Source organism: Prinia subflava, chromosome 11 (genome assembly GCF_021018805.1).
Source record: "Prinia subflava isolate CZ2003 ecotype Zambia chromosome 11, Cam_Psub_1.2, whole genome shotgun sequence".
Taxonomy (NCBI): Eukaryota; Metazoa; Chordata; class Aves; order Passeriformes; family Cisticolidae; genus Prinia; species Prinia subflava.
Window position 1 is genome coordinate 9,120,285 of NC_086257.1, and position 263,786 is coordinate 9,384,070.

At 41.6% G+C, this 263,786-nt stretch overlaps 1 protein-coding gene across 6 annotated transcripts; it reads right to left on the reverse strand.

The window, feature by feature from the left end:
• Positions 1-8,336: 8,336 nt before the first annotated feature.
• DOCK10 (dedicator of cytokinesis 10) lies at positions 8,337-155,484 on the reverse strand. Of its 6 annotated transcripts, none has more exons than XM_063408200.1 (56): positions 128,811-129,037; positions 97,202-97,321; positions 89,489-89,578; positions 82,699-82,781; positions 78,819-78,891; positions 78,375-78,506; positions 77,978-78,112; positions 73,372-73,555; positions 71,658-71,743; positions 68,958-69,041; positions 67,913-68,068; positions 66,183-66,404; positions 65,357-65,479; positions 64,655-64,737; positions 59,111-59,233; positions 57,750-57,829; positions 56,483-56,670; positions 55,804-55,869; positions 54,861-54,953; positions 52,893-53,016; positions 52,620-52,741; positions 51,878-51,964; positions 51,217-51,309; positions 49,124-49,242; positions 46,314-46,383; positions 43,207-43,320; positions 42,055-42,126; positions 41,511-41,657; positions 40,390-40,473; positions 37,635-37,731; positions 37,041-37,085; positions 36,390-36,565; positions 36,146-36,262; positions 35,084-35,195; positions 34,247-34,341; positions 34,047-34,161; positions 33,814-33,880; positions 33,027-33,074; positions 32,268-32,369; positions 31,286-31,410; positions 30,793-30,905; positions 29,936-30,073; positions 28,229-28,411; positions 27,565-27,675; positions 25,956-26,171; positions 25,223-25,280; positions 24,797-24,895; positions 23,085-23,191; positions 22,550-22,672; positions 21,499-21,612; positions 17,702-17,848; positions 17,135-17,345; positions 14,144-14,334; positions 13,401-13,501; positions 12,911-13,049; positions 8,337-9,548 (listed from the first exon to the last, which is right to left on the reverse strand). In XM_063408200.1, exons 1-56 carry the CDS (start codon positions 128,973-128,975, stop codon positions 9,429-9,431), a joined length of 6,588 nt encoding a protein of 2,195 aa, XP_063264270.1. In that variant the 5' UTR covers positions 128,976-129,037; the 3' UTR covers positions 8,337-9,428. The 6 variants fall into 6 exon arrangements, with proteins under 6 accessions (XP_063264270.1, XP_063264269.1, XP_063264272.1 ...); XM_063408199.1 differs by having other exon boundaries at positions 34,247-34,353; XM_063408202.1 differs by lacking the exon at positions 128,811-129,037 and adding an exon at positions 155,326-155,484 and having other exon boundaries at positions 8,338-9,548; positions 34,247-34,368; positions 97,202-97,318.
• Between the last annotated feature and the right edge of the window lie 108,302 nt (positions 155,485-263,786).

Below are 263,786 nucleotides of genomic sequence, written 5' to 3' on the forward strand. Positions count from 1 at the left end.
GATCCTGCAGGTGCCAGGTTTGGCTGGGCAGGGGACACTTACCAGCTCAGCAATTAGCTTACCCCAGCTGTAGCTGAAGACGTCTGCTCCTCTCATCCCATGCCTGCTGCTCCTCTGGAACCAGACTCGTGCAGGCATAGACCTTGTGATGCACCAGAAACACCTGAGGAAATGACTTGTGTCTTGTAACCTTGTACAGCTGCCCCTGCTAAAAGGGCCAGATGACTCAGGAGTTTTGGACAATGAAAACCTGGCAAATCTGCCTTTGCCACTGGGCTGACCAGTGTGCTCCCTGAAAGCAGAAAGAGCTCCATGCACCCAGCCTTGTTTGTACATTCAGTGGGGTCCAAGCCCCGTGCTTACCCTGCCAGCTCCTGTGTGCTGCTGCTCTGTGTGCCATGAGTGGGAACATGTGGGTGCCTCAGCCATGACACCCTTGCAGGCTGCAGGTTTGGTGAGTGCACCTTCAGTGTGCCCCCCTGAGCCTAGTGCAGACACCTGTAACTGTGTGGGTTTTGCTATAAAACACTTCAAGTCTTTTAACAGAAAGGGCAATTTCTCACACCTGAGATGCTTTGGCAAGTTGTCCTTGGTAGGATATGGACCCAGATAAAATTGTTTTCAGCCACAGTCAGACCCGAAGCTCTCTGCTAGGAGGCCCATAGCAATATCTCTGTGTGGATGTGCTCCATCTCAGTGGACTCTACGAATAGTACTGCAGCAGAAAACCTGCAAACAGGACACAGAAACCTTGTGGAGCATCTTCATCCCAACCCAGGGGAGCTCAGCTCTTCACTCTGCCCGTGCCCAGCACGGTGACAGCAGCAGCTGTGTGTGCAGGGCTGCTGCAGGGGCTCCCTGGGGAAGGGACAGTGAAAACTGCCACCAGCAGGGAACAGCACCTGCACAGCCACCACCACTGCTGAACAGCTTTTGTAGCTGTCTCACTTGCCAAATCCCTCTTGCTCCCCTGAGGTTAGAGAGAGAAAAAGTCAAAAAGGAGTCATTGCTACTCTAGCATGATGACTTTTTTTGCAAATCAACATTTAGTTCTGGAAAATCTGTGAGCAGCAGGTGTGTGAATGTTTTCTGTGGCATGCTGCAGCTGGAGGTGTGTCCTGCCTCCCAGTGGCTCAGGAGTCCCTGTGCAAAAAGACAGAGCCTCCCTTTTCTGGGGCTAAACCCGAGCAACAGAGCACAAGTACTGGCACTGCATCTCCAGCCTCGCTGGGACAGGGTGGGGAGAAGCACAGCAGCCTGGCAGCCCCAGCTGGAGGTCTTGGGGAATAGAACAGCTCACAGCTCCATCATCCCAGCAGCAAACCTGAGGCCCAGATCTCTGTCAGGGCTGCAGTCTCTGGGAAGGTTGGCTGTTAATCAGCCTTGAGTGTCTGCAGCACTGGGTGTGTGCACCCTATAAAACATCACCAGGCAAAAGCATAACAGCAGCTCTGGTCAGGGCCAATGCCAAACCCTTCCAATTCAAAGAACACGGCTGTGCCCTGAGTGCTTGCTGGATTTCTGACTTTGACATGTTTTATGCTTCACTGTGGTGCAAAAGAGCCTGATTCTCTTCTGAAAACACTCCCTGTTAAGCAGGGCTGAGAGGGCACTTGTTCACAGCGGGTCCAGCGAGGAGCTGTGGGGGGTGAGCTCCACAACCTCCCAGAAACAAGGCAAGATGGCAAAACCCAGGTATACATGGAAAGCATTCTCAGGTTGCAGCATTTCATTAGGTAATGATGGCACAGAGTTATCTGATTAGTCTGTTAAAAGGTAATCGTTTAACTTATTAATGTCTGTTAAGCATCCTTTTCCTTTTGCAAGGACCATTTGCCTGGCTGTGCCTTAACTCCCACTTGTATGCAGAAAATCCCACATGATCCATATTAAAAGAAGCTTTGATTCTGAGCCTTCAAGGTTTCTGGAAGGGGTCTGAATTCCAGCAGGGGATGCTCAATACTTCTGAAAAACAAGGCTTAACCTGAAAATGTGAAATAGAAACACTGAGATACACGAGTCACAGGTGAAAACCTCAGCTATGATTTTGGACTGGGCTGGCATGAAGTTTGGCTCCAGAAACATTTCAAACTTCTAAGAGGGCACTTCAGGTCTCCGTGTTGAATTTCCAAGGCTCTAGATCTCTGTCCCTTTAAATGGACGCTCAAGTTTGTGTGGAATAATCAGAATGAGTCTCTTTTATGGCAGCCCCCTGCAAGCACAACATATGCTACAGAGTACAAACCCATGCCTCATGCAAGAGAATCTTTATGCTCAGCTGGAGATTTTCATAATGAGGAGCTCGCAACTGGGCCCAAAGTTGCCTGCACAGAGCTTGTGATAGCTTTCAAATTAAAACAAGCCCTCACTCATGAGAGAGAGCATCATGGTTACAGTGCAGCCCCAAGCACAAAATACATCCTAAAATTATTATTATCAATAATATAATTAAAAAAAGATAATAATAATAATAATAATTATTTCTTACTCCACTTTCTTTTCTCAAGCAAAACACCCCTTATAAAACATGGGTATATTTGAAACCCTGTAGCTATAAGGGATCTCACCATAGGCAATCTGTGACGATAATGACATGTAAACCATCACTCAGAACTACAGGGAACATCACATGGCATTTGCAGGTCACAAAAATGTATCACAGCATAAGTGACACCCTGACAGTTGTCCCTAAGAAGAAGTGAGTGACTGTAGGTAACTGAAGCAGCACATGGGGAACACAGCTTAAAAAGCACACTGAAAATGCAGCTTCTGTAAGATGGGGTGGAGTTAACAGGAAAAAAGGAAACGTGCTGCTGTTCACAATGACATGCTTACACTGGGAACTTCAAGATGCTCTGGTGAATTATGAAAAACCTCAACCTGGACAGAGATGTCAGTAATTATGATTGCACTTTTGAATTACTGAGAATTTTCTAAAAATACCTGTACGTTGTCAGCACAATGAAACATTACAAACCATGCACATTTCTTGTGTAGGCTATGACTCCCAGCTTAAAGGGCACTCATTACTCTGACTGTGCCTCAGAGATGCTCTTGAAGGCACGGGACATGCCCAGGGCTGATCCCAAACCTCTGCTGGGTACAGAGAGGGCCAGCAGCACCTCCTCCCACAGTGCCATGAGCCAGAACTGCTTGGGTGTCAGTGTTTTTGCATCTTGAGGCTAGAGTGTGAAATACACACACCACTCACTGGCTGGAAGGTTCTCCCAGATGAGTTCTTTACCATTCTGCCTTAAAACTACTCAATGCTCTCTTGGCCTGATAACCTACATGCTGTGGCAACTTTCCCCTAACCCTGCTGGTTTCACTGTACTTTTACTTTTTCCTATCTCCAAACGCTCCAACACATGCCTGGAAGGTAGGAAAGTTACTTGATATTTTCCATAGCTAATATTTCACCAAGGAACTGTGCTGGACTTTTCTTGAGAAGAATAATAATGTTCTCATTTCCTCCCCCAGCTGCCCAGTGAGCTGCTGGCTGCCCAGAGCTGCTCTCTGTGGACTGCAAACAAAAACAGGCTGGAAGGGCCCGTGCAGGGAGAGCTGTGGGCACCCAGGCTGGGTCTGCATGTTCTGCCAGGGGCCATGAGCCCACCCTGGGCTGCCAGGGCTGGCTCAGCCCCAGTGGCAGCTGGTGTGGAGGGCACAGCCAGAGGGACCAGCCTTGTTTGGAACAAACTCTGCACGTCCCTGATAAGTAATTTTGAAACAAAAGCATCAATTGGCATTTCCCAAAATTTCCCTTGCTGTTCCCAACTCCTGTTCACTTTTAATTAGCAAGCAATTTCAGTTGTGTTTCCCAGTAAGAAGGATTCTGTGTTTGAAGCACAGGGGAAATCACCTGGAGGAGGCAGTGGAGCAGAGCAGTGTGAATGGCCCTGCACAGGGTCTGTAACGAGGCAGGGATGACAGTCCTGAGGCCCTGTGACCACAGTGTCCCTGCCTTTGGACACTGCACTGCTCCAGCACCTCTGGTCCTGGGGAAATTCCAACCCACTGTCCCCAGCTCTGTGTTCACACTTTGATCTCCCATGAGCCGTGTTCTGCTGTGGGGCAGAGCTGCTGTCCCCATCACAGCTCACCTGAGCAGGAGTGACTGTCCCCATCACACCTCACCTGAGCAGGAGTGGCTGTCCCCATCACAGCTCACCTGAGCAGGAGTGACTGTCCCCATCACAGCTCACCTGAGCAGGCAGTGACTGTCCCCATCACAGCTCACCTGAGCAGGAGTGACTGTTCCATCACAGCTCACCTGAGCAGGAGTGGCTGTTCCATCACAGCTCACCTGAGCAGGAGTGACTGTCCCCATCACAGCTCACCTGAGCAGGAGTGGCTGTTCCATCACAGCTCACCTGAGCAGGAGTGGCTGTTCCATCACAGCTCACCTGAGCAGGAGTGACTGTCCCCATCACAGCTCACCTGAGCAGGAGTGACTGTTCCATCACAGCTCACCTGAACAGGAGTGACTGTTCCATCACAGCTCACCTGAGCAGGAGTGACTGTTCCATCACAGCTCACCTGAGCAGGAGTGACTGTTCCATCACAGCTCACCTGAGCAGGAGTGACTGTTCCATCATAGCTCACCTGAGCAGGAGTGACTGTCCCCATCACAGCTCACCTGAGAAGGAGTGACTGTTCCATCACAGCTCACCTGAGCAGGAGTGACTGTCCCCATCACAGCTCACCTGAGCAGGAGTGGCTGCTCCATCACAGCTCACCTGAGCAGGAGTGACTGTCCCCATCACAGCTCACCTGAACAGGCAGTGACTGTCCCCATCACAGCTCACCTGAGCAGGAGTGACTGTCCCCATCACAGCCTCACCTGAGCAGGAGTGACTGTCCCCATCACAGCTCACCTGAGCAGGAGTGACTGTTCCCATCACAGCTCACCTGAACAGGAGTGACTGTCCCCATCACAGCTCACCTGAGCAGGAGTGGCTGTTCCATCACAGCTCACCTGAACAGGAGTGACTGTTCCATCACAGCTCACCTGAGCAGGAGTGACTGTTCCATCACAGCTCACCTGAGCAGGAGTGACTGTTCCCATCACACCTCACCTGAGAAGGAGTGACTGTTCCATCACAGCTCACCTGAGCAGGAGTGACTGTTCCATCACAGCTCACCTGAGCAGGAGTGGCTGTCCCCATCACAGCTCACCTGGGAGCCCAAGCCAAGCAGGTTCTCTCCTGTGGGGAGCTGGCCCTTGGCAGCCCAGAAGAGCCTGGGGAGGTTTTCTCTCCACAGCTGCACAGTCTGTGCTCACCAGAACAGGACCCTGCCCTTCCTTGCCAGGATGTGTGCACATGGGGCCACTGCAAAAGCAAAAGAACCTCAAACAAAATAACAAAAATCCCCTTCCCACTCCATGCTGTGGCTTCCAGACAGCAAAGTGATGGCAGAAGGAGCAGAAAACCGGTGTGGGGCTGGGTGGTTTGTGCCAAGTGTTCCTGTCCAAGCAGCTGCTGTGAAAGCAGAGAGGATGCAGCAGTGATGAAGCTGAAGGTCCTTCCTGGCCATGGTTGTAGTTCTACATGGACTTGGCTGTTCTTTGCCTTTTGGATTAGTTTTTATTTATCTCAAAGCAATTCTCTTAAATGAGAAATGCACTCTAGTTTGTTTGGGGTTTAATTTTTTTTCCTTTTTCTACAGATTTGAATGCTTTCCTCCAAATCCCATTTCTTTATCCTCATTTGATATTTAAGCATCCTTTGATTTTAACTGTCTAGGTTCAGAGCTCACTATATGGTTTTAATTTGTAGTGACTGTGAACACTGATTATTTTTGTGATAATCTAAATATTAAGAAAAAAAATTTTGCATGCATACCAAACTTGTTAAAAATTGGTAAACACATTCAAGTCCATAGCAGATATCCTTGATAGATCATCTGTCTTGAAGATTCATCATCCCATGTTACTCACAGTTGAAATATTGAGTAGGCAGTTACCAGTTTAAAAAAATGTTCAAAGTGATGTAAAGGTACTTGCAGCCTGGGGTTTCTCAGCACATATGGGACAACAGTTTTCATGCTGAGATCAAAAAAGCCACATTTAAAGCTATGTTTGGATGCAATTTCACTTTTTGCCAGATCCAGGCCCGTGGATGGCCAGCACAGGGGCGGTGTGTCTGGAGTATGAATGGTATATATCCCTTCCATTTCTCATTTGGATATTATCCAAAAATAAAATTAAAAAAAAAAAGATTCCTCTTCAGATCAATATTACTTTGCCAAGATAACATCTCTCCAGTTAAGATATAATTACCCTGTAAGGAATGATTCCTTTTAAACATTTAATACACCTCCCTCTAATTGAAATTTAAGCCTTTGGTTGTGGTTGGGTGTCACTGAAGATGTGATTAAACATAAAATATGTATAACACTTAACTCCTTTTGGGGTGTTGAGATAGCTTCCACTAAGTAACAAACATGAATAATTTCTTTTGCGCTCTGTAAAGTTTTTAAAGAAGCTCGAGTTGAGTCTTGCTGGCACAGATCTCCTTCCTCAGATGAAAGGGAATCTTTCACCAGCTTCGCCTACAGCACCAGGGGGATGAGCCTCCTCCAGCTGGAGGAAAAGGTATAAGAATAGATTGTGAAATAATTTACTGGAGAAATCCTCAGCTCCAAGAACAGCCAATCATGATCTTATGGCTGCCCTAGACAAAAGGAGTCTCAAAGGAGAGCTTCTGCTAGGAAAAAACAAATGGTGCAGAGCTCATGTAATCCTATGAGTTTCAAAAGCAGCAATTGTGTGAAGAGCCTTTTCCTCCAGCACCACCGACAGGGTGGGTGTGGGATTCCGTGCTACATCTGACTTCTGCAGTCTGGGTTGCTGAATTTTATCACGGGAAAGGGCCAAACCCCGTCCCTGTAATCATCCCACAGCCTCACATGCCTCCTGCATTTCTTTCATTCTCTCCCCTCAAACACTAGGACTATCCATGATTTAATGCTTTGTTTTCTCTCCCTGCTGCAGCCTCGGTTCAAAGCTAATGTTTGTGCTAATTGCTTTCACCGACTAAGTTTAAAGTGTGTGAACACAGCAGGAAGGAAAGAGCCATCTGGAGCAAGGACCCAGCTACACTCCAGCCTGAGCACCTCCAACACCAGCAACAAGGCAGCCCCACAACATGGGCTGGTTCTCAAGCCCCGGAGGAGGCTGCAGAGTTGGCTGCTTAAAATAAACCAAATCCCACAGCCCCTTCCCTATGCATGAAACTTATTTTGTGTGCAAGCTATTGAGAAAACAATCCAGGGATTTCTTTACCTCTGCTTTACAGACCAGAGCTTGGCTTCAGCCCAGCCTGCTGCATTCCCTCGGTGCAAACCATGCTTTTACAATCCAGTTATTCCCAAAGACAGCCACCAACAGATGTAGCTGCTCATTTCTTGTGAACATTAATTAGAAAGTCTGTCTCCAAATCACCTTGATGGCTTCTGAAGTACCCATCCACAAACCATCATAAACAAAATGAGTGCAGTGAGAGCAACAAACCAAGGGACAAGAGGACTCGGGGCTCACTCACCTCTGTATGGCACAGTCCTGCTGCCACCACTGATGACATATACATACACATTATATATGGGCTTTCCTCCCATATATACATATAAACAGCAGGTGTAACTTCACCCACCACTAGATATACAGCACAAAGTAAGTTAAAATTTGGGCCAGACATCCTTCCTTTCAGCAGACTATTGGTTTTGCGGTTTTGCAGAGCGCAGTGTCCGAGGAGCAGAGCTGGGCCTGTGGAGGTGAGGATGAGGAGGGCTCAGCTCCTGCCCCACTGTGTGGTTGATGCTGCTGTGCAGGGCCAGGTGAGAACTTGGGCTCTTTCCAAGCCCCAGGTGAGGGTCACGCTGTTGCTGCAGTGATGCTGGAGCAGGGCTGTGCCAAAGATGTGCCTGTCCCAAGCACTCCCCTCCTTCCCCAGCAGGCAAGGACACTGGTGGGGTTTGCAAACCTTAGCCAAGGATTCTGGAGAACTCCTGATCTGCTGAGTGAGACAGCAGCGGGTGCTGGCAGCACCTGCAAGCAGGCAGAGGCTGGGACACAGCACCTGGCAGACAGAGATGGGGTGAATTCAGAGCCCACCCCTGACTCTGGCCTGCAGGGCTGAGCTGAGACGCACCAGTTGTGAACTTGGGGTGTTAAGAGGAGAGACAGGAGGACAGAATGAAGCAAAACACTGGAAAATTCCTCCTGGGACCCCCAGGGAGAAAGACACAGCACTGGCCTGTGCCCTGAACAAACCTGTGGAGGCCTCAAGGGAATCACCAGAGTTTCTCCAGGGAAAATGAGTGAAACAGAAAAAACCAGCTTAGCAGAATTGTGGGGACTGTGTGCACAGGAAAGAAGAGTTCTAGCACACAGGTACCATGAGCAGGGGCTGCAGCCAGCAGGGATTTTCTATGAATGAATATGAGGGAGTGTGGGAACTCCTGAGGTTAAAGGGAACTCCTAAGAACCGGCACAATCACTCCCCCTTATCCCCACACGATGCAGAAACTGAAACAAACATCTCACTAAAGGCACGTGGTTTCCCAATGCGCCCAGGGCAAAATCTGGGACTATGAACTTCAAAGGCCAATCGGAGTTTTCTTGGCCTCAAGCAGAACACCACCAAGCCTTCTTCCCAGGGTGATTTCAGTCTGGGGCCACGGAGAGAACCCAAAATCAATTCTGCAGATGGTATAAGTGTCTCTATCAGCACCCACAACACCACGGAGAGCTGGGATGCAGGAGGCACCCTGATCCCCACCACCCTGGGGAGTGCTGCCACAGGAATGAACCAATGCACAGCCCTTCAAAGAGAAAATCTGATGGACGCTGTTATACACATACACAAATATTTTAATATCATGGTAACTGAAATGTTATCCATATCCTTAGTACTGTCATAATTAACTAAAAAGATATTTTTTAAAATTTTGTAAAAATGACATATTTTACACATCTTCTATTTACAATTGCAATATGCTTAAATGTTATAAAACATCCACTCTGACCTTTAAAATATATGTATACTAGACATAGTATTAGATATATTATAATTTATAGCAAACTTAGGGTTTGCTGTGTACCTATCTCTTCAATGGGAATTTTGTAATCAGCCTGGCTTAATAAAGGCTGCTCAAAACCAAAAATTGACCAAAAAAAAAAAAAAAAAAGGAATGTGCAAATATTGGGGCAGGCAAAAAAATTCTCAAGCTTGCATTTTTAAAAACAACACTGTGAAGACTTCCAATAAATTAAAATCTTAACCCTCAAATCCTTTTCCTGGTATTGTCCAACAACTTAATTTTCAGTACTATTAACCTAAAAGGAAAAACTACCCCAAACAATAAAGAACAAACCCCACCCCAGACACCAGGTCTTCCTGAGGCCGTGTGTTCGCAGGCTGCAGTCAGGCATCAGGATTTGCTGGAGTGGCTGCTGCTGGCACAGAGGAGCTGGCCCTGTGGATGACTCGAGAGTACGTGCGCTCCATCCCTGGATGCTTTGCTGAGTCCTCCTTGTATGCAATCTTTTCAGGGGAAAAGAAAAAGCAACAGTAAGAGAGAGCTGAATAATTTGGTGTCTGAAGTGTCCACTGTCTAACCAAGGATTTCTCATTTTTTAATTGTTACACAATGATGCCAAGAATCTGACAGAGGAAAAGGACCTTTCCCTGGTATATGGAGGCTGCAGGGACAGGGATGAGATCCTCTGAGTCAGGGGTAAAATGGGGCTGGGCTGGCTTCTGCCAAGCTCCATGGGATTCCCTGAACTGCACCACTCTCACAGAAGCCCCCTGCACTTTGCAAACTCAGGGACACCCACGTTAGCACCTCCTGACCGTGGCACAGACAGGCCCAGCTCTGCCCACGCTGTCGTTTGGGGATGCAGCAGCCCCACAGAGCTGCACCCAGCGGGCAGCAGGGCTGGGACCGAGGGCCAGGGGACTGAGTGCTAGGGCTGGGACCAAGGATCAGGGCTGGGAATGAGGGCCAGGGCTGGGACCAAGGGCCAGGGTACTGAGTGCCAGGGCTGGGACCGAGGGCCAGGGCTGGGACCGAAGGCCAGGGGACTGAGTGCTAGGGCTGGGACCAAGGATCAGGGCTGGGAATGAGGGCCAGGGCTGGGACCGAGGGCCAGGGCAGGGACCGAGGGCCAGGCTGAGCCTGTGGGCACAGCTGCACTCGAGCAGCAGGGGCAAAAGCTCTGCCCTGTCCTATGGGTAGGCTTTAGCAAGAAGGAAGATCCTTTTCCTGAAGCAGCTCTTCTAGCCTTGGTAATAGCTCCTTTTTCCTACTTACTTCTCTAAATGCAGTCTGAAAACCTGTCTTCCTCCATGGGTGCTTTTTTGAAGTGTTCACAGCAGGGACAGGGCAATCCCCACTGACCACAGCACCAGCAGTGGAAGAGAAACCTCTGCCCTTGAGAAAGCTGCAGGTGGAACCCAACCCCACAAACCCCAGGTGTCCCTGGGCAGGGCTGCAGGGCAGGCACAGCTCAGCTGGCACTGGGGCAGACGGGAGCACGGGCAGCTTCAGCACCTGAGCCAGCAGCTCGGGCAGCTCTGGGAGGGAGCTGCTCTCACACCATGGGCTGCAGGAAGGGCACTGGGACTTGGGCACACCCTGGCAGCCACTTTTGCTACTATTGGCACTTGCTTCTGCATTAGGGGGCTCCTGTCGAGCTGCCTCACTGGCTCCCCACAGTTCACCCTAAAGAACAGGCTTCTCAAGACTGCTCATGGACAACACATCACACATACACCATGGATCCTTTTTTTTAAACTCCCTGACAAGGGAGTCATTAGAGATGAGATTAAACAAACATACTGAGCAGAAAAACCAGCAAGTGAGGGAAGTCTATGACATTAAAAGAAAAAAAAATAGATGTAAGAAAAATGAACATACCACTTTTGGCTATAGTATTGAGGGAAATGTTAGACAGGGAAGAAGAGAAGCTGTATAAGCAAGGACCATGACAGAGCTGTCAGAAAAGAAAAACAAAAAAGAGAAAAACAAAAAAGAGAAAAAGATATGGTGATGAAAAAGTCACTGTCAGTAGGTGAGAAACAAAACTCCGTTGAATACAACAATGGGAAAAATGGCAAATTCTACTGCTGTAAAGCACACAGCACAGATGCAAGAGAGCCTCAAGCTTTCCAACTGTGAGATAAATAATTCAGCCACAGTTTATGGCATGTGATTTCTCTGAGGAAATTATTCTGCTCAGAAGCAGGGAGTTCACAAGTTCACTGCAAGAGGAGTAGAGTTTTCTCAAAACCCCACACTGCCTGGAAAATGGGCCTGTCACTTTTTAGGCTTCCCCAAAGGATTGCAAGTGGGATTGCAATGGTTTTCAGGGCAGACTTTAAAATTCAGATGATTTTGGTAAAAGAGGTGACAATTTTGACTTTTGGTGGATGAACCCTTTACACGTTAGCATTGCTCTGTCAGAGTAATTTTGTATTATTTAGAATGAAGGAAACTCAGAGCTCACAGATATAAATACAGGTATGAGCAGTCAACAGAACTCTCTGAATGTTTTATGAATGCTGAAGCTCATGGGCTGCTCATGCCTCGTTTGAGCTAACCATCCACTTTCCATTCTTGTGGCTCACACAAGACATATGGTGCTGCCTAACTGACTAGATGGCCAAAATAACTTCCATGTGAGATGCATGAATATTGATTAACAAATAATACCGGTAACACATACTTAACAAAACTGATAAATAGTAGCTATGATAAAATCACTGGAATGCTTGAGGTTCACAAATCTTTATACAGATCCTGAACAGGAGAGGAACACAACTCCCAGAACTGCAGCCACCCCTGAGCTCAAGCCCCACCTGGCAGGCACCAGGCCTCCAAGCAATTAGGACTTTACATCCAAGGAAAAACTCAGTCAATTCCACAGTAAGCACAACAATGGGCAAAAAATCCAGGTCAATCCTTATTCTCCTCATATGTGAAGATGAATAATACAGCATGGGTAATGGAGAGCCAGTTAGGCACTTCTGTGAGATGCCACCACTGACACCAGTGGTTGAACCAAGTAACTCTACACCAACAGTGCTTTTGGATGCTACAGGCACCTGGAAATGCAGCACAACTGCTAGAGAGGAACCATTTATCAGATGCAATCTAAGGTAGCCTGCCCATGAGCATGCAGATATATAATTAAACATGGTTTAATTAGCACTTCAGTATGCAAATCGCTCAATACTTAATTGAAACAGAAAACATATATATATTAAAAACCTGCCTGGACACAGCAGTAGAACAGCTGCAAGTGTGCACTGGAGTGCAATTCAGAATTTTGGGATGCAGTATAATGTACCATGCATGCTCATCCTTCTGAAGCTGCTAAAATACATGGCATCTATTCTGACAGTGTACTCAAGTGTAAAAAAAAATTGGAAAATAACTTTCTCTGAAAGCTGAATATAAATAGAAACAATAAAGATACCTCCTGTGGTTATAAGCTCCATCGTGATAGCAATTTACTGTTTTAATTAAATACATCACAGCTATAGGACAAAGCAAGCAAAGCATAAAGCACTAGTTTAGACTGACTATCTTTCTGTGCCTCTAAACCCCAGTCAGCCGTCAGCCTTCAGCCTCACAAACATTCAGCTTTTCAATATGTAGCAAGGCAGGCAGAAAACAGATCTTTGTTGATCAAATTTGCTATATAGAATATGCTTCTATTAAAAAAAAAGAGGAGAAGAAGCAAAACCCAAAACCACAAAAACATGGAACTATTTTCTCAGTCACTATTACACTGCAAAGTTTTACTTCTAGTATTTTGCTCTACAGCTTCATTTGTTGCTAGAGGACACAATTAGCCACCCTCATTGAGCCCAACTAGCACCAAAATAGATGTTCTGACCTGTTCATTCATAACTACAGAGAGCTCACTGAGCATATCCTTGTAATGAGACTTCATCTCTCCCTGATACTCAATTTGGTCCTCCTTGATAAGGCGTTCGTTGACATCGAGGGCATGTCCACAGGCTTCAGCAAATTGTCTGCAGGCATGGAAACACAAAAGAACAGTGACACAAGTTCTGCAGTAATGAAAAAACCTATCTGTGTACATATACACCCACAATGCTGTACATCTTCTCCCCCTTGCAAATTGCACCTTGTTAGAAATGAATTTTAGAACTCATTCTCAGATCAAAATACCTAGAAGGTATTCTACTAGGGCAGCCCAGAACTCCAGTAAATGTTTCTTAGGAGTGACTTAAAACACAGGGTAAATGCAGATGTAAATTAGGCTGGTGCAAATCAGCCTGATTTTGTGTCTCCCCTGCCTGTGCTATGCAGAGTGTCCTACGTGCTATGTGGGGGGTGAAAAGCCTAACATTAATGTTTACCTGAAGATTTCCTTCAGAAGCTTCACTTGATTATCAGGGTATCTCTTAGCATTTGTCTCTTCAAGAAAAGCTCGAGCATAGGCCATTGGTCCAGCGTTCACCTGGGTGAAAAATACACAGCTTAGGTACAGAGAACAAGCCATGCATTGTGGTTTCTTTTGTGTTCCAAGGCTTGGAGACTGGCCTCAGGTGACCTAGGCTGCGAGAAGAACTCCCCTCACTCCTTCTGTCACCAGGATAGAAGCTGAGGAGTTTTACTGAGGAGCTGCTCAACCTCGTACAAGCTGCAGATCTGTGCTGGCCTTTCCAAGTCCCCAGCTGACCACCCAGACAGTGACATGTTTTTTGAAGACATTTCCATGAGAACACCAGGAATACACATGCCTGTCACAATCCCAGTTTTCCTAAATAGGAAATGACAAAGCCAATCCTAGCAAAACTCCCTTTAAAGAATCCACCTGCTTGCGATGGGCCATATTCTCAAGTGATACATGACAGTCTTGTTGGAAAATTCTTAATTGTTATTTAGAGTAGACTTGAACAAAATAATTAGCATATAAAATCAGTAGTCATCAATGCCAGTGGAAAACCTTCCATTCCTTAGTGTGTTAAGAGTGGGATCTAACAGCAGTATAAGACAAGATATGCCAAAGACAAAAAATATCTGGAATGATGAAAAACAGAATAAAAATTTGGGTAGATGCATTGAAAAAAAGAGAAAAAAGGCAGCAAACTGTCATTACCTTGACACTGACACTTCCTTGGAGCTTGAGCTGCAGTCGGATCATGTCCACCTCTTCCATTGTGCAAAGCTGATTGAGCTCTGAGACCTTTTTGGACATCTCATCAATGGCCACCTCGATGGGGTTCAGCTCCGTGCTGGTCTGGCTTATCACCTGAATCCTCTTCTTCACGTAGGGAAACAAGTGACTGGCTGCTCGAGAGAGAGAAATGGATCAGAGAGATCACCCAACAAGAGAGTGCTTAGGAAAGCAAAACAATTGAGTCAAAGTATTAACTTTTGACTTCATCAATCTCTTTATTAATCCAGAAAAACTAAGTTTTAATCACTGAATTAGTAGAAGTGACACAGCAGGTCCAAACTGAATTCTTATGTACCTGGCACAGGAAGAGCATTTCCTTTTGAACTCATCAGTGTTTGCTACCAAGCTCTGCCCCATGCAGGTGGCAAAAAGCTCTCAGTGCTCAGATTTTAGAATCCACAAATTTCTTCTTCTGAGTTAAGCCACCAAATTATAAGTCCACACTGAAGTTCAGATAGCTCAAACCACCACATCAAACATTCCATGTTACAGGCAGAAGCCTCTAGCTTAGCTGAATTGGGACTCCCTCACTGTGCTGGTGTTGGCTGGGACAGAGTCAGTTTTCCTCACAGTGGCTGGTGCAGGGCTGTGCTCTGGATTTGTGCTGGAACAGTGCTGATAGCACAGGGATGTTTTGGTGATTCCTGGGCAGGGCTTACACAGCATCAAGGCCTTTTCTCCTCCTCACCCCACACACAGAGAGGAGGCTGGGGGTGCACAAGGATCTGGGAGGGGACACAGCCAGGACAGCCGACCCCAGCTGACCCCAGGGGTTTTCCAGACCATATGGTGTCATGCTCAGCATGTAGAGCTGGGGGAAGGAGGAGGAAGGGGGAGGGACACTCAGAGTGTAGTGTTTGTCTTCCCAAGACACTGTTACGTGTGATGGAGCTCTGCTTTCTTGGAGCTACCTTTATCTGCCTTCCCAGGGGAGCAGTGAATGAACCCCTGGTTTTGGTCTGCCTGTGTGTGCAGCTTTTGCTTTGCTTATTAAACTGTGTTTATCTCAATCCCCGAGTTTTTTCACATTTACACTGCTGATTTTTCCCATCCCACCAGAGGACACTCAGGGAGTGAGGGGCTCATGGGCTTAGCTACCAGCTGAGGTCAAAGCAGGACACTCACCTGCAGATAAACCCACTATTAAAATATCATTCTTATAGCAGTGAAGGGGTACTTTTAACATTCAACCTTAATACTGCTATGAGAGCTGACAGAGGAATTATTCACCTTTAAAACTCTTTACTTCCAGTCAAGGCCTTTCATGGATCTCAGGGAGTTTGGCAAAGGTACTGTTCTGGTGCATTAATCTGATCTGAGCTAACACTTTTCTGATTGCCCTACATGCTTCAGAAGGTCTCTCAAACTCCATGCATGACTTTCTCCACTAAGCATCTGCCTGCAGTTGGCTCAGACCTAAATAAGCTCCAGTTTACAGCATGTCTGTCTCACTGGAGAGCAGGAAACCCAGGACTCCCAGAGCTGGAAGCACAAGGCAGGCATGGCAGAGAGCCAGTGAACCAAGGACTGCAGCCAGACTGCACCTGCCCTTTGCCCAGCAGGCTCTGGAGCAGAAATGCAGTGCAGGAGCCACTCCATTGGCTTCACCACTCCTCCAGACACAGCAGAAGCTTTGCTTTCTTCTCAAACTAAAAGTGCTTAAGCTTACACAGGAAACAAGTGAAAACACATGACTTTATCAAACAGGAGTGGAAGAAAATTAAAAAATAGAGAAGAAGAGAATGTTTTCTTTAGCGAAAAGCATTGAGGTGAGGTAGGTGCCAAAGGGAAAAGCAGGGGGGGAAGAGGAGGTAACCAAATTGCCACCTAATGCCAAAGATGGAGCAGGGCTGAGAGCTGTGGTAGCTGATGACAGCATGTAATAATCCAGGGAAAATATTCTGCCAGAAGAACAACCCTCTCTGTTTTTGCCAGACAGACCATAACAGCTGCACTTTCAAGTCAGTGAAACTACCTGCTTCAATACAGATCTCAAAACACCTACTGCTGCCCCAGCACTTAAATAAATCACACACAAGCTATTCCTGTCTTCTTCTTAGAAGCAAAGCTGTGTCATGTAACAAGACAACCTCAGACATGACTTCCTCTTTCCTGACTTGTCAGAACAAAACTTTTAGGTGGCTATGCTTGCACTGTAAGCAGTTTTTTCACTTTGTCCTTTGGGGGAAGCAGAGGTACTGAAGTTGGTAAGGAACTGGGTTTTCTGTCACTTGGGAGCCTTTGCTGTGAACATCAGCCTCTCTGCCCACGGCTGCCCATGAGAACAACAACTCCATCTCAGACAGCTTCTCACACATCAAAATCCAGACACGTCAGGTTTCAGCAGTAGTCTCACAAAGGAGGCTTTTTAAAGAGAGATTTCAATCATGATAAGGAGCTAAAAACTTCAGTTTAATGTGACTCATTAAGAGAAGACATATCTAGTGCTCCTGACATTCCTGCCTTAAAACACTGATTGAAATCTTACCTCTAGCTTAAAAAAATTCTGTATAATGTAGCTTACTCCCATTTTGAATGAAAATTTCTGTCTGCAAGTTTTACTCCTAGCAGAACAGACTTGGCTACTACCAAGATCCTACTTGGCTTTTTCTTTGAATTGTTTACTGTTAAAAGAAAATGGTTCCGAGTGCTAAGCTGCCTCCGAGCAGAACCACTCCCAAGTTACATCATTGTTCCAGGAACAGTTAACATGTTGATTATAAGGAAAAAATAAAGCAGCTGAATGAAAATAACTATCCCTAGGATGGCCAGTAGGTCTGTAAGGAAGCACATGGCCAACACACAGTGAAAAGATGAGTTATCAGCTGACTGCTGGACACCTGGCACCTGCCCTGCCCTTCTGGGCTGGCTGGGAGGGCAGGGTGTGAGCAGGGAGCGGGGCACACGCACTGGTGAGGATGGTGCGCCTCTTGCACTGCTCCTCCACCCCGCCGTGCTTCTTCCCCGACAGCGTGAAGGGCGTCTCGAACACGAAGCGGTTGATGTTGTGGTGCATCTCAAAGTCAGTCCTTCGCTCCTCCGCCTCCTTCTCCTCAAAGAAGGGCGTCACGTAGGTCACTTGGATGTAGGCGTATTTGGGGTCCAGGTCTTTGGGGTTCACCTGTGGAACGGGGCAAACACAATAAAATTGGGTTAAGTGTGATGAGCTTCCAAGGCATCCATTACATTTTTTATGTGTTTATTTATTTATAGCCATACTGATGAAAACTGAGACTTCCAAATGTCAGCATTTCATGGATCATGGATGATCACGATGATCATGGATGGATACAGAAGTATTTTACAGAGAGTTCCCTAAGAAGAGTGGGACATTTGACTACAGCCATTGGCAAAAATGGATGAAAGCTAAATGAGACAGAAAACAACCTGCTTCTGCACTGCAGCAAACATCTGCCTGCTCATCTTGCACCATGCATTCAGTTCTCTCCCTTGTGCAGAACCATCTGTCTTTCATACCTTGTTGGAATCCTGGATGATCTTCACGTTATCTATTCCAAACTTGTCTGCATAAAGTTTCATCAGTCTTTGAGAGATCTCAGACAAGCCAGTTAATTTGGGCTCTTTATAGATATACTCTTTACCCTCCTCTTCTTCAAAAAAGCCCTGTTTGGAAAGAAACAAAAGGATACAGTGAACATAACAGGCAGGGCAAAACGTAAATGAGGTGCTTACATCAGGAATCAAGGTTGCCTGTATACCCACCAGAGCATCCAGTAGGCCACTTGCAGCACCTAAGTTAAAAGCTTACCTCTGTCCACTCCTAGCAGAGCCTAGAGGTCAGTGTTTATTTGGGACTGTAATGTCCAAAGTTACCCAGGAAAAGATCCCTACACATTTATTCACTTAAGAGACTGCAACAGCAGATTACCTGGCAACATCTTCTTCAGTCTCACAGTGACCTTCTAACATTGCATGATTTTTAACAACATTATCAATTAAATTCCATAAGCATATGAAGAACTTCATAGGTAATTAGAGAAAAAATCTAGAGCTCCAAAGTTGACATCCTGTAAACATCTGTTGAGCTGGGCAGGCAATTGACTTCCTATTGATTACACTGAGAAATATCTACAGGATCATAATCTGGTTTCTGATCTTGTTTCCACTGAGGCAAAACTGCTTTATGTGGGAAAACCTCATTAGTTTGATGCAATCATACTTGAACATACTACTCTGGACTGTTTCTGTCAAAAGACATCTGCTTTCTGTTATTATTCAGTGTTTTCAACAAATCTCCTCATGTTTTCCAAAGCAATCACATAGCGAGCTAGAATACAGTTTATGCTCTTAAACCCTGATTCTGTCTATGTTTGCATGCTGGAACACAGTGTTTATATGTAAGTGCCAAATCTCTGCTGATGCTGCATGGCACACTGAGATGATATCTCTGTTAATCATTTTACTTTAAAAAAAAATACCTGAAAACAACTAACAGATTTAGTCTTACCTCTAATGCAAGAGACACCATTTAAGTACATATTCCCTACAGTATTTCAGCTGAGAAGTGACAAGCAGAAGCTAACTGTGAGCTATAAATAATCATGTCTGCCATATGCTATACGTCTGGCAAAGACTATTAAAAGTAAGATTAAATACTTTTCAGAAGCCAAATATCCTCCAATTTCAGGATTTTAAAATATTAAGCAGCCAAGGTTACATTATCGATGCATATCCCTGGATTATTTTCATCCTGGCTGGTTTGGTCCTGCAAGAACAACACAGCCTCACAGATGAAAATGATTACAGGGAGCAGCTGATGGTGAAGGAAGGCAGATGACCTCCTGAACAGCAGGTTATTGATTTCCTCTGAGCTCTGATGTTCTGAGAGACCAGTTGTGACGGAGGCCTATCGGTGTGGGAGCTCTGATAAGGCCCTTCCTCATCCTCACTCACCTCCAGACACAGCCTTGGAGCTCACAGTACATCAGAGCCTTCTCTGCCCTTTGTTGAAAGGTGCTGAGGTAAAGCCTTCTGCTCCACCTGCCAGGAACTGGCATCTAATGGTTCTTTCTCTGTCTCCTCCCAGAGTGAGTGACTGTGATCACTGTGAAATGCTGCCCTCCAACTTCTCCAGCTTCTTGTACACACAGGAGAACAAATCCTTAGTTCTACCTTTACCTGGCACTGCTTTGAAAAACAGGTCTTGAATGTCTTTGCTTATCAGCACAATATGAGTCTCCAGCTATTCAACGTACTTAACAGGATTTTTTTTTTTGTCTCTTAATTCAAGAAAGATACTGACTTCTCAAACACTCATCTATGAGTGAATGCATATGCACTGGCTAGTGTGGTCACTTGGGGGTGCAATGAGATGTTGTCACCAAAAGCCCTTAACAGAATGTGTGGTCTAAAACAGCAGCTGCCATGAGATCCAGCTCCCTGAGCTGGCAAATAAATCCTGCTGGTGAAAACAGATGACTGTGTCCTCCCTGAGGATCACATTAATTCAAACCACCCTTGCACAGGGTCCCTGCAGCAACGCAGCAACCAAGCACTGTCTCTGCCTTTGCATGAAGAACAGTTTTCAGGTGCAGCTGCAGATCCTTTCTCCACTAAGAACCCCCAAAATTCTCCCTCCCAGTATTAACATTATTCTTTTGTTCTTTAATCTGCCTTCTTGTTTCAGTTCAGGAACAGCAGCCACATCACACCTCTCCTGCAAAGGGCAAGGAGAAAGCAGTGCTCGTTGCATTTAGAGCCCAGTGACTGGGGGGAACAAACAGAGGAGGACACAGCTATGACAAAGTCATACCCTTCAGAGCACTAAAGCTGTTTAAATGAAGCTGCCCTTGTGGCACTGGCACCTGGAAAGTCACTGCACTGTTACAGAGATGCCAACCCAGAGCAGCAGAAGTGCTGCAGCTAAATGATCCAGTGGGAGAGCCGCTGGCTCTGGGACAGTGCTGGCCAGTGGCTGCAAGTATGAGAGCCCTGTTTTGCCCTGTGCTGCTCCCATTTTGAGGAAGGCCAGGCATAAGGAAAACTGTCCCTCCTCACGTGCAGCTCCCTTCCTCCTTGCATTTGGCAAGTTCAGCTTTGCTAATCTGTCCAGAGAACCAGGACCTGCCATTTCCCTCTGAATTCCCTTTTGCTTCTCCTGCCAGGGCCTGCCAGGACCACGGCCATGGCCACAGCCTGCCCAGAGTGCTGCAGTGCCCACTGCCATGGAGCTCAGAGTGACAGCACAGCCCTCCACCTGGGAGCTGCTGTGCAGGCCAGGAAAGCAGGCTTGCATTCAAACAGCATTAATGCTACCCCAAGACTTTCCACAGAGGAAGAGGGGGTCCAATCCCACTCCCAGTGAAGCTGGGAGGAACTTCCACCGAGATGAGATGAAGCAGCATTGGGCCCCACAGTGCACACACAACATGATGACAGATACAGCTCAGTAATTCAGGTAACTGAACAAACAAAAGTTAGTTTGCAGGATGCAACAATGAATGCAGCAACGTTATTTCATCTGCCACGAACCAAAAGAATCGAGAGCACAGGAAAATTAATGTTAAGTAACAGTAGAGGGAAGGATGAAGGATGTGTGAGGAGAATTAAACAAAACATGCAACAGAACTAGACTTACCACAGCCTTGAATAAGATCAAAAGGAGAAAAGAGCAAATTTCTGCATTAAAATCTAATTAGCAAACAGAATGATTCACATCAATCTGTTGTTTACACACTTTATATTTTAAAGCACAGGAAATTTTATGCTTGCCAAAACCAGGACTAAAAGGAACATGCTGGATTGCTACACTGGTTTGTGTGGAAGAAAGCACAAAATAATGCTTCAAGGGTGCTGAAGCACAGCAGAGGAATAATGCTATTCTACAGTACATTGCACAGAATCAGAGGTGGCCTGGAAGCAGAAGGCAGAGTCAGTGAAAAACACAACAAAGCATCCACTGCATACTGCTCTGCTTTAAGATCTATTAGAGGAGAGCACCACATATCAAAGATGCCTTATCTGGTTCTATTTATGTTGCAGTTTGAAAAAAACCTACCCTGCCTCAGTCTCAGCTTTGCTTTATGAAGTCAAGAACTGAAGCTGACACAGAAGTCTGTTCTCTAACGCACCACTAAATCCACAGCAGGGGTTTACACAGAGTGCTCTGTCCTGACTGAAATCCTGCTGGGAGTCTGACCCAGGAGGCAGCATTCACCCTGTGATTCACTGCCAAGGGCATCCCTGAACTGGGTGAGGAGCAGTTCTGAGATCAATCTCTGGCTGTGGGGACAGAAGAGGCCAGACTCACTCACCTGCCCATAGAAGGCCACGCGGTAGTACCGCCCGAAGAGGCGCTTCTCGGAGTTCACCACCTCTGCAACCTTCAGGTACGAGCGGTGGATGTCGTAGTACAGGTCAGACAGCCTCTGCAAGGGCAAAAGGGCACAGGAGGGGAGGTGAGGCCATGCCAGCACCCTGGGCAGTGCCACCACAGCTCTGCACAACCGTGCCTTGCCTTAACTGGGTTCCCAAGCCTTAGCAAAGAGGGCTGTAGGTGCTAAGGGAATACTTGAACCTTGTTAGCAGTCACTAAAGAGTCATCGCAAGGTTTCTGGCATCTTCTGAGTTTTGTGGCAGTGGAGCCTTTGTGGACAGGGTCACAGACAACCATCCCACCACCAGGCAGCTGCTGCCCTAGTAAGGGGTCAGAGAACCCATGAGTTGTTTGTGCGGGTGAGAACAAGGTGCCAACAACCCCAGTCAGCTCCCGACCACACAAAGATGTGCTTTCCACTAAACAGCACTTTCTCAAGATAGTGAACCAAAATTTCAGCCAAGTTCAAATGTGAGGACCTGCTTCCTTACTTAGTATAGAGCTTATTTTGTGTCTACCAAAATAAGCTACCACTTTGTGTCTCCTTCAATTTAAACCCAGAAAAATCAGTAAATGAGATTATCATCTGGCCATCCCTTATGTATTGAAATTGCCAAGTAAATAAGAAACTAAGAAACCCTGATATTGTGAAGAAATCACACAATATCAGCATTGTCTAAACTTAAATGCAATGCAAATGTGCTTTTGGTTTAAAACCTGTGTTAAAAAATCATATCCACTGGCTAAGACAAGAGGTTTCTCTGAAATCTTTTTTATATTTATTGTTGCATTGATACTGAAAAGAGGCAGGGAAGACACTAAAGTTTTTTATTTTCTCACAGCACAAAACATTAAAAGGAGAAATCACAGTCAGGAAGAAGAAAGAAAACATTCCTTTTAAAGAAAACACAGGGTTTTTTCCCTAAAAATTTTGTTCTTTACTGTTGCCTTAGGATAATTAAAAAGACCCAAACCAAACACCCACTTACTTTAAAGTCCCTCTGCTTTTCAAAAACAGCAATGATAGGCTTGTTAACCTCAGCAATAAGCTCGTATCTCTCAGACTTCCAGAGGTACTCAACACACAACTCCAGCTGTTCCACAAGAATGTTCTGCAATTTCACAAATGCAAATAGTTCAGTGACTTGACAGCTGGTGGCATTTAATTAATAGCAATGCAGCAAAAGCACATACCCACTACTTCATTTTTATTCTGGAACTTCTATATGAAGGTTTATTGCAATTACACAATAAAATTACACAATTTACATGTGAAAATACTTGAATAGTTGACACCTCATGCAGAAGAATGGGTTTGCTTCATGGGCTTCCCCCTGCCCTGGCTTTCAGCTCTGGTACTTTATATTCTCCTTAGCTAACAGCTGTGACATTTCCCTCAAAAGCTGAGTGCCTATTAACACTGCCTGAGTACACTCACTATAATTTGTTGTGACATGCACAGGATTCCACTAGAAATAACACTTTTAATACAAGAACAGGTATGTAAATGTTAATGTTGCTGACCTCATTATAGGGAGTATCTTGCATCCCAGAGTCTTCCTTCATAGCACCTTCTTCTTTAATGTTGGGGGTAATGCTCAGAAAAGCAGGCCACCCCATGGAAAATAAGCCTTGAAGTGAAGTCATAAGAAAGGCTATTAATGACTGAATGACCAGATACTTGAAGAAGTTATTAGGTGCCATTAAAACAGAACTGATGAGTTCATTTCTTTCACAGCCCAAGTAATGAGAAGCACAAACAGAGCTGATTGAATTTATGAGACTATTACACATTTCCTCAATGATATAAATAACTTCTCCAGGCAAAGGGGAACGATTGCATTTTCCTGATGCAGTGTTATTCCTCTCTTTGGTGTTTTGGTTCCTGAGCTGTAAGTGCTGGCAGCCCCTGCAAAGCTTCATGTGCAACACTGCTTTGTGCACAGGAATGACCCTTGCAGGCTGAGGTGACACAATTCACACCTGGGGACCCTACAGGTGTCCCACCTGCCAGGTGTCCCAGGGACACAGCCCCCAGCAGTGCCACAGCCCAGGGTTGGTGGCTCCAGGGCTGTCCCTGTGCTGGGCTCGAGGCCACGCTGCCAGTGGCTTTCCTGTCCTGCCCTGGGTCAGCGGTGCTGCCAGGGCCCAGCCAAGGGACTCCCGTGCAGAAAGCTCTGGCTGGGGGCAGCAGCTGTGCATGGGAAGGCTCATAAGGAACAAAACTGAGCTTAAATTGAGTATTTGCTAAACCGAGGCCTTAGTGCTGTGGTTGCAGCAGAAACAACTTGTACGGGCATCATACTTTATAGATCAGGAAGGGTTTTACTACTGTTCTGGAGTGGAGAAGGTAAAGCTGACACGGGAGGTGACAAACTCCTGGCAAGGCCCATGTTTAATTTAAAAGTAGGGAAATGCTACTATGGCTCAATTTAAAAAGCTAATCCATACACGAGTTGGGGGCTTCCATTCTCTCTCAAGTTTTGATAACTGTTTAGGTACAGGTTTAAAACCACCAAAGTTCTTCACTCCAGCTAATATAATCTTTATTCAGGCAGTCTTTTACCACTACTGAATGATCTCACAACAATTGCTCTTCACAGAAAGCTTCCTTCTAAAAGGATGCATTTTTTCTTGTCCACAGACACTTCCAAATGTATTGAAGGACTATAGTCTTTCCAAAACTGTTTTCACTCCCCCAGATATTTGCCCCTGACCCTGGAAATTACTCGTTGTAGAAATTGCTAACATATCTCATGCTGAGAATTACTAGGAAATACAGATTTCCTAAACTAAATAATCATTGGCATAGAAGCATTAAAAATATAAGCCTGCACTTTATTTTTTAAATAAGTATCGTAGATTAAAAAAAACCCTTTATCTATACTAAGTTACATATGGATAACCAGATATTAATTCCCTCCCCCTGCCCTCCCAGCTTTGGATAGCCAAGGAATTGGACATGGATTTGCATGCTAAACACCAATTGACCCAAGAGGGATTTTCCTGCTGTAAAAGCCCAAACCAGAGACATTCTGAGCAATCCATCAAACCAGCCAACGAGCATCAGGAAAGGAACTCATGACATTTCCAACATTGCCTTCTATGACAGCCTTCAACATGCACTAGAAACAGTTTGGATTTGGCTGGTATTTTTCCAGCTCAGTTGGAAAACAGTAGTTTGATCTCCTAATCAGGTTATTTGACCCACAAACAGGCATGGTTAGAGCACTCACTTCCTCCATTGTGAGTTGTTAGTAACACATTACTATCAGAGACTTGAGCATCTTCCAGGAGCATACGTGAGGTACAAATCTTTTCCATTTTCCAGTAACCTATGATATTGTAAGATGGTATTAGTATTCTGCTACTGGTATGTGTTAATACATGCATATTTAATAACAACAGACTAACAAGTGAAGCATTCTCTATTAGCACTAGCTTGCTAAACATTTAATTAAACCTCTTTACACAAAATACAGTTTTACTGTTCCAGTCCAAGACTAGCATTTATGATATATTTTAAAAAGAAAAGATCTGGGAAGAATTCAAGCTGCTTTAAGAATACTTTACATATAAGAAAAGAAAGTGGAATAGCCAAAAATGATTTTAAACAATAATATTTATAGATACACAGTTGGTTTTGAACATGTTGATCTTACCTTTTCTCTTCAGGTACTCTGCAATGAGAGCAGCAATATGAATATAGCACATAGCAGCCTGTAACGAGAGACACAGATATGTTAAAGTATCCTGAATTCCAGCATACATGTGATAAGGAGCATGTACTTTCAGCACTGCCAAATCATGAGGCAGAAAAGGGAAGACAAAAGTAATCTAAGAAAATAAAGGACTAACTGATGAAATCCTCCTCAAGTGTAAATTTCACGAGGTGTCTTACGAAAATGCATAGATTTTCTCAAGAAAACCATGCAGATGACTTCATAAATAAGGTATCCCTGGGTTATGCAGTGGAATTTTGAATCACCCCTTTTGGCTTTGATGAAAATGACAGCACATTAAAAACAAAGCTCCTCTCCTAGGCCGTAGTGGGGGAGAATAAAATCCTTTATGTGAGTTGCTCACTGCTCATAATCCTCTACACCACAGCTACTGTGCCTGTTGGGGGTAGGCAGCAGAGGTGCCCTGCCCTCAGCTTCCCTGGCAGACAGTTTCAAGCCTTGCTTCAGCATGTATCAAATACTGATGATCAGGCAAGCTGGGATGAGCATATCACATTTCCAGGTGTTTTCAAACCTTCACTCCTCTGATTTCAAATATATGAGACTCTATGTTTCTCTTAACTCACTACTGTTGTTGGTCTTCCAAAGCCCATTTCATCAGAGCAGCTCAGCCTTAAGACAAATGGATTTCCTGTTCATTTATTTCTATTACCTCGGATAAATCTCCATTTCTTGCGTGAATCTTGGCCATGCTTTCGAGCCATGTCCTGCGTAACTCAGGTGTGCTGGCATAGGAATTTGCTAGGCTGTACTGCAGATCCACCAGCATCTCAGGGTCCTTCTCATGCTCCTTCATCTGAGCTGTGGCCATCAAAACTGTCCTGATGCGCTTGGTGAGATCCTTCACCTCTGCTGGGAAATTAACGTTCTTTGGGAAAGATAAGCAATGCATCACTGAAACCATCCAAAGAGCCACATGCTGCCCCCCAGAACAAGGTAAAGGTCTGCTTACAGGGGACCTCCATCCCCTTCCCTGGCTGGGCAGGCTTTGGAGCAGTCACAGTTGCAGAGCATGCACACACTGCACACAAACCCTGGGTGGTTTTTCTGATGTGTCAAAGCACCACAAGATGGCCCAAGTCAGTCGCCTGTTCCACTGCCCATGTCCAACAGCCCTGCTAAGGCAGGGAGCTGGAACAGGCGCTCCTCAATTGCTCACTGGGTCCAGAACTGGATCCTTGCACACTTTCCTCTGAGCAACAGCACCGTGTGCTATAGATAGTCCTGATTAACTACACTCCCAGCATGTCCCACCATGGGAATAAAGCACAAGTCTGGCTCCTGACCTTCTCACACTGTGCTACATTAAAAGAGAGTCCTTATATTACTCCCACCAGCTGTTCTCAACATATTCAGCTCAGCAGTTCAGTTTTTCAGATAAGCAGTGAAATATATTTCTTTTCAGACTTATTTCCATCCTTTGCTTTGTTTAAAAGCAAAACATTCAGAAAAAGTAAATGAAAATAAATACTCCCTCCTCTATGTCACACAGAGATGAGCAAGTCACAGAAGCAGTGTGACTGATTGCAGTGCTGTGAAATCAAAGCTGGACTTCAAAAACAAGTAGAATCGTAATGACATCTTATTAGATAACACATCAAATTGCTCCTGCTAACTGTCTATCAATTTGCTTATGCTAACTTTATTATTAATCTCAATGGAGACTTCCACTGAGATTAATCCCAAAGTCACCTTCAGAGAAGGACACCACCTTCAACGTATAAAACTGAAAATGCACATTGACACAGATTTGGACAAGAACTGTAAACATTAAAAACCAGAACCCTTTTCCAATAATTTTAGTGTAGACAATAATAGCAGTGGTAACTCGTCTAAGAGCTAAGCATACCTTCAGTGAGTTTGCAAGGTCTTACAAAATCCAACTGTTGTGCCTGCTTTTGCTACCCATTTACTGAACAGAGGAAAGGGAGCAATTGTAGACTAAAAATGGTTTAACTGCAATTGTGTTCCACTAGTCCCCATGCATGACCTCTGACATGAGGCAAATGAAGAAAATAAGCAGTAAAAAACAAATAACACAATTTTCAAATAATAATACTTTTTGTTTAAAAATTGTTTTCAGCTGTTAAGTTTCTGAGTCACAAACACCTTCATGAACTTCAGATTCCCTGAGAAAGGCACACTATGAACACATAAATCATTGGCTAATAGAGCCAGCAATTTAATTTACTGAAACACTTGCTCCTGTGAAATTGTTGACCTTTTGCAAGAGGCAGTGATTGACAAAAAATGTTTCTTACTTTCATCTGCTTGTCTCCATTAGCAAAATTATTTATAATTGCGAGTGAATGTTGAAATCGAGATCCGCCAATCCCCGCATCCGCTATCAGCTGGCTCACTGCCTTGATGAGCTGCACAGGGGGAGCAAACACAGGATGCAATTAGCAAAGAAATCAGACTTTCAGAAGAGTTTTTAACCCCTATTTTAGAATAACTTGATGGAGCAGGTTAGTGGAATTTCATAGCTGTCATATGAAGGTGTACATACATGTACAAAGGCAAGGACTGTCAGTAACCTTTCAGAATTTTGTAACTGCTCACATTTTGCAGTGTAAATATGTCATTACTGGACTTTACATGTCTGTTCCTGTACTGTCAGGTTCTGTTTAGTTCCTTCATCAGCTGTGCTCCAACTGCTGTAAATGCCACGTGAGTCAGGAATAGCCATTAATCTGGCAAAGCAGATACTCTCACAGCTGTTGTCTCTCCCTGGAACAGAGCTGAGCAGTCCAAGAACAGCAGAGAATCCAGTCCAACTTCAGACTTGGCAGGAAAATCAAGCTGCCACAGAGAATTGCCTGTCTGAGGACTGCCAAAGGATTGCCTTGCTTCAATGCATAAAAATAATAATAATAAAAACTAATGCACAGCAATTAAATATTGATGATGTCACACTTCACTTACCTGTAGATGGGATCTGACTATTGATTTCTGCTTGTTAAATTCAAAATTCTTCCTCATGAAAAAATAAAGAAGAGCAGATGCTTCTGTCTGAGTTGAACGTGACCTATGGTTACAGCACTTCAGGATTTCATAGCAGAGGGAACCACAGAGATCTGCTTGTCCTTGGAAGAATGCTGATGGGAACTATTGAAAAAAACGTGTGAATATGTTCAGTACTACTCTCAGGTCTTGGTGCAGACATTCTGAGTTTACAATTTTTTCTTAACCTTTCAATAACTCTCCCACAGTTATTCATACCAGGGTTTAAACGAAACATAATCCCACACGCAATTTAAGATTAATTAAGAACTATACTCAGATTTTCAAACACTGTATGCCATCAGACTGGCCTCTAGGAAGCCCAGACAGCAGCTGGCACCCAGCAAGCCCAGCAGCAAGGAGTCTGCAAGGAATGCACGATGGCTAACCAGGAAAAGCAGGGGCAGTTCTGCATGGTTAGAAAAGCTGCTCAGCAGAAGGAAAGTATTTGGGTAGCAAGGTGAGTGAACTTCCAGAGGTCAAGGGTTTGAAGAGCAGGAGGCAGAAGAGAAGGGCTCTCCAAACCATACCCACTGTTACCAGCAGGGTGAATCTAACACAAGACTGAGGGAGGAGAGGTGGAAATGTACACATGAGCCATAGATCTTAATTACTGCCTGAGGGGTTCTGCTGCAGGAACCACAACAGATCCCTGCTTCCTCAGAACCATGAAGGGAGAATGCAATCCCAAAAGCTACTGGATAAATGAGAAGGGCAATTCTGGATATTTATTGATTGTCCCCATTGCATAGCATTCTTCCACTCCCAGCTGTCTGGTATGTCATTTAAAGCCATCTGTGGATGGTTTACTTCATATTTCCCCCATGTCCTCAAGCTGCACTACTGGGACAAGCATGATTTCCTCCTCCTTTCCCCTGAGACAACAACCAGAGGGAGGCCACATGCTGCAAACTCAGCTATACTCTTGTGTTTCATAGAAACATTCAGGAACCAGGGCCAGCCTTGCTTATTCTCACTTCCCTGGAGTAATTGTTATGTGAGTCCAACATAGTGGTTGATTTTCAGAGGATCTCATCCAAGTCTGTGACTTGGAAATTGAGCAGCTTTTGCAGCTGGCACCAAGTGCCTAATTGCCCATGACAATTTACACAAGTGCAATGCAAGCAAAGAAACAGTTTGACACATAACCATATTATTTCCTATGTTTAAAACCAGTATTTGTAAAACTGTAGTAGTGTGGATGAACTTTTGGTGAAGTGTGTGGAATGTTCTCCTGCTGGTTCCTCTGGGGACAGCAGTAATCATTCACTGCTGGATTCTGCAAGCCAGGTATCTGCCATGAAGACCATGGACCTCTAGGGTTTCAAGCTTCCTTTCATAGGTGCTAAAAGCAGGAAAGTCAATGGATACACCACAGAGCTGGACATCACTTATCTACTTACATTAAAACCTTCTCCTTCTTAGTAAATTTTTCAGTTTCAAAACAGAACTGTTTTTTCAGACATTGTGAACGTCTTACTTTCAGTCAGCAATAAATTAGACCATCTTTATCAGGAATAAGTATTAATAAAGTAACTTCAGAACTCTTGCCAAGTGTCCAATTGTGCCCAAGCTGTACTTGCTGTAACATATTTCCAGGCATGACTAACAGAATGAACCCAGAGTTACCTTGCCTACAAACAGCCGTAGAGCTGCAAAGACGTGTTTGAGAGCTGCTGCTGACTGGTTGATTTGCAAAAAGAGCATGTGCGTGTCAAAGACTTTCTTCATCAACACATTCTGGCAATCAGACTGTTGGAGCTGCCTCTGGAAAGTTCACAGACAAGACAGGACATTGTGGTTATTGAAGTGAATAAACAGGAGAAGGATCTGCAGGACATTACCTCGGAGTGCTCCTAGAGAGATGCTTTTTTCAATGTAACATTTCTGCAGGTGATGCTTTCCCAACTTGCTGCAGATTCTTGCAGTTTTTCAAGAAAAGCACTTTGCTATGCCTGTAGTACTCATGGATTGTATACACTACATTTAAGGGTTAGGGTGACAGAGAAGGAGCACTAAAGTGCAAAAGGAGCTGCTTGCTGTGCTTGCTTTGAGACCTTCAGCAAGGCACCTGGGCTTGCTGAAGCAACCTGAGCAGTTTTCAGAGAGGCAGAGGATCCACCTGCTGACTTGCAGAGACAGAAATAATAAGCAGTTTGGAAATCTGTGGTGACAATCTCTGAAATCTAGTGGGTTAAGCATGATTTAGAAAAACTGATGTAATACTAGATGCAAGACACTTCCAAGCAGAGCAGGGTTGTACACAGCCCTGGATATGCAAGATGTTCTTCTTCCACCTCCTTCTATTCAGTTTGGGTACTATGAACCAATTCCCTTCTACAAGACCTTCACTGAGGACTTGCACATCTTATTTCCTATCCTGCAGTCTTGGACAATTCAAGTTTTCTGTGTGCCTGCTGCCCCAGGCCTTCCTGTCACCCCAGATCCCACCAGTTCAAGCAGAAAAGAAAACCAGCAAAACATACCTGGTGATTCAGAGTGTAAAGACACAACAGGTCAAGGATTGTGAGAGAAACTTCTGTAGCAATGTTTGCCTCTGTGTCTACATACTGTACAATGTCTGTTTCATTGGAGGTGCCTGCAGAATAAAAAAAGAAAGATGAAAAACAATCCCCAGAGTGTCATTAAAGATGATTTAATTCTGCAATCTGGTCCTTAAGTCTCATCACAGCAGAGATGGGGTCCTAACTGCACTTCTAATCAAAGTAGTATTTTGAAGAAAACTGCTCACAGGAGATGAAAAGGGAAGAATTTGAGTCAACTCTCCCCAACTGCACCAGTGATGTGAGTACATCCCTTCACTGTTTCATCCTCAAAGAAGGAAAGAAACTTAATTGGGAAATGGGATAGATGACCCAAATCTCATAATTTTAAGAGCCTCCTGTCGAGAAAGGTTCTGTACAGAGCCTGATCTAAATCCCAGAATTCCAGAGGGAAGTAAATAATTTCTGTACTTGCCTGCAGTGCTACTGTCTATCATCTGCAAGAGTTTGGGGTTAGAAAGTGCATTTTTGCCCCGGATTATTGGTAATGTTTGAGATCTGTGGTGCTTGTGGCCATCGTGACTTGAAGTAGAATGCATCCTGCAATTGAAAAGTACCATTAAGAATACAAAAACAGAATAAATTACTGTGCCTGCTCAGAATGTTCCATGTCAGTTACTAAAGTACTTCTCAATGGCTGAATTAAACAAAATGATGCAAAATTCTTCAGAGAAACAAAGATGAAGGAAGTCAGTGAAGTGGACAAAACAATCATGTACTGTGATTTCTTGAAATCACAGGGGACAAAACTTCCATTACGCACTGAAAAAAAAGCATCAGCTTAAATAACTGGCTGATGTTTAGAAAACTGTCTTTGGGTGAAGATAAACTGAGGTAAGTTCTGTTAGTTCAGAATATAAGAAAAATATATCCTAGTTAAGAAGGAAATAATGCAGTTTCTATGAAAGAAATGATGACAAACTGACAATGACAATAAAAATATATGTGTGCATATTCATGTATTCTTTTAATCCTCTTTGATGTTGACATATATATCATTAATTTATAATGAGAAGCTTAGAACTAAAATACTGATGATTATTACAATTTTTGAAAGGATTTTATATTTGTAACTAGTGTAGAATTCAAGAAGACTTAACATCTCAAAATTCAGGTAACTTTTTGAAATACATTTCCTGTTTATTTCTTTTAAATATGTAATTTCATAAATTTACATGATTAAAATTATTCTAGGACAGAATTGCTCCCTGAACATAACACTCTAACCAACAGCTTGTAAGTCAAGATGAAGAGGCTCAACCTCTTAAAGCTCTGGGGCCTCAGAAATTTGTTACATATTTTGTCAACCTCTTTTTGGTGCTGTGACAGAGCAGGAGGGAGCAGGGTGAGGACCCAGGCTGAGGGTTTATAGAGTTAGGAGTTCACTGTGCCATTACCATTGTGAGAGCAGCCCGGACGTCTGGCCAGAGGAGTTCGAACCTTTAAGTGTTCCATTATTCTGGGTGGCCTGGACAAACTTAAAAGCAGCTGCAATTTTCCTGTTAGAGAAAGAGAAAATAAGTGTTGATTTGTTGTGAAATGTGACACTGATTTTGCCACGTCCCTGAAGAGTAAATGCAGGCCTGACAAAATCTGCCAGGGAGCAAGAACTGGTTTAACTGGTGAACTTTAATTTTGACACTGCATGACATATAGACCAGTTCACAGCAGTAATATAAAATTAAAAATGAAACATCAGCTGAGACAAAGTGTGCATTCCCCATTTCACAGCTGAACATGACCTCACATTTTTTCAGGGAGACAGAAGATATTTTTTTTATTGCTGTGAAACAATTACCCTTGCTCATTAAAACTATTCTTTCCACAACATGGATGGAAATAGAGTGTTCAAAGTTCCCTTGTTTGGCATATGTACAGAAATGTGGTCAAGAATGGCCCCAGTATTTTGGATTATAAATGTAATAATGGTTATCACATCATGCTATTCATCCTTTATAGCAGATATGTACTCAGATATGCAGAACATCACAATAACATCATTTGCATACAAGAAAATTGAATCAGAAATTGGCTTCAGTTCCACACAAAGATCCTTTCAAGAGAAAATGGATGGATACACTGTTAATCTCATTTAATTTTAATAAATGCTGTAATATTTAAATACTGCAACACAGAGTCCATAACTACAGAATTACCTGACAATATTGCGTTTTCCTAGATATCTGAAATTTTGCAGACAAACCCTGGAAGATAAAACAACACAATTTATATTTATTAATGGCTTTGTACTTATGAAAAAAATGCTGAATCTTAGTGCCTCAATCAGACCCATGGATATGTACCTGCTAGTAGGCAAAAAAAATAGAATGCAGTAGTTCCCAGCCTTGGGACACATGAGGTGTGGCAGCATTTTGCACAATCATGTTCTCTTTCTCCACAGTTAAAGATTCCTGCCAGTGAGATGGCAAAGGCAAGACCTGGCTGCAAAAGCACTGCTTCTTCACCAGCTGAAGGTAAATAACTCACATTTCAACTACAAGATGGTGAGGAAATTCCCAAATGCTGCTGGATTCTGCAGTCATGCATAGATTGGACTGAGCAAACCACCCTGGGGATGTGAAAAGGAGGTCATCCTACATTAAGTGACTTTTCTTGTGGCTGGGAAGGTTTGAGGAGCTAAATATTTTTTGTCAAGGGAAGAGGAGAATCTCAACACCAAATAGGAAACTAATATCTAATCACTTTTAGGAGGAATACCCAAAACATTATGACCCTTGTTCATGGACATTACAACATCTTGGAGGCTATGTATCTTATTAATAATGTCTCATTATGACTTTGGAAGACTATAGCAAAATAATTTAAGATACAAGAGTTATCTCAGACTATTCCAATAGGTGGACAAACCCAAAGAGGAATTGCTTGCAGCAAGCACTTCAGCATATTCAACACAAAAATCAAACAACCACAAAGTAAACTTACTCTAAAATGCTGAAAAAGTCTGTTATTTCTGAGAAGGGTGCTCGCAACCAGTAGGAAATCAGTGCATCTAAGGGGAGACATTAAAATATATTATGTATCCATTACAGGGAATTAAAGTTAGCCCAAAGCCCATAAAATACACTGCTAATTATTCTAATTTAATGCTTACTTGGATTCAGCATTCACAGTATTTTACAGCAACATAAATTAAGCAGTGAGTGCACAGTTTTTACCTTCCGAGATGGTTTTCATGATGTGAAGGAAGCACATAAGAAGGCTTCTGGTTTCAGCTTGATCCAGCTTGTCAAAACGAAGGGTGGACCCAATCAAAGACAAGGGTCTCATGATCTGTTGAGGTGACAGCAAAGGGCCTCGTTAAGCACAGTGCTGGACTCCCACCTCTAGCAAGCGTTTTCAACATTTGCACATGTACCTTTTCACACGTGTCAGTTCTCTCACTGTTTTTTTCATTGGTACTTGGGTTAGATTCAAGACTTGCTAAGGAAGCTCTGGAGTCAGCATGGTTTGCTGCAGAGATAGCTATTGATGAAAAGGCTGTAAATGAAAGTCATAGCAAACATGCTAAACTAAAACATTTATGGATACAAAAACTAACAAAAAAAATGGAGAACTTAAAATGCGTCACATGCTGGATTGAGACAAGTGCTTTGAACTTTCAATAGCAAAGCTATTGATGGGTATGTTTAGTACTGAAAACATGCAACAAGTTGAAGTACAATGATTCAGTTTGCCATTTTTCATGGCATTAAAATGGCCTGTTGCATTCTGTAAGAACTGACCTAAAAACACAAAAATCAGTGGAAAGATGCCTGAATTCATTTCCCTGAATTTTGAAATGGGGTTTGGAAGTAGTGAACTAAGTAAGTTGTGTTGCTTCTCTTCCATTAAGCCTGGGAATACTAAGAATATTTGCCTCCATGAGACATCAGGAGTTTTCAGGAGAAACCTCGGAACTATTTTTAAGTCAGGCAGAGTCTACAAGAATGAACCCAGGCAAAGGGATTTCTTAGAGCCTGAATACTGGCATCATTCCAAAGCAGGAGAGTAAGTGAAGCAGTGGAAGTAGAACAGCTTCACAAGAGAAAGTCAATCCAAAGACACCCAAAAGGAAGAGAAACATTGCATACCATGTTTCCCTGGATATGTATAAAAAAGTTAATGATATCCTCTATGAATTCTAAGCAGAAAGCACAATGGATTGAGAAACACACAAATCTGTCTATGTGGCTGTTCAATCTGTCATTTGTACCTGCAATAGAGTTCAGAACATCTTTGGAAAAGGAGGTGTCCACAGAGTTTGCATGTTTCATTGCAGTCTGGCTCTGAAACCCTCCAGCTGTGCTCAGGTCATCCCTGGATCCCTGTATTTGAGAGAAACAGAACCAGCTCCTGTAGGTAGCATCACTCTTAGCTTGGATAATGACAGCACACCCAGGAGCCTTTTCTAAGACTCCAAGCTTGAGAACCTACTTGCAGTTGTTTGGATATGACAGCCTTAAAGGATTCAAGGCTTTCCATAATATACTGAAAAGTTACCTACAATATGAGACTCTCTGACAGTGGAAGCTCTAAAGGACTGGTCAGTTCTAACTAGTGCTTGTTTCTGAAACATTAACACAGCACTGGGAAAGGAACATTAATTGCCATTAGCAATGCTCAAAAGAAATGAGCTCATTTGCTGGAAGGACTGAAAGACACAACACCCCTGCAGAAATCTGCTTCTAGTTTTTAAAGCAGTATGGTTATAAGGTATCTTTTATGAAACAAACATATTCCTCCAGATGTTCACTTTATACAGGCATTTTCTGTGGCACTAAAGCTGTTTTATGATGTTTCTGTACCCCTTCCCTCCTTCAGTTACTTGTATGCATTCCCTCTGCCTCCTGGTATAGCCTATGGTCCCTCAGTTGTACCATCTTTGGGTACACAAAGTAATCCTGCACAGACTCTGTGGGCAGTGGGAGGTTTTCTTTACACCAGTGTGTCCCAGCCTCTTGCCTGAGGATACGTCCTCAGAGGCCAGCCCATGGCACAGGTACTGGACACATTGTCTGGGGCTCCAAATCTCTAACTCTGAATTTCCAGCCCTGGGACAGCAGCATCCTGTTCCAGACCCCTTTTTCCTTGACAGTACAGACTCTGTACGTGTTCTGCAAATTGAAACCATCAAAATTAAAGTTTGCAGATGCAAATGTACCAGCAATTTCAGAACTGCATTCTGCTACTTAATTGGTGACCACATAAACTTGGACCTCTTCCCACTGGGTCAGACTTTGATAATTTCAGTGCTCCAAAAAATCACATGAATTACCTGATTGGAAGTATTGATATTGAAGAGGAACATATCTTTCATGTAAATCCTTGGCATATTGTCCAAAAGCATTCCATAGAGTGGCATATACAGGTTTGCTATTTGTGCTTGTTTTGCCTAAAAAGAAAAGATACAACAAAATCCTCAAGAAACTAATAAATGCAAACCAGTGGCTAAGGAAGTTCCATGTATGTTCAGGCACTGAAGGAACAAGCAAATGGAAAAGAACAAAGAGTTTCCTTACTGGCTCTGCGTATCGATCATCAAACGAATGCTTGGCCATCAAGTTTTTCAGCACAGCCAAAGCCAAGTGCCTGATATCCTGGTCCTCTTGCAAGGCAAAGCCAACCTCCCTCAGCAGGACTCCAATTAGGAAATGCTTACGGCAAAATTCATTAGTCAGCGTGTACTCTGGAATGTCTTGGAACAGAAGAATGGACAAGAATGTTTAAATTAATATATAGGTTGCATTCATCTCCCCTTCCTCCCCCCTTTCATTTTCCAAGTGTTCAATCCATTGTTCACTCTTGATTTCCTGGTCTGACTGCCTCATTCTCCTCCTTCAATTCTCAGAATTAATTAATCTTATATTATTAACTCTTGAAATCATGACATTTTTACTATTTAATAATAAAAGATGATTTATATACACATTTCCACATGAGACTCTCAACACTTTGCTCATTAGACTATTGACCTTTTGGAGGCACGAAGTCCAAATTGTTGTTCCCATATCCTAAGCTAGAAGAGTTCTAAAACACAGAGGTCAAGAGCAATTCCACTTCTGAAAATGATAAATAACTTCTGTCTAAGATTTACCACAACGCATTGCATGCCAAAAGTGGCAGTGGTCAAAGTCAAATTCTGCTCCCTTATGCAGTCATATTGCTCATACCTGATGTTCGATACTCCTGTGCTGATTCTGAAGGCGTCACAGTGTCTTCATTTTTCATAAGCACAAGAAAATGGGCAAAAATAATGCACTTTTTAATTATTTGTAAAAAACCATTTGCTCGCTTTTCAATAAATTTGACTCATATATGAACTAAACAGCTTCTACTGTTAAGAGCCCTGAGTGTCAAAACTGAACTAATTTTTTTATGCTGAAAACTGAGGTAAAAAGGAGACAAGAGCCCATTGATTGAGCTTCTCCCCCTTCCTGCTGTACCTATTGAAATCCTTTCCTAGTTCACCACCTCCCAAGCTACTCCAGTAGCCTTAATGATTTAGTAAATCAGTCATCACAAAACTTCCAGTGAGAAGCTTCCACCTCCCACCCCCTCAGTGAGCTGCCAGAGGTTGCATTTATTTACAGGCACACTGAAATGATGTTATTTTTATCACACTGCTTAAGTACCACACCTGAAAAGCTGTTTGGGGCTTCTGAGCCTGACGTACAGACAGGGCTCTTGAGAGTTATTTATTGTCTGCTCTGTGACCCTCTCAACAATTCACTGTTGTACAGAAATCCTCCTGAGGGTGCCCTTACCAGGAATGTTTGAAGACCTTATGGGGAGGCATAGAGGGATAAAGTGCTCATGGTGACAGACTTCTTGGAGAAAGTCAAATTTGAACTGGTGTAAAGTCTGAAAATCACAACAGGCAATGGTTCAGTTCACATTAAAACAGGGCACATGGTGAGACAGAGCTCCACTACTACTAATCTCTACCTCAAACTTCACACTCACACTGAACAACGAAACCCTGGAGCTTGTTATGCCAAGCAGCACAAACAATAAACACGAGGTTTTCATCTCTGTCATCAGAAGAATTTGCCACAGACAAGCAAGCTTTTTGAATTTTTAAACTACAATTATTCATTGAAGATGTACTGATAAGCCTAAGCTTGATCCAAACTAAATATTTAAGGTATCCTCAAAGCTACACTGGGTCTTCTGATGACATATACTACAGCACTGCATCATAGGGAAGTTTCTTCTCCAGTCCACAGAAATTTTGAACCATCATAGTTATTATGACTTTTTTTTTTTTTAATAAAGTTTCAGCTGCACAGGTCACACCTAGAGCTTACTGACAGTAGTAAAAACTTCCTCTGTTGATGCCAATGAGTTCCACCTCCAAATGATTTGGTAATATATAGTTTTGTTATTATTTCTTTAATATCTCCCTTGAAAGAAGCCATACAGATCATTTTTGGAGCCTTGCACCTACCTCAAGAGTTTATCATTCCTTCTGTAATGATGGGACATTGAGATATAAAGGTAATACACCATTTCCAGCAGCACATTTTTATTTCCATCATCTCATCTCATTGTTCTCAGTGGCCAAAGCAGTGATTCTCAGTCATTCAGCAGCAGGGTTACTCTGAATGCCCTGACACTAGAAAGCACTTGTAGAAGTATTTCAATTTGCACTAAAATTGAATTGGAACATTTCTGCTGCCACCACCACGCTGGGATACCTGGAACATGCACTTTTCTGAGTCTACCAAGGAGGGGATGGTAAGGAATTTTCCCCTAAAATTTTTTTTTGCACTGTAGTAGCTCTTCAGGAATACAGCACGTTAGCTGGACATGCTAATGGCAAATGAAAAAGTGAAGCATCTGAAATGTGTTTCCCAAGAGGAACTGTGACATTTTGAGGGAGCACAGCAATGAACTGATTTCTAATGAGGTATTTCAACTTTTGAATAAATGTTTCTCAAAACTATATTTAAATGTCAAAATATGGAATACCATAAGGCATATTTCTGTGGAACAGAAATTATGTTGCTTCATCCAGAATTACAATAAATTCAAACTGCACTGCTACAGACTGATACACCACAAAATATTCAGAAAACAATATACTCTGTTAATTTTTCTGAAAAGACAGGTCAGACTGCAGTATCTTTTTTTTTGATACACAAATAATCCAGTTAAAGAGGCAAAAAAACACACAAAAAAGAAATCTTGCAGCACATTAAGAGGATCGACCCTTGCTTAGGCATTGGACTGAAATGAAAATGAAGCAAGGCCTCCCTCTCCTTGAGGTTAGAAATCTCTGATTTTACTTTGTGACTATTGTTTCCAAGTGCCACAAAGCCTGCTCCAGCTGCACATCTGTCACAGCTCCACCGTGAATCCGCTCCCACACACGCTGGCGGATGGATCTGGAGGGATGCTGGCAATGTTCACACACTCACTGCCAAGAAGGTGCTAAGTACTGCTCTGCACACTGATTAATCTCAGGCTTTTCCACTGACCATTAATGGGCTTTTTAAATCAACATCTGTTTCTGTGGTTGGATGTATTTAAAGAAGTTTGAAGTATGGAAACAGTTTTTGGATTGCATAATATTATTTACAGAATTACAGACTTCAGGCTATGACATTAATAACTGAGGGACTCCATTCTACAGCTGTTCCAGAGATGAAGTGAAAGACCTGAGTTCAGAATGGAGGTGGTTTTAGCAAAAAGCAAAGCAGACCTGGAATAATCTCATTCTTCAGCTACAAATGCACATATTACCAGTAAAGAATTATATAAAGGTAATGGACAAAAGCTTTGTGAGCTTTTTGGGGAAAGATGAATCATTCAAAGTGCGTATCTTGACTACATTGTGTTACTATATATGCTCACAAACTCTGGCATGGAAGACAAAAAGCCTGTGACTCATCCTGATGGACGAAGAGAAAAGGAGTCACGCTGAATAATTTGGGTACCTCTTGCTGTTTGAAATTTATTGTTCAAACCATACCAGTGACTATTGCAGGTATTATAGAAAAAAAAAGGCAGCATGGAATTTTCCTCATAGCCAGCACAAAATAATTTGGAGCAGATTTTCCCTCTTGCATCATCAGTGAGGTAAGGGCATGGCATCCACACAAAGTAAAGATGTTACAGTCTCACTTGAGTTTACACAATGATGATTTTCATATGCTCTTACTTTATTCTCCTCAAAGAAAATTACTGCCAACTGCTGATATTTATAGATGAGTGTACTTTCAAAGAATTAACGTTTAAGTTCAGTCTTTTGCATTATTTGGTCTGAATAGTCTGTGCAGAGTCTGTTCTTGCAGGTCTCACTGAGTAGTTGTTTGAACATGGCTATTTACTCCCAGAGAAGGGGGCACATGGATTAAACCCGGGAGGTTTTCATCCATATTTACTCTAAATGTTTTCACTAACTTGAGTTCTGAGCATGGTGAAGTCATGGAATCATAAATAGTTTCAATATAAAAATATTCTGCTAGTCAGTCCCTTTAGAAAAAACAGACACAAATAAATAAATCAGAGCCATACCTTGCTGTCTCCAGCTCCAAACATACTTATATAGTTGTTGACCATCCTGAACACAAATCCACGATCCATAAATGTAAAACAGCGCTAAGAAAGGGAGAAAAAAGAACTGCTATTTTATAGAAAAAAACCCAATACATGGCCTCAGCTACCTGGCTGATCACTTTATGTCACCTGTACACTGGAATCAAGTGCACAGATGAGGTAAGTCTTAGGCAGGTCAAGGAACATCAGGGACTTGGTGACTCTCCCTTGATTTTTATATTTATTTTCAGTAATAATGAATTAATCACACTTTTAATTTTCACTGCATCTGCAGCCTAAAGTCACCACCTCAGTGTGCAGTGCACTTGAGAAAGCTTCTCTAACAGCAGTCCCTCCTGCCTGGCAGCCCTGCATCCATCACTGGAGGGGGCAGTGATGGGGGTGAGCTGAGCACCTTCCTCAGGACAGGGACTGGAGAGGAACCAGTACAGCCACAATGCTCCCTGTCTGTGCTCTCTCTGGGACAGTGTGACACTGCATTGCTTTGTGATGAGGACACAGCTCCTCCTGACTGCTGGGGCTAAACATTGACAGAAGGTGTAAAAGTCTTCAGGGCCTTGGTTCTGCAGTTACTGACATGTTTTCCTTGCAGAGTCACCCTACAGGGTAGAGAATGCAACCTTGAATTCCCTTCTTCTCTGCAGTTCCTGACTCTGCAAAACTAGCAAAGCCTTCTGCTACACACATTCAGACATGATTCTTTGTTAATCCACCCACAGTCATTCAGAACTACAGCATTTAAAAGAAGAGTATCAGCTCAAGTCTAACTGAAGTCACATTCCTTATCAAATGTTTACCCATTTGAATATAATGTAAGAATCTGCAAAACTTGAAAACTTTGACTCTTTAAGAGCAAAGACAGAAATAATTAAAATTGCTTTAGAGCAGATTTACATGAAGCCTTTGCATCCTCAAAGACCAAAGGTCATAAAAAACTGAACAGTCACCACTGAACTTGGAAATTGAGCCATCATCCACTCAGAATTGGTTTTACTCCCTTTGACTAGACTCGACTAGTCTGGAGTTTGTATTAAATATGGGGAAATAAGTGCATGTGCTGTAATGACAGAACACCTCACCTTGAGAAATTTGGCAGTGCTGTAGTTTGCATTTCTGGTTTCCTCAAGAGCATCTTTGTACTTCCAAACAACATGGTCTGCTAAAATCATCACGAGTGTGTCCAGCTCAGTTTGAAATGATTCTGGAAACCTCCGAGTTCGAGAAACCTAAGCAGGGAATAGACCATCAGTTAAGAGTGCTGATATTGTACATCAAACCTTTAGGCCAAGAATAAAGAACAAACCACAGGCCATTCAACACAGAAGAAAAATATTCCTAGAGTTCCATGGATCCATTCTGAACACAAACCCCAAACAGAAGAATCTGGCCCATAAAAAAGTGGGAAATATGTCCTCAACCTATCATCAATCTATCTTTGTACAATCAAGAACAGGTTTGAGCCTAGTAGGTAATATAATGTTTTTGTAGGTCAACCAAATATTTTACCGAGTACAGGATTTATTTTATTGGCCAGTCAAGCAGTAAAGTTCAAGTATATTCAAGTGTATTTTCCAGGACTCTGCATTTTATATTTTCCCCAAGAGATTTTGTATAAAAACTTACCTTTATTTTATTTGTATCAACCAAGTGCTGAGCCATTGATTTTAAGATGACTGCAAAGAAGAACCAGGAATGCTGTTCAAAAGAAGGAAAAGAGTGAATGAATCATGATTACCTGATAAACACCTTGTGATGCATTCCCATTCCTTCCAGATGGACATCATGTAATGCACAGTGTTAAACACTGTGTGACAAATCAACTGAAAAATCTAAGTGCCATGCATCTGGATCATGTCTTTAAGAGAGGTGAAGCCATCCCAGGCATTTTGTCACTGTGGCTTTTTGCCACAAGGAGCCCCCAGGCACCATTCCTACAAACTTCCCTTTCCTACTGAGCACTGTCTTCATGGTTTGCTTGCAGGGAACTGGCAGAGAGGTGTGATGCAGAGAACCTCTGCCAGTTCCCTGATGCCTTGTGAGTTCCACCAGATGGGTAATTGGCACAGAATAAGATGGTACTTGAACAGAGTGGTTCTTCAAATACCATTTGAAATAGTGAACAGGTGCAATACAGATTAATATCTCAGGATATATGTGAAATAAATACACTCCAAAAGCTTATACATTGAAAAAAAAAAACCCAAACAGCCCCACAACAAACCCAACCACAAACACTTTTTTGTGGCCCAAGATTTCTGCAGGTTTTCTGCTTTTTTTCAGACTATTTTTTGCTAATAGCTCAATAAAGAAAATCAGAACTGGTTCATTTTAAACAGGTGGACACATTTTTGCCTCTGGGAGATCCTGGGCTGGAGTGGGTAGCTCTTGTACCATAACCCAGACGGTCAGAGACAGACCTTACAGATGTATGAATTTCATACAGATCAATATTTTCCCTGCATCTTCCAAGTTAAAAATTAAAACAAAGTCTCCTAAAAGTAATTGCCCACACCATACTGTGTAAGAATTAGGTCTCAGGTTCTGACTGAGCTGTAATCGACAGGAGGAATTTTATTATGCAAACCACAGCACCTTGAGACACATGTTATGCTGAGAACCTGCAGCAGCTCTGCTAAATCTGACTGTTGAATCGCTGCAGGATGCCATTTGCACAAATGTCACACAGGGAAAAGGAAGAGGAGAAAGAGATAAGTGAAATTCAGGCAGAAAATCAGTAGTAAAACTACAAATGTGCTAATTCAAGCTATCATTCACCTTTAAAACCTGTTTCACAGTCACTTGTTCATTTGACTTCAGCAGACCAGTCACATTCCTGGACAGCTCCTCGTGGACAGTTCTTTCATCAAATGATTTGGTTCTGAACACGTACTGAAGAAGAAAGACAAAATGAAAATTTTCAAAATGTGCATTGAAACAAACACAAAAAAGCCTCAGTAGGAGATGATAAATTATTTGTGTGCTGCTAACAGCTGACAATCTTTCTGCCAAAAGATCTTGACTGAACAATCCATTCACATTAAGTTTAATTTCCAGTAATGGCACAACACTGCTCCCCTACAAAACCTCAGTTTTAAACACAGCTTCCTGTTGATTTTAGTTTAATGTGAATCAAGAGGAAATTCTGCTTCAAGTCAGCACTATGATTTACTTTTCAATAGCTGATAGGATCCTGCCACCTCCAAACTGCCTTTCAGGCCATTTCACCTGGGAAGAAAAAAAAAAGCAGGCAGAGGAAGTGTGGAGGGTTTTCTGCCCACCTAGTCCAGGTCACCTTTCACCTGCTCCTTCCTTCCAGTGACAACAGCTATCCATTCTTCATCCTGAAAGGTATAGAGCACCCACTGCAGCTGACTGATGGGCAAAACTCTACCCCTTGTACAAACTGAGCCCTCAGGGGGGCAATTTACCTACCAAGCTGCTAGGAACTCATAAACCTACCATGAGTATTCAGCAATTTAAGGTAATAATTTGGTACCACTGCACCTTCACTAAAGCAAGAGCTCTGACAGGGCATCAGTTGGGATCAAAAAGCTTTTCAATAGAACCAGGTTGGTAAAAGAAACAAATATCTCTTGAAAACACGTTATTAATAGTCAGCTTTGTTTCCACAGCAGATGCCATAAGCTGCAGTTTGGCACTTCTGGGTCCAGTTATTTAAGTCAGTGTAATTTCATACTATTGCTGCATTGTGAGTCACAATTCTCAACTTACTTATTCCCAAAACAGCATTTCTAAAGTAGGTATTTGTTTCCTTACAGCTGGAAAACAAAGAGATTACCAGTTACTGGGTTTTGACTGGTGCTGGAAATGAGAAAACAGACCAAGTGGATTTATGGCGTGACTTAATGATCACTGGTAGTTTCAAAGATTATTAGCTGGTCATGTTGTAGATATCTACTGCATTTCTTAGAAATTATTGAGTAGAAGAGGTTTTAATAGCCATTTAATTACCTACATTTACATGTTACATAGGTTATTTATTTTGGAGCCTGCAGAGCCCTGCTGGACCTCAGCAGAACTCTTCTGTGCTTAAATTGGGGTACTTGAGACTAAAATGGAACTACTCAGAGGCTGAGGTGCATGACCTGTAAACACATACATTCATAAAGTAGGAAAGTAAATCCATGCCATGCAGATATCAATCAGCAGTTGTCAACACTGAAATTAATATGTTTTCCCATTTAGCAGCCTAACTCCTGTCATGTTTTCATATCTCTACCCATGCACATGCTAAAGGCTCCAGTTCATTGGGAATAGATTTGCTTTCATTTTATTTCCAAAGCGAAACACCTCCCTCAGGCTTATGTCACAAGTACTACTCATCATCCACAAATGAAATGTACTTTATAAGAGCCACTTGTTGCAGAGTGAAGCAGGATGTCATTACAGACAGCACTCCACACAATTGCTTGTCTCTCATAGTTTCTTTCCATGACTGTGGGGGATCTCTCATCGCTAACATGATCTCCATTAGTTCTGTCACCACTGACCAGAGCAAGGCAAGAGACAAAGTGATGGCAATATCTCCTTCAACTCTTTGAATACCCTTCAATTCTCCTCTATTCTGCTCTTCGAAATACACAGATAAGGCAGCAAACATAACACTCAACGGTATTACAATTCTCCCTCTCCACTGCAATTAAAAGAGAGGGAAAACAACAAAGGCAAGGGAAGGGAATAATAAGTGTAACACCCTTAATGGGGTTCACTTGTCTGTGGATTTTTCTGTCCATGTCACTGACTGCAGTGAATTTGTGCTTCTGCTTAAAAACACTGCTTCATAGAACTCTCAGCTTATAAAGCTGTTAGCTGACTGTATTGAAGATGAGATAGTTGCTGGCCAACAGCATTATTCATATTCATTTAATGGATGTCCAGCTGATAGAGATGACAAGGAGATCATCTTTAAAGAGGTCACTCCTTTGTTTCTTTAAGTAATACTACAGATTGTCCAGAAGCAAACTCCATACACAGTACCTACCCACATATATTCCAGTCTTCAAACAATAAAGGATTAAAAAAGGCTGAAGAAATAGCAAAAAGTCACAGAATCTGAATTCCACAGATAAGAAAAGAATTTATGTAGAACAGCACATGCAAAAACAAGGGATCTTGAGACTAAAATAATGATTTTATAATCAGAGGTTTAGTTACAAAGCTATAGCTTCCTAAGAGACATGAAGCCATCTGGCAACCATGAAGAGCACCCAGAAATACCTTGTTCATAAGAATTGCTACTTGTGGATCCTTTTCAAGGGACTGAAAGGAAAGGGATTCAAAGGGATTCCCTTGCCTGTACCTGTATAACAAAGATGGGCAGATATTTTGCAGTGATAAATCTCATCACAGTCAAGGGGAGTGCTGCAGACTGCAAGCAGCATCAGATGTCCCTCACTGGTATCTATCCAGCTGGAGTTTCATGACCTTTCATGTTATGTCCCCCTTCCCTTCTCTCAAACCCTACACAGTGGGAAATTCTTGGTTTAGCATCATTTCACAGACTGACCCTAGCCCTACCCTCCTAAAAGCTCTGTGGTAGTACATTTTGCACCAGGTTTTTGGTTCTAAAATAAGTTCTAGTTATCAGCTGAATGCACTGCAGCTTCTCCCTCCTGTGCTTGCTCAGCTTGGTGTTGTATGGATAAAAAAGCTGCAGCAGCACAGACCTGAGCAGCTGCTTGTTCTCAACAGAAGAGTTTTAAACTTTTGTAACCAGAGTCTCTCAGTGGCAGAAAGTTATGATGCAAATGCAGAAAAAGCTACAAACAAGTACAACTAAGAGTAAACAGGAAAAACCCCACAAAACCACCAAACTCAAGCCATCTTTCCACAAAATATCAACATTCCAGCAGTGGCCATACCGTCACGTAAGAATTGATGCAGTTGTCTAGTTGTTCTTCATGGCACTTGGCAACAATGTTGGTAAGAACTCTGTAAGATAAAAGAAGAACAAAAATTATTTTGTGTCTTAAGGCAGAGAAAGTCTACCTGATAGTCACTCTGCCTTGTTCTGTGAGCTCACGTAAAACAGAGCATGAGGGATGTGATCCAAATGATGAATAATGTGCATTATCTGTCCACTGGGAAAAGCCAGTCATTTCTTGGGCTTTCCACGTGCTTGGATTGTGCTGTTATATATGCATTTGTTTAACATTGCACCCAGTGTCAAGGATAGTAACTGTACTGTCACCACAACAAGAGAAAATATTAACTAATTGAACTTCGGGCAGGCCTTGGATACTTAGGGATAACAAAAATCAGAATACTTTCATGAAACAGAGAGGCAAAAGCACTTTTCTCCAGGAATGCTACTTGCTAAGGTCTCTCAGGTCTTTGTAATTGTGCAAATGCCCTGATGCTTTGGTTAGGCTGGCACAGCTCCTCCAAGACCAGCACAAGGCTGGGCTGCAGCCCGAGCAGGTCCCTGTGCAGCACTGCCTGCTCACGCCCTTGGGCTCAGCCCCTGCACGGTGCCCACAGTGCTGCACAGAAGAGACAGCCTGGACTCTTGGACAGACCTCAGACAAGCTTGGGGATCAGCAACAGGGGAGAAAATTGCCTGGATCACACCAGCACTCACTCTCAAAACCTGAGCTCTTACAAACAGCAGGAAACTGAGAATTTAACTATGTGAAACTCAGAATTGCAGCAAAGTTTGCTCTTCGATTTGTTCGTGGATCATCTTTGTTTGAGATCATCCTGTTCCAGAAAACACAAATCTAGGCAAGAAGGCTTCAACTTGACCATATTCTTTCCTTTTGATTGTTAGGAGCTCATTTTTCCAGGATACCTAATATAGAAAAGACTCTGCAATTTTATAATCTTATTTTTACATTAAAGAATTCAGGGATAGGGATAGTAACAGTATGACTAAAATAGATTAATAATATGCCTGACTGTGGTCCACATGCAAGTACTCTTTTTGACTAGCTTGGTGATTTGAGTGACTTCTGCCAATTCCTATTGTTGGATCCAAAAGCTTTTTAAGTCCCTTAAGTATTTTTGATATATCTCATTTCTTGCTGTTAGTAGGAGAATTAAAACTTGTAGCAAAACACAAAAGATAGGACAGAATTAGTTGTGCCCATTCTTATCTTTTAACCTTCATTCTGATTTGAGACTGAAATGAGTTCTGGCAAAAATGTGACAGAGAAATGATGACACGACTGGGCCCCCAGACAAGTAAATAACCATGAGTATAAAAGGAATAATGTTTTCTCCACAACACATGAGCCAATCCATGCTCTCATTCTGTTGTTGCTTTTAGTGAGTTCAACACAAGCTGCTTCAAGCTATTCAGAACAAAACACAGTGTGTATATATAGGACATGTCAATGAATGACACACACACATCAGACATGCATATTCCCATTGGCAGCAGTTCTGCCAGCACAAAAGACAAGACATCACACATGCAAGAAAAACACTGAGAATCCTTCTTTTTGTCCTTTTTTTTTTTCCTGGTTAGGTGTGTGTATAGTTAAAATTTGAAGCATGGAAAAAAATGACATCCTTCCATTTTTCCATCTAATCACTAAAACTGTATTTTTACCAGCTGAATCTTCTACAGCCTTTTTCCAGTCAGTTAACTGATGCTGAAATTCTACCCTGGGATCCAATTCATCATATTCTCTAGGCTTAACATCAGTTGATTTGCTGGCCACAAAGATGTCCCCAACAAATTCTGCTGGCCTCTCCTCCTTTAAAAACAGTGGGCAGTGATGAAATCACACATACTTAGGAGGAAAGCATCTTTTAATCCTAGTGCCTAGCTGTGGTAAAACTGGACTTGGCCCTGAAAAATGCCATGATCCTTTGATAAAGCATATTGAAATTCTAGCTTTGGAGGGCTAAAATGGGGAACTCTGCTTCCAGGTTCCTTTAAGTTTCCCTAAATAATTCTTCTTCAGGAACGAATTCTGAAGCACAATCTCTGCAAGGAAAGAAAGAATACTGACAGCAGATCAGTCTAACAGGGTTAGAGAGGACAGTTGTAATTTTTTCCTACTAGCAGTATTGTAGTCCCCATGTTTAGCTGCTGGAGGAGGTACAACAAAAACACCACTATGGCCACAAGTAAATGCAACACAACTTTCTGCCCTCCTGCAGAGACCAACAATAATAATCTCGCCAGTATTTTTTTTGTGCTGCTCTGATTAACAGCATCAATAAAGACAATTTCATTATGTGAGGGGTGAGAGACTCAGCAAATCATTGCAGTTGTTTGCCTGCTCTCTGGAAAATGCTTCTATTGCTTTTCAGTTATTGCTGATATATTCTAATTAAAAATGCCCCTGAACGGTGTGACCTGGTTGTTTCACTCTGCACTGGATGCAGCAAGATGCTGATCTCTTCCTGTGCTGAACTCCACATCCTCAGAACCAAACATAAAAGCTGAAACCCAGCTTTGTCAGGAAGCTCTCAGCTGCTCAGGAATGAGACCTTCCCTAGGATTGCCTCAGGGCAGGCAGACATGTCCCCCATGGTCCATGATTCCCAGCCACATGATACCAACACTCTTCCAGGTGTTATTTGCAGAGCCCAGTGCTAAGGGGAAGCAGCATTCTCACCTGCTGAAGTCTAAATGTCACAGAGCAGCTATAAGAGGACTGACATCTGCATTTGTGCTCCTGAGTGAATTCTGCACATCACACAGGAGTTATCCAGGTACCTGGTCACAGCTGTTGTAACTTCATCATCACTGTTTTGCACCAGAACCCTGAAGAGCTGGTTCAGGACTACAGGAAGAAAATTCATAATCACATGGATCTTCTCAATCCTCAACAAATTCTGTGAAGGAGGTAAGAAAGAAAGAGAGACTTTCAATACAAGCAATGAAAGCTGACAGGTGCCATGCTTTTGCTGCTTCAGCAGTTAAAATGCAGTGCAGCCACTGGTGTAGCAGCAGGAGGAAAACAGGTCAGCTAAGTAGAGAACTGGTTCCCCTTGAAGCCTGTTTTAAATATCACCATCAGCACAACTATAGGTATTGCCCAAATTTCAGAATTCCAGTATTTTGTGCTACACTGACTTAAGGGCCAAAAAAAGGGAGAGAAACCCAAACCAATTTCACTAAAGATACTATCTAAGGGCAATAAAATAAGTCAATTATTTTCAAAATATGCATTTTCTAGTATTTTTAGGAAAACTTTTTTTTTAATGCAGAGATCTGATAAACTCAGCTTGTTGTGGCTAAAAGATTTTTATTAAAAGCACAATGATAAAAATTCCTATTAACACACTAACCTGACATTTTATTATTGTCTCTAATCAAGAAAGGTATTGAGCTTTTAATAAAAAACAAACTCCTTTCAGTTTCTCCTAAGTTTTTTATTTCAGGTTTTTCCAAATCATTCCAGAACTTCTAACAAAGGTAATAGCAATTTATAAATAAAAGCAAAATACCTTGGGGAGGATTACTTAAGTCTCTGGTTATAATGCATAGTTGATTCCTTGTTGCATACAACATTGTCTCTGTTTTTTAATAAATTCACTGGAATATTTTTAAAAGGTAAACTACAAACAGCAGATAAAGAATGGTGCAATTCTGGTGGTTTAGACAACCAGCTTACTGTCTAGAAAGTTGTAAAAGCTTTTATGGATTCCTAAACTTTGCCCACTATGCCCAATGGTTTTCCAAAAATTAATTAAGGACTTCATTCTGTAGAGGTATGACCTCTAAATAACACTGATGTTTTGATTTGTGAACACATACATTAATAATTTCTTTAAATCAAGACAGTACTTGAAAACAAAGCCACTCTTTTCAGGTCTGCATGTAGACCTACATCTGCAGACAAAAGTAGTGGCCATCCTTATGGATTTGTCCAGAGAAGTCCCATGATTTATTGGAACTTATTTTTTGCTTATTAAACATAAAATCTCTTCCTAATTAGCTTGTACCTGATTAAGGTAAACTCATGCAGGAAAATATTACCAGTGAAGGAAAGGGTGAAAGCACCTACATGGTGGTAACATCTAAACCCCCAAATATCTGCTGGATTTTACAGAGTGCTAAAAGGAAATATAATAAATATCTTATGTTTGATCTTTCAGTCAGTTCAGAAATGGAACAGAGTCACATCTGCCTTCAGCATTCTTGCTTATCTGTCAATGTTCCACAAGCACAGTACACAGCAAGAACTCTGGATTTCAGCACTCTTGAACAGATAAAGAATTAGGGCCTTACGTTTACCTGCTGCTCCTCTAATTTGCTTGTCATACTCCTCACAGTTTTTGACCTCTGCAGGCACATTTAATGCAGCCCTTGCTTCATCTTTGCAGATGTTCTTCCTGGTTTCAGAACTTGACAAGCATCAAGCCCCCTTGATTTATACACACCAAATACCCTGAGCAGTCCTTTGAATAGCATCCAGGTTTTAGGAGGAGGTAAGGATAGAAGTTATTTAAGGCAAGAGAGGATTATCAGGAATACTGCAGCTCTACAGGCTGCAGCTCCCTTCCCCAGACATTACTGGAGCAACATTCCTTATCCCCTAAGGGGATCTGAGCTTGGGCACAGGCTGGATTAGCAGAGCTGCTGGGGCAGATGCAGCCCTGCCCTAGATGAGGAGGGATGGGAGGCAGCTGCTGACCAGCAGTGCATCTGTCACACGCAGTCCCTCTGACTGGAGCTGTCACAGCCCCTCTGCCTCCTGGCAAACCTGAGCCATGGCTGGAGCTCTGCAGTGGGGCAGGAGCTGAGAGAAAGCCCTAAGAACTGCTGTGTAGGACAATTTGTGTTACTTTAGCAGGTTACTTTACCTTACAGGAATTGATAAAGTCTGAGGTAGGAGTCTGAGACAGATCCTTTTCCCTTTCCTGGCACTGATGGAAAAAGTTATTCAGGTATGGATCCTAAAACAGGAAACAGTCTCATTAATGTATATTATAGATGATTGGAATTTAGTGCCAGAAACTGGTTACAGCAGTGACCCGTGACACCCATGAACACACTTGGTCCTCACCATCTTATACTGGAGTCACAGAAAGAAAATCAATTTATTGAGTCCAACCCACTGGCCAGCACAGCTTGCTAAATTCCAGGTGCCTTGACAAATCCTTTTTCACTGTTGTGTGATTAATTTTTTCCTCACAACCTAAGGGGTTTCAAAGGCCAGATTCTCTTTTCTTCCTGATACTTATAATTTATTTTCTTGCTGTTTAAACTGATACTCCAATTTTCCTATTGGTATAATCCAATTATACCAATTTTCCTATTGGTATAATCTTAAACAATTTTTTTCCTTGAATTGTGTATTCTTAAAGTATGTATTCCATCATTCCATACTTGCCCTTCTGAGCTGAAATAATCTTTAAATGTTATAGAAACAAATTCATGCATGCTATTAAAACCCCTTTCAGACATTCCCTGACCCTTTCTGTGTGTAAGCAGGTCCCAGAGCTAAGAGCAATGTTGGCTTACCTGAGTATTTACTGTTGATACAACGAAAGTAGAGACTTTGAAAAGTGGTTTCCCACTGTCTACCCATTTTATATCACTGCCGAACTGCTGTTAAAAACAAAACAAAACAAAATTTCCACCTTTTTCGTACTTATTCAAGTTTGCATCAGATTTTAAGTGCACAGCTTTGCACATGAGTGTGCATGAACTGCACTGGCTGCTGTGCTTTCACAAACACCATGACTGCAACACAAACCCACTTTCAGCATGAGACCACTGCCACCATTCAAGGGACCGGATCCTGCCCCACCCTGTCCTCATGACAATAGCAAAACAAACACAAGGAGGCAGAAATAATCCAAGCTGGACTGCATCAGCAGGAAAATATGATCTCACATCACAAAACTGGAGAATGAATCATGACTGGATCACATCAGCTGGAGAATGAATGTCATATGGCCTGAGTTTGTGAAAATAGTTCTTTTTGACCACTGATTCACATTTTGAAGAGCTACAACACTGTAGAATACATAAAATACAATTTTTCCACATACACCTGTGAATCAGCGATGTGGGACACTCAGTTCAGTGCTGCATGTATTAATTCCTACAATCAGTGATATAGAAATAAATATTCTAAACCAGGAACCCCATTTACCATCTGCACTCCCCAGCAAACACAAATGGCAATGTGACCTCCTGGGAAACACCTGCAGGTGAATTCCCAGTGCCACCTGAGCAGCACGGAGGGGTGGGTGAGTACCTTGGTGCTGGCTGGCTCCTGCAGGCTCAGGTAGTTGGGGGGCAGGCTGCTGGCCACGGGCACCTGGTGCTCCTGGGAAGCCAACTGGGCATCCTTCAACAAAGGCAGCCAGGCAAAGCCCACTGTGCACAAGAACAAATAAATGGGACCCTTGGGAAAAACAAGCTTCTAAAGTTTAAAGGAAGACAATAACATCCAGCCAAAAACTTTGAAATCCTTATTTGAATGAACAAAATGTATATTTATAATCGAAAGTAATTCTACTACAGGTACCTGGTGTTTCCAGAGCCTCTTTCTTTTTGGCATTAGCTTTTGCATTTATGTCACAGGTGACATGATAAAATGAAAACAGAATGTGGTGTTTCTTATGGAGTTGAGTGGGAAGTTCAATTTTCACCTGAAATGTAAAATGTTACACCTCACTTTAGTTTAAAAATCAATTAAACCAGGCATCAGAGATGGGCTAAATGAGTGACATCTCTCTACACAGAGGTCTAAGTACAGGCTGCCTTTACTGCGTAATGTTTGCCCCATGGCAAGAAATGCTCTCTTAAGGAAATTGTTTATGATGGTCATCTCTCACTTTTACTTAAAACAGCTTTTTTCCACTTTGTCTTGTGGGGGAATATTTTCATTAATGATGAAAGAGCATAAAATGAAAGAGGACAGAACTAAAGAGTGGTGGACTCTGCTTAGAAGTGATCACCTGCACTTTAGCAGCCATAAATAGCCAGCCCCATGCTCATATTTTCAGGATGACCAAACTAAAATGACATCTCTGCTACTGCTTCATCATCATTTAATGACAAAGACCAAGTAATAAAGGCTGACAGGAAAATTAACTTTTATTTATAATTTCTGCTCAGTCTTAAATCCCATATCATGCCACCCATGAAAGCTTACGTACTGGTTTTCAGATGATATTAACCTATTGCAATAAAAATACAAACTAATCAGAACATGTTATCATAAGAACTATAGAAATGACCCTTTGCTCTTGTGAGCTGTGATGAAATTTATCCAAGCTAATCCTGTGCTAAAGGAAGGGTTAGAAATCATTGATAAATACTTCCAGTGTTAAATCAGCTTATGGGTAAGAACCTAATTCCATAAACACAGATATAAAATGGGCACCCAGAGACAGAGATTAAGACAACTTTCTTCTTAACATCCTACATTCTTTTAAATTCTGTATCTGCTTTACTAGGGACATTTAGGACAGGGCACACCTCTTCCAGCCAAATTGGCTATTCACATCTGAATTCAGCTCCTCATTTAGGTTGAAAGCAATTTCCCCAAACCAAGTGGCTCACTAGCATCACATGAAGGACACTTTCAGATGTGTTAAACCCCAAAACACATCTTGTAAAGGATTAGCAAGGAGTTCAAAATCTCTGAAAATGTAATTCTTTAAGTTCCACCTCAGCTCCTAAACAGGAATCTTAAAATGGATACTTCACATGTAGTTGTACATTATCTGCTGATCTTGCCTCAGCAATTTTATCACAGTAAATTTTGACTGGAAAAAAGAAATTTTACTAACTATAACTCTATGCCAGTTTGCCAGTCTAATCAGCACACATAAAGCAGTAGTGGAAAATCTAGAAAGGACACTTGACATTCACAGGCCATCAAACACACCACTCACTGACAGGGTGAAATAAGTTCACCTGCAGGAAGCCTGGGGGAACCAACCCTTGGTGTTGGTGAAACAAAGATGCACATGTGAGTAACACTTGGCAAAGGCCCCCATTTGAACTACTCTGTAGCTGCATCCTCAAAAGCAGCAGCTAAAGGACTTGCTGCAGCCACCACACGTCACTGTACATTCTGTTCAGACCCCTGGATCAACAAAATGCCCCAATGCAGATCTTATATGTCAGAGAGGGATTTGTTCTGACACTTGGCTCCACACTTCATCATCATGTTTACTGTTTCCATAAAATTCAGAGATGCAGCTGGACCCTTAATGCAATCCAGACGTGCATTTTAGAGAGCTGCACTGTTCCTAATTAATTCTACAGCATCTTAACTGTACTCAGAACATCTTACAAAAGGAACAATCCACCGAGTGATTTAAGAAGAGAAAACAAAACGTGAGACAGCATGTCAGTCTACACAGCACAGCCCTTCCAGATACACCAGCAATGGCAACAGAAGCATTCTGTACAGATATTTTTCTGTCTCACTGGCAAATGTGTGGGATTGGCAGACATTTAATGAAAGAAAAAGCAGACTGACCTCATCATAGAAATCAGGATTCTGGGAATGATGCAGCACAGCAGTGTAGGCTGAGGTTGTAAATAAGGGTCCACCTGGCTTCCCATAAATACACTGAATAAAAGTAACATGTTTTCATTACACTGGGAAATTCTGCTGAAGATATTAGTATTGGTATATCTAATATGTATGTACATTTAAAACAATTAGCATGAAAAATTGATCATTACTTTATCAAATATTAAAAGAAATGTTTTAAGTGCTCAAACCTGGATTTTTTTTATACACACTTCCAGTAAAAGTCCATTGATTCTATGAAAATTACCCTATGCTCAATTAAGCAATGCAGACTCCTTAGACTTCTTCCTTGCTGTTATCACTTTCAGAGTTTTCTGCAAAAAGCTTTACAAAATCTATTTCACTTTTATGCAGTTCAATGCACAATACAGTGCTTTTACTGACTTTCCAATGTTACAAAAGCTATCCCTGTTAACAATCACTTCTCTGGCAGGGTCCTGTCTGGACACCCTTGATTACTGAGTAATGGCAGTTTTATTTATTGCTGGGAAAACTAGACCACAACTGGATATGCAACAGCCCTTGGGCAATAGCAAAGTTTCAGCTCCTTCTAATTTTGTGCCTCACTCTTTTCAATCAAGTCTGCTGAGCTCAGTTGGAAATGTAGGATAAGTGATAAATTCTAGAAAAAGCAAGCTGCACTATAAGAAATGGCTCTGTTCTCTCACATTATCTCCTTTCCCCTCCACCAGACAGAAGGCTGGCACTGCAAAATGGAATCAGTATGACCAGCTGGGATCTAACAGAACCACAGTGCAAAATTAGAGGGATGTATGACAACATCCACTCTTGAACTGCTCAGGTTCAGTATCACCCTTATTCCTGGATTTTATAAGCAATGTCCTCAGAAACAGCACCCTCTGAATGTGCTCCTCTTGCAGCTCACCTTGAGTGGCTTTGCTCCTTCCTCATCAGAGCTTTTGAACTCAATGCACACTGTTATATTCCGTGCCTGCAGAGACAGGAGCATATTAAAGCTGAGATCAGAGATGGGGTACCCAGAAAAACGCAGGTAAACTACAGAGCTGGAATAAAGCTTTTTCAGAATCCAAGAGAAACATGCAGATGGTGTAGCAATGTTTATAAATACCTGTAAGTCTCAGTGATATCACTAGATATAAAATTTCCATGAAAAAAGCAAAATGCAAGCCAGTGATTGTGTAGAAGCAGACTATTAAGTGACCAGGACTTACCTGTGTCTTGTCCTTAATTAGTTTCATCACCATGGAAACACAAATGGTACCAGGTTTCATTTCATAACTTCAAACATTATCTAGATTAATTTTATCTGCACACATTATGTCATTACTATAAAACCCTTCTGAAAATTGTGAAGAAGGTATTACCACATTATCTCTCTTTGAATCACTGTTACAACTTAAAATTAACCCACAGATTCATTAAAATTGTAACGGTGTTTTAGGATTGCAAAAGCTGAAAAAGATGAAGAGCTAACTCAGTGACATCACCATTTTCCTCTCCTTTATAAGTTGTTCTTTATTCCTAAAAGAGCTCATGCAGGCCACTGCTAGCCCATGTTGGCCTGAACCAGCCACATACTGTACCTTGTTGAAGTGTTTTTGGCTGTCATACTTGAGGTGTTTTGGATAGATGTAGATTTGGTTCTTGTACACCCTGTAAGGTCGAGAATATTTTGTTGATTCCTGCACAAACTCCTCAACTTCCACTGTAGGTTGATTCTCCTTTACATTATGGAATGGCTTGATTGGAATAAAGGATGAAGTTACACAGTCTTCAAAAGAAAAGAAAAGAGTCCCATCACAAATTGTGTTTGTTTTTACTGTCTTATTACTAAGAAAAAGTAATATTGAGATGGAACATAAAAAATCCTGCCTTAACTTATGAAAATTGTCTAATGCTGAGATGCCTTAAATTTACACATTACCTCAGAACAGTGGCAACATACCATCCTTAAATGATTTCTCTCACTTGAATTATACTGGACAGCACTGGTAACCTCTTTTGACACCCACAGTATTTGGTGACATTTGATGGTGTAACAGCCTCATTGGTATATGGACAATTTCTTCAGAATGTACTGAGGGATGCTGCTACTAATCAATTTTACAGCTCAAGAGCTCATTTAAGTTTTTCTATTATCTAGTAACATAATAAATAAAATGAAGAAATGAGCAGTGCAGCACTAGATCAAATATATGATGCAATTGGGATAACTGAAATCAGATCACAAAACAGAAGATGAAAATAAGCCCTCTGTGACGGAGGCTGGGAGAGATTAAAACTGGCCAGAGGATCCTTTCTCTTCCTAAAAGCAGTGAGACATTTCACTTCATGGGGAACTCAAGTTGAGAGGGGCCAGCAACTCAGGGATGTCCAGAGCAACCAGAATTATTTCTGGAAAAAGCCATTGGACAGACCCTGCCTACAAATTCCTTCCTCAAATCATAGAATAATCCCCAGGAAAAGTCTACCAACATGTTGTGAGGAAGGTGAAAGAAGCTTGTGATCCCTCACATACACCACACCAAATTTGACTTCCTTCTAACCTAGCACAAGAGGAAATTCCAGGTTTCAGAATTTCAGGCAGGCTGGGGAGAAGTGGCTCTAGGCCAGCTGCAGCTGTGAGGTTCCTTTCTTCCCTTTCCCAGACACTGAAAACTGGGCTGTATCTGGCCAGGTACAGGATGAAACAAAGAGTGGTGCAATTAAAGGACAGCAAATCAAAACCAATCCCCTGCATACACTTTCCTACACAGTGGACACTTGTCAGAACTGTCTCGAGGTGCAATTACAGATGGAAAGCCCAGGACAATGTCCTATTTAATTAGAATAATTAAAGTGGAATCATACTTGGATGTTCCAAAGGAACGCAATCAACTGCAATGTCCAAACAGCCAGGTATAGTCTGTATTTTGCTAATCTTTTCTGCTCTGCAATGAGATAAATGAAAACATTTTAGAAAATTAAAACAACAGAGATCATAACATCACAGGAATTAATGGACAATGAAAAACAGACCCTTATTTAAGATATTTAAGATACGTTAAACACATTTAACATATACCTATTGGCTATTAAACTCTAATCAAATGTAACAGCAGAAATAAATTATGATTTGGTTTGGGGTTTCTTTTTTTTTCCTTAGTCTCACTCCTGCTTTCTCTTTGCAAGCAGTATTATTTTGTAAAAAAGGAAAGAAGTGATGAAGCAAAACTTATGAGAATTAACTTATCTACTTTTACTTTCTATAATCTGCACAAAATATTCCTCAAAAGAAATTCAATGAGCACTGGGATGAGAGGAGTTCACAGCATTGTGGCTTCTGCAAGTGCCATCCTGAAAAGGGACCAAGATATATTCCTTGTGCCTGAGCAATCTGAGCAGTGCCAAACCACGATGCTAAAGCTCTTTGGTCTGGGAGATGTTTTAGGGACATAAAAACAGCAGTGGTGCCACTAATGAATAGTCAGTGGAGTGTCCTAAGTAACAGGAAGGTGACACAAGAAGTTAAGGGCCTAATCCAAGCCCTGTAGCTGATATTCAATCCTTCTATGATCTCTTTTTATATAAATGGAACAGAAGTTATTTAGATTAATTCATTTTTAGGGCCATTTAGAGTAGAAGAGACAAGGAGAAATACATGGTTCAATTCTCATGTCACTTATCCAGTATAAACACATACCCTGCTCTAGGATTAACCTGATTTATACCTGTATGGAAACCACCCAGCCAAACCTCTGTTCAGAAATTTACAGGCTGTGAAACACTTGGAGAAGGTTTTTACTTTTGATGCCTATTCTTGACTTTGCCATGGAGACTCAAACAAACAAAAGCAAAGAGCTGGGAAACTCACAAAGAATGATTTTGTATCTCTGTCACTCTTTTTTTCTTTTTGTGGGTTTTTTTTTTTCCCCTGAGATAATGTTGGGTGCTTCACCTGCATCTCCCCTGATAAAAGCTGATTTAAGCAATCACTATTTTTAGGTTATAATAACATTTATTTTAATGTGTCAAATGATGTTTCAATTTTCCTGGAAAGTCCAACCTCAAGCACTCTTTGGCAGGTAATAACCTAATGTGAAAAACACAAATGTAATATAACTTAATATGGCCACTTTGGCACCCTGTGTTAAATGAAGAATAAAAAACACAGCTACAATTATTCTGCATGGCTTTATAAGCTTCAAAGCAAATGAGAACCTTTTCCTTACCTTCTGTATTCTGCTATTAGTTTAATCAAATCTTCCATGGAAATCTTATTGCTTTCTTGCCTGAATAAGGGTGAGAATCGGGAGTCTCTATCAACATTTCCCTGATTATCTTTAAACACTGGCCTATAAAGAAAGAAAAATGACATATTTATAAACACTCATCCATATATATGTATGTATGTATATATATATTTGAGCATTTGAAATTGTCATGTAATCTTTTAACAAGGTTGTGATATGAATTCTTATCAAGATTGTGATATGAATTCTTAACAAGGTTGTGATAGGAATTAATGCCTCTCTGCAGATTTTCACCCAAGAGAGCCCTGCCAAGCTTCATCCTTGCCAGACAAAGGCAATTTCAGTTTTTTCCATGCAAAGACCTCAGACTTGGTTTGAGCAAGAGCCTCTCACCCATCATGGATATGACTCCTCACTTCAACAAAGAGACTGATTCCTTACTTCAGGGAATCAATTTGAAGCATTCAGTGCATCAGGAGGTAGTTTCATCCATAGCTAATTTCATCCAAGAAGTTATTAGCCAAGGAAAATCATCATAATTTTGAATAATGAAAATCATAGCTAGCTGTTAAAGCTCAGCCACTGCCTCCTACCACATCAAGAAACACATGCTTTTACAGAACCATGTTAGAGACCTCAATGAATGTTCCTGTGCATTGAATCTGTCCTGTACCTTCCAGGAGCATGACACCAACTCACTGTGGGTTAGAATTCCTTCAAAAAAAAACAGTTTGTGGAACACCAACTAAATTTTTGATGAAGCAGATACAAGTGCCCAATGAACTGGAAAAGAAGGATAACCATCTATAGCTGAGAACAATAAATATCAGCTGTTGTGTGCACAGGAAAACATTTCAGATATTTCCATCCCTGCTCATTGACACTTGCAGGATTTAATTAAGACATTCCAGTGCCCTTTGTATATCCTCAAGGGTCACACATGCTGGCTGGACAGGATAATGTAACAGCTATCCAAATTAATGAACCTTGGATTCAACTGCAGTATGAAAAAACATTGCTTAACAAAAGTAAAATGTTCTTGACATTAAGTGCTGTTCTGTGAATCATTTGGCCAATCTTGCTTCCTTAATTTACTTCTCTGTTCCACTGCCAGTGAGAAGAAGAATTGATGCCAGGACAAATTGTTGCCAGATGCAAAATAACAGAGCAAACCTTTGGAAGAGGATCCCAAAAATAAGTATAAATGCACCGTATCTTAACTTAATTAACTGAGAGAAGCATCCCTATCTCGTTTCTTTGCAACTGTCAAAAATGATCAGCTCTCTTCTACCAGATTTTTACCTCCAGCTCTTGGGGGGAGTAAGGCCCATACCAACACACCGTGTCAAAAAGCTTACTAGGGAGAAACCAGACCCCATTTTTGGCAGCCACCACTTACTCTACAAATCCCATTAAACTGCTGTCTGAAAAAAAGAAAAAGGAAAGAAAAAAGATTTGATAATGATTACAGTGTTGGTGACATTATGATATTTCTTGGACTCGGCACTGCTTCCTCCTCCAGACTAACGGAGAGGAGCAAAGCACTGGGTGAGTGATTTCTGCTGTGCCACTGGGCTCTGCAATGGGATGCTGAGCAAACCCAGGCTCTGCTGGAAACTATCAACTGAGTCCAGAGCAGGCCCTGACACCCAGCAAAGCCCTGCTCAGTGCAGGGGCAGGGGCACTCACCAAGGAGGGCTGCAGCTCACCCTGGGTCAGTGGTACTGAGCACTGCCTTCCAGGAGGCTCAGGGACACAGCCTCATTATCCTCACGGTATCTTCCAACCCAACAGATTGCCCACGCCTCCCCTCTGCTTTGGAGTCAGAAGGGCTTTATAAAGTCATCCTGCCTACAACCACTGCTCCAGAGCATCACTGCTCCCTGGCTATCATATGCTCTGCCTCTGGGACTGGTGCAGCAGCACATCCCTGCCTAAATAATGCACCCAGGACAAAATTAAAGGCATGAAACCATTACAAAGCAGGGGACTATTTTTATCTCTCCAGCTTACACACAGTACTCCATTTAGATAAAGTTCTTATGACCACATGAGTAGTTTAGATGTCCATTGGAAACAAGATAACCCTTCTTAAAAAGGTATGTTTTATGCACTGGTCAAATTGTACTGGTATCTCCACCCTCCAGTTCATTGAAGGTGAAGAATTGCCAGAGCAGCAAGCACTGAATGTGTTACAGCAGCAGTTAAGTAACTGCAATCCCATGTTTTGCTATATCCTTGCAGGTGGAACAAGAGTGCTCCTTGTCACAGGGAATATCTGAAGGCATTTGAGAATGACAACTGTCACATCAAAACAGGGAAATACTTTGAAAACTTCTACAGTCCAGGAGTTCAGTGTTTGTCTAACACACCAGCAATGGGCCTTAGTGCTGGGTACCTATTTACTGAGATAATTTAATAAGAAAAAATTCACTGAACTCCTGGAGAGATTCTAAAAGTGGTAATTTAGGAGAAAGCAAGTTAATAGATCACACTAAAAAAACTGAAACGTCATCTCAGTACTTAAGTGTTTATATGATTCTGCCCTTCTGACATAGTTGATTGTCCACAAGCCTAGAAACTCATGGAGCACAGAAAACCTAAACATTGTTCGTCATTTAACTGTGAAAAAGGTTACTTCTGAAGTAGTGGGTTATGATTTGTGGGAAAATTGCTCACCTGCAGGGTTAGACAGTCAGTGGAAGATCTGCAGCTACTGGAAATCAGTGCAGTCTCACTGCCTTCAGCTACCTCAACCTAGGGCAGCTGAGCAGAGTCAGCAGCTGCACAAGCTGCTGAAGGAGTCAAAAATTAGCCTCTAAAACATGTTTATGAGGGTGAAGGTTTGAAGGAGTAAGAGTGTAAAAACTAATCTCTGTGAATAAAGCTTCCCCCCACATCTACAATATGGAGCTGAGGCAGATATTTGCAAACTTTGGCAGTTCTGGCAGAAATATGAGACTGACACACTGTAATTCTAACACATACAGTAATTATACCTGCGAGAGCACACAGGCACCAGATTTCCCAGCAGGAACTCAGGGAAGAACCCTGAGTCATGCTTTTGAGCAATGCTAACAAACTGGTGCCACAGGAGCTAATTAAGAGTTTCAGTCATGTGCAATACTCAACTGTCAAGAGTTTGGCTTGCTGAATGCATACGTAAAAATCGCACTGTGGCCATCTGTAACTGCTTTAAGGAGGGAAAATTTCCACACAAAAACAGGAGTGTAGTTAATGCCAGAATGAACTAACTGGAAAACACATTTCCAAACCCAGGGTTTTGCTATTTATCATAGCCAAACCACTTCTTTCCCCCTGTAGTGCGATAGCGTCATGTGGAAACTTCTATTTTCAAGCTGTGAAAACAGAAATAGATTTTATACTTTCTTTTACCAAAGTCAGACCTGAGCAATGGTAAAACACAAGCAGACGTAAATGAGTGTGGAATGTGAATTTCTCAATGCACCCTAGCTTGACAGGTATTCAGGGGGCTCTCTGCCTCATAGGGATAGTAGCAAAACTTCCCTCTTGTCTGTGAAGACCTCACTGAGGCAGAGCAAGCGCAGAGCTGCAGCCACAACTGCATCCACACCAGGGCATGCACTGGGGCAGCACAGCTGGGGCAGCACAGCTGGGGCAGCACAGCCCAGCAGCTGAGAACCAGAGGAGAGGGGCACAGCCCAAATCCTGCTCCTGCCCATCCTCATCACGAGGAAACAAGGGATTAACACTTGGAGGATCCTATGAAAAGAAAATACACTTCTTTCAGAATGAGAAGACAACTTTTCTGTATTTTATTTCTGGCAGGATTTGCTCAAGCTGTGGAAGAACGTTCTGGCCTTCTTTATACCCATGAGTGACTGGCTAGACCCTGAACCAGTTAAAATCATGAGGCCACCTAAAGATAGCTACTACAGCAAGGGTTGAGTTGCAGAACAAATCACTGATGCTATTGCCACAGAGCACAGGCAGGCAGAGTTAATAGCAAGCTTCAGGTCAGTCTGTGCCAAGCCTGCACCTCCTGCCATTGCACAGTCTGTTACATGGTAAAAGTCTCTCTATCAACCCATCAGTATGATTTTGGTGAATGGTCCTCTGGCTACACAGAAGTAGCAAATATTTATGAGTATCCTTGAGTTAGCAAAGACAGATCAAAGCACATTACCTGCCCTTCTCTTGAGCACTCATCTCTCCTGTTCTTACTGGATATTGACAAAAATATATGTAAATAAAATATAAATGAACCCTTCAAATGGCCATGCCTCACTGCGTGTTTCCTTCTTTGCCATCTAAGCACCATATTCTAAACCCAGAAGTTTTTCCCCTGCAGGTGTCATGGGAAACTGTGAACATGGGAACTGTGCTTGTGCTCCACACCAGACTCACACACAGGGATCTCTCTCATAACCACAGGCAATGCCACAACACAACTTTTTCACCCAGCACTTGCTCTTCCTTTCTCCCTGCTGAGAGCTTCAGGCAGCTCTCCACCTGGCCTGCTGCTGTGAGAACAGAAGCCACAGAAGAGGAGGAACGTTTTCACTTGGCAATTGACAGCTTTCCTTCTTATAGGAACTATGAAAATTTATATTCCTTGCCCTATGCATGGCAGAAAGAAGAGAAAGCTGTTGCAGGGACACACAGGAGGGTCTCTGTCAGGGAGCTCTCTCATCCCAGGGCAGCAGTAAGTTGAAGAAATTACAAAAGACAGAGAAAGAAAAAAGGGAGAGGACAGAGAAAGGAATTACATCAAAACTTGAAGGGAAAACAAACAGAAGAAAAGCCGTATTTGGTGAAAGGGGATCAAAATGCACAGGGGTGCCTCAGTCTTGAGGTGAGACCAGCAAAAAATTATACAGGAGGAGAGAGAGAAAGAATAAAAATCCATTACTGCCACAGCACTGAGCTGCAATAAAACCCAGCTGACCTGCCAAATGAGAAAACAGAAATTCTCCATCATCTACTGACCACAAAAAATGCAACAGTACCTGAACCATAATCCTTCAATATGAATCCAAACCATTTCAAGTCCTTGGTTAGGTTTTGGTTAAAACTTGACAGGCATCAAAACAAGAACAGAGTCTCAGGAACAAGTACCTATGCACCTACTTTCTAGGTAGCCACTGCAACTCTATTTCAGACTACAATTATCTTTGCAGGAAATTCTTATGAGAACTGTGACTTTGAAATCTCTTTGGTAATTTTTAGTGCCCAGTGAATGGTGGAGCTCATGATAAATTGATATTCTGTCAGCTACCTTTGCTGCTCCCTGGAAACCTCACTACATACCTGAAGAAAAGATTCCACCACAGTAACATTTAATGAGCAAGAAACTGACATTTAGCTGTGAGAAAAATGGGGCAAGGAAACAAAAAGCCTGCAGGATATTCTGGGGTCCTGGACCAGAGAGAAAGCTTTGCTTAGCTTCAGGCAGAAAAAGTGGGAAAGAATAAAAGGATAGAAGTCCAAGGGAATAAGCTATAAGATGCTTATAAAATCATGAAAAGAATAAATACATACCTCACTGACCAAGCAAATGGCATACGGTATTTCCCCAGCTTGCTGCAGAATTGTTTATTGGATTTTAACACTTTCTGTGCACACTACAAAAAAGGAAAAGTGAATTATTTCATCAGTATCATTCTAACACCTTAAATGCTGCGCAAAGTACATCCAAGCTGAAGAGGCAACAGTGTCCCTACAATAATTTGGCCTGATACTGTTCACAACAAAAGATTCTGGGGTGGACAGCAGAGACATCACAAGATGAGTATGATTCTGCTGCTGACAAATTAAACCCTGTCACCACTCCTTTATTCAGAACTGCATTAAAGTTGTTATTCCAGTTTTCTGTAAACACCCAATGCAGGTGCAATGCCTGCTCTCAGATACAGAGAGGTGCCCACCCCAGCTTTGCTCCAGTACAAAGTTCTGTAGCTCATCATTTCTAAAACATTGCTGAAAGAGGACATCCCTGTACTAAGGCATAACCAGCATAGGAGTGCACCACGGATGGATTTGCAAGCTGCAGACAAAACGGGGCTTCATTCATTCATCCAGCCAGTGGGACTTGGACATTGCCTTCTGAAGCATGGGGCTCCTGGGGGCTTGTCCTGTTCAGCATCCACAGCCTGCTGAGGTTTGTCAGCAGGATTTGCAGTGCCTTCAGCTTCCAGAAGGCTGAAGCTCCCACAGCAGGAAATGATGCTCCTGTTACATTACCTTAAAAGAATCAGGATTCTTAATGTAAGGTTCGGCACTGCTGGCAATGTTTCCCGTGAGCACCTTTTCTATTTTTGCCACCAGTACAATCTCAGAGTGAGGATTGCTTATGGAGAAAAGAGCCTGTGGATAAAAGGGAGAACAGGTCAAAAGCATACAGCAATGCTGGAGAAAGGAAATACTGCCAGTGCTCTCCGTTGATGGAAACAGCAACAAACCAAATCCAGAAAGGATCATTAAGGATTATTATCTCTATTTATTCAACACAGCCAGATGGAAAAGAAAATCTTTGTGCTAGTGCTGAAGTCAGCTTGTGCACATGCAGCACCTTGCAAACGGACTGACTCCAGCCCAAAAGCAGTGTGACCATGACAGTATAGCCTTACCTTCCTCTTGGGCAGCACCTAAAAGCTGGCCTGAGTCAGTGACTCCTCAGGGGAATGAAAGGAGGGGAAAAGGTAACACATGTTGTTTCAGCCCACAGCTTATGAATAGCAGGAATGTGGAAGCACTGAGATTATTGCAGCATCTAGGTGTTGAGTTGTGATTTTGTTTGGCTGGTTGGGAGAGGTCAGCAAATGGACCCAAAGGGCACAGGAAATATGAGTGCTTTATCTTAAAAAAGAGACACTAACTTTTATCACTTTTGATTGTAAATGGTGTGTACAGGGAGTTCAGAGAGCAAGTGGCTCTACACCACTGACACACAAAAGAGAAATTTCTCAAAACCAAGAACATAGCATGCAAAAGTTCTCCAGTGAAAAAGAATACCAAACCAAAAGAACTCACACAAGTCACTAAGCCATGAAAGTCACACATGGAATACCTGTTTGGGGTATCTCAGCCACTCTTCTGGGAATCCTTTGACCTGTGGTTCTTCCATTTCATTTGAGTCAATATTTTCAACTGCACCATTTTCTAATGGACTCGAGGAGCCTGAAATCATCTGTCTAACCAGAGTGTGGTTCAAATCCACATGAAAATCAGCAGAGATCTTCCTGCCATCCCTGACGTCATACAGTGCCACGCTCACGAAGAAAGGCTCTACCTGGAGAAAATACCAGAAATACAGTGATAACTGAGAGGATGGGAGTGAAGTCTATCTTTTAATGGGTTTCTGCGACCAAAAAAAAAAAAAAAAAAAAAAAAAAAAAAAAAAAAAAAAAAAAAGAAAGAAAGTAAGCAAGTATTATTTACAAATTATGAGATACATTTAAAACACATGTTTCTAACCATGTGATTTTAGGGGCTTTTAAAGAAAGCTTGTTAACAGGGTGCCAGAAGAGGAATTGACAGCTTAGAAACTCACAGAATGAAAACCAAATAGAAAACTAATTATTAGAGTAAATGAATAGAGCCCCAGAAAACACACTGCAGGATTTTTCAAATGCAGATTGAGGGTCATTATGAAAGAGGGAAGAGCGAGTGTGGGCTTTCCAGGGATCGTCAGAAATGCAACACAGAGATGACAAATGTAAGGGCATAGAAAATGTTTACTGGGACAAACACAAAAGCGTGGGTGTATTATTCTGTGGGAAACACATGTTCCATTCTGCTGGGAAACCAAGAGCATTCAAACCCCTCTGACAGTGCCCACTTATCCTATGGCAGAGTACCAGGGAATTCATTCCTGTGACTGAAAGTAACCTCCAAAGAGCATCCATAGTTCTGACAGAATAAATCAGCCTCAGAATACACCACCTGAGCTGCCCAGAAACCAGAACCTTAAAACTGTGGAGATAAAGAGCAGTGCATAGCAGCTACAACGTCCTTTGCTTTTGCAGCCTCTGCAGCAAATATTGTGTGCCCTTGGTGCAGTTATCATGACTTTATTTAAACAGTTATTCCAGTCTGCCAAAAAAAGATATTGATTACATCATGCTGAATTTGCACTCACTGTAGAGGTCATCTTCAAATGAAAAACAAACAAATCAACAAACAAATCAATGCCTCATATGTAATATATGAAAGTGGAGTTGCTGGGACACTGATGTCTCGTAACTTTCCTGCTTCAGAGGAGAACTAACTAAAAGCTATAGACTGACATCTACATCTCAATTTTCCTGGCTCTTTTTTTTTTACAGTAAGAGTAAGCAGAATTTTCTGGTTTGTCCTGGTTTTAGCTGGATTTTTCCACTAGATGAAACATCCTGTCCTTTATATTTTGCCTTCTCTCCTGTAATTTTATCTTCTTGGTTCCTTGTCTCTCCCTGAAAAACAACAAAACCCCCCAGGTCACCAGCAACTGATATTTCATTGCCTCCTACATAGGTCTTGGCAGTTTAAACTTGTTCTTCTCATAGCAATTCCCAACGATTGTAACATTTTTAATCCTCCTCTGAACTGTAGCTAAAAATCTGCCATATAAATCAGCTTCAAAATATCTATTGAAAAGTTAATCAGTTTTTTTATTCAGTCCACAGGGAGCAGTATGCATGGGCAATGCAGCTGTCCTTTCACTTCTCTTTCCAAACTAACACAAGTAAGAAAGGAAAAAAAACCCAACCAACAAACCAACCAAAAAAAAAAAATCACAGAGAAATAAGAAAAGCTTACATTGGTTGAGGGATCATTTTCATTTTCAGTAACACAGGCCTGGAGATTCAAACTGAGGGATTTGCAGGTAATCAGGATCCTCTTTGCAGGCTTTTCTTCAAATGGCTTTATCACTGAATTTGTCCCTGGAAACTCCTTTTTCTGAGGATTCAATGCCTGAAATAAGTAGGACAATTTGTTATACATAGGAAAAAGCATCATATTCCAAAACTAAGTAAGCTTTTTAAAGGTCTTTGCAACCACTGAAACACCTGAAAACCTCAAAAGTCACTGTTGGTATCTTCATATTTCTATAGTTAATGAGCATTATTCCTAATTTATAGATTAGGAAGTAAACCAAAAAGACAGCCTGAGAACATATATAATGTCAGAGGCAGAATTAGGGATTTGAATTAAGTTTCCTATAATTTTAGAACATACTTTTTTTTTTGTTTACTTACTGTTTCTAAAACTTTAGCTTTTAATTTCCTCATATAGATTAAAACTCTCACATTTTCAGACTATTAACAGCACATTTTAGAATGAGATTCCAGGCATTTCCCTCTTTTCCAATTACTTATATACAACATCACTGCTTCAATTTGCTTAATACTTTGAATAAAGGTCTTACAGTTGATTGACATCAGGCTCAAGTTTAAATATACACTGATCCCAGTGTTACTTAAGCCTTCTTTTTAACTAAAATAAAATTTCCATTTAAATCACATTCAGTGCAAGTAATAACTTTCTTTGGATCCTGACATTACGTGCTAAACTTTGCTTTAATGCTTGTTTTAAACTAATTCAGAGCTTAGCTCGGCTGGGCAGGATGACCTCCAGAGGTCACTGCCATCCTCAGCCATTCTGCAGTCAGGGTGTAGAGTCTGAACAGAATTCTCTCTGGACTGCAGACACCTCCCCTCCCTCTGCCCTGCTGAAGCCCTGGATATACCCAGGTGCTTGCTGAAGTGCAACCCACTCTGCTGGCTCAGCTACCCCACGAGCTAGTTTGTGTCACCTGTATTTTAAAACCTCTAAGAATAAAAAAAAATGAAATATTGCTTACTGCTATATCAGGATCCAAAGAGAACAGGTTTAGTCGCTCTGTATTTCGAGAGGCTTTCACTGTTTCTTCTGTTTCTGTGATGTACTGTGGTGACAGATAATAAATTAGTTTTCTGAGCAAGAAAGAAATCCATAGAGTTGTTAGACTTCTAAATGAGTGATCAACGTTTCACTCATAACATTTCCCATTTCTGCAGTAGGTATCCTCAAGCATCTCCAAGCACTCTCTGCTCGTGAAACAGGGATTTTCAAGCCATGCCATACTTTTAAGGAATCCCAAAATAGATCAGTTAGGTAATTCAAGTTTTTGTATCTTCACATATGCTATCCATTGAGGAAGATGTCAGATCTCAGCACCAAAATCAGTTTGGAGATTCCCAAGCTGAGGGAAATAAACCCCCAACAAACCAGTCCCACAGAAAACCCCTGTGCCAGGGGAGGGCAGAAAGGGGAGCAGCAAATGCCACTGAGCCTCAGAGGCTGAGCAGACACACAGACTGCAGTGTCACCCACCCACCCTCTGCCACAGGGAGGATCAGACATACCCATTTCCTTTCTAAAGACACGTGCTTTAGTTAATAGCAAAACTGACAACACCAACTTCACCTTCTAAAGCCACCTGGTGCCTTCCTACCCTACCTTCTAAAGGTTTATCCTTATGTCTAACTGCAAAAACCTTTTCCCTCACTAGTTAAGCTCATTTATCCAATATGTAAAGTAAACCCTACACATTCCCCTCCCCTTAAAGATCCTTTGGGATATTTCAATTGTCCAGTCTTTCTTTGCACTTCTATTTTCTCTTTTTTTGTTTTAATTTTTTTAAATCTCTGAAATATTAACAAGAGTGTCCATCTTTCCTGGTTGCCTAGGACTGAGTACAACCCTTAGCTGACATAGCACAGGATATTCTCTTGTTCAGTCCCATTCAGTGTTTCATGCCTCCCACAACATCATGGTATTGCCAGTGCACATGAAGTAACAAACAACAACCCAGCAAGACCAAGGGCTCTGTGTTCACTTCCTAACATGCACTGCCCACAGCCTGAGCTGCAGCAGCAGGTCCTGATGTGGCTCTGGCAGACTAGTTGAGATAGAGATGGGATCAGGATGTTTATCTGCCATGGGCTGGGGAAAGGCCACAGAACACTGCTGCAGCCAGACTGTAGAGCCAGGGTGGGGTGTGCAGCCGTGAGGCCTGGTAGGCCTCTCTGGCGGGCAGTCCCCTAAGGGCAGAAATGCCCAGTCATGGAGACTAGGCCAAAACAACCCTTCTCCTGCGCTCGGACCCTCTCTTATCTCCCTGTAAGACAATAGGTCACTTTCTACCCCAACTCATACTACTAGACCACTTCTCAAAACCTCGGTACCCTATAAAAACCCCACTTTTCCCCCAGCTCAGCAGAAGAGCTGTCCCTGAAACCCTTCACAGAAGATGCTAATAAAGGATCGTCTGTGAAACTTCATATGGCGCTTCTCCTCTCTCTCCCTGCGTCTGCCAAGGCACCTTAGCAAGCTTATGAGCTGAGAATCACTGCAAAAGAGCTGATCACTGCTAAGAGCTGAATATCACTGTAACTAAGCTTGCTAAGTGTTGCCTGTGCCTAAGAGCTTTGCCGGAGTTGCTTGGGCAGGGGATTATGTAGGTGCACCCTTATCCAGGAACAACCAAGGCAGCCAAGACTGACTGAAGCTACCGGGAGAAAAACAAAAGTGGGGGAACAGGGATTATCCATATAAAGGGCAAAAAGAGCATCACAAAACAAACTGACCATCTCCTATAGCCTTGCAGGCACCAGTGGTCTTTGAGATATCTGCAAGATGCCTCTGAGATATCTGTATCAACTAAACCATTAGAAAGAATCTATCCACAGACAAGGCTGTCTGACACTTCTGCTGCCCTTAACACATAAACTCAGATCCATTTTATTTGGTTGGCCATTTGGTTTTTATTTTGCTTGGTGATTTGACTCTTTTTGCTTTTTTTGCATTCTAGGTGATCACTTCCCATATATGAATATGACCTACAGTATAATTCTGTCCTCAGCTGCACAGACAGCTTTCAGTTCAAATCTGTGTAACATCCACAAACAGCATTTGGCTCTGCAGACAGACAGCATCTACGGCAGCTCACTGGCAGAAGGCTATGAACAGATTCATTTAAGAGAAAGCAGTGAAGCATTTCCAATCTAGCTTTTCATTAAAAAGCTTCTTAGCACCATGCACAATTATCTCATCCACATGAAGCAGTTTATGAGCTCCAGAGGACAAAATGCCTCCCCTGGTAGCACATGTATCTTTCAAGGAAGTTACAGAAGGCAATGAGCAGTTCAGAGCTCACTTCTTTGCCAGTCACACAGGAAATTTTGGCTCTCCAAGGGCCAAATTCTACTGAAATGCAGTTCAGACGAGCAAATACTTCACACATAACTGAGGGGCCGGACCCTTACTGACTTCACAGGTCTAAATCAAAATACTCAGTGGAGCACCTACTCTTTTTGCATCTGGTGGAGATTTTCTCATTTAAACAAAAGGATGAGTTGTTCAGAAGGAAGATTATTCCTGTCACTTGTTATGACAATTGTAATAGACTGTGCTATATTTTTCAGCCTCTCAGAATATTATTGATCAGGTATTGGCAGGCATTTTTCACCTAGGACATTCTTTCCACTAGACATGTAAAGAAAAATGTAACATCCATTACTTTGGCGAAGTCTGGGTGCAAGGTGTTCTCTGAAGAATCTGCCTCCTCCTGAGAGCAATCATAATTCACCGCAACTTCTGCAGGGTCTTGAAGAGAAGGAAAAAAACCCACAAAATGGTTTTATTATTCTCGCTATAACCACAAGTTTAAAAGACAAATATTTCCATGTTATTTCTTTTTATTCCCTTCAGACTCATCATCTCTCCAAATGGAAGCAATGCTCACGTAAAGCTCTGTCCTCCTCAACCTCATCTCTCACTGCTGCTCACTGTATCTCAGTCTACATTTAGGCTTCCAAACAACAGGCCTAGCTACTCACTGAAACACCCAACACAGTCACCCATGACAAATATTCATGCCCACGACAAAGACACCTTCTTGTCTCAGTCCCTTCTGATGCAACACCAAGGGTTTACGTCAACCAAGGATTTTGGGTTCCCAGTAAAGGGAGCCCTCAGCAGGGCAGGCAGGACCTTACCTGCTCTTTGGGAGAGGGAGGGATGCAGGCTGGACTCTCTGAGGTGCAAACCAATGAACCCAGAGAATCCAGAGCACTGAACACAAGCCCTGTGCTTCACTCAGCTCACCAGGAGTGCTCTGTTCTCACGGGGTAATTCAGCCCCATGTGAAAGAAGTCATTACAGTCACTTAGGGCTCTTCTTGCCAAGAAAGCCTCATGTCTTTTGACAAGCTAACCCTACAGCACATTCCTGTTGCTTGTTATCAGCTTTTTTACCAGTAGAGACTTCTGTTTTTTGTTAGCCTGTGTTTTTGACCTTTCATGCAGACATTTCTTCCTGTTTCATTAATATCATTTATGGGTGGGATTTTCAAAAGTACTCCTCTGATTCTGAAGTGCAAATCTCTTGTGCCTCCAAGTTCTAAAATCATCCTTGTCTATATGAAGAGTATCCTGTCCTTCCAAATTGAACTTATTATAAACATCAGGCTAAAGAGTTCAATTAGCTCTGAACATCCCTAAGATTCAGATGCACATGGATTCAAAGCTTTGACTCAGCTCAGAGCACATGCATTTTACATCTGTATACAGGTTTCAAGCGTTTTCAGCCTTAGAATTTCAGCTGGAGTTCATCCAAACTGTATGTGGATTTATTATGTGGAGGAATGAGTTACTGCCACATGCGGTGTAACAGAGCATCCAATTCTTTCTTCCACAGTGAGAGCATAATATGCAAGCTCAAAAAAGCAAGAAGTAAAAGTCAACAAGCTTTAAGAGAAAGAGCCATACACCACAGCTGGTGTTTTTTTTTTTTTTTAATTATTAGCTCCAGATTTGTAAAGAAAGCAAAATGTTGGAAAAAGAACCAACCAAACCCCTCTCCAGCACAAAACTTTTTTAGACCTTCAGAGTTCCAGGACAGTAAAACACAAAGTACCAGCAAGATCACTGACAGAGAAGACTAAATTTAAAAAAGAGCTGCATATGCAAAGTGGAGGCACATTGCTCCTGCTGACTTTGTGGGAACAGTTTTCCCTCCCCTCCAGCCATTTGAAAATGATCTGAGGGGAGTTAGCTGACATTGTGCAGGGATTGCCAGGACTGGTGCTGCTTCGTCAGAAATCAATAGGCACAGAATCCATTACAGACTCGGGCAGTTAGAATGATTAAATACTGATATTTAAATACTGAAGGTTCCACTTCTTTCACTTGTTTAAAAAAAACCCAGTAATACAAGAGATTTTTCACTCTTACCAAGCCTCAGATCAGTGAGATCTGCACTCTTCCTCTCCTGAATGGTTCCCTCTGGATTTATTTGCAGGATTTTGTTGAGCGTAAAAATCCAGTCATCCATATCCTGCTCATTTTCAGCTGCCAGCACAAAGTATGTGAGGTCATTCATTTTCAATTCAAAGGCATGTTTCCTAAGCCTGTTATTCTGTTGGAACAGAAAGAAAATAAAAATAAGCACTAGAACTAATACAAAAAGGTACTGAAAAAGGCATCCATAAGATGAAACTGTATATGGTCACTCCTTAAAAATTACATTTAAGCAAACTCCAGTGGCTTTGAAGAAAATTCAAATAGTGTGATATTAACACAAATTTCTGTCAATTTTTGCATTTAAGAGCTTCTGTGGCCAAACATATGTCCTATATTTAGCCACAGAAATCTAAGATGGCCAATAGTTCAGAAGGGAATACCTCCCATGTGGAACAATAAAAGACCTCTGGTCACAAAGTGCATCACTGCTACACAAGTTGGAGTGGTCTGGAGAGAACAGCTCTAAAAACCAAGCCTCTTACACTTTACCAGCACACCAGACACCTGAAAAGATAAATCACAGTATTGCTAAGTCATATAAATATTTAAGGGAGAGTGGGAACAGGACTTCCCAGAAGATTGCAACAGGACAAATTCCAGCAGTAACTATTATAGTGGGGACTTCCCACATCTACTTTTGTCTTACAAGGATTTTAAAAACAACTTAGGGGATTTCAACAATTTTTCACAAAAGGCAAATGTGGGGTATAGTGCTGGTCAGTCATTGCAACGCTATCCTTTTCAAAGTAACACATGCCCCAGTATATTGGGAATAGATTGAGTTCTGAGAGCTGTTCTCTGACACCAGATTTTACCTGCAGGAGATAAGTCTATCAATTTCTGTCATAAGAATTGACAGGTACTTAGCTACTGAAACTAAGCTCAATAAAATTAAACAAAGTGATGGGATCTAACACAATGTAATTAATTTCTCAAATTTACCCAATTAGTGAGGCACATATCTCTTAGCCTTAAGGAAGCAGTTGTTTCAATCTTCTCTCCTCCTTGCTTACATCTGAGAGAACAGTAATGCATTCTATCCCTTATCCTTTTACTGAAGTTTTAAAGCTGAATGATTGTGGACATCAGTGCCACCATTTTGATTTCAATATTCCAGAAGATTGCCATTACTTTGTTGACAAATTTAACCTTGGACTGATGCTGACAAATAAAAAAAAAACAAACCAAACCCAAACCATCCACCCCATAACTGCTCACTTCACTCCATTTTTTCTTCCTTAACAGTCTCAAATGACGTCACAGCGGTCTCCTGTAGTTCTGCATAGTGTAAGTATTTTTCTGCACAGTTCTACATGAACAAGTTATTAAGAGGTTTCTAAGCCAGATGGTGAGATGATAGTGACCCTTTTATTTAAAAGGAACAGAGGCAAAATCTGCTACTGATTAGCAGAGGAGGATGAGAACCCAGGACACTGAGAAGCAAGTTCCATGAATATTTTTTTCCAGCAGCAGAGATGATTTAGAAGATTCCTACCCAATCTGTTGCTAATCACTTGCTCCAGTTCTTGTATTACATGTCATGACCCAGATCAGGAATCACTTAAGACTGAACTACTTCTTCTCTAGCTACTTGGGTCCATAGGGTCAGACAAATCTTGGCTTTTCAAGCTGACTTGGGGGTGTCTGTGTGTATATGTGTGCACGTGTGCTATTTTTTAGTTCTGCTACCGGAAATTCTCTTGATAAGAAATAATTTTCCTCTCAAGTGCTTTATGGTTATAAATTCTAGTTCATCAAATGCAGAGTAAGAATAGGCTTGGGTTTTGTAGCAGTTGGTTCTTGGGCGTTCAGTATTTATCCTGATCCTGAAATCACTCCTTTCCTCCAATCATACATTCAAACTAATGTAAAACAAGGACTGAAACTTCACTAAAACATGTTACATATATATAAAATTATATAAGGGCTTGACCAAAAGCTAGAAGTTGAACAAAACTATGCCAAGAATCTTAGGTAGTGGCCATTTAAAACTTTTAAAGCCATATTATTTATGAAATGGATTATGTACACCAGTTTATGCACAATCTATAAAGAAGAATGCTATGTTTCACTTTTACTTCAGATAAGACAAAAGCATTTAAAATTAAGGGATTCATTTTCTATTTTATATGTTTCCCCTTATGACATGACCAAGATCTTTAAATCAGGTACTGAAACACAAGATGAATGCATTTATTGTCTATATTATGTACTTCCCCTTACAGACATGGCCAAGATCTTTAAATCAGGTACTGAAAGACCATCAGACATTATCTAATACAGCAATATATCTTGCATGCTGAGCCTTAAAAACATCAGACAGGGCAGGAAACTTCAATATCCACTTTTCCATCTGCCCTTCAGACTTCTGGCAAGCAGATGAGATCTACAGCAAAGGCTTGGTTTCAAATCTAAGGCCAACTATTTTACCTTCCTGATCAGTTAACAAGAAAATAAACCCAAAGTACCATTTCTCAGTTTGCTCCTCCATAAAACTCCTTCCATATGGTATATGGACCTTGACTTCTAATCTTCAACACTTAATTTCAAGTCCAAAAATTTCTTCCAGAAAAAAATAATACAAGATTCAAAAAAGAGACTATGAATGAGCTATAAATGAAACATCAGGCTGAGTCTAATGCCTGCAGGGTCATTCTTCCAAACTAACAGAATTGTTTTGGAAGCATTTTGTATTTTATCTGGAAATGATTTCTCTGGGATATTTACTACAATTTTGATATTCTATCTGTATCAAACAGGAGCTCAAAGTCATTCATAGAGATTTAAAGAATTTATAGGGGTATTAAAACTCATTAAATCACAATGTACACATCATATTTATTCACTAAAAATTCAGTTTTACCCAACTCTTTCTCCACATTCTCTGGTCTCCCTGTTTATGTCAAGTTTAACCCAGGTTTTATTTTTCAGCCCATGATTCCAAGTCCATCACAGACTGACAGCTGATGGTATTCACCCTAGTACACCTTTGGCTAAGATTCTAACTTCTTGCCAGTGAAGATAGCTTAAATTTGTGAGTCCCATACTAAATGCCAACCAAAAACCATCACAGAAACTTGTATCTGGGGGCAGGCAAGAGGAGAACCCACTGTTCAACCAGTGAGGGACAACCTGGAGGAACACTGTAGATTTAGAAAGCAGTTGTCAAAGGTTCAGGGGGAGGAGGATTTCAAAGGTTTCTTGAGGGTTTTTTTTGTCAGAAGTTAGTAAAAAACAGCAGAAATCTTGCAGTTAAGACATTCCGGCTATCCTGGTGTATCATGAGAAACAACACAGCAGAAGGGGCACCCTCTGGGGTAGCATTAAATATGTATATAACAACACCCTAGAGGGCTGGACTGGAGCTCTGGCTGAGACCCAGCTGACAAGAAAGCCCTTGCTGCCAGCAGGCAGGAGCAAAAGCAGCAATTTCTAACCAGGATTTCTCTACAAGAATCTGCTCCATGGCTTCTGCTACACTTCCAAGCTACCTGTGAGGGTGTCCCAAGCCTATGGATTGACACTGGCAAACATCATTGTCCTACATGCTCATCTCCATCCTCTTCTACCCCTGTTTGGAAAAAGAAACACTTTTCTGAACAGCACTGGGTAATGGCCATTGCCCACAGAGCTGGGACTGTCAGCAGACTCTTGTTCCCAGGGTGAATCACTGGGAAATGATCATTTTTCTTGCTCCAAAGGGTAAAGAAGGGACATCACAACCAAGAAAACTTCCTGTTTATCAGGGGTCTTCCCCTGAGTTACCTGAAAGATTTCTTTCAAAGCAATCCTCAAATCAGCCTGCCTAGCACTGTTACCAATCTTTACTGGTAAAGTAGTAAAGTATGGATTAAATAAAAGGCATTTCCTTATTCAGTGACACATTGGGCCAGATCAGTCAACAGTCACATACCATTCAAGGCAACATCTTGTTTAGAATGAAATAAAAGAAAAAAGAGAAATATATTATTAGAATGAGAGGAAAGGAAGAACAAGATGGGAGAAAAAATCTAAGAAGACAATCTAAGTGTAACAATAGGAAAAAAAGCTTTAAACGTTGCTGGCAAACAAACAATAAGGTTCTGTCCTACCTGATGCCATTAAGACTCTCTATCATCTCCAAAAGTGATGACCTTCAAGGAGGCTCAGGATACAAGATTAATTTCACACTTGTCCAACAGGCAATGCTTTGTAACCTGAGTCTCTTTACCCCACATCAAGCAAGCACGTGATAAAATCTGACATCTCAGAAAATAATTTCAGTGAAATCCCTCCCGAACATTTCACAATATTTTTGTATCATGTTTGCCATGGACAAAGAGTGTGTGCAAGGTCTGCTACCATAATTCCACTGTGGTTTTTTTTGTAACTTGTCAGTCTGAGCATCTGCACCAAATTAAAGAGCAAAACCATTGATGTTGTCATTTTCTGAAGCTCCTAATGAGCCCATTATTCTGTTCATGAATGTGTTCTTGCATTTGCCTTTTTACATGCATCCTGCACCTAAAACACTACAATGAAATCAACTGGAACTTACCTGTACGACTCCTGTACAAGAATCCAAAAAAATACATCCCTTTGGCTCCTTTGATATTTTTTCATCTTTGTAAAAGTTCATAATATACGAGTTATCCGACAACTGTGTCAGCTGGAAGTAGCGCTTTTTGAACGACTGAAGTGGTGGGAAAGAAGAAACATGAAAATTGTGGTATTACAGATTATTTTCTCTGATACTTTATTCACAGGGTTTAAATAACAGGTAAGTCCTGACTGCATTTCAATCACTATTTTGCAGACAAATTAAATATTACTTTATTATCATTTAAAGCAATGTAATCAAAGCTGAGATATAAGCTAAGTGACAATGGCAAAATGAGTGCCTCTGTGGGGAAAATAAATCCAAATGGAATAAAGAAAGAATGATGTTTCCTTACCCGAACTGTAATGCTATTGTTTACAGTGCTGTTGAAATTCCCTTTATAAAGCCATCCAGACTTGTAAACTCCTGCTGCTAATCCTCCTCCTCCACCACCACCACCTTTAGAAGATGAGTGGGATGTTGTGTCCTATATGGAAGACAAGGTTAAAATTGCACAGACTTGTTTTCTGAATTCCAAGACAAAAACTGTTAATGTGTGAGTATCTGCTTGATAACAAATAAGCACCCTTTCATTCCTTTAAAAATAAGACAGTATTAATAGCCCTCCCATATATGGGATGACATGAGACAAAGCTGTTCCACTAATTTCAGAGCTATTTAAAATATGAAATATTTTATAGGAGATAATGAACCTCCATTATCATTCTTTATTTGATATTAAAGCAATAAATAACCTCCCCAGAAAAAAAACAACCCACATCAAGACCAGAATACATACTTCATCCTTATCCACATCTTCATGATCGATTTCAAAGGAATGTGATGGCAGTTTCTCTGGTCTGCATTCACTTCTGGAAGGGGGGGAAAATGTATTTATTTATTAAACACAAATCATGTACCTGCTGTTTCAGGGAGGTAGCCATACTGAGCCCCCATGGTAATGTCATGCTTTGTATTGCTTTGGTAATGTAATTACCAAATAATGTAATTACATGGTAATGTATTGCTTTGATCCTACTGTCTCCTTTAAAACCACTACACTTTTAAAAATGCTTTTGTCCTAAGCCACATGTATCTTTTTTCCCCCAAGACTCTGAAGCTGTAACCGTTCTATACAAATGATAAAATACCAATTCTTTGTATCTTTGCTGCTCTTCCACCACAATGGGCAACAAACCCCAAACAATTTCCAGAGAGATATTTCACTCAAGGCTGTCAAAGGAAGCAGACTGACTCTTCAAAAGATTTCTTAACCAAGAACATCAGAACTTTAATCTTAAAGCTTCTTCATCACTTTATGATTTCAAGATTTTTTTTTATTCAATATGATGAGCACAGCCTTCAAGCAATTTTTCAAATTACGCAGATGTCTTTTTGAGATGATGCCATTTAAGTTCTTTATACTGTATACTCAAACTCACAACTGAACATGAAAAAACAGAGCACTTAAACATTTGCTTAATTTTAAGCACATAAATAACTGTACTTAGGCTCAGAGTACTTCTCATACTGTAGAATTAAACAGCAAGTAACAGTAAATACACACAACAAAAATTCAAGGGTATTTTTAAATGCAAAAAAAAGATTTTTCAGTGCCCTGAAAAATTCCAGTAGTGTTTTCAAATTCCTAAAGATTATAAATCTCACTTGAAAATCATTAGTCATGATATGAAAACTTTAAAAGTTTTCATGCTAAAAGCTATTATTTATTAGGAAGACTAACTTTTCCAGAATAAAAAAAAAAATAGAAAGATAATTCAGATGGATTTTCATTTTTATTCATTCATACATAAATTACAGATAAGGAAGATCAGAGTAATGAGCATTACCTATCTCCTCTCATTTTCCCCATTTCAAAACCAGTGTTCCCATGATGTGCCCATGCCTCCACAAGTGCAGAGAGAACATGAGAGTGTTTCATTCCCACTTTGGTTTGTTCCAGTTCTGCAGTTTATTTACTGCAAACAACTGATTAATGTTTTGAATAAAAGAAACATTTACAATCTACTGGCATTTTTTGACATCTGTAAAGCTTTAGTAGTCAGAATATGTGTGATGGAAAGTCACTGCAGGTTTTCCAATGCAACCAAGGGCAGCTGTTAAAAATCCTTACACAAACATTCCCACCTGAAAGGGCTCCAAACCAAAAATCTGAAGCCAAATCCCACCTTTTACAGAAAAGAGGCACCAGACCTGAAATATTTACCAAGTGTTCCAGGTTTCCTATAAACACCAGCAAAAATTTTGCTAGTGACTCATTCTGCTCCCAGTCAGCACAGCACACACTAAGCAGCCCCTAATCTTTTCCCACTTGCCCAAGAAGCGAGGACACACCAGCACAAAGCAGGAAACATGGCATAAAAGAGGTAGTGAGAGCTCAGAGAGGAATTTAAAGGGTTAGAAGGAGCTGAGAAAAACCTCCAAGGAGGAACACACTCAGAGAAAAACCAAAGCAATTGCTAAGTATTTTGATCCTGCCACGCACGTGGCGCTGAGCTCTGCCCTGGTGCCGCAGCAGGACTGCAGTGGATGTGCTGAGTACTCACTGCCTGCCCCAGAGCTCAGCATCACTCAGCAGCTGCTTTCCAGTCAGAAGGGCTCAGCATCCAGAAAGAGTTTCTGAGAAAGACACTCTGACAAAAATCTGCTACACCGTGCAGCCATTACTTGAAGTGTTGTGTGACTGTGTGACCCAGCAGAGCACGGCCCCAAGCACACCCAAGAATGGAGTCCCTCAGCACTGCTGAAAGCTGCTGAGTCCCACTATGCTTGTTTCTACATGGAAAAGCCCACAGGGAAGTTCAGCACACCCTCAGTGAATGGAACTACTTTAGCCACAGTTAGATCTGGTATTGTAAATGATATTCCTTTCCCACGGTGCAAAACTAAACACTTTACACTCATCCAGTGTTTGCCAATACAGTGACTTCCTGTAAAGGAATTGATACAAGAATATGTTCAGATTTCTGGAAGTATGACAGCAGGTTTCTTCAAATCAAACAAAAACTGGTAAAAAGGGGGCATCCAGAGCTATCAGCTCTGAGATACAGTATAATGACCAGGACATATCGAGCCTCTTTATTTTTCTTGAGGCAATTTAGTTTAAAACACCAAACTTTGTAACATGCACATGCAAATCAAGGTTGAAGAGACTGGAAACAACATGAAATGAGGTGGCTCTCAAACCAGATCTGTTAAAGGTATGTTAAGCTCAAAAACCAGGGCAGTTTCCAGCAAACTTGGTGTCTGAAGTATCAACAAGTGTGGCACCCAAACTTTCCCTAAGAGATACAAGACACCAGATCTCATGTCAGTATAATCCTCATTACAATGTATGCGTCAGGAGGGGTGAAAAGTAAGATGCAAAACACCCTGGTACCCCTGGAGCATAACCCATGAAAGCAAATCCCATTAAGCACTGCACTAAAAATATCTTTTGCAGAAGAGGATGTGTGTAATCAGCTAAAACGTACTTTTATGCATAGTAATGCACCCACATCTGTCCAATGCATATTTCATAAGAGTGAAGACATTTAAGGTTAAATGGAAAACAGCTGTGCTACAACCATTTTTCTTGAGCACTAATGCATTAATTTTCTAAACCAATCAGCAGGCTGGGTACTTAAGAAAGGGTGTGTTGATAATCTCTGATTAGCAAAACTGCTCTTAATGGCTTTTTGTACTACCATGTATGCTGCTCATAAAAAAAAAAAAAAAAACAACTCAAGAGCAAGTGCAGGTCTAAAGGAAGGTTTGTAGTGCAAAATGCTCTGAACACAGCATCTATCTGGGCCATAAGACTCATTTTATGAGTTTTATCAGTTCCTGAAGCAATGAAGTTACTACTAGTTTCCATCCAACCCAAGCTTGGGGCACTCATTCATCCCTGTCTTATGTGCAAGTAAAAACCTTTTTCATCCAGTATTGTAATCTTAATGACTCAAACTCCAGGAAAGGAGGCAGTAACACAGCTCATTCTGGCACTTGGTGATTTTGGTAACTACTCTCTAAAACCTTCCTTAGAGGCAGGACACAAAACATTCCAGAAACAAGAGTATGGATAGAAACTCATGCATGTAGGAATGAACACCAGATTCCTTATTTCTTTCCACTCAAGTCAAGGAATTTGTTCCAGTTCTTTCTGGCACTTTTACAGTGATTTTCGTGTTCATGTGCCTCCAAGCACAGGAGAGATGCCCCTTACCCTGACACTGGCACAGCTCCACAGCCTTGTACCATCAGTGCACCCAGTTCTCCTGTACAATGCAGCCGTAGAGTTCTGAAATCCTACTCTCTGCCCCAGAGGGTGACTAAAAGGAGAATGAATCCCAGGGAAAGGTGAGTGACATTTATGCATTATTAAGGAAAACGAAAAGCCACCTCTCCTGTATCAGCTGTGCTTTGAAAACGTAAATACTCTTGTAAGGATTTGAATCAGCACTAATGGAGTTTGTTGATACCAATGAATTCTGCAGAGCCTTGAACTTTTCTGAAGGACCTTTGCTTCCCCTTTTTAAAAATGCAAGGCACTTAAAATACGGTAAAACAAGCACAGCGTAGAAGACAAAGGAAAGTGCAAATATGGACAAAGCTTAGCAAATAACACAAGCCTAAAGGGAAAGAAATAAAAAAAAAAGGGAACTTATGTGAGTTCTTACTGTGGTAAGTGTCGAAAGTCTTCTGAATAGGATTCATATTTGTAGTTCACAACATGCCAGTGGGAACTGTAGTATTTACAAGCCTAAACAGAAGAAACACGAACAACAATAGAATTACTACAAGGGTATAGACTCAAGAAAGCTAGAGAACTGATAAAGTTCTGAGGCAGCCCATGTGCTAGAGAACATATTCTTCTCTTTTAGAGATGGGTGCTCAGTTCTTAAAGGAAAACCAAAGTCATGTGTTTCCATATTTTGAAGCACAATTTCTCTTTAAAATCAAATGCACTGAATCACACAAGATGGAGGAGGGAGCTGATAGAATTTTAACATGCTTTGCTGATTCTCATCTGCTTTCTAGGAAGCATCATTAAATTATACAGTTACTGCCTCAAAAGACATGATCTAGTTTAAGCCTGACTTCCTCCATGGACATTGATTACACATTTTTCGTTTGCATCCTGTTTCATTACCTAAGCCTTCCATTGGAAATACATTTGCCTTACTCTTTTTACTCCCCCTTGTTGCAGCACAAGCTCTCTACTTCTTATTCTGCCCTTAAGGATTGATCTTGAACCTCTTAACATTCAGGAATATGTTAATAGGACTATAATTTTTCACCAGTCTCATTTTTCTTTCCACACTGAATTTGCTGAGTCATGTCACCATGTAGTTTTTGCTGTCTAAAAATACTGTCTTGCTGATTTTGCATTCGCCTTTGGAAATTGTTCTTAGTACATCAATCTCCTTTAAATAAGGAAGCCAAACCTGAACTTAACAGAAGGGCTTGGCTGTGCTGTCAAATAGACCAGAATATCTGTGCAATTTATTTGATGCTGAACTTTTATCAGTGCAGTTAAACACAACATGACATTTTGAAAGGCAACAAGATGCATGAAATATGTACAGTTATTGCTAAAGTGCACATCTACAAGAAAAATGTCACAATGCCAGAATTTGCAGTGATTCTTCATACAGAGTGTAAATTGCAAACTGGTATTTGTACAGTATGTTGAAGACTCTACCCCAGAATTGTATTATTTTCTCCACACACTCCACCTGAAAATTTGTGCCAGCCCACCTGAGATGGAAAGGAAAAAAGAGAGGGATCAAGCCTAGAACCCAACAGTAGAACTTGCTGCCCAAGACCATAGGGAAAAGGAGGCACATCAGGAAGGAAAATGGTGGAGATCTACAGTAGAGAAAGCAGTAGGACTGAAAGGAATCAGAGGTGGGAACAGTAAAGACAATCTCATAGAAAGGCATGAGACTCCAGGAGTCAAACAGAATGGAATAATGGACACATCCAAGGAGTCTAAATACCAAAAGCTGTGCAGAGAAAGTAGAAGGGAAGGGAATAAAAGGACAATTATAAATTAATATAAAAAGGTTGACTGCTTCAACTGAGAGTATTCCCTCTCTTCATTCCCAGCTTCTTCTGAAGTGCCCATGGGAGTCACTGCTTGCACAGGGTCTGCCTCAGAGGGACAGAGATGGGATTATCAGGCTGCTGGAGCAAGCCTGAGATGGGCTAAATTACTCAGCACTGGCTTAACAGATCACTTTTTAAAAATCTTGTGCAAAACATGCAGAGTATGTAGCCACAAATAATTTTAGGAAGTCATCTTCTTTGCATTCAGAGTCTTCTGTGACAGCTTTATTTGGTTTAGAGTGTGGAAAAGGTGGCAAGGAAGTGTGTGCACATTTATAGACACTTCTCCTGGCAGTTCAGCACAACCAAAGGCAGTAAACACATTCCATGTGGATCCAGTATTTACCTTCTTGTCTGACACAAGACCTCGTTATTTTACAGGATGCAGAATAAAGTGGGACCACTTTATATATAATCACATATTCTCCAAGAATGAAGATAATACTATAGCATTATAACTGACTCTCTCTGCACTTGCTAGGGTCAGGTTCAAAGCTACCCCTGAAAACCACTCCAGCACTGTTTGCACTTGGCCTATGAATGTAGAAATAATAATAATTAAAAAAAAATTCACACCAAACTTTGTTTTATGATTCTTCATAAACCGACTTGGTCACTCTTGTATTTGTGTTAAATGTATGTGACAGTCACCTAGGCTATAAGAATACTCTTACAAGAGTACCAAATACTCTGTTCTACACATGCCAATGAAAAGCTCACAGAGCATTGTGAGCCCAGAATCTCCAATTCACACATCACTCCCCTTCTCCTTGGCAAATGTAAACCAAGTGAACCTTCTACAGAAAGGATCACTTTTCCCCTGTGGTACTTTCATTACTAAGTATTTTATTTAACAGATGCAATTAAAGCCCACAGAGAACTCTCAATGAGGGCTTTTATTGCAAACATTATAGGCTGGTGTGTTCAAAAAAACAGTTGTGAATATAGAGCAGGCCACAGTATTTTAGCTTGTAACTATAAAGGTTTATTGTGCTCCTCTAAGAAAAAGCCAATCAAAATAAAAATCAAAGGGGACAAAGCAGCACATTCAAGTATCACTCAGTAAATTCACAAAAGACAAGCCAAGCCAGTGCAACAGCTACCTCTGTTCTTGAACTAGCTTCTGTGGGGAAACCAGAGCTAACTTAGAAAGTAACAGCAAAAAAGGGTGCAGATTTTCTCTTCAGAATATCCCAACTAAAAATTAAATACTTCTGCTAACCTTACTGACTCAGAATGATTTTTTTTAAATTGGAAATTATTACCAGAAATTAAGTTTTAGCAATGAGGAGCAACCTGCAAACCTGATTTGAGGAGCAAGTAAAACCTTCTAGAGGCAGAGATTTCATGCAGAGGCTAGAGCTGGATACCACTGTTCCTGGCAAAGAACAGAGGCACCAATGCAGGGGCTGTTGAGCTCAAGTGAACTGTGGGGGAGGAAAAATATAGACAGAGAAATGGAAGTTTTAGGATGTGGGAGGGTTGGCACATGTTTGCATGAACTTTCTACTGCTCTGTTAACCAGGCAGGCAGCACAGCCCATTCCCAGGGGCCCTATCAAACTAAGGTCTTTCCTTATTTTTCTTTTTTTTTTTTCTTTTTTGTTTTTATCCAGATGGCCTAATTTTTCCTTACAGGGACAGACAATCCTGCAGATTTCTTCCACATGTATCTTCTTATCTCTGGCTCTGGTGATGACAGCATGATGGCTACCACAGTGAAAAAGACACTTAAGAAAGATTTACCCAGCAGTGGAAAGGAACCTTTTGGAGGGAAAGAAAAACAAAACAACCAACTCACAACAAAACCCACAAAAAAAGAGAAACCCACAAACAAACAAACAGGAAAAAAAAGGGAGAAATGAGGGAAACACAAAGGAAACAATTTCCCTGCTTATATCCTCTCTAAGACAGCATTAGTACGTGGTCTTCAGAAACAGAGATACACGTAGAATAAAAGTCATTAATGGAACAAGTGGGCTCCTTGCAGAGGAACTGCATGCACAGAGAAACTCTGCCCCTCACCCTGGCAGAGTGGCTGTTCCTGAGGTGGAACTGGGCAGGGCAAGCATATGCAGGAGCTTGGAAACAGAAAGCAAAGATGTTCCAGAGCTGGATGTGGCCTCAGTGCTGGGGAGGAAGCCGCAGAGGTGGCTCTGTGCTCTGCCCATGACGTGCACAGCCCTGCTCAGAGCCTCCCCTCTCTCCTCTGACCTCAGCAACAACCAAAGGAAGGAGGCGTGCAGGGATCTGGGGAGGTGCTGTGATCACCCTGGGTGGAAATCCAGCCCTCCACCCAGGCCTGCCCCAGACTCCTCACACCCACAATGAGCATGGCAGCATCTCCAGTGGCTGCTGCTAACTGGGACCTTCATTTTGGGGTGCTCAAAACTGGTCCCAAAATAACAGTTCAACGTATAGTAAAGTTCAGTGACACAGCCCAGTAACAACCAAAACATTGAAACACACTATTATTTTAAAGTGTCAAACATTTAACAAGTATTTATCTTCTGTGGTATCAAAAGACTCACTATCCTTTACCTATGTCTAGCCCTGACACTACAGCTCTTTCCCACACTAAAAAAACTTAGATTTTGAAGATGGGGAAATTTACACTGTGATGAGCAACACCAAAACTTTCAGAGTGTCGTTGTCAACAGGAGTTCCCATTTTAGTCTGATTTTGAAACGGGTAAGGACAATGCAGATTAGCCTGCAAATCAAAAAGCCTCAGAAATCAACACTACGGGCCCACCACCACTTTCAGAAGTTATACAGAAGAGCTTTTTTACATTGTGATTAATAAAATTCATGCTTCATAATTACTTACAGATCCTGTGCCTCTAATACTGCTTATGGTTGCTTGAGGAAGGGAAATATGATCAAATTCCCAAGCTGCTTTTGTATGGATTTTGGTAAGGGCTGGGGAAAAAAACCCTCATCCTTGAAGAGCTATAGCAATGAAAGGGCTAGAGGTGAAGGAAAAGCTTTCCTGCTGTCACCAGTGGGAAACACAAAGCCAGGAAGGAACAGACAGGAGGTTAAGGCATTATCACAGACTTCTGACAACCCTTCACAAATGACCTTGTCTTGTAGACAAGAACATCTGAACACCACCAGGCACCCAGAAGAATGAGACAAGAGATCATAGATCTGAGGTCTTGAAACAGTTTTAGTATCATGTCCTCACTCTGCAGCATACAGAGGAAATCAGTTTCCCCTCCAAGATCAGACCCTTCTTTTGCAGCTCACCAACTTGCTCCATGTCTTTGTCTCCACTTGCTGAAGGGCTGAGACAGTGAGCAGTCAGAGACAGCAGATACCAAAATGGCTTCAGCATATGGAGCTGTACATTCCCCAGAGTCTCATCAGGAATTAGGGGTTTGATCCTGGGTTGCCACAAGTCCAGGTGACCAACAGTCTGTCAGGTGTGCACAAGGTGGGCACCTTCACTGTTCATGATATCATGCTATATTTGAAGAAAGACTCCTTCAGGGAGTGAAGTGTTGGCTTTTCCACAGTTCCAAGAGAGAAGTGAAGGCCACCAGCTCCACTCCTGTACATCTATCCCGAAGTGCTGAACACCTGCCTTGAACACAACAGGCTGCTGCTAGGGCAGCACACACCTCTGCAATTGCTGCAGAGGACTACAATCATAGATCTGCACAGAACACCATGCTTAGTTTTGCCTGATTCTGCCTGATTCCATCCTCTCCATGGAGTTTAATTTATTGTGTATATACATATATATATATATATATATACCTTTGGGGTTTGTGGCAAATTGGAACATACAGATTACTACTTTAAACAGGGTCTTTACCCTGCTACTCTTCCATGCATAGGCTTAGTCCTGTAGTGCTGCTTTCTTCCACTGCTTTGCTCCTCTCTGCCCCTCCCCTTGGCTCGCTGGTACTGCAGAGAAAGCTAACAGAGGCAGTCAATATGTGTTTTACCAGGCTGCCATTAGCATCCCCTTGGTGTACTCAGCTGTAACGATCCCCAGGCACCGTGCACCGTGTTCCATTTTTAGATCCACCACTGTCTCTGTAAAGCCATGAGCTCAGAGCTGGCCTTGCAACTTGTGGAACCTTAAAATAAAAAGCAGACCCCAAAGTGCTGAGAGGGCACTGAGGCTTCTGGGAGGGTAGATAACTCCACAAGCTATATTATCTTTTAACGCTGCTGCCAGATTAACAAAGATGGCAAAGTTCAGGCAATCTGAGCTGGCAGTAAAATTATTATTGCTGTTTTTAGACATGCTGAAAAGAAATAGGGCCAGTCTGTAAAATGTCCCAGTGCATAAAATTCAACAGGTACATTTCTGCCTAATTTTGGACTTTGTGATTTCTAATCCCCGTGTTTGTCTGCGACTGACTTTTCCTCCAGTTTCCTCTTGCAATTATAGTGCATATGAAATACTTTTTCAGACCAGAAGCAAGGTGTGAAAAATCCCATTTTGTGAAAAAAACACTGAGAAACATCACATTATGGGCTAATTATAAGTGCTCAGAATTAAACTCCTTCTAGAAGTTGGCTGAAAATTTGGTTTCATAAACCTGTTTTGTTAATGCAGATGGTGAGCTATATTGCACACCTATGAAAGAGGGGAATGTTCAGGGGCCCATCTAAACTAAATTCCTTTGAACAGTGCAACCAGCTCATCTGAAGTCCTTCAAAATGATAAAATCAGTAAGAACACAAAATATTCCTGAGCCAGCAGCAAGATGAGAAATCTTCTCCTACAATCTGAGATTAGGTATGGAAACAATACAACCATGGGGGGGGTTAAATGTAGAGCAATTATTCATTCCTGGTGGGCCTCTTAGTGTCATGAAAGAACTTGTTGAACTTTCTAGTATGGTAAAACAGACTCTAAATACTGACAATAAAAATAAACCCCTATGCACCCTTCACAGCGCACCTACTCCTCACATGTACAACTCTAAATGAGATACATGCCTTGTAATAACACCCACGAGTCTAAACCAGTGCCAATTGGTTATCTATTTTTGGAAAGATATCAATATTTTCAAAGCACAAAGCACATGCAGATCACCAATCATTAGCAGTGATGTAAAAATACCAACATCAATATCAATAGACTGGTGGTGACAGGAAATGCAGCTGGAAAACAGTACAATGGCAGGCTAATTCAGTGCATTCACAATTTATCTAGATACAAACATCTCACAATAGGCAACCGCAGACATGCTGTTAACCCTCCCCCCTCCTACTAGCCTTCAAAATTCAAACCTGATTCAAATCACCTAAAACATAATAAAAGAAAAAAAAATGTTCATTATAAACATAGCAAACCTGCCCCAAACTCTTAGTTTGATTTAAAATGAGATACTCACCTCTCTAACAAATAAATTTTCTGCTTTTTGTTCTGCATCTTCAGGTACAGAAGGATACAGTGTCCTGATTTCCAGTGAAATTGTGTCTATCTGACAATAAACAAAAAATATGTAATTTAGTCAAAGCCAAACAGAACAGCAGTTTTGTCTCAGGAAGAGGTTAAGAACCTTGTTATCATGGCTTGCATTTTTCACTTTGTCATGCAGCCAACATGCATGCATACCAACAACTGCAACCCAGCTCCTGCCCACACACACTATTCAATACTATCAGCTAAGGCATTAATTACAAGCAAGAACAGTGTTCAAGTAGATTTCTGGGAAAAAAACTGTTCCAAGCAAATTTCCTCCAGTCTCTGAGGTTTCTGATAAAAAAAGTCAAGTCTTCCTTACATCCTCTCCCAGAAATACATGCCAAATCCAACAGTGATACTTGCTTCCTCCAATTCCCTTCGCCACCTCGTGCCTTTTTGGCCAGGAGTGTGGAGACAGAACTAAAAGCTTTGACTCTTTTGAAAGGAGGTGAGAGGAGCAGAGTCACCCCAAGAAGCTGCAAAGGCAGTGCCACAGGACAGCTCAGTGGCTGGAGAAGAGGAGAACCAGGCAGCAGCTTCTTGGAGGGACATTCCCACCTGTGAGCACAGGCAGAAGGACAGGGCTGGCAAGGGACTCCTGGCACTGCCTGCAGCCTCTTCCAGCCTCAACAGCCTGCACAAATTAAACCCTTTTTTCTGAAAGCAGCTGCTGGCTGAGCTTTTGTCAGGCCTCAGAGCAGGAAACCACAGAGAGAAGTGGATCTCCTGAAGTTCTCCACAAGGAGCCAAGCTTCTCTTGGTTCCCAGCAGGCCAGCAAGAGGCCAGGGCCACCAGCCATGCCTGTGTGACCCAGGGCCCTGGGCTGGGGCTGGCCAGGGCAGCCACTTCGCAGAAGGCTCACAAGAGGAAGCTTTGGGGTATTTTCAATTAACCTACAGATCTGTCCCACTCATCTTCTCTGCCATAACAGAAGAAAGCAACCAAAATCAATGCCCTGCAGCCCAGATTATGCTCTCAGTTACAATGGAATAACTCTGTCATTCAAGATAGCAAAGGACCGACAGGCAGACAAATCTGGCCTCCCAAACACATTTTCTCTTCCGTTACTGAAAGACCTGTGATTTCCAAAGGAAGGCCTGTGGCAGACAACTGTTTTAGTATGAAGAATCCCTACATACTAATACCATGAAGCAGCTTCAGTACCTACTGCATCCCTGGAGGCTCTCCTCCACAGCCTCACCCTCAGACTAAAAGGTGATATTTTCTCGCTATAAATTGAAGCATCCAAACTCATATTATTGACTGTATTTTTCCTTAGAGTTTACAGGAACCACTCTGATTTCCCCCCATCACCTTCCACATGAGTAGTTATGAAAGAAAGGCACCTATCACTCAGGCAGAGACACCATGGGATTCCCCAGACTTGCTGTTTCATCTGCAGAGCTCATGATAAAATATGATTAAACCATGGCTCACACAAAAAATGGTGGCCTCATAGACACCAGAAAGTGAAAAAAAAACCCATTGTCCTGACAAACTGAGCAGTTTCCTAAATGTGGGTTCCTGGGCTCTACCCAGTGGTGTTACCAACGCCTGCATGAAGTGATTTACACAATCTTTGAGCCAATGCGTAAAAGAGACAGAAGACAGAGAAGTATGAATTTTCAGGCCATGCTTAGTAATAGATGTCTGAATTCTTGGTTGGTTAGGGACTTCCCAGCAGTACCCACAGTCTGTGAAATGCACCTTATTCCTTTTACTTCATACATACATAACATTTCAAGTGCTAAGACAGTAACTTTTTTCAGGCAGTCATAAGAAGACACAATCCCTGAGCACAGCTGGGAAGCCTGGGGTGCCCCTGTGGCCCACGATAGGGAGCTTTTCCCAGGGCTGGGCCCTGCAGCCATGGAGCAGCATCCTCCCAGCACACACAGCACTGCTGAAGATCCACTGCTGCTCCCAGAGTGAGGCAGCGGGGGAGGCCACAGGAGAGGAGATCTAATGCACCCTGTACCTCCCACTGACCCTGGCATGATGGTGAATAAGCTTCAGAGTGACCTGTTTTGCTTGCCCACAGCAAAACTTGCCTGCTCCACGTATTGCACAGAATCTGCAAAGTTTCCAGTATCTTTTTTATAGGTAAGACATGCAGCAAGTCAATTTTTTTACCTAATACAACACTTCTTGTCAATTGATATGAACACACTGACTGAGCTAATATTTGTCTTAGTGGGGCCATTGTTCCTCCCTCTCCTACACAGCCTGTTAAAAATACTGTAGCTGAACAAGAGAGGTAACCCAAGCCCACTGTTCTACCCATTGTACATTCCCCCACTGTCCTTCCCAACAAGACTGCACTTGAAAGAAAGAAACACAGCCCTGCAAACCTGAGAAATCAGGTAACATGGGGCTTGTGGCCTTTGTAGACTTTGACAAAGAATATCGCAGGTTTATTTACAAAGAATTGGGACGTGGAAAATGTTGCATATTGTTATATTTAAACTTGTGTTAAAAACTCAAAGCACTTCCCTTCTGAGAACTGGTTATGTTTAACCACTTAGCTGCAAAAGCTTGGCCACAAAGGCTCTTCCTGTTCATAGTTGATTACTTCCAAAGTTGAATGCTCTTAAAGGCTGATCAGGCATGGCATTATTCACCAAAACTGCTTAATTTAGAAAAGAACTAAATTTCAACAACAGAATATATGCTTCTGAAACAGTCATCCAAAAAATCAGAGATTTTATTTAGAGAATTCAGTATTTGTAAATGTGCTGTGAATTCAGCCTAATTTTCTAATGTTTAGGCAATCATGGCAATTGTTTGCTTAATCCAGAGACCAATTACCCTCTCATCTATGCATGCAAACTGTGGTAATCAAATAATGCAGGTACCAGCCTAAAGCATTCAAGTCTATAATTCTTCTGTATTATTTTTATTTTATATAAATATCCTATATCTAAACATGATTTCTAGCACTGCCAGGCGGTCTCATTTGCATAAGCTGGTGGCCCCAGGTGTTGAATGAGTTATAAGGTGCAATTTCACTTTGCACCTTCTCTTGCCACATTCACCTTCTACAGTGAAACACAGAAGTTCATACTGCTCCTTCTCAAGCACTGATTAGGAATAACATTTTCAGGCAGTGATGACTTCCCAGTGCCATGGTGAATTAAGCATTTGAAAACGGAGCTCAAACTCCATTAGCCATTTCAAACATTTTCAGTCTAAATCTATTCCGAGCAGCTTTTAGTCGGAAGGCACGTTAGCAGTGGTTAAATCTTTGGAGGGATGCATCAACAACAGTGATATTTACTTCCTGCAAAGGCCGCCCTGAGAGGCCTAACCACACTCGGGCTGACACATTCCTCCCTGCTAACGCTCCAGTTCAAGCTCTCTAAGGAAAAGCTGCTCAGCCCCACGTTCATCCAAGCAAACAGATCTGCCTAATGCTACAAAACATGCGATGACACAGTCCATCAAAATAAAAGAGAAGGCCAAGATGCAACTGTGCTGCAGCAATGTTGTGGTGCAGAGGCTGCTGTGGTACTGACAGGCTGCAGGCACAGACCTCACCACCTGCGTGGGGCAAACAGAAAGGAAAGCAGGAGCAGAGCACATTTAAAGGACAGATTTTGCCTCATCACTCCCGGAATCACATGCAGTGTGAGCAGCTGTGCTGTGCCCACAGCTTGCTTTGCTGACTGTATTAGCTCTCTCTAGTTAAACAGTTTGGAGTGCCTCCCCAGGAGCCCAGGTACCCCTCACTGTGCTGCCCTGCCAGCCCACACAAACCTGAGAACCACAACCCCATTAATCAAGAGAGTGATGGGCTCAATTTCTGCTCCTCTGAGAATGAGCAGATACTCACGAGGAAAGGGGGAGCTAAATCTTGCGCTATTTGAAATAACTCACAATTTCACCACTGTAACTCTTCTGATCTTAGAAATTAGTCAGGTTTCCAGGGGTTTTTCCAAGGAGGCTCCAAAGCCCACACTTCCAGCTGCCCCTATGGCACACACGTTTCATGTTAAGAGGCCATGCCCTTGATGGCTCTTGCTGCCTCCCCTTGCAGATGCATGTGGTTCTGTTATAAACTTCTGTATGCAAATGAACAACTTTTGTCCCTGCACAGTGTCTAGAAAGCGGAGGTTTCACAACTTGAAAAACAGGGAGATTTTGGCTTTTGTTCAGAGCTAAAATAAAGAAGCTGAGAAGCCTGGAAATAATCACGCCTGCAGTGATGGCAAGCACAGCAATTTCACAACTCAGCCCCTCTTTTTCTAAGGCCTCCGTGATGCTTGGAGGGAACAGAGCTCCCAGGTGGGCTACCAGAAGCCCAAAGAGTCATGAGCACACCAGAGTGAACTTCAATAGCTTTTGCATTATTGCAGTCAAGTTTTGCCATCTTACACCTGTCCTAAATTTAGGCAATGAGTTCTTGTTTCTATTGCAGGTTGAAAACTAGGCATTCAACCATATTTATACAAATAGTTTAAAAAAGTCTGAGTTCTGCTTTTCAAACAGATTTAGGAAACTCATGCATGAGAAGGAGGAACAAATTTTCATGACCCAGAGAGTTTAACATGCTTTTATACTATATAAATATAAGTGACTATTAAATACTTTCATCTACCTTTTAAAAACAATTAACTTATATTTACCAACATATCATTAACATATTTAGTTACTAAACCTCCACACAAGAAAAGCCATTAACAAAGGAGTGCTGAGCCTGTTGCCACTCAGGAAGAGCAGCAGTGATTTTAAGCAGGACTTCAGATGCTGGAGATTTGAAGAGAGACAGCTGGGTGTTTGCTAAATTTCCAGAGGATGGAAGAAAAGATAAAAAATACCTAAGAAAGGATACAGCAAGTATTTTGTCTGGATATATGACAATGCTTAGGAGCAGAAGTACAGATGTATGACAACAAATTCAGGTAACACTAAGATGTCAGAAGTTAAAGGTGGGAGTGAGACCAACTTGAAGGAAGGTGTAACACTTCCTGCATGGCTTCCTTCATGGCAAACACACAGCAGAAAAGTGAGAAACAGGAATCTCAGACAGCAGCAGTTCCAGGTGTCAAGGAGAGTGCAGCCAGGTTGGGGAACAGAGGGTGAAGGAAGCACAGAAACCCAACGGTGGGGATCAAAACTACCAGGATCATCACCAAGCTTTTACAAGTACAACAGAAAGCCCATCAGCTCCCTCTCACTACCACTAAGAAGTACAATATAAACTCTGTACTGATGTACAGAGTGTACTGATGGCTGCAGAAATTTCCACTGGCCATTATTTCACAGCACAGCAACCAAAGGGAAATTTGTTCATGGGACCCAGGAACAGGTGAAAAATGAAGCTGAGCTGACATGCTTTTTCTGAAATGGAAAATGGACCTTGGGCAGGCAAATGAATTATAAGGAAGGAATAGCTAGGAAAACAAGAAAGGGAACTGATGTGAATCAACTCCTTTTTTTTATTATTTTTATAAGGGATTAATAAGCATGGTTACAAAAGAAGTGAAATATCTTTTCCATTACTGGAATAAAACCAGAGAAGGCATCTGTAATGTATACATCTTGTACTCTTCTGTGGAGATGCAGGAAATGGAGGAATATGGTCTATCAGGCTCAAATTGGTATAAAGAATTCTCTGCTGCTCCACAGACTTCACATAAGATGTTGGAAAGGACCAACAGAAGTCTTGTGAGAATAACAGCATTCTCTTTGAATGCAAATCAAAAAGAGATATAAGTCTGCGATTAAAAACCAGCTACATTAATTAACCCATAACTAACACACGTGGTGAACACGATAGATCCAAAAATAGGAAATCATTATTAGAAGAGAATTTTCTCCTGTTTTCACTACTTCAGGCAATGCTTTTGGTTGGAGTTTCACTCTGAAGAGACTTTTGCCCATAGGATGTGCTCGCCCACAGGCCCAAACTGGGGCTGTATCAACACTGACACACAAAATCTGCAGCAAGTGTAATCATTGGGAGTTAAACAGAGCTGGCCACCATTTCCTCAGACATTATCACATTAAATCCCACTCAGAGCCAGCCTGGGCACCTCCTAATTCAGTCAGCCATGGATCTCTTTCTACTCAAATGGCTGACCCAGACTTTTGTGCTCAGGTAATATTTCAGCAGGAGGGAGCAGGACTGTAAATAGATACTCTGCAACTGGAAAATCTGCCTGGGTCGAAATCCCTGCAGCCCTGTCTGGTGATATAGGCTCTTGCCACTGACACTGACTTCAACAGGAGATAACAAAGATGAGAGAGGTTCATTGCAAGGATGTGGACCCTGCCTACCATGGCCTTTGCTCTTCTGTGAGTACAGACCACCTCTACCATGCAACTACCTCTCTTATCTGTCTTAATCTATTTTTTCTTATTATTTTTCAATTCAAATAGATTATACCAAATAGTTGCAAAGCATAACATAGAGGAAACAAAATAGAACTAGATACTAAAATCCAGACAACGACTGCTTGAAATAAAATGAAAATAAGGGTATGAAAATGTGTTTGACAGCCAGAGGCCTTCAGCAGTAGGACAAGATTCTTCTTTCACTGAAAGGATTTGCTCCATGGACTTGAGCTCAGTTGCTCTAAATCAAAGGGCTCAAGGGCCTTGTGACAGCACACAGTATGCGTAGTCAGCTTTGTAATGCTAAGTTTCAATTTCATAAATTGACAAATGTGCAAAACGGATAAAGGAATTAACCATAATGAGGAAATCTATTCTGTTTAGCTTCTCTCAATCCCATGAGCACATTAACTCAGTTAATGCCACCAAGGAAATAGAGCCATTTAGTAAAACAAAGCAGTCAATTAGATTAAGCTGCCCTCCTAGGACAGTAGCAGTGCCATGAGCTGATGGGAAAGGCCCTCACAGAGCAGTTACAACTGGTCACAAATTGAAATGTCTTTCCATTAGAGAATGCCTGTTCATCAAAACCTAAATGTTATACAAAGATAGGGTGATTTGCAGAAGTTGTTGTTTAATGTAGGCAGTCTGCCCATGCACTTGCCTGGCCCAACACCTCCCCAGCCCCTCTTCTGAGCACCCCAGCACTGGCACTGGGGAGCTGCCCTGGCCTCCAGGCCCTCAGGGGCTTTGCAGTTTGCCAGGACAAGCACAGGGGAACCAGCATGAGGTCAGGCAGCTGCATGGCTGTGGGCTCAGGGATCCACTGCTCCTCAGTGCTCCACCAGGAGAGCTTTCCACAGCACCAGAGACTGTCTAGTGGCCAAACACATCAAACAGAACACAGAACAGAACAGGATCAGAAGTCACAGATTAAATTAGACTGTAACAGTAAGGAGAGATTCTAGGACTGGCCAAACTAATACTGTGCTGAGCAAACAGACAAGTGTACATTATAGCATACCATGTTTAGTGAGTTCCTGAAATGTATCTGGGAACAACCAGGGCTTCAAGATTTATCTAATACTGAGCAGTAAAGTCATGAATATATAAATGTCAGAAGAAAAAAACCCTCAAAAGCTAAGTGAATTTGGTGAGAGGGAAGTATGGCATTATGCATGAGTTAAGAAAATCTTAGAGAGCCCTTGGACAACTTCTGGCTCTCTCTTTAGCAATGGAGATTAAATCAATGAACAGAACAAACCTAAGCAAAGGAATAACACGTATTTGCCTTGTACTTACTGAAAAGTCATCATCAGGGAATAATATCAGATCCTTAAACTGGCTGTCCCCAATATTTTTTTCGATTTCTGTGATAACAGCTTCATAATCCAAAGGCTCCAAGAGTTTGGGTTTTTCCTGCTGTGGAAAGAAAGAAAAGATCAGGTATCTCTCTACACACAAATTTGCTTTCCTCCCCCTTCATAAACTGAGATCTGTGGCATTTTTGCTTTCATACATCAAGGCAGGAAAAACTTCTCCTTTCATTCCATTCTGCTCAGCTTGTTGCATCTGAGCTCATGGATGAGAGTAAGTGAGGAAGTTGGGCCACTTGTAACAGCCACTCTCCATCTCAAAACTCCACAGCAATCTGTCAGCTCATTAGAAAGACTGAAATCACCACATTAATTTACCTGGAAGTCTCAGGAATTCTCTCTCTCTTTCTCCATAAATACATCAAGAAATTTGATGGACAAAGTTTGAACTGAACATAGACAGGACTTTGAGCTAATATGTTTCAGAGTAAGACACCTACTTATTTCTTCACTGTCTTACACAATTCACCTTTTGAACTGCTGGCAGCTTGTGAAAGCAACCATATTGTTTTACTTGGTAATAATCCAAGGTCATTCTCCTGGGATAAACTACCTGGCATCCACCCCTTGGCTTCTCTTGTCAGAAAGCAGGACTAGTATCATCATAGCAATACCAATATTGCCCAAAACAGCAGTGAATTAAGAAAGCACCACAGGAAAAAGTAAAGTAAAAGAGAAGCCTGCCCAACATGCTAGAATACATTAAACAAATGAAGGGTCATGTGCTAGAGTGAGAACATTTGCTCAATTCAAAGATGGAAGCATCAGGAAGAGTGAATGAGAAAGGGCAAGAATTGCCAGAAGGGATGGAAAAGAAAGAGATGACAGAGAACAAGGACACTAGTGGAAAGCAAATGCAGAAACATTTACTCTCTTAGTCTGATTCAAAAGTGGATGGACATAGACAAGTAGTATTTTATCCATTGTTCTTTCACTGGGCTATTCAGAATTACATAAAATTTCCCTCTGTCTTCCCCAAATCTAAACCAAGGTGTATTGAAAAAGAAAGCTTTGACATCTCCATAAAAAAAAAATTCCCCAATGAGATTGTCCATCATATATGATTTTACTTATCTCATTCATGTGTGGTCCATTATATCTATAATGATTCAAATGTGATAGTCCCCCTCCCTTTTGACTTTGCCCTAGAAAGTTCTTGTTTATTCTGTAATCACAGTCATCTCAACATTTCCTATGAACATTTTTTCCGTTCTATATTGAATCCAAGATTCCCCTTGGCATCAAATGCATCTATGAAAAGTTTAATTAAGTATCAATAACACAGCCACACAGATTAAAACACAGGAATATACATGTTCTTGGAAAATTATTCAATTGCTGAACAGCTGATGCAAGAATCAAAATAACTCAGGACTTCTGCAGGTCGTTACTTCAGCTCCCTGCTTAAAGCATCAAAGCCTCACCAAAGTCTGGGAAGGCAATTAAAAAAGTTAGAACTGCTCCTTCAGCACTTCAATCTATTGCCTCTCTTCTTGATCTATTAACTCTCACACTCTCATTTGCACACTCAAGAGCAATAAACTTTCAAAAATCATTACTACTTAGCATTCACAGGCCACAAACCCTATCTACTGATGCTGAGACATTAAAGGATTGTAAAAGACAAGCAAGAACAACACCTAACAGTAACAAATTGAAGAAAACCACTTTAATGTTTGATTTAGATTCTGCAGCAGGACTGGATCCTGGTTTTGTGGTATCCAGTTTAGACAAGGAGCCCTACTAGGACCTAAGACTTCATATGAACCCAGCCACATCACCTTAAGCTGTCCCAAGGCAGTACTCAGCCCTGGCCTGCCCCAGCTGACACAAGGATCCAGTCCTGCTCAAGGAGCTCTTGGGCTGAGTATCAGCCATATCCCTTAGTGAGGTCTCTCTGTCGTTTGCTGACAGGGTTCCCCACAGGGACTTAATGGGGTTACTTGGCCACATCACCATACACAGCTTGCTCTCATTCCCTTCCAAACTGTGTTAAGTCACTGCAGTATCTTTTTGACAGGAGTTTCAGACTTTCTGTCATTAAATCTGCCTTGCATCTATTTATTAAATATTACTATATAAACATATATTTCAAGGAGTTAAAACCACAAAGAGAAAACACCAGTGCACACTGAATGTACCATCTATGCTGTTCAACTGATTCTGGTAATGATACCTAGGCCTGAACCAAGTTCACTCAGTTCAAGTGCAGCAGAAAGCAAACTTGTAGTAGTGGAAGTACTGTTATCTTCAGTAGGAAACCTTAGAGCAACATTTATCAGAAAACTCAAAGTAAAAGTGAAAGAAATACATGCACGGCCATTTGGAAGGTACCAGTGCTTCACACAGGCATTTTTCCTGTGTAGTGGTTTCACTAAAACATGAACATTTTCTGAAGAAAACTTGTGACATTGACTACACCCATAGCCCTCCCTTCCCTGAGCTCATACTGGCAGGCTAATGATTCTGCAACAGTCTCAACCCTTAGTAAGACATACGCCACTGAAATCATAAAATGTCTGCTCTTGAAAACAAGACATGTGTCAACACAATCTTAATCTTGGTCAGATGATCCTTGGAAACATCATGAATGTCAGTTATCAAAATCTCCTTAAACATTAAGCAAACAAATGACATGAGTAGTCACCTTCCTATTGAGGTTGTAGACAAGGGAAGGGCTGGGAAACCCCAGAAATCTTGGGACTTCTCTTAATATATGGGGAAATCCCATAAAAATGTGTAGCATTTGCAGGTTTTCTACGCCTGTAGAAACTGCCCTTTTTGCTGGTGCTGGTAGAAGGAAGAGGTATTCCTTCTTCCCCCTGGAAATCCCAGTAAGGTTGGGGTGAACGCAGCTACATCCCCTTCAAAATTAATATTCTGCAGATGTTGGGGTGCAAGTGGAGGCAGGGTAAACTACATCACATTGCCCTCTCTTTGCTCTTCAGAGATTGGCAATGCTCAGAAAGCCACTGCTGAAAGCTGCTCAAGCACTCCAGGGGAAAACTTCTCCTTGGCAGCTGAAGGTCGTTTACATGAGACAAAAATACAACTCGAGAAAACCCCCAAGCAGAGGAACACAGCAAGGGTATGAACATGACAGTTCCCACAGCACTAATTCTCCTGCTCTCAGTGCTGCAAAGGGCAGGATCTGATGGAAGCATTTTAACAGATGTTAACAGAGAAATCTTTGGAGAAACATTACACATCTGAACTAAATACAAGTAGATATGACGTTATCAAACCTACTGCAAAACTTTTCAGTCAAGCATTTCAATATTTATGGTGATGTTTTCTACTGATGCAATAAAAATTACATTCTTCCTTCCATGTCAGTACAGCAAAATCCTGTGTAAAATGCACTACTGTATTATGCCAGCTCCCATAAATCAGAGATGCAAGTAATAGCTTATCCTTGTCAATACACTGGCTGCAGAGATAATGTAGTCCATTCCTGCCAGCATCAAGCATGATACTATAATAAAAGTGATGCCTCTCTTCATCAATTCTGCATGTTCTTACAGACATAAGACCCTGCTCTGTGTTCACTGACTCCCTCCTTTGCAGAGCCAGGGCTCTGGACTTGGCCAGGCTCAGCAGTGCAGTGCTCGTGCTGCAGTTGTGATGGGAAGTGGCAGCTGGTTAGTTAGCAGCTTATCTCTGCTGCTGTGGGCTGGCTGCTCGGGTCTCCCTCCCAAGCAGACAGAAGCAGTGATGTTGGGATTAGCAAATTTCTCCCTGCAAGCACTAGCAGAGATCTGTAAATGAGTGGGGCTGATTTAAAGCTAATTTAATAACCACAGCACTGCCTCTTCTCAATTTAACTTGTCTGTTCTTTTTGGAAACAGGCCAACCTGGCAAGCTGTGCCAAAATTGAATTATGCTGGCTTGGATTTCTGTAATGCTTTTTATATTCTCCATCTCAAGTGAGTAATGAATTTAGTTGTGCTGAAATGGTTGTGAATACATCTAGTAAAAAGGCACTCTCCAACTCCTCACCTGCTACAACATTCTCAGCAGTACCATTTACTTCACACCCTGACAGTGTAGTGTAGCTTTGTATGCTGCTGAGCCAGCTTTTCCACGCTCTTTTTTGGAACACTGAAGAGATTTTAAATCAGAGCCAACACCATAGGAGGACAATATCGTTTCACAGGGGTGAAACTGCCCAGATTCCACCAGTGATACATGACTTCATTGCCACCATCTTCTGGACTAGGTAAAAAAGGATTATATTTCCCAGCAGTAATTAGCCCAAATATCCACATAAATGATATTACAGAATCAAATATGGCACTTGACTTGCCTCCAGATGCACAGACATTGTGCACTGATGCTAGTACCCATCTTTTCTTCATAATTATATCTCATCCTCCTAAAGCTGTGTTTCTGTGAACACTCCCTGAAGGATGAAATGATGTAACAGGCCAATAATCTCTGAACATTCATCCCAAGAACTTCTCCATTCTAAAAATAACCTAGACTAACTGCTATGGTTCTCTAATGCTTTAATGTCACATTATTCTGACACCAAGTCATGAATATCTAAAATTTATTGAATTTAATAGAGATTGTTTAAATTACTTTCTTCTCTTCCACACACCAGGATGAAAAAAAAATAAGGAAACAGATAAACAGAAAGAAGTTAAGTTGATGGACTTCAGTTACCCCAACCCTATCTCTGTGACAGGAGGATCCATGTTCATAAAGAGAGTCAAAACTATTGTGATGGCCAGACTGGTCTAGATCAAGCAAGACTCAGATTTTAGACTTCATCCAAGCTATGGCTTGTCAAAAATGACAATTCATCCTAGTATACATTTGAAACACTGAAACGGTCACTTCAAAGACAAAGGGCCACTCACAACAGCATCATCTTCCATCATTTTTTAGACTTCTTAATGATATTATAAACCAAACCCTATTCCACCAAAACTCACAACAGCAAATTAAACTGCTTTCTAGGATGACACCAATGTGAAGTGTTTCTCACACTCCTTTGTTCTTCTTTTTCTTTCCCCAGTTAAACACTGTGTCTCTGACACCTCTTTCTATGTTTTCATATGGTTAATACACATAGTTAATTATATTCCACCAGGGCAGGCCAACTTCAGCTGAACATTTCTTTGCCAAGCCTGCCCAAACTGAAGCTAAAGAACAGCCAGGACTCCATGACTTTTGGAGAAAATGTAGCATAGAGGCTTTTTAAAGAATTTAACCCTGTCTCAGATATGCCAATGATCCAGCATGCCCAGCAGTTCTGAGATATGCTGCCTGCAGCTGCCTGAACCCTCAAGAAGCTGAAGCTATAAAACAATTTGGGTTTCACTGAGTCACCAAAACTTTTCCACTTCTGTAGGGCCGATGTATATCTCTGTTAACAGGGCAGGAGATCAGTTTGGTGCCCGGGGTTAATTCCATGTGCAGGATATCTCCATTGGGTGCCTCTTTTCCCCCAGCAGGTCATGGGTGAGCAGCCCAAGACCCCGTGTGCTCCTGGCAGGGTCCCAGGGCACTGTTTGTATCCAGGAGCACAGACAGCCACTCTGGCACTGAGGTGTCCCCAGCACCCCCGAGCTGGCAGGGACAGGAATCACCCACTCAAAATGCTTCCCCCTGCTCCCAGCACACTCTGCATCATCTTAGAGATTTCCTCCAAGGAAAATAAGGTTTGTATTTCGAGCACAGGGCAGGCAATTCAAGGTCTGCAAAAGGTCTCTGGGGTATGGATTGGGGAGCACAGCCAGAACCAGCAGGCAGACGGTCCCTCCTTTTGATTCAGATCTCCTCCTCTTTATGACTGCTTGGCCTGTTCTGTATATATTTACAGTCAACAAACTCTCTGGCCACATTATAAAGGCTTCTTTTGGCTCAGTATGTGATCCACAGTCAACAAATTTATTAAAATTAGTGGTACAAAGAAAATTTTCTTTGACACACCCCCCTCCCACCTTAAAATACATTAACTTGTCAGGTCCAAAATGTTTAATTTGTCATGACTTTCAGTAAACCTCAGAGAAGTGCACTTGGAAAGAATCCACTCAGGGCTCCACAGCACAACTAATATACTCTTCAGTGTCAGCACTGAAGCCAACGTGCCAATAAATTTCATTAAGGGGATTGCCAGTTCCCACACGATTCTGCTACAGAGAAAATCACAGAGAATTACAAAGAATCTAACCCCCAATTCCTAGTGACTCAGAAATTACTTGCCAAAATGCTATAGAACCCATCAGCTCAAACAGAGCAAAAGAAAGTAAATCTGTTGAAGATCCTTCTGGGAACAATAAAAGTGAAAATTTTCATTCTTCAAAACCTCTTTATTTAAAGAAAATTCTCATTAATACCAATAAGTGACCTGCTTGACTAAATGAGACTTACTTTGCATAAATACAGCTGGGATAGGATGAATCCTAACTGCTTACACTACCATTGTTTCGTGGATCACAATCTCTGTAAGTCTACTTTGTATGATGTTCCAGCTTTAAAAATTACTCTAAGAGAATTCAGCATGTCTTGAAAAACAGAAATGCTTCTCACGTGGAGGAGCTAACTCAAAACTTTCATGTGAACTGATGGTGCAGCTGGAGCCCTCAGTGGCACGGGGAGCTGCTCCAGCACGGCGACCGACCAGCGGCCAGGGCTGCTCAAACCACAGAGCTCTGTTCTCAGGCAACTGGGCGTGACCCACCCCTAATGCCTCTTGTTTCTCAAGACAGAATTTGTCATCCCTTTCATTATGAATTTTGAGAGCTCCAGCCCTCATAAAACGTCCTCCCTCATGGTTAAACTGTGGAAGCCACACAGGGCAATGGGTCCAGCAAAGCGTCCAGCTTGGGGGGGAGAGGAGATGCTTTGTGCAGTGTTCGACTTAGTCATACACATTTCCTGAATTCTGTTTCCCAACCATTGTGCACCTGGCATTGCAGCCTTGTGCAGTGCCTTCAGCTCTGGAATGTCAGTACATGGGCATGTCCATCTTCATGGACTAGCACTTGTCCTTTTAGACAGTTGAGAAAATTATCAGTACAATCTGCAAAAAACATTCAGGGTAACAAGGCAACAACTTACTCGTCCTCTCTGCTGAAACTCTTGAAACTTTCTCTCTTGAAACTCTCCTTAGGAAGGAGATTGAAAAATTTCATTTAATCATATAAGTACTAAAATCAGCCACTGACAAGAAAGTGCCAAGTTTTAAATTTGGATTTAACTGGTTAGCTTTTCAAAATGTCAAGAATAACAGCTTCTAAATAGTGAGGAATTCTGAAGCCTAAACTAAATATTTGCCCATAGGTCACCTCAGGGGAAAAACAAGAAAGTTTTGTAAAGCATCGTAAAGTTTTTTTTTTTTTTTAATAATTTACACAGACCTCTAACGTAGCAACACTCAGCCACTTTCTCTCTCCTTACCTGACCTAAGCCTGGAAAAAAACCCCTGCAGTTTTAGCAACAAAAGGCTTTCTTTGAATCTATCACACAGAATCTATTCATGAAGAAAGCAAGCAAAAGCCAAAGACACAATTCACTCCTCTTCATGCAGACATCTGAAGAGACAGGTAGGATGTGGTGGAAGGGGACTGGGCAGAGGGATGGGAACTGTGGGGGAGCAGAGAGGAGCTGCCAGCAGAGCTGGACTGTTCTGCTCAGGCACTTGCCTCGTTAGTGATTACGGCAGTCTAGGGTAGGAAAAGGGCATTGTCCTGTCCTGTGCACCACTAAGGGGACGCTGAAGTGAGTCTGGCTCAGATATGCTTCATGTCTGCTTCTTCTAGCACAGTCTCAGGTGGGCAGAGCCACGGCCCCAAGCAGAAACATTAACAAAACCAGCCTGCAAGCTTGCACACAGTGGATTTGACCAAAGCTCGTCAGCTTCCAGGATAAAGTTTATGTAAACAGCACTCCTGAATCTGTCGGTGCATGCGTGCACAAACACACACTTATGTATGTATAACTTCACACAGACAGGAAAATAGGCTCAGGAAAATCTACATTTAAAGAAAAGATGTGCCCAATTTTTGCCCTTAAGCAGCACTCCTAGCAGAGGTAGAAGTGCAGCTCTGACACCAATATCACCTACACAGCTATAATAGAAGTGGATGGAGCAATGGGCAAATTGATCCCCTCTGTGCAAACTGGATGAATTATGGAGACAGAGGGATCTACCCATGGTTATCTGTGTACAGGTTCAGAGGAAGAACAAAAAGAGGGATGTGCCAGGTGTTCCTACCTCAGCCACCCCTCCACCAAGTTCATCCAGCACAAGCCTGCTGCTAAAATGGGGTAGATTTTACATAACATTACATGCAGCACAGGTTGTCTTTAAAAGTTTTATTTACTTTGAAACTGAAGATTTCTTTTTAGCAGACTTTGGTTTTAGAGTACATAGAAGAGTTTGTTTTTCAAGGGCTGAAGGGAAAGCTCTCATGCCTGCTCATTAGATCACACTCTGATGCTAAAAACTTTGATCACTATAGTATATCTGATGAAGTTACAATGCAGTGCAAAGGCAAACACTCATTCTTCATTTTCTAATAAAACCTTAAATTTGGATGTATGAAGACTTAGACCTGTCGACTGAACAAACAGCTGTTTTGAAAAGGGCTCAACCACTTCAGAAACAAAAACAACTAACAAAAATGTTTGCATTAGCTCTAAATAAACTTTTCAAAGCTATCATTTAACTTCCAGAGTACTGAATAATAAGTCACTGTCCCATGGGGAAAATCTCATGTATGGTGTTCTGCTTCATTTTGCTCAGTGAATAACCCTCTTTCTCTACCTGCACTATGGTTACTCATCTCTTCACAAGTAATAGGTATTTCTCATGCTACATAGCTGAGTAAATGATTGTCAGTATTTCCACAGAGGCTCTATCTGTAAAAATAACATCATCAGAACATGACCACCATAAACTCAGCTCTCACAATGACGTGAAACTTGTAATTGTTTCCTTGACATCAACTCCCCTCCCAGTCAATTAGCTGGCTATCAATGCATTTACACACACAGGATGTAAATGAGAGCAAAATCTGGTCAACCACACTGAGCTCAATCATCAACCGACCGTCAATTAAAGCTAATCAGAGAATGATCAGTCTTACAAAAAGAGGAGCTTCCAGCAAATAATGGGAGTCCATCTACAGAAAACACAGGTCTAAGAATAGTATATGAAGAACTCACTCTTGGAGTAAGGTCCCCATACATAAAAACCTTTACAGCTGCAGTGAGCTGACATCACTTTGAAATCTGTGTGGAGGTGCAGAGGGCTGATGCATGAAGGAGAGATTGGCTGCTGGTTGATAGCAAAAAGTGCCTGTAGGCCAAAGATTTAACATGCTCCAATTATAAAATATTGGGCAGAAAGACACAGATTGCAAGGCACAAAAATAAAACCAAGTGTGCCTGCATTTCCTAGGGGCTAAACAAACTACTGAGAAATACATCTACAGATATGACACAGTGACCCCATCTTAGTCTATCTTATGTTTGAAAGGAACAGAAATCAGCACAGATTCCCCTGCAAAGCTGAGCTATGCTGCTGACATACAGCAGCCATCCACGTCAGGGGAAGTGCAGCTTGACCCACAAGCCTCGGATGGAACAGGCTTGTTTCTTTTTGCCAATTACAGGCAACAGGCACAGGGTTAAAATGCTCTACATTTTAGGTTTAACCACAATGCATTGTTGATATTTCTATTTGGCACCACTAAATTGAATGCTCAGTTTCTGTTATCTGAGGATACACGCAAAAGGGAACAAATACATTCCTCTATCTGCAGGCAGGCTGCTGGCTTATTGTTACCATTTGAACTTTATTTCCAGCCATCCTCTCCTGTAAGGCTGCAACCACTTCTGGTGAGCACTAATAAAATACAGTCAGGATTTGTGCAATAATGACAAAAATTCCTCCTCACCAGGATTTAAGAGGATAAGTCAAGTAAGCAGTGCTTACCTCCTACCAAAGCCTTGTGAACAAGCTGCACCAACTGCACATCATGCTTACTGCCAGGGTTAGATGCTTTCAGCAGCTGATTCCTGGGACTTTTGACCATGGAGCTCAAACATGTCATCTTTGACTGCATGCCAATAGCTCAGGGCAGCAGCAACTACACCGTAAAGTAGCCTTGTCAAAAATACTCATTTCCATGTAAAGTACCTATCCAAAAAGGCAGCTAGTCACAAGCAAAACCCAAACACTGCTAGATGAACCACAAACCGTCTTAACTGGTAACCAAGTGTTACAACTGCAAAGTTCCTTCTCTTCCTATTTAAAAAAGTTAATGAGAATACTCTTCTTGGTTGTGTTATCACTGATTCTGCTACACCAAACATGCAGAAAAGCCTCAAAAGAGCCCTCTGCACAGGTATGCAAACAGAGTAATTGGATGAACAAAACTATGGAAGAAAACAAAACACCTCTTGCCTTGAGGAAAAGGAGTCATTATCTCTTCTTGGGGAAGCCATTAAATGTTTTATGAGTGAAAGTGGACTTTCAAGTGAAGGGAATACACTGAAAACCAGTACCTGCCTAAGACTCCTCGGCAGCAGGGTCTAAGCAATTTACCTCTTGCCGTCTGCAGTTTAAATTTCAGTCAGGGAAGGTTGGGCACAATGCAGTTAATGTGAGCTCCCCGGGGCCCCACAGTGCACCTTGAGGAGGCTCAGTTCTGTTCCAAAGCCATCAGTGGGAAAAGCTGCTGTGCAGCCCATGGGGCAGAACCTCACCCTAGCTTTCCACCAAAGGTTCTGGAGCTTTCTCCAGGGGCTCCCTGTGCTGTCTTCCTCCTCCTCCTGGCATTGAGAGGTGCTCATCACAGATCATGAACTTTGAAAGAGCACTGAGGAACTTTCCACTCCAGAGGCAGCACCATGAATTTTCACAGAACTTCCAGGCACTTGCTATAGGTGCCAGAGAGACTATCAAACCCTACTGCTCTCAGTATGCTTCTGATCAGCAAGGTGAGGCTATAAAAGTTTCCCTAATGTGCCTGAGTTCTGGAAACTCCTGAACTCCCCGTGCTTCAGTCTCATTCTCCAGTGCTGAGTCCCTAATCACAGACTGAAGGAGGCTTGGTCAATCCCACATAAAGAACGAGCAATAAATCCTACTCTTTCCAAAGTGTCGTCCTAAGAGTGACCTGCCATTCCTTAGCCATTTCTCAGAAGAGGTGGAAGAAGGGTGCATACTCACACAGCTTAATCTGTGGATTTCTCCTTGGTTCACTCTCCTAATGGTCTTTCTCTTCCTCCGCAGTTCACTGGGCTCCCTTCTGAATCTCCCACGAAAGCTCATTGTATCCGTAGGAATTAAGCAGCCAACAAATATCTGTTTAAAAACTGTGCTCCTTTAACCTCCTTCCTTCAGCAGCTTCAGCACAACTGGAAGCTGCATATGCTGTTCAAGGGGGAAGTAGGTCTAAAACTTACATGCTGTATCCACAGTAACTGAACAGAAAGAAGAAGAAAACCAGCAATAACTCATTTCTTCCTGTGAACAACCTTCTGCTATTAAGGCAAGAGCGTCTCATTAAACCATAAATTCACCCAGTCCCCACCTCTAATGCAAATCGAAATAGGAAGTTGTAGAAAAAACTCTACAAGTGAACATCTATCTTTGTCTCTAAGACCATGACATCCTTTCTCCTCACCACCCTGCCGGATTCGAAAGCCAAAACAGCTGCACTCTTACTTCATGTGTGCGTGTGTGGAAGATAAAAAAAGTCATTCACAGAACAGCCATCTCCTACAGAGCCCCTCGGTAGCTGACTTGGACCACAGTGACAGGTTTGTGCTGCCAGGGCCCAGGGCCATCTCTGCTTTTGGGCCAAGGTAGCAGTTCCCCTTTCAAAATGTCGTGAAACACCAACAAGAGGAAGAACCCTGCAAATCCCTGAATTTGCAGACAGTTGCAAAAAGGGGAAAACAGAGAAATTAATATGCTAATGTCCAAAATACATTTTTGGCTTGTAAAAAACAGGTTTCAAAAGTGCTTGTAAGCTGCCAGCTAAGAACCTGCTTGCTTCACACCCTGCTCAGGAGAAGTAAAGCTGCCAGACTGAGCCTGCTCCCCACACACGGGAAATGCCAGCAGCTCCCTTTCCCACTGCCCCACACAGGGGCAATCCAACAGCACCCTGACAAGTCAGAACCCTCACTCAGTGCCTCAGAACTACAGGAGCAGTGACATAGCCAGTCAAATTATTCTTAATTAAGGTAGGAGACTCACCCCGTGCTCAGCTGCCTGAGGGCTGGCAGGGCACAAAGGTCTTTTAAAACTGAACAAACCCCCTCAGTGCCCACACATGTGCAGGCACACACACAGCCCCTTTTCTTCTTTGTTCCAGCTGAGGATTCATCCTGCTGCAGCAGCAATGCTGCACTCCCCTATGCACACAGCCCTTATGAGGCATGCATTAGGTTTTTATTTTTATTGAATATCTGTGTGCAGAGCTAGGACAAAGAGATAGCTTTTCTGCTTTCTCATTCTGTATTTTTTGCCAACTGGACAATAAGCATCATTCTCACAACTTGTTTGAATTAATTAATTACTCTGTTTGAGATCTGCAACTTTACAACTTTATCCTGAGTGTCTTTTTTTTTTTCTCCAACAAATAATTATGAGTTCTACAGACTCCAGGAACTCTTTCATACATTTCTTAAGACTAGTAACATTTGATCCAAAGTAACAAACATCTGCAGAGTTCTAAGGATTGTTCCATATGCTGGGTTTCCATTCCAGGAGAGCAGAGACACTGAGGCCAGCATGTTTGACCTGAACACTACAAAACCACATCCATCTGATCTGCTGCTTTCCTCTTCCCAAGTTAAAACGTGGTGCTACTCTTGAATTAACCCTCCATCTCATCATTATCTTTGTCATTCAGCTTTGCCTTTGAGAAGATCACCCCCTTTAAACTGAGTGCTTCCAGCCTGCTGAAACAGATTTCACTGTTCTCCTATTTAGTGATGAAAGGCATCTGTCTGGCACTAGGAAACAAAAAAGCCAACAGAAACCCTTTGCTGAGGTATGCAGACATTTCAAGTGGCTGCCAATATAAAGCACAGCACTGACCAAGCTGGAATCACCCCTGCTCTCTCTCAAACTACCACTCTACCTCTGGAGTCCCTGGTGCCTCTGGTGTAACACAGGGAACGCGGCTGCCAAGACCAGAGGTTAAATTTAATGCTGGAATCATCAGCTCTGCTGGCTTAACTTTGGGCAGATATCAGTTCCTCTCAGAGGAACTTATCCACTCCTTAACTCAACTGTCACAGAGGAGAAGCAGAGTTCCATCCCTCCTTTCCCTGGGAAGGCTCTCCTCAGCTTCCTGCCTCCCACAGCACAGAGGAGCCTTTCCAGGGTGCCCTTCACTGAGATAAGGGTCACGAGCACTTCCTGAAACTTTAGTGAACTTGTATTACTCCAAAATAATACAAAAGATGAACTTAGGTTCAAGTTTCCAGCTGGTCCTCATCCAGTTTACTCCACTGTCGTTTGTCCAAAAGATTTTCATTCCTAATGTTATTATTAATCCTCATTTATTGCCATATCTCTGGTAGACAGGTTTTCAGGAACAATACTAAAATGATTGTATTTTCTCAACACCAAGGATTAAAAGGTTGAAGCACTGGAATAACAAATAAGCTACAGCAGTCACACAGAGATATAAACCAAAATAATAGTAAACAACTACAAATAAAGACTCCACTTTCTTAGATCTGTTTTGGATGCAAATCCCTCTTGTAATGAGGAATAACAAAACCATTCAAATGTCTAATAATGCTTTGTCCTGTAGCAGAGTACAAAGAAAACTTCATTAGCATCAGTGTGACTGTAAAAGATTTCCTAATTTTTCCTCAAGAGTTCTCTATCTCTTCAGTTAAAGTCGCCAGATAACTTTAGAAGTTGATAAAATTGGTCACTTTATGTTAATATGAATAAAGATCCTGTGCTGATTTTAAATTCAGAACTATAATGTATAAGGTGAGAAGTATTATCCACACCTCAAGGAATTCCAAGAGGAGAGGTATTTGGCTGCAGGAAAACCACAAGCCTTGGTTTACATTTGTGAACGGCTCCACCCAATTCAGAGTCAAAATAAGGATGCTGAAGCCCTTCAAAAAACAACCCATTATGTCAAGTAGTCAATTAAGTGTTTGATTGCCTTCTGCTCTGCTTTGTGGGACATGTTCATCTGCTCCCAGCAGTTTTCAGAAATGTATGAATATCCAGAAGGGAAGAACAATGATATTTGAGATCTCTGCTCCAGTTAAGGACAAACTATGCATTCCTTTTGCTGCAGAACCACTAGCAATTAATTTTCCAACAGGGGTCACAAGTTCTTTAGTAACTTTTTAATTCCCTTTTCCTCCATTTCTTCTAGAGTTTCTCATTTCCCTTTTAGACCTATTCGTTGTCATGCTTCATTTACTTTAGTTTGAATTGTGATATACAGCAATATGTAAAAAAATACCATTGAACAAAACTATTTCACTGCTACAGTACATCATGTGATCACTGGAAAATGCATTTTGATAGTGCTTTGCTAGGAGCCATAGAAAACTACAAAAAATCAGTTCCTAGAGTGTGTATCTTCAATATAGAAGACACCCCAAAACAGTTTGAAAATTTGGGCTGCTGTGTAGCAAATAATCAATTCACCATACTGTCCTTCTACAAAAATACAATCTACCAGCTCCAACCAAGAAGGATTGAGGACTGATATTATTGTTTGTCACACTGGCATTCTTTTCCACACAGATTTAGAGAAGAAAAAAACAATCTCATGCAAACATCAAATTCATAGCAAATTTCAGGGAATGAATGCTTCCCTTCAGCTCAGGACTTCAGCCTGGGAGCAATGCTGACCTGAACAAACAGAGTGCAAGTCAAAAACACAATCTTGACTTATGCCAGTGAACATACAAATAATTGCATAATCCTGACTCAGGCCTTTTGTTTAACAGATTTGGGAAAAAGTTTCATTACCAAGTAAGAAAATTCCTTTTGCTAGAACAAGCTACACCAACTGCACATTATGCTTATGCTAAGGTTGAATTCTGAAGTGAAACACAAGCTTTTCATAAAAAAACCTTGTTTCATGTATAAACTAAGACCCCTGTGATGACAATGACACTCTCATTCAGAAAGTCTGTGCAGTCTAGACCAATAGTGAGAGATCTTCTTACACACTTAATGTTTCACAGCGTGGCAGAGTGCAGCTAAGAACCTCCCTACCTCCCTTGAATGGCTTGTGGCACTTCTAGCACTTCAGAGTTCCTGGTAGAACCACTACAATGAAGTTGTAGAAGAAAAACCAGAAGCTGCGAGCCCTGCCCAACACCCAGCCCCAGGGGTAGAACCAGAAACAATCCAGCACTCTGTCACCAGCTACACATTGCACACGGGGAACAGGCAGCCGGGGAGAACAGGACTGCGGAGAAGAAGAAAATCGTGGTTCCTTGAGGGGGTCACAAAGAGCTCTTTATATTTTCCTTTTTAAATTTTAATGTTTTCACATAATTTTGTTCAAAATTTGGAGACATACTCATCTTCTGAGGCCAATTATGAGGAGATTTACACAGTTAATATCCCACAGCATCCAGGCAGTGTAGATATACAGGCTGATGCTGCTTTTCATGTGTTCAGTGTTATCTCCCAGCAAGTCCACGGTGTGTGACACACTGAACAGGGCAGTGCTGCCAGAAGCCAGCAGGATCAGACATTACACACTGTCCTTTCTGTGCTCAGAATGCTCTCCAGGACACTGATTACACTAAGTGGCCACACACTGGATGTGGTTTTTCACATATGACTGTCAAAAATCTCCTAATGGGACTGTGAGATGAAAGCTGAGGGGGCAGGAGCTGGACACCACGCACTCATCTTACCTGCATCATCCAGGCCTCGGGAGGAGAGGCTGCTCTGGTTTGTGACTGCACCTAAAAACTGCACCTCCCAAAAGATGCATGCTGGACAGGTGAAGCAGATCACTACACTGGGGCCAGGGACAGATGGGTGCTTTTTACTAGCACCTGACAAAGACAACAGAAAGCACTGGCGACCTCCATCCCAATCCCTTTGTCAAAGACTGAACATTCTCTCCTCTCCTCCTCCCCCCATCAAAAAAACCTCCCAAATCATCCTAAAAGGTCATATTTTGGAATCAAATGCTCACTATTGATCCAGGAATATTTGAACATGTCCAAAAAAAAAAAAAAAAAGGGAAAAATATGAAACCAAAACAATGTAAACAGAGAGGTAAGACAACTAAGTTAGAAAAACTACATCTAAAGCAATATTTTGCAAATCCCTTCTGGTATTGAATCAACTGAAATTGAATGACATTGGGGTTTTTTGAGAAATATGACTCCACCTATGGTCTAACAGCTCACACTGAGACATTAAGCCTTGCATACAAACTCCACAAAGCCTTGAGAGCAGCTGGTGCTTGCATTTTGCCCACACATCCACACAGCTCGCTGTGAGCAGGCAAAGGGCTGGGAATCCATCACAGTTAAAACGACATCAGCACACAAGGTGAGCTCTCCAAGGCAGGGGGACCGTGCCCCTGCATAAATATCCATGAAAAGCAGCCCTTCTATCTGTCAGAGCTCTGCTAACAGATCTTCCAGACAGCACTCCCTGATGTCAGGGACTCTGCCTGTGTCAATCCATCTCTGCTCCTCCCAGGCAGACCAGCGTGCTGACCTCAGGGATTCCTCCTCTGTGTGCCCCAGCTGGCAGTGCACTCCCACTGAACACATTTGGGAGAGCTGCTGCATCTCTTTGCCCCACATGCACAGCTGAAACAGCCCCTCCAGCTGAACTGGTGGGGACAGGAGCCATCCACAGGTTGTCTGTGGCAGTCTGTGCCCTGCCAGAGGATTCAGCCGTGGCCACAGGGGTTCCTGATGGGGCTGAGAAGGCCTTGGCAGAGCAATTGGGCAGCTCCCAGCCTGACTGCCCACACAGCACCCGATGGCCATTCATCACCTCAGCGTGCCCATGTAAGCACAAGGGCTGGCTGCTAACATCCACACCCCAAAAGCCACTTGCTAACCCCCCTGCTGAGTCTACAGCTCCTAAAGAAGATCCTGCTGTCCTGTCTGGGAAGCAGGCTTGGCTGAGCAGTCCCTCCCTGTCCCACAGCCTGAGGATGCTGCTCCCCTGCACTCACCATCCTGCTCTCAATTTGCCACCACAACATTTCTACCAGCCCACCCTGCAAGAACACTGATGGAACAGCAGCATCATTTCAGCAGCTTTCAGACTGGAAACCCCCCTGCACCTGGCAGCAATACAATGCATTGTCACGAGGCTGAATGAAAATGCAAAGGGCCTTGGAGAGCCTGACCATGGTCTCATGTACAGACACCAGCACCTCAGCTCTGGTGTCTGCTGCTGCTCCTCTCCTGTGGGCAGAGCCCGGGGAGCACAGGGAGCACGGCACTGCTGCTGTGCCATGGTGCTGCCAGCTGCTCCCCTGTGCCAGTGCCAGCTCCCAGGGCACAGCTGAGAGCAGCCACCCCTGCCTGCTGCCCCTGCCTGCTCTGCACAGCTCGGGGACAAACTGGGCTGCACTTACTCTCCTTAATCAAAAAACAAAATGCTGCTTCTTACACCAGCAATCGGGTTGGAAGAATGAACTTCCCACTAGCAATGTAGTCCTGCTGATATGTACAAAAGCAAAATATGCAATTACTTTAATTTCTTCTTTCGCTTGATCCATTGGGAAATTTCAAACAAATATTACCCCTTTTGTTTTCATCTATTTGGACTGGAATCAGCCCTTGATAGCAACACACACAGTGATGAAGGGACAAGAAAGGTGATTAAATAATTGAATTGTCTGAATTTACACTATCTCCAGACAGGAAAATGCAGCTGTGACTTTGGCTCCTGTTACTTGCTTTTCTGCCTGTAATTTGAATCCTTTTTATTCAGTTCTATACTATACTGTGCTGCAAAAATGATTTTTTCTTTTTCTTTGCCAAGAAAAACCTCAGATCAGACATCTGGTTTACAAAGAGAATCCACATTTTCACCCAATTTTCCAGCTGGAATAACTGGAGCAAAAGGAGGCTGGGCAACTTACTTACTCAAGGTCACAATCAATATCTACAATGCTATAATATTGATATAAAATATCCTAGAATCCTTTCTTTTTCTTTTTTTAAAAACACTAAAACACTCTCTCCTCCATACATGTGCAAGCTGAGTCTACAATCATTACTGTGTTTGATATCGTATATTTGTAACTTACATGCAATGTCACAAATTCCTGTATACCCTCTTCTAGTGCCTGTGGGTATCTTAATCAATTGAGAAAGCAACTGCATGTAATAATTCATCATCTGGATCCTATAACTGAAAGCTAAATAATGGCATTTTGGAAGAGACAAAAAGCACACAAACTTCAAAAGCAAATAAGCAAGATTATTTTCTGATTTTAGAAAAAAAAAGGTGTTAAGTATAAAACTATGCAAGTCAGATTTACATTAATTAAATTTGGTGTGTGAAAAAGAGAGAAAGACAATTCAGACCCTTTTGACATTGCCCTTCTCTTTCTGTTCTCCTGCAACACAGAAAATATAATATAGATATTATATTTAGAAGAAGATATAATATAAAATATCATCAAATTGTACCAACATCTGATATGGTATTTCTCACTCTGACACAACTTTCTGTAAACCCAGAGAATTGTTTCACCTTTCTTGGTCTTTGTGTTTAGTTTCTTAATTAAAAATTGCTTATTCTAATTGAGATATTAAAAAATATGCAACCTTCAGTATTACCAAAATAAGAAGGCAAAAACCACAAGGAAAATACTCAAGTGGCAGTGCTTAGGGTCCCTGAGTGAGCCCATGTAAAGTCATTAAAACTACATGTAACCCAACCCTGACCCAAAAAAAAGAGAGATAATGGAATCCATCAACTCCTACTCCTTCAGCAATCCCATGCCCAATTTCAGGTTTTGTAAGCACAGTCATAACCTGTAGGACTTAAACCACATTTTTGCACCTGTGTCTGCAGGTGCTCAGGTAGAAGTACAGGACATGGTCACAGTAACAGCATTTCTCCTGAACATCCTTTCAATCTGCACTCCTGCAGGTTCCCAGCCTGAGACAGCATCAGCTTATTTACCAGTTCTCAAAGGCTTTTCTCTCACATTTTTTTCAGTCATTCTTCAAACCTATACATTTTGTGGCAAAGAAATTCAGATTTAATGTTAGTTCTGTACATTTTCCCCAAAACTTGTTCCCTGTAAGTTCAATTTGCTGATCCCTAGTTCATCTTGTCTCAAACTGCAAGCCAAGTCTACATGCCTCTGACCATTCTTGATTTGTATGACTTCCATCATATCCCCTGATAGTTATTTTTCAGACCAGTCCAGGCCCAGCCTTTATGTACAAATTAGTCATGGACTAATTTTGCTGATCCTCCTCACCCTTCTCGGTAATTTTCCAATTCCAGTTAGTCTGCCTGAATTCTGTGAGGTATTAAAGGCCTCCCAAGATGTTACTATAGAACTCTCCTATCCAAGGACAGATCAAAAAGCAGAATTTATTCACGATTTCTCAGTGAACTGGAAAACAGGACCAAAACAATGTCATTCCTAACAGTAAAGCTGCTCAAAGCTTCCAGGTCCCAGCCCCTGCAAGGCAGAGAGCTGACTCACAGTGATTCCTCTTCCCTCACCCTTTCTGGATGATTTTCTCCAATGGGATGAGTGTAAGCCAGCATTCCTCCCCTTGTGCTTCTCCCCTCTCCCACATCTTGCTCTTTGTATCCAACACACAGACACAATTGTTTGCACCTTCACTCTTGCCTTATGTCAACCCTAAACTGGTCACTGACAACTGACTCTGTACCAAGAAGTCTTTTTTTAATTTGGAAATTCTGGGGGGTTTTTTAATATGGAAATTCTGGAAAGTCCAAAAAATTCCCTTTTACTGGGAAATTGCTGGAACATCATGATTCTTGGTTCTATTAAGTGCCACTTGAGCTGGAAACAAAAGAATTGGTCAGGAAATCAGAAACTAAAAGGTTAACTTCTGATTCCCTACAAATACACACTACAGCCAGGAATAAACAAGTGCCAGAAAAGGATGTGGATGGGAAATAAAGCAGAGTTTGCTGCAGTTCCTCCTCACTCAGCCCCTTGTTCTGCCTGAAAACACTGCAGACACGTCTTGACTCAAGGAACAAAACCCTTTTTGAAAATATTTCCAAGAAATACAATTGTCTTTTGAATGCATTTTACAAAATACAAATTTTAGCCACCAATTCAGATTCTTTCTGCAGGCTCATGTAGCTTAAAATTGCCTTTGAGTTCATTTAAAAAGGAAAAATTGGCAAGCACTTAGCACGTACAAAAGCTTTTGGCAGCTTAAAAATACTGTGTAAAGAAACTTCTCAGTGGTAGCTGGTGCAAACTCTTATGTCAACTCATCTCAAACATCTCATCTGGGCAGGTCTGTTTTGGTGCATTCTTCAAGAATTGGCTTTTGTATACAGTAAATGTTTCAGAATTACATTTTATTAACTGATACTTACAGTTTCATTTAGATTCAGAGAGGACAGGCTAAAACACATGGTTATAATTCCAGGCCTGGATTAATTTTTAACTTTTATATAAAAAGCAGAATTAAGGACTTGCTAGCAAACTTTTATTTCTACTATTTCCAAATAGTTTTCAGTTCAAACTGTGTTTATGACTATTCTGTATACTTCCATATATTCTGCTAAAAAATATTTTGCAATTACAGATGAGTTTGAGGAATGAGCATGCTGTCTGTCAGAGCTGCTTGGTCAGAGGGTTTCTGAACAAAAGCAGGTGACAGATGCACACACACTCCAGTCATGAGCCCTTCCCCAAGTGACATCTTTGCTGCACTGTCAGCACAAGCAAAATCAGGTGCTACAAGAGGCAAATGCTCATCATGAAGAACCACATGCATCATGAACAACAAAATACATTGTGCATCTGAAATACTGGAAAGTGCAAAGCAACAGTGAATTTTTCCTGCTGGATGCACCAGATTCAAGGTTAGGATTTCTTTCCCTTTATCTTTGACACATGTGATGCTCACATTCACCTGGAGGATGTCCTAGGGAGCACATGTCCAACCCCTGGGAGCAGACAGCAAACAAGGGACTTGGTTTTTTTCCTAAAAGCCCAGTTAAAAGATAAAAGGAGAGCCAACTGCAAGGTTGGAAGGTCAAAGGAACTAACATTTCTGGCAACAAACAAGCTGTTAGGTAACTGCTAAGATCCCTGCACCTCCTTAAGGGCCGTGCCCTTGCTTAGAACCAAAGAGCTGACAGTGGGCAATAGCTGGAGGAACTCAAACACTGCAAAAGCCAACCAGAGTCACAGCCAGAAGGAGCAAAGTCAGGCCCAAGCACCACTGGGCAGGAGGAGAGACCAAACAGGCAGCTGGATGCATTTTCTGGGGAGCTCTAGGAGATGAGAAAAGTCTCCTCAAGCTCATGGGAGAATGGGTTAAAGACAGGGAAAGGGCTAAGGCACTGAAAAGAAAGGAGGAGATCAGCTGTGTGAGCACTTTTTATTCTTTAACTTCAAGCCATAAAAGAGAAGGATCCAAAAATGAGAAAGAATAGGCCCACTTCCAAGAGCAGTTTCCCTCAAGAACTTCTCTATAATCTCATTAAGATCAGATCTCCTATAGTGATGGCTGCAATGAATGTTTGCACATAATTTACTAATGGCAGAAACATCTCAGACGATGGGGGAGCATCTGATTCCAGGAATCTACATTTCAGTAATTAATCTCTTTACTGCTAAGGCTTATATTTTGCACAAGCTAATTTTAGCACATAAGTCACAACCTGTGGAAAACATCAAGGTAATAACACCAAACCCTTACTTGAAAGGCCAGAGAAAGTCATGAGTGATTGGTGGCACGATGTTCAACTCTCAGCATCCTCTTTTCAGAGCCAACCACTGACTGATCCAGCAAGGCCACACACATTTTCCACTCTAACTTCATGATTTCTTTTTTTGGAGAGAGAAACATGCAAGCAGCACAGAATTAAACTTCTGATCTGGTTTACTGCTTTAAGTCAAAACCTTATTCTGCTGGATTTGCACACATTTAGCTGACAACTGAATCTGGCCGACTCATCTTCATGCAAGTATCAATACTAATGAAAAGAAAATGAGCACAGCAGTTGACAGATGAGAAGTGAGGAAAAACAAACACCAAAGGCATGAATTCAATTCAGTTGGCTCCATACACTGTATTCAGAGGGATCCCTGAGGCAGGAAAGTCCAACAAACATCACAATGGCTATTTTTCATCAAAAACCACACACAGAGAATCTATTATTTTTTAAGCTAACCACAAATTGGCAATAATTATTAACAGACAGCAATTGTAAAGTAAGATATTGCACACAATTTCTTTCTGTTTATACAGAAAACAACACTTTGTTCTGAAGAGGCACCACATTAACAGGATATTAAAAGTATGTTTTATAGAATATATTTATTTACAGGGTTTAAAATAAGAGAAATAATTGAGCCCCAGAACAATGAGGTAACCAGTTTCTGTCTGACAGGAAATGTGTGCACATGTGTACAGCTGCCACACCTTGGCACACGAGATCATGGCCCATGGTCTGAGCCAGCTTCAGCTGGACTAGTCTTGGAATAGTGCCTGGAGATGATGTCAAACCCTTGCCACCCAAAACATCCTGTGACTTGCTTTTCGATGCTGAATCCTAATCCTTTCACTATTGTGAAATATTCCTCCATATTCCTCCAATCACTAATTCAAGCTGGAAGCCTTAATTATTCAAGGAAGTGATTTGAAAGCTGAAAGCCCAGGAATGGTTCCCATATTTCTTCCAGTCCATTTTCCTTCATCTTCCTTAGCTCCAAACACTTTGAAGATAACAAACCCGTTCCTATGTTCCTGAACTACGTTACTGCAGGGAACAAGAGTTCAGGTCAGCACCTCAGCAGTTAATTTAATTTTTGTTTTAATCATAAAAGTAGAGCTGCCAGTACTAGCTGACAGCCTCAAATGGGCTCAAATGCTGCTTAGACCTAGAAATTTAGTCCTGTGTTTTGCGTTTACAAACCTCTCTTTGGTCAAGGGAACATCAAAACCATTTGCCTGTGTTTGTCCAGTTCCCCTTGCCCTACAGGAGCTATTGCAAGCTGGAGCTGGTCTGTATTCACCCCCACAATGACAGCAGTCATCTGACAGTCATGAAGCACTGCTGCCTTTCATCTAAACCCTGTCTGGCTCAGGAAATGTAATCTAGAAGTCACAATCTCTTGAGAGATTTTGTGAAATCAGGTGGGAATCCCGCTGAGGTGCACAGAAAAAGCAAGAATAAAGCTACCCACACCAGGTTTTACAGAACACAGTTGATCACACTTCATTTCGTGCTGCAGGTGCACTCACAGTATCTACTCATCCATTCAACTTTCTGCCATAGCTGGTGGTAGAGTGGTTGAGCAGCTGCTATGAAGAGAAGTGACTCCTGTTGCCACATGATCTTGCTTTGCTGCCCAGAGGTTACTGGAGAGATTACAGAGCAAGTGAGACTTCCCACATACACCAAAACCAAATAGTTCTGATGGATGGGAGAGTATGAAGCATGGAGAAAAAGGTCCAGAGATATATCTGTCTCTCAAGAGCAATGAAACTTTGAATTATGCTTTTGTCTGCAATGTGACAAACTGCATACCGGTTTATTTAGACTAGCTTTAGAAACAACTGTATTAAGAGTGGTGTTGTAAAGGAGAAATTTCATGGAAGTGAGAAATCTGAGGAGCAGTTCTGTTGCACTCCATTCAGATTTCCAATCCCCACAGGGGAGGGGAATGCAGCATATTTATGCTGAAGTCAAAGTAGAAGATGGTTTTACTCTTTGCGAAGGATGAGACAGAAGAAGGGCAAGGGAGGAGAATTTAATATCAGTCAGGAAGAAGCATACTCACTCTGAAATAAACCCAAAGCTTTTGAAAAAAACAAGGTTGGAGGCAAAAAGCAGCATTAGAATATGATATATCAACAGAGCAATGGTGGGTAGCCCTCTAAAATCACATATCTGACCAAAGTTTAACAGCAGTGTGCCTATTTAATTTCAGATGAGAAGAAATGGCATTTCCCCCTTGGCTTCTCTCTCATCACTTAACTCTTCCTCTCTTACACACTGTCTCTGCCTCGACAGCTCTCCCTCCCAGCAGCTTTTACCTTGGCAGTACTTTGGGCTGGCTGGTGTTCTCTGAGGGCCCCGGTGTCTTCATGGCTCCCCCCTGCACTCAGACCTCTTCCAGGGCACTGCTGCTTCCAAGCTAAATCAATATCCCCTATTTGTGGCCAAAGGCCTGAAATGGGCTCTGGACTCAGCTGTATGCATTTAAATCCAGCTCAGTGCTACTCAGAGGATTCTATATTGACAACAGTGGGAAAAATAAAGCCCAGCCCGGCTCTTAGGAATGCAGCCAGCAGTGAGTTAAGGCCAGTAAGCGGCAAGAGCTGAGGGCTGGCACTAATATCATTTTGTGAAAGCATGAGCTTAATATACTGTTCCTTTGTGCTCTGCTGGAACCAGCTGCAGCTCCCCTAACTCAGCCAGAGAGACCCAGTCTGCCAGAGCCGGGGCCAAGGACAGGGAATGCACGTTCAGAGGCAAGTGCTGCTGCCACCAACCCCGCTGCCACTGTCCCTGCTGCCACTGTCCCTGCTGCCCTGTTCAGATACAAGTGCTGCTGCCACCATGCTGCCACCATCCCTGCTGCCACTGTCCCTGCCGCCAGAGGCTCTGCAGCTGCCCTGTTCAGATGCAAGTGCTGCTGCCACCACGCTGCCACTGTCCCTGCTGCCACTGTCCCTGCTGCCAGAGGCCCTGCAGCTGCCCTGCCCGTGGCAGGTCGGTGCTCCAGCTGCGGATCCCCGCAGGAATGCTCTCGCTCTCGCTGTTAATGCAATGTGAACACCTGCAGTGTGCTGGGAGCGTGAATGGAGCACCACAGGGGCATTTCTGCACTCCCCGGGCTCGACACACTGCCTGTGCTGCCCCAGCCTGCCTCCTGTGAGCTACGGGCAGTGGCAGTGCTGCTCAACTCAGAGGATGCTGTGATTCTGTGAATGCTGCCTAAGGGAGATGGAGCACGGGACCCCCTGCTCCTCAGCCGAGACACTGCAGCAGGTTGTATCACTGCTATCACTTAATTTCTGTAGATATTAACTATCAGCCTAACCCACAGCCTGGTCAGAACAGTGCCAGCACCAGCCACACATCCCAGTACCAAAATCTCACTGGGGGAAGCAAACAAATTATTTGAGCAAAGTCATGAGTCTGGAACTCCTTGTGCAGCCCAAGATGTGCATAAAAAAAACCCAGAGAACTACTCTGAAATTATACCTAAAGGCTGCTGGTTCCAAATACACACATGCATGTTTTCTATTTCTCACCAACACTCACTGTCTACTGACAGCATGGAAGAAAATACCTGTGCTAAATTCTTTGTGAAATGCATTTCAAATCAAGTCTCCAAAACTTCAAAGATATTACTGTGGTTATTTTAGATGCTTCATTGTGTGTTTAGCACTAGGCATTTAAATCTATGTTAGTATCTTAATTATTATTCAATTTATCTTTTCATTATAATTAATTCAAATATTTAATATTGTGATGAACACAGGAGAGATACGTGCTCATGGCTGACTTGGTGTATGAGCACAGCACACCACATACAGAACTTCAGGTTACTACAACCACAGCTCCTCCAGTTCCAAATGCCAGACTAGACACATCACTGGGATCTTCTTCTTAACTTTCCCACCTTCCTCTGTATGACCATCCAAAGAGCAAAATGATGAAGGGAACTATGGAAAGCTTGCATTTGCTAAAGCCCACAAGAGCTGGAGCCAAGCAGAACTGCAGAGCATCACAGACAAAACCATGACAAACCAAGCATGTGCGTGCATACTCTGTGTGTATGTGTGCCTGTGACACAGCACTGTGCCTGCAGATGGCCAAAGCCTGGAAAACCTGACTTGTTTTTTTTCCTGCTTTTCTTGTGTGGGTTTGTTTCTCTCTTTGTATTCTTGGCCTTAATCAAGTTCTTCTGCCTTTCTATAGGTCAATTTTTCCCTCTCAAGTAGTATTTTGAACACACATCTTAAATTGGGGTTTTTGTCAAATAATGCATAAATCACCTTCCCAAAGCACTCCCAAGGACTGAGACTTACAGATACATTCTGTGCCTCTTTAATTTATATCCTACTCTTTCAGGTAGGATACAAATAAATAGCTTACTTCTCTCTTTTTTCCCTAGAAAAAAGAGAATAAATTTCTCATATATAGAAGGATGTTTTCATCACTTTATTGCTTTGAGCCCACACTCTTCATAAGCTGTCATAAAAAATTTGGTTAACACATTCATAATAATTACATTTCACACACTGTCATACTACACACATTGCTGCAACACTAATAAGAAGGGAAAGCAATATAAAACATTGCTCAGCATACCAGAGTCAGATGGAGAAGATTTGCTCAGTGGTAAAAGGCCACTTTTACCACCAGCTTTTGTTGAACCATATGCATACACTACATGGTAGTGCAGCACTGAAGAATGAAAACTGACCCTCATTTTCTCCTCTCTGTATATAAGAAACTCTACCCAGAGCCACAGCTGCTGCCTGAATGGGCAAACATCAAAACAAACCCAACATCCTTCTGAGGAGCAGCAAGGGACACAGCAAGGGACACAGCAAGGGACACAGCAAGGGACACAGCAAGGGACACAGCAAGGGACACAGCAAGGGACACAGCAAGGGACACAGCAAGGGACACAGCAAGGGACACAGTCCCTGGTGCCCAGGGGAAGGGCTGGCAGACACTGCAGTCACAGATCTGAGGGGCACTGGGCACAAACACAAAGAAGCTGCAAAGGTAGCAAGAACAGTGGCCAAAATGACTGTGAAGCAGAACTACATTTTGTGCATCACTTACTACTTCTCCTCTTTACACTCAAATGTTATTCATTTATTCAAACCTTGGCCTGTTTCTGTTCCTGCTGAGGTCAAGTGCTGAAGTGGAAGTTTAGGTCAAATAAAGCTCCATACGCTTATCGTTGCTTAAAATGCATTACACATTGAAACTTCTCTGACTTGAGCTAAGAAGTCATGAAAATTCTGAGGGTTTGGTGGTGGGTTGTTTTTTTTTTTTGGTTTTTTTTTTGTTTGTTTGTTTTGTGTTGTGTTTTTTTTGTTTTTTTGTTTTTTTTTTTTTTTTTTTTTTTTGTTTTTTTTTTTTTTTTTTTGGTTTTTTCATTTTGCAGCTCTGGGTAATTTTGCTTTGCAAAGACAATCCCTCCTCCAAGACTCTGCAGGAAGGGAACACCCTTCTGTTCCCAGGGTTGAGCCTCCAAAAGGCACTGCAATTCCCCACTATTTGGGTATACACAGACACATTGCCACATTCAAAAACAGTAACTTATGAGTCAAAGATCCTGCAATTCCTGGAGTTGCCACCCATTGATAGCACTTGTATTGTACAGACCTTCAGGAGAGAAATGCATACAAATGGGGTGAGTGCACAAAATTATTTCAACTAAAAGTAGAAAATCAACACAGACCATACAACAAAACTTAAGGAACACAGTTCTGGAGAGAAACTTCAGCACTAGATGATGGGAAATTCTCAAAGCTATGCTTCTGTTCTCTATTGCTTTTAGAAGAGTAAAAATCAATTTACAAACTAATTGGCCTGAGAAGCAGCTTGGGCAGCATTAATGAAGTGAATATTGCTGTGTTCAGGCTAATAAGTCAGCTCAAGTTACACTATTTTATTCAAAATACAAAACAATATTTACATTTTTATCTGGTTTATTACCAAGGGCAGGAAAGCTGGGGGTGGTGGAAAGTAGGATCATATCCTCAAATACACTTTGCTCTTATCACACAAATCTCAGCTGCCACAGTTTGTAATATATTGCATGAAAAAACTCAAAGAATGACCTACTAGATAAAGCTCAACTTCAAGTCACAAGTTCCAAATGCAAACCATCATCCTGAATGTTAGTGCCCTCCTTAAAACACCAAACAGCTCTACATAATCCATGTACTTAATTTTCTTCCTTCAGGCATCTTCCTCTTCTCCTTTTTGTTGTGGAAGCAGCATGTACAGCCATTTGCACTCACTCTAGAAAGGTTTTTGGTACCTGAAACCCTGCCATCTCATAGACTTATTTTGAAAGCCAGTTCTTGCAGACATGCTCTTAAAGGTACAGAAACAAGGGTCTATTAAATCACTGTAACTGAACAAATTGATGCAACTGGTACACAACATTAGAGGTTGTTTGGACACTTACTTTGCATGTCTCAGGCAAATTCCAGGATTTCATCCAAGAGAAGATGACACACAATAGTAATTAACAGAGAATTTCCAGTTTTCACTTTCCAACATCTCTCCCAGCTCTGTGGATCCAGTCAAGATATAAAACTAATGATTTATCTGTCTTGCCTAAGGGTAAAACCAGATTTCTAAACTAACAAACTGAAGAAAAAAAAATTCTCTGAATAAAGACATCAATCCTCACTTTCTGCAAGGACCAGAATGACAGAAATGCCTGCTGTGATGCCTAAAGGCTTCATTCAGTGATTAGTAGGTAGCCATTAAGCAATAGCTGGAGGCTGTGCTCGGGACTTCTTCCTTTCTTTTCTCCTAGAGCACACCCACAACATCTCCTGTGTGGAGTGCCACTGGCAAAAACAATTCCTAGAAGAATATTCTACCAGGATGTTCCTCTTCAGTGACTAACAAAGGAAAATGGGGCACATCCCTAGAGCTGTTTACTTGAGGCATTTTAGGGTAGACCGCTGTTCTCTCTGATTCAGGGTTACTTTCTGTATCAAGGCAACACCAAGACTTTACTTTTGCTACACACAGGACAGGCAAACAGACAGCAGAGCCTGAACAGCAAAGAGAAGGCACAGTTTATCTCCTGAAATCAGTACCGAAGGCTCACACCTTCAGTAGGGCACATGCAGGCAGCCGCACACAAGCTGCAGAGAGGAAAGACCATTTCATCTGAAGGCATGAAGAGGCAAAATGCCAGACCTTCAGCTGACAGGAGCCAAATGATCACACCCAGGCCCATCAGGGTACTTCTGGTGCTCTGCATTTTGAGATTTCCTCGCCTCTCCTCGCGGGCACTGCAATTACTCACTGCCCTCAGACAGGAATCTCGTTTGGATCAGTTCAGCTCCTGGCATCTGCACAATGTGCATAATGACACTGGGAACCAAACACTCTTTTGCTCATCTACATAGTTGCCTCCACTGTATTATCCAGATATAATCCTCAATGATCTACACCAGAGCCAGGGGAAAAACTTAATTTGTTAGGGCCATAATGTGTTTTATTAAGGCCAAGTAGTCTCCAGCTCTCTTTAGCATGCTGCTCTTTCAAGTAACATGGATTCAGATGGAAACAGGACCATGCATTCTGCCACAAAGTCCTCTGAAGTAGCGCTTTTTTCTGAGTTTGTCAGGTCTTCACAGCATTCCTAAACCTAACTGCAAAGTTTAATGGCAAATTCATTTAGATATTTACATAATTAACTGCTTCAAAACAAAAGCATGGTAATAATACACATCCTGAAGAGAAAGATGTGTCCAAAGTCAACCTCTGCCCAGCAGTTTCTTCCAAAGCACCTGCCTGCACATATCCCAGCCTCAGGACAGAGCTGGACCACTCCTCCTCCTCTTCTCAAAGGGACTGAGAGGGAGGAAATGATCCCACAAAGCTCCTGGGGAAGGGCAGCCTTCAGGCAGGACAAACACCAGTGTACTGACCACTGACACAGAAAACCTGTTTTCTAAGCCCCTGTTAGTACAACTGAGGATGTGTCTGAGGGGATCTCAGAGCCCACCTCCAGCATCAGCTAACAGAGCATCGTGACCAGCATGCCTCTCCTTCCACAGCTCCCTCCACAGTGCAGGGCAAAGCCTCACCTCTCTGAGAGCCCAGGGACCTTTGCTCTTGGAGCCCTGCTCTCACAGGACTGACCACTGAGAAGCACAACTCAAGCTGCTGCTGAGTATTTCTGGGTTTGGCAAGGCTGGCACAGTGACTGCTGCCACAGCACCCATGACTACCCTTTTCTTCCACGGACTGCAGCAAGTTACACAGATGATCCATACTCGAATGTGCTTCCAGACATTTCTCACTTCATCATGCTTGAAATTACTACCAGGAAGGAGACATTTATTCATTTAAATGCTGTTGAGGTCATTTATTTAACCATTAAGTGGATGGAAAAAAGTTTATTATGTACACATAGATACTTTTAGAGCAAAAGAAGCTTTAGCATCAGATTCGCAATGATGGAATCAATTTCCTTCCTCCTTATGACATGCGGCTCCCCCTGCACTGGATAATCCCTTCAGCTGATACGTAAAGCACTGCTGAGATTGGGTCCTTGCTACTATCGTTGCCATGACTGCACCACACACCTCTCCATGGGCAGCAATGCTCTATTCAAAACAGCTGCTCAGGACAGCTATTAAATTATCTAATGTTACCCTTTAGCACTAAGTTACAGCCCTGTGTGGGATCCGGGTATCACGGGACTGCTCTGAACTTCATCAAATCTCTGCCACTTAAATGATATATACGAATGTCCTGACAAAAATACTATTTCCAGTGTCTTGGTAATTTTTATCAAGTGAGAGCCACAGAGTGACAAATCATTGCCATCTCAGATGCAAACCACTCCAGGGTTCTGGAAACGCTCACCATATGTGTATTTGGCAAAGAAGAGCAGTAACTAGGCAGTAAGTGTATCCCTCATTCTGAAACAGCGATTTATAATCAGGAACAACCCTGTCACTTATGTCTAATAAACCTGCAGTGCTTATTATATTCCCATCACAAAATAAAAATTTAATTCAGGAAGAAAATGACACTCGAAGACTGAGAGCCTTTCAAGGCCCCCTTCATTAAAGAACAGAGGCAACTCAGTAAACTGGAAAGCAGTGATCCAGCAAACATTTTACTGCTGCAAACTGCTTGAAGCAAAGATATATGGGAGTTTATTTGCATATAATGTAATATGAATTCCAGCTGCATCCTGGGTGCAAGTAAAGATATTTTTTTTTTGTTTAGCTTGGCTTTTGAGTTTGTTTTTGTTTTTATGATGAACAGACTTAGCAAACATTTCCTAAGCTGTCTGCTGTTTGGAATTCCAAGTCTGAAATAAAACATAACCATGCTACCGGCTCCAGTGCTGCTTGTCTCACAAACAAAACCCACCAACAATTAAATAACAGAACATTTACTTTACACAGAGCTTATGTGTAGCTTACAGCTTCACCTACAAAGTAACATTATAGACACAGCAAATCCACAGCAAACTGCCCGAACTGACAAACCGCCTGTCAATGCTCTCTATGAATATATAGGCAAAGGAAAAAAACCAATCACATAACATCTGTAATTCTGTCACCTCTCTCTTTATCAGAGTGTACCATACCATTATGATGAGAGTCCTGGGTCTGCTCATTTCATCGTCGCTATCCAGCGGCAGAATTTCATGTGACAACTCCTCTCGGCGGCGGCGCCTGCAGATATGTGGACAGTTCCTCTGTACCACAGAACGAAAGGCTTGGAGCAGAACAATGCTGGCAGCACAACCCATATCTGCATCCTGAAGCCTACAAAATAACTTCTATGTTTATGCTATGTTTGAAAAACAGTGGCTCCTTGTCCCTGCAAACAGCCTACAGTGCAGCTGCAGCCAGCTCGCTCTCCAATCGCTTCCTTGAGCTCTGATCATCTGATCACAACCAAATAGCTTGGATGCAGACAGAGGAAAGATTTGATCCACTGAAACAGAACCACACGCAATATTACGATGCTTTCCTCTCCCTCCCTCCCTCCCTCCCTGCTCCTGAATTCGCATGAGAAAACGCGCTCCCCCTCTTGTACAATTACCCGCCTCCTCCCATTCCAGTTTCATGGAACTGAAAGTATTAAAATCCCCAGTTCAAAAGAGCCAGCTGTTCATTAAACACACACACAGACATCCACAGCAACTGGCTGGATCGGTTTAAATACCTTTTTTAAAAAGTCATACATAGCAAAAAAGCCAATATCTGGAAAGTTATTAACTCTCATTATCAGCACTGCAGGGTTTAAAACACTTTGCCTAAGGGTTTTTTACCACACATACAAAAAAAAAGCTCACAGAGGGATTTGGGCTACAATCTTTTCACCATTTCTTGCAATTTTCTGAAGCACAGCAAGTTCATTTGAGTTATAAATGTAACAAGTGGCAAAAAGGCAGCAATCTGTGTGCTTCACCCAGCTCATGCTAAAACAACTGTGGCTCAAGGCAGAGCAGTAGCTCTGAAACCCCTCTCAAGAGTGGGGCTGTTCTGTGTCCCTACACACCCTCCTGCATTCACAGAGAAACAGCCTCACACCTGTCTCACCCTGAATCTCACAGTGCTGACCTCCCCAGAGGGGGCAGAAAGGAGGGTTGCTGTGTGTTATCAGGGGCTCCACGCTGGGAGAGGCTGCACGGGCAGCCAGCACTAACTTTCCTCTCTGGCTCCTGCCTGGCAAGTCATTCACACAGCAGGCAGGGATGCTCGGCAATCACATGGCTGACCTGGAAACATAGCAAACACTAATGGGAGAGTGTGTAAGATAATAGCACAGGAGAGGAAGTTAGCACTAAAAATACCTACAGAAAATGGATTTCTCCTACACATTAGGAAAACTAAGAATTTCCAATAGGGCTTCCAGAGCAGCTGCTTTTAAGCTAATATGTATAACTTTATTATACGTGCACCCAAAACCATATTTACCTTGCATCAGAAGGTTTTTGTTTCTAATGAAGGCCATGAAAGTTTTGTCATCGATTCCCACGGGAGCATAACCAACTCTATAATGTCTGTTAATGAGATATTTGTAAATAATATCCTCTTCACAATCTCAGCTGGGAACTGCACTGAAAACTTTCCATGGAAGTACTTTTCCTGGGCTTAAGGTAGAGTTTAATTGCTCAGCAATCTGCCAAAAGACATCATAAATTAAAGCATTTCCCAGAAAAGGTAAATCCTTTAGACCTGTTCTTTAATAGCAACAAGCACATCACCATTATTTCTTGCCTTTATTTCTTTTGAGCAAACAGCATTGCTGGAAACACAGGGAAAACAATCAACAGCACTGGCGGGCACTGCACAACCTGACCCCCAGCCCTGCCAATGCACACACCCTGCTCTTCCCTGGGGTCCTCCTGGAAGCCCCTTCACACTCTGGTGAGATGTCCCTGCCTCCCCAGAGCAAACCCTGCAGAGGGGCTTCCTATCTGATTGTTAGTCTGACTTTCCAAATGGGATTACAAGGGCACAGTGGCACAGCTGAGTAATTCCTGCACCAATCCAGCAATCCTGCTGCTGCTATTGTTAATGTTCTCATCAGCCCCCTGCCTGCTCCAGAGCTGCAGCTGACACCTTGGCCACACAAACGATGCACTTGGCAGCAGGGAGACCTCCATCCCTCCTCTAATTCCAGCAGCAGCTATAAGGTCCTGGGTAACATCTGTTGCTGGCTGTTATGGCACTGCTCTGCTACCTTGGGGGCTGCTAACACATCTCCTGTCTGTTCAGCATCCTCCTTCACTCAGCAGTGCTCAGCTGGGAGAGCTGGCAGCCTTTTTCTGAAATTTGGTTTCCATAGAGCAGCCCAACACTATAGCACATGTGCATGGAACAGCACCCTAGGGCTCCACCCAAAGCTTCCCTTTGTTCTCAGGAAGAATCCCGTTCATTCCAGGAGTCTTTGGATCACACTATTCTCTGCCAGTGGCCTTAGTAATTTCATTACAATTATCTGTGGATTAAGCTATTATTAGATACAAGTAGAAATGACACAAGCTTGGCATTTCAGCTCTTTGGAGAGAAAAATTATACAGTCTGAAAGCGAGTAAACTAACAAGCCAAAGCCAGCTAAAAGTAGCCTCCAGCTCTTGATCAGAATTCAAGAACTGAAAAACAGCTAATGCACAGGGGAAAAGAAACCACTGAGGAGCTAAAAAAACCCCTTCTGTTTCAAGGAAATCTCACAGAGGCATCAGCTATCATTGGAAAGGAAACCTCCCAGCCCGCTAAAAATGCCTGGACACACACAGAGTATCAACAGCTTTGTTTTACAAAGGTAGGGATCTCATTAGCATACATTATGTTTATACACCAGTTATCAACAGTGTTAGTTACTCTTGCAGTGAAGCATTCAGCACTATTTTGTGTTAATTAGCACTTTAATCCAGAAACAAAATTCAGTGAAACCCCCTGGGAAGCAAAATACTCCTTAGCACAAGCAGCTCCTTAATTCCCCCTTACAAAGACTTTGGCAGCAATGCTGGGCTAAGGAACAGGCACACTGGAAGCCTTCCACTGCCCACTCTCACTCCAATCTTCTCCACCACTCATTTTAGCTATGCCATGGAGACATGTAACATCAGCACGATGGTTTATGGAGACAGGCTGGGAAAGAGACCACTAAAGGCAACTCCATGAATAAAAGGGAAAAAAAAATAATTAGATAGGCAATACAATTGTTTTAACCCAGAGGACTTCAGTGACCCAGTCCTCAGCAACTCCAAGGGCTGGGTCTGTGCAGCAGCAGAGCTGTGCATGAACAGAAGTGAGTCACACTTGCCATGTCTTATAAAGTCCATGATAAGAAAGCAGAGTTCAAAGGCATCTGTATCCTCGAGCTAACAGCTATTCCAGCCTCAGCTTCCACATGAAAGAGATGCCAGCTCTGCAAAAGGGCAGCCAGGGCCTGAAGAAGCAGACTCTGTCACACTCTGTAGCAGACAGTAAACTCCTTCTCCTCCAAGCACTGGGTTATTTATCTTCCACAGTATTCCTGTATTTCTGTTTCTGCAAGGCTGCAAGACTTTCTAAAGATGCTACCAAACATTTGGTTACACACCTATTTCATACCTCATTAGCACACCACATTAAAAGCTGTTTTCCTTCCCACAGCTTCCTTTATTCCATTAATTTTCCTTTCTCTTTGTGGCATTTGAATTCCTGTGATAACAATAAACAGGATACAACCTAATGATATTTTGGTCTTCAGCTGAGGGCTTTAAAGAGGAAGGCAGAAAGGCAAGCGTTGGAGAAGATCCTTTTGTGTGAGGATTACTTTCAAACTCAACACTGATCCTCCTTCCACCTCCAAAGGAGCCTGTGTTCCTCTCAAGCAAGGAGGATGGCTGCAGATCAGAGCCCCCATTTGCCATGAGACCTCTCAGTTGCCAGCATGATATGCCCCATTTTGTTTGGTTGGGTTTTTTTTTAATCTGGAAAACAAGCCTGTCTCTCCATGGTGTTTTTGTGTGACATATACTGAGAAGCTCCTCAGAAGTTCTCGTAGTGTGACAATCCCAAAGCAGCAGTGGAGGTGAGCACAGGAGCCACCACAATGAACAGGAACACGCCTGGAAGTGCTTAGAGCAGTGTGTTCAGTCTGGCCCACAGAAGCCTCAAGCCACCAGCAGGAACTAAAGACAGCTGAGCAGTACAAACAACAAGAACTCACTGTTACAAATTATAAGGCTCATGCCACCATTACAAATGACAAAAGTTACCATTCCACATACATCATATCCTGCTACAGGTGATCAGCAGCTCGCCAGCAGCACATAAACAATAGTGGCCAGTGGCTGTCACTCACAGCTCCACACACAGACCCACAGCTTATTGTAAAACAACTCTTAAGTTAGTTCATACAAGTAGCAGATAAACATTTAAAGCAAGATAAGACAAAAAAAGTACAGCCTCTGCCTTGATGCAAATGAGGATCACTCATATTTTGGAAAGCTAATGTCTCATTTCTCAACCCTTAAATATTTATCACCCACCCTTTCAAAACAAAAAGAGCTGATACATGTTTTCTTAGCAAAGCTTTTTGTCTCCAGTATTTGTTTTCATAAAGGCTTGGAGGCACTTGCAAAGAAAGCAGAGGGGAAAAAACACACCCAAGTTTGAAAGACTCTTATGCTCTGTTACTTCAAAACAAAAAGGAGAATCCTAACTGGCCCTCAAGGAATCAGCATCGAGACCCAGATCAGACAGGTGCAGTACTCCAAGAGATGCTCTTCTTGGCAGGCACCTTAATGAGACAAACCCTCATTAATGGGGCTCTTTTCCTTGCACATTTTATGCATGAGGAAAAGCTAGGGGAACATATACCCGAGTATAAGCTCAGGTCTTTCATGCACTTTGTTCTTATGACTACGGCCTTAAAGCAATGTGGAGGACACCACATTAGAGTGGCATCTCTCACTGCCACAGAGGCAGAATTTCCAACACACCTCCTGTTCTCTCTCTGCTCCCAGTGGAGGTCTGGGGGATGACAAGAATCCACCTTCAAGGAGCAGCCCTCTTTCCTTTCCAAAAGTTATGTCCCAAACCTTCTGCATCCAGCCCAGAGGCTGACAGGAGGCTGTGCAGGGCTAGGCTGAACCACTGCTGCCATTCATTTTGAGGGAGGAGAAAAAAAAATTGCTTTAAAGGACACCTGGGGATCCCATACTTACTTCAAAGAATTCTTACGTAGTTACAGGTGCTGCAAACCATCAATAGAATCTATGCCTTCCACTCTTAACATACCCTCTTGCACTCATTTCAAAATATTCATGCACTGTATCTTCAAGTGTTGCTGCAAAAATGGTTAAATATCAGAAACACTGAGGTCTCAAACAGCAGAGAGGGTGGGTCACTAAGAGAATGGACAGGCTTTGTAATTCTTTAGTTTCCACCAGTTGCTCCCTAGTGACCCAGGAAAGCAGGTATTCACTGCATAACTGACCAGCACAGCTCCTGAACTATTCACAGCTTTTTCATCCTGAAATTGTTTCCTTCTCGCAAAGCCACCCTTGACCAACACAAACTACTCATAACCTACAAGTTACAGAGAGCAAAAGCCCACGAGTGGGAGTACACGGTTATGACCGTGTGAGAGGTGCTCGAGGCATTCCCCCAGCCCATTCCTCCTCACTGCACCCTCAGCACCCAGCCATGCTCGCTGCGCCCTGCAGCACCCAGCCATGCTCCCTGCGCCCTCAGCACCCAGCCATGCTCCCTGCGCCCTCAGCACCCAGCCATGCTCCCTGCGCCCTCAGCACCCAGCCATGCTCCCTGCGCCCTCAGCACCCAGCCATGCTCCCTGCGCCCTCAGCACCCGGCCATGCTCCCTGCACCCTCAGCACCCGGCCATGCTCCCTGCGCCCTCAGCACCCAGCCATGCTCCCTGCGCCCTCAGCACCCAGCCATGCTCCCTGCGCCCTCAGCACCCAGCCATGCTCGCTGCGCCCTGCAGCACCCAGCCATGCTCATTGCACCCTGCAGCACCCAGCCATGCTCCCTGCGCCCTCAGCACCCAGCCATGCTCCCTGCACCCTCAGCACCCAGCCATGCTCATTGCACCCTGCAGCACCCAGCCATGCTCCCTGCACCCTCAGCACCCAGCCATGCTCGCTGCGCCCTGCAGCACCCAGCCATGCTCCCTGTACCCTGCAGCACCCAGCCATGCTCCCTGCACCCTGCGGCACCCAGCCATGCTCCCTGCGCCCTCAGCACCCAGCCATGCTCGCTGCACCCTATGGCACCCAGCCATGCTCATTGCACCCTGCAGCACCCAGCCATGCTCGCTGCGCCCTCAGCACCCAGCCATGCTCCCTGCGCCCTCAGCACCCAGCCATGCTCCCTGCGCCCTCAGCACCCAGCCATGCTCCCTGCGCCCTCAGCACCCAGCCATGCTCCCTGCGCCCTCAGCACCCAGCCATGCTCCCTGCGCCCTCAGCACCCAGCCATGCTCCCTGCGCCCTCAGCACCCAGCCATGCTCCCTGCGCCCTCAGCACCCAGCCATGCTCGCTGCGCCCTCAGCACCCAGCCATGCTCCCTGCACCCCGCGGCACCCAGCCATGCTCGCTGCGCCCTCAGCACCCAGCCATGCTCGCTGCGCCCTCAGCACCCAGCCATGCTCCCTGCGCCCTCAGCACCCAGCCATGCTCCCTGCCCCCTACGGCACCCAGCCATGCTCCCTGCGCCCTCAGCACCCAGCCATGCTCCCTGCCCCCTACGGCACCCAGCCATGCACCCTCAGCACCCAGCCATAACCCCCTGCACCCTCAGCACCCAGCCATGCTCCCTGCACCCTATGGCACCCAGAGATGCTCCCTGCACCCTCAGCACCCAGCCATGCTCCCTGCACCCCATGGCACCCAGCCATGCTCCCTGCACCCTCAGCACCCAGCCATGCTCCCTGCGCCCTCAGCACCCAGCCATGCTCCCTGCACCCTCAGCACCCAGCCATGCTCCCTGCGCCCTCAGCACCCAGCCATGCTCCCTGCGCCCTCAGCACCCAGCCATGCTCCCTCAGCACCCAGCCATGCTCCCTGCGCCCTGCAGCACCCAGCCATGCTCCCTGCACCCTCAGCACCCAGCCATGCTCCCTGCACCCCATGGCACCCAGAGATGCTCCCTGCACCCCATGGCACCCAGAGATGCTCGCTGCGCAGGAGGCAGCGGCACAAGGCTGCGGAGGCACCGGGCTGCAGAGCGCGGAGTCTGGCACCCTCTAGGGAGTGGTACACGAAAGGCCAACTCACAGCCGCTCCACCTGCCCGGAGTGGAAACAACTGCTACAGACACGGCAGGAAGGGAAAAAGTCACATAAACACAGAAATGGGCTTCTCACCACTGCCTGTGCTAGTGCTGCCTTTCTCAATATTCTCCTGCTCTTTCATGTTGATGCCTGGTGCGAAGAGTTGCACACAGGTTGTGTGGAAACCCTGAATTACTACCACACTGAACATGGCCAAAATACAGGTTTCTCCCATTAGATCTTACAGCAGATGGCATCAAAAAATTGCAACCACTTGACAAATAAGAAAACAAAGTGCTAAAAGGCAGCTGTAAGGATTTCTAACAGGCTGATGAAAGATGCTGGTCTAGAATACTGTATCTCTGGAGCTTCAACATCTAAAGAGGTTTCTCAAAATATTCTCTTTACACAAAAAGTGAAATAAATTTGGAATCTGCATGCAAGTGGTTTCCACATTCTTATTTTCAACTCAGGTAAAGTATCTTGCTGATTTTCAAGAAATTCCTCACTTTGAAAGGTAGTTTTCCACAATTACAGCCTTTGTGAGACCAATGGGATTGTTCTTAAATCAAGTAAAATGAAGAACTGCAACCCATAGGCAGTGATGAAAACCTCCTTATTTCAGTGCACTTCAGTGGCTTCTGGATCTAGCACAGAATATTCCAAAGAGCAGCTAAGAGCATTGTTGTGGTTTCCTTAAACATGTAACAGGAAAAGAAATCTTTGACTTCAAACCAGGAAAAATAACTACTTAACCTACAAAGCAAATGTTTGTTTGTTTTTAAAAAGAACTTTTATTATCCCATAAAACTGTTGGGGAATAAGTTGGAGCTACCAAAACTCATCTTTTCTTTGGCACGGAGTTAAATAAAAACATAACGCATTAAGATAAACTTGGTGAAGAGTTTTCACCAGAAGTTATAACCCTGGCTGAGCTTACACTTCTAAAGCAAAGATTTTACAGATAAGTCACAATAGGAAAAAAAAAATCAGCCACCACCCCACTGGTTCCCAAAAAGAACTGGTAGCAAATTATTATCCACTTTTAGAAAGATACACTTCAACTTCCACACAGCCCCTCAAATGGCATTATCCTGTTTCCAGGTGACCTCCATTTCACCAGCCAATGGGAAAGGGTCTGAAAACCAAAACTAGCATAGAGGAAAAAACCCAAAAGAGACCATAGTGCCTGTTTTCACTTTAGCACGTTGGTTTTTAGATATTTCTTACAGCTGAAACAGAGTGCTACTCGTCTGTTACCTGTCACAGTCCAACATCCCCATGACGTGCAAAAATTCCAAAGCTTTCTGTCTGGATGTTTCACAAACCAGCTTTAAAGAATAAAACATTCCCAGCCACATGGCAAGATGTTCTTCCCACAGAAGAGCAAATGCATTCCCCATTGACTGCCCTGGCACCAGCCCTGCCCCTTATGGAAACACTGGAAGGAGAACCCAGCAAGTGGGGAGAGCAGGCAGGACCATCCCCCAGGCAGCCGTCCCAGGGCACACGGAGACAGAGATGTCTGTGGCCACCAATGAGGTTTTAAGAGCAAGATGTGGGTTTGGATGAGGTGTCATTGGTACAGCAATGTTCTCTTTGCTGAATGGCCTGAACAGCACCGTGGTTTAGTAAACTACCACTTCTTCTCTAAAATATGATCAAAGGCCTAAAAAAACACTGCAAAACCTCTCACCCACATCCACAAACTTTGGACAAGAGCCACAGAAACCTTTACTGCTGACATCTCATCTTCAGGACGTTCAACCTATTCTCTATTTCTGTAACAGCCACAGCTTGCCATAAGCCAAAACTAGTATTTCTGTTCCAATACAGGCTAGAAATACAGAGCAAACACAATAAAAGACAAAGAGAGACTGGAGTTACTTCCAAAAAGGCCACTCAAATCTGGACTAGAGCAGAATTTTAGACAGTGATATCTTGGTAGAAAATGCATTTCTTATGCTCATTTGCCTCCACTCCAGCCAATGACATCTTTGTATTTACAACCCAGCTAACAACAATAACAGACCCCAGAACTGCTGCATAACCAGAGCACTTTCAGCCTCTAACTCTGAAAAGATACCTCTTTTTTTGGGTCACAAGAGAGCCTGCAAAGGAAGGTATCTCTTAGCACACTCCAATCTACTCATACACTCCTTTGGTTTTCAAACAACTCACTTGAGTAGGAAAAAAACCACATGCCTTAACATTTGAGGTAGGAATTTAAATAACATAAATGAATTATTTTATTTAATGTTTTTCATACTGTTTAACAACAAAAAACTAACGGTTTACAACCAAGAAAGTGTGGAATCCGGTATTAAATGAACAGGTCAGGCTTCATACACAAATGCCACAGATTGCACAGGACTGGTCTAAATTCAGGCCATACCAGATAAGCTAGAGAAGCAGGACTGTATTGATTGCAAATGTACACATGGTAAAAACATTTTGAGAAATGAAGTGTGGAACCCAGAGGCAGCCTGGATGGCATCTTCACCTCAGTCACAGACTTCCAGCAGTTTCCCATTCTTCATTATATCAGCTCTTAGAATAACTACCTAGGAGCTAAGCATTTGCTTTATTTGTCTGCATGAAAAATGAAAAAGAACCCAAAGCCCACCATTTTTCCCCTGCAGATGAAGTCAGGCCAGAGACATACAGTCTTGGCTCTCACTTTTGATATCCTTCCTCTCTCTCAGAACCGGACTGACATTACAAAAGTAACATCCAGCACCTTGTGCCTCTGAGTCCAGACTGCATGTGATAGAGGTCAGCAGCATTCCCACCTGCCTCTGCACATGCTCTTCACAGAAGGCTTTTGGATTTTCAAGGCAAGAAAGCCCTTTCCAAAGTCCCTCACAAAAATAATGGGCTGTCCCAGGGAGCCAGGAGCTCAGCTGCCTAAAGCATACTAAACTAATTTAATAAATTTTTAATTCAAAACGTCAAATGTCTTGAAGCTAAGAATTTCTATTACAAGCTGGGCAATCAGCAGCTGAAAACAAAGGAGGAAGAGCTGGAAGCAGAGGCCAATACCAAATTGATCATCAGCTACCACTATGACACAGCACAAGCAGAGTTCAGTATAGTTCTGGATAGCATGCAAGGTACCTCTAGCAAAGGGAGTACTTACACTACTGTTTAAAATAATGACATGAATACCCTGCTGAGACATCACTGAAAGTAAAGGAACAGGCCTGGCCACCTTCAAGAATGAACCAGCTGCAGAACAGACCTGCCAATGTGCCCAGGAAATTAATGTGGTCGCTGTGTTCAGTTCTCAGATGCCCAGAACAAGTCCACTGACACAGAGGACTGAGTTCTTTGCAAGATCACCACGACAGACTGAGGCTGGAGGAAATGCTGAGAAAAACACCTTTGCCCACCCTTAAGAAATGAAGGCTGATGGAAAACCTTGCCAGTCCACACTCTCATAGGGCACAGAAAAGAGAGAGGCTTTCCACAGAGACACAGCAGCAGGAGATGAGACACAATGAACAAACACATGTGACAGTGGACATTTCAATTAACTACGGTAACATAAACTTTTAACCATGAAGGGTGGTCAAACACAGGAACAGGGCATCCTTGGAGAGTGGACAAGGTCCTGAGTAACCTTGTCTCTCTGGAACTGCTTTGAACAGGGAGCTGGACACGACAACCTCCAGAAGTCCTTTCCAAGCTGTTGTTCCATGAACGTGTAAGACCATGGCTTACTCAGCCTAACAAAGCAGAGCCTGAATTTGTGCCCTCTTTGGGCCTGCCCCAAACACAACCAAAGCAGAAGCCTCAAACCAAAGGCTAGGGGTGATGAACTGGCCATTTAGGCTGTACAACTTCTCCCAAGGCTCTGTTTCTAACCTAACCCAGAAATGAACAAAAGAGGCTCCCAATCAGGCTTCTTTCAACTCTAAGTCATTTGTACAATCCCTGCTTATTATTTCAAGGCAATTTCACTTTGAGGCATATGCAAAGAGTTCAGCCAGAAGCAAGGAACCAAAAGGAACAATCTCATTCCATTTCCAAGCATAAGCTTCTACAGCTGCAAAAGGGAAGATTAGGCACAAAATGTGGACAAAGTAAAAAAAAAAAAAAGAAATGCAAAGTAAAATCTGTACATATGGGGCTAGCAAAAACTGTGTTGTCTCAGGTGTTGCTCTCCCATCACCCCACTCCCCCAAATACAGCAGCTGTATCCTTTTATCTGTCAGAAAAGATCCCACAAGAAGAATATGGATTGTTTCCACTAGCAGTATAATAATGTGGCTTCAGATTCCTTTTTTCTTCTCAGTGCCAAGAATCCAAAATAAAGAAGCTAAGAGTTAGGACTGAAAGTTTTTAAGGCTATAAATATTACAGAGCTGTCTTGATTTTTTTGTTTTTTTGTTTGTTTACATATTACTCAAAAAACCCTACCCAAATCTGATAGGCCCAGGGGCAGCCAGCCAAGCACCTTTTCCCTGTTTGATCATGTCAAGTATCACCTAACCATGACACTTCTTGGGCTACAGCACACAGGGCCAATTCTTAATTTCTACAAAGAAACCCACCTACAGAGAATCCTACTGGCATAAACATCAGCCTTCACAAGACAGGGAAAGGGATCTGTGTGTATATAGTGCCAGATACTGTAAGAGAAGTTATTCTCTTGATTACAATGTGGGGGCTGATCAGCCCCAAATCTTTCCTTTCTTAGCACATCTAGAAGCTCAGGGAGGCTCACATTCCTCCTGCTCTACAGCAGCCAGGAAGCCCAGGCTGCACAATGGAACAGTGAGACCACCCAGACAAGAGCCTGGAAAAGAGACAAGGTCCCTCAGACCCACACTGCTCACTGGGACATTTTCACCCTTTCAGAAAGAGCAACTCAAACACAGCTCCCCACATCACACCCAAAACAGGGCCTGAACCCCACAGCTCTGCCCTTATCACCATGGAAAAGAAATAGCACCCCAAAAGGCAAAACAAAACACATCAACACAACCAAAAATCACCCTGCCCCTTTTAGAAATAATATTGCTGGGTTTTTGTCACAGCACAACAATGTGCTCACTATACCAAACCCAGTAACAGCCATTGTAGCAGCTAATGAGTGACACTGTCCCCTGGACAGCTTTTCTGTTCAACATGTGGTTTTCATTTTATGTCTCTTGTCAGGATTTCCCTCCCTTTCTTTTATTTGACCTCCAGAAGATAATAAAATCATACAAAATCTAAACCTAACAAACTGTAGGTTTCTGGTATCCATTAACATTCACATCCACAAGGCTGTTGATTCAACAAAATACAAAATAAGCAAAACTAGGCCAATTATAAGTTGTTTGGCCTGTATTTGTTAAGTTCTAACACAGTCTCTATAAACATATGTCTTCTGGTTGGTATTTCAGGAAGAAATCCTTAGAAGAATAATATTTTGATTAGTAACATGTGTGTTTTGAAAGACTAATACTGAACTCCAAGGGAGATTAAGATATGAGTAGAAACTATGAGCTAAATTCACATATGTGCAAAGAGCTTTCATTCTCACTGACTGAAATGTCTGGTTAGAAGTAATTTTTTTTTTACTAAAGCCCTAATAGCCTGTACTATTGACTTTTTGTAAAATTAACTGATATTTATGAAAATATCCTGTTCCTAAAGAACCACTTCAGAACACTACTTAAAAACAAAAAAATACCTAGTATATAACAGAAGTGATGTTATTCTCTAGATTATTATGACACATCTCAAATGAACTTCCAAAGGATCCTAGTAATTTTAGGTAGTACCCAAATGTTGACCTCTTTTTACTCTTTCATGACTTCTCAATCAAGCAGGAAATAGAGATCAGCCAGACAGTGTTTTTCAAGAAATCACAATTATTTACACTCACAAAGGTATTGATTTACTTCAGGGCATCAAGCAGTTCCCTGTGTGCAGCATGCAATTAGGTTTTTAAACAGATGACCAACTTCCTTCACCACCCCCTCATCCTTCTGCTGACAGCTGGGCATTCAACAGGGTTATGTTCTTAAGTAGTCCCAGTAGAAAAAGTGCAAATGCACAAGTAAATGATTTAAATGTTACAGAGTACACACGGGAACTTTACCCCAAACAATTGTTGATAGTTGTTTTTTAAGGAAGCCTACAGTCTGGTTGTCTGTGCTACCAAAGCTTCCAGTAGAACATGTGATATCTAAGTGAAAATAAGCAGATTCCCTTTAAATACATCCCTTTTTCACACCAAGGGAAAATATTCCCACCTTTCTCTTACAATTCAGATGAAAATTGAAATGCAGAGATAGCAATTGTTCATTTCTGCTGAAATTCACTCCCTATATAATTAGTGCTCTAATTAACATTAACAATCATCTATCACTTTCTGTGTAATGTTACAATTATTTCATGGTAACACAGAGTTGCAGCCAACAGAAGAGCTCTCACCTCGATGTCATTTATGCTTTTGTCAAGCAGCTGAGCAAATTAGGAGCAGTTACAGCTAAATACCAAACACACTGTCAGGCATAAGGGCAGACTTGGTTACAATTACTCACTCTCAGTATCAGAGCTTCACTCTTGATGTAGTAACACTAAATTCAACACGACTGCTCTTCACAAAAGATCAGGCTGGCAATTTACTGAGGAGACTGCTGGGGCACTGTCACTGGTGTGCACAAACACCGGGAATGGGAGCTGCTGCATTTCCAGGGACACACCTAGAGATGTCCTCCACCCAGCACAAATGTGCCTGCAGAGCTCAGCTCCCTGGGAAGCAGCACCCTCTGGCTTCCAAATCTCATCTATCAGCATCTGATCTGAAAAAACCACAAGTTTAAAAGCCAGCCCCAAAGACTGGTGCACCCTGGACAGGAGATGCTGCCCTGACCAAGACATCCTGCTGAACCAGACAAGAGGAACAGGCAGGGGGACAGGTCAGGAGAGGTTCACCTCTGTCACACAAGTTTGGCTTGGAAGGGACATTGACACCCCTGTGGACAGCACTTGTTTGAGGTCTCAAGAGATAAAGACACAATTCCTCTCAAGAAGTAATGCAAAAGATGGATCTATCATCCTATTCCAAATATGAATTTATCTGGGGATTCAGGAAGCACATCAACTGGCATTACAATTATTACTTGACTTTGGAATGCTGAGGGACCTGGCATCTGTCTATGACACAGGACTCCTGGAAGATCTAACCTGATGCAGAAGAGCAAGCCACACCAGTGTGAGCCCACACTTTAAAGGCAAATCTAATCTCACTTTCCAACTTGATTGTGCAGACAGAAATCTGAAGATGTTACACTGCAGTCAAAAGAATTACAGCATAATTCTGTATTTTTTAACCAGAACCTGTTCATCTACTCAAAGGAACGACTACATTTAAATTTGGCTGTCACTGCCATTGTCTATCCTCCCATAACAACAAATGTTGAAGCCCCAGATGGGTTAATATTTATGAGCAAGTCAACAGAACATCAAACAGAACAGGAAACAGCGTTTCCTGCCAAACTGTCTAGAAGCAGTCACACCGTTAGCACTGCACTTTGCTGGCTTTTATTCCTGTTATCTTACAGACAGACATGAAAAAGCTAAAAAATCTGCTAAGCTGAGCCCAGGATAACAGCAACTAGAATGTATTATTCCTTAGTCATGGCTCAATCCTCGTTTCTTTTTGCACCCTTATGACAGAAAAAAGTATTTGTTAAATTGTCCTTGTTAGTTAATGATAGCAGGCTGTGTTTGGCATACTGGCTCTGGGGCATGTCTGGAGCTCTGACACCGACAAAATAAGTCAGACAACCCTCTCACATTATCTTTTTAACCTCATAGATGTTAACAACAACCAGCTGCATTGCAAACTAGGCAGGGTGGGTTCAGGAGGTGCTGCTGGGGTGATGACAGAGCCGGTTACACACTGAGAGCCACCCCTCACTGTGCATCACAGCTTTCACACCTCCCTGTTCAAGCTCTAATTACAAGTCATTTGCTGACTCCCATTCTGGATCACACAAAATCTTTCCCCAATAGAAAAAGACTCAAATTTCTTATCTGAATCCCTGACAGGTCCTTTAGGATTTGGAATAAGGATCTTCTGAAATGCACACTGGGAAACAGTGGTAGAACACAGAAACCCAGAAGCCTTGGGACACAAAGACCAAGCAGAGCAGCCCTTGTAACTTATTCTAGCACATCTCAGCAGACATCATTGTGGAATTTAAATGCAAGGTTCTTGTCTTAAAAAGCCCACAAACCAGGCATGCACATTGTTCCAAGGAAAATTATTTTAGCCCTATTTACTTGAGTTGATTTAAAAATATATATAAATCCACTGGTATATTCACACATCACAACATGGAGCTGTCTTCTGCTCTACACTGAACAGGGAACCACTGCTTCCTTTAAGGAAACAGAAACAGGAAAAGTTCTTCCTTCCAGAAGAGTCACTCAGTATTATTTGAATTATATTTTATCTGATGAACAGTCACTCAAATGGCAACTATCAATACAAACCCACGTGTTCAATGCAAAAACCTCAGAGTAAAACCAGAAGAGAGGCCATTTCAAAAGCCAAAGGCTTTCCATTGCCGGCGTGGGGGAGAGAGGGGCAGCAGCTCAGCCAGGGGAGGAGCAGAGATCATGGCAAGGAGCATTCCTGGAAGAAGTGGGTTTTAATGTGGCGGGGATGGCAGGCAAAGATAGGGCGCGTGACACAACTGACACACTGTTCCCTGCACAGAGAGGCATTAACAGAGGCTCCAGGACAAGTGGGAGAGGGACACAATGCACAACAAGGATCCAGGACTGGAAGGGGTGAGGCCAGCAAAGCAGGGAGTGGGCAGATGTGACAATGAAGAAATGAGAGAAAGATAATATTTAACTGCAACATACAGGCCATGGCTAGTGGTTTTGAAGGGTTCTCATTGTAAGGAAAACTTTAGGGGTAAAAAAAGGAGATAAACTTCATATTAAGATTTTGTGTCCTGCGGTACTGCTGCTCATCCTTATAGCAACACAAGTAACTTGCAACATTCACCCCAAACCTCTCTGCAAACAGTTTTCTCCTCACCCCTTCCGAGGAAAGAATACATAGAAGGCAAAAAACATTTCACTGCCAACATCCCCAGCCAGCTGGAACTATCAGCACTACATAACCCCCCAAAAAACTACCATTCCATCTTCTTCCATTTCCAAACCAATTGCAGTTAAATCACTTGGAGGTGGTGTGTTACATGAGCTCCATTTCTTTTAGAAATTATACAGAAACATGGAAACAACTGGGTATGCATTTGAAATATAAAAAGGAGCAGGAGGTTTCTGAAAGACATCTTTAGAAAAGTAATCATCTACCTTGACTACATTTTGTTTTGTTTATATTGAGATTTCCTAACATTATGTTAAATCACAGCTTATTATTTGACCAGGAAAGCCAAATTTCTGTTAATGGATCACCTGAATTTCTGTTTTGTAGGTTCTCTTACAAAACTTCCAAAACAGTTTTCACTGATTCAGGGGAAGCTATGAGGATAAATTCATGCAGCACTAAAGAGAGCAGTATAATTCAACCCTCCTTAATGCTGTACTGCTTCATTTCCATCAGTGTTCGTGATTTTAGCTGTTTAATGAAAGGGTGTCAGCAGAACAGAGGCACTGTGCAATCACACAGCTCAAAGGAAAAACAACTGTTACTCATGTAAAAGGCAACTGTTGCCCTAAGTGAGATGCAGCTTTGGAAGAGGCAGATGCTTTTCAGTAACTTGCTTTCAGAGGAGAGCTGTGCATATTTAACGTCTGCATTGCTTGTGAAATTGCTCTCTATCCACTGCTGGAAGTCCACCTGGTCCCCATGAATGGAAGGGGAAAACGTGTGCCTATACAATAGAAACATGATGGCTCAGCACATATTCTACTATGCATTGCAAATATGTGAATACAAAAGGTATTCACGCACCACATGATATTCTAGAATAAATATCAAGGTCTGCTCATCACTGCTTTTAATACTTACTCATCACTCCCTTTATCTCTGCACACAGAATCAGAGGTGTGACCCAGGACTTGTTTTCCCAAGGTCTCTCCCTGTCATTGCACCGTTGCTCTGTAGAACTAACTTTCATGTATTTTATTCCATATAGCTTCAAGTTCAATGCCACAAAACAGTTCTATCCCAAGGATGGCCAAATTTAGGCCCTTGAATCACTTTTGAGACTTGAGACCACTTGAGGCTAAGGAACAACAACAACAAAAAAAAGCCAGGAACAAGGCTGTACACTTGCATCTTCAAACAGAGACTGAGATTGCTACAAATACCACAAGTTATTTATGGCGTGTGAAATGTAAGAGGCATTCCTAACAAAAGACATCAAGCCTGGCCTGTGCCATGGTACTCACACAGCAATGGAGAAAGCTCTTGCAAGGGACAGGCTCCAAAGATGACTTATTATCAAAACAAGCCAGTCCAATCAATAGCCCCCAGGCTGACTTCAGCCCACCACTTTCACTCAAAGACTCAACAAGCTCTGAATCCTTTCTCCTGCACCTCCTCCCAGCATGGAAAGGAGTGCTGTGTTTGCTTCCAAAGGCGAGAGCAGGGGATGTGGAGCACTGGCATCCTGCCCTCCCTCAAACTGGACGTACACTTTGCCCAGTGTCTGGCTATAGGGAGCCTTTCCTTCCTCTATTCTGTTGACTTTTTGGCTCAGACTCCCCCCAGGGCTGCCAGAGCTTGCACAGGACTAAGAGGGAAAAAGGGCGGGGAGTAGAGAATGGGCAAGGAGGAAGCTGCAACAAGCACCTCACAGCAGAAGAAAGAGATGGAAAAAGTAGTTTAAGGCTTTTTTTACACACCGCAGTGGCCAGAGGATACCACAGCAACCTTCCCCCTCCTCTCCTTGAGTCCCTCTGCCTTGCACATGTCCTGTCCCAGAGCCTGGCAAAAGTGCATGCCACAGGACAATCTTCTCACACTTTAAAAATACATTTTCTTCAAACCATGTCAACCTCTGCCCCTAAACCACGAGAAAAACCTAAGGCAGAAAAAAGATCATTGAGGAATTTCCATCAAAAAATAGACACATTAACCCTCAGTTGAAAAGTTCCAGGCAGCTTTTGGATAAAAGATGCTTCTAGGCTTTGTCTGCAGAGCCATTGTGCTCCCTGTGTGGGGAGGTTTTAACTCAGCCCTAGAAAAGTAGAGCCGTGTCTCACAAGACAATCAAGAGTCTAGAATATAATTTTGGCCAATAAATTAGAAGTACACTCCTTAAAATTATCAACCTAAACATGGTTACCAAAGCAGGAACATCTAGCATGGGCAAGAAATACATTTAGACAGTGACAGCTTAAAAACTAAAATCCAAAGATAATAGATGTTATTTTTGCTATTCTAAACATTCGTAGTCACTCCACTTTCAGAGAGAATATTTCTGTATTACTCTTGCTGATAAACAGTAACACATAAAAAAAGGAAACCTTTTTTTTTTCCCCCTCTATCATATCCAATTCAATTGCATTCATTAAATTTGATTATATCTACATCATTTAATTTAGGTCAACATGTCAAAATAACCTAGGATCATGCTTGCTTTAAGTCAGCCAGCATTATTCTCCTACCTGAGCAGCCCATTCCAGACTCACTGACAGAACTGCCCTCCACACTCCATGAAAGAAAAAGCAGTTTTACACTGCAATTAAAAAAATCACTGCAAGGCTGACAGCATACTAAGCTTCTGTACAATGAATATTACACAACTGCACAACAGCAGTAAGGGGAAGAAAGTCTAGCAGTAAGTTAATTGTTTTTTATTAATGAGTGCATTAGTAATTTAAAATGTAATACAGTGTATCTTTCAACTTTTGAGGTTTCCTTTTTTCGTTAATTTGAGTCTGCAGAGATAAAACCTTGTTTCACAAAGGCAGTTCACAGAACCTTGTTTCTCTTTGCAGAGAGGTATCCATCTCCATTTCCCCATATTTTCCAGGGATCCCAGTGACAGTAGCTGCAGTTCACACTGCTGTCTGCACACTATGAACCCGCACACGCCACAAACATATCCAGATTTCCCCAACTGATGTATTTTCATACAAGTTTAAAGAACATCTCTATTATGTTATCTCAAAACATGACACTGTGTTCCAAAACAAGCAGTATTTGGGTTCCAGCTGAAAAGTAACTTTACAGTACCCAAGTAAAGAGTCTGGGAAGGAGAGGCTGGGCAGCACCACTTGCCCCCAGTGCTCCAAGGGAACTTTCTCCCTGTGTAAAATTTAAGAACAAGAATGCCACACTGACCTCTTCCTGTCTGTATCAGGAAGGAAAAAATGCTACCAGAGATGACAAGTAATGTACAAAAAATGTATTTAAGCAATGCATTTAGGTTGTGATTATGCATCACTGACATGATGGAGAAAACAAAAATAGACCACTGCCTTGAGCACCCAAACTAAAAAATGGGGGGGGGGGAAGGGAAGGGAAGGGAAGGGAAGGGAAGGGAAGGGAAGGGAAGGGAAGGGAAGGGAAGGGAAGGGAAGGGAAGGGAAGGGAAGGGAAGGGAAGGGAAGGGAAGGGAAGGGAAGGGAAGGGAAGGGAAGGGAAGGGAAGGGAAGGGAAGGGAAGGGAAGGGAAGGGAAGGGAAGGGAAGGGAAGGGAAGGGAAGGGAAGGGAAGGGAAGGGAAGGGAAGGGAAGGGAAGGGAAGGGAAGGGAAGGGAAGGGAAGGGAAGGGAAGGGAAGGGAAGGGAAGGGAAGGGAAGGGAAGGGAAGGGAAGGGAAGGGAAGGGAAGGGAAGGGAAGGGAAGGGAAGGGAAGGGAAGGGAAGGGAAGGGAAGGGAAGGGAAGGGAAGGGAAGGGAAGGGAAGGGAAGGGAAGGGAAGGGAAGGGAAGGGAAGGGAAGGGAAGGGAAGGGAAGCCTTCACTGACACACACCACCATTTAAGAGTAATGCAGCTCAGTACCCTCCTATGACATGGCTATTTGGAGTTTGTGCTCTGCCCAGAAAGGGACAACATGAGCACAAGTCATTTACACTAAGCAAGCACACAAAAGACAGGCAGCCTTCAGTTTTCTTACATTTTACAAGAGGGAAAAAATTTGCCCATGTCAGAAGTGAGAGGACCAGGGGGGACTATGAAGCCAGGCAAATTATTCATCCACATGGGGCAGGACAACTTATGAGCAGGATAAACTTGTAGACAATCATTCTACAGCTTTTACTATGGATTTATTGCATGAACTTGGGCAGTTAGCTCCTGATGTTTTGGGTTCTTTATCAACAAAAACAGGGATAAACTCAGCTTTTGCTAAAATAAGAATATAAACCAGACAGCAGGTATAATTTAGATTCAGAAAATTATTGTTGAGTTCCCTGTGAAATGCAGGGAATCCTAAACTGGAAACATTACACACATAACAAGCAAGTCTTTGTGTAATAATCACATCTGTGTCACTAGTTCCTAGGCTTTTGACCTTATGCTAGAAAAGTTACAAATATGTTTTGTCTTCTGGAAGTGACATATGCACTGCAGAGCTGCCTGTTATAAACCACAACAATATTAAACTGTCTCTCTGTGTATCCATCCTCCTCCAAAGCCAACACAAGCCTTAATTTTCCAGCTTCTCTTTGCTATTGATGTTCATTCTCCCCCTCTCAAGACCCCTAATTTAACCTTGCAGGCAAAAGGAAAAAAAATAATGCAACTTCTATAAACTGAGAGCATTCTGAGTTACTCAAGCTGACTCACTTTCCATGAATTTAAAAGAAAGTGTTAGTCAGGTGACAGAGGCAAGACAACAGTAAAAACCCTGCATTTAAATCCAAGGGCCTGGGTCTCCCCACCTCCTGAGTGAGTGCCCAGGGGTGCACAGTAATGCCTCATCTGCACAAGTTATTCACCAACCTGACGAAGCTTTCTTGCAGCTCTCTTTGTTTCTTTCCTGTGTTTTATCATCTTCTTCAGCCTCTCCTTCCCCACAAAGTCTTTTCTTTTTTCCCCCATTTTCTCCAGTGCTTTTCTTCTTTCTAAACCATTTTCTTCCCTTCTCTGTCTCCACCCTCTCTGAGGCTCTGTTCCCTTATCTCCTTCTCCTCATTTCTGCATCAATGTCATCCCCAGTGCCAGATGAAGTTCCCAGAATTGCTCAGAAGCAGACTTTGCCCCTTTTGTCTGCCTGCAGAGGAGGGAGCCTTGCAGCTGGAGAATGTGCAAGTAGTGCATTCTTGCCTGTACCCTTTGCTTGGTTTGCCCTTACAGCTGGGCTCCAGCAGGCAGCTAAAAGCAATCAGATCCCTGCCCGGGCCAGACCAAGTGTTCTCGGGATACCCCAGCTGAAAAACATCTACAGAGTTACTCATTAGACACTTCAAGACAACAAAAAATTGCTCATAAAGGAGACTACTTGCAAATAACATGGGTCTTGTGTTTGAGTAAGCAAGGCATGCCACACAGGCTAAAAATGAAAGGTAAGTTTTTGAGTGTAGATTCATGAACAAGGTTCACAGGTAAATTACAAATATAAACAAGTTATTTAATATTTCAACACTGCACAAGGTTGTTAACATTCTAAATATGCCTATCAAGTTGTCTGCCCTGAGCAAACCCTAACTCATCTCAAAGCTGAGGCCTGCCATAACAGAACCAGCAGCTCCAGACGTGCAGGTGATGCTGCCTTACGCTGGTGTCATGAACAAACTCTCTCAGCCACTAGAACAGGATGAGGCTTTCTCTGTTTGCACATGCTCTTAAGATTACTGCACCAGTTTGGATTTTTTTCACAGGGAAATAGACAAAAAATCTAGTGGCTGATGTGTGAAGATGGTGCATGTGCACCTATGTACAAGCACACAGAGTATTTTGGGTACACCACAGACTCACTGCCTTTATAAAGGCATTGCTTGGGTTCACCCTGGACTAACAGCAGACACCAGAACATCCTCAGGAGAAAGCAGCCTTGCACAGTCCAGTTTCTGTCTTTGAAGCTGCTCAGGTAACACTGCACCTTCTCAACAGAGGAGGTTCTCAGTGTTATTTTATTCACAATGTGTAAGCCCAGTCACATCACAAGGAGAGGCCCTGCAGAGCAGGCACAGTCAAAGCTCTGGTACCATCATCACACACAAGGCAGGGGGTGCTCCCTGTCAGGCTGGAAACCACACACATCACTCTTCTGGAGAGACTACAACACACCACTGGAGTCACAAACCAGTTCATTGCCCACACAAAACTAGAAATATACAACCATAATACAAACAGAGATGTTATTCTTTGTAAAGTACACACCACATAAAATACACATGGGAAACAAAGGAGATCTATTCTTTCAGGGAGGAATTATGGTGGCCCCAGGCAAGGTAAAAAAGGAGAGGAACTCATATAGTGCAGAAGAGAGAGCCAACTAATCCAGCCTTCCATGAGAGGGACACAGGCAGTACTCAGGGACTGGACATCACGACTCTGTGCTTGGCTGCAGTGGGATGGAAAGAAACCTCTGCCAAAAAAAAACCCCACGTGGAGCAACAGCCCAAATCCAGACTGCTATTAACTTGTTCAATGATGGAAGAGAGATGAGGAGCAAGACCTGCCACAGCTCTTTTATAAAAGCAATGTCACAACACTGTATGTATATGAGGACTGCAGCCAGCAGTACTTGGCCAAATTAATTGAGATCTGGAAATAATATTTTAACTTGAAGTTCAGTACTATCTAAATAGTGAGCAAGCTGATTTCTAGGGGCATTGACTGGCCCATTCCCATTTTAAAAGCTTCCAGTAAAATACTGCTGCAGTGACAGCCACAAATGAAGCAACAGACATATTAATTTCCCTTTCTTGTGCACAGCTATTCAGCTCTCCTAGGCAGTGGCAGCGAATGTTCAGAAAGCAACTTTCAAACAAGTGTTTTCTATTAGAAGAGACAAAGAATTTCACATCAAAGTTTCAAAATACAATAAATTATTTACCCTCTAGATGATGCTGATCTATTTCACCAGCCAGTCTGGTGAATTGCCATTACTACTTGAAAGCTTAAGGAGGCAATGGAAACAAGCTGAAGTACAGGCAGACACCACTAACACCTGATACACCACTCCTCCCACCTGCTGAAGGGCTGGGGAATTAATGTACAGTGTGTTACATCTGCCAAAACACTGCAGCCACGACCCCCTACCAGCAAAACACACACACAAATTCCAGCTCCAATCTCTGTTCCCACTTTTTATCTTTAGGACACTGCAGAAGTTCCTCTCTTATACAACACCAAATGACAAACATCCTTACTTCTGCCAACTCATTTTTCCTGATTATAATGGCACTTTTTAAAAATTATTTTTAAGAAACAGATTTGTGTGCTAGACACTAACAACTATTAAATGAATAAAGGAGCAAAAGTAAAGGTGAAGGACAAAAAAGAAGAATCTCTGTGAAGACAGCAAAGAGCTACAAGACACAACACTTCACTTTTCTTTAAGATAGTTTAGACATTTGATCCCTATGCTTCTACTGAACTGAAGGGTTGCACCTAGAGCAGCTGCAGTCCAAACATTACCAGCAGAAGTCCAGCTGCAACTTAATACAGGACACAAAAGCAGCATCAGAAGGCTTAATTCTTTGCTCTTTATACATAATTCTTTACATGTTACACATTTATGCTTTCCCTCCTTTGTAGCTGCCAGTTACTTGCAGCAGCTGAGACAACTTTCAGGACAGTCCAACACAAGCCAGATTTAGTATACCTGGAATGTAAGGTGCTGATACATCCAGAGCAAGATGTGATGAGACCCAACAGACCTCACTGAATAGGTTTTTTTTCTCTTCTGTGAGAATATTCACTTCTGGCACAAATGTCAGTTGAAATTCAGCCAGAAATTTCAGGTTCTGTGGGACTTTTTCACAATGCAATGGCTGTGCCACCCCAGCATCCCTGAGTGCAAGGCAGAGAGGCTGGAGGGAGCCCTGGCACACCTCAGCAGACCTGGCACACCTCAGCAGACCTGGCACACCTCAGCAGACCTGGCACCCTGGCATTCTGTGTTACAGATCCAGAGGCAGCAGTCACTGCCCAGGACTGAACACCACAGCTCCACCTGGCAGCCCCAAACCTGCAACCCTGCTACATCTGCCAAGAGATCTGGGTGTTAGCCAAGGCACAATGGTTAATTCTGCTCAATCTACCTGATGTGGGTAGAAAAGATTTAACTCTGAAGGAAGCAGCTTTGTACTCCTGCATGGGACCTCAGCATAAGGCATTTCATAAAACTTTGCCTTTCAGAGGCAACATTACTGGCAACCCAAAAAATATGGTAAAAAGATGGTAACTTCATTAAGTTCTCCAGAGCCATACATATTCAACACAGCAAGCAACTTAGACTTCAGAACCATTGTGCCTGCTGGTGAATAAAACACATCTGGAAGTCCCTAAGTGATCCCACTGAGCGGTATAACTGAAACCAGAATTTGGTCTGGCATGTTCAAATTTAACTTCAGTATCTTTCAAAGACCATCCTTCAGATCTGACTGTATTTGCCTCAGATATTGCATCAAAAGCCCTGATGAAATCCAGCACCAGTGTATTTCAGCAGTCAACAGGAAGTCTCACAGAAGACTCACTCAAGTGGCAGATGATTTTTGTCACCCTACAATTGAAGTCTCCATGTTTTAAAGACAGATTGGATAAAATACAATGTGAATACACAAGTAGTAATTAAATGCTGTATTAAGACAGCAGTATAAGATTTGATAGCAACACATTAAAAACACGGCTCTCTAAGGAAACAGACCGTCAATTTCAGATTTGCTTCATCAGTTTCATTCTCGTTTGTTTCTGCATTCTTGCAGTAAAGACACAGCAGAATAAAATATATTGCAGAATAAAATATATTGCTAACAGAACTTCATTTGTAATACTCCACGCTGCAATGAGAGGAGAGGACTGAAACATATCCTCTTAGAGGACCTCTTAGGGGTCAGAGCCCAAACCAACCACGATGGTTCCTTGAGGGTTTCCACCAAAACTCCATCAGTGTAGTGCATCCTGTTTGAAAATGAGCCAAATTCTGATCTCGGTGCCCAGCAGGCAGCACCACATAAATCTGTTGGTGGTGCAGTTGTAGGGATGCTTTGGGATTTGACAAGGGCTGATAGCATGTACAACATTTGTGGAAAGGCAGGAGAGACGTAACTTCTAAGCTTTCAAAAGCCAGGAGTTTGGAAATGCTTAATGAAGACTTTCAAAGCTGACTGTAAAAGCACTTCGAATCTAGTGATGTAAAGAAAACAACAGCTCACATTTGGTGTACAGGTAACTAGGAACTGTGAACTGGCTGCTGTCTCTAAGCACAGCAGTTGCTTCAGCAGAGCTGTCCATTTGTACTGGGCAAGACCCCTCAGAAGATGGAAAATGCCCACTAACTTTATGGGAACACAGTTACAGAATTGCTTTCTGTTTTATGCAGATATGATGCATTACAGCTAGGCACTGCTGTGGGATAAACTTTGATGAGTGATGACCTTTCATTTACAACTTTCCCTTACTTCATGAGCTGTGTTGCCTGAAAAACTAGAAAAGGAAAATATTTATCTGAATTAAATGATTCACAGAAATGATATGCTTAATCATCTAAAGAGTCATATAAGTCTCACAAGACATAGCTTTAAGCCCAAAGGAATCTTAGTATCAAAAATGGCTAATAAAAGACCCATAAATGCCTTGAGAAAAGGCTGGTGGATATTCCACTGTGAACCAATTTGCCATCTATGCCTATCAGCTAAGGACTTAAGTACAACTATGGAACGGAGGAGAAAACTCCACTGATGGAGAGACACGGGGCCTGAAGCCCCATGCAGTGCATTTTAAAAGCGAATGCAAGCAGCAAGAACAGCGTCTGTTTCCGTGGCATTTCAGGCTTCTTGCGCGGGGTTTCCAGTGGAAATCCCCGGGCGCGCACACGCCGCTCGGCAGCGATGGTGACACCCGGGCGGTGCAGGACCGAGGCTCCCCGGGCTGTCACACCCCGGGAGCCCGCGCCTGTCCCGCACCGGCTGCGCGCTCCCCGGCTTTCATTTCACCGCCACCGCGGAGCTCCGCCACAGGGAAAGAGAACCGGCCACAGCCAAGGGAGGATCCGGGCTGTCAGCGAGGGCTGTCGGCGAGGCTGTCAGCGATGTTATCAGCGAGGGCTGGCAGCCGCCGGCCGTAGCGCGGGGAAGCGCGGAGCGAGGGCAGAGCGGCTCGGGCGGGCCGGGGCTCCCGGCGCTGCGCCCTCGGCCCGGCGCTGCCCCGCGCCCTCCCCGGGAACCGAGCGCGCTTCGCACCTGGGCCGGTGCCCGCTGCCCGTGCCCCGCCGGGCTCTGCCCGTGCCCGCCGGGCGCTGCCCGCCGCACTCACCCGCAGCTGCAGCCGCCCTCCGGCCGCCGCGGCCGCGCTGTGCCGCAGCTCCGCCGCCTGCCCCGGCCGCAGCAGGCTCCGCGTGAAGCGCCGCGTCCGCTCGCCGGCCATGGGCGCCGGCAGCCCCGCGCTCCGGCCGCCGCTCCCCGCCCGGGCCGCGGCGCCGTCAGGAAGCGGAACTGGGGGTTTCCCTCCCGCTCCCCCCGCGCGGGGGAGGTGTGCGGGGCGGGGGCCGCCCGCTGCCGGGCCCGCAGACCCTCCCCGGGCCGGCGGCGCGCCCCCGCCCGCGCTGGCCATGGAGCCCCGGGCCGGAGGCGCCGGGACCGGCCCCGCGCCCGCTGCGGGACGGCCGCGCACCGAGGGGATGCGGGGCTCCGGCTGGGAGCCCGAGCCGGGCCAGCGCAGCCACACCGCCTGCCGTGCGTGTGGGCACCAAAGGATGCTCTCCCGCAGGGCTACCCGTGCGTTCGGCACAGAAAGAGCGACTCTTGGTATTAACCACTTGCCAAGGTGGGAACCTCGGTTCACGGGATGGAACCGAAGTGGTCTCCAGGTTTCATGAGAAATTAACTCTCTGGTCATCACCACCGTCCGCTGTTGGAAAGCATCCTCCAAGCAGCACGGAGACCCCGCACTGATCAAGGCTGGATGTCTCCCAGTCCTGCCAGCTGGAATGGCATCCCTCTCTCTTCACCATGGAAAACTCAGCCGATCCACAATTGCGTTTCTCTGTCTAAGCCCACAGAAGTTACACAATAGTCACAGCTCTCCCAGCCCCCAGCAGAGCGATCACACCTCCTGTTGTAGGAATACAGCTTTGTGCCTTAACGCTAAAGCTGCAATGTGGAGAGTAAGGGATTGCTGTGAGGGCAGTATCTTAATTTCTTTGCACAATAATACTTACATTCTCCTCTGTAATGCAAAGTTTTCCTTCAGTTAAACTGGTGGGAAAGGAGGTAACCATGAGAGCACATCTGAGTGCACGGCAATCTGTGTAAGAAAAGATTGAAATAAAACTCGAGGAACTTCAGGTGTAATCCCTGAAGGGCAATGCTGCTGTACACATGTGAGGGCAACAGCTAAAGCTGCAAAGGTGCTAAAACACAAACCCCAACAGAGTCATTTAACATTTAGTTAGACTTTGTGTTGGAGAATTAAGTGTTGCAAGAACTCCTGGATTACTTCCTCCCTGAGATGCTGTGTGTGTTTTGAGGTAGCTGGCCATAAGACACGGCAGATTGAAATGTGGTACAAATTCACTGCAGCCTCCTGGTGGCTCCCAGTTCCCTCCTCCAAGCTTACTGAAGATACCAAAATGATAACAGAGTTTGAATATTGCTCTGCAAAGGAAATGTTTCCCCATGAAGTGAATTACCTGAAGTGTGCTCCAGAATTGGCTTAGAACAATTCAGTACTCTAGTCTAGCCAGTTCTACCAGGCAACAGGTGCTACACTGTAATGTCTTGGAGAAGACATTTGTTTGAAGCTAAAGCTCAGTAAGAAAATACTACTGGATTGGAAAAAAAATCGTAAGAAATTTGGCACAAAAAGCTACTGTGAGATGAAAAAGGAGACTTCATTCATTTTGCAAACAATCCATATAAAGCGAATTTTAGGAATGCAGCCTGGTGTCAAAAAAAACCCAAAAAAGAAACAAAAAAGAAGAGTAACTAGCCTGAGAGACTAGGGAAGCATTCTGCCTCAACACGGCAGAAACACAAGGATGCAATTTAGGATAAATTTGACTGCAATTTATTGCAGACAGCAAAGAAAACACACTGTATATGTGAGAAAGGACAAAGAAAATTCATGGTTTCTTCCATTCAGTATGTGCATGTACATTCTGGAAAATGGTTTTAAGACAATCATCACGCTAAGCAGGCCAGAAATGCCCAGCCATCCTGTCTCTGGGCACAGTGCTGCTGCCCCTGCTCAGATGTGGTCAGCTCTGTGGTCAGGCAATAGCAGCCTGTGCTCCACAATACTTCTCCCTTCACCACTGCACATGGGCTAGCTGGGGTTGGGTGAATATGCAGATATTTGTCAGGGAGCATGTGGCTGCTGAAATCTATTAGCAGACATCAAGAAGTAAAAGAGCCAGCTGTTTCTACACCACAAACATTTTCAAGCCTGCAGGGAAGCAAGAAATATCCACAAATACTCAAATAATGAGCAAAAGAAGCAGTAGGATTAAATGTAACACCTTTTTTATTATCATCCTTTTAAGTAAACCTTCAGTGATAATCTAGGAAAGGACCTCTGTCAAAGACAAGCTGAGTCTCTCAAGTTGTCACACACAGTGCAGAGCACAAGTGTCAGGATTTTACATGTATGTGGTTGTTAACCAAAAAACTATTAAGCAAGAGTAATTCTTTGGGTTTTTTTCACAGTTCTTCTGTATTTCAGAAGTTCTTTGGTTTTCAGCTTTCAGTCAGTTGTTACACTGTACTCTCTAAGAGGCTTTCCATTTGATTTTGGGTACCCCATAGTGTGGTTCTGCTAAAAATGGATTTATGCTGTATGCTGTTAATTCTCCACCTTTAAAAAACTGTTACCTTAATAAACACGTATTTAGCATTAGCAAAATAGCAGCAACAGCAGAGTCATAACTGGATATTCAATTGATCTTGAACTAGAGATTTGGACTTAGTGAAACAAGTCATTCTTAAAACATGAGTTTGAAGTCTATTCCTACAACTACTTAAGGCTGGCCCAAAGAAGTGGGTGATTATAGCATCACTGATGGAGGGCAATTTCAGCACAGCATAAAGTGGCTGGCAGTAACTGTTTGGACTGGGTTTCACACTCAAAGTCAGCTTTGGATCTGGAACTTTTTTTTTTTCAAATTTCAAGAATGTTTGGAAAATTTTTTTTCAATACCACTGCTAATCAGAAGCAAACCCCTTTAATTTGCAGTTGCATTAAATAGCAAGGCCATGTGGGTCTTGTCTGTTTAGCAAGACCATGAAAACTATTTTCTTTCACAACTGTGTGTGAGCTTGAATAGACAATAGTTCCACTTTCTCACAAATGCATCAAAGAATTGGCTCCCTTTCCCCCAGTGGCCATTTCCCCCAGGCTTACAGCAAAACAAAAGATAATGACACTCTGTTTAGCTTTGCTTCTTTAGCATGTTTGATAGTCTAACATTTCTAGAATTACATTTTGAAGAAAGTCACAGAAATCTGTCATTTTATAGATCTGTACTGGCACAACTTACCCAATATGCATTAGTTTTCTAACACAGATGTCCAGCTTCGTTATCTGGGGATTCTAGTTCATGCCAACTGGTTACTCAGGAGGGTGAGTATTTAAACATTTTACCTAAGTTTCCTTTGTCTCTGAAATGGTCATTAATTTGATTAGGGAAAAAGTTATTGTATTTCTTATACCATTAAGCCAGTGCACACAAACATTCAAGACAAAACATTTTTTCATTGCGATAACGCCTTCCCCCACCTCTGCCTCCTCTGCCCCTGACCACAGATGCATTTCTGCCTATCATCAGCACGCACTAGCTACAAAGTCAAACTAACTGCTGTGGTCTTTTATCATCTGAGCTGCAAAACCCCAAAAATACACTGTAAAATGTAGCTTCATTTTCTCTTGGGCTTTGAACTTTTTCCTGTGTGCAAAGTAAAGAATCTTCCTGTCCATGAGACCTTCCTTGGCTTCTAGTACAGTTTTAAGTTGTTACTGAATGCTGATGCAGATGTTTACTGACTGGAATTTAGGAATCTCCATCACTACTAATAGCACAAGAAGGTTGACTCCTTTAACATGATTCTAAATGCAAATGCCTTTTACATTGGACCAGTAATTCAGAAACTTTTTGGTCTGCAGTATTCGCTCCCCAGGAAATTCCCACTCCCCCTGATTTGTCACAAATGACAGCATTGCACAACCTGTAGCTGTTCTGCCACCTGCAGAAGGTGACATCCAACCTGCTCACAGGCACCTGCCCTTCACAGGATGACCGTGGCTGTCCTGGGACACAGCTCAGCCTGGCCAGGCACTGCACACCCCACAGCACTGAGGAGAGCCTCACCCTCACAGGGACACCTGCCCTGCACCTGCACTGCTGCCTCTCCCAGTGCAGGAACTCACCAAACTCCAGGTGATAGCTCTGTTGGAAGTTTAATGTTTCATAAAACAAGATAGCAACAGGAGGAAATGAAAACCTGCAAACACAAAATATCTCCTTCAACACTCAAATTAAAAGCTGCAGAAGTAATACTCTTGCACATGCCTTTAATATCTACACATATAGGCCCACGTTGCTGCAAAGGTTACACTCTGTAAAAACAGGATGATGGCATAAAGGATATTAAGAGAAATAAGTTTCCAGCCCTTCATCTGCCCTTTCTCCAAGGGACCAGGTTGGGTGTAGCTGCCTGAGTACAAGCATCACTGGCATCAGTAGGGCTATTTTAGCAAGGCAAGTAAGAGGGTCACAGCGTGGCTCTAAATATTTCAAGCTTCATGCTATGACCTGCTCTGTGAATATAAATTTAGCTATTTCTGCTAGATTTGTGAGGATGTAGGCTCATCATTGGGGAGCTACAACTGACAGATTGCAGTGGAACTGGTTTTTTTAATCAATTAACACATGTATGTCTTTAATGAATCAGGATCAAATTGGTAGTTAAGTGTAAATCTCAAACACTGGGCAACCGTGCCCTTACCCTTTTTATAAAGTCTTATTTGTAGAAAATGCAAAGCTTGTAGAAGACAGGCTATGTCATTACTTCACATGTTCAGCAAGGTCAGAATGTTTTTCCTTAATTACAGAATACCAAATCTGACCTCATCTTTAGTTACCATGCCAGGGCAGAATTCTAGTCCTCCCAGAGAGTTAATTGTAAGAAGTTGAGAAGAATAGAACACTGCAGGGTTAAAAAGAAAATCCTCTGTATTCAAAGGCCACCAAAGTATTCAAGTACACAATTTAAATGAAGAAAAGATGTATACATATTTAATGTTAGCTCTAACCAGGGCATGCAATCCCATAAGCAGCCAGAAAAATCCAGTATGTCTTGTCGAGCTGAATTCATTCATGCTTTGAACTCTAGAGTTAAGTTCCTCTGCCATCCCAACACCCTTACATTTAATACTACAAGAAGCATTTATTCATCCAAACCAGTTTCTTTAGTTTAATGTGTCTTTGCATCATGAATAAGCATAAAATTTACTGCCAGTTTTTATGTGGTGATATTAGCATGGTTTTAAACTTGAGAGGGCACTACCTAATGGTTAAAGCAATAATCTGGACACTTGCATTGATTCCTATTCTACAGAATTTATCTTCTATAGCTGACTTCCCTCTAGAAGATGGGAACAACTGTATCCTCACCATGGGTGTAGTATAAAGAGCTTCAAATGTTTAGCTCACAAGGTCCAAATGCATGATGAGGCCATCTATGGCTATACATAATTATTTGTAAGAACAAAAATAATTAATACTAATTTAACAGTGTTAATTTTAAACTGTTTATTAGTCTTATTCAGAGCTGGAGTTTCACAAAAAAATTCCATCTAAACATTGTATTCTGTTTTCTGGTCAGCTATATAATTCACATTAATGCTTCTCCCAATAAACAGTTTCCACACGTTCCCCTTTACTATGTGTGCTGGTTTTGCACACATAGGTGCAAGAGCAATGCTGTTCACAAAGCATTCAAACACCACATTCAAACTAGCATTATAAATACCTAACTGGAGCACAAAAAAAAGAAAAAAAGTTCTTTTTGCTTCAGCTGTGCAAATGCAAACCCTTGAATTCGTGTCAGCTGTATCAGCCTCTTAGGAGAAGATTCACACGTGGATTTAAGCACCTTTATGGAGCAGAAGCATTGCTCAGTGATTCACAAGACACTCATCCTGTAAGTGCTCAGGCACTCACAGGACTACAGACATCGTTAAATACAGAGTACTTTTCTTAAGTGTGCAGAAAATAACAAGTTTGGTGTTTAAACCCTTCTCTCTGCAAGGCTGTTAGGAATTCTCAAGCATGGCAGCACTGAGCACTGCAGCCCTTGTAAGACTCCATCTTCACATCCCCTCTCTCCCGAGTCATCGGATTCATTTTGGAAATCCTCATAAAATTCTAACGTGGAAGCTGCAAGGAAAATCACATCAAATCAATTTCAAGTTTATCTTAATCACTGGATGATTGATATGTTCTCAATTTCAGAATATGACTCCATTATCAATTACATTAAGCACACATTGCTGAGAGGCTCCATTTGGTATGACTGATGCAATGACATGCATGATTTAATTGTGACACCAACTCTCTTGTAAATAGAAGGAGGTCCATTGTCACAAAAAAACAGATCTCTGTCATGTTTTGCAGTGGTGAAAGTGCACATAATCACACAAATTAAACTACAGCTCAAGCAGCCTTTTCCCTTTTAAAGCAGAAATTCTCTGTTCCATGCAGTACTTGACAAGTGTGCATCATTAGAGTCACCTCTTTAGTATGAAAAATTGGCAGAAAATTTAAATATGAAATAGCAGAAGCTTAAGGTAATTCTCTGTGATCACAGTCTTAATTTAGGAATATTCAGAACAGCTTGAAACTTCTAGTAAGTGCTCCACCTGCACATTTTTCACTGTACTTATAGATGATACTAAAGGCAAGATTAATTGTCTTCATGCTTTTAATTCTCACTTTCATGTCCCATACCTCCATAGCACTTACTCTTCTTTCACAGTAAGCATATTTTACCATTTGTGGAAGTCAACCAGGTCAAGATCCTGACCTTTCCATTTTTAAATGCTGTTTTTCCATGATACTCTATTCAAAGTGTACTTGGCATTGAGGATTGCATTCCAGGAGCCTCTTTTTTCTTTTCTAAACACAGAGTCTGCTTGATTTTTCTACTGCTTGCAATGATTAATAGGATGGGTCTTGTGACCTCTAAATTTAATTTTAAAATGCATTTGGCCTGCTACCTTACAGGTAAAAATTCCCAGTGGAAAAGAACTGGGGTGAGAACTGAATGCAACCATAATTTAATGGGTAATCCTCTTGGGTGAAATCTGGATGCTTTGTCATATTTTCCTTTTTTAAAAGCAGATGTTGCACAAATGTTTTTTTCCTTCATGAAAATGCAGAACACATAGATGACAAGATCTATGGTACAAAACAATAAACAGCAAAACCAGCCAACCTGACTTTACTTCTGCCAAAACTCTTGGGCACTACATATACACAAACAATCAACTCTTTGGAAAAGGAAGACGTAACCATAACCAAGAACAAAGCAGGCAACAGAAATAAGGCAGAAAGCCCATTATATATTTTAATCATTTTTATGAAGGTAGACACAGGTTTCAATAGGGTACAGGTCCAGTTTAAAGCAAGAGGAAGTAAAGGCTGAACCTACTACTGCCCCTTTGTTCTGGTGGTTTCTTGGGGTGCAGCAACAGGCCTGCAGCAATGTACTGCTGCCAGGGTGGGAAGCAGCTGCTGGAGACTGCAAATTCTGCATGAACAAATGGGAGTGAAAAGGATAAATGAACTGGACATTTTTCAGTACTTTCCTTTGGGAGGAAAGAACTTCTTTTTTTTCTTGCTCCATTTGAAAAAAAAAAAAAAAAAGAGTAGATGCTGGAGTCTGTAGTCAGAACACTCAGCTTGTGGAAGAGGTTCAGGAAATGCATCCACCAGCTTGCACATCCCTAAATACAGCCAGGAACATCAGACAGTGTCCTCTGCCCTTATCATTGCCTTCCTCCTGCCTGCACAGGGGAAGGATCTGTCCTCAAATGTCACAGGAAAAGCAGAAAGCCTTTCCTCTGCTCCCTCTTACACTCTTGCTGTGCTGGAAAAGTGAGTAGGAGCCCCAGCAGCAGCCCTGTGCAATCCAGTCCCCACCACAAACACTCACACTGGCTCTCACAGCCTGCTCCTTGAAGTGGAAACCTGGTCACATCATGTGGCTTTGGGGTAAGTTTTATTCTCTATTTCTACTCTTGGCTCTCACACAAAGTGATTGAAATCACTTTTGGTTTCACTTCACTCATGGTGAGACTGAATCTTCTCACTCTCTTTGCCACTAAAATGCAGAAAGATTTAAGATGTCTCCCACAACCCCTCTGAAATCCTGTCTGGACACTGCAAGAGCACTATTGCCAGAACTGGTTTAGTTGTGGAAAACACTCAGATTGATGTAATCTGGCTTTCTATAAAACATCCAGAGACCTGAATTTTCCAAGTTAGAAGACTCTTGGGCCCACTCCCACTTCTGAGTCAGAAGGGTTGAACAAAGTGCTACACCATAAACATGTGTCAGAAAAGAAATGTAAACAGGCATTCTGAAATTTACTCTCTAGAGGTTTAGTTTTGCTAAAATTTGCTGCTTTCTTCTTCACTTACAAGGGAACTTGTGGAATAAGAAAAAGGGATAGTCAAATTATCTCCCTGTGCCCTATTCAGTCACAAACTGAATAGGTAAAATACTAAAACCCCTCAATAACTCACATGGATGCATTGGCAGGAGAAAGAGGGGAAAATGTCATCCCTGAAGTATAAACCCTTTGCTTAGCAGCTGATTGTAACCAATTTATGTAAGTGAAAATCCAGAGTTTAATCTGCTTCCTGTGACTATAGGAGCTGCCGCTGGGTCCAGTTAGCTTGCACCACATAAAGTTTGTAAACAGCAATACTAGAATGGCAATAGCTTTATTTTTAATTTAGACACTTATTAAATGAAAATAATTGTACTTTAAATAAAAATCCTTTTCACCTATCCAGCAACAAGGCCAATTTGAGGTTAAGTTCAGACTGGACATAACTCATATGACTGGACGTAACTCATATGATGTAAATGAAAGCAGCAGGTTGTATGAGCATATTCCACACTGGAGGATCAAATGTCTTCTTTCTGATGGATTTCTTGAATCTTTGGAATGTATCAAAAATCTATAAATAGAAGTCCTAACACAGTAACAGAGTACAAAAATACTAATAAAATAGCAGAAAGTGATTTGTTATAAAATGAGAGCACAGATGGGCACCATAGCTACATAACATCCCTTGGAGAGAGCTACCCATGGAGACCAACTGAAAATGTGAACAGCAACTTCTGCCAGCATCAATGTAAAATAATTCTGCCCCTCTGTCTGTAACAATGACAGGTGCCAAGACATCTCTTCTCTTTCTGTACTCATAAATAAACACATTCAACAAGATGGAATAATAAGTTACTCTGCTTAGGGTAACTCTATATGCTTAATGTAACTAGAGAAGAGTGTTAAAAACTGGCCTGCAACTGTACTCTGAAGCTGTTATCAGGGTCTGGCTTGTACTCCACACATCAACAACAATACACCATGTTATTGAGACTGAGCAAATCTCATTAAAGTTCATGGGACTAAACCCTCTAATTTTAGGACTGGACTCTGACAATCTCCCCTGCACAAGCAAAAGGATTCCAACTAACTTAGTACTGAAGTACATCTTTAATATGAGAGAAGAACTCTCTCCTGAAGTGTACACAGGTGTTCTCATTTGACTTCCATAGATTAATTATTGTGGCAAAGAGGAAAGATGCATATATGACATTCAAGGGAAGATTTTGACAGTAATTACCACCTCCTTTTTTCTATATGATACCTTTTACCATCTGTGCAGTGGAGCACAGAACCACTCATTTCCTCAGGTGCAAAAAATGAAGTTTAAAAGAAGGTCTTCCCTCCCTGCTACCTCCTACAGTGGAAACACTCATCTAGAAAATTCTTGTCCACCTTTTGCCTTCAACATTCCATGACAGTAAACCACCTGGTTTTTAACCTTACTTACTGCTACCATTATGTGACAAGTCCCTGTGGCATCCAAGCCCAAATGAGGTTCCACTACACACCCACAGTCTCTCATTAATTTATAAGGCCACAAACTACTGGGAGTGATTCATGGGGGCATCAGAGAGAAGCAAACAGAAATTCTTCTACCCACGTTTGGAGAGTTGGTGGGGCAGGAAAACTGGAAATGCTTTGGCACTACAAGCAGCAGGTAGAGTTCAGAGCAGGTGCCATTTTCAATGGTTCTTAAAAGAAAACTACATCCAGAAATCTGAAAATAGATGTAACTTGAAATGTGTCACACGTAAAACATAACTGAAAACACCAGAAAATACAAGTATTACAGGCTGCATTAGTGCACTGCCTGGACTTGATACTGCAGATTGACACAGGCATTTACTGTGTTTGTATTTCTCCTAGAGCAGGGGGCTCAGTAGCCAGGTATCACGACTAAAACCAGTCTCTAGCCTCAGCCTCTGCCTACATGATAAACTGTCCAGGTGAGTGGCTGCAGCTCTGGGCCCATCACAATTAGACTACTGCTCTCTTTTCTGAGCTGCTTCATCTTCCTTGAAGCCATCCCTTCAGCTTTGCAATAAGACATTTCTTCCCTGCTCAGTCAGAAGATCTGTGATTTTAATAGCTCCTTTGAGGGATAATAACAAAAACATCAGGGGTTAACATCAGGATTGCTTTTATGACTATTTAATATTTATTTATGACTAATGGCACATTAATAATTATAGTTCCCTGAATTCCCAGTTTAACATGCAGGGAGTACCTGACTATGTCCTTAAATGTTGTTTTATGTGGATCCCAACAATTTAAGATTTCTAGGCCCACCTTCTCATCACCTTACATTTACACAGAAGTGGAATGATGCATGCAAATCAGACATAACACATGCCATAAACAAAAGAGGAGATGTTACAGTCATTCCCTCCCCACAGATGCACAGTGTAAAGTCCCTCTTTAAAGCTCCATCCCTGCCCAGCTTTCACTTGGGGAGGTGACACTTGAGTTTCTGCCAGCTGATTACTCACAGGTGGGAGATAAACTCTGTCCCTGTAAATGGTTTCCCACCTATAGTGAAAGGTACAATTAGATGATTAAACAAGAAAGAATATTATCAATCCATTAATCCTAAAAGCCCAATTCACTTGTCATTATTTATTCCATTTTACATTCTCTCTTTTTACCTCAACTTGCCTCAGATTAGGTAAGGAAGCATTTATGTAGAAAAGACATGTAAGGTCATAGGGGTCTTAAGAGTTTGCATCATTTTTTTGGAGGCAAGGACAAAGATATCTCCAAGGCTTGGTGTTAATCTCTTTCCTCCACATACCCTTTGCCTTCTTTAGTCCAGTCTTCCTGGACTAAACACTCTAGTTTTCCCCACCTCTGAGAGATCTGCCTCCACAGTACCATCACCACCTTGGTGCTCTATCGAGGTGTCAGACACTCCTGCACCTTTCTGCTGCTTGCCTGGTTACTCTCTTGTTCCATGTTTGAGTACCCAGTTTCTCTGAAATGCAATGTTTTTGACCTGGACTGAATGTCAAGTGATTAATTTCAGAGCATTTATTAAATGGTCTGAATATTCTGGTTTTCTACATCAAAGTACTGCAACCTTTCTCTGCACAGCATCATCTACAAATGTTAATAGACCATCTTTGTTCTACTCTTATGTCAGTAGCAAAGATATATTACAGTTCAGCTAAGGACAGCTTTCTCTTGAAATTTCCTTCTGTTTTAGCAAACCAATTGACACCTGACCTTTGGACAGTTTTCAGCTGCTCGTGTACTCAGCTAATGATGATTTCATCTAGATTCTGCTGCCTTGGTCTGTTTATGAGAGCGTCATGTGAGGATGTGTTCTCAGTGTGCCACGTGTCTGATATAGCACAACACTGCTCTGGAAGGTCAGCTGGCCTGTCAAAGAAGAAAATTTTACTGCCTGAATGCAAATGCTCTGACACATCTATTGCCAAGGCAATTTGGGCTACAGAGTGCACAGAGAATAAACAAGATGCAAATCCCCCCACAGATTGTTATGCTTCTCCTCTTCTGGGTAATTGCCAGTAGTTGTAGTTTTTCATGCCCTCTCTGTCTCAATCATTATTGGATTGCTGCACACACTTAAAAGGTAGGAGCATTCCAGCTGTTTGTTGTAGCAGGGGAATAGAGAGATGTGAGGCCATTTACTTCCAGCTTTCCCAGGAGCTCTGATCAACCTGAACCATGTCCAAGTGCAACTCCAGCACCCTGCTGCTTTTAAGAGACAGACACACGGCCACACAGGAATGAGGGACTGAAGAATCCTCAGGAAAACTGGGACGGTGCTGTAGAGTGTCTGTGATGTCCTTCTGCACTGCAGACACTCTCGTCTGTAGGCTGAATACCTCAACCCCATAGACGTTGATCAGGCCTTTATCCTGGGAGAGAGGGATTCAGATTAACTCACCTAAATAGAAAGCTGATCTGGGATTTCCAGCAGTTCAGAAGCGTGCCCTAGCCATGGAGCTGCTGGATAAGGCGTGCAGGCTATTTCTTTTCACTGCTGTGGGATGTTCTCCACAAGATCCCTGCCCCAATCTGTCAGGCAGACCTAGAAAGTATCAGACTGTGCTCTGCAGCTGAGTAAGTCAGAAAGATGCAGACTGTGAATTCTAAAAAGGGCTAAGAATTAGTTTTGTGTACTGGTGCTTAATACTTACTAAAGTGAGACACGGTGGGTGATTTTAAGAAGCCAAAATGTGATGACTTTGAACACTGGTACAAGTTTAGGCAGAAGCAGGAGACTAGCAGTGTCAAAGTCCTCTGAATTTTGAATTTTTAATGAAGTAGCAGTCAGGTATTTCAACTTTGAATGGTATTAAATCCCATAGTCAGTCAGTGACATTTTTTAATGACATGCTGCATTTTGTTGTTTGCTGAGTGAAAATACAGGGTAAAGATCCAGAGTGGAAGCAGAAGCCTGGTGGGGAGAAGAGAGTTAGGCACAGGTTCAAAGCAGGAAAACAGTCAGAAAAAACTGTGATGAAATAACAGAAATAATCAGTGATGTACCTGTCCCAAGTAGTTAAATAAGGAGATGCAGCAACATACAAAGTAATTTCTGTGTATTTCTTTGTATTTCTGTAGAGCTTTTTTAAGGAATAGAATCAAGAAACAAACAACACAAGTTTGATATTGTTAAGGTCAAACTCTTTCATTTTACAAGGAATATTAGGCATGTCACCTAATGAGAGCACTGCATGCACTTTCTTCCAGTTTGTAGCTAGCAAGATATTTGTCCATGAGTGGGAATAGCACAGCCCAGACAGTCAAGAGCTAAAGCATAGATCATAATACTTTAATTCCACAGTTATTCAGATTTCTAGAGACTTTATATTTTTGTGTGTGGAAAATAGTGGGACTTAATATTCTGGTTGAATATTTCCAAGATGTATAAAACAAAAAATATTCTGTGGGGAGATGAGTGCAACAGGACACCGAAAGGCCTGGAGTAAGACAACTTCTATTAACAGAAAATTCAGAATTATGATGGAACAATATAAAGTACAAAAATTAAAAGCAGGTATGAGATCCTGCACTGCACCACCAAGAGAATGGGGTCTGTTTCCCAAATATTTTCTACCATATGATTCTATTTACCTGCACCATTACTGTGTCAGAATGCTGCACCCAGTGTGCAGAGTAGAGATCAATGTTTATACATGTGTTATGGCACTAAAACAATTACCCAGAATGTTCCAGTGCTGAAACATTTAGTTATTCCTGTACGTGCCTTCTGGGAGATCAGGGAATTTAAGTCAGTGTAAAAATACAACCCCCTCCCACACACATTGTCTTTGTGTGGATATAGGACAGCAATACTCAAGAGCTGTCCCACAGGCAGCACGAACATTGGAGGTTAAAGTAGAACACAAATAAATAAATGTTTAGGAGCTTTTCCCAGTGAAACCTTTTCAAAAAAAGTATCATACATTTAAAACTTTACAACTCTTCTGTTTAAAATCAGAAGGAAAAATTCTGACCAATTAGAATTTGGAATGTTCTGCAATTCTTTATTTCTCATTCAACTCAGCATATCATTGGGTAAATTACTCCTGTTGATACAATTTTCCTGGTCAGACTGTGACATGTCTAGTTTTATATGAAATACTAGATATTAATACAGTATCCAACTTCCTCCCACTCTTTGCTTGCTTACAATTACAATGACTACATTTAGTTTATATTTAACCTTCTGTATTTTTTATTATCATATGTAAACTTGTTTCCCAACCTATGGATATAACAAATTACCTTCTCAGCTTTTCATCTGATGTTTTAAAACTTTCTCTGAAGATATGAGGCTACATGGACATAAGCACAAATGTCACATGCACACTCATGCAAGAGAAACGCCAGTATTTAAGTGAGAAAATAACATTAATAAGGTAAAAAACAAATGCATCTCGTTCTTCAGTGGGACATCTCTTCTTAACATGGATTCATATGAAAAGAGAAGTAGGAAATTACTTTCCAAAATGGTCAATATCAGAATACAGTACTTTCAGGTACTAAGGGAAGATTTGAAGGCAGGAAACTTTGTTTGGGGTTTCAGCCTTGGCACGGATTTTTATTGCAAAAACAATAGTGAATTACTTTGGATTAGATCAGAATTCCAGTTAAAAAAAGTAGCTGCACTATTTGACATACAATACTACAGCGTTCTTGCATAACGCCAAAATGCAAGGATATGTTCATTCTTTTTGGTGCCTGTTGTCTTTGTGTGTTTCCAGAGAGCTGAATTGGATTTGTACAAAGGTATTGCTTCAGCCAGACACAGAGCAGTTCCTGCTGCTGACAGTATAGCCCAAGGAATGGGAAACATGGGCTTGAAACCTCTCAAAAAAGGGAAAAGATTTTCCAATCCACTATTTTCTACACAACCAATCCCAGTTCAAAATACCAAAATGGTTTAAAGAGGACAATTTAGGGCAAGGAATTCCTGAACACCTCTTGCTTAAAAATTTGTATTGAAACAAACAGCCACATCTGAGCCTCCTCCTATGCACTACATGTGCTCTGAGCAACTTATTATCAGACCCACTGCTGAACTGTGTTGCTCAGATGCTGTGGCAGCAGTTTGGTGGGGTTTGCAGGATCACAACTTTGCACCTAAATCACCCGAATTCCACCTGGAATGCCATGCTGGGTGGCAAATCCAGTTTTAAATTGCTGCAGTGTTCAAACACAGCTGATGGTTAGGAGACTCTCCAGGAAAGCCCAGCAGCTCAGAGCAGCCCCCTAACAGACAGTCATTTTAAACTACTTGATATGCTGTTTTCAAGAGATAAAATTGGAAAGATATAATGGTCTGCAGTAACACAACTGCTTTTTTAGAAAGGTAAACATTAAAACACCCATCTAGAGTCAGTGGCCTAGAAAAATGCCTACATCACCTTCTGTGCCAGATTTTCTGTGTGTTCTTAACGAAGGTGTAAGTCATTAATGACAGTCTCCCCACAAGTTCTGCATTTCCAGGATATTTTGCCTCCCATGAACCATTTGTAGGCATTCTTTCTAACACAGACTTAAAATTCTACTTCCAAACTTAAACTCTATCCTTCTCTCAGCTCTTCAGCAGAAGTCAAAGTACTGTGTAATTGTGCTAGCAAATCACACTGGCTGGGAAAGCAGAGCTGAGGGCAGGGAGGCACAGGGAGGGAAGGAGAAGTAGCACTGCTTCAGAAATGGGAAGGGAGAGACTGCAACTGTGGGCTGGCACTGCTCTGTGCCTGCCTGTGGCCTGTGGGTTCCCATAAGAGAGGCATTTTATAAGGAAGTGAAGAGAGGAAGAACAAAAGCATAAACCACAATCTTTAATATTTCTCTATAGCTTCAAAACCCCTGTGTCTCACAGAGTACATTTCTTACTTCAGATTTGATCCAGCCATTTTCCCTGTTCAGAGTCTTAAATGCTTTCCATATGTTTAACATTCTTCCAATGTATTTTCCATCTATATAATGCATTGTCTATTCCATTTCTACTCAGCCATTTTGTCTAATCAGCAGGGCACGCTCTCTGATCCAATAACTAACTTGCCAGCATAAGGCTGAAACTCCTCTGTTATCTAGGAGTACTCCTATTACTAAGTAATTTGCTAATATACTATAGGTAGCACTTCAGATGCTGGTGTCCTTGCTTTTGCAATATTAATTACTAAGAATCATATTCCACAATGCTCTAGGTTACAGCTGCCCCAGAACATATGCTTATAATTTCTTCCTGGGTTGAAACTTCTCCAGCATAAATTATTTTCTTGTGATCCCAATCTGTGTAAGTGTTCTGATGCCCAGGACAGTCTGAAGTATATTGGATTGCATTTGTTTCAATTTAGCAGTCCTTGTTGATTAATAGCTCTTAACTCATCTCCTCACACAATTTCCTCCAAGTATTCAGATAATCCATCTTCTTTTGCCAGCGTTAAATTAAAGCACAATCTTTCCTTTAGAGAATATCATGGAGAGGTTCCCACTCCCCAGAACTAATACAGTATTTCATAACTCTCTCTCCTAGGTGTCCTTACCCAAACCAACCACAGTCTAATGAACTTCTGCTCCCAGATTGTTTTCCTTCAGGAGCTTTTTATCTCCCAGACCATTCTGTGCAGAACAGACACCTGGAGGGCCAAACAGGGAAATAATTTGTTTGTTCTGATTTGGTTTATTGGGACCAAAACTAGCAGAGAACAGCTCAGCTCAGACAGAAGCAGGTGGCAGGGCATGGAAGTACTGTGGGAAGAACAGGACACTTCAAGCATGTCCTGCCACCCCTTGGCTGCCTTCCTGACCCACAGCAGTTCTGCAACTATAGGTACATGAGCTCTCCCCTTGGAGCACATCATCCCTGAGCCATTTCCTCTATGGTTCTGTACAATTTATCTGCTTTCCACACTTAACACAATGCCAGACAGGCATCTGAATCCAGCCCCTCAGACAGGTACAGGCTGTTTGCTTTGGCTCCTTGAAGGCAGTCTTCAGAAATGGAGCAAGGTTGTGTGATGTACCTTGGGAGGGGTCAGTGTGGGCTAAGCTAAACACCCATTAATAGCAAATCTATCACATCAGGCTCTCCCTGGGAAGTCACTGCTGGGCTGGCAGCAGGGTGTGAGCCATGCCAGGTGACGGGGAAGTCACAGGGTGTCAGCTCTAGCTCTTGAGCTGGTGAGGTGGGAGTGTATGAAACGCTGAGCACCCTCATCTCTGACACACCCAAGGGTCAGGGAAAACCAGTGCAGGTAAGGATTGCTGGAAGGGTCTGTGTCCTCTGTCTGCTGAGCTGTGCTTTCAGACTAAACCTCAAAAGGCTCCTTCCTTGTCTCTATTTGATGTCTAAGAACTACAGGGGTATGTTCTCATTCTCCGACTAATTCTGAGTGTGTAGGAACATAAATCAGCTCCAGATCAGGCTCTGCTTTTCCAGAGCTCTTTGCACAACGGCAGGCGTTCCTCAGTAGCAGTGGTGGATTTAATATGTGAAAACTAGACATGGGGAAAAGAACTACAATTAAGATTAGTGATGTCTGGCCCTAAAATGAGAAATATTTTGGTTCAAATGTGAAGGACAAAGTAAACCGGTAGAGTACTTATGAGCTCCCTCTTGAGGTCTGAGGCTTGAACCTGAAGGTGGCTCAGTAGGCTGGTGAAGTTAGAACATGAGAGCAACATTTATCTTTGCAGGCTCTTTTATGCAAGCTTTTTTCCCCTCAGCTCCTCTTCAAGTACACTAGAATAGAAAGCATGACATCCTCTGAAATAATTTTCATAGTGTGTAATTTGGGAACTGTTTTAAATGCTAAAAATCCTAAAGAAGTACACTAGGAAAGCTTCTGGGAGACTGTGAGCCTCCCCTGGTCCTTTGACTAATACTGAATTAATTCTGAACAGTAACTGGTGTTCTAGGCTGTTCCTCAGAACATGTGATCCCCCTGCACCAGCGAGGGGGTGACCAGCTTGGAGATGCAGACTGGCATTCCATGAGATTTGCAGGAACACCGTCCGTGAGTCACTGCCAGACCCTGCCTCTCCCACGGAGCCAGGTGTGGTCCCAAGGTCCTGCTGAGCATGGCCACAATCCACAAGCCCCAGCCTGCTAACCAGCACTGTCCAGACCTGCCCTCATCAGCTGCTTCCCTCTCTGCTTGGAAGGGCTTTGGCCAGGAGAGACCCCAGTCAGGTTTGCAAAGAAAGACACAGGGCACTGCTGCTGTGGCCATCCCAAAGCACACTGTAGATACAGCTACTGTGGTGTCCATAGTTACCTTTCCCACTTATTTAGTCACTCTTCTTTCTACATATTTTTCTTATAATCATAAGCTCTCCCATCACCACCTATCAGCGCAGATAGTATAATTTGAATTTGGATATTTCCTCATCTACCTATCCTCTTTGTAGAGGTATCTGTGGTAGATCTTGGCCAGACATCTGGCTTGTTAGTCTTATCCTAACACCAGTGTATTCTTAAGCAACCAACATTTCAGCTGTACTACTAGAGAAATTATCTTCTTGTCTCTCATGCCAGCTCAGTGCTGGGCTCCCCATTTCTACTAAAATTAACAACAATTAGCAGCTGCTATGTGCCTTTGAGAATTCCAGATTATCTCTGCACATCTTATGAAGACAAAACACTAACAGGGCACATAGTAATTGTCATGCCAGAACAAGGAAAAATCCCAGCACCTTGATATTGAGGCACCTTAGAGAAAAACTCTGCTACCTTCCACACATATTATCATTCTCAGTAGCTTAATAGAGCAAGTTGCTCCTGCACAGCGAGTCCTTACTAACTGTTATCAAAGCCAATTAATCGCTCTGCATAAATTCAGACAAATTACTGAAGTTCTAGAAAGAATGTAACAGTGAGAAGGAAACAATTCCTCATGCTAGTGACTCTACAATCTGTTCATCCTGCTGTGCTCATCAAACTTGACAGCAACTCATTTTAACTTTGCATTACAGGAAACTTTCCAATATAGAAATGCCAAAATAGAGGAGCATTCCCCTCCAAACAATGATGCCACGAGCGCTGAAATGGACTGTTTAAATTATTTTAAACCTTCTGCGTGAGTGGGGCTGAGGAGGGATTGCCCGGTCTGTAGTTCCTCGGAGCATCAGTAGGTTGCAGCAGAGTGTTAAATACAACCTGGGACGAGGGTGTTGAGAGGGCAGGAGAACCACAGGACCCGCTGACACAAAATGCGCCTGAAGCCAACACAGCGATGTCTTGGGAGATATGTGGGAGAATTTTGCTGAACACACTTGAACCTTGAGAAGGTGGGCTTTAAATTACCGTGCAGCCAGAGCTTGTGTTTTCCTGGGATGTCAATGTTAGGCTTGGAGCCTCGTCATCAGCCAGTGACATGATGGACACTGATTTGGGAAAGGGAAGTTTCATTTCTGTGGTAACCAGCTCTGCAGTTTGGTTTGGATTCAGGAAGGGGAATGCTGCCTGTACAAAAAGTAAATTTTGGCAAAGAAAAAACAACACAATCTAGTACTCCAATAATAAAACCACCATACAGAATTGTTTTTCTCTCGATGATACATTTGGATATAAGAATAAAAGAGTTCTTCAATCAAGGCTCCCAGCAGTGATTAGTGGGGTCTCTGTTCCCTTCAATTGTTCTTTTTCTCTAATTTGATTGTAAATAATAACTCCACAGCTGTGTCTTCTGTAACCAATTCCATCTCTCTAGGTTCCTATATTTAGCCTATGTACAAGCATGCGCAAAAAGTAACAAAGACATAAAGAATGCTGCTTAGCCTTTAGCAAAATCATACAAAAGAGCTAATGAAGCTCACTCTAATAAGCTTTACTGAATGACCAGCTGTAAACCTTCATTTGTATTCCACAACAGGAATACTGGGAGAGTGTTACCCTTCCTCTAAAGGTATTGAGTTACTCCCTTTCCAAACTCACACTTCAATGAGTACCAGAGATTTCTTGCAAACTGAAAGCAATGCCATTGCCAGAAATGGCCTTGTGCAACTGGTCAAAGGATGCTTCTCTATACAAAGAAATTTCAGGTGATGAAACTTCCACTTCTCTTTCTATTTTTAGCTAACCAGCAGGCTATCTGAAAAAAATAAACATAACCAACTGGTACTGACAACAGCATCTTCCTTTTCACTATTTCTTCTTTGTCTGCATCAAATCCTACACTAAACCCACCATTTCTGTGCTGTTGTGCTACCAATGAAGCCAGTAGCCAGTTATTCCAGTTGCAGGGGAAATATTTAAGGCTTAGTGACTCCTGCTTCTGTACTGTCAAACTGTGGAGACTCTGGCTAACACCATTTATAGTAACCTTTGTGGATCCCCTGTGCTAACAAACAAATGGTGCCCAGAGAAGCCACGTGCTGTGTTATTCAAGAGTTCACACAGCAGTGTTACAGCACTGACACTTGCCTGAAAGCAGGGCAAATACAGACACATTCGAGTTCCTCTCAGGAGCAGATGAATTACAGCTGTCCACTGCCAGCATTGTTCTCTCCTGACAGGGCCTGGGACCAGAGCACACCAAGGGAGTGAAGGCAGAGCTGGTGGCTGCCCTTCCTCCAGCCACCCCAGGGAGCAGCTGCCACATCCAGGCCTCAGTTCCCAGTGCCCAAATGACAATATTGGTGCTGTGGCACGGCGGGCACACACACCACTCTTAGCCACACTTGATTCCTGCAGCTGGCAGCCTCTGGAGTGCCAGCACAGCAAACTGAAAGCTCTGAGGAGATGAAGTGAGCTCTGTGGAGGGCCACCAGAATGATCAGGAGGGTGATGCATTCCCCTCCTGCATCCTTCCATCCTGGGACTGAAGAGGGGCTGTTCTGTGGAGCAACAGGAGGCCCAGAACTGCAGCGTAATTGCACAGACCAACCTCAGGTGCTCAAACTGGATCTTTGTGTAAGGAAGTTGGGAATCTGAAGTTAATACCTTGTGTTTTCTAGTTATGGATTTGGCAGAGGACTACAATGGCCAGGAGACACTCTGTGCTTATTAAATACTGAGGCAACACAGGGAACATGAGGAACAAACCCTTTAAACAAGGCAGCTACAGCTAGACAGTAGATGTCTTACTGTCCTCCACTTGGAGTTATTTCAATTGTGCATAACAGGAATTGGAAAAGAGCCTGGACAGCCAGAGTATAGAACGTAAAATCCCTCCAAAATAACCTACCTCTCTGGAAGCTTCATTACCTTCTATAGCAAAAGGTCCAAAGAGCTTTAGAATAGTGGTTGCCTGGAAAGCTCCAGGAAGGAAAAGTTTCCATCCACAAAAGTAAGCTAGCAAGTAAATATATCTTGAGGGAAATATCTAACCACTCTTTTTTAAACCCAGAAAATACTTTCATTAAGCCTTCTATGCTAACTGCTACAGGAACTAACGTGTAATTTCTGTTTCTGATTGAACTTTTTTCCCCTGGAAAATGCAAGCTCTCCAAAATTAGAATTTTCACCTTGAAATAATATCCCAGTGGGGAGGAACATAGGAAAGAAAGGTTCATATCCCTTTCTATTTGTGTCAGTGACCTGAACGTGAATTCACACAATTTCCCTTACCACACAGAGGCTCTTGTATCTGTGGTGTGCTACTTGGCAGCATAACATGATTAAGTTCAAGGTCAGATTAAGTTGTTCATTTCCATATAGGAACAGGAGCAAAAAATGCTCTCCTCTGTGGAAGGTTTTTAGTGGCGAAAGCTGGCAGGGATAGAAAATACATTTGAGAGGGAAATATCAGACCTTTGTGAGTCATGGTCACGCACATCTGGTTACCAGAGTTTTAACTTCATTGTATTTTTGTAAAAGGAAGCTATAATATTAACAGTAGAATTTATAGAGCCTGCCTCTCTCCTGCTGGAACTGTTTCATTTTGGGTAGATAATTAAATATTCACTGAGCCAAAGAGGACTACAAAGGAAGAGAGAGTTGAGAGCAGGAAAACCAAGGCAGAAAAACTCATTTCAAATCATGTTAAAAGAGTCAGTTTCACTTCCACAAAAAATTTTGACAGTATTTAATTTTATTTTTTTTAAACCAAAGGGTTAGCCTGGCTCTGAGGTTCTCATCTGAAAGATTTACATTCTTAAAACTCAATAGCCACAAACAAGGTAAAGAAACAAGAGGAGCAGTATAAATTTAGTCCTGGTACAATACTCAGTTCTGGTTACCATAGCAGTATCTGCATTATTTTTCTGGACTTAAGGTAGACAGAGAAGGATCAGCTAGCTTCTTTTTTACTCTATATAAGTCTTTAAAAAAGCTATACTTATTAACATGATTTCATTGTGAATGCTCCTTACACAATATTTCAAACTAAGAATAGAATTGTCCCTGATCCACAGGGTAATTTGAATACTATGTAAAGCTAAGAAAATCCACTCCCTCTCATTATGAAGGCAAAAAATAAAAATATTAATAAACTGACTATAAGAGATGAAAAAACTTTATTCCATCTCTTTCAAAAGTAAATGCTTTGTTCAAGATGTGCATATTTTCAAATTTCATCGTTTCCCTTGATGAATATTCCAGTATGTTTCTTAAAGTCCTAGTATAATGAGTATGACAAGATGTTCACACACTTTTTATGGTAAGGAAGTATGCCAAGAATACAGCTGAAGAGGCCAGATTTGTAATATGGTAGAAACAGTCTGGGAATTCCTGATTTCTGTCTTATTTATTGGCAGCCAATACCAGGTTTCCAGCAGAAAAGACCTTTCATCCAGAATTACAACAGCCCTCCCATAGCATCATGCTGAGACAAATTTGTGGGCAGTAGAGGCAATGGTAATTCCTCAAAGGGTCCTCAGTACCTGCACAGATCCTCGAGAAACTTGCATTCATTGATGTTTATAAATACATGGAATTCATGTCAGAAGAAAGACAGCATTTTCTGGGGGCCTGTGCTGGTCACAGGCCTCTCAGAGAGACACAGGGCAGTAGCTCCAGAGGAAATCCTGAATTTTGGCAGGCAGAAAAGGGAGGAGGAGAGTCAGATTCACAAGAGTCTAGGTCAGAAGGGGGTTCCAGAAACATAAGCCAGACATTTGGCATTAAAGTACCAGGTAGGAAGAAGAGAGTGAAAACCAGTGAACCACATTTCACCCCCAGGAATAGCAGTACCTGCCTTAGGATGCCCACGCTGAAATGTGCCAAGGGCTCTGCAGTGCACAGTGATCACTGTAGCTGCCTTCAGAACTGGTAAAGTACAGCCTGACACACAGGAGAGCTTTGCCTTACACATGGGACAAGTTTCTGCCACTGGAGTTTAAGTTTCCTGAGCCAAACCAAGAGCTCTCTTCCCTTTGCCTGCATTCCTGAGAGCAGAATAGTTTTGTGTGTAGAGAAAAAAAGAAAAAAATGGCAACGATTTAAGCTACACTCCCTCCATGTATATGCAGCTTTGTGTGCATTTACAGAATGCTGAACTAGAACTTATTGCAGCAGGCTCTCTCCAGGTTCGAAAAGATCAACAGATGCTCCTTTGTCTGGCACCAAATCCCTCCTGTGTCCCAGGGAGGATCAGTGTAATCTCAGTCACTGCACACTGAGCTCTCCTGGAGTGAGGGGTTCTCCCTCAAGGACCAGACAGTTCAAAGATCCAAGGACCCAATCTTTGGACAGCCAAGGGACTCCTTGGATTCCCTATTGTTGTTTTCCTCTTGCAAGCCTAAGGCCTCCATTCAAATACATATTTCAAATCAAGCTTGAGGAGAAGTAGAACAGGGATTTAAATATTACATTACACAGTTTGGACTCTGGAACACTGAAATAAATCAGAAATGCCTTTAAGCAAAAGAAAGCAAAAGAAGATGCTGAAGACTTTCAACCATAGATAGCTTCTTACCCAGGTACTGGCACAATTTTTATTTCTCATCCTGCCTTCTCAACAGTAGGAAGTCTGTGGTTATTCCATCTCCCTGCTCTCTGAGAGAAAATTATTTTCTGCCTTGACAGCTGAAAGGAAAAAACTATGAAAGAAATTTGACTCAATGTTAAACACTTCAGATATCAACATTATTTTGGATTCCAATAAAATGAAGTTAAAACAGTTAATTTAACTCAAAATTACATCTTTTACTTATAAATATAGAGCCTCATTTACCTACTGATATTATTTAAATCACACATTCAAAGACATCTCAAATGTTAAAATCAAATCTTTTGTCAGCTCCAGAATGAAACATTAGGGCTAATATTTTAACATTCCCATTTCCTTTTCTTAAAGAAAATATTTGCCAAATTTAACAAATGTAGTTTTGATTTCCCAGAATTTTTCAGATTTCTAATTAATTATTTAAAAGTTAGACCGAGTATGGCAAACTAAACAACTTTTCATCATATCATGTAAATGCAAATAGCTACAATCAGACCAAACAAAAGAAAGCAGGATAGAAAAAGAGAGTTTAAATTTACTGCTCATTTATCTCTTTCCTGAGTTTTCTTCCTTACAGATCAAACAGCAAAATATAAAAAGCAGCAGTAATGCACCTGAAGACAGTAAATATGGTGTGGAGTTTGCAGACATATTCCATGTCTGTAAATCTCAGGAACCACCTTGAAAACATGACCTGAATTTTAAAGTGATAAGGAAATAGGGGTGATGATCTCAAAACAGATGTGGTCCATAAACCATAGTAGAGATTTTTTCAGAGTTGTCCTTGGTTTCAGAAACATAAATCTCAGGTGATTTTTAAGCTGACAGGAAGATGTTTTTTTCCAAGCTCTAAGCCTTTGACAATTCAGATACTGTCTCTATAAATTTAAGTTAATTAAATAATTCTAGTAACATAATATTAACCAGAACAGAACAAAACTTAACATAAGAATATCTAGTGAGGGCCCATCTGTTCAAGAAAAGAATGCTAATGAAGACTGAAAAAGGCAGTTGCACTTTTACTTTGTTTTTAGTTGCTCTTTTCATCTATTCATAAATTGCAAATGAGGGAACTGAAACTGTCAGTATATTACACTCATGTCCAAGATCTCCACAGTCAAGTGTCCCACGTCTCCCTATGGGTCTTCCCAGCTTTTAGGAAAACCCTCTTAGTATAATTCCCACACTAGCCTTCTAATATTCAGCAATTTGGTTTCTGGCTCCCATCCCTGTCTCTCAGATGTCTTTGTCTGCTTGCCCACCTCAAAGACAGCACATTTTGTAGCACTAATTAGGACTGGACTGTGGCAATACAAAAATTGCATCTCCTCTAGGAGCTCTTCTATGCCCTAATAACCATTTGTTAGGCAGATTTTGAGTGCCCAGCAGGAACACGTGGCCTTGGCTGGGGTTGGGGCTCTGAACTCAGGCACTGTGAGGCAGCAGTGTCTCTACAATAGTCCTGAAAAGCCCTACTGGAGACAATTTCCTCTCTTCAGAGTGTCTTTCACAGGAAGATCTTCTTCTTTTTTTCTCTTATGCTCATTTAATGAAAATAAGGTTTCTTCTCCTCATTAGAAGTAACATTTGCATCCAATTTACCACCATTTTTTTTTATGCCTTGTTGCACCAAAACCGAGGGAAATACCAGAAGAATCCAGTATTTCAGTGGCATGAGGACACAGAATAAAGGGAAGATGACAAAGCAACATTTTATAGAATTTTATAGTAACAGATGCTCACTCTCAAGTTTTTCACATTAGTAATAACACCAAACCTTTGAGTTTAACAAAATACAGGCAGAAGAACAATGAATGGCTGTAAAACTGTTGATTTGCAGCTAAGAGAGAGGGTTCCCAACTCCTGTGGAATTGGTGGAGGACACATCAGCTCCTGCATATGCCTGACCATCTGAAGCTGTGCTGTGACCAGGTTTGGGAGCTGCAGCTGCCTGTTCTCCTTTGCAGAATTTATTTCTATTGCCTGCTCAAACTACAGGCTGTGCCCATCAGGAGCTCTCTCTTTCAGGAAAATCCAAGGCCCAGCACATTGGATTCCACTTTTGGTGAAATTTGATAGAGCTCGCTCTAACTCAGACTACAATAATAATACACAGCATTCACAAGGTTTTGTTAATGAAATGGAAAAAAAAAATTACTTGCTTTTCTTGATTTTAGCCCATGGCTTTGCCTCAAGCTAAAATACACGCTAAGTGAGCTTGAACTAATAATGTCATCTCTGTGATTGCTAATGATTTAATTAAATGACTATAGTTACTTTCAAATAAATATCTGAATCTCATTTTCTGAAGTGCAAAAAATTATTTTAATTAAACCTGATTACAGAAGTCATAGAAGGAAGTATTCTCTTAGTACTTCTACAGTGAAATGGAATCCATTAACCACTTTGATCTTCATATTTGAAATACTACAAAAATAAGTGCCTGTAAAAGGAATTGTTGTCATGTTCTATAGAAATACATTGGTACAAAATCCTGTCTTAATGGGAAATTACAGATGAGAAATGAAAGGCTACTGAAGCTCAGAATTCAATTGTGCTGTTTCATCAAAAATATATCTATCACTATGCATGTGAAATTACTCAGATTTATTTTCTTTCAGACATTGGTAGATTTTCAGTTTTAGAAGAAAATTAAGAATATTGTTGTGTGTTCTATGGTGGGACTACAGTTGCTGTGGGAACCACCACACTAGATTTCCATACAGCTGTGTTTGTCCTCAGCCAAACAGTGGAATTAAAATAGTTTTCAGAATTTGTATTTTTGGTTTTTTAATAAGTAAAAAAAGTTCCATTCCAGTCAAATCTCAGATTCAAATAAAACACATACCTCAATTTCAGCGATTCAGCTTTTTTGTATGTAACAGGTCTTCAACAAAAATAAATGCAACTGAAAATAATTTAATTTCTTTGAAACGTTGACCTAAATAGGCTGATTTCAGAAAGCTGAGTTTTCTACCTGGACTGACATGCCTGAGTGTATTAAAGTTACTAGAAAAACATAGGGCATATGTTCTGGAACAGTCCAGTTCTGCTACAGCTGCTGGATTCCTTTTACTGCCATTAGAAAGGTCTGTGGAAAATAAAGTTTGTAAGAATTTAGTACTAAACCCTTCTAATGCTGACCAGTATAAAGCTTTACCTTCTGTATAGTCTTGTCCTCCAGGATAATTCCTGAAGAGAAGGGCCTAGAGAGCTGCCTAGAATTGCTATTAGTTGGGAAAAAAAAAAGGTTTTATTCTATTATCTATAATGGGTAATTTCTGAGCACCTCACACAAAGATATTTAAGTCTGGACTGCTGCAAGCATGATCTGGCTGTGTCCTGAGCTTTATGACCACACCACCCTGTAGCTCCCATTCCCCTGTCATAACCTGCTCACCTGAATTTGGAGTGCTCTTCCTGTGCTGAACACGTTACGATTTCCAATCGGGAAGATTCCCATTCCCCCCAGGTAACTAAAGCAAAGATGCTTCTGGTTCTTGATATTTGCTAAATTTTCTACAAAAATATATTTCCACAAATAATAAACATAATCATCTGTTGCTGTACTGACAACAGCAACTTCCTTTTCACAATTTCTTCTTCATGGTTATAGACCATGGCTAGGTGCTAGACAGTCACACTGCATCTTAAATGTGTACCTCTAAAGTCTCTGTGAGCATTTTACATTTTTAACAACCTGCTGATGACCTTGGACAAGCTTAATTTTCTATGGATACAACCAGTAGAATATTCTTTCAGAAAAAAAATTTGGGCTTTCTGACATGTTATAAAATTAAATCTGAGTTTTCAAACTTGCGGGGCAAGATCTCAGCCAATATAAATCCCTTCTGTTCTCCCCAGTCTAGACAATTCAATTTAGGCTGCCTAAGAATGCAGACCAGGCTTTCCTTCTGTGATTAATAGCTATCAGATGAGGTCCTGCAGGACTGATATGTTCCTACTATCATTCCCTTGCTTTTTGTATCTGCCATTTACAATCTACATTGACGTATTTCTTCCAACAATAAGATTCTACTTTAATTTCCTGTACATTGCCTGGTACACCTGGATTGTACATTGCAGCTATGAAAGCTGGAAAATGTATAATTAGAGAGATTATTTAAGGAGACTGGTGATTACATCTTGAATTCTTGTTTTGTGCCCTTTCTAGTCTGAGTGTGGTGGTGCATTTCCCCATCCTCCTCCCTCAGGCTGCTCTGAGACCTCAGGAATCCTCCTTAGGCCTTGACTAATGGTCCCATGGCCCTTAAACTGCCCTTGAGCTTATCAGAAACACTGCAGCAGGAACTTCTGCTGCCTAACCAAGGAAGGGTGCAAGAGACAGTCACCCATCCCTGGGCAGCTTGGAGCATTGCTTGCCTGAATCACAGCCCAAGGAGAACAGTGCTATTCTTCTGGATTCATGAGACAATGCTATTGACTGGACTTTAGAAAAACTCCAATAATTACTGTATTGGGTTAGGGCTGGGATGGACATTGATGACTGATGCCAACCATCCTGCAGCCTCATGACCAGCGGTGCTCAGTGAGGCCCTTGGAGCTCTCTGGGGTCACAGGGGGCTGTGGCAGCATCTCCCTCAGTGGGACAGCTCAGCTTGCCAGCTGCCACCTTTGCAATACTCCGGGGCCACCCCAAAATCTGCCCAAGGGCCCGAGCTGTGACCCCCATGATCGAGGCTCAGCCCTTGTCTGCTGAGAAATGCAAAGGCATCCAAAGCGTTCCTCTGACTGTGAGGGGAATTTCAGCAGTTCCTCTGTACATCTGCACGTGTGTGCAGGTGTGAACTGACTGCAACACTCCCTTGCAAGCACAGCATGAAAATTGCCATCCCAGATCTCCAGTCACTGCTGTGCTTATACAAACCCTATTGATTCAGTCTTCAGTTTAGGGCTGTTCAATGCTTTTGATGTAAACTGTTGCCCAGGTTGGAGGCTGTTTGGCCTTGCTTAGGCTCCATCAGGAGCACAGAAAGCAAGGGGGCTGTTCTGAACCTCATGAGCCAGTGGAGGGTCTCCCTCACCTGATGGCATCCTCAACCTCTCTGTCTCTCCCCCTCTACATCCTTATCCTGTTGTGTTCCCTGTCTCTGTAAATCATTTGAAACACATTCTAATCTGAATTTCCTTTGCATGCTTCATCTGTGCAGTGAGTAATAGAGTGAACTGTGCTGTCAAACTTCATTAAGTTACATTTTCACAAATTTCTGTTAAATCTGCTTTTGCTAATAGCTTTGATGATGATGCTTTAAGAAACCTAAACCACTCATTTGCGACACTAGACCCCATTGATAACACTCCTGGCAAGTATTTAAACCTTTCCAAGTATCCAGTTAATATTTATACTAGACAACACATTGTAATCAGACAATTAAAATCCAAAAAGGGAGAAGACTCACTGAGAAACACAATCAAACCTCTCTAGACATAAATCTCCTTCTATGTCTCCTCTACTGACATCAAATGAAGCTGACAGATATAATAGCACACTAAAATTACATAATTTTTAATCTTATTTTAGGAATTTTATGTAATCTGCTGGCTGCTGTGCATTGAAATAAGAAATTATAAGAAACAACACAAACCAAGACACCTTCATACAGACAGCATCTTACTGACAAGCTATTTTAACCTTTTCCTGCATTTCACTACTACTCTCTTGCCATTGTCAGAAGACATGGCAGAAGAGGCATCTAAACATTCCAAGGCCCTCTGCTGACATTTCCATTATCCTGAACCTCCTCCTGACAAAAGTTGAAGAGCCACTTCACCCCCATCCAACCCAAACTTTAACTTCTGACACTTCTGGGATTCTGAATTTTTGTTTTTTCTTTTATCCATGCAGTGCCTTTACACTGAGTCTTGTTAATTAAATTATCTCCATCCAAAGGATACTTTTAAAAATTGCAGGTTTGGTCCTTCCCACCTTAGACTGAAAAGCCATATGATGTTTATTAGCATGCAGCATGTGTTACTTTGAGTTGGCTGGGAGGTTGATGGAGTTAACTTGAATGCCACGCTGGTACTCACACTGGCAGGTCTCCAGCTCCTCTTTGCCACCTGCAATCCACATCCTCCCTCAGACAGGATGCTCATTTCACCATTCCTGTGTCAACACCAGGGAATGGTGAACAAACTTCTGAACAAACCCCTGGTTCCCCTTATTTTTCAGGTACAGGAGGTGCTCATACACAAAAGGAAGGCCTTTGTAGAGCTTTCCAAATAAATGACTTTGAGCTGCTGAAAGTTTACCCCTCATTTGACTCAGTGCAGCCCCTTTGTCTTTTTTAACAAGTCATTTGTGAATTTACTTTTCACTGCGGTTCAGTACAAGTATGGCTATAGGTCTTCATCCAGCCCACACAGGAGAGTCAGTGCTTCACCCTGGATTGTGGGTTGAAGAAGTGCTTTACAAAAAATGATGAATTTACTGAAAGATACAGATTCAGGTCAGCCAAAGTGATTGGAAAATTGAGTTTGTTGAACTATTTTGAAACTAATGGGAAGAAGGAGTACTTAAAACATTTAAGAAATAAAATGAACAGCTGTATGGCAGCATAGTCTGAAAAGCTTTCACAGAGATAATAGGGAATATTCCAAACCAATTCTAAGACTCATATTTTAAAGGTTTTCTGTTGTTTATCACATGATTTCAGTTCTTAAACTTAAAGATATTTGTTTTAAAATTAGTAAATTTTAAAATTACTAAAATGGCAGCTCAGCTAAAGATGTTGCTGCATTACTGTTTTGCAAGATTTTGTGTGAAGGATAAATTCTTCCTCCTGGAGGACAGTGGAATAACCCCTATAATTCAATTAACTTTAACAAAATAGGTGCTTAGAATTAGAAAGAGCTACCTGAATCTCAAGTTTAAACAACTCTTTATAGGTTAGCACTGCACTATCAAGTTAGTTTAACAAGCAATTATAATTATTGGGAGACCAGTGTCTCTATTAAAAGATCAGGGAAGAACCACTACAGCTCCAGCTATGAATATAATTGGACATTTAATGAAATGTGTCTACCCAGTGTTCTTTTCCCTTTTTAATAAATTCATTTTAGAATTAGAATGCAGGACAGCAGTGCACTCAGAGATATTTCAGGGAGAAAAATGACTATTTTATGTTAAGCTGATTTCTTTTTGAAATGTGACAGTACAATTAGCAACTCCTAGAAGTAAAAGTACAAAAAATTAAAAATTATTATTACAACTGCTTATTTACAGCACAAATCACAACTTCACTTTTTAAAAATGGTGACTAAGTTGATTATTCATTCTGTATTTGAACACTCAGGTAATCTGAAAAGGTGGTAAGCTCCCAGGATCAGTAATTTACATATCTCCCTGAAATCTACTGTTCTAATTTTAGACTCACAAATGCAGAAGTGCTGTACCCTTCCAGAAATTAGGTGTGCTGGAGAAGCCTCAGCCATTTTCTAATCTTTAGAAGAAGAATTCTGACACTGAGATCCCTGTCTGCTACAAACCAGAGCTCTGGCAAGGCCCTGATAGCTGAATAACCTTGGTTCTTAATTAGTATTTACATAAAGATCCTTAAAATTTCTTCTCAGATCTGTGTCTTTAATCAAATCTAAAGGAAAGGAGCATAAATTCTGAGTAAAATGAATGATTTACTGTATCTTAAATTAAGGGAGAGGAGAGGAGAGGAGAGGAGAGGAGAGGAGAGGAGAGGAGAGGAGAGGAGAGGAGAGGAGAGGAGAGGAGAGGAGAGGAGAGGAGAGGAGAGGAGAGGAGAGGAGAGGAGAGGAGAGGAGAGGAGAGGAGAGGAGAGGAGAGGAGAGGAGAGGAGAGGAGAGGAGAGGAGAGGAGAGGAGAGGAGAGGAGAGGAGAGGAGAGGAGAGGAGAGGAGAGGAGAGGAGAGGAGAGGAGAGGAGAGGAGAGGAGAGGAGAGGAGAGGAGAGGAGAGGAGAGGAGAGGAGAGGAGACTTCCAGCTACAAAAATGGTAAAAAAAGAAATCGCTTTTATGTACAAGTTTTAAATGACATCTATAAATGATTTAATCAGGCTAACTGAACGAACTTGCTACATATTCTCTTGGAAGGATGATTTAAAAGTAATGTAATAGTATAAAATAATATTCAGCTTTCCTGAACAAAACTAATCTAAAACCTGCCAAATATGTCACTCAATAAGCACTTTGTGGAGCCCATAAATGTGGTTATTAAAAAAAAATCTGTTATTTTGAGCCAGTAATATAAACTCCAGGCTGAATTTAAGAACAAATATAAGAAACAAATCCAATTCTTCTTTTAGCTATCTTCATGTACTTAGGGATGACAGAATAAATTGTCATTCAATCTAAATTCAGCAATTATGTAATGTGAGACAAAAAACCCACAGCCAAAACCAAAACTTGTAGTAGATCTGTGAAGACCTTGAATTAAGCCCCTGCCCTTCATGATGGAATGAAACAATAAATATTCCCATGTTCCGATCTGCTGGTAGAACTGTGGACTATGTATTAAGCATTAGACAAAAAACCCCAAAACAAACAAACAAACAAACAAACAAACAAACAAACAACACCAAAAAAACCCCAAACAAACAAAGTTGAAATGCTTTAATTGTTTACCAAGTTAATGGATATTTATAGCTTCATTCTGCCCCTAATTAATTTAAGCTTAACCAAAGTGAAATCCAAATTTAAGTGAAGTCTATACTGACTTGATGCATCAACTTATGACAAATGTCACCTGATACTTAACTCTAGACAGAAAAGTCTTCCCTATAACCTTTCCAAAGTTACACCACTGTTAATAACTGACAGCTGATCCTAACACAACATCTGTGGGCAGAATTTACCCACCACCAAGTTAATTTCCTAAAGGAACATTACTTTGGGGTAGACAAGCATTGAAGAATAAATCAGGCTGTGGACAGTCATACTGAGCTGGCAGCATGGGGAGGAGATGCCTGCTCACAGCAGACAGCAATTGCTGTGGCAGGATGGAAAAGGAGCTGTCAGAGGCAGAGGGCTCCAGTGGGGTGTGGTGTAAATCAGATGAAAAGAGAACACACAAGTCTGTCCTCAAGGATGGGGCTGGGAGAAAGGTGGAGGGCAATTCAGTCCAGCAATGTTTTTCTCTTTTGATCAAAATATGAAAAAGGAGGAACCACAAAGTTTAACAGATCCTTTTTTCCATGACTGAGTTACAACATGCTCCTTTCTCCTTTGTCTTTCCCTTCTCCCCAGTGCTTTAAATACCATACTGGCTCAGGTTAGATCTACTGGGAAGGCTGGATAAAATAATATCTCAGAGCACAGCAACTTTTTTCCACTTCTCTTGTTACAAAAGGACAAATGATAAAACTCATCTTCCTATTTGATACCACATTATACCAAAAATGTTACATAAATTAAAAAGCAGGTCCTCTAATTTGTAAATAAAATGAATTAAAAATTACTGAACAACGCAAGATACAACGGCAAGATGCTTTTCTTGCTTGGAGTGATTGACTCGTTTGATGGATTTCTTTTCTGTCTTAACTGAGGCAAAATTATGTCTATGATGCATTGCAATATTTTGCATATTGCTTTGAAAAAAACAAAGCCTTAAGGAATTGCATGACACAGTGTTATCTGAGGATTTTATTTTTGTTTCTTGTTTAGGAAAAGAACTAACATGCCACCCAGTTATCTATTAACAGGATTCCTGGCAGATTTAACAGCTGATGTATATAAGAATTATAATTATGTGCATATTATGTTAAGAGCTTTTGTTTAGGATCTTCTTATATTTGCAGACATAGAACTGTTTCACATGTACACCAAGAAACACCTTACCTAATCTGTGTTTTGAAATTACTATTATTAAAGTCTATGAAAAAAACCCGTTCCTTTGCCATCCAAAGGAATACAATCACAGTGAACAAATTTGCATCTGCTGTTGCCCTGTTAGAAGAGCCAAACAAAAGAAGAGAGCATTAATATTCATTTGTTTTTATTTAGCTCAGAAAAGATTCTGACATTGTTAAAGAAAGAGACACTGGGCTAATGAAATCCATAAATAGATTTGATGACATGTGGGAGGAAATCAGCTGGAGCAGTAAATGAGGAAAAAAGATTTGGTTCTTGAATTTTTCACAGATGAGAAAAGCCCATCTGACATTGGGAAACAAGTCTGTGTTCTTGGTTTCTCATTCAATTCTTTTTTTTCTTTGTAAGAAAATTTAGCATATGTTATAATGACAAGAGATAAATTTTATCTGCTACTGTAAAAATGGTAGCAGTGCCCTGTATTTCTGTGCATTAAATCTTGCAGTACCAGTATAATTAATTTGTTTATCTGATGCTTACTGCCATGGTATAAAAATCTCTCTGGAAACCCACAGTAGGTTCTCATTGTTTTTTTATGTCCAGGCATGGTCCTTTAGCTGTCTTGTGACATTTGGGGATTAAAGTTTTTTGGTTTCACTTTTCTGGCTCTTATTCCAGCATCATTCACCTCCAAGATCACTAGAACCATGCAGGCAGAAAATGTTACAATATCCAGATTTTCTTCTTGGTCTACACCCCATACAAATTTTCTCAATGCTTTATGATTATATATATGACATCTGGCCTTTAAAGCCTTTATATTTCTTGGATTTAGTTGTCAGGCAGTTTGAATGATTATTTCCTGTTCTCTTGCAGCACTCAATTAAGTTTCATCCTTGACAACCTTTGAAAAGTTGCTCTGCTCTGCCTGAACAGAAATCTCACCATCTCAGACTCCATTAGGATTCTCTTGTTGAGAGACTCAGTGGTGTCCTACACAGTCCTCACTTCAGCTTAATACAGCTGGAAAGCAGCCAGTTCACTTGAAAACCACATTTCACTATTTCCGTTTCTTTACAGTCCCTGGCTGCAGGAGGGTTAGCCTCCAGCACCAAAACAAAAGACTGCAGTGCTTTATTTCTAGGAACACAGTAACTGTGCTTCTAAAGTGTTTAACTTAATAATGAAAAATAACTGCAAGGTAAGAAAAATACCATGTAAATTCTGAAATTTATGATGGGTTTTATTCTGGTCAGACATAAATTCATTCATATCTCAGTTTTTCTTTTCTGACATTTTTCCTTCCCTTCAGGTACCAGTGTATATCACCAATCCTTTTAAAGTTAGAAAAAACAGGTAAAATTAAGAAAATTAATGTTAAAATTGAAAAATTCGCCACCATTTCTTTGGTCATTTACAAGGATTCAGTCAGCTTCCACTCAGAATAATTTTGGTACCAAAACCTTTCCCAAATAACACACTGGACTTTTAAAGGCAATCCAGAACTTCCTCTCCTTATGCCAGCCTTTCTGGATGAGAGGAAGACATGAAGTGCTATGACTTCTGTATCAAAATTCATGTCTCTACCACTTCAATGCACAAATTCATTAAGGTTGACACTGGAAATTTTTCCAGAAGGATCTGAGGCTTCAGCCTGTGCAGTCTGAGAGTTTTGTTACTTTTGACAGAAGGACAATACTTTATTTATCTTAATGAGAGCAGTTGCAGGTAAAACACCTTACCAAAATTTCTGGAAGTCATTTACAGGACAATTAGTTTGGGGAAAATTCTTTTATCAAGTTTGCCTCCACAAATGAATAATTAAAGACCATTTTAAAAATGGATGTGGAGGAGATTCAATAAAGTTTGACAAAATTAAGCCAAAGCTGCTTTTTCTGCCAGTTGTGACTCAAGTCAGTGACTGCCCAAGCAGGGGCTGCCAGTGGATGCAGTTCTGACTGCAGGGGAGCAGAGCTTGCATGAGACCAGTCAGGACTGACACCAACATATCCCACAAAATGGATCAGAAACCTACGTGGAGGAAACATTAGGAATGACTTGGACCTGCAAACACATCAGTGAATATTTCATTCAGCCTTTACTCAAGACACAGAGCACAAGACCCTGTTGCCCTCAGAGTCACAGGTAACAAATATCTTCTATTTATAATTCAGATATTTTGACTGTCACTGACACAATTTTCATTTGCCTTTGCACACATACAAGAAAGAAGCACTTGCTAGAGCAAATGCTCTAAGATTTCAGTAGAGAGCTACAGGGCTATAATAAAGGAGAAAGAAATCAAGCCTTTGGAAAATTATTTTCCACAAAGGTACCTTAAAATCCTTTTCTGCAGCTAGCACACTTCTTCTTTTTTTTTTTTTTTTCTTTCCTGGAAAGATCACATACCCTATTGTAGCTGATTACTTTTCCAGATGTATTGACTTTGCTGCACTTACAAAATTATCATCAGCTCTCTAATGCCAATAACTGGAAGAGAGTTTCTAGATTTTTCATGTCAGGGATAAAGCCTTGACTTTCCTCTAAAGCATTCCAAGTGTTTTTCCAGTATTTAGGTTTTCATCACTGGTTCTTTCTATCAGCCTCAGAGCAGAGGGAATGTAAAGACAATAGTGACAATAGTAAAAAGACTTCTGAAAAAAATCACCAGCCCTAACGTTGTATTCTTTGCATACTGGTCAGTAATCCTCCCAGGGCAGAAAAGAAAGTTGTACCTCCCTGTAAAACCAGGGAGCACAAACATAAATGATCTGGATGGAAGCACTGTAAGAAACAAGCAAGAATTTCTCAGAACACTGAGTCATGGGGCTGGCACCAGAGAAGAGACTGAAGCAGGAGTACCCAAGCTTTCCGGAACATTCAGAATTTGGCTCAAACTTTCTTTTCCTGTAGAGTTGGATCTTTTAAAGCATTGCTCTGAATGAATGAGTTTTACCTTCAGTATCTTCTACCAAGAAAAAGAGAGGTCAAGACTTTTGGAATATCTCTTAGGAAATCTCCCTATTTATAACAGCTCCACATGAAAATTTACCAGAGAGAGAAGCGTGGACTCTGTGTTCTTATCCCAGGTTGTGCTCAGAACTGGAGAACAAATGCTTGCAAGCCCACCTATCCCTTTAACAGAATTACTGAACTACCAACATACTGAGCAGGAGATGAGACAGTAAAAGAACAAATCAGCTGAAGTTACAGGAATACAGAGAAACCTGTAACAACACAGACTTGTAATCCTGCAACAAGGAGGAACTACTGGGTCAAAATGCAGGATCTCAATTAAATATACAGCCTGTATCTATCATGAGATAGTCTGATATTTGTTAGTAGCACAAAGGATCTTCTCTACCATCATAAATTCTAATTATGAATTTTGCCAGTTGTCTCTAATTTATGACCTCATTTGTTCTTGTACAGAAATTTGTAATACACCAATTTAGAGAGTCTCCTAGTCCCAATCCTACACATAACATTATACTTAATGTGCAGCAACCACAATTCCCACCTCAACCTTGAAATACCAACATGGTAAGAAATTTCTTTTTCCTCTGATTTTAAAGCAAAATAACCTACTTTGTCTTCTCTAGCTGCAACCCTCGCCCTCCCAAACTTCTGTGTTTTATATAAAACCACAGTAACCACTACCTGCTCCATGTGATGTAACACTGCTAAACCCCCTTTGCCCCAACCCCTTGCTGTTCACAACTAATGGAAGAGCTAGCCAAGAAAGCATTTCAAGGCATGTCTACACTAAATAAATAGGATGTACTTTAGGAAATCAGAGCCAAGTCCTGAGACCTGAGTCAGTATGTCTATGCAGTTTAGTGCTAAATGGATTTATTTACTTGTGTTCAGAATGTTTTGGAATGCCTCACTATGCAAACGTGATAAATGGCATGAAAACCCAACCTGACTTGTATCTGGTCCCTTTATGTATCTTTGCCTTATGTTTCCTTTCAGTTCTGGTTTTGAGATCAATATGAGCAAGTGGTCTCTCTTACCAAAATAACCACACAAATCAGCTGTCACTCTGCAAAATGTAATGTATTCTGCAGCTGCATTTACTTGTTCTGGTGTTGTTGTGCATTACACCTTTTCACTTGTCTCTTTATCCTGACATGCCCTTTATTTTGATTTAAGCATGTGTTTATATTTGGAAGCTATTAAAATAAAATACTAACAATAGAGTTAATCATTATTATAACAAACACAGTCTATCTCCTCACCTTGAAGTATCTCCTGTTTTGCAATATATGAATCAGTCTGAGAAGAAACTTTTGATAGTTCTGAAATGGAAGAAATTTGGCAAAAATATACAATAATTGTGACACTTCAAATGAATGGTCTATTACTATATTTAATATAATTGTTTCAAAGGCTCAAGATGTGCAAAATGTTCTACACTCACTATTACTGTTTTAACATTTTGTATTTTTAAATTGTAGTCCACATGACTTCCTCATTCTTTATTTTGTATTTTAAAGTTGCAATCCATGTGTCTTCCTCATTTTTTTCCGCAATATGTCAAGATTTCTAATCACTTTCATCCTGAAAGAGTACTCAGAGTGCATGAAAATGCATAATGCCTACAGCCATACTGTCTCCAGCTGTGATCTTGTCAGAACTTATAAGAGAAGTGTGTCTGTACTTGAGTGGCAGGGCTCTAAGAGCAGTGCAAGTAGAAGTTACACTGCTAGAGCAAGGGGTGACTCTTCCCAGGGGCTGCACTGGGCTCTGGTGCATTGTGTAGGTTGGATTTGGTCCTGCAGGTCAGCAGACAGAGAATGTCCTCAGAAGACCACTGGTCACACAAAGCTGGGCAAAGGGGCAGGCCAGGCTCACCCCTGGGTGCTGTGTGTTGCTGGAGTGAGGTAGCTGTGCCTCCAGGGGATTGGGAATCAACATTGCTGGACAGTTTGCAGCCACTAAAACCTCGGAATATGCTTATCTTTGTTTACTTGCTACAAAAAGTTGGTAGTCCAGAGATGCTGAATTCTATCCTGGGCAACTCTTCTTGCTAAAGCCTATTGCTTTCAGATGACCTTGTTACTATGCTTGAACACATTAATTGCTAAACTTAATTTACTTCTTTGTTTTGGCCGTGATTTGTCACAGAGTGACTTCTGTGCATATTGCAGAGTTTGTACAAATCAAGGTTAAAACTGCAATGAATTTTGGAATACCTGTTGATAAACAATGCTGAAGAACACAAGATATTTATCATTGTTAATATTCACTGGCTGAGCTAATCCATATTCATAAATAATTCCTTGAATATGTGAAGCATTAACATTTATAGTTTAGATTTGTAATTATCTCTAGGGTTACAGACAAAAACAACGTCTCCTTTGCTCTAGCACTGCTCTAACCCAAGGACAAAAGAGAGAAGGAGACGGGCAGCTGTCCCTGTGCTGTGCTGGGTTTGTAAACAGCTCAAGTGCTGCTCATCACAGATGCCACAGGAGCTGTGCACACCCTGCTGAACAGACCCTGCCAGCCCCTGGGCTGGGGGCCTGGCTGGGGCCTGCCATCACAACCATATTTTGTTGATACCATGCCTAGGATAAAGCATGTGCTAAGAAAGGACAGTTTCATCAGGAATAAGATTTTGGTCATTTTTTTGTTTGTTTTTGATTTTGTTTTTAAACTTACACATCTATGATCCAGTGTTTTGTATTTGCAAAAAATAGTCCATACTCTAGATATTGTTTCCAGTCTTATTCTGCTACAAAACAAGATGTGAAATATGGACAAGAAAGAAAGAAAGAAGAAAAAAGGCAAATTATTAACACTTTTAATCTTTTTCTGCACACTGACAGATTTTAAATTGCTTTTCAGCAGTAGTGCAACTAGAATGAGAGGCTGACATTGGGTTGTGGCTGCAAATGTTTACAGAAATGCAATTTTAGCAATACAAGCCCTGATCCCAGCTACAATGTTAGAGCTAAAGGTTGGTGTGCAAGCATCCTTGCTGCCCCTGCCAGCTGAAGGCTCTTGAGCATCTAGAACCAGCTTCCTGTGACTATCAACTTCACAACAGCTTTTTGTCACAAAACCTGTGCAAAGTTAGCTTATCATCATACAGAAGCAGGCTCAGAATAGTTTGGTCCCAGATTTTGTGACAGAAATGCATGTAATATATCCTGAAAACGTAATAATGCTTCATGCAGCAAACCTGCTGGCTGTGGAAATGCCTTTGACACTTTTAATATTCAGTAGCATTAATTCATATTAGGGACAAAACCCCTCAACCTCCTTCTTTAAATTATATAGCAATTCTGAAATTTTAAAAAACCCAACAAAACAAAAACCAAACAAACCACCAACCCCTCCCGCCCAGACCCCAGATTAATTGCATAAATGCAATCTGTAGCTACATTTTTATGCCAAGCTTCAGTCTGGAATATTTCAGAGCCAAAGTGACAAGCTCATGAAAACAGGAATTTTAAACAAGAACAGTGATGGCTGCTAAGGTAAGAATATGAATGGTTGTTCTGTAACACCTATTGAACTCTTCTCTGAGCCAACAGTAATGCATCAAAACCAGCCTAAATTAAACATTTTAGATAAGATCTAACAGATAGACATTTGCATTTAATATTTTAGAGATTCAAAGTCATTGGATCAAAGTCATTCCTGATGAAACACATTGTTCCCAAATCACTAATGATAAAGTTATTCCACACAAATTTCTGTTTGTGAGGGTCTCATTAAAATATTTCCTTACTTTAGTCATGCTTTAAAGCTTGCTTTGGCCATGATGACAAAGATTGGTATGGAGAACATCGCAGCCTTTCTTTAAATTTTGCTTTTTACACTGCTGAGTGTCTCCTCTCCTTCTTCCTTCTAAAAAGGTAATGGAAAAATAGGCTCAAAAAAGCTGTTGCAAGTTCTAGAACAGTTCTGGAAGTCACAGCAAACAACTGAACTATGCAAGCACTCCATTTGCCACAAGAAGGGTTTGGTATTTAGCTAATTAAAATACCCCAGATATCACTCACTATAGACAGAAAAGAAAATGGAGCCTAGCCTAAATGGAAAAGAATAAAGGAATCAAAACAGATTGGCTTAAGTGAACGAAGGGTACAGAAATTACCAGGAGTTATATGGAAATAAACCTTAAATGAACATACAGCATTGAGAAAATGAAGCAGGCAGTTATTTCCAGGCCCAGCTTCTGAGTGGATTGGACAAGAAATGACAGGCTATATCAGATTAGTTTGGATTCATCTGGGTTTCTTTGATAACTGGTTTTCAAACCCGAAAGGATCCAGACTAGCTGGAGTCCAGGAGAGCAGCATGTAAGAGTCCATCAGCTGAGATGAAGAAGGTGAGGACTGAAAAACTAAATGTAAGAGAGCAAGGGAAATGGATTAATAGAAGATAAAGTAGGCTGTATCAGCAAAAGAAGAAGACTGGAAGGCTGGACAGAAAAAGAGTAATAGGAACAGAATGAATTTGGTATCATAAAACATCAGGTCTTAATGGCCTAATTACAAAAAAAAAAAAAAACAAACCCATAACTCATGATATAAAATCAGAGTTCTTCAGTGTAAAAGTGACAGAGAAATATATGAACATGCAATCTGAATGTAAGATGACAACAAGCTGCCTCAGTGACACCTGGGAAAATAACAGAGACATCATCCACTTCATTGAAAACAGATAATGCTTGAGGGAAGAATACACAATATTAAACAGCTTTGACTACAGTATTGGCTATAATTTTGCTCAAATGGAAGGGACTGGTGAAGCCTGACTGACTTCTACTAACAAATGAAAGCAGAGAATGGATAGAAGCCCATTAGTGTCTATAAATACATCACAGGGATAAATGCCAGGAAGAGGAAAGATCTCTTTGTGTGAAAATAGAAGATGCTGGCACAAGAATAAAGCAGCGTGAGCTTTCCCTGAATAAACTGAAAATTGGATGTCAACAGAAGGTTTTTAACCAAAGGAATGACTTTTTGTGAGTAACAACCTCCCTACAGGCACAGGAGACCCTCTCCCTTGCAGAGCCCTAGGAAGCAGTGACAGGAGTTTGCCATGACTGGAGCGTAACTTCCTCACCTCCAGGACCCTCTCCAGTTTTCTTATTACCTCAGTGCAGACCTGGTGAAAGCCTTGGAGTTGACATAATAAGGCAAGACATAATAAGAACTGGCAGGCAGAAGCTGAATGTGTGGTCTCAGAGATTTACTCTTCTCACTGCAAAAGTATTAGCATTAATCTGCCTGGCACACGAGAATAGTTTTGTAAGACTAATAGGAGATGTATTTGTAAGATCTCTGATTCCCTCAGACTTCTGAAATACAGTACCACAGACACAGCATTGCTACCCAAATTCTTTCTAATACTCCTATCTCAGTTCTAATAAGAACTAAAGCTGGGGCACATCAGAGAAGCTTGCTGACATTGACACAAGGCAGAAAGTTGAGAAATACTTTACAGATCTAAAAATAAAAGCAGACATAAACCATTGAACTTTTTCCACAGACCTCTTTGTTTTGCTTTCACTGCTTTTTCTATTTTGGGAGGAGTCTTTTTTTTTGGAAGGAATAGTCTAAAGGACAAACAGCAGACACTCCAATACACCTTGCATTTCTGCTTTTGGCTAAGTTGCCATTCAGATCATCAACAATTTCATCTTTTTATTAGAAAAGAAGGTAAGCAGATCTTAATTTTTCAGACACAGATGAACGCCACAATGCAGCTGGTTCAGTCTGCCTTCTTACCAAAGGAGAGTCTTGTTTAACCCCCAGTACTCTGTCAGGGCTTCCAGCCCCGTGGCAGCTGCCCACCCACCCACCTACCTCTGTCCTCTCCCAGCTGACTCAATTCTCCCTTGGGTTTGACCCATATCCCCAAAAATACCATCAGCACTGGAAATTGCACCCTGTTGCTCATCTTCATGAAACAAAAGGGCTGCAGTTTGAAGTTTGAGGAACTGTGATTTAAAAATAAAGCACAAAGCCCAGAAGTTTCTGTTAATAATTTACATCATAATTGAAATTATATGATGCTCTTTACAGAAAAAAAAATCAGTATAAACAATATTTAGAGGAACAAAGTATTAATTTGATATGTGATAAGAGGAATTAGGTGTATCATATGTTTTCAGTTGAAATATGAAATGATTGGTTTTTGTTATGCAAATATGCAGAATTCCACTTCTGTTAGGATACCTTTGTGAGGTTTTGCAGCAAATAATATTAGCAAATAAGATATAAAGAGAATATTCAAATATAATATGTTTTTAGTATTAAAGAATCCTGTGTCTGTGTTACAAAGACATGCTACAGAACTCACCTTGTTTTTTCCCAGGTAAGATGCAGTTGCCCTTGGGAGAGGCTCATGCTTGCCTGGCCCCTCCCAGCGCTGCCAGGTGAGCCCCAGTCCCTCTCGGAGCCACCCCGAGCACCACTGAACCTAGCAGTCCCTCCAGTCAGCCCCTGCACTGCCCCAAAGTCACTGCAAGGCCCCCTCTGTGCTCTCCCTGCCTGCTAATCCATGCTCAGGGCTGTCCTTTAACAATTCCCTCATGGCAAACAGGCTGCAGTCTGCATATCCTGGGCTTAATCCTCTGAACTAGTGGGAAAAACAACCACCGATGCCACATTTTGCCTGTTCTTCAGGGCACAATGACAGGCAGAAACACAGTGGGAAAAATCATTTTCTTGTGCACTTCTCCTTTCTTTTTCTAGATGACCTTTATTTGTGGAGCAAATAAACTAACTGCAGTGCAGACTGTCAGAGGAAAACCACACCAGGGCATTGTTTCAAGGGGACTTTTTTGTTTGGTTTGTTGTTCTCTTAATCAAAGAAACCTAATTCACATAGAAAGTGTCTGTTTGCTCTTTGTGTCTGGAAAAACATAAGAATTACAATGTTAACATTTCCAAATGGCAAAAAATGAATTTCAAATAGCTGGCAATGACAATGCTAGATAAACACATGCTGGCTGAAATTCATTTCTCTTTCACACCCACTATGCCTGAACCCCATATTAACCATATGCTTTTGCAGATGAAGTTTAGTTCTGTGCCTAGTTTATAATCTGCTTTGTTACAATGCAGCTATAATAACCTAAAATTCCTGAAAATTTAAGCTAAAGGGAAAAATAAAGCTAACTATGAGATTTGCAAAATCGTGCAAGAGACAGAGCATTTGTCCTGTATAACAAAGCCCTGCCAAAACTTGAAGTAAGCATTTAGTAGTGACAGTATTTTGCTGTGAATCATACTGTCTGTTGCTGGCTTCAATTCTATTGGTAATTTTGTACTTATTGTACAAATTCCGTGGTTAATATTACAGAAAGTTAAATCGCTCAGAAATGGAAGTACAATAACATTTCACATTCAATTTCAGCTTCAGCACGTGTCAAGAATTCTGAATATGTACCTTGTTTAGAGATGAACTTGCCTCATGAAGTTGCTGGTTCTTTTTGGCTTGGGTGACCCTGGCCTGCTCTCACCAAGCAGCTGGACCAGATGATGGCCATATGTCTCTCCTATTTGTATCAACTTGTCAACTGCAACTCTCAATTTAGTTAGAGCCCTTTGCATTACATTGCATGGGTTACAATTGTAACTTGCAACCCACTGGGCCTCTAAATCCCCCACTCATTCAAGAAAACCATTTCCACACAGTTTTTAAAATCTTTATATCCAAATGCACAAATTTGCATGCAGCAAATAAATCTGCTGCCACAACAAGATTGTAACTGGCAGTTTTCATCCTAGGTCCACTTCCACCAGGATTCCTCCAGGCTCCTGGAGGGGTTTAGGTGGGTGCTGACAGAGCCTTCCCTCACCCTACTGTCAACAGAGGGCTCTGTACTGCTGAGGGCTGGACATTCACAGAAGGAAAAACCCTGTGCTCCAGAGACCTTTCCATCTCAGCCCAGAAACAGGTAGCCACATGGAAGAGAAACCACATCTGTAGAGTTCACCCCACTGACAACCTCCACCACTCCCTTTTAAACTAATTTTCTTGACCCGATTCCCCATGACTCAGTCCCTGCTCACATAATGAGAACATCTTTCTGGCCTGTTGCTTTTGAAGGCAGAAGGAAAAGAGTAAACTTCTTATCCTTCCTCGCCTTCCCCAAAGCATATTTGTCAGTTTTCTGATGGAACATTCTTCTTTTGAAAAATGGAGATTTGTCAAAACTGTAAAGTTGTGAGGAGCAGTGTAATTTTGTTAACTATTCAAACCTCGATTTCTTGCTAGTTCAGCTTCTTACAGGCTGAGAAGTGCCAGGGCCTTAGAAGCTGTGGCTGAATCAGTTTCATCAAAATCCATTGAACTCTGAGCTTCTTCCTAGCCCTCCAGACAAACAGCCAAAGCTCTGAGGTGCAAATTGAAGCTGCATGATTGGTTTTAGACACTTCTACTACCCCTAGATGACAATGTCTGTTTCTAGGAAATTAAGTTTCACTTTGATGCAGAAATAGTTCTGTTTTTCTCTTTGTACATAGAAATCTCAAAACTTTAGGATCTTTTATCATATAAGCAGGTGTGTAAAGTCATGAAAAGGTGATCTGGCTATCTAGGCTGCAAGAACAAGGCAATAAGAGACCACTTGTTTGAGAAGTCTCTAAGTAGAGACTGTGCTCTTCAAACACCCTTCCCTTCTGCAAGGACAGAAAATCTCAAAGCATCTACGAGGTCTGGGGTATCTATTTACTCTGCCTTTAAACAGAGATTGCTGATGGAATATTAGTCTTTCAAGAGAATATTTTTCAGTATGTTTCCATTCAAGCTTTTTTCTCATATGTGGAGCATTCTCTGTTCTACATACAATTCACCTAGGATGGCATTCTCAGCACCCCAGCACTGCTGACATCATCAGGAGAGGTTTGCAAAGCCATTAGAGCTTGACTTGGTTCTGAATTCATTTCCAAATGTGGCTGGACCACACACACAGCAGCCTTAGTCAGTGCTCATGAAGGCCCCAGGAAACATCCCATCACACAGGAACATTCACTGGCAAAACCTGGCTAGCTCTGTCTTGTTCCCTGTGTACAAGAAGCTGGACAAGCTAATTTGCACAGCTAGCTTACCTGCACATTCAAAAAGGGACCTGGGCTGAGGGAAGATTCCCTGCCAAGCTCTGATTCGCCTCCCTGCCAGCACAGCTATTATTTCTCACATTATTTCTTTTACAATAACATCTAAGTGCTGCAGCCCTCGATGGGGACCCCACTGTCACCCCATACACAAACACACAGCAAAGACCCATGCCCTTGGTGCAATGGAGCCTGGCTGCTGAGCTTGAAGCAAACAGATAGAGAAACACAGATTTTCCCTCTTATATTGATGGTAGCTCCCTGCTGGCAAACACAGAATCCTGGGAAATTGAGGTCAGATCCTCTAGCTGTTTTTACTAAGAAGAGGAGCAAATCTGTGCTGTAGTAAGGTCAGAGACAGAATGCAGGCAAGGAAAAATAAGATGGCTTTCCTGCTTATGAGCTGAAAGGGATTTCTGAGCATTTCCTCACGTATCAGGCAAGTGCTGAATACTTGCAGGAAACAAATAATGTGACCTGGCGGCGTTGTTCACGAATCACTGTGCACTGCAGTCAGTCAGCTCTGCCAAATGCAATGCCATGCACATCCCACTGGGAGCTTCATGCACACTTCTGGAGTCCCCAGCCTGCTACTGGCAATATTACAAAGCAAGACACCTAGACAACCTTTTGATGTGATTAGAAAGGAGATGCAGGTAGAGCTGAGCGTGAAAGAATGACCAACACCACACTATTTAATATTGTTACTTTGAAAAATTCCTTGGACATGTTGTCAAAGCTGATCCAGGAGCAGACTGTCTTGAGCACTCCTGAAATTGGCTTAGTGACAAGATCAACTGACAGCAAGGAAAAAGCTTTCAAATGACTGGAAGTATTTAGGACTAGAAGAAATGAACTGTTTTCAGGACTGTTTAAAACAGTAATGCTTGTATCCAGACTGGTACAAATACCCCTAGGATACAGAGTCCTTCACTGAGAGACATTTTTTGTTTAAATAAGATTGTTAAGTTTGTTTCATGTTTCATGGCTGCTTGTTACCCAAGGCCTTTGCTGCAACCACAGAGACAGTCAATATTTCTACCTCATTACAGCATATAAAACTTGCCTAAAAGAAACTCTTCTGTGGCAACAAGCTCTGTGAAAATGAAGTCTTGAATCTGCATCAAACATCTGAGTTTAGTGAGAAAACCATAACCATAGGGCTACATAAAATATAGGTAAGTATTGGCCACACTCTGTCTGCAACAGAACAGAACCTCCTTTAAACCCTTAAGAGAAATCAGCATCTTCCTAAATTAGAGGAACAAATGTTATCAGGATGGAGCAGAACACTGAAATAGGAATGGCTAGGAGTTGGAAGGAAAATCAGTACTCTGTTTCCCAGCTTGCAATCCAGTGGACAATACCATGAAACATTACACCCCATAGCATTTTGTCTATTTTGTCACTTTGGATTTATCTCAGATCAACAATTGCCAGCTACTTCTTTAATATCCATCTGGACTTGTGTCTCTACTCAGGACCAGAACATTGAACCTGTGAATACCCCTAACTACTGAAGAGTTTTCTGAGTAAACAGTTTTAGCAAAAATAGCCCACAAACCAAAAGTGCTTCTATTTTTCGCCTTAGAAAATAGCTAGTATTTCCTCCTTAGTTTTGTTGGAAGTTCCATATCTTTATATTCTGACATTATTAATTTGAAGCATTCAACCTTACAGAGGTGCATTTCAAGCTATTGAAATTATTATATAGATCCAAAATCATATTTTTTATGAAATAAATCTTATTCTTTCCATGGGGAAAAAAAAAGCCTATGATCAAATAAAACACGAGTGCAAATTTAAAACTTTCAGGATATCTCAGAGTTGTTCTGTCAGCTGCAAAAAGACACACAGAAATTTCAGTCTCTCAGGAAAGGCAGGTTGTCTGTAACGTGACATCATTGCCAGATGCACTTAATGTCTTGGATGCCAGTCAGGTCTGAATAAGTATGAACTGAAAATGTTACAGTCTTTCATATTCCTTCATCTCCTTACAGGTCAGAACTGAGACCTGCACTGTCACTTCACAGGCAGCTATCTGCTTTGTGACTGAAAAGAGGATTTTATTCCTAAGATTATCAGTTGGGCACCTTTGCAGGCAACAAAGAAAAAACAAAACCCAATCATACAGCCTAACCTTCTTATCAAGGGCATTCCATGAAGTGGAACAAAAGCCTGACAGCTCTGCACTGGTTAGTTTTGAAGCAGGCTCGGGTAACTTAGCCTGATGGGAATTTGATGCAAATTCTGAACACCTTTTACAGTCCAGCACTACCTGAAGCAGTGGGGCTGGGGCGGGGGAGCTGAAGCTGCTCTGCTCCAGCCCTGTCCTCAGACCATGCAGGGCAGTTTCGGGACCCCACAGCACCTGAATTCCAAGCGCAGGCACAGGCAAGCAGATTGATGTGGATTTTGGGTGGCACTGGAGAGGGTTGATGTGTAGTCACCTGACACTTGGCTCTTGTTGAACCACACGAAGTTCATCGGGCTGACCAGCACAGCCAGCGTGGCCATTCTGCACTTGAGCTGTATTCCTCACCAACTGCATCCTTATGAAGTATTAATTTGTTTTCCTTTTAGTACTGAAGACTGAAAACAATGCTAGAGGATGCCCTCTGTGTTCTGAAAGAACAACAAAATCTCATTCATGATTTTAAGGTCCGATCATCATTTTCTCAAATAGATACAGAAGCTATTACAGCAATTCTGACGTTTCAAGTTTTATTCTAAAACTTCTTTTCTAAGGGTGGTAATTTTTCTTAATGTTACTGCGTATTTTCTTTCAAAAATATTCTGCCTTTGTTGCTGAGAGAGAAATACTAGCTGATAGTAAGTGAAATTGTTGCCTCCAGACAAATTGGCATTCGCCATTCAAGCAGAAAAATAAATTAAGTGCAACATTTAGGCACTCTGCATTAGGTTGTTAAAAAAAAATCAACAAAGAGAAAACAAATGCTATGTCAACTATTGACTGTAAAAATGAAAAAAATAAGAATTTCTTCAGTACTTGTACAGCCATGTAATTCACTACATGCTTAAAAGTATGAAGCTTTTAGTAGTTTTGTTGGACTAGCAATCAATTTGACCTTTTTTGGATAGAAATATGTGACCTTGGTAAATCCTAAAAACACACCTGTTCTTTTAGTATTTCAACATGGTATTTAAACATGGTATTTAATAACTATAGTATTATTCCTATTAAGAATTATTAAACACAATTATGATGTTTTGCCACAGTCTGGAGGACTATATTACTCCTTTACCTTGCCTTTGGAGAAGGTCTTTCTTCCTGAAGAATTCAAAAGTGCTCACACATTTTAAGATGCAGAAAGCATCTAAGATCATTTCACGCACCAGGTGAGGCCATCTCTGAAGGAGAGTGTCAATTTTACTTTCCTCCAATACTGTAGGACAGGAAAGAGAATGGAAAAATTTGAACATAATGAAGTTCACCACTGGGATAGCTGTCATTTGGCAAAAGTCTTATCAGCACTGACTATGGAGCAGATGCTCCTTGTCATTTGTACCCCATGAACAACAGGTATTGCCATTGTCGGACATTTTGTAGTATAAAGAGAGGTCTTGGTAAGCTTCTACCCTGAAAAAAGTGTGAACTTTGTCAATAATTCCTGTAGTTTTGTGTCTATCAGTGCTGATTTTCAATCACTATCACCCTGGCAGAGCCCTTAGCATTCTTTAAGGTTCCCTCAATCCCTACATTTCATTAACTTAACTTTGCATCACTAGGAAATTTTTTCATGCTTCTGCTCTTCCACTTTCCCCCATTATTAATAAAAACCTTGTCACTCCACACACAGAATTATAGCTCACCCCACAGCTAGTTTCTGCCCTTCAAACTGACCATCCTTTCCTTGTCAGAGCCAAGGACTTCCTTCATTACTTATCTCCAACCCAGAGCTCTGGTCTGCAGGTGAAGAGGCACCAAATTGAGGGTCCAACACAGCAGGGGCTGGTACCACTGTGACATGCACTAAATGTATTAATTATAATCTTCCTCCAAATCCTTGCTAAATTCTGTTCATCACAGTCCTTCCCCTAATATGCATGACCTTGTGCTTCTCAACACATCCCTGAAGTCTTGTATGTGCTCCATATCTCTGTAGGGTCGTATCTGTGCCTCCCACAGAGCACATGAATTCCCCACAGCAGCTGGGTGAAGAAACAGCCACACTGTCCAAGGTAGTTTGCCAAGCCCTGAAAGGGCAAAAAACCTGTATAACACACTGATAACACACAGTTCCACTGACAAATATGAGTTATGCCTTTAGCAGGGCACAAACAGTCCCTCTTACAGAGCATAGGATAAATCAGAAAAGAGTTGGGACTTTAAATATATTTCTTCTTAGTAACAACATCAACAATTCCACCTCTGAAAGCTCAGGTAATTACTCTTTTCTGCCTAGGATTTGGGGTGGGATGTACCCTTCTTTCCAACCAGGAAATAATTTTAAGAACAGAGACGTGAGTACTTAAATACAAGGAGCTTCATGCACTCTTTCTACCTGCCATGAGCACATGCATGCAGATGAAGTTTAGCAAAGATGGTGATGAGGTGAGCTACAGGAGAGGAGAACAAAGAAACATAGGGGGCAGTAGCTGAGCCTTTGTGCCTCCAGAAGAGAAAGGGGCCAGAATAAATTATTCAAGAGAGAAAAGAAAATCTCAAATTTCAAGACCACTTCTTTTTCCAATTCATTGTGGGGTCCTGAGTTAATTTAAAAAAATAAATAAAATAAAATAAAATAAAAGGCTTAAAAACATGTTTAAAACCTCCCAAACTCTGCAAGGGTAGGGATTTGATTTGTTCTCTCAACCTGCATGCCAAGATCTATTACAGTGTGGCTATACTTGCAAAGTCCTGTCACATTTCACAAGGTCAGAAGGACTCATTTAGCATTCAAGGTTCTTTAAAGGGACCCAACAGGTGGGAAAGCTGCACCTACCAGAATGCAACATTAGCATGCAAGGAATTTGGATGGATGCCACTTTCTGGCATGAAATGAGTGGAAGAGGCTTGCTGAACTACTGAACCATGCTGATGCAAGCACACGGTTGTGTTAAAAGGTTGTCCTGCCACTTTCACCAGTTTTCTTTTTTACCCTTATGTCCTCGTTCTTCCAGCACTACCTTTTGCTGGAAGCCTGGGCAATTTCTCCACCACTTGGCTGATACATGGAATACTGCAGACTTCCTCTCTGCAGAAAGCTTCAGGAGTCAAATGAACCCAGTTCAGTTATTAACTCTTTCCTCTTTTGGTCTCAGGTAATTTGACACACTTCATACGCTACCTCCCTGTTTCATAGGAGAGATGATTTTGAATCAGAGCAGGTAGAACAAGCATTAAGCTCACGCTGCAGCCGTACTGGAAATTTGCTATGCTTTTTTAAATGAGAAGGGTCCTATAATTTCTGTGCTTCAAGGTGATTATCCTGAAGTAATGCATGGTGAATGACAAATGTTTGGTTGATGAATAATTTTACTATTTTACTTTGCATGTAAATCTGACCTTTATAGTGAATATTACTGCATTAAAAAGGTTCTGCATAATCAAAACACTGTACAGCCAACATCTGTTATTCAGAAGACCCGAGGGGTAGAAAAAAAAAATCACAGCAAATCATTTGACCTAAATATGTTTTGCTCTGTGATATAAAGTATACTTTTGCTGTCTGACTTGCCACATTCTTCATGCCTTAGCGTGACACTGTTTGTTAACAGAAGTACTCAATTTGTGTAACCTTTATGTTTAATGTTGTAGCTAATTGTTATTCTTTAATAGTGTATATGTCATTTGTCACACAGTGAACTGTAGGTACTGAAGACAGATGGACCACCAGATGGACCCTGGGAAGGATTGGTTAAAATGTCAGTGATAAGCTAACAAAATGAAACACAGTAGACTGAAGAGACTATCCAGCTGAAAAGCCTGTCTGCAGAAATAGGTTTTGTATTATTCACTTTCATTAAAGTGCACTTCAGCCACGCTGTTTTGACATTTTTTGCTTTGTGACTTTTCAAAGCAGCCAAAGCTTTTCTTCCTCCCCCAAATACTTGTTTGATAATACAGACTGGCAGAAGTGATCCCAGCTTTTAGAAGTGATCGCTTTTGTCGTCAAGGAACTTAACCAGAGTTATATTCAAACCCACAAGTGCCCCAGTTCAGAGCTTGAGCAGGAGTTGTATTGACCAGGAGGGGATGACTGATTGCTCCTGGTCAGTTCCTGTGACTTGGATTCCCTGATTCTGGCCATGGATATACTTTGCACTAATTATTACAATAAACTTCTTTGTGTCTACCCATGAAAATTTCATTAAATAAATGGAAAAATCTTCAGTGGGATCGGGATATTTGATACAATCTCCAAATCTAGTAAATCAGCAGAAGGGAGCAAGCTAAGATTGTTTAGGGATGACTCTAGGCAGCACCAATGCTGCAAAACAGAAACACAAAATACAGAGATTTGTGTATTTCCTCATTTCATACGGTTCCACATCCATTGTTTGAGGAAAGCAACTTTTTCTGTGGAACATAGGAAAAAACAAACAAAAGAAATCTCTAGCAACTCTGGCTGTGATTTTTTTTACTGATGCCATATGTCTGATCCATCTATGCCCTCATAAGAGATATTTTTATGGTCCCAAGCACAAATCAATTGTCACCAGAGAAACATGAAAATCTCATTTTCACTGTTACTAGTTATCTAACAGCTTCCATGAATATTGCCATATAAGTGAAGCAGGAAATGAAAACAAAATATGGAAAAATTGGGAATTCTAGTAATTCTCCACTGGGTAAAATAAACATCTACTGAAGAATAGTTTTCAACTTTCAATTTTTCTTACCTTTTATTTGGAAATTTTAAAATTCAAATTGTTTTTACTGAAAGTTTTAAAACTGAAAAAACCCAGCAAAACTCTGCCATGTTTGTAATTTGATATAACAAAGGTAAGGCAAATAAAATGAAAAGCCATTTCAAAGGAGGACAGTGAGGTAGGCTAAATTAATGGGTCTCTTATTGAAGGATGCACTGTTGCTTCCCATCTCTTGAGATCTTTAAGTATTTCTAAAAGGCATGCTGTGCCCACAAAAATAATCATAATAATATGCTGGATAATGGGGCAAAATATGTTATGCTGTCACTTAAAGAAGGCAGTCAGAATAGCTGTAATATTCCTTTTTGTTAAAAAGCACCATTAATCAATGTGACATTTTCTACCAGCAAACAACAGAGCACAGAATGAAGTCACATGTGCACATGTTCATCATCAAAATGATGGAGTGGTGCAAAAATTCTTATAGAAGACTGTGCACAATCTAGCAACATAAAATATGTATTCCTCAATGTTCAAGTAAATGGATGCCCAAAAGGATGAAGGGCATTTCCTTTCACTTGAACCCAGTTATGACTCTCAAAATACTGGCATTTTCATGTTCCATGTGTTGCATTTACACACTGCTCCTTTGGCTTTTTTCTTTAAGTTGTTATCATATGTTCATGGCATATCTAGCTTAAATAGTGTTACAGTTACCTTATATGGCAGGAATTTTTATTACCATTCAAAATATAAAGTAACTGAAGTTAAATCCACTGACATCAGTAGTGCAGCTGCATTTTGCTCAGAAACACATAAACATATTCAGAGGCAAAGGCTCCAAAGTTTGTCCGATCAGACTCTCAAACAAAACACAGCAAAGGTATTTGCCATTGCTTTGAAGGTACCATGAGCATTAACAGCACCAGCCTCAGCTCCCTTGGTGACCATCCCAGTGCCATGAGGGCATGGTCCCAGTTTGGTAATGTCCAGTTAAAAAGCCACCTCGGGCATTTCTCTGTTCCCATCTGGTCATTCCCAGTCTCAAATCTGCAGCAAACAAGCTACACAAACATTTTTTTGAAAATGCTTCTGGTTTTGCTTTCTTTTGATCATGTGAGCCACCTGAAAATTCTGACCTCTAACAGGAAAAGTGAAATGTCAGTAAAATGGGACATGGGGCAAGATCTTCTTTTATAGATTTAAAGCATTTTCACTTTAGAATACAGAAGTTTTGTTATGGTGACACAAGAGCAGACATTTTGGTCTTTCATATAGAAAAAGAGAACATTAAGATATCTGAGGAGATATTCTGTAATCATTTTATGTGTTCATTCTTACCAAAGTGACTTCAACCAAATCCTTATCACCTCAAAAGAATTTCTACAAGATTTTCTCATTGTTAGTATTCAAAATTATCAAAGTAGTCCCCCTCATTTCACTTGCCATAGCTGGGATTAATTCACATCTATGGAATTATGCAACAGGGTAGAGTAGAGTATATTTTTTCCTGAATGTAGCCTGAAGTTTTTGGCTTTTCCACAACAAAACTTTCTGGCATCTCATTGAATTAAATGGAAAATGTGAGAAAATTCAAATCAGTAAATCAGCTATATTAGGGGAGCTAATAGGATTTGAACATGACTCATGAATCACAGTTTGAAGTTCTTGATTGTTGTCTTAAGTGTCAGATTTTTTTTTTTTTTTTAGGCAGAGAAGAAATTAACACCACAAAAGTTTTTCAAATAACAGCTTTTTCTGAAGAAATACCCTGGGAAATGCTGGTTGCAGGCTGACCGCCTCAGATCAGTAAAGAGTGCAGTAAAGACATTCCTGTTAAAAAAATCACTGGAGTAGTTTTCCTTTCCTATCCCTAGAAAATGCTGCAATTTCTGCTACTGCTGGGAAACAGCAAATCAAAAAACAGCTGAAAATGAAAATCTGTACTCTCATATTAAAAATTCAAAGTTGTGCAGATTGAGGGCTTTTCTTTGCATATTCAGTTTGGGTTCAGTTTAAAAAACAATAAATCCCACAAACCTTCAAGGTTTAAGATTTTAAAAGCCAGAACTACTTCTGGCCTTTAAAAGACTGACTAAGCACCAAAATTAGTTACAAAAAAGTCTCCCTCACTGCATTGTGGTTGTTTCCCTGGTCTATGAGCTACTATTGGAGTTTAAATTCACCCATATTCGCTTGTAGGGAGGTCCATTGTTGTGCTCCCCAAAAACAGCAAGAAAGAACAAAGTGTGACACTGCTGTGTTCTGCTGCAGACCAGGGACATGTGAAACCCTAAATTATGGCACAAAATCGGGGTCAGGAAAGATGGGGATCCACTGCCTTACAGCTACACACAACAACCTGGTCGCAAGGTTAGCAATAACAGTGATTTTCTAAGGCTCTGCTTTAGGCTCCAGCTCATGATGTAAACATCTCAGCAAACTATTTTCCATTAGTAAAGTAGGCAAAATATGTTTCCCACTGTTTGTGAAGTAGAAAAGGTAGTACAGAGAGACTGAAATCCTTGAAACCATCCTCAAAATCAGGAAGAGCCAGGAGGATACAGGAGAAAAATGAAATGGCTGCTGAAGGCAGGTACTTTGAGCAGTTGTCAGACTGAGTCCCACAAATATGCTGGGAAATGAACATACCCACTGGTGTCACTTGTAAAATTCCACTGCTGTTTGATAACATCTCTAAAAATTCATAGAACTTTAGGCCAGGTGCCTAAAAATAGCATCTATAGCATTGTTATCTTTTCCATTATCTGTTAAGATTAAATATATTATAGTTCCACAGAGAGCTCTGCATTTGTAATTAGTCTAATTCCTGGAATGGAAATTTAGTAAAGCTTTCACAAAGCCCAGTAGAAAGAAGATGATGAAGTTAGTGTATTGTAGTACAGCTGCTGGCTGGGCTGGGGATAAAAAAACTGGATAATAAGATGAGACACTGCTTTCCCTTTAAAAATATCAATTATTCTTGATTTTTATTATGTACTACACATAAATAGTAGTGCACGCAGGATTCAGCCATGAGTTTCTGCATGAAAATGTAGAGGAAAAATGACTCTGTCCTAAAGAGTCTCCCATGTAAGTGCACACCCAGGTGGTGTTTTTCAGATGGAAATTATTGAACACAGGTCACCCAGCACACTGGTCACCGTATCAAGCAAAAGCTACTGAACTGTGTTGAAAGTTAAAAAGAAAAGAGCCCTCTTAATGCAAGCTTGTATCTTCTAGACAGGGAATTGACAAATCTTGCTTACCCTGAGTGGCCAAAGCAGGAAAAGCAAGGAAAAAAATTGGAAGTGCCAAGCTGAGTTACTCAAATTCATTCAGCAAGAGAGCAGCAGCCACAAACAAAGCCAGTCTTTGTCTTCCCTGTGCCAAGCTGCCTCTGCTGTATACTGAGATTAAACAACATTAAGGAGAAGCACTTCACAGTAGTTTAACAGTTCTGGCTCCTGGACATGTGGCCAGGCTGTCTCATACTGCAGAGAGGGCATTCTTGTCCTCTGAGTATTTAGAAACTAACAGGGCACCACCACCAATTCTGGCTATTTCTCTGCGGCAGAAAATACAGTTGTACAGAAGAACTACCACTTATTCTGCTCCCATCCCAAAGCTGAGACACAGCCCAGGAGCCCTCAGGGACTACTCGAGGTGCAAGCACTGAAAGACTTTTTTATCTTTCTCTGGGCTCTGCACCTGTTCATGGGGATGCTCTATCTCCACACACATTGTACAGAATCATTCTTAAACACAGACTGAAAATTCTTCTCTCATATCCAGGTCGCCAGGATACTTTAATCAACTGCTTATGGAGTATAAGACTGAAGGTTCTTCAAATTCCACATCCTACCTCCAAGAGCTGCCAGATGTAGACTACAAACAGAGCATAAGAACCCAGAACAATCAAAGTGTGGCTTTTCCTTTTTCGGGAGGTTTTGCCATCCACTGGAAAGAGACTTCTGCTCTGCACCATCATGACTGAAGGCCACTAACTGCTAATTTATATTTTTCGTTTAAACTCATTATATCTTGTCTCTACTACAGTGACAAGCTCCAAGGTTTAATTACCTGGTGTGCATACAAAGCACTTTCCTTGAGCAGTTAAATCTGATACTGAGTCGTGTCATTGTTCATTATTTTGTCTTCAATTTTGTGAGAAATAGTAAATAATCACCCTCTCCTATTCACCTCTTGTTCTCCTATTCACTTTCTCTGAATGCAATACCAGATCATTCACTCAGATATCCATTACTTCAAGTTCAACTGCCATTATAACTCAGGAGAAAGCAGGGTTTTTAAAAAGTTTTCTTATGCCAGAAACATTCACAAGGATTTTTAATATCCTTCGTGAGATTGTCTCTCCATATATTTGTAATTCACACATTTCGACTTTTAATAAAAATGGCTAAAACATCCCATCTGCATAACACAGATACAACCTAGTTTCAGCTTTCATTCATTATTAATAGATAAAACTCAGTTATTTATGAGAAGTTTCTTCATTCACTTCTGCACATTCTTCTTCAGCTTTTTTATGAAAAAACCCACCAACCCAAAACCCCCAAATTCAGGAACAACAATTTTAGATATCTGTGCAAGACTTTTAATGCTCTTTGAAAAAGCTACTTTTGATAACTGCAAATACATAAAAATGGTTGTGGGTTTGTGATATGTTTTGTTTTGCTTTTGCATTAATCTATACTCCAAGATTAGAAAAATATTCTATAAAATTAAGCTTCTGTTAGCACCATAACCCTCTTAATTATAACAATCATAATTTCAACAATATCTAAGTGTTGGCAAGTCATCTGTCTTACACACTGTGTAATTTTTCAAAGGACAGATTTGTCCTAGCTGATATCTGCCATAGAGGAATTTTTTCCCACTTTTTTTTTTTTTGAGGAGTACCAGATTGCAGCCCTCATAAATCACTAGAAATCTCTTGATATCACTAAAGCTGTGCCCTTTTATAACTTGGTACATTTTGGTTTTACAGGATCATTTCAGATGCTCAGTAGGCGACACTGTAACAAAGACAGCTGATTTTAGACCTTCTCTAGCATATGCACTGAGGAACTGTAAAAAATCACATGGTTTGGTAATTCCGCTCATGCTGCAAAGGAGACTCTGCAGTAGTTAGGTCTCCACAAGCATTGGGAGTTTCTGTTTTCAGCTTCTCAACCATGTCCATCCCACAACTGACTTCCTGGACCTTGTTCCTGAGAAATGTCTGACATTGTAACCCCAGAATATCAGAATGAGAAACTGCCTCAGTTCCTCTAGGTCAAAGTCCTGGCTTCAGAAGTAGCCAAAAGTGAACACGACACAAATAGCAAATATATATATATGGAATTTTTACCAGAAATGTTCTCCCAACTTTCAATTCATTTGGAGATGCAGGAGACACTCAGCTCAGACACAGCCTTTAGCTGTGTGGTCAAGGCAGCTATTCAACCTGCACACATTTATAGCATCATAATAAAGGGGTTTTAGTGATACAGATAAGAGAAGAGAATGGCATTCACACCCTATTGTGAATGCCACTTTAACTGGTCATGAGAGAACCTATAAAAACACCGAGGGCTTTTTATTTGGATAAGGAGAAAGGGATCATGAGTTGCACAAAATGAAAAGAAAACATTGATTTATTACAGTGCCCTGACTGTTTCAGCATCAGAACCATCAAGTGTAAGAAAAAAAAATCTGCTGGCCCTGTGAAAACCTAAGCAACACAGCCATCACCTTCATTAAGCTCCAAACCCTGAACGAGTCTTACAAATTCAGCTTGATGAGCAGAGTTAATGGTCACTGGTCTGACAAAGCAGTTTCTCCCCTGAGAAAAAGCTGATGAGTTGAAATGAAAGCATTTCATGAAGCTATTGATTTTCTTAAAAATTTTAGGGGAAATAGCTCCTCAGCTCTGATAGAATATTAAATCCAGGACCACCAATATATCTAACCACTAGAGCATCATGCAGTTTCTCATTAACCCACATTGCTCTGGTTGAGTCTGACTGGAAAACTGTTTTGCATATCCTAGCAATTATCCACTCGACATTGACCACTCTTGCCTGGCTTATTCTCTCTTCTGGTAGGACTCTACTACTTTAAACAAATAAATATCAACCCAGAGAAAGAAGAGCTCCAGATGCAGCTCAAGATGGGACACTGAGATTTAGCTCCATACTCAGTGAAGGCTCATTTTTACCCACCAGGAAACTCAACACAACATCCACTGGATAGCTGAAACAGCCTCGGGATGTCAGCCCTTGGTCTTGGATTTTGGTAACCCAGGATTTTGGTAACCCAGGGTTAAAGCATCAGTGCAACCAGGCCAAACCAGAGTTTGGAGTGAAGTCTCTGTGATCCCAAGGGACTGACCTGTCTCCATAGAAACTGAGGCAGGATAAGGATGAAAAGGGAACTAGTATCAGGGAACATTCAGTGAGAGAGGAAGTTTGTGAAGAAGGGCAGAGAATTCACTAGAATTTGAAATCAAATGTTCACAGATCGCTTTGATTTCAGATTTCTGTCCAGGCACTTACTTCACAGAACCCGTAACAAACTGGCCCCTGCAGGGCCCACACAGGTCATGTCCTGACTGCTTTCCTCTGTGGCTTACTCTGAACGTTTTCAGGTTCTGCTTCAGTGAGATTCCGAGGCAGTTCCTTGAGAATCCCCAAGCTCTTTGAACACACACTTCAACAAAAGCGAAGGCACTCGGTATCTCTCAGAAACAGGCTCTTAAACATTAAGGGCTGCAATCATTTCAAAGCATCAGGGAGTTATGCACTCAGTTCACCTGCATATTGATGCAGAACATAGACGTTAAGTATAAGGCAGCTAAAGGCAATTATTCTGATCATTAAAAAAATCTAATCAGAATAACTTTGAATTTTGTAGAGACACAATCAGAGAACTAGTCACCTTCCCATTTTCAAGGAGACATATATTTTGAAGCACTAAATACTAACCATTAGCTAATTTGTGCAATGCTTAAACATACAGCTTTTGTTTAGAAAAAATGGGTACAATTACACACACCAACACAAAATGTTGCAAATTCTTACAAAAAGAAATCACTTCTCTTTTTTTTGGCATAAATAACTAGAGAGGAAGAAAAACTTGGCTTTAAAATTGATTTACCCAACTACATCCTTTCTTTGCTACTGGGATCGACCCTTTGGGTTGCTTCAGAGCAGGCACCCACAGTTGCTGCACACCAGGGAACAAAGCTACAGTGCAGAAGGTGATCTCAGAAATGTCTAGTGAACAAACCAGAGGTTAAAAACCTGTTCTACCCATCAGTGACAGTTAGACAGGTCAAAGCTGCCCACACTCACTGATGTTCCGATGACCTCCCTGGGGTTAAGTAATCTGTCCCAGATGAGGATCTGAGTAGTTATTGACTCAAGACAAGGCTCACAATTCATATCACCTTCCTGTGGCAAGCTGGAGTGGAAGTGACATGCCCCAAACCTTATTTTCCTCTCTTTCACTTATTATATTGGAGGGCAGGGGAAGGAAAGGGGCAGACAAAGCAGTGCTCTTGTCCACAGAAACTCAGCTGAAAGCCTGGCTATCTCATGAGATGATTATCTAACAGATTCAAATGTCACCTTCTTATACAGAGCCTTGTAGCTTTCCCAGACAGACTGTTGCAGTCTCCTCTCTCATTTATATTTTTCATAGGCTTTTCTTTTAGTGTATGAAAGGAATGAAATATTATACAAATTATCTCACTAAATTATTCTCTTTAAATGTCTGCCTTCCTTTTCATGTTTGTCTCTGACCTACTGTCGATCCCATTTACATGAAAAAATTACTGGAGCACTTCTCCTGTATCAGCATTCATTAGCAGCTCCAAGTGCCTGGCACACAACAGGGGTTTTGCCTACTATGCAGTTTGACGATGTTTTCCTCAGAAATAAGAGCAGATAATGAGGAAAGAACACAAATCTATACAGTTTCTGTCACCACTGCTCTGTTTACTTCAGCAAGCAGTAATGGGGAAATCTTTTCATATGCTTTTCTCCTGCAGTTTGTGTAGTCAAAGCAGTTTTAGGCCTGTTTTTTTCGTTTTTTTGCTGTTGTTTATTGCCCTTCCCCCATCCTGTACCTCACATATCAGGGTGTTCTGAGCAGCAAAGTTTAAACACACATGACTGTATCCTTCTGCTTCAGGAAAACCAGGTGTGTGTGTTAGGCTTGACAGGACTCATTGTGAAATGACTGCTCCAAGGACCTGCTTGAAAGTGTCATCCACTGAAAATGAAAGGCAATTGTACTCAGGATTCCTGGAAATCTCTGCAGAAGACAGGTTGTCTGACTGGAAGAATGATTAAATAGATTTCTCTTCAAACAATACATATCTTTCTAGCCACTGCCCGATGACACTGCTGCAGGAACATACACAGACAGAAATTTTCCCTAATTGAAACATTTGAAACTTGAAAAATTTCAAAATGAAAATTTTCTGAATTGAATACTGTTTTCTTATTGAAGTTCCTGAGGGTGGCTCCCTTTTATGTCAGCTTTTGCCTGAATGCTCCCTCCACTGTGATTTTATCCTCAGCAGAAAACCTCTAGGATCATTTTTTTATTAGCTGTCATTATGATTTAACTGTATTTTACATATCATATAGCTATATAGTTTAAAAACCTTATCCAAAAATAGGTATTTTTGATGAAAAAAAAATCAGCATGGGAAATCAAAACAAAACTAGAAAACTGCCCACCCTCATGTGGGGAAATAGAGAAGGCTGAATAAAATACATAGCTGTACTTCTGGGAAGGCTTGAAAGCAGATATACACAGAGTCTGTTCAGCTGTCTCCGCTAGAGAGGAGACCAGGAGAAACCCGTGACTAGGGAAGGAATTGCTTCAATTGTCTTTTAAATTTGCTTTTTACTCTACCCAGCATACTGGGGAGAAACTAAGATTCTTTCAGGAGAAAAGGCAAAGGGATTCTGCATAGCTGGGTCCTGGTTTCCACCCCTTTGACAGACTTGTGTTGATACCTTTCACTGTGAAGAGACAAACCCTGACACACAAAGCTGTGTCAGGGCTACCCCTGTGGCTTTTCACAGCAAGGTCAGAGCAGCGATTTAACTTACTGTTTAACACTCAGTTGTTAATTGGAAAACTATCCACTGTGACACTCTGGAGTAAGCGAGTTAATCACCTCGCTGGCGCAGCCAGCACAAAGCAGGTCCTGCTGAGAGGACGAGCTGCGAGCCTCAGACACAGAGCAAAGACGTGCGAGGGACACCCAGACATGGGGAGGGGATTTCTGCACCACGCAGCCTGTGCCTGCCAGGTGTGTGGGGCTGCTGAAGCCCATGTGTTTGTAAGGACTGAACATCAGCAGGCCTCTAAAAGTTACAGCTTTCCTACAACAGGAAGGGTACAACAGGAAGGGTACAACAGGAAGGGTACAACAGAAAGGGTACAACAGGAAGGGTACAACAGAAAGAGTACAACAGAAAAGGTACAACAGAAAGAGTACAACAGAAAAGGTACAACAGGAAGGGTACAACAGGAAGGGTACAACAGAAAGAGTACAACAGAAAAGGTACAACAGGAAGGGTACAACAGAAAGGGTAAAACAGGAAGGGTACAACAGAAAAGGTACAACAGAAAGGGTACAACAGAAAAGGTACAACAGGAAGGGTACAACAGGAAGGGTACAAGAAAGGGTACAACAGAAAGGGTACAACAGGAAGGGCACAACAGCTTTCCTTGCACCCTTTATGGCTTGCACATCAAAATACCAGCCAGCGTTTGACCCCCATTTGCCCACCCTGAGCACAATCCATACTGGTGGGTTATCACTTCCTGACACCTTCAAGCCCTCTATTTTACAAGACTGCGCATTCCTTGTGGAGCTGGCCCTCCTCTCCTTTCCTCTATTCCTCTCTTCTATTTTAGCTTTTCCCTGGAAACTAAAAGGAAAAATTAGGTTTATTTACTGTGCTTTCCACACTGGTAAAGAAGGTTGACAGGTGCACGAGCAACAAGCATCCAAGGGTTTCTATGATTAAACACTCAACTTCACATCAGAGAAGATGAAAGGATTCAAAGACTTAAATTCTTTTTTGTTTTTTACCTCTAATGAACTAACTTTAAATATTTAATGATTCTTAGAAAGCTTTTGAGTATGTAATTTTTGTAAATCGTACTTTAAGGAAGAAAAATTCCCAAAGTAATCCACTTCTATTCCTTCTACTAGCTGATTTCTGTGCTTTATCTGTAGTGACCGTTTGGCTACTCAAGGAAAATTTTGGTTAAATGTTATTTAATGTCTAAAAATAATGTTAGGTAAAATAAAATCAGCACTGCTATGTTTCCTTCTGAAAGTCTTTAATAATAAAAATAACGTAACTGTATATGGTTTATTTGTAATGAAGACAAATAAGGAAAAAAACCCCCAAAAGTTATTAGAAAAAAAAAGTTCTCTTGTATATACTTGAGTTCTAGTTACACTACATTATACAAAAGACTACACAAATAATGTAGCTGTATAGGACTGATCATCATGCACTGTAATTCTTTGATCCATTCTCAATTCTAAGGCAAAAAATGATGGACTGGAAAGTGATTTCTCCTTCCTCCGTGTTAAGGTATTGCACCTGAAACCAGTAAAGATAGAATCTCCTCTGAATCCTCCTAAAAACCAGTGAAATGATTCACCAATTTCAATGATCAAGACAGAGCCTTCCAGTGCAGCATCACATCCCAGTTAGAATGAGAACACTTTTTAGGACAGGTAAAAATCCTGACACTGGTACATATTCTGAGACCTTGGTGCCAGTATCAAATATGAATAATCCCTTCCTGACCAGTATTCCTACGTAAGCCAAGTTATTAACTTGTATCATCTTAATGCTACTAATCAGGGAAGCCTATGTATGACAAATTCATTTTTATGCAAGAAATCTCATTTTAAAAAGTATATAATGAATTTATATACTGAAACTGATGTCCCAGTTTCTCTCAGACTGAAGGTCCTAGCAGGTAGGATACCCCACTACCCCTGTCTTTCTGCTGCAAAATGCCTCACTGAAACCATTGGTCCCTTTCTCCCAGTCTGAAAAGAAATTTGAGCAGTGAAAACCAGGATTTGATAACCTATATTAAGATGAAATAAAAAGTAATAAATACTGTCAAAATTGTCAACAAGCAGTCCTCAGAATGGATGTGAGCACACATTAGGATAGGAGAAGTCTGCTTTCCTTCAGGCATTTCTTTCACAAATCAAACAAGACAGAGCCCATGCACAGAACCCGCCTGGCACTTCTGGAGCTTGCACCTGCTACAAGAAGCCTAGGCCTGGGATAGCAAGAGCCAGGTGCCAGCTAATGGAGAAAGCAGAAGGTAGGAAGAGGAATCAATGTTTGGCCCTTAGCACATCCCCTGTGAGCACAGGGGCTGACCCAGCTCCCCTCACATGGTGAGCACGGGCAGCAGCACGTGGCACACGATCGATGCTCCCTCCCTGCACTGCAGCTGGCTCGCTGCAGGCTGGGCAGCACAGAGCCTCTCACATGGGGCAGGCTGGCCCGTGCCAAATGTGTTGTGCCACTAGGAAAACACAGCAGATGGGCCAGAGCATCTGCCTTGCACTGCAGCTTCATTGCAGCCCACGTGAGCTCTTTTGGCTTCCTCCTTGGGACTGCAGGAAGATTTGAGTTGCACTGGTTATTGTGCACCATGAGAACCACCCCAGAATCTGCTCAGACCTTTCCTTTTACCTTCAGTCTTGAACCAAGTCCAGCTCAGACAGAAAAAAGAATTAGAGAAAAGAAAAATACGGTAGAAAGAGCACCAAGGCTTTGAAAGAAGCAGCACCACTCATAAGGCACATAATTACATTACCCAGATAATTACTTTTCTTACATAGTTTTTCTTCTTTTCAATAAAATAAAGGGTATGCATTCAGCCAGAGTAATTAGATTTCATTTAATAAAATATTAGTGTTTAATTTTGAATGGAAAAGAATAGAAATGTGGGAAGAAAGAAATACCAGCTGTTTTTGCAAAGATAAAATCAAACAGACAATAGCAGCTCAATGTTTTTCAAAGCCCTAACCATGAAGGGCTCCAGGCCTTCAGGACTCATTCCCACCATCTCCCACATTCATGCAGGAGTTGTCACTGACTGCACTTAAGTTTTCATCTGTTGACAGACCTAGGATGAAGTTTTGTAACCCAAAAGCAAGCTAGAAATGCAAAACCAAGCAGACTGTACGTCACAGGTCATCAGCCAATCTAATTATTTGGCTCCAATGATGCAAAATTCCCGCAGGTAAACAGCATTTAATTAGGATGACATAAACATTGTAACCAGAAATAAAATGGAATTCAAAAAGATGCCATGGGTGGGCACAATCTTTGGATAACAAACAGCACTTTAAATAGTACAGTAACTTGTCAAAATGCTATCATCTATATCAAAAAAAAAAAAAAGGAAGAAAAAGTAAAGTTATATTCAGATATGCTCTCTTTCTAGGGCCTAAGCCTGGAAACGTCTCCAAGGACTGTGGATCAGTGGTCACATCATCCCAGGAGTTCTTGGAGTCAAGCAATAAGGAAGGTCCAGAAATACTCAAAAAAGAAGGCATCAGGAATCACATCCCGGAACAATTTCTTGTTCACATCTAAAAACCTGTGGGAAAAAGGGTGGCAAATGTTCCGCAAGATTAATTGGGCTGGAGGCCAGCTTTGGCCCACAGGCTGTAGGTTAGTCATTCTCACTCTAAACTGCAGGGAAATACAATGTGACTGTTCGTTTGACTTTCCTGCTTTCAGACCCAAAGGCTGGATTTTAACCATAACTGCAATATCTTGTGAGATACAAAGCGCCCTCCCGAGAAACCAAACCTTTCTTCAGCTTTCCTTGGTACCTCATCCTCAAATCTCTTGCTGTAGTGGTTAAGTTGAAGAGTTTGCTCTGGTTCCTATCATCTAAGGCTCTTTGATTCCTTGATTCCTTACCCTGCTGCCCCTCCTCTCTGTTGTTTCTCAAGGTCAGAGCTTTCTCTGTAAGTAGTGCACAAACAAGTTACAAACTTGAGAACAAATAAAAAACTGGGACTTAGTTCACAACTGCAAAGTACCTTGCTCTGAGATAAAGTCAGGCCCTGAGACTACAGGCAGAAATAGGTTACAGTGGATGGAGGAGTTCCAAAAGGAAAAAGAGGACCTGTGAATGCAGCAGGGCATCTTTGTCTTGATTCTCTTAGCAGGTAACACCCCTGTCTTCAGAGGAGTTACCCTGAATTTGCACTTGTACAAAAAAGAATTGAATCCTTTAGGCACTGCCAAGTTCCAACCAGCAAAGATAGATGAGCTGCTGAGGTACAACAGCATTTTCTATGTACAGTATCCCAGCAATCCAAAAACAACCACTGTGCTGCTTTCAGTACACAAAGACTGCAAAGGCAGCTTTTCTTTCCTCCTATTCTTCCCTATCAGAGGCACTGGACTCCCACTTGAAAACTGAGCACACCTCAGAGGAAATGATGTAGCCAATCCCCTAAAAGAACACAAGATTTGATACCTGATAAGAGAACTTAAGTGTGAGGAACCCAAAGAAACACCTGAATTCACGTGATAGACAGATGACCAGCTGCAAAAATAAACATCAACAAAAGTACAAAGGAAAGCAACCCAAACTCACTGCTTGCCTATAGAACAAAGGAATGTCTTTTATTCTTCATTTTTCAGCATTGCTGGAAAGGTGTTTTGTGGAAGCCAAACGCAGTGAGGAGAGGAATCCACCAACTGAGAACTTGGAGATTACCCAGTCTGAATCCTCCAAGACCAACTCCTCCCTTCCCACTATTGTGACCACCATTGTAGGCACTGGACCAGAACTCCTGGGTTTAAGTTCCATTTTCAGACTCATCTGTTCTTCTCTTCAGTTCATAAATTTCTGTATGGATTATGGATATTTCGTACTCATACAAAACACTAATATTTATAAGAAGTACAAAAATGAGGGTTGGTCAAATTCAAGATACAAAATAGCTTTCCTCAAGTACCGACTTTGTAATGATACCTTTAAATTCCTCATGTTAAATCAAAATTGTGCAGCTAAACACTTGTCTAGGTTACCCACATCTTAAAATAGTACTTTTACTTTATTTAAAAAGGTACTTTACTGTTGCAGGAGTATTTGTCATTTTCCTTAAATCATCTTTGGCTTTTAGTGTCAATTCTCATTTTGAACAGCTGCAAATGACTCAGTCATCATAGAAGATAGATATAGTCATAATTTAATTTACAAATTATTTGCTTCTATAAAGTACATAAAAAGTATTCTGAGTGTATGTTTGGTATTCAAGCAGTACAGCTATGAAAATAAAGCCAAATGTCAAAATTTCTCTGAGTATTGAAAAAGAGAATTTCATTTTGTAAGAACTATTGATAAACTGTGCCCAGGCTTTCTCATATTTTTGAAGGAATCAAATAATCTGATAATTGAGGGGAGTGGAGGTAAATTCAGGTTGGTCTTGCTACCCATTATGACTGATGTTCCATGCAAAGCAATCAATCCATCATGATTAATAAAGAAACTTCCTATCTTCCAAAAAAAGCCAAACACATCTTCAAGCCCTGCTGTAGATTTTGCTGCACCAAGCAGGAAAAAATTGTGTTCTACCTTTGAAATAATAGAATTAGATCAGACTTTGGACCATTTAAAATGATGTAAACACTAGCCTCTCATTTAGGTTTTAGTACCTCATAATTCACCGATTTCCCCCAGCAATCCTTTAGTTTCCAAAGCATCAGCTCTTCAGAGCTTATCAGCAATCACTGAATCTAAACACAACTTAAAGGTGATGCAAAATGTTACTGTGTTCTGGTCTGAAAGAACTTTCACATGTATGTCAGTATTGCTAATACAGGAAATCTAGTTTGTGGTTTCAGATCTTTCAGGATCACTGTTGCACCATAGACTCTGATGTCCCAACCATTACACTGAAGTTCACCTTCTTCTCATCCCCAAAACCATATTATTTTTTTATGAGCTCAGCAGTTTACTGAAGAAAATCAGTAAGTAATTACTCATTATCTACCCTGCCAAAAGCTCATGGTGACGGCCTGGAAAACTTCCCAGCCACGAAAACAAAAGCATTTCCCTTATAATGGGGTGGAACCTTTGTCACCAAGGCTCCTCATTTCCTTTTACCAGGTTTCAAGTCGAAAGGTGTCAGTTTGACACCATATGCAGAGCTGCTAGGTACCTAGATTGGAAGTTAGCACTTGTATTCCCTACAGACACAAGAAGTACACACAAAGGTTAGAACAGATGGTGGAGAAGTCAGGAAACATATGTTTTTATCTGGACACCTCCACACTAAGAAATTAAAGAAACCACCTCTATCCTCTCTTAAAGCTGCTCTTTGTTTTTCTTGAGTTCCAGTTTGACAGAGGAGAGCTCATTGTGTTCCCATCCCTGTTTTTCACCAAGTACACTAATTCCACCTCTTGCAACAAGCAGAGAGCCCTATTCCTCCCTTTGCTGATTTCCATCACCCTTGGGAGAATGTAATAAGCAATCAGGGAGGGAGCTCTGCAGTTATATGCAGTGCTGCATGAAACTCTCTGGCTGCCTTGAAAAATTGTAAATAGGAAAAAACTAGAGCAGATGAATCGAATTTTACCAGCTACTGCTTTGAGTTTTAACTGCTCAAACACCAATTTGCAGAGAGACCCAAAAGACACATAAACCTGCTACTGGGACAGTAATAATGAAGACAATGAAGGGATATTTCCATTTTTGTCAATCACAAATGTTTTGCCCTGAATGAGATGAAAAACTCAAAACCCCAAATGTTTAAATTACAAACAATTGTTCCAGAGTGATCAATTTTGGTGTGCTCTTCCTGTAAAATTTCAAGATTTTGTTGAACTATCAGTCACTCAATCACTGTATGACTTTGATTCAGATATCACAGAACTCACAGCAGAGTTGCTCCATTTCTGTATCATGGACATCTCTGCACAGATTCTGTTTTTTTAAATATACCAGAGCCCATGATATGTTACCCTTCCTCTCAGCTATGGAAGGGAAAAATTACGGTAGCATGATAAACATCATCATAATACATTGCCATTAAATCTACTCTGCCACTGCTTCCACCTCAAAAGGCAGAAAGACAAAGTGTTATATCGTAGATGCACAAGGATCAAACTGCAAAATGGCTTATTTTAGAGGAAAAAATGAAGAAGGACAAAAGTTTCCCTAAAGAGCAATAGCATTTCTGATGGCACACTAAGGATACACACCAAGAGAAAAATATTTGTCTCTGCATAAGAGTTCATAGAAGGCTAATTCCATTTCCACAGTTGTCTTCCCAACACACAGTGAAATATCTTGATATTTTAAACTAATTCCCTTTCATGCTCCTCTGAACTTGTAAATACCTTTAATCAACAGTCAGAGGCTTTCCTTAGTCACTGTTTAGTCATTTTATAAACACTTAATCTTTCTGTCCAATTTCATCCTAACACATCATTAATCATTGTGCTCAGAATTCTTCTTCATGAGGATGGATCACGAATGCTTGACAAGCACACACTGCTGTGCTTCAGAAATGCCATAATGACAATACTCTGCTTAACGATTAAATCCCAGCCTTCTTAATGGCCATAATGGGATTTCAAAGGAAAAACTTGCTGGAAACACATCTTAACTCATCTTAATTCCCCAGGCAGAAAACTGAGAGGGATCCAGGCAGTTTTCTGCTGCCTAAACTCTGCAAAGGGTTATAGGCAACTAACTCCTGCTTCCTGGAGATGAGTGAGCCACCAAACCAGTGACATTTTTCAAACTGTAGATTTGGTGGTGAATTCCATAATCGTAGGGGTGTTCAAATGTACAAGATTATGCACAGCTTGTCTCTAAGGGCAAGGGCAGTTTTACATTGTAACTGGTTATGCAAAATTCCAAACCTTCCAGTGGATCAGCTTCATCTGGACAGGAGCTTCCATTCACCAGGAACATACCTGAAAATGCTCTACAGCCTAAACACAGCAGGGTACAGTGAAATTCAAGGAAAAGTACATCCCAAATCTTTGCAGCATGAATATTTACTGTGCTGGGGATTGCTGTGATTATACTAAAAGTGGGGAAGACTTTCTAGTCTTTTCATGCCATGGCTTCTAAAAAACTCATGCCTGTTGGAGACAAGCACATCTCCAGCAGTAATCATGACACATATATGTGCACTACAATCATGGGACAAAGATTGAAATAGTTTGATCATTTCATTAAAACATATCTCTGTCCTGAAATTTAAATATCTCTGAAAATCACCAATGATTCAACAATCACTGCTCATTTCTTTTTTGCTGTCTGAGAGGAAGAAAGTGCAACTTAAAAATTACAGTTATGGATTACTCAACACTAGCTGGAGGAAAAAGATTATTGATCACATTTTGCTGTTACTACAGCATGAGTATATGTGACATTTCATTCACAGTTGTTTCCAAACAGACTTTGTGATCATTAGGACTTCTGAGTACAAGCTGGTTAAGAATCTTAAAAAAGACAAGAAAAAAAGGGAATAGACATTCCTTAACCAGAATTAAGTTTCTTCGTGAAGGGTGTTCTTCCTTCATTCAAGAATATTTTGACTAACTGAACCCCAAATGATCTCTTCACAATATTCTGTGAGGATTTATTCCCCAGAAAAAGTAATGGCTTTCAATTTTTCATCACTCCCTTTCGACAAACCAAAGATAAATTAAAAGTATTCCCTCTGATGCATTAAGGTAGAGTATGATTCTTTATGCTCCAGTTACTGAAAAGATCAGAGCAGTGAAAATAAATGAACTAAAAAATTCTATGAAATATACAGTTCCTTTAGCTCTGTAACCTGGGCAGCTTTTCCAAAATCACTAGATTCAAAAGATTCTAAATATCCTAAGAAGAATAGAAGATGATACTCAGAGAGGACAATGAAGCAGAGCTTTTGTGCCCATGTCTTTTTGCAAGCTTAACTGTTTGCTTGACAGGTAAATTGTTAATGCCTGCTTTTAAAAAATCCTGTTGCACAAAATCAAAATAGACACCAACCCCAAAAGTCAAAAAAATATATAGAAGATATGACTTTTTTGAAAAATGGTTGGTATTCACTGTGAAAGAGATGCAATCTCTGACAAACACTGGACACGTGAACAGGTATATTATAGCAAAAAGTGGGTGGTAGGGCACTTTCTCCTCCCCCATGTATTTCTGCCTTTCATGTCAGTGCCTGCCTGTGTGGTCCATTCCCACACTTACTGCTTTGTCTTGAGTCCTCTGCTTAGAGAATACCTACAGGGAAAAATACAGATGTGAAAATAACTCATTGTTGTTTTTCAGACTCTGAAACACTTCTAAAAAATTTCTAGAAGTTGTACTTGGAGAGTACACCAAGACCTGAAAAACATTCAGCACTAAAGGCAGTAGGGGAGACAAGGGAAGGTAGAATTTACATGGGACACAAACTTAAATGTTATATTTGTGCAGAAAATATCATGTTGTGAATGCCTGGGACAAAAGACTACTATTGCACTTGAAAACCTGACTGTCAGGGTGAGTCTCTGAGTGGGACAAAGATTCAGAGTATTTACTGATAATAAGACTGAACAAGGGCTGAGTGCAGACACAGGCTGCAAGTTAATCAAGAACATGCAGGAATATTCACACGAGCAAAGGCAGACATGATTTTGGGCTGCACAGGCAAAGCCCAGGAGCTACCACCAGGCAAGCACAGAAACCCTGCTCCACACGACCCAGATGTGACAAGACTGACAATGTCACATCATCACAGCCACCGCTTCCCCAACACAACAACCAGAGAAAGCTTTCCTAGAATTAACAACAGAAACGAGGAAAGGGTTAATTTCCCTTTGAGTGGAACATGACACACAACAGGAACTAAAACTTGCCAAATAAAATAAATGTATTAAGCCTCTAGGAGATGATCTCTACTGGCATAATGCAGCTCAGCTCTGCTGATTAAAGTCTCAGTTTCCCAAAGAACTCAGCAAACTTATGCTGTGCTAGGGGAACACTGACAGGCAACTGAAAGGCATGGATGATTCCCTGTGTGGATAATCACACCTCAATTCCAATGAAGAAAAAGGGCAATAAATATAATAAATATATGCAACTTGATCAAGTGAAGGCTAAAGAGGAACAAGACTGCCTTAATGAATTATTTCAAATAAACTCCACCATGGAGAAAAAAAAATAATTGAACATAAATAGCACTAATGGAGTGAGAACAAACATATTTGAAATAGCAAGTAAAATTTAGAAACCACTAAAAATATGATTTCTGGGAAAGCAACTAAAATAGAGTCATTTCAGTCTTAGAGAACTAGGTTGAGAAGAGCTCTCAGTATCACACACTAGCAAAATAATGCTCTTACTAGGCATTCAGGAGAGCTTCCCCACCTATACCACGTCGAGCCTGCTTCTCTTTGCATTCATGAAACAATATTACAAAAGCCCCCAACCTCAAAGTCCAGAACTCACGTATGAAACACAAAGAAAAAGCTGCAAACAGCTGCAGCTTCTAAAACCCCCTATGTGACAAAAAGAATAAAGTGTCTCAATTTCTTTTAAGATATCTAAGATATAAATTACAATTATGTATATTGAGAAAAAATATGATATTACGTAAATCCTCAGGAGCTCAAATCCATAACACCATGCTTACCCATACGAGTAACTAGTGACCTGCATTACACAAAGCAGATTTGTGATATCACAATGATTTTTTAGAAATCAAAAGGCATTTTGTACTACTGGCTTCTCATAAGAAGATTACATTAGTTTTTACAATGCAAATACACTTTCACCCTTTTGCAGACCAGGAAACAGAACTAGAGGCATCAGATGATTTCCTAAAGTCTTTGACCAGGCTTGTAGTAAAACAAAGATGCCCTATGATGAACAGTATATTTCATAGCACAAGGAGTGCTCCTGCTGCAAGCCACAACAAAAAGCCCAAAGTCAGAAAGGAATGAAAATTACCATTGTCAATTGTAAGAAAAGCACAGAGAGGGAAAGTATGTTTAAGCTGTTACAGACTAGAGCAGGTCAGAACACACTGCTCTTTTCAAGCCAGGCTGTTCAGAATGCTGTGGTGAAAGAGAAAAATTTTCACATATGCCAGACTTTTGGAGACTTGTTCTAGATCTTCAGGACCTTTTACAGCCTGACTTGTTACAAATCACACAGAGCTCAATCTTCCATGCACCTAAAAGTCAAAAGAGGTCTTGGCTAAGCAAACTTTTTGAAAATACAACATTGAAAACAGTGTTTATAATTTTCTGGATTTGTTTTATGGAAAAAGAAATGGATATTGAAAAAAAAATCTGAAGTACTCTAAAGAAAACACAGTTTTTACTCTCAGTCCCCTATAAAACTAAAATCAGATCTGTTTCATCCATTTCTGGGTTCCATATTTCCCTTAGCAACCTGAAAATCCCAGTTTGTAGCTATAAACTTAACACATTCTAAGTGTTAAATTCATTTTGAAAAGAAAAGACTTAGAAAGAATGTTCTCATAATACAGGCAGCAATATGTCCCCAGAAGTCATAAAACCTAATCAGCCAATTTTTAAGCAGCATGGACAGACATGAGCCAAAATGTCTCATTAAAATGTTCTACTGCAGTTCCACACTTTTCTGAGATAAATTACTCCACTCCAAGACCCTTTCACAAAAGTCTTTTTCCAAGAACCTGCCTTACAGCAAGAGTATTGAATAGGATACAGAGGAAGGGATTTTACAGATTGAGATGCCCATGATAATTTTAACAAAGGTAAAGTTACAGTTTAAGAGCATGAATTACAAGTCTAATGAAATAATTTCTCCTGTCTGTACAGAGGATGAGGGTGTTCTTTTACATCGTGTTTTCTCTAAGATGCCTTCCTATATAAATAACAACTGACAATATTCCACATAAGTGCTATGCATTTATATAATTGTAAAAGAAAGTTACTGAATACATGAATATCCAAACTCTTCAGGTAGCTTACTATGTAGCAAGTGCTTTGACAAGCCTTTGCTGTGGTCATTATACTCTTCATAGCTCCAGTCAAAGAAACTCACACTATCAACAGAAAGGAAGTCAACCTGTCCAAACCTGTCTTTAACCCTAAGAGAGTCTTGACCATTGCATCTTAGTTGCCCAAACCCTTTTTTGATCAGCAGTAATTCCTGTTGTCAACAATAATGGTGGGGGTGTGGGGTTGTTGGCTTTATTTTTGTTATCACATTGAAAACACTGTTCTTGGGCTTCCTGTTATGCTACATTTGTTATTTACACTTAATAATTTCTGCTACAATTTCTTATTAATACATGCTCCCAAGCCATAAACCCCTCTACATTTTGTACTTACGCTTGTGCTCCATATTTTTGTTTTCCCCAAGAAAGCACAACTCAGTAAAATCTTGTTCCCTTTCACCCATGGCTACCAAACCTTTAAGCTGCATTTATTGAAGCTTCTGCATTTTTAAACACATTGAAATACTGACTCTGCAGTCCAGCCCACAGCTGCTTACAGGAAAATAGCGTTACCTCTGAAGCAGAAAACAAGGCTAATCTTCTCCATTTTAACCTCTGTGGAGAAGCCAGAGGCAAGTAGGGTTCTCAAAAAAAGGAGGTCAGAATCATCCATTATGCCACCAAAAAAGTATAAAAATACATAAAAGAGCAGTTATTGTAATACCGGGCAGAGGGAACCATGAAAACAATTGCACAGCCCTAACCCACATTCTTTTGTCAATGATTATCCTCAAATGGTCCCGAGAAATGAAGCAGAAAAAAAACCCTTAGCGGAATAACACTCATTAAGCAACTCAATTTTCAGCAGCGAGTGAGGGGCTGTCACAACGCAATTGTTCTTTGCATTCCCTCTTGGGACATTCGCCACCTGTTCATCGTCCCTCCTTGGAGCCAGAGGAAGCCTTGGAGTCACTCAAAGAGCAGCAGCCGAGCGTGGTCACAGCCTGCAGCCACGCAGCGCCGGCTGTGATGCCATAAACGGGGTGTGGGGAGAGGACGGGTCACGGTATGGGCAGGCCTGGCCACGGAATCACCGGGCAGCAGCACACCGGGCACCTTGGCCAGGGAATCACCGGGCAGGCCTGGCCAGGGAATCACCGGGCAGGAGCACACCGGGCACCTTGGCCAGGGAATCACCGGGCAGGAGCACACCGGGCACCTTGGCCAGGGAATCACCGGGTAGCAGCAGCACACCGGGCACCTTGGCCAGGGAATCACCGGGCAGGAGCACACCGGGCACCTTGGCCAAAGAATCCCCGGGTAGCAGCAGCACACCGGGCACCTTGGCCAGGGAATCACCGGGCAGCAGCAGCACACCGGGCACCTTGGGCAGGGAATCACCGGGCAGGAGCACACCGGGCACCTTGGCCAGGGAATCACCGGGCAGCAGCACACCGGGCACCTTGGCCAGGGAATCACCGGGTAGCAGCACACCGGGCACCTTGGCCAGGGAATCACCGGGCAGGAGCACACCGGGCAGGCCTGGTCAGGGAATCACTGGGCAGGCCTGGCCAGGGAATCCCAGCCCACTCTGGCCCCGGAGAAAAGACACACAAGCCGCAGCCCCGGGGCCGGGTGCCCCACAGGAGCCCCAGGCGCCCCCACAGAGCAGGACACGGCCAGCCAGTGCCTCCCTGGCACCTTCGTGCAACCTGACCGGGGCTGATGGGCCCACACAAATGCACGCCTCACAGATCAGCTGCAGCAATCCCAGTGATTCAGGTATCTTCTGTCAATCGCTTTCTGTGTTTCCCAGGGCCTGATAAGCACCTGTACTCCCAGGTCCTGTGTTTCCACCCTGTTCCTCACTCATGCCTTAGAGGCAGGGACAATGATCTGGGAGGAATGGTCTACGTACCCCAGAGCTTCCACATTTCTCTCAGGCTGCTTAGTTTGAGTCACAAGAGCTCCACAAACCCAATCCCCCATGTTCTTTCTACGTCTCAGTGGGAGTTGGTGCTGGATGTGGCCCTGCTTGTGACCAGACAGCACACAGGGCCACAAAGGACAGCAGCCACACCATCCCCTGTGCCCCACACTGCAGCCACCCAAAACCCCCCAGCCCAGGCTCCAGGCAGGAACAGGCTCAGCACAGGGGAAACCTACAGCAGCAGCTTGCTGCAGCCAGGGTCAGTGAATGGTTGGAGTCAGGGTGGTTGAGCTGTAAAGAGGAATAAACCAGGACCCTCTTCGTGCTCTAACAAACAAGAAGTCTGTGTCTTGGCTCATTTCTGCCCTCTAAAAAGACGGCTGCTGAGACATGTGGGAACAGTTGCTGCCTTACAAGGATATGCTTCTGCTGGCCCAGACTCTAACCCATTTTGGACTGTGGTTTTTGGAAGCTTTTAGAATCAAAGATAATGATGTCAGTTTAGACATTATCATTTTTTTTAAATTGGAAAAGATTCCACCCTCTTTCCCAAGAAAACATTTTGTGCAAGTAAAACCCTTCTAGTGTCAACATTATCGTATTGTCATCTTTTTTTTCATTTGCTGCTGTGCTACCTTTTGCCCAGAGCACCTCGCTATTCCCTCTGCTGTTCAGTATGCCTTGTGAGGAGCAAGCAGCAGGCCCGGGGTGGGCAGGAGGTGGGGGCTGAGGTGTTTGATGGAAACCAGGATATGTGGGCTGCCCAGAGTCTTGCATCTGAGGGTGGCTTACAGCAGGGGACCCTGGCATAAGGCATCAGGAGCTGTTGAGAACAAACAACTCTGCTGGTTTTAACTGTGGGGTTTGCAATTTGTTGGTTTTCCTCAGAAGACCCCAAAGCACCTGGGAAATTTGGGCAATCTCATGGCATACTGCTCTTCTCCCATTGTCCTGAGAAACAGTGGGAAGTCTGTGATATTACTGCCCTTTCAATTTTTTCTTCAAGTGTCCATCTCTGTTTTTGCCTGCAAGGACATGAAACCAGTAAGTTTACAAAAATTAAAAAGGAAGGAGGAAGTATTTTATGTCTAGTTTTGGGATTTTTTTTCTCCTTGTCTCTGATTCTGATGGGCAGACTATTGACTACAAAGAGAATTTCTTTCATCGTGTGAATGAAGCCAAATAATCAAGCTCTAATGTGAGTTTGGACTGGAATTAGGTGTTTGACATTCTCAGATATAACAAAATAGAACAACACAAGTACATTTCCTGGTTTGGAATTAATTTCCTTATGCAAAGGTCTCTGTAAGGGAATATGTATCCCCAGCCTCTTACAAGCACAAACTCTTGCACTGCAGCAACATCCCTGATGGTGACTGGCCTGGGAAGGATCCAAGATAGCTGCTCCTCTGCTCTAATTCAGCTAAGCACTTAAACAAACTGCTTCTAATCCTGTATTTATCGTGCTGACCTGAGGCCTTCATGGAGATGCGTAGTGAAAAGATTGCTTCTTTTTCAGTCACTGTGAACATCATGCTGTGTGTCTCTTGCCTCAGGTCTGTGAATTACCCATTGTAAACACTTTTTGCGTCTGTTTTTTCTCCTTCTGATGCCTTACCCTTTTTTCCAGTATTTCTCAAAGACTGTGCTGCTATGTGTTACTGGATTTTATTTAGAAAAACAAACAGTGGAGGTTGCTGGCTGAAATACCAGGTAAACCTTGATGGAAAGGGAGCAGAAACCCAGACTACAGTAAGACACCATGCTGTAGGTCATGCGGGTTTAATGAGGAAATTGTCCTTCCAATACAAAAAGTTAGAGCAGACATGTGCCATCTGGAGAGTGCCATGCTTGTGAGCACGCATTTGTGCATTACATTTCAGTGGGAGCAGGAGGGAAATGCCTAAATGAGCTATTTGGGGAGCAGCAGGGGGCCCAGCCACCCCACCTCTCTAGATGCAGAGCTCCCTCTGGAAGCTGACGCAGGAGCATCTTGGAGAACAGATTCTAACTGTGTGAATTCCTTTTTCTGGCCTTTTCTCTGACTTCGCTATTTGGAAATTTGTCTTGCTGCTTTTCATGCTGTGTCAGAGACTGAATGTGTGATGCTTCACATTGACATCGAAGTCTCAGGGCTGGGAGGCTACATCAAAAATGAGTGTGAAGAGAAGGTGAAAGGCTGCAGAGGGTGAGAACCTGAGAGGTTCCTTCTGTAGCTGGTTCAGTTGTGTCACCTTTGTAATTATGACCACATCCTTAGGTTTCTTTATATCTTAGCAGGAGGTGGGCAGGCTTTGTGTGGGAGTGAGACTGAAGTTTTGCAGTGAAAAAAGAAGTCTGACTTCCCAGAGGAGGCTGTTTCCGTGCAGTGGCTGTGTAAGCTTGATGTCTATGATTTACTTTCTGGAGCTGAGCACCAGGAACCTTGTCAATTCTTATTGCTCTTGAATCAATTCAAATTATGTCTAAAAACCTCCAAAAACATAAAGTGTGGCTAAACTGGACACTGTTAATTATTGGAAAAACATCAGAAGAAAAAGAGAGTGGTTGGCAGGATTGTTCCATGGCTTTCCAGAGTATTATACATAATTACAGGGGATCTATAGATTAGTGCTCTTAAGGTTTGGCACATGATATGGAAAGAAAAGTCACCATATTAGTTTAAATTAGTTTTAAACTTTTTTCTTTCCTTCTTTTTTTTTTTTTTTTTTCCCAGCTTCAAAAGAATGAGCCTAAAATTCAAGTCTGGTCTTCAAGTAGGGTCTTAATAGCCAAAGTTCAGGGGGTTTTTGTAGGGGTTTTTTGGGTTTTTTTGGTGTGTGTGTGTGTGCTTGCTGTTGGAACCCAGACAGGCAAAGCAAGCAAGGGTTTGGCTGTTGGGCTGAAGGCTATTTCTGCCATTTTGTGCATGGTGACGTTACTGTTGGCATAATTCCCTTGTTCAGCACTTCAGATTGAGAGGCATTATGGATAAATGTAGATGGAGAGCTGGAGTTCAAAATTGAAAACATCTTTGTTTCCTTAGAGACCACCATTTAAAAGTTGATGAGGTTGGAGCCAAAGGCAAGACATAGGCAAGAGCTGAGAAGCCAATACAGCTGTCAGCTGATGCAGGAAGAGGAAGAGAATTATTTTCACTAGGTGAAATTGGCAGATGTTGTCTCCAGTAAATTGCATGTCATTGAAATATTTTGGTAGTGTAGCCAAATTTAATTTCAGCATATGTTGCACATTTCTTCTGCAGTTATTTTCCTTTCATGTTTGTTTTGAGTTTCAAATGAGAAAAATAAAATTAATTCTGAAGGAATAAAAATATTTAACATGTCATCTAATTAATAAATGACAAACCATACTCTATTAACCTTAAAGTATACTTTATCTGGTTGACATGTTAATGCAATGTACTGTAATTATGAATATATGGATTCATCAGACTGTACTGACCCTAATAAGATATCTACCCATTTCTTTTGGTAGAAAATTAAAAATAAATCAAGAGGAACTCTTTTTCAGAGTTCAAGTGTAGAATATGCTGTAGAATTATATAGCTGCACCAGGGATGGTTTAGAATTGATACTAGAAAAAAATATTCATGGAAAGGGTTGTCAAATATTGGAAACACCATCCTGCAAGTGTTTAAAACACATGTAGATGTGGCACCTGGGGATGTGGCTCATTTGTGGGCTTTGCCGTAACAAGCTAATGGTTGTATATGATGATCTTATGAGTCTCTCCCAACTTGAATGATTCTATGATTATGTACATTTATTTAAAAAGCTTTGCAATGCTTAATTGTTTTTTTCTTTCTATAATACTTCCTCTCAAATAACGTAACTGTTTTATGTTGGACTCTCTCGTTGCTCTCTGATTGTTTTGATTCCTGTTGAGTGATGATAAGTGGTGAAATGAAACTCAAGAATTTCTTGGACACTGAGTTTCATCCTGTTTTTTTAAAATCTGGAGGGTTGGAATGAATATCTCTGCCCTGTGCTACATTCAGTCTTTTTCTCAGCCTGTGGGTTTCTCAGAGTTTGATCTCTTCTCATTTGAAGAGAATGTTATTTTCCCTGCATCTATTGTGAGTGAGCCTCCCTCAGTTTTAGTGACTGGATGGTTGGAATTTGTTTGTGGACATGTAGCAGCTCAGAGTAAGAAGTGTAGCATTCCAGACCTGCATTTTTGACCTTTTCCTTGTTAGACAGGTGTCATGGACTGATAAATTTAGTTTCAAAACAGCCAAATTCTCATTTCTCACTTCAGTCACTCTGACCCTTTTCTAGATCCTTTTCAAGCTTATACAGCCTTCCCTGGGGTTTTTCTGCCCAGTTAACCTTTCTGTTCCCAGCTGCAGTTCCCAAACTCTGCCTTGGGACTTCCAAGGAAAACTACAAGATGTTATGTCCTTGAAGTCTGTGTGAACTGGCATTAACAGGGTGGTGTTAGGAGCTCTACAAGCAGTGTTTTTCCTCCAGAGATGTAAATGACTCCTTTGCAATAGCTGACATCTAGCAGTGCAGGAAATAACATCATGTAGTGTCTTCTTGTATTTCCAAGGGATAGTATTAAGAGTTTGAGACAGTTTTTGCTTAACAGGTGTAATTTTCTTAAATCTGGCACTGGAAATGCAATTTCTTACAATGGGAAAGATATAGCAAGAATATCAAGTCAGTACATTTCCATGCATCTGTATACATTACTTAAAATTACATCTTGTTCTAAAGCCTTGTTTAAGGACATATCAAAGTGTAATTATTTTTAAGGTGTTCGCTGTTCTATATTACACAGCTGGTAAGTTTAGGGGAGAAGCATTCTTGTCCTCATCAGAGACATCAGGTAGGTGTGGAAAGGCAGGAGTCACATTCTGAGCAGATGTGCAGTGCTTTTGAAATCATGTTTGCAGGCATTCTGCTTGCAACGTGGAGGGAATGTGATCATCTCTAATGAATATGGCTCTAAGGCTGCAATTAAAACTGTGACTTGTGCTCATTTCTATTAACCGCTTCAGCTGTGCTGTTGTTGTTCCTAATAGGCAATGATACTTAAACTGACATCAGGAGATCCAAAGCATGCTGCATTTGCAATTGTTTGCTTTAAAGTAAATTTTTGCTTCATTGTAAGTGTCCAGCATGATTATTTGGGAATCACTGCTGATAACTGTGTGTTTTAGCACCATTATGAAGTAGAAGCTAATCAGCTTTCAGGAACTGACTCATTGTGAGGTAGTAAAATGTTTTTCATTCTGGCCAACTAAAGAAGATTCACATAGCAATAATGATTTAAAAAAAAAAAAGTATTTTTAAAAGATTTTCAAATGAAATGAACTTGGAAAACAGCTGCTGAGAAGAATTTCCAGTAAAGTCTTTCATCTGTGAGGTTCAGAGCAACCTCTAGGTCAGTCACTTTGCAGTAATTTGTAGAAATATAAATGCCTTAATTAAGCAAGTTTAAAATTGAAAGGAGAGCTAGAAATTGTTGGCTTTAATGTATTTATATAGCTATGCTTTTCAGCAGTTAGGGAAGAAGTGTGCTAATCTCAAGTCAAAATGAAATATCTATTATATCCTCAAAATATCTGTAGAACTTTTCACAAATTCATCTGCTTAGTAAGTACTGCCACATGGTGTTAGCATAACTAACTAACCTGATGGAAGCAGATACTCTTATCTGAGGCAGTTTAATCAATTCCTATGATGGTTATCAAATATAATGTTTTCAAGGGGCCCTGTGTTAGATTGTACACTGGTGGGCAAGCAGTTGCCTAATGGAGTACATTGCATGTTTTTAGTGAGTGAAAGCAATAATCTTGGCTGGAACCAAGATGTAACTCTTGGATATTTTGGGAGGGTTCTTTGTCTTAGCTAAATGTCTTTTACTTGCTAAATGAAGAACAAATAGTATTTCAAATTATACAGCTTGTTACTGTTTACAAGTTCTTTTTAATTTAAAAGATAAATGCACAAAAGTACTGTTCTGACCTGATTTCTTTTATTAGAGTACTTGAAAAGCCCCTTCTCAATGATCCTGCGTCACAAACCAGTAAAGTTCCTGGGATAACTGTGGAGAGTGTTTGAGTCTAAACCAAGATTGTAAATCTAGTTATAAAAGCTCGCAGGGCAGCAAGATAACCAAAAAACAGACTGCTGTTCTGGTGGTGTTTGTGAGAATAGAAATGAAATTGGGGATTTGGGGTGAATGTGTTCTTGTAAAACAATTACATACACAGTTAAGAAGCCTACTTATCTGCAGGTACAGGGACATGTAGCCAGAATGGGCTCTTGGACAGAAATGTTTTCTGCCAACCGTGCTACATATTTTCAGTTGGTCACTGCCAATTGAAGTGCCATATTATGGGCAAAAAACACCTTTTCTACCTCTACTGTCTTTTCTCTGCTATGAAGAGCCAGATCATTCTGTTTTATGGTCCTATTTTTACTCCATGTAAGCTAACAACATCATGGGAAATGCAATATACTGGGTCTTTCTAAATCTGTTATGATGCTGCAAGGATGTAAAACTCAATAACTACAGTCAAGTGTTAAAGGCATGCTTGCCTATTCTGTTCAGAGAGCTCTAAATCTTATTCCCTGATTTGAATATGCTGGAGATACCTCCTGGTGTCTTTTTTTTCATAAAAGCACTATGAAGCTGTCAAATTTCAACACCTGTGTCACCATCAATTTTCTTGAGATAAAAATCCTACTCCAGAGCAGGGATTTATTCTTCTGTATTTGGTGAGGGAGGGGAAGAGAAGGAAGCTACACTGCTTTAAGGCTTTGGCCCAAAGTGGCTGATGTTGTGCTCATGTCTTTTCTTGGTTAAAGTCAGCCAAGGTCTGTAACTGGCAGAAGTGAGTGAAGCATCATTTCCTGTCACTTTTGAATTTCTGTCCTGAAAGACCTTTCATGGGTTGGAAGGGGAATGTTTTCAGTGCAAGGTTTGAGCTCTTGTATCTGGCCTGTTACTTTCACTCCTTTGCAGTTCATGGTCTTCAGGACTCCACTGCAGCAGTATCAAGCTAGCATCAAGGCAGTGTGAATGAGGCAAGTTTTTTCTCTTGTAAGTCTTGTATAATGTTTCTGGGTCTTGCCCAGTGGAAAAATAAAAGTCCTTATGTTTGAGGCTTCTGCATGGATGCCAGTTTGTTGACTTAACTAATCTTTTTATATACACAAATATAATTGATTGGCTCCAAAGGGCTTTTGTCTCAACTTGAACAATATCTTCCCAGGGTTATTTCCCTCTGATGAGCAGAAGTGAAGAAAATGAATGCAGTATTTCCTTTTTAGGGATTATCCTAGGATATGGTTTGTAGTCTTAGAACTGCTTGCTCTGGCCTTACCACTGTAATGTGTCCTCACCATCTGCTCAGGGTTCCGTTGGTGAAGAACTGAGGCTTAATTGGTACTTAATATTAATTGAACAGTGATAACAAAGGAAAAGTCATTACCAAGGCTAAAGTAAATTAGTAGTAAAGATACTGTGGCAACAGCTATTATTGCTGTTTAGTTGTTGTCTGGAGCACTGGCTTCTGACAGAAGGTAGGCTGTATAAAAGACCTATTAACAAGAATGGCAATTTCCCACACAACACTTAAAAGGAACTAGTGAGTAATGATGACACATCCTCCAGATTCACCCAAGTTCACCCAGGTGATGCTGTGTGTAAGAAGGAAAAGGCAGATTAATCATCAAATATAAAATGAGAAGAAGTGGGTAGGCGGCAGCACCACTGAAAATACTTGCTAGAAGACCACAAATTGAACATAAAGCTTCAGTACCATGCTGCTGCTTGAAAAAAGCAACGGAATTGCTCTTGGGTGAATAAATAGACCCATCCTATGTAAGATATTATTACAGTCCTGGAAGTTCTCTTTTAGGAGCCATGTTTTGAGAAGGATATAGACAAAACCTGAGCTCTCTGCTTTATCCTTGTTCTCTCAGATAACACAAGCTATAAGGAGACTTGAGATGATTAATTTAGAGTGTGTGAAAGTTTGTTGTGAACAGAAAGGTGAACTGATATTCTCTGTCTCCCACTGAGAGCAGAGTAAGGGGTTGTTAGCTGCATTTTCAGACTGGAAAAGGTTTCACAAGAAGATGGTCTGTTTTCCATCACTGGAAGCCTTTATTGATAAGTTAATAGCACCTGTGTGGGTTGGATTATGTATCTCTCTTGACTTGGAGCAGGGCAGTGGATGACACAGCTTTTCTAGGTTTATTTTCAGTGAATCATGTAGCAAATGGGATCTTTTTAAGTGATATCAATGTCTAGCTGAATTGTTCCTGCAGGTCTTCAAATCTTAGCTAAAGGTTTATTAAAGATTTTAAGATTAAGATTGGGTTTTGTCCCAAAGTTTGGATCCTTGACACAAGCAGAAACAAAACAGTTCAGGTTTTGCATTATTTCAACTCTGATTTCTGGCTTCACTGACTGAGCAGATGGGATCAGTCCCATCTCAGTGTGCTGCAAGGAGAGTAATGATGATTGCAACTCTTGTTGAGGTACTCGGAATATTTCTAATTCAGAGCTTGAATTAGTTTCAAATTGTTTGTAAAATTAGTGCATGTTGTCCTTATGTGCAGCTGAAGGCATGTTGTTGATCCTACATATTTGTTGTTATCATTATGGCAGGTTTTTTTCAGTTTAGTGAATATGAGCATGAACCCTGTCCTGCTGTAATCTGGAAAGTAGGGATGCTGACTTAAGATGTTCCTGAATTTCAAAGTCCCTTTCACTACATAACTGCTGAAATCTTGAGAGCTAAATTTAGCCCACGGTATTTTTATTTTTTTCAGGCTGAAAATAGATCTATGAACTCCTAAAATAGCAAATTATTTTGGTATTTGACACATTATTTGCACCAATATTGTTGCTGTGAAGTCTAAGAGTAGAAACTCTAAGGGTACTTTTATAGAAAGTAAAAATATGCAAATTCCAGTAAATGTTTAAACAGAAATAAAGGAAGTTTGTTGTTTTCAGCATAATAACTGAAATATAGAATTTTTGTTCCCTTTTTAAACACAACTCTGCCATAACATCCAGAAATACTTCCTATTAATAATTTTTTCAGGCTTTGCCAGCTTGTAAATTCATGCCACAACTGGAAAAAGTTAGTATCCAAAATAAAATGGAAATCAGAAACACCACAATAGCTATATATGATGTGCTGAGCATTCATAATGCTGAGCTATTGTTAAAGGTCTGAGAAGCAGATTGGACAGCAAATGTGGTGTGCCAGGCTGCTGCTAAGAGCCCTGACAGGAGTAGCTTACTGCTTGATTAAACTGGTGCAGCACAAAAATGGGTGGAGAGGAGAAAGCAGGTTTCTGTGGCTGCCTGCAGGGCCCAGATGCTCCGTGCCTTTGTCACAGAGTGCTGCCAACACATTTTTGTACAGGCTGGAGATGGGGCAAGGCCACAGCGCAGGAGTGCTGCAGCTTGTGCTGCTCCACAGAGTAGGAGGAGGTGTGATCAACCAAGCCCCTTCAAAAGCAGGGCTTGACTTGCATGGATTTTCCCCTTGGAAATACTGAGCACTGCACAACCACCAGAACACCTTCTGGGTCACTGATTTGGTTTTTAAGGATCAAGGATTCAGCTGAGCAAAATACTGGAGTTCTTCCCTTGCATCCCAATCTCTTCTCTTAGATATTCGCAGAAACTCATGTTAAATCCTAACAAAAATAAATAATTTTTGAGAATTCATCTAGATTTTCATGCAGTGAGTTTTGTCTTGCTATGTTGTAGATGACTTTGGTCCTTTCTAAACAATCAAGGTCACCTTTGACTTTGGGTTTCTGCAGCACCAAGCACCATGCAAGCACTGTATAAAATACCACACTAGCATTTTTAATTTCTACTTCATACATATTAAAATTTATATGTGGTTTAATATCTTAGTGGTAACCTCATTGCAAAATTCTACATGGAAATATCTACTGAAAGAATATTTCTGTTTTCTGTGTACCTGTAACATGGTACCTTTTTGAGAGAAAAGGTGCAGTCCTAGAGCTTAAATTGCTGTGAGAGATTGGGTGCCTTCTAAGACTTCTCTGTTATTAAAATGCTGGTGTTTGAAAGAGTTCATTAAATCTTTAAGTGTCTACATTTTCATTTCATGTTTCTTAGTCATTTTTTAATGTGTTGGCTAGTAAGAGAGTCAGAAGGGACAATATGCAGAGCTAAAATATCTAAGCAATAATAACAATAATTTTTAAAAATTACAAAAACTGGAAAAAGTCCCAAACCATTTTATATCTCTTTTTCTAGAAAATGCAAAAAAACTGTAGGGAACCTCTTTTGCACTTGACCAGAACTGAAATGGAACTAACAGCTTGGTTTTGAAAGCATTTATATCCTATTACTTGTCCCTTGAGTTGTGTGGTTCTTCTGCCATCAGGGTTTCACAGAAGCAAACCTTCCAAAGCAAATAAATAAATAACATCCCAGCTGACAAGCTAATATAAATGGTATGAAACAGAAGGGTAAATGGGGAGGGGGGGTGGAAACTGATTTGACATAAACAAATTAGAGCTGTTGACAGTGTGGGTGATTTTGAGAAATGCAGTTCCATTAAATTCACAGATATGAATCCTGACAAATAACAAGCCATGGAAATTTATATAAACAAGGAAAGGAAATAATGAGTGGATGTGGAAGTCTAACAAGAATTTGGTTAGTACAGCACAAAACATTGTGGCTGTATGGATGGGAAAACTGAGAGCCCCTGCCATGATGAGGCAGAGCTAACATGAACTGTCCCACTGGAAACACCACAATGCTGTGCCAGGACGAGAAGATTGGAGCAATTAATGTAATTCTTTGCCTTTCACACTTTTTATAGCAAAATCACAAAGCACGTGGTTAGACTGTAAAGTCAGATAAAAACTGAGGTCTCAATGCTGTGCTGTAAAGTTCTACTGCAGGTGTCTCCAAGGCTAATTCAAGCTATCAGAGCCTCTGCTCTGCATACACAAACTGTGTATATGTGGCTGAATGAAACTCCTGTTAATTCATCTGGTGTTTTATCTGCTTTACACTGGAGTTTCTATGCAGGCATGTGGTGTTTGTTCAGTGCACGTGGTCAGTACCACACTTGATGTGCTGCTGCCTGCCTGCAGGCACCTCATGGAGTTCATATCCTTCCGTTCTTTTTTGTGGAAAGAGCCTTCTTCACCTTTTGTTGAGGGTTCTTAATGAACAAATCTTTTAAATATTCAAAGCACTGTATTTATTTAGATAAAAGCTGTTAATTATAAATGACTAGCCATATGGCCATTAAGACTAACACGTAGTAGGATATAGAGGGAATGAATATTTTAGATAATAAAGGACTGTTTTAGAATATAGACACTTTCTTGATATTATGCTTCATGTAGATTTATTTAACAATGATGTGGTGATTGGTAGCCTGCAGTGGTTCACACTAAAGAACTTGGTTTTCTTTTCTTTTGTATTTTTAATGCCTCGCTACTGAAAATTGGCTATTAAAAAAAAAGCCACAAATGAAAAGCCTCCAGGAAAGCCAGATGGCTGAATATTGGCATTTGAAATAAAAATAAAATATTCAGCTATACATATGTGTCTTAAATACACTTAGCTGTAGTCCTTTGTTTATTAGCCAGGCTCTCTTCTCTATTGCTTTTGCACTGGTAAATTTGAACTTGCTTTGCATATTTTTCAGTAGATCAAAGTTGAGCAAAAATGTGGTTAAGGAAATTTTAGTGATTATTTGTTCTAGCCCTGAATCAAAGATACAACGTCAGGTTTTTGCCAGATGTCCTAACCTGAAGTCTGGCCCAACCTGAGGGGTTGTTTGGATTTTTTGAAGCTCTGCCCATGGACAGAGATATTATTAGCAGCCTTTTGAACATGTCTCAGCTTTACTGATAACACTGCTGTTGTGTGAAATTTTGCTGATACTGAAAATCTTTAAATTTTGTCCATAATGATGATGTCCTTGTTGCCTGGAACCCTGTTGTGAAAAAATGAGCAACAGTTCAGGAAAGCTTGTGTGTAGATAAGCAGATACCACCAACAACTGAAAAGTATGGTGGAGATATATAAAAATCCAGTTCTTCTACAGAAGCCCAGCCAACTCCTGGAGCAATCTAAGAAATTCCCTGCTGGTATTCAGTGGTTTTCATCTGATACATGAAAGAGCAACTGTTGTATTGTTACTGCATTGACACCCTCCTGCTCTGGTGGAAAAATTTCCTTTTAATATTTGCTGTACTTTCTAGTTTTAAAAGTCAGGACACATGTTTGAAGACAGTGATTGAAGACTACGGTAGCATCAATTAGTGCCACTGATAATGCAGCTTTGGAAAATGTGTCCATCAGGTATCCAGTGATGTGGATAGTGCCTAAATGGAACCTGCTGTTTTCTTTCTACCATCTTGGTTCAAAAGACCCTTGATGGAAATGGGCATGTTTGGGTTTCTCTCAGTTATGTGAGAAACTGAAGAGGTTACAGCTGACTGCAGTCAGGCCTGCTTCCTTTCATCCTAGCTCTGTCTCAGTTTGGAGATGAAGCTGAGCTGGTTTTCATGTGTTCCTAGCCTGGACTTGCTTTCAGGGTTACTTTGCTACCATCCAAAGCTTGTCATTCCTTCCTGTCCTGAGACTAATAATTGAATTTGAATAACCAAACTCTGGTGTTTGAGATTCAAAGTGTGATAAGAAAACTCCATGGTGTAAATTAAAATTGCCATGGATTACTGTTGTGTGCCTACCTGTGAATTTCCTTTCAGGCTTCTTTACAACCTTCATCTATTGACCCATTTGCCCAGGAGTGCTATGAACTTTTGTGGCATATGAGACTGTAAATACCATTTTGGCAAGTCCCTGTGTATCTAGGGAAGGCTGTGGGTGGGTGCAGCTCTATCTACCTTACTCTCATTGCTGTAGGGAGCAAAGAAGGCATGAGCAGAAATGAGACGTGGTGGGGGCTGGACTGGTGGCGTTCCATCAGATCTTCCCTGTCAAAGTTGCTGCCTACAGTACTATATTTTTAGAGCAGTTATATATTAAAGTAATGCCAGATGCTCTGAAGGAAGATTTGGAGAGTGAAAAATGGATTAAGGTTTATTGTAAAAATTCTAAATCTGTGTGAAGACATGCGAGATCTGATTCCTGTTCTTCAGTACAGGGATGATTCACCAGAGAAAATATTAGGAAAGAAATAGGCCCATCTAACAGCTTTGGATTTATGCTTCAAGTAGATAAAGAGTTATTTAAATAGTTTGAAATAACTTTTAAATAAGTGCAGAGTTTTCGCTTGCTCTTAATTCTTAACCTATACCAGTTGTCTCACACAGCAGCAGTAGCCAGCAGAGATTTCCAGCACTGTTCTGCAGTCACAGATGCTACTTGCCCAATAAATTAATAAAAAGTTCAGTCTAAGTTTGTATCTTGCACCTGACTGACAGAACCACTTAGTACAAAGTCATATATCTGACCTACAGAAAACCTAAGTAATGTTTGAATTATTAATGAATAGCAGAATTATAGATGAATAGAAACAAACTATTTTCACTGTTCAAATATTGGTAGTGTTTAATATTTGTAAATTAATTCAGACACCAAACATCTTGATCTATTCTGGTTACTCAAAACTGCAGCTGCAGAAGCCATGTACAATTCCTGAATATATAAAAATGAAATGGAAAATACTGGGTTCTGCTGCTGAGACAACACAAGACGACTTAAACAAAAGCTGTCATTGCAGATGTTATCACAGGTTAGGGAAACTGTGCTGCATATACTTGAAGTTCCACAGATAATTAGACTAGATGCCTTCTGAGCAACCCTATCCAAATAATAAAATCCTGTTTGTCTATGGAATCTAAAACCCTTTTGGTGAAGACAGTGATTTGGGGTAATTTTGTCCCACAGCAAAGGTTTTGTTTCTGCAATGGGAAGTTGCAGTTCTGAGGGGCCTTTCTTGAATCCCCTAAAAGCAGCTGCCTGGTGAGACCAACTCAGAATTGATCAACTCCCATAGGAATTGCTGTAGTCCTAGTGTTAGCAGTGATTATTCTACCCTTCACTGTGAATGTTTGTACTCTGCACAAGGTGTAGCACCATGTGCAGCAGCCTCATCTTTTTTGATATCAGAGTTTCATTGATTGGGTTCTTCCTACACAGCCTTTCACAAAAACCTGACCAAAACCTGGGCCCAGCAGACACAATCACTTCCTCACTTCCCTTTTCTTCTAAGACTCTGTAATCTGTTCCACAGCAAAGATGAGAAATCTCAAGGAAATTGGTCATTGCCTGAGATTTTAGTTTCTTGTGCATATGAAGGAGAAGCTCAAGAGGTTTCCTGGGAGATCAGCAGTGGAGGGTCACATACAGAGTTGTATCCCAACATCCAGAGTTCTGCTCCTTATGGAATTCACAGTTAAGGCAGTGATTGGGTCCTTCTGAGAGCCGAGCAAGGTGGTCAGGCTGATCAGAAACAAAAATCACTTGAGATATGGCTGCCAGGGTTTTGCACATATAGAAAAGTCTGCTTTGAGCTGGAGTGAAAAGTGACATGTCACATCTCTATCAGGATGCTTGCAAGATGATTTTCATAAGCCTGTTTGCCTATAAGGGAGTTTAATGGGTTCTACTGGATGTCCAAACCGTACATTATTGCTCAGAGAGATGCAGACTTAGTGGGAAATCCATACCAGGGAAGGAATTTTTGTGTTCTTCAGTGAGCCAGTGCTATCCTGGTCCATACAAGCTGATTTGGGCCAGTGCTTTTAGACTGCAGACTGCTTCTTGTGCTTGTGGGGCAGGAATTTAAACACCACTGTCTGTATCTCATCTCATGCACTGCTTTCTAAGAGGCTGAGAGTAGTATTTGAGTACATCACACTGGCCAGTGATAGAAAAGAGGCTTTCTTGAGTTGGCTGTCAGAATTTCTGTATGAATCCATAATGGAACTTCCAGATAATGCCCACTGCTCAAGTTTAATCTAGATGCAGAGGTTTTTACTGTGTTCCTTCCTTCCTTCATTTCTTGAGACTATGGTTGAAGAACCCTCTTACATTCTCATTTATATTTCTAGAATTTTTCCACTTTAACAGATGGAAATTTATTCAGTGATTCTATCCTATTTAATGTGAAAGTCAGTCTGTCTGTTCCATGTATCCCTACAGTCAGGTCTGTTTCCAATCCTTTGTGTCACCCTCCCAGTTAATTTGTCTTAAATTGTACAGTGACAACATTTATTCTTTAAGCCAAAATCCCTTAGCCCATGTCTGTCTTTATTGCCTTTCTTCCTCCTTGAAGCTATTTGCAATTAAACCTCAGTGAAATATGAAGCACCAGAAATGTTAGACTATCTTGGCAATGAGGAAGCATGAAACAGACGAATAATGAGAAGCACAAGATAAGAAGCAGTAATGCCACTTCATTCTGGAGTGCCTATTCTGGCAAAGAGTTCACATCACCTTTTACAGTTTTGTATCCTAGTTATGAGTCATAGAAATGATTAAGGGAAAAAAAATCCTACCAGAGAAGAGTCCTCAGATTTGTTTAAATTATGGAAATTAAAAACTTCAAGGCCTTTTTAACTAAAGATTAAGAATTAGCTATCTGAGATTGCTAATGCACTTCAGCTTAGAGAAGTGTGTGGATAAAGGAAAGAGGAGACTCATGCTTGTGCTCTTTTTCTTGGATGTGCCCAATTTGAGCAGTGTGTGAGTAGAGCTGACACAACATCATAAGCTGCCTTCTTTTTATTTCTTTGCAGATATTAGCCTGAGACAATTCTGTGTTCATGGATAATGCATGTTTGTGACAAATACAAAAAGCAAAGCTCACTGAACAATGAGCATGAGATTGCAGAGATGTGAAGACTTTCCTTGAAGCTTTCTTGACTTGTGTATTTTTCCACTTGTAAAAACATGTTAGAGCTGTGGAACTCAGTGGACCTCTTTCTCTTCTTTTATATGGATCTCTCTCCTTTTTGTCACTGAAATTTGCTGAAAATTGCCAGTACTGAATATGCCAATTCTGAATTGCCAATGTGAATATGAAACATGGTTAATTTTGTGTTATTTGCTTAACATTGCTTTAAATAGTCTGGGGAGCAGGAATAAAAACACTATTGAACATTTCTGTGTGGTGTGCTGAAGGGGCAAGTTTGTGTAAGTCACAGTGGACAGGGATGCAGTGAAAAGAACAGGGAGGCATTAGGTCTGCTAAGGTCAGCTTGGGTAGGGCAAAGATACTCGAAGGCAAATTTAGTGCCTGCTGCCACTTTGCATAGCTGATTGTGGCTGCATGGTACAGTTTAAGTGGAATACAGGACACCTATGTAATGGAATGTTTTTAGGAGATATGCCATTGTTGCTGTTCTTGGGTTAGAGTAGGAGCAAATTTTCTTCTTTCCCCTCTTCCCCCCTTCTTTTTTTCTTTGTTACTAGTAGAAAAAGCTTATGTTCAAGCTTTTTCCACTAGAAAGCCTTGAAATAGTAATATAGGATTCTGATAATGAAGGAAAATGCATTATCATTACATTCCCACAAAACGTGTAAGTTAGGAGGTAATTTTCCTTCAGGAAAGAGCTGTCTGAAGGTTGGCTTAGAATTGATCTGTAGGTAGAGGCATGCAATGCCATCTGATTTGAGGGTATTTTGAATGTTTAATTTAAATTTTGTATGGTAAGTATCACTGTCTAATTTTTGAGTTGTGATGGTTAGTGGCACCTGAGAATAAAAAGCTCAGAAATGCCTTTAACTTCTGCCCACTGCTCCACAGTAATTTGCTTTATTGATAGTGAAAATTGTCCCTCGGACAAGACCAAGACATCTCATGCTCAAGAGATATTTCTGACTTCCTACACCTCATTTAAATTTGAAAATGTTGTGATTTTAATTAAATGCTTTTTCAGTCAGAAAATGTTGATTCATGGAAGCCAAAACATTTTTGAGAAATGAGCTGATTTGTAATTTCTTTCATTGTGGTGATTGCCTGGCTTTCAACAAAGATTCTATTTTAGATCTTAGAAACTTGAAATAAGTTCAGGCAAGCCACAAGTTTGCTCCAAATGTTTCATTTTGATCCTCTTTCCCAGGGATTAATCCAGAAAGGATTAATTATTTAGAGTTAATATGTATTCTTTAAAATGTCTCATTGCTGTCTTTAGGTGACAGGATCTGGTTTGCTATGGGGTGTGTTCTTTCTCAAGTCAACAAATACTCCCAATTGTGCTTTCTCAGCCCTCTCCTCTTCCCTTCAGGGCACAACCTTAATTTCCTCTTTCCTTTTATAAATTTAATATCAATAAAGTGGGGAAACTGAGGGAAGCCTGGATTTCATTTTCTGCCTACTATCACACTCTTTCCGGAAATGTTGATGTCTTCGCTTTTATTTTTTTCCTTTTTATCTTTTTGTTTGTTTGTTTGTTTACTTTAGAAAGAAAGAGGGAAGCCATTTCCCACTGAAGAATTTTCTCACATGAAATTTCTCATCAGTTCTAGTCGGTGCCCCCTTGACATTCACCCTTGGACATGTTCTCACCAGTAAGGTGGAGTTGCAGTTTTTTCATACCAGGGTGGGTAACAGCACTTGCATCACACTTTTATTCCTAATACCACCTGTGGTTTATTCATCCACCCTCACAGAAAATAAAATGACACTGATAGCATTGGAAAAAGTCTCAACCACCTTCAGAGTTTATTGGAGGCTCTGTGAATGATGGTGCCAAGATAAGTAATACAGAAATTACAGAGTAACTGGCACTTAAACATATAAACTAAACACAGTCAAGGTTATTGCTGTTTATTTCATCCTTTTACCCCACACTGATGAGGAGCACACCATTCTTGATATTATGTGTAATGCTGAGTCTTTATGAAAAAAAAGTGTTTATTTTCTTATCGATATGACCAGGCAAAAAAGTCTGTTTCAGGGCTGTTCTACAGACAGGAATTTTTTCACAGAAAGATGTAATTCTGTGCTTGGCCTCTAGCAGTGGCAGACCCATTTTCCATGAATCTGAGGGCACTCTTTTACAGGAGTTTTACATTGGGAGATGTGAACTGCAACTTCCATTGCATGTTTGCTTATTGTTTTCTGGGTGAGATTAGTTTAGTAAATACTTGGTCCAGTTTAGATGATAAACAGTGTTCAATATATGTGGTAAGTAATGGATTTTTAAATATAGATTGAGCAAAATTGGTAGTACATATGTACAAATGGTCTGATCTTTAGTAGCCTCATGAATCCAGGGTATTGTAAATTCAAATAGTCTCTAAAATGAAGGACATCTTTCACTGGGTGCCAGGGAGCAGTATTTTTGGCACTTGTGTGTGGTGGCATTGGTTTGCATGCTTATACACACAGTTTTTCCAACCAGTATTTTATCAGCTATAATATATAAAATATGAGTCATTTTCATTTAGTCTAATTAGAGTTTGCAAACAGTAATTCCAAACAAAACCAGTCACACTGTATTAAACACTTAACTGTGGTGAGCAAGAGTGCAGGTTTTGTTTTTGAAGGGTAGTCTGTGTACAAGAGGTATTTAATTAGTTTTCATCAGAGCTATGGATCCTCTATTTGGGGATTAAAAACAAGCCAGGAAAATCTGGCAGAGCTGAATTGCTGTGTGCAAGCTCATGACTAAAAATAGTGCCAAGATGCATATAGACACCAAACAATACCATCATAAATTTACTGAGAAATCTCATGTGAAAACAAGGGTTAAACTCTAGCTTGGGATTCACGCCGTATACCTCTCCCTTCTTCCATCTGCCTATCAGGCACAGAGTTCTCATTGTCTCCAGTATGCCAGCTCTTGAACTGAATGTGGTTGATCATGAGCACACTATAAAATGCTTCAGTGTATTTTGGGACTTGAAAGGACTAACAAATGCAATATATACGAATGTGATACACTTGTAATTAATTTGACACACACACACAAAAATACATTACAGAAGTGTGGAGATCATGGTTTGACCATAAGGATGCCAGGGGATCTTAAGCTATTAAGGCTGGAGCTTTGTCCTTAATTCACCCTGTCATTTCTGGGTATTACAGTGTGTGGCACCAAATGTAACACACTGTCTCACATCTAGTGTAAAAAAAGCACGGTATAATGTGAAGTATATTGGGCAAAAGTAGTCTGCTGTGAACTGAGCTTCAGTCCACAATTTTCATGGTGTATATTTAGGACTGGTCTGTGCAATCACTTCCAGCTTTTTGTACATGAAGTATTTGTAACACTGGGAAAAAAAAATCCTGCAAAATTATTCTGTGTATTTGGTACACAGAGTATTTAGCATGATACATTAGAAAACAGGTACTTTGGAGAATCTAATGGCTCAAGATAACAGAGAAATCTATATTTTGCCTCACTGGAGCTATGTCTATGTATTGTGTAAATCCATAGAGGTATATTCAAGGTGATTAGCCAGGATTTAGTTCTGTGGGGGAGCAGGGGGAAAAGGTCTAATGGAAATGTCGACAGACCATTAACTAGAGTATCACTAATGGTTGATATAATAGAGAGAGATATTTTTAATTGTAAAGGGGTTAATTGGTATTCCTCATTTGCATTCCTTTCTTCCTGAGTGGTGGCAATTTGAGCTCATCCAGTGATAGGAATGGTTTTTATACTGAGAGAATATGAAGGATCATAATATTTTCTCTAAGAAAATATGCAGGAGGGAAACCAGAAATATATTAACTGACATATGATGATTATCCAGCTATAGCTGAGGAGAAAACTGATTTTCCTAAGAATTTATTAAGGGAGTACCTGCAGGGAATTACTGTTTCCTTAGTAATTAGAAGAATTTGGTTTTAAAATTTTGTTTTATATCTGAGTATGAAAAAATAGCTCACATTGGTCAAATGTTTACTGTGGCTTACATGTTGCAGACGTCAACCCTTTTCTCTGGGGAGGTAGGATTTTCTGAATGTAAGAGAATAGCTACTGTTAACACAGGCCATGATCAGTCATTCAGACACCTAAAATGAGGCTTCTCTCCCTAAGCTGATGGGAACAAATTGGGCTTTTGCTCCCTGTTGCCCTCGTAGCATCTTGGTTGGTCCATGACCAGAGGCACTGGTCAGCTGATGCCGAAAGGCTGCCCCGTTACCTCTCACCCTGTCACCAGCCTGTTCTGACATTAAGATCTTCCCCTGGTGCTGGTTAAGCTTGGATCATAGTGCAGGGTTTAGGTAAGGAGCAGCTAACAAGGGCTGGGGGAGCCTGGCCACGAGCCACCAGGGCAAACGGCCAGCAGTGCCTTCTGCTGCATGACAGCCAGTCTCCATCACCTGCCTGCAGCTCTCCATGCTTGGATTGGGCTCCAGGGGCTGAGCATGTCCCCACCCTGGCTGCTCACACACCACCAGGAAGCTCTGAGCCTACCCAGTCCCCTGCACTGTTGCTGCCTCTCCAAGCGGGACTCGCTGGTCTGGGTGATGTGAGCAGGGTGAGGTAGCCAGCCTTCCTCACCACTTACAGCCCCTGTATGAACCTTTCCTGCCTGACAACCTCTTTGAGGCTATTTTCTTCATCTCAGGAGTTAATGAGACCATCTTTGTCTCATTAGGAAAAGCAAACAAAGAAACAAGCACATATGCATGCCCTCTGTCTCTTCCTCTGTGGCCATCTCTTCTTTGACTTGAAATCATCTTCCTCAATTCTGTTTTCCGCCAGCATTCACTGAGCTGTGCATGTTTTCTCTAGAGGTCTAACAGCTTCTTCATTCATATTTCACTTGCCCTCCTGTCTTGTTCTGAAGTATGTAGCGAGAAAATTTCATGTGGATTTTTATTAAGTACTGAAATAAAACACATTCAAAAAATACATGATATAGTTGTGTGGCTTATAGGTATTAAGTATATTTCATTGAACAAATGGCATCTTTTAGTTTCTTTGCAAAGTTAATGCCTTAAAGAATTTAACCAACAGCAGCAATTTACTCATAAATACCATCTTAATGTACATAGCACAGCTATGTTTTAATTGAGGAATTTGCCAATTTGTCAGTCCTACAGTACAAACTGCAGTTTCTCTTTTGAGTCTTTCCAGTCTCCAGTCTCCTTTACTGCGCTTTTATTTAGTGGTTCAGATGCTTTTTTTGTGAAAGTGAATAAAGCTAACTCTCCCCATCTTTGCCTACTTCCTTAATGGATTTATGGGACTGCTTTTTCTGTAGTGCCAGAAATAAAACTGCAGATTATATCAATAAGTGCAGATAGGAGACTTCAGATTTCTGGAGAAATTTTTGTCTCTCATTCCAAGACCTCTTGCTCTAGACTTCATCATCAGTTGCTTTTACAGATTTTGTGCTCTGTGGGATTCCAGGCACACTTGTTTCAGAGTTCAGAAATGCTGTGGGGCTCACTAGAGCTCCTTGTTCATGGCTGAGTCTCTCACCAGCTTGGATGAAAGAAAGAAATTGGATGTTCCTGAATGAGACCCAACTGGCCTGCCTTCCATCTGCCGGGCTGCACTGGGTGTCTGTTGCCCACTGATTGCATAGGCAGGGTGGTCCTCTCACAAATAACAACATCCACGTGGTGCCAAAATCCTAGGCTAGTTCTCAGCTTGATCAGCTTCCCAATCTGCTTCACCACACGGCCAAATGACATTTGTGCTAGAATAAGGCCAAAGGAAGGGCTGAGGGTGGGAGGGAAGCAGAGCTGCATTCTTGGTTCTGATTTTTAGGCTGCAGTGCTGGTTTACATGAATTTGGAATGCCTGAAGATTTTCAAGGGCCCGGTAAAGCCCTTTGCAACTTGCATGCATGGTCACATTTGTGTGCTGTGTACATACCCTTTTCTGCTTTAAGGCAGCTAGGTGGGTGCATGTACCTGCCAGAGCTGTGGAGTTTCTGGGACAGGGAGCACTGCCTGTTGGCTCCCTGAGTGTCTCCAGGATTTTCTTTGTTCATGGAACCCTCAGCAGGCTGCGTCCCTGTGCACCAGCTCTGGCATGTGTGCTGCCTGGGCACTGGACTCATTCCCAGTGAGGCAGTGTTTGTAGCAGGGGGAATTTTCCCTCCAGTAAAAGTCACGGGCCACCTTGGCAGGGGTACCGTTCTCACGCTGTGAAGTGCCCTCTGCATTGTGTAGTGCAAGGAAGTGATTTGGTTGAAAGGAACACCATTCTCTTTGTTTTTTTGGATTCCCCCTCATTCTCACCCAAAATTATTTGTGTTCTGGATCATTTCCATGACCCAGTTCCCTGCAAGCCCTCACTAGTGGAAATGAGCAGCAGGGTGGGGAGGTGACAAACCAGCTTAAACTGCCTGGTTTTTGTATTCCATAGGAAAGAGAGCACTTCTTTGGGACTAGAAAACTGAAGCCACCAGAGCAGAAATAGAGCATCGTGTGAGTGCAGCTCTGCTGACACAGCTGGGATTATCCTGGAGTAACAAACCCACCTACTGCCCCCTGTATGAGCTGAACAGTGGAAGCACAGTTTTGCCAGTGCGACTGCATCTGTGTTGGGGGATTTTACCAGCATCCACTCTGCTATAAATACAGATGTCTGTATTTGGGACCTGACCATAGAATGTATCTTTACCAGCTTTAATTGATTTTAGCTAGGAGCTAACTGGCTCCAGAAGAACTACTTATAGCTTAACATTTCTGTAGAAAATGTACCATTTAGTAATTAATGGGTTTGGAAAGCAGCCATAATCTTTCCATCTAATCCAGTTTAAGAAAAAAGTATCAATTGATTCTTTCTTGAATGGTAAATATAATGAAATATTTTGCAAAAAGATCATGGTTAAAAATAGCCTAGTTGCACTAGCTGTCATGTAGGATAAATCACTTGCATCAGGATGTGATTTTTGTGATTTGTGGTCTATGCAAATAAGCGCAAGGTTTTGCTCCATATTTTGTATTCAGGCAAAGTTCCCTGTGGACTTCAACGGGAATTTTGCCTAAGCAATAACAGTGAAATTGGTCCCATGAGAAAAAAACTGATCACTGGGGAAAATTAAGAGATTTTTCTTAAAGGCACAGATGGCAGTTAAGCATTTAACTTTAATTGGCTTTTTACATGAGTAGGGACCCCTCTACTGTTTTACCTTTAGAAGAATCCTCCTCAGAACTCTGAAGGGAGAAATGTGCGTGACAGTGGTGGATAGTCTGCTGCTGGGAGGGATAGAGCCAGTGTGCTCCAGGGAAGTCAAAGAATGCCACAGAGGGATGTGAAACAGCTGAAACAAATGCCAAGATGGAGCACTGAGAGCTTCCTTTACCCTCATCGTGTGAGTAGTTTTACTTGTCATGGCAGTGCATGTGTGAGGAGTGAGAGAGGGGCAGAAAGATGGGAGAGGGAGGAACTGTAGAACTTCAAGGGTTTATAAGAATGCTTGAGGGGGAAAAGTATGAATGTTAAAGCTTATCTGGAACATGGAATGAGATAATTTGGGAAAAGCGGCCTTGAAGGCTCAATTTAGTATTTCAGCATATCAGGTTGAAAATTAATAGCAAACAGAATTTTAAGTTTTCCCTTTGCTTAGCATGATGGGAGGTGGGTACTAAGAGCATGAACAATAAAAAGAGACAGTTGTTTAAGGTCAAAGTTATGCCATTGTTTATGCAAAGTTATGCACTGTGCTGGGGTTTGTATATAGTTTATTTTCTATTCATTTTCCTCAAATTAACCCACTTCTATTCAAAAATATTTATTAACTCAGGTTTAAATTCAAATAAAAACCTAAGCAGCTTTTTTCCAATTGGTGCCAAAGGCCCATCACAGTGATTGCTAAACTGAGACTTAGAATGAAGCATAGGCAAGACTGTCACTGAAAATTTCTCTTGCACATTGGCAAGATAGTAGCTGTAAGGAAACCGATTTTACTGTGAAATGAAGACACTTAATAGTTGGGACTCATTGGGTGTTGGAAGCAAGAAAAGCTGAAGGTCACTGGTGGAAAAGTCAAGGATAGCAGAAAGGCCTGGTTTAAGAGATGTAGCCAAGGATCAGGCAAGGAATCCATACTTAAAGGACCTTAAGTGGTTAGAGCAACTGCAGACCGGCAGCAATAAAACCTAAGAGTCAGGACCAAGTGCACAGGAGACAGGGAAAAGCAACTGAAGCGAAGGAGGCATTGTAAAGGAGAAAGAATAAGGTTAGCTTAGCTTAGCCAAAGGATTTGTTACATTGCCAAAGCCAGCATCTTGACGGCATCATATTTGTAACTGTGGGTAAACAATGCTTAGCTTCTGCTGTGATGATTCTGGCTTGGTCAGCCTCTGGTCTCAGCAAAACCTGACTGGTAGGAGCCCTATCTCATTTGATTGCTGCATGGACAGGTCTTGTTCAATAGACCCTCTCTTCCCAGTCACTGGGATATAGGGTTTGGGTACAGCGATGTGTATTCCTATCATGGTCCCCTAGGTCAGGAGTCAGGAATTTCTGGGTTTAAGTCCTCAGTTTCTGGTTTTAATTTCAGATTTTTTAGTACTTGTGGACTGTCCATTCCTAGACCTCTTCATCTGTGATCTGTTGGTCAGATATAGAAATCTGTCATGGAACTGCCTTCTCTAGAGGAGCTTCAGGTGACGTGGGGATGGTGCAATCAAAGATAAGAAACCTTGGGTTTCAGCAAAGGGTCCTTTTTGAGCCTCATAAATGTAAATAATTACATAACAGTCTCTGTATCAACTCAGGTGTTAGCAGGTTCAGGTCTGGAAACATGGGATTTTCTTTTTTTGGAGAGCCTTCCTCCTCCATTCACTAGCCAAGCAGAGACTGAGTCACTAGCGCTGACTCTAACCCATTTGTCCTTAAGCTTCGCTTACTTCAGGGACAGGCAGATTGTCTTTCTCAGTCACTAAGTGGCTTGTTAGCATCTTAAATGAGTGCTCTCTTCCTCTTGAAAGCCCTTAGTCTCTGCACTGCCTGCAGTCTTCAGGCCTTGCAAATCCTCAGCCTGTCACTGAGACTGAAAGGACTTGTCATGCCCCGGACAAAGGAGCCTCCTGCAGAGGTTTGCTGTCTCTTCATTACATACTCTGTGCTCAGCCCACTGCCAGCATGGCCAGGCAGAGACTGGGGTATCCCACAACTGTTTTGAGTAGCTGCCAATACGCAATTCCACAGCACATGGTTCAGATTCTCTTTTCCTGGTTTGCAAATGTCAACCACAGGTCAAGCCACATCTCTCTCTCTCTCTATGTGTATATTTGTTATATATGTGTGTGAGCATGCACATACACATACAGAAACAGAATGGGCTACTCTTTCAGGTACATAATGAAGCTTGCATGTGTTCTTCAGAAATTCAAAGCAAATGCAAGTAATTACATCTGCTGGAATTGAGCGGTTGTAAACTCTGGAAAGGATGTGGAGCAAAGGAGATAGGGAGAGAGGATTGGCAGCTACTGTGAGGAATGTGTGGTTCTCCACTGCTGGCTGTTTGGAGGCCAGGAAGGCAGGGGTTGGCCTCTGCAGCATGAGAACACAGGTAGTAATTTGTGGAGGTGCATCTATTTGTGCTGATTAGGCTTCTTTTATAACCAAGGAGTGAAAGTCACTTGTGGGTTCATTAGAGTTGTCATTAAAGATGTTAAAAGGTGAGTGGCACAGTTCTGTAGAAACCTGTGAACAAAACAATGAACAACACAAAACACGTTACCTGAACTTTGATCCAGCCCATCTGTCACTGATGCAGGAAATGCCATATTCAATTCTGTGGGTGCTTTTTCCTGGATTGTAAACTAAATTAGAAGCTTTTGTGCAATAACCAGGAATGGAACTGCCAGCCTTGGAGAGATCATAACTCCAGTGCCCATCCCACAATCCTACCGGGAAAAAAAATGGATATTTCCTTCCACAGCTAATGGACACATAATTCCCAGGAATCCTGGTGCAAGAATGAGATGTGGAAACTGCCAAAAGGTGCAATAATATAGATAGTCAGGGAAAGGATGGTATCTGAGGGAATTCAGTTACTGGGGTGAACCATGTGGTGAAGACATAGACAAGTGTTTCACAGTTTGAGATTAAGATTAGTAGTTCTTCAAGTTGCTTATGAAATTGTAATGACTTTACAGTGTTATTCATGTTAAAGAAACTTGGCAAGAAGTTTGGCTGTGCAATTTCTCTGGTTTTAGGGCATGACTTAGGGCATAGATAGAAAAGATCTTTAGTTCCAGAAAAGTATTGGGAATAAGAGGGTATTATGTGACAGGAATCTCCAGCTGATGAAAATTTAAAAGTTTCTCAATTATCATATGGCCACAGCTGCTCTTAAGGTATCCTTCAAGGAAGGAAAAAATCAGAAGCAGAGCTGGGAGCTAGCCCTGGGGCTAGGGAAGGTACTCTCCTCACAGGACTGCCTCCAGTTCTACACTGTAGGTACTTCTAGATCTTTTTCCTTAACACAAAGAAAAGTCCTCCTTATCTTCAAACCCTCTTCTTCTGGCTTTGTAACCCTTCTTAAAATATCCTTTTTAAACGGTCTCTTGGAGATGTCATGAGGAAAATTCACTGCCCCACTTCACAGGGTTGTAAAAGTTGTGCAATGTTACAACAAGTATGAAATTAATTACCAGTGAATATGAGAGACAGTTTTAGCATCAGGCTTTCTTTGGACTGTGGTTCCAATGCATGAAGGTGGTCACTGTGCTTTTCAGTGTGTCTAGCTGGATATCTTGAGTGCTGTTGAACGTGGGATAATGTTGATATTCTAGTTTGGGGTAATAAATCTGCAAGAAGTTCTCCTGTGCTCTGGAGGTGAGGTCTTATTTGTGTACCTGCACAGCTTTTCATGTGAACATGCATTACTTTAAAAGTATTTCATTCCATGATGGTAATTTCTGTTACTAGTTTTAGGAATAAATTCAACTGTTATTGTAACATCAGAATCAAGGTTTATGCTAGAGAAAAAGATGTCTGTAACTTAAGAAAGAAGAAAGCATGCAATGTCATTTGACAATGGGGTAATGCAATCTGTGCACATTCAGCCATCGCTCCTTTCCCTGGTGCAGGGAGTGAACGCTTTTGCTTTGTGTCCAGGCTGCAGGTTTGGGGGAGAGAAAGCAAAACTGCACATACTCTGCTGGGAGGAGCTATAACACAGATTGATCCGGTTCAGAAGAAAGGAAATGTTTTCTTCCAAACCATTACATAAATTCTGCGTGAGCATAAAACTGTGTATTTTCACCCTGAATGCTTTTCAAACAGAATGCTTTCCAGAGTGTGCATGTCAATATAAGGAAAACGGCATAAATGTCACGCTCAGTCTGTCCGAGCTGCGTAGTTTTGTTCTCGTGCAATGGGAGCAGGTGGTGGGAGGTTGTTTTGATGGGCTGAGAAGCTCCTCCCCTCCTTCCCCAAGCAGCATTCTCATCTGCGTCAGCAGTAATTGTGTGCCTTGCACTGCTTTTCAGTGAGGGTGAGTGCAAAGATACATCAATATGAGGTATCAAACCAAGGCTTAGGTGTTGCTTTTAAGTGGCTACTCATTTCCTTGAGCCATAATATGGGCTAAAGGTTAACTTACACATTCTCCGTGGAAGAACAATTTCTCTTTTTTTGGGGAAGGGAGAAGGAGGGGGAAAGGGCGTTGTTTCATATTCTTTCCTACCTATAGACTCCATGTGATGTACAGTGCTGCTCATGCAGATTTCTCCCCCCCGTTGGATTATTTGCTAATCAGACTTCAGTGCAGTGGCGATAAGGGCGAGACTGTTGCCTAGCTAGGAGGCTGTGCCGGCGCCCGAGCCTCGCAGGCGGGAGCGCCGCGGCTGCCGCGCCGGCTGCCGGCGCGCCCTGCCCCGGCGTGCCGCGTGTGCATGGGCCCGGCGCGGCGGAGCTGTCCGAGGTGCTAGGATGCTGGTTGCAGCCGGATTGCAGCGGGAGAGGAGCCCCACAGTCCTGCTGGCACCCGAAGGTAGGCTAGCTCTTTGTTTGAGAATCCCTGATTAATCAACAGCGGCATCCACGGAGCCGGGCAGCTGGAGAGAGCAAGCCTGCCGGTAGTCACGGCGGAGAGACAGAGACGATGCCACGAGCCGGACTGTTTCAGACCTTCTGTAAGTGGCAATGAGCGAGCAAGCATCTTTCCTGCTGCAAGAAGCCATTTGGATAGGATATTTGCTGTTCCTTATATTCCTTTCTTTTTGTCTCCACAGAACATATTCAAATGAGGCACCTTAGAAATCTCTGTGTTAGTGCATATGATGGTGCTGTAATCGTCTGTGTTGTAAAGTGGGTAAAAATCATCCAGTTTCTTCTCTGCTGGACATCAGCGCAGGGTGTTGTTTATACCCTCCCATTATCCGTACCCTCTCCTCTCTGAATGTGGATTTAAAGAAGCAAGCACCTGTCCTTTCTTTCCACTTCATTTTTTAAAGCCCAACTTTCCATGCCATTTTAATCATATGTTAAGAAGATCTGTAACATAACACAGTGACTTATAGTGATGTCGAATTCTACAATCTGGGCAATTCTGCCAACAAGATTTAATGCACTTTAACTGAAGAAAAAACTGAGCCTAACTGAAAATCTGTTTCTTATGGTGCTGAAATATCCCTTCCGACTGCACTGAGATAACCACAGGAAAGGGCTTTTACAGGCAAAAGTCACCTTTGATTATTGCACTTAGCGGTCCCCGTGGACTTGAATTTTGGTACGTACTTATTTTAATACATCATATGAGCATGCTAATAAACTATAGTGCTAATCAGAATGAAAAAATAGCATTACAAAATGAGATAAGGAGTTTTCAGAATGCATAGTGACAATGTTGCATGTATTTTTAGAAAATATTAATCAAGTCATTGCTAAACTAAAAGCTGAAGTCTATTTGACTGGTTTTGTGTACTTCACATGTTGATTGTGCTTGTAATAAAGGTGTTTGGCAGATGATTTTATTTTTGTTTGTAAAAAGCGTTGTTAAATAATTAAAACCATTCTTTTATTTTTTCTGATGAATTAATTGAAATAATTTCTAACATCTATGATAGTCACTTATCAGACCCATTGCACCATTAATATTTCACAGCATCTTAACATGATGCTGGTGGTAGTGAAATCTCCATTTCATTTTCTTAAAGAGGAGTCCATCAGCAAGAAGCTCGTGATTTCTTCTGAGTCCAAATGCACTCCTATTGGCATTGAGAATGCGTGTATATGTCTGCTTGTTGTGTGGTTTTATTTCTTGTTGTTTCTAAGTTGTCTGCATAATATGGGAGGATAAAAAGTCATAATTGCACTTAAGTGCTGGCCATTCTGAATCTAGGTTTGTAATTGTCCAGCATCCACGCGGTTAGGAGGAAGCCTTATTTTCCTCTGGGAATAAAAGTGATAAAAGTGTTGCTGTATTGCAAAGTAAATAACAGCTTTTTACATTCTGGAGTCATAGAGGAGCCATTGTTAGCAAAGACCTTTTTTCTTTTCAAAAGGCACCTGCAAGGGGGCCAAAATTCAAGGCCCAAGGTGTTTTTCTAGTTCTTAAAACTATGGGGAACACAGCTTTCCCCTCTGACGGGTAGTACATCTGTAGAAATTGAATATTGCTTTAAACCCATGCAGTAGCAATTTCAGTCTACTGAAGGAGACACTTTTAACCTCTTTAAGTGAAGGGCTCAGCACTATTCAGCTATAGTGATTTCACCCAGGTGCTAGAGCTCATGCTGTGTAATATAATGAGCACCAGGTATATAATCTGTAATTCCGGCCAGAATATAAAGTATATTTTGTACTTCCAAATGACAGAAGTGATTCCTTGGTTCTTTTTCTTTAAATTTCTGCATATATAGTTGTCAAATGATATGTAGTAGGAAAGTTGTAGCCGATTTCAAATCTTTCCTCTTTGACATTAAAATTTCTGGCATCACTGTATGTGGGAACAGAAATGTCATTTTATTGTTAAGAATGAGCAGGGAATGCAACTTCTAAAGGCATGTTGTAGTGATTTGTCTCATCACATTCACCTGTTTGGGTATTTCAAATATCACTTGATATAAGGCACAGTTATGATAGGAGACAGACTTCCACAAAGTAGTCTCTAGTATATTTTTCCCTCACCAAATTTTTCTTGATTGCAGTGAAAGTTTTTTTTTTTTTTTTTTTGTACACCAAATACCATTAGGTCCTTATTAGTGCTGTTGTGGTCAGCAGTTTGTGAAAATTGGATATGGCTGGCCTGTCTGCTTTTATTCTTGCAAGAAGCTAGAATCCAACAGCTCAGACTCAAGGGTTGAATGGCTGGTTATCATCCCTGTTTGTGCAGAATCCTTCTGATATAATGGATTTAGTGGAGGGAGTAAAAAGGTAATGAGAAAGCAGATGTTCTTTCAAAGAGAGGAGGCAGTGTTTGGGAGGGAATCAGGGAGAACTGAAGAAGCGTGCAGTAGGCCTTTATAAATTTGAGATTGGACTTAGGACTTTGGGCAACCCCGCACTTGTTTTTCCATAGTCTCTTCTCCTATGTTAAAATTAAAAAAAAATCTCTCTGGTTTGGAAGAAGGCAATCAGTGCCTTTGTCATTACTTCAAAAAGCTCCTTCAGTTTAATGTCAGCATTGCCAATTTTCAATGCAGCACAGCTGCAGCTTATGGCTGTCAAGCAAGCTGAAAAGCAACCGATATTTTGGGGATCCTGATGTGAATAAGAGAGAGAATGGCATGTCTAAATCTTCACGTGTAGCACTGCCTGGAAACTGTGATATTCAGTTGATTACTCATATTCTGAAATCAACATTTTTGCACACTGATCATATGAAAAGGAGGTAGTTTGTGGTTTGATCAAAAATGCTGTATATGTGACATCAGAGCAAAGGGTTAGATTAGGAGTAAGGTGTGCAACCATCCTGTGAAACACAATGCACTCTGCTCTCACAGAAATTGTATCTGAATCAATACCATGATCTTGAATTTAGTTATGTAAATATTTCTAGGCAAACCGGGAAGGGGACTGCTTGCCCTTGCCAGTAAACCAGATGCATTGGCAGGAAAGGAAAAAAAATCTTTCTTGCTTTACTCCTCCCATGCTGACAGCTGAATGCATGAGCCACGCCAGCGCGAGCCTCTCTGTGCTCCTCTGCCAGGGTCACTCTGATCCGGGGGCACCTGAAGGGGCAGGTGTCAGTGGGCAGGAGGGGTGTGATTGGAGTTTTTCTCAGTGAGGTTTCAGAGTGCTAATCTTTAAAAAGCAAATGGTACATGATGGAGCACTCCTTTGTGTCCTTGTGCTCAGATGGATTTTCAAAGATGTTTGTGTTCAGTGAACACTCAGAACCAAGTTCCTCCAAACAATTTTTGTTAACTTCTCAGTATGTTGACTTCAATAGCTAAATTCCAAGGCTTTTCCAATGCCCTGCTGTCTCCTTTTGTTCCTTCACAATGAGGAGGGGAAAAAAAGGAGTGTCTGAAGAATTTCTCAAGTGGTGCAACTCCCAGTTATAATTTTCCTGGACTGCTTGATTTCAGAAAACAAAATGCACTGCAAGCGACTTGATTACGAATATATAAGTGACAGTATAGTTCTTGTTACTGGCTAACAAAATCCCTGATCACAGTGTGTATGTTAGGGATACTGCGATCACGGGGCCTCAGCTTACATGACTTATTTAGCAATTTGCATTTGCACAGTTTTAATCAAATATGAATGTTCTCAAACACAACCCTTGCCTTTGCCTGTGTCTGCCCTGGCAAATGGTTATGAATTGCTCCCTGCCTGAGTTTACCAGTCATCAGAACCTTTGCTCACAAGTTGATCGGTGCTGTCCAGCCATTTTCCAACGAGGGGGACAGGCAGGCACTGCATGGGACTCCAGGGGCCATATGTGTTGATTGCAGCAGTTGAGCACATTTACTAAGGTAACATATTCTCTGAAGTGGCATTAATACCTGTAAGTAAAATTGGTCCTAGAATGCTGCCCAAGGAACACTAAGACTGTAAAAATGTTTACAGTAATTAATTAAGCTTTTTGAACCTGCTGTTTGCATTTTTAATCCCTGTTTAAGTATATCGTGCACAACTGTACACTATTAGTAAATGTAGTGAGACTAAGATACCACATACACGGGAGGTACAAGGGGTTTGAATCAGAAAATGCTTGCTGCTTGCACAGAGGCCTTTTGGAGTCAGTGCCATAAGAGCAGATTCAAGGTTCTGAAATATCTGTGTGTTCCCAGCTACCCCCAGGAGTACCCCAAACTGAATTTAGTGTCACCAGCATGCAAAGGATCAACAGTCACAGGGAGGAGTTCAGTAGCTACAGTTGCTCAGTACTGCTGTGGGATTGGGACTCTATTAGGACAAAGAATAGATCTTGGTCTGTTTAGTAAATAATAAGTTTTTGTACGACTTTAGTAATAAAAAACATCAGTAGAAAACCAAAATATAAAGTCTCTCCTCATGAAGCAGAATAAAGGCTTTTTTATTTAATTCTTTTTGCAGCTGGAATGGTTTCAGCCTATTATTTAAAAAATAAACATCATAATGCAAGGAGATTCAGTATATCTTTTATTGTCAGCTCATTTCTGACCTCCAAAAAGAAAGGAAAAAATGATGGGAAGAAAAGCAATATAGTCACAAAAGTCAGTGTAAAGCATATCATGTGTCTTGGGGAAAAATGGATGAGAATTGAAAACCTGCTGAAGTTATCTTCAATATAAAATTTCCTATTATATTTCAGGAGTAAACCCTGGTCACTGAAGAAGTCAATGACAGTACTGCCATTCAGGTCACTAGGCTGAGATTTCTGTTGTGTAGGTTTATTTGAATTTAATTCAACATATGCAGAAACAAGGTTTTACTAGAAGTCCAGAATAAAGTAGCCATCTACTGGGGAAACAGCCCAGACTTTAACCACCAAAAAGCAGATATCATTTGAGTTCAGAGAAAGGGGAGTTAGAGCTGTCTGTTTTGTTAGCATTGGTTTTAATCTTGTAGTCTTCATGCTGTAGAGCATCAGGAAGGGCTTTTGATATCTGGCCTTACTTATTTTAATCAGCAAAGTTAGGAATCAGTCTAAAATGATGTCTGCCGAAGAACCACAACATTCATAGAGTCTGTTCAGCTCACTGTCAGCTTTCCAACATGCTCCTG

Bases quoted from the DNA above. Each gene is read 5' to 3' on its own strand.
- DOCK10 (XM_063408197.1), bottom strand. From the start codon at position 128,975: ATGGGTTGTGCTGCCAGCATTGTTCTGCTCCAAGCCTTTCGTTCTGTG. The intron at 89,579-97,201 runs GTAAGTACAAGG...GTTTATTGTCAG, and splicing joins TCCCTGATGATGACTTTTCA to ATAGACACAATTTCACTGGA. The intron at 68,069-68,957 runs GTAAGCAATATT...TACTTATTTCAG, and splicing joins CTTTGGATCCTGATATAGCA to GCATTGAATCCTCAGAAAAA.